The sequence below is a fragment of the Gallinula chloropus genome (genome assembly GCF_964237585.1).
Source record: "Gallinula chloropus genome assembly, chromosome: 4".
Lineage (NCBI taxonomy): Eukaryota > Metazoa > Chordata > Aves > Gruiformes > Rallidae > Gallinula > Gallinula chloropus.
In genome coordinates, this window is record NC_140088.1 from 2330346 (window position 1) to 2618703 (window position 288358).

At 40.6% G+C, this 288358-nt stretch overlaps 3 protein-coding genes across 5 annotated transcripts; 2 read left to right on the forward strand and 1 right to left on the reverse strand.

The window, feature by feature from the left end:
• The first annotated feature begins 17391 nt into the window (after positions 1-17391).
• On the forward strand, positions 17392-30694 carry GTF2A1 (general transcription factor IIA subunit 1). The gene is made up of 7 exons (XM_084264199.1): positions 17392-17596; positions 19964-20028; positions 22049-22124; positions 24419-24552; positions 25416-25736; positions 27915-28004; positions 30256-30694. The coding sequence occupies exons 1-7, from the start codon at positions 17407-17409 to the stop codon at positions 30361-30363; spliced, it is 984 nt and encodes a 327-aa protein (XP_084120325.1). The 5' UTR covers positions 17392-17406; the 3' UTR covers positions 30364-30694.
• A 14664-nt stretch (positions 30695-45358) lies between these two features.
• TSHR (thyroid stimulating hormone receptor) lies at positions 45359-102655 on the reverse strand (the record flags this gene model as incomplete). Of its 3 annotated transcripts, XM_084263296.1 has the most annotated exons (10): positions 45359-46760; positions 47358-47546; positions 53969-54046; positions 60178-60246; positions 61207-61284; positions 62847-62921; positions 64113-64187; positions 71493-71567; positions 75776-75847; positions 102486-102655. In XM_084263296.1, 10 exons carry the CDS (start codon positions 102653-102655, stop codon positions 45359-45361), a joined length of 2283 nt encoding a protein of 760 aa, XP_084119422.1. The 3 variants fall into 3 exon arrangements, with proteins under 3 accessions (XP_084119422.1, XP_084119423.1, XP_084119424.1); XM_084263297.1 differs by lacking the exon at positions 71493-71567; XM_084263298.1 differs by lacking the exons at positions 71493-71567; positions 75776-75847.
• Positions 102656-115018: 12363 nt separating this feature from the next.
• Positions 115019-211253, forward strand: CEP128 (centrosomal protein 128; the record flags this gene model as incomplete). Its single annotated transcript, XM_084263890.1, has 23 exons — positions 115019-115165; positions 116642-116728; positions 120160-120286; positions 121284-121405; positions 123773-123864; positions 124573-124645; positions 128439-128555; positions 137863-137949; positions 139412-139486; positions 140709-140841; positions 142545-142705; positions 147607-147957; positions 150793-151443; positions 155363-155527; positions 158827-159003; positions 160859-160918; positions 162019-162211; positions 181918-181967; positions 187650-187673; positions 200787-200864; positions 202609-202722; positions 206338-206446; positions 211147-211253. The coding sequence occupies 23 exons, from the start codon at positions 115019-115021 to the stop codon at positions 211251-211253; spliced, it is 3300 nt and encodes a 1099-aa protein (XP_084120016.1).
• Positions 211254-288358: the final 77105 nt, after the last annotated feature.

Here is a 288358-nt window from a genome sequence, read left to right on the forward strand (position 1 = left end):
GCCCATTCCCCCTGCATCCCATCCTTCAGATATTGATAAACATTCATAAGGTCCCCCCTCAGTCTTCTTCTCTCCAGGCTGAACAGCCCCAGCTCACTCAGCCTTTCCTCACAGGGGAGATGCTCCAGGCCCTTCATCATCTCTGTCCCTCCTCTGGACTCTCTCCAGGAGATCCCTGTTTGATCCCAGGGAGCCCAGCACTGGACACAACACCCCAGGTGGGGCCTGACCAGGGCAGAGCAGAGGGGGAGGATCCCCTCCTGTCACCTGCTGCCCACACTCCTCCTGATGCCCCCAGGATCCCATTGTCTCTCTCAGCCCCAGGACACACTGCTGGCTCATGGCCAACCTGTCACCCACCAGGACCCCAGGTCCTTCTCCACAGAGCTCCTCTCCAGCAGGTCACCCCCAGCCTGTACATTGCTGCGCGCATCTCCTGTGTGCTGTGTGAGGGGCCCCGCGGCCACACAGACAGGCTGTGAGTATTTCACTCCCTGGTGCCCGTACAAACCAGGAATGACTTTGCTGAAGTGAGTTCAGTTTTGCTGTGGACCCTTGCACATGGTGGCCATCAGCTGGGATACGTGGCAGTGACCAGCACGCCAGGCAGAGCGCTGCTTCTGCTCAGCAGAGTAGGACACGGTGTGTGGGGAGACTGACTGGTACCTTAAGTGCAGGTTTGTTCTCACCTGGCTGCTTTGATACATGGCTTCAGAGTCAGCAGTGTTTTGGCTGTTACCAGAATCTCCCCACAGTCGAGTAGCTGTGATTCACACCAGCTGCCATCCGAGAGATGGATGTTCCTGCTCAAAAAGCACTTCAGCAAAGCAGCACTGGCAGAAGGTGTAACCTGAGGGTACTCCTTCAGCTCACGCCCTTGCAGAGAAGTTCTACCCCCCAGAATTTTAGGGGCTTTTTTTCTTTTTCAGCTCTTTAAGGATCAGCACTCTGCATTCAAACCGTGATTCATTCCTGGAGACCTCAGTATTAGGTCAAATGTGTATACACATGAGAAAAATAAAGGGGTGGTCTCTGTCCTAAGAGCAGGAATCTTCCTCCTGCAAGCATTATAGCCTGCTTGCAGCAAGTGGGGTGTGCATTTCAGTAATGCCCAGTTCTTCTCCAATAAAAGGAAGCCTGGAGACTTTTCTACATGACAAAGCATTTGGCAGCGACGTTGTTTTGAAGCATTTCCTCCTCTGGTCACTTATTTCTACTCCTGTCAGCTCTTTCAGTGGCTAGTAGCAAGTCTTTTGTGGGGCTGCCCTATGAACCGCATCAGGAAGCCCATCCAGGTTAAAAATTAGCCAGCACAGGGGGAGGGAGGGAGGGAAAAAATAAACCCCAAAATGAAATGTGGCAGCAAGGACCTGGCCCAGCTGCCAAAGCAGAGCGTGGTGGCAGGGGCACGGAGGGGGCACACGGCCTGAACCCCTCATTGCCGCTGCATGCGTGGGGGTCGTGGGAGTGATGGGGTCAGTGTCTCAGTTTCAGTTTGACTTTTGAGAAGGAAAGTGCAGCTTTGTCAACTGGAGATGTGGGAGGAACAGTTTCTGACCTGCCCATCTGTGGTGGCAGGAGCTAGTGTGAAGGTGTGCATCTAGAAAGGATCTGTGCCCAGGGAGGGGCTGAGGCACCTTCCCTGGGTATGTTCAGAAAAAGGGTCCATGAGGTGCTCAGGGATATGGTTTAGCTTGGGATGGGAATGGTTGGACTTGATGATCTTCAAAGGTCTTTTCCAACCTTGTGATTCTGTGACCTGGTTGCCTCTCCCAGCTGTACCTCCTCACTTGCAAGGACGAGCTGTTGTTATAAGACCACGGTGCAGCTGTGTGGGGCTGAGTTTTTGAGGGATTGGGCTGAGGCAAGGTAAGAGCAGCTTTAAGCAGAGGAGACAAGATGTGGCTTTGGAAAAGTGGTGGGTTTTTTTTAAATTTGGTGTGAGTTTGTGTGTAAAAGGAGAAGGAACTGTGATTCTGCTATAGGGAAAACCATAGTGTTTAGAGGAGAGGGTCTGGCAGTTAGTGGCAGCTCCAGAAGAAAATCTTCTGATGCATGTAGAGGCCTCTTGGGTTTGGTGATGGGGTTCCTGAGTCTTTGAAGGCCTGGCAGCTCTGTTGAGGGTGTATGGGCTCGGGAAGAGTTACAGTATTGAGATGACTAGGAGCTGGTCATCTGCCCATGTGCTCCTTGTGAAGGTGCAATGAATGTGTTTTGTTTGGAGGAGGGAAGGTGGCTTTCCAATGTTACTGGCTATGTGGCTTTGACTCTGTGTAGCTTTATTGCCCTGTTTAGACATGCCCTAATTGGAAAGGTGTTATATAGAAGTTGTTTCCAAGCAGCTGTGTGCATTCTAACACTAAACAGGCTTGGTGTATCTTAAAAGAAATATTCTTTGTGCTTCCTATTTTGCTTGGGTAAGCACTTGGCAAGCCCAGAGCCAGCCTGAGAGTCTGAAAGGATAACCATGAAATAAAAGCTTTGTGTGTAGCAAGCTTCTCTGAAGGCCTTCCCTGCTCTAGCACTTTGAGCTGGGAATGTGCTGCAATGTTAGTGCCTGCCTTCTGAGAGGTCACCAGAGACAAACCACGCTGCTCTGGATGGTGAGGTTTGGTTGTCTGGGGGCTGTGAGTGGGGCAGTTCAGCTGTGTGTGTGTTAGATCCTTCAAACTGGTGTTTGTGTGCTTTGGTAATGCCTATTGCTGTGCTTCAAGTTCTGGGTGTGAGTAAATCCTTCTAGAGAAACAGGGATGCCTTGCAATAAGGCTAATGGGTGCTGTTTCACTTCACTGCTGCCTTGCTTAAAAATGTGAGGGGAGGAAAAATCTAGTGCTGAAGGCAGGGGGGATGTGTTTGCTGGCTTTTGCTTCCAGCTGCTAGATCATGGCAAACAGGCTGTTAGAAGGAAAATGTCACTCAATACATCTATTTTGATGTGTCTTTAATTAAAAGAATGCCTACACAGATCTGAATGCTGCTGGAAACTAGTATCATTATGTCTACTTGGATGCAGAAAAGCTTTGGGATGATGTGTCTGTTGTTAACTTCTGCCCGTGCAGCTCTGTAGGGACAGTACAACAAACCAGCCAGCCCCCTTCACACACATTTCCTCAACCTTTATGTGATGTTCTACCTCTCTGGCACAGCCAGCAGAGGCAGTAAGAGCGAGTTAGAACGTGGAGACAGATAAACATACCTCTGAACTCACAGTGTGTGAGAGGGACTTCGAGCATCTTTTCCCATCAGCGTTTTCTACTGGCCTGGTTCTGTGTGCACTCCTGTTTTGTCCTGTTAGCACCTGCTGTTGCAGCCTAAAGGTGTGTGAACTCAGCCTTCTGGAACACTCTGAAGTTGGGGCAGGAAGCTTATTTCCTTAGCTGACGTTGCTGTTGTGTGGACCAAGCCTTCTGAAAAAGGTTCAAGGGCTTAGCTTGTTTTTAAGGAAGGAGTGTAGCATAAGGGCTGCAACCTGTATGTTGTCTTTTGCCCACAGTGGGAGAGTTTGCCAGCACAGCTACAGGAGGGACAAGGCTGAGGATGACAAGCCTGGAAGGTGAGCTGAGGGGAAGTCTCGTTTGTTACTGTTTTAAGGTCTGTACTCCTGTGTGATACAGCTAAGACCAATTTTTGTTTCCCTTGCTCCACTGCTCCCTGTGGGGGTAGGAACTAGTCTACATGATAGCACTTCAGCTTTTTGTTTTAAGAACTAAGGAATGATAAACCCCCGTGTCAGCAGCACCTCATCCCATGCACTCTGTGCTTCCCTGTAGGATCAGAAATGTCTTCAAAGAAAAACTGGAGCATGCTGATACTGACAGGTACTGATTCCCCCAGGGGTAGCAGATGGGGTACGCTCATGGTGTGTTCTTGGGAGACAGATGAGTAGCTTCAGAGTATTTTTACCACTTTTCAGATGAATGGAAAAGTCCCCTGTTAAAAGGAAGAAAAACTCCCACAAACCAATAAAAACTGAAGATCATATTTAATGACTTAACATCAAGATTTTGTGGTTCTTATTTCAGCTGAATTGCTAGCTGGTGGCTTTCAGCCCTGATCACAGGTACTTACCACCTTCGAGTTTCTATTGTCACATGAGACCCATCCCTCCCCCCCATTAGCAAATACTTGTATATGTTATCACTTTGCAAAATACCTTTTTGAAAGATATGCTGTGAAGAACAACTCATCAGTACTTGCCAAGACCTTTAGAAGTGCAGCCAACGCCAAAAACATTGAGGAAAACTTTGCAGTTTCTCTGCTTCTTACTCACAAACTCAGAACATCTCTCCTCTGAAAGATGTAGTTGTCTGAGGGACCACAAAGGAGAAGAATTAAAAACTTCTCTGTATCTTAGAGCCTTTATAACAGAGCAACAATAGCTTGGGTATTTAACATGTCACTCCTTTTGCTAAGGAGAAGCAAGGGATGCTTCTGGCACTAAGGGGACAGAATCATCCAGGGCACTCAGTGTAGATGGTGCCTCTGAGGGCAACGTGTTGGCCATAAAAGACGATCTGTTTGCCTCTAACTTTTAGTAGAAAAAGAAAGACGATTGTGCCTAGAATTGAGAGGGAACTTGTTACAACTTTATTGCCTTTTCTAGCACACCAAGGATCAGCTTTTCTTGTCCTTGTGCACAAGTGTGCTTTAACCCCTATGCTGTCCTGTGTTTGGCACTGGTTTTGTAGTGAAGGAGAAAGTTTACCTGGGCTCTGTGTGTAATGCCCATCATTGCTGTGGGGTTCAAGTCCAGACAGTACAATAGGTAAAACAGAGGTGTCCAAGCAACAATGAAGCTGACTTCACTGCTAAACCTGGTGAAGCCATCCCGAGTTGTCAGTGGCAGAAACCTTAGGGAGGAAGCAGAGAGGATGACATACACACTCTGTGTAATTCATGCCAGACTCGTAAACAAAAGAGAAGGCTGGCAGACAGAGTTGACTATACAAGTAATGCTGTTACCCAGCTTCTCAGTGTTGCTACTGCACTACACATCAACACACACATTACTCCAGTCTAAGGAAATGCTAAGTGAAGTAGAATCTCCTGACATGGATGCAGCAGGCAGCTGTCATGCTGGGGAAAACCAAGGTGAACAGCCTTCAGCGAGCGGCTGGCTAACGCGCTGGCTCTCCCCAAGCAGCAGCTGAACTGCCGTGAATTAGCTGGACCATTAGTCTGACTCAATGGGGTATTTCTCATGAGGGCTTCAGTTTGTTCTCGCTGAGAAAACAGGGAGGGGTGTCCAGGGAAGGAAACTGTAGCCACCCATCCAGCACCTGGCGAAAAGAGAAAGGGTATGAATGGCAACCTGATCCCTTCCTGGTGGTGAGCCTGTCACTTCAGCAGCTTGACCTCACAGGGAAGTACCCTCTGCAAGAGATTATGACATGCCTATTGGAGGCATTGGAAGTGAAGTAACATTAGGTTTAGATTAGATATCAGGGGGAAGTTTTTTACAGAGAGAGTGGTGAGGGGCTGGAACAGGCTGCCCAGAGAGGGGGTGGGTGCCCCGTCCCTGGGGGTGTTCAAGGCCAGGTTGGCTGGGGCCCTGGGCAACCTTGTGTAGCTCCAGGCCTGGAGGTTGGTGTCCCTGCCTGTGGCAGGGGGGTTGGAGCTCTGTGACCCTTGGGGTCCCTTCCAGCCCATGCCATTCTATGTTTCTGTGATTAGCAACTCAATCAAACCCTGTACTTCATTTGCTGTGTCATAAATTATGGTGTCTGAGTGTGCAGATCCTCTTCAGTCCTGTTTGCTGTGTTACACAGGTGGAAAACTCCAGCAAAAAGGTGGAGCTCAACAGCTGAGACTGGTAAAGCTTTGTAGACTATGCTATTTTTCTCTCAAGGCTCCAGCAGCATGCAGAGACAGTGGCTTCATCAGCTGAGTCCTTGTAAGCCAGTCCTGTCCCTATACAAAGCGACAGAGGTGTGTGTTACTGCAGAAACAAGATTCAGAGGAATGGGGTGGGAAGGTCTCCGGTCCCCACTGACAAACTCCCTCACATCAGAAGATACCAGACAGGTGCTCTCTTCTTGCTCCTGCCAGCTTAATAGGTGGGAGTTCAGGCTGAAGGTCACAAAACAGATGTAGCCTGTAGTGCAGTGCCACAGTGTTGGCTGAAGGGGTGCAACCTACTGTGTCTCAGGTACGCAGTCAGAAGTCAGTGATACTTTTCACTAATGCTTGAGTGGGACTTAGGCGGGTGACGTAGCGGTGAAGATCTAAAGGATGAGTGGGTTTCAGACGTTGTCCTGAGGCCTGAGGGAAAGCAGCAGCAAGGTTAACTGTGATGGAACTATGAGGGTAGTGAGGCACTGGAGTGGGTTGCCCAGAGAGATTGTGGGAGCCCCATCCCTGGCAGTGTTCCAGGCCAGGTTGAACGGGCCTTTGGGCAACCTGGGCTAGTGATGGGGTTGGAACAAGATGACCTTTGAGGTCCCTTCCAACCCAAAGCATTCTGTGACTCTGTAATAATCGTGGTTCAGATTTTCCTCTATTGTGTGCACCTCTCAGGCTGCCAAAGCGAACGTGGAAGAGGAGGCGGTAAAGAGATGGAAGTTAAGCTGTCTGGCAAGGGCCTGACATCTTGCATCGCTGGGACATCCTACTGCCACCAAACTGATGCAGAACTGCCCACAGCAATTTCATAAGCTGGTGAGTGAGCGTGGGCCACAGAGAGCCCCTGATGGCAGGTATGGCTGCCTCCTCGGCTGCTGCTCGGGACTCAGCTACCGGCCCACCGGGCCTTGAAGCACTCTGGGGGCTGCGGCCTACCAGCAGCGTTCCCTTGGCCCGCGGGCCTTTGTTTAACCGCCCGGGAGGGAAGGCGCCGGCGCTCGCTGCGCCGGGCAGGGCTAAAGACCCTCTTCTGGTGGCGGGGAAGGCCCGTGGCTGCTCTGAAGGCGGCAGCTCTCCGCTACGGCCGAGGAGGCAGCGGCTCCCGTGGCTGAGGCGCGGCGAGTCAACGCCTGACAGGCCGCGGGTCGGCCCCGCACCAGCCCTCAAAGGCGGCCGGCCCGGGGACAGCCTGGCGCCGAGCGGCCGCAGCGGCGCGCCCCGACGTCACGCCACGTTACGTCACGCACGGCGAGGGGCGGGGCGGGGCTCCGAGGCGGCCGGGAACACGCCGCGCGACTTCCGCCTCGGTAAGCCCGGCCGTGCGAGAGGCGGCTGCCCCGGCCTCCCGCCGCTACTTCCGCCTCGGTAGGTGTCATGGCGGCAGGGGCGGGGCCCGCACGTGACGGCGCCCGGCCCGCCGCGCAGCTCTCGCGGTACCTCGCCGCCTTCCCTCCCCCCTCCCCCCACCCCCCCCTCCTCCTTCCACCCCCCGCCCGCGTCCCCCGCTCGCCCTGGCCGCTCGCGCAGCTGCTCGGCTCTCGCTATATAAAGGGGCGAAGCGGGCAGAGCGGGCGGCTGGCGGCGGCGGCTGCAGCCCCAGGGCCGGCGAACGAGGCCGGGCCAGGCCGCGGGGCTGCCCGTGAGCCGGGGCGGGACGCGCGGGGCTCTAGGGGGACGCAGCCGGGCAGGTTTTATTGTTTTAGGGGCGACTCCCCCCCCCGCGGTTGGGGGCGTCCCGGGGGGCTCGGGACATGGCGAGCTCGACTAACACAAACCCCGTGGTAAGGACCGGGTCGGGGGGCGAGGGGGGCCCCGGGGGCAGCGCGGGCGGAGGGGGCCGGCGGGGGGCCCGCCGCCCCCTCCCCCGCACTCCCTTCCCTCCCGCCGCCCGCCTCGAGCGGTCCCGGCCCCTTCCCCCCCCCCCCCCCCCAACCCCGGCGGGAAGGGGCGGCGGAGGGGGGGGGTGGGGTGGGGGCGCGGGGCAGCCTCACCCCCGCGGCGGGGAGCCAACTTGTGGCGCCCCGGCGGGCGGGGGAGAGAGAGCGGAGCCGGGGGCGGCGGGAGATGGGGCGGCGGGAGTGGGGGCGGCGGGGCGGCGGCCCGGGGGCGGCGGAGCCCCGCGGGGGAAGGCCGGGGCCGCGCCGCCGCCCGCGGTCGGTCTGGGGGTCCGGCGGCGGGGCGGGGAGGGCTGGTGAGGCGGGGTGGTGGTGATGGTGGGTGGGAGGGTGTTGGGGGGGGGGGTGCGCTGCCTCCGGAGGGAGCCGCCCGGGGAAAGGGGGCGAGAGCCCGGGGGAAGCGCGGGCGCTGCCGCTCGCCCCGCCGCCGTCCCGGGGCGAGGGGAAGCGGCGCCTGAGCCAGTTTCGGTTTTGTGGTGTCGGCGAAGCCCGCCGGGGGCTCCGCTGGAGCCATTTTATGTTGCTTTATAAGAAGGAGACGATGGTTGAAAAGCACTTCTTCCCAGCCCGGCCGGATCGCCTAACCCGGGCCAAAGCCCTCCACTTCTCTCCGGCGAGCGAGGCAGCGTTTATTTCAAAAACAAGAGGGCGGGGGGGATGACCCCAGCCCCCAAAAATCCCCCAAGACCCCTCTCCCCCTGCTCCCTTCTCGTGCTTTCTGCACCTTGGCGGGCGGCTGGCTGCTGCGCCGGGGCTCACAGAGGTTTGCCACAAGCAGTCACACCAACCTGCGCAGCCACCGAGCCCCCCGGCCGCCGCTCTCCTCTCCGCTCCTCTCCCCCTTTGCGCACCCCCCCCCCCCCCCCCCCCCTCCATTCCCACCCCCCCAACCCCGGCCGCGACCCCCGCCCCGAAGCGCTGGAGGAGACAAACCCGGCGTCCTGGCGGCGGGCTCGGCCCCCTTGTTTGTGGCTCTCAGATCCATCATGGCTTCCCCCTGCCTTTCTGCCTCCCTGCTCCTTGTGTTCCTCCTCCCTGTGGCTGCCCTGTTTATATAGAGCTATTGCCGCTCTCTAATATAGACTCTGCTAGGATGGGAAGGTGCTTTCCAGCCCCACGTCACCGCCTCTCCATTTAAACACCACATCAGCCTTTAAATAGGGAGCGAGCCGCCGAGCGCGGGCTGGGAGGTGCATGCGGCGGAGGCTGGGAGACGGGCGGCTTGTCCCTCGGATCCTCACCGGGCTTCCGCGGGGTTTCCCCTCTCCCCGGGGCCGTGCCCGCGGAGCCGCGGGGCTTTCTGCCGGGGGGTGGGTGTGTGTGCCTGCGAGCCGGCGGGGATGGACTTTCCCTTGCCTGTTAGGCGTTGCACACCGGCAGTTTTCATTCATCTTCTGCCTTTGGAACGATTCGCCTTCTCTTTTTCTCCCCCCTTTTTGAAGTTTTTTTATGTGTCCGTCCCTAGCACGCAGCCAGGGCACGTTTCTCTCTCTTCCCTTAAGCTCTTCGAAGTAGTTTCTGTGATGGGGATGGGGGGGGGGGGTGAGGGATGGATGGATGGATGGATGGATGGATGGATGGATGGATGGATGGATGGATGGATGGATCGATGGATGGTGTGGGGGAAAGCAGAGTTTAAACGGGTTTTACCCAGTGCCTGAAGGGTTTTACCCTGTGCTCGTGGTGCCTTGCCAAGCTCTGACTACAGCTGTCACCCTAAAAGTGATGCTCGTGGGGAAGTTTTGCCTGTAGGTCGTGGGGCTGCGAGTAACCACTCGATGACTCCCCTGTATTTCTGGTCAGTAAAACTTACAAATTCCTTATTACAGTCCATATGTGAAGTCAAGGCTTTAGAATTTAAACACAGCGTGGGGTATAGTGCAAAGCAGTGAGACAGAAGCAAGCGGAGAGCATCCTAGTTTCCCTTCGCAGAGCCTGGACTTACCCAGACCTGCCTGTGAGTGAGGGTCATGCGGTTGCAAAGGAGCAGCGTTTGGTCAGGGTTTGTATCAGAAGGTGGTAGCAGAGCAGTGAGCCGTGATGTGCAGGGCAGTTCCTCAGCTGGGGGTGTGTGGCATGTGTGGGGTCTGATTCTGTTAGTTGCCCTCCAGTTCAGACGCTTACGGGTTTATTTTTTGATTGCAAGAAAATGATGGGTTTATATACTCAATTAGAGATTTTATTCCTCTTTTTCATCAGACTTAGTACTGAATAGCTATGTATATGTGTGTGTGTATGTACAAAATAATCACCAGAGTTCTTGTAAATATCTTTGATTCAATGGTTTGCCAAGACTTGCCTTTCTCAGCTCTATTTCTGTACTGCACAACTTCTGCAAAGTTCTCTTGGAAGGTGCCTGTATTTGGCCACTGGGTTAGGAATACCAAAAGCCAGGCTTAAAATGAGCCTGCTTCAAATGGAGATGTTTTACTTTCCAAGTAGTACAATGTTGTGATAGCGTATGGCCAGCCTGGTCAAATCAGGTCTCCTTCAGTGGCAAGGGTGGCAGTGCTTACCCTAGGGTTCCTGGAGGTGAGTAGGAACGTTTTGAAATACTGCAGCTGGATGGTAACTTTAGGAAGCTGGGCTGTGAGCCTGATGTGCCAGTAGTAGCACGTTGGCATCTGATCAGCTCTGAATTGCTAGAAATCTCTGCTTCCTAAAGAAGGACAAATACAGAGACATTAGTGGTTCTATGCAGGGTGCAGTTTCGTAGCTGACAAAGGTAATTTTTTGGTCAAAAAGCTCAGATTTTAAGGTAGATGACATGTTACTTCTTTTTACACGCAGCTTTGGTGTAATTGTGTCTAAAACTTGGTTACCTTTCCAGTGTGCTCTTCCAGCTCTTAGGCAGCTCCCACTTGTAGAGGGAGGAAGATGAGTGACATTTCAGGCATAGCAGGGAACAGACACCTGTCACACACACCCAGCGTGCTGCAGTTTGCCTCTCTGTGTTGTGCTGGGTATTGGAACCCCAGAACGCTGAAACCCCTGGTGCTGTGGTAATCCTTACAGAGAGATGCAGTTTTTGTACCCTTGGAAGGGGAGGAATGTAGGATGTGTAAGCCCCCAAAGCCATGTGGCGTGTCTTAAAATAGCCTGCTGGTTGCTCCTCTGACTTGGAGTGTGGGGGGTGTGTGTGTAGCAGTCTCCCCATACTCCTGAGTTTTCTTTACAAGATGCACAGAGAAAGTGAAATATAATTGTTTCCTTATGTTCCCAGAGGGGGAAGTACTAGATTTCAGATCTTTTTCTGTGTGTTTGTGGTTGTATCTAATAAATCTGGAATTTTAATTGTTGTCTTTAATCTATAGTTAAGTGTTTGGAATAGTGTTTATTGAAGAGTGATTTGAGGATTTTGCTTTTAAAAGAGCTTGAAGTTTACAGCAACGGGCTCTTTATGAGGGGAGGCACTTTAATATAAACCAGATGAAAGCGTGATTATTTTAATAGCCATCTTTAAAGTTTCCATTATGTTCTCATTGCTTTCTCTGGCTGAATGCAGGGATTTATTGGAAAGCTTAACCCACCTGCTATCCCATCCCATCTTTAGGTTTGCTCAGCAACAGTATTCCCGTGTTTATTCTTTGAGTAAGAAGCGTATGAAAATAGTTTTGTCCTGCAGCTCCACGGACAGGGTCTTAGGTGGTTTGTATAAACAGCTTGAGTGACATGTAAATAATGCTTGAAGCCAGTGCTTGGTGTGTATCTAAAACAATACACTGTACTTCCTTTTACACACCAGGGCTTAAGGCTGATTTGTAAGCTTACTTGCTGGATTTGCCTCTGTTGAGGTGGGAAAAAGAGAGTTCTGTGATACTCTTCCTAAATCCCAGCTCCCTCTGTAGAAGATGCAGTTGCCTCTGCCTGGGCTGGCTGTTCAGTAGAGTGTACACAAGAGAACCAGGCAGAATTTTTCTGAGTATTGTGTAAGCATGCCCAGGTAACATCAGACAGATGCTGTGTCCTTACAAGCTTGCAGATGCTTTATTCCCTGTGCCCTGCCTTCTATTCACACAGCCATAAGCGTGGTGAGTATCGCCATACTGCGCAATCACAACAGCATCCAAAAGTTCTGACCCATCTTTAGACCTCGTGGCTCATGCAGAGAGCCACATGCTTGCACAAACTGCTGGTGGGGGGGTTCCTTAACCTGCATCGTGCCAGGCTCACAGCACCCCTCTGCTGCCCTTGTCTTTTGGGGGGGCTCTAGTTGCTCGTGGGGCCCGTTGGAAGTAGTGCAGGAGGATGCTGTGTCAGTGTCAGAGTGAACGTGCTGCTAAGCTAACGCTAGAAACCAGGCTGTTGCTTTTCAAACTTGGCTTTTTCCCTGTACTACACAGGGGAAAAAAAAAATGAAACCTTCCCAAGCAGACTTGTTGGGCTGTGGGGTTGGTTTATTGTCTCTGAATGCTGATATCTTTCCCATGGGCTTTATAGACTGAGGAGGCGTTGTAAATAACCTGACAAAAATGCCTGGCTGTGTAGATAGGAAGTGGTAACTGCTGGTGGAAATTACTAGGGCCTGTTCGTGTAAAATCTCTTTTATTAGAAAAGTGGACCTAATAGATGACTGAAGGATAAAATGTAATCTCCAAAATTCCTGCAGGAATTTTGATTGCCATTTCAGACATACAGGTAGCTCCCTTGACTTCAGTAACTGACGTGCCTCAGGTCAAGCATGTTTATTTGCAGAATGTGGTTTTGGTATTAGGAAACAGATGCTTTTAATACAATAAGGCACAAAATATGCAATAGGTTAAGTAGTATTTCTGTACTGGTTGATTCATAGGAGCTTTATTGCAATTTGTTTAATTATAGAAATAATAGGACTTAATGTTATTAAGCAGAGTGTCTTTTTGAGTCTGCTGTGAATTAAATTTAAATGGAAAGATAATCCTGTTAATGATGCTTGGTATTTCTAAGTCCTGACTGTGCAGAGTCAAAATACTAGCCCACAAGAGCAGGCTGGCTTTGGAAGTGCAATTCAGCTGCCTCTGGAAGTGCAGCTGATGCTGTGCTTGAAGCCTGGATACATGACCGTGCAGTATTGTGTTGAAAGAACAAAATTTGCAAGTAGTCTGGTACGGTTTGTGTCCTTTGGCAGAGGGAAGGTGTGGCCATAGGTGCTGTAGTTTGCCCTCTTACCTGAGGCCAGGAGATAAGTGACAAAAGGATCCATTCTGACCCTTCAGCCACTTGATCTGCAGCAGCCTGTTTCAAACCTGCAGAGTGGCAAACTGATGAAATGTAAAAATGAACAAAAAAGCAGGGTGCTGATAGCATGCCACTTGCCAAAATGCTGATGTGTAGTCAGGAACAGAGAGTGGTATGTTTGGGGTGGGTTTTCTTTGCGTTTGTTTTCTTGGTGGTTTTGTTTTCTTTCCTCTTTTGGTTAGAAAAGTCACTTGAATATGCCCCAGTTTCAGAGTCTGTTTTGAACACCAAGGTCATAAGCAGCCTTGAGACTGCTTAATTCTTGGTTCTGGGCTTCAAAATAGATTCTTTTCTCCCCTTGTAATATCAATACATTTCTTCAAGGGCTGTTTAGGGGTTTGTTTTTCGTTGGAGTGGTTTGTTGGGTTTTTTTCTTGGAGGGGGGGGTATTAAACACATTTAAAAGCAAAAGATACTCAACTTCTTTTTGTGCTTATTGACCACTCAGCTTTTTTCCTGGAGTAGTAAAACCCATGCTGCTATTTCCCCCCCACACCCCTCTTATTCCATAACAGAGTCATAACAATTCTGTAACATGTGTGCAATATAATCTTTAGCATATCTGTAACAGATACAAGGCTTCTGGGATGCATTAAGCAAAGTATGTATGCATAAAATAAACGTTTGGAGTGCATGTGGTAAACTGGTGTAGCTCCAGCACTGCTGGGCTGTCTGTGTGTGCTGGGTGCAGGTTTCCTCTCAGTGTGTATTGGGGGCACAGCCCTCCTGGGGTGCCAACCCCACTGTAGGGAGTGGAGGATGGTTGTTTTGTGTGCACACAGTGTACCTGGTGTGTGTGGTGTCATTTGGGAGCTGCTGCTTAAGGAATCTACAAAGTGCAGTGGGAGGAAGGTGCCAGGTTACAGAAAGTTGTAGCTACAGTTTACAGGTCAGTTGAAAAACCATCTACCCCCAGCCCAAGGACCAGCCTTGGTCAGTGGAGTGTGTGTAGGGTTCACAAGCTGCAGTTCCATCAACCCTAGTTCAGAGCTCATAGCCCTACCTTGCAATTAGATAGCACAGATCCTTAAACCCAACCAAGATACTGCTGAGGTTCACATGTGTGTAAAGAGGTCCAAGCTGTGCTGTTAAAAAAGGCACAACTCGTGCTGCTGTACAATTAATGATACAATTATGGTTCTAGGAGGTTTTGCTTTTAATTTACAAGGTTAAGTGTTTGTATTCTCTTTTTAAAACTGTACCTGCATTTTAAAATTCACAAAATGGTTGAGGTTGGGAGGGACTTCTGGAGGTCACCTTGCAACCCCCCTGCACAAGCAGGGCCACCTAGAGCTGCTTGGCCAGGACTCTGTCCAGGTGGCTTTTGGGTTGTCCCTGGGGATGGAAACTCCACGGCTTCTTTTGGCAGCCCGAAGTGAACTGACAATTCACTTTACCACTGGCAGTTAAGGCATGAAATCAGCACAATAGAATAATAATGTTTGTAGTGTTCCCCCTGAGAAATTTCTAGTGTAAAAAAGTAAGTACTGACTCAAAGCAGAAGTCTGTCCAGCCTTGTGTCGTGTCTTCAGTAGTTACTGTAAACAGATGTGTAAGGAAGAGCAGGACATGCACATGAATGCTTCCAGTTTCTTCAGCCTTCAACATTTTTCATCTTGAGATGATTCTGAGCCCATTGGACTAGCAAGCACTAGCAGGTTTCTATTTATCTAACATACTTCTGAACTTCAAACATTCCTTGACATGAGTATTTTGCACACAAGCAAGCAGGAAACAAGTTTACAGAAAGCAGAACGATGCCCTTTTCTCTGTTTTGAGTTAACACTCCTTGTGGCTTGAAAACTCTTGTGCCTTAGTTATGTCACAAAAGATAGAAAATAGTCCCCTTCTCACCACATTTCAGCTGTTCTTGCTGATCTCTACCTCCTTTCCATATCTTTATCACTCAGAAGCATGCAGTGTATTCTGTAATTCAGTTTGCAGAGGGGTTTTTTTTGGGGGGAGAATCTTATTTTAAAGATAATTTTCTTCCAAAACAACACTGACTAGTTTCTTTCTTTTTTATTTTTTAAGCCTAAATTGTACAGGTCTGTAATTGAAGATGTCATCAATGATGTCAGAGAAGTTTTCCTGGATGAAGGAGTGGATGAACAAGTTCTTTTGGAACTCAAAACAGTAAGTTGCAACTTAAAAGTTTGATTATTTTTTTTTTAATAGACCAGTACAGCAGTTGGTTTTCAGATCTGCTTACTCTTGTACTTAGTAAGAGTACTAATTTTTAGTTAACTAAGCATTGTATTAATCAGCATGTCTGCAGCCCCATATGATTTCAATTACATTGCTCTATAGAGAGATATGCTCACCTTGCTTAGGTTCCTCTATCTGGATGTCAAACTTGACATAAACTATCAGCAGGCATCTGCATTCATTTCAGTCCATGAAACACTATACCTTTAAAAAGGAAAGGGGAGAATATGTTTGAGGCAGACAGACAATTCTTAACACTTCTCTGCAGGAAACATAAAATGCTCTCTCTGCTTGATGTTCCTGTTTTTCTGAAGAAGAGGAATTGCACTGTTGGATGCATTGACAGACTCTTGCATGGATGGCTTGTGGTTTGCAGTAGGTTTTTTGGGAGTTGTAAATAGTAAATATAGTCAATTCCACTGTGTATTACACTTTTCTGAAGCTCTCAGATGAAGAACTGTTTTACTTACAGTGGGTTTGAAATGGTACCAGGGGTCCAAAAGAAAGGCAGGTTGTTGGCCTTGAGCTTTAATGGGTTTCCTGTGATTTTCTTCATGTTCCCAGCAAGCAAAGGAAGCCCTTCAAAATGAAAAAGGCAGAAAAAATGGGGTGGGGGTGGGAGAGAGAGAATGAGAGAAATAAAGAAGTAAAAGGAAACTGGGAAAGTGGGTGCCTGCTTATCTCAGGTGTTGAATAAGGACTTCTTCATTAAGCAGGGTGTCCCACACTCTCAATGTATTTGTACAATTAAAAAAATAGGAGTGGGAAAAGAATTATGAGTACCAGGGGAAAACTTTTTTCCATGAAACCCTGACCTGGCTTAGAGGAAATGTGTAAGAGAAGCACCTTGGTGTTTGTATCACAGGTGTGTCCTGCAAAGGATGTCAGCAAAGTGTGAATGAGGAAGGAGACAAGAAGGAGACAAGGGAGGTTTAGGGAGCCTGTCCTGGTTTGGGTCAGGATGGAGTTTTGCAGCAGCGGATGGGATGCTGTGTGTGGGAGTTACAATGGGAGCAGTGCTGATAACACCCTGATGTTTCTAGTTGCTGTCAGACAGTCAAGGACTTTCTCAGCTCTTCATGAGAAAGGAGAGGTGAAGCCAGGACAGGTGACCAAGCTGCCCAAAGAGAGTATTCCACGCCAGTTACGTCCTGCCCAGGATATCGGGGGCAGATGGGAGGAAGGCTGGGGGCGGCTCCGGGATGCGCGGTTCTTGGGGGATGGTCGGGTTCTGGGACGGCTCTGGGTGGCACGGCCTGAGCTGTGGGTTGGGTCAGACACTGCATTGTGTATCAACAGCTTCATAGATTTTTGCTCTAAAGTCCTGTTAGCATTGTTATATTGTATCTTTCTGTTATCTTAGTAAACTGTCCTTATCCCAACCCACGGGCCTCTTAGTTTCTTGGGTTTGGGGTTATTTGCCCTTTCCTTTTCCCTTCCCTTGCCTCTCACCCCCCCTTCCCCCTTCCCCTGCTCTTTTCCTTAAGGAGCAGGCAGCTGTGTGGATCTCGGCTCTCAGCCGGGGTGAAACCACGACAGAGCCCTAAGCAGGATTTGAAATCAAGAGTCCTGGGTGGGTGTAGTCCTTTGGCTCCCATCCGTAATGGAATACTTGAGTTGTTGCCTTTTTGCAAGGTCTGCTGGTTCTGTGTGTGTCTGTGGCTTTTCTTGGGAGACGTGTCAGCTGACAGCAGGACCCAAAGGGCTGGAGGAGCTGGATGTGATGTGGTGATGGCAGCTGTGCACATGCTTGTGCAGAGGCATTGTCCTGGGTGCACTGGTGGTTTCTGTGAAACGTGTTCTGAGGCACTAGTCTTAAGTCCACTTGTATTGAGGAGTTCCAAGAAGAAATGGCTTGTGGAAGGCTGTAATAAAGAGTTATTTTTCTGATTAAAGAAGTAATAAAGAAAGAAGGTAGAGAAGTAAAAACTTGAAGGGCAATTTAAAGTTACTAGTTTATCTCTATTAATGCTTCTGTTAGGGTCGTTATGAATCTTCCACACTTGGAAGAATGAATGGCAAAGCTTAACTTCTTAAGTGATGCCTAATTCATCTTCTTAAAACATTGCCTCTGTAGAGTTACTTCTTCAGTCTGTTTGCCTAAGGGCATTTTTGTTAAGTAGATAGTGAAAACAAATCTGGTTTTATAGTACTGTATTTATAATTGTTACAAATCCTGATGATTAAAAACCATTCACAGAGATTGCTCTTTCCTTTTCCAAATTAGCTGTGGGAGAACAAGCTGATGCAGTCCAAGGCTGTAGATGGCTTCCATTCAGAAGAGCAGCAGCTTTTGTTGCAGGTGCAACAGCAGCAACAGCAGCAGCAGCAACAGCAGCATCATCACCACCACCATCACACACAACCTCAGCCGCAGCAGACCGTGCAGCAGCAGTCTCAGCCACAGCAGGTCCTTATTCCAGCGTCTCAGCAAGGTCAGATTTACTCTCTAAGCTCTGGTAAAAGACACTGAAGTTAGATCAACTCCTTAGCATATTCTTAAGTTTAGGGCAGGATGTTTATCTGATAGATAGCTTTATAAATTTTGTCTCTACTTGCCTCTGATGGCTCAAGAGAGGTGCCTTGGCAAAAAGTATTTTGGTATTTGTGGTCGTGCTGTTCTTCAGAAGATTTTGGAAAAGCTGAACTCTTGGTTTTCTACTAGGTAACTTATATTTTTGAAATACATGCTTTTCAGAGCCTGTCAAAAATCCATTAGCTTTGGAATTTCAAGCCAATGTACCTGCACAGTTGAGAATTTAGTCATGAGGTAGTAGTATCATTAGGAGTAGATTAATTTAGAAATATGTTACTGGAAGAAGTGGTTACTAGGACGTGAAAAATACTCTTAATTTTTATGCAAGTATATGTAGGAGATTTTTTTTATGTTAGGGCAAGTTCCAAGTGAAAAGCATAATGGCTGGGTATTTTTGTGGTTGTAAAAGATTGCACGCTGTGTAGGTGTGGATGTTCCAGCTGTATTTTAGCTAACTGCAACAGTATTGTTTCTTGTAATTATTGTCTTATGTATTTTCCATTAATAATGAAATGGAAACATTTTCACCAATTACAATGTCATTTGCAAACCAAGATAAATACTACTGGACCATACTGCATATATGCTGAGTAAACACATCTGCCACCTGAGAAATGCTCGAGCTGGGTTTTCAGTGTGCTGTTAAAGTGGTGGCATGAAATACTTACCTGTAGTAGTCAGTCACAGACATCACAATTGTTACCAGATTTCATGGTCCAGAGCCTGTGTTCTCATGGGCACAGAAGATGACTACGAGTTGTTTCCCCCACAACCCCCCCCAAAAAATCCCCCAACAAACCCAAACTAAACCCAGAGTCCCAACTGCCATGGAAGAGAACTAGTGTGACAAGAACCTGTTGCTGGGGCTTTTTCCCCTGGTGGGTTTCTTGTGTTTTGTCTCCTTACAGTGCTGCTTACTTTGTGTGGGCGTAAATGAGCTTCAGCTTTTGAGTTCAAGACCCCTAAATACACGTGTTTTTAAAGGATCCGATGTCTAGGCTTACTTTACAGTCAGCTGAGCCTGGAAGGTCTACTCACCAAGACCTCTAGTGGCTCCTTGGCTGAATAGCTGTACTCCACTGACCAGCTTTGCCTCCTCTAATATGGAGGTCCCTGGCCTCCCGTTTGTGTCTTCGGGTAGAGTAAGTTGCTGCCTGTAGTCATGCACTTAAACTGATGTGCTGCTGCCCAGTTTTGTGGCTTATGACCGACTGACAGTGTGGAGGCTAAATTAAATTAGGGTGTCAAAGCACTTTGATCCCAGGCATGCAGTTTCATGAATTACTTCCCTGTTTCATGGGAGAGATGGTGCAGTAGTTCCTTGTATGACCTGGGGCAATCCCAGAGAGAGAGAGCAGGATGATCGGCATGGTGATCTTGCTGTCCTTGTGTGTGATCCTAGCACAGGGTCACAAGATTTCCTTGGACTCTCTTGCTCTCCCTGTGTTCCCTGAAAGTGTCCTCAGATCCCAGTGCTGTGGGGCTTCCCTCCCCAGAGTATTTTCCAGAAGCTCTGCTATCCCCAGTATTAAGTGTCTTTGGTTAGAGGATGCAGAGTACCTTGTTGATCATTAGTTTATTCAGATTACTCTGTCACTTTTCCAGTGTGCTGTGACTGGTACTAGCACTGGCAACCTGCTTGTTCTATAGACTTGGATACTTTTGCACTTCTGGATGCTGAACAGATTGTTTGTGTAGTTCAGCTCTCTCTTTCCTGTCTTGTTTGGGGCAGGTGGTTGATTGTATTTCATCTGTTTCTGCTACTTTGGAAAGACAGTGAAGGCCATGAGCTTTGGCTAACAGCTGTGCTAACTAGACCTAAGTCAAGCTAACTGCTGCATCTGTTATGTATTCTTCACCTTGCAACAATCCTTGGTTAAATCTGTTTTAAGAGTTAACCACGGCCAATTAATGTTTTTGTAGAACTCTGCTAACTGGGCACCAGCAAGTTTGTCAACATTTCACTTGTACCTTTAATTTCAGAGATGTGGTTTAAATCTTGCTTTACCCTAGGGTCAGAATAGGTAACTGAAGCCCTTGAAATCAAGGATCTGTAGAGCCAAGATAGCTGTATCACTCCTCAGAGCTGCTGTTGTGTGAGTTACATTTAGTAAGATCAGAGACTGCTCAGTAGGTGTTACTGTAGCTACTTGGTAGCTCAGTTGATACTTGGGTGATGCTGTTTCTAAGTTGTTCTGGTTTGGATGTTACTTTGGGCAGACTCTTTCAGTGTTTCTGAAATGCTTTTTGTTGTTGTTGTTTCTAGCACCTCAGCAGCAGGTTATTGTGCCAGATTCCAAGCTGATACCGCACATGAATGCATCAGGCATGGTAAGGAAAGCAGGCTATGTGCCCACACTGCCATTATGTAAGTTGTTCTGATAAAACAGCAAGCACAAATCTGGTATCAGATGCATAAAAGCCATTTAGGATACACTGGGAAAGCTGTCTGCATCTTTCTAAGTTTCTTCTGCTGCACTGACAATAGTAATCTGGGACTTTAGTTTTGATAACAAACCTAGGGCTTTTTATTCCCAGCTTTAAATGTGCTTAACCAAAACTTCATTCTAATAAAAAATTGGAGTACTGTTGATATGAATCTGCATGGTGATGTGGTCATTATATACCAACACAACAGTAATATAAGGATACTGTATTTGCTAGATGCTGGAAAGAAAATAACTACTCTGAAAGTTAAGCTTGTATCAAATGTGGAATTATTTAGCAATTTACACCAATCTTTTTTGGTCACATTATTTTGATTTACTAGTTTTATAATAGCATATAAACCTGGAGTCTGGTCGTTTACTGTTTCCTTGCAGTCTTTATCTCTAGAGGTTGATGTTGGTTACCTTACCTTGCAAATGCCCTGTCTAAAGACAGAAATAACTGCATGCAAAGTGATGAAAACCACAGCTATTACAACTTAAATATGCATATTAAGACCAAAATTCATTACATTCATACCACTTCAGTAGTAAAAGCATGTGAAACCACGTTTTGGGATTAGGCAAAGCTGCAGCAGTGTGCTTCACTTCACTTCTCTGTTACCTGCTGACTCATAGTGTGGTTTCAGTGTAACTTCCCAAGACCAACACTTAGACATTTTTGTTTCTCATTCAGTTAGATCTTGTTGATGGGTATTGTAATATGCCATGCTTTTAAAACTCTGGTGCTGTCAAAAAGTAGATAAACTGAATACCATGGAAGACTAATGTTCTGCAAATAATGACAGAATCCATTTGGAATTATTGTGTGTTTATTAAAAATTTCTAAATTGGTATTAAAGAATGGATCTGACAGACCTTGAGTACCTTGAAAGGCAGAGGATAATGAGAGTTGATTCATTTGCCTTTGTCTGGGATGTGAGGATGCAGAGAAGCACTTCTCTGTTGTTTTCCATGAGGATCTCTGATTCTGGCAGTTGTAATCACTGTATTGACCAGACAATATGGGAACATTGTATTTCACATAAAGAGGAAGTATGCACTCTTAGAATAAAGCTTAAACCCTTTCAGTAGCAAAGAGTAATTTGCCATGGTTCCTTTATAATGGGGAGAGGGAGGCTTCCATGGACAGCTGAAATTAGACCCTTGAAATGGAGATGGCCTCTGGAGAAGTCATCTCCCTCTGTGAGCTAGGGACTTAATGCAGATTCTGTGTTTGGAGCTCCCATAATTACGTTGGAATTCCATTTCATTGCAAGCCCAAATCATTACCCATTGAGAGTCTTTGGCTTTCTCTTCTAACCAGCTGTCTTGAGAGAAAAATTAGTCATTCTGTGAACAGCCAGTACACTGCATGCATATATTCACTCCAAAGAACTGTGTTCTGCGGGACTGGAAATGCAAATCATTTGCAGAATGAAGAAAAGTGCAAGGCTGATTACCACTCCTTGTGAAAACAAGGCAGGCAAACAGGATCATTGCTTCAGTACCTTATGTTTCTTCAGCTTTGTAGGCCCATATCTTCATCTGCTTTGAAGAAGTGTAAGTAAATTGCCACATAGCAGTGCAGTGTTGTACTCTTTATTAGTAGATGAGCAGAGAAGGCAGAGAAGAAAAAAGTCTGCTGAGCTTGCAGATAAACCAAGAAACCACATGGAGCTTGGTTAAGGTATGATGCTTAGTGTGAGTGATTGTTGCTTCAGGCTTCCATCTAAGGAAGAAGGAAAAGAATTTTTATATGTGGCATAATGTACATTGATTAATGCCCACGTTTCAACAGCTGCAGAAACTTGTGTGCAAACATTATAAACAGCAATAAAAAGCTACATACTTCCAGGCAGTATGCTGTGAGATGAAACCCTGACAATAGCATATGTGTTTAAAAAGCTGCTCTTGTATTTCAGAGTGCTGCAGCCACCGCAGCTACGTTGGCTCTCCCTGCAGGCGTTACTCCTGTTCAGCAGATACTTACAAATTCAGGTAACTGTCTTAACACTGAGATCAAACAATGGTTTCGAGGGTGTTTTGAGAGGGAGGAAGTCTGGGTTTTACTCCCTGCTCTGCATTTTTGAAAAGCAGAACCTTTGCGTGGTAGTGCAGTCTCTTCACTAGACTTCTGCACTCTTCTGCTCGCTGCCTGTGGTTCTGACGTAACAGTCGTGTCAGTTAGAGTCTGTGCAAGTGTTCCCCTTCTTAGGGAGGCTCATGAAGAAAGAAGACAGAAAGAGTTGCTGTCTCTCCCATTCCTGTATTTCTGAGCTTTGTGATGCATGATCTGAGCACACACAGTGGACTGGTTCTAGAAGAGCAGAATTGCTTCCTCTGTGACTTCAGATGAGGAGTGTCTAAAAGCCTCCCCTGCTAGCTAAGCACACACAGTGAAATTCACAGTGAATTTCACTGGCAATGCTAATTGTATTTCAGATTTATCATTTTAAATACCGTTATGCTGCACGTGTAGAACATTAGATGTTACTTTTATGACCAGCATATTTGATGCTTCATGTACGTGTGTCGTATGCTGGTTTTATAAGCTTGATCCACATGAACTGTGAATATATTCTGTAGATCTACTCTGTGTGGTAAAGGAGGATCTGAGAAAACTGACTTGTTTAGAACCAGTTGCTGCTGTTGCATGTGGGACTTAACCCTCCCTGCTTTAAACATTTGAATGTTTAGTGGATGTGCAGTTGAAATAAAATTTAAATGTGTGTTTCCAGAAACTCAGATATTTCCAGTTCTTAAGGAAGCACATCAACGTTTGTCATAGCATAGAATAGTTCTTGGCTCAAATTTGTTACTTTTGTCATGGTCAAAGTTACTGTTTTCTTCAGTTACAAATGTGTATGTTGCTTTCTTGGCATACCACAGGAGCCAGGCTGGCCCCTTCCAGATACATGAAGCTATTTTGGTAAATAGGACTTTTGCTGTGGAGGAAGAACAGGAACTAAAATCAGTCTTTGAGGGAAATGTATGAAGTTCAGGATTACCTTAATTCTTTCTCCTCCTCCATTTTCCATATGTCCTGGTTTCAGCTAGGATGGAGTTAATTTCTCTTCTAGCAGTGGATGGAATCTTGTGTTTCTAGTTGTTGTCAAGCAGTCAAGGACTTTTCAGTTGTTACTGTTTCCCCATCAACAAGAAGGGAGGGGACACAGCCAGGACAGGTGACCTGAACTGGCCAAAGGGTGTATTCCATGCCAATTCTGTCATGCTCAGTATAAAAGAGGGGCTGGTGGAGGGAGGAGCAGGCAGCTCCAGGACGCTCAGTTTTGGGGATGTTCTAGTTTCAGAACAGCTCTGAGCTGTAAGGCCTGAGTTTGTCCAGCTTGTTGAGAGACTGCATTGTGTATCATCACCAGCCTCATATATTTTGCTATAAGGTGCTGTTATTATATCTATTTTTCTGCTATCCCAGTAAACTATCCTTATCCCAACCAGTGAGGTTTTGGTTCCTTGGTTTTTCTTCTCCTTTCCTTTCCCCCCATTCCCGTTTAAAGAACAAGCAGCTGTGTGGAGCTCAGCTCTCAGCTGGGGCAAAACAGTGACATCTGGTTAGAAATCTGAAAAGCTAACGTTGGAATATATCTTAGCTCTTGCTCTACAGAGTTGGAGGCCATCTGCAAAGGTGTGTGGGACTTGGATGTGTTTTGTGAAATGAGGAAAAATATATAATGAATGATAAAGCTATAGACTAACAGAATCGAGCACAGGCATTCTGGGGACAGAAGGGAGAGGTGGGTAGTAAGTGGAAAGGATAGGTTTTGCAAAAAGGCAACTGTATGATAATATTGCAAAGAAAGTTATGCATAAAGGAGTTTCTTACAAATTCCTAGGGAAAGGACTCTGTTAGTCTGGCAGAACCCTGGAGATACGACAGTGTTACCAGTGTCTGAAATCTGTGGTGTGAATACCCATGTTCCTATTTCAGTATATGTTTCTTTGTCATTCTGTCTGTAAAATCTTTTGAGCTGTGTTCATCAGTGGGAGCTGGTATTTAAAATACTGTGCTGCATTGTAGGGTCAGATTTTTGGCTTTCATATGTGTATTTTTTTTTTACTTGCATACCTTATGATCACATTGAGATGGCAACAACCCTGTTAGTTCTTTGTTTCTGACACAGCTGCTATAGCAGAGTATCTTTTCACTGGTGAAAAGAAGATACTGCTCACCATTAATTCTCTTTGGTGCTCTTCCAAGAAACAAGCTAAATTAAGTTAAATTTAAAAGTTAATTTCTGTGTTGGATTAATTTGATATCTATTTTATTACAGGCCAGATCCTCCAAGTAGTTAGAACTGCCAACGGAGCTCAGTACATCATTCAGCCACAGCAGCCAGTTGTTCTACAGCAGCAGGTCATACCACAAATGCAGCCTGGTGGAGTACAAGCACCTGTTATACAGCAGGTAAAGAAAAAAAGTCTTTAAATAGGTACATTTGAAAGAAAACCATCGTAGTAATTACTGAAGAGGCTTGTATTTTTGTGAGCAAATTGAAATAGAATACAGTCAGAAGTGGTATACTGAGGGAAAAAATGGTGTGGGGTGTTGGGGTTGGTTTTTTTGGTTGGTTGGATTTATTTTTACATTAACAATTTTGAAATGTCATTTTCAATGTCACTTTTGTTCATGCCACATTATGAGTGGCTACAGTTTAAAATTCCTTTTCTTTGCCCCTGGTGACAATCATGTGTATAATTCCAGTCTACATCCTTCTAAAAGTGTTTATTGGTTACAATTGTTCTGGTTTATGCAACATATAGAAGAAAATACCTAAAATAAACATACCCATCCCCCTTGGTTATTTTAGTGGTGAATACAGTGTGTCTTTACATCGTTCAGCTACAAGTTCAGCTGCACGTCAAGACTCTGTAAACATCAAATTTAGCATTGTGTCACAATTCTGCAGTTTAAGTGTAAATAACAACTTGTAGAGAGTTTAAAGTTTAATTGTTTTATAGAGAAGGCTTAAAAATAATCTTTTGCCTGAATTTAGGCTTCATCTGCTGTGCTTGGAACTCAGGTGTGGCAGTAGTGCTGCTGTTGTAGAATGGGGAGGCAGTAGGTTGTCTTAGATTTAGCAATGCCAAGTGCAGAAAATGAATGCTGAGTAGTTACTGAATATTATGTCACTGATACAGGTGGAATGTTTTACCTCTTGTTTCTCCACTTAGTGCAAGTCAAATCGATACTCTCTGTTTTCTGTGGAGTGAGTGATGTGGTAGTCTGTTGTGTTAGCAGCCACAGTACTTGCAATGCTGTTCCATCAGGTTCTGGCTCCTATCCCTGGAGGGATTTCCCAGCAGACAGGAGTGATTATTCAGCCCCAGCAGATCCTGTTTACAGGCAATAAAACACAAGTCATACCTACCACAGTGGCTGCCCCTACACCGGGTCAAGCACAGATTCCTGCAGCTGGTCAGCAGCAGCCACAGCAACAACAGGCACAGCCACAAGCGCCGCTTGTTCTCCAAGTTGACGGAGCGGGAGACACGTCGTCCGAAGAAGAAGAAGATGAGGAAGAAGACTATGATGATGATGAAGAGGAAGACAAAGAGAAAGATGGAGGTGAAGATGGACAAGTTGAAGAGGTAAGCTCAATGCTCTTTCAAACTGGAGCAAGCTTTTCTTTTTTTTACTTGCAATATTTGAAAGGATATTCTTAAAATAATGATTTATCCCAATATTATTGGGAATATTGTATCCTTGTGCTTCAAGTTCTTTATTCCCTTATTGAAGTTGTGGAAACTGTGTACTAGTGGCAAAGCACCTTGAAGCACAGCTGGGGAAGGCAGGGGACACAGCAAAAACTGTTAACTGTCATCAGTGTCCTTTTAAAAACTTCAGTGCTATGGAGAGGTGAGCCATCAAGTTCTGAAACCTTCATAAGCATACAGAAACAATCAGCTCTACTTGTGAGTGAGTGCCTACAAAAGCATTGTGTTAGGAAGATTGACTAGGAGAGCATGTGTTTAGCTCACTGAGGGAATCCATAAATGTGGGCTGACCTGTATCTCACTGACTATTCTTTCTTTTACACTGGGGCAAGCCTGAGAACTCGGATTGGATTATAAAGCACCTTCTGGAAATACATCTCACCTTGATTTAATAACATCAGTAGATAGGACCAAGAGTGAATATTTTTACTTAACTTGATGCATTTTTAACAATATGTGCTCAGTTTAGACTTTGAATTTGCTTGGTTTTGGACCCAAACCAGTGGTTCTTAGTAAGTTTTAGTGTGTAGCACCAAAAAGCCCCTCAATGAATACGAAATTAAAAACCAATCAAGTGTGTGTGCAGGGGATACTAGTAAGCTAAAAGTAGTTATTTCAGTCTCTGATGGGAAACTTGGCACTCCCTACATCTATCCCTACAATGCATTTTGAACTGTCAGATCACTTCCACAGTTCTCTGCAGCCTTTCCAATTATTTTAAGAGTCCATTGAAAATCACAGAATCACAAGGTTGGAAAAGACCTTTGAAGATCATCAAGTCCAACCATTCCCATCCTAAAAATACCAGTATGAGGATCATGTGCAGCGTTTCAGTCTATCACCCATGCAGGATATGTGGGTGAACCTTTCTGTCAAGGAGTTAAACCAAATTTTCTATAGTACATCTCCAGGGTTGGGTGTGTAACAGTAACTTTCTGTTACAACTTGCAGGTTGGCTTCACATCACCTTTCTGTTACATTGCTCAGCATTGATGTCAGCTTGAATGTTTTAAAAGTTGCCTTATTAAAGATAGGTCATCATGCTTAATTATTACGTGTTCTTTAAGACTGCCTTAATGTTAGAATTCCTGGGGAAATTTTTTATATGCCAAGACATATAAAAACATCTCAGCATACCAGAGATCTTTTATTTTTGCTACTTTGGTTCATTATCAGTTACTTAATGAGTGGACCAGTTCCTTAAACCTTTGAAGTCACTGAAATAGGCCGTTACTTTGGAAGGAGTTAGTACCTCTAGTACATCTTGTTCTTCTCTCACTAGCATCTCCCCTTTTAGGTTCTATATTTGGGAGTAGGTGGGAAGATGAGGATTATACAGAAGACTTCAGAAAAGTTGTGTTGCACTTATCAGAGGTTGCTTTAGCTTTTGAAATGTTTGTTATTTGCATGAGATGAAAACCCCCCACCAAATTTCCACTGGATCAGAGTGTTAGCAGAAAGAAGAAAAAGTGAAAGTAATTTTTAAGGGATGTGAAAATACATTCTAGAAGGTCTGGAGAAGGCAGTTTGTATGTATTGATCATCTCAAAGCATCTTCTTATCTTCTCATGTAAAAACTTCCTGCATGTGCTGAAGTCTCTTCCTCTTTGTGGTACATCAGACACGATGAGTAGGTCATAGGGTCTCTATGTTTAATGACACACAGGGACTGATGTGACTAACACTGCCTTTCCACTGCTTAGATGCTTTAGGAACAATAAAATCTGCATGATGGTAACTTCTGTAAAGACAAATTCTAAACAGCAGGACACTTACAGTAGAGCAAGAGTGGTTGTGGTGACAAAAGGCTGCAGTGCCCAGAGTTTGGCCTGGACACTGAACTTTCAGACTCAAGTTGGTAAGGGCATCTCAGATGGAGGGCAGGAAGGAGTCACATATGTGCAGAAATTCTGCTAGAAAGCTTAATATCCCCCACTTCAAACGCATTGTAGGGCCTGCAGTTCATAGACAAGACTGCAAGTCTCACATGAGTAATCAAAGTAACAGCTCTGATCTGACTGAACAGCTTAACTTCCCATGTGTTTCCCTCAGGAGCCTCTTAACAGTGAAGATGATGTGAGTGATGAGGAAGGACAAGAACTGTTCGATACAGAAAACGTTGTTGTATGCCAGTATGATAAGGTAAGTGCCACCAAACAGAATCCATTCCACTTTCTCTGTGGTTCTTCCTCTCAAGTCATAGTTTTTAAGTAATATCTTTGTGACTGTGGTGGTTTGACCCTTGCTGGAGGCCAGATGCCCACCAGAGTTGCTCTGTCACTCCTTTTCAGTTGAACAGGGGTGAAAGTAAATATTGAGAGCCTTAGGAGTGGAGATACAAGGACAGGGAGAGATCATTCTGCAGTTAGCATCATGGGCAAATCAGACTCAACACAGAATTAGAAAAAACCCATGTAATTTAATACACACACAGAGAAACCAGAATAGGATAATGAAAAGTACAACCAAATCTTAAAACACCTCTCCCCATTTATTCATCATTTCTCTCCCTTTCTCCCCTCCTGAATGGGAGTTTCAGTCAGTTCCTCATGAGTTGTTTTCCTTCTTAGTTGTGTGTGTGTGGGGGGGGCAGCTCCAGTGTGGCATCCACCCATGGGAAACAGTCCTCCTCAGACTTCTCCAGTGTGAGTCCTTTCCCAGGGGCATCAGCTCTTCACCCACTGCAGCAGGGTAGGTCACTTCATGGGGTGCAGTCCTTCAGGCCAGGACTGCTCCAGCCTGGTCCCCCCAGAGTCACAAGTCCCCACAGCAAACCTGCTGCAGTGTGGGCCTCTGGCAGGTTGTGCCAGGGGCTTGCCCCAGTGCAGGTCACAGTGTCTTCCACGTGTCTCCACCCGTTCCAGAGTGGGGTCCTGGACATGCTGCAGGTGGGATCTCTGCTCCCCATCGTCTTCCATGGGCTGTGGGGGGGACAACCTGCTCCACCATGGTCTTCTGCAGGAGAATCTGGTGGCTGGAGCACCTCCTCTCCCACCTTCATCACTGACCTTGTTGTCTGCACAGTTTGTTACATCTTCTCACTCCCTTCTCTGGTGGCAAAAAGCATCTGCTTAGGTTTGAGGGGTTTTTTCAGCTAAATGAGATTCACAGAGATGCTGTGGCCGTCGCTGATGGGCTTGTCCTTGGTCAGTGGTGCATCTGGCCTTGCCCCACCTGGTGTTTACTGTGTTGGGCCTGCAGAAAGCTTCTAGCTGCTTCTAGCAGAAGCCATCCCTGCAGCCCCTGCTCCTCCCTCCCTCCCTGCCCCGAAGCCCACCACACAAAACCACAACTGTTAAGTACAGGTAGACCTGTAAAGATGGTAACATGAATGGGAATATGGAATCAGGTATTGTTTGTTTTCAAAACAGGTTAGGATGAAACTCTGTAATGAGTAAAGCTTAGAAAAATCTATCTTCTTTTCTTTTTCTTGATCATGCATTTTTGTGATACTTAACAGAAGGTCAGAGTCCTCTAGGCTGAGAGCAACTCTGTAGTCCTGCTGGGGCCATGAATGGAACAAGCAGTCAGTATGGTTTAGACTTGTCAAAAACTGTGCCTTGTTAACTAAAAATGCTTCTTCTTGATGACAGAATAGTTTTCAGAGGAGGGTGTTCTTTCTGTGCTGTGCATTATATATGGAAATAGCAATATAGAATGCTTTTGCTTTTTTACCTTTAAATTCTGCTGAACTCTCTTCCTCCACTATACCAATTTCTTTTTCCATATTTGCCTCAGAATATGCAAGGATTCATCTGTGTCTGGAATTGTTTTAACCATATCTAGAGGATATCAAACACCTTTTGACTGATGTAGTAGGCAGAAAGATTATTCAAGGTGGATTTTATTGCCTGATTAATTGGACTGTGATGAATAAGGATCCTTTTTAAAGCAGGAAGAAGACCTGTAAGCATGTTGAATAAAAACTGCTACATTGCAAAGAATAGTCTGGTTACAAAATCTTCAGTTATGCCCAGACTCTGCATGGACTTGTCAATAGATTCAACAGAGAATTTAAAAGGGAGGAAAGTGGTATAAGTATCTGCATCCCAGCCATCTGTCTCCTCTAGACTGTAATCCAAAACTGTTAGTTTCAAGACAGTTCATGAGGACAGTGAGGGACCTCAGAATAGCAACCAGAAAAGCTTGTTGGGAGCTGCTAAAGCTGAGCAACTGGAACTCCTCTGAAATCCTCACCCTCTTAAAAGTTAGGAGTGTGAGCTCAGTAGGAAGCAGTGTCCACCTAATTACTTTTTGTTTTTCATAGTTAAATGCAGAATTGATTCTCAAGGTATTTGTAGTGATTTAGTAATGTAAGTCTAACGATCTTTCTCTTTTGCTTGCTGTTATAATTTACTTACACTTTTCTACCCACTTTTTTCCTTGTTTTTAGATTCACAGAAGTAAAAACAAATGGAAATTTCATCTCAAAGATGGCATCATGAATCTTAATGGAAGAGATTATGTATTTTCCAAAGCCATTGGGGACGCAGAGTGGTAAAGTTTTAAAAGACAAAGCAAAAAAAAACAAACCTCCCTGTAAAAAGGGGGGGGAAAAAAGAAATAAATCAAAAGCAGGAAAGGTTGAGACTTGGACGTGTACTCCAATCAAAACGTGTATCTGCACACCAGAAATTAACAAAAGTATTGGAACAAAGGTAAAACGTGGCAACAAAGACACTACTTCAGATGAGCAAGCCATGGACTGTAGCAGCTATAGCGTTGTCTGGGAGCTGGTTTTGTGTGTTAGGAATACCTTAATTATCAATTCTACATACAGGTACCTGCAGCTGGTATTTAGCATGTAAGGCTTTGTCCGTCTCCCTCCCCCTTCTTCCCTTGATTTTAAGATTTTAAAATACTTCTTCCACTGATTGAAGGAACTCTTCCCTTTCATAGATCATTAATCTGAAAATGCTTATTGTGTGTACAAATCTTTGCTTTGAACACTTCCTTTTGGGTAGTGAGGGTGGTCAGAATGTTACTTAAAGGCGTTGCAAGCTTTGTACAGAAGGGTAAGAATTAAGGTGTTAAATTTTAAATAACTTGTATAAGGAAAATATTTTTAATTCTGATATGCTCATTAATTATTATATCTATTTGTTGTTTTCAATTCCCCATAAACAGGTGGTTGTTCCTAGCAGTTACAAAATGGTAAAACGATCATTTATATTTCCAAATTATTTTAATTCATGTATGTGATACCCTTATTTAGAGCCGTATTTTTTAAATACTAAGCACCTGTAGCTCCTCCCCCACACAAGAGTCAGATTGTTTAACCTGGTAATTATGTTCTTGCTGTTTGGTGGTGGTTCAGCATCACTGAACTGAAAGGAATATTATAGTTCCCATTGAATTTTATTTTATTTTGTTCTTAAAAGGCTTTGGAGACCTGAATCAGTTGTGTAGGTAATGGCATAATAGATGCATTCCTTCACCTGCTTACTACATGTGTCGTCCAGATATCCACAAATAATTCAACAGATGACAGGAAGGACTAAATTTTTAATACAGAAAAGTGCATAAAATCTCTAACATCCTGGCTGCAGCTCTGTTAAAGATCCACTTCACTAAAAAGAATAGCTATAAGTTACCTACAGCAGCTAATCTCTCTAAAGTTTCCAGGTGGCATGTAATTTCACAAAGAGAGCTGCACAGCTTTGACAACATGGATTTTGTTAGGGTATCTTCAGGCTGTCTTGGTGACAGAACATCAAGCAGCTGGATGCACTAAACCTTGTGTAGTCACTTTTTCACTTGCCTTTTCCAGAGGTGCGGTTTTGTGGTGGGGGTTTTCTGTTGTTGTTGTTATTTCAGGGGGGTGGGGGGTGGGTTGGGTGGGTTTTCTTTTGGTTTTGGTTGGGGTGGGGTTTTTTTTGGGGGTTTTCTGGTGCAAAGCAACAAGGTTGCTCCCCCTCTCCTTCCCCATCCTTCTCTGAGAAGTGAACATCCTGTATTCACACCGAAGTTATTCTCAACCCTGGCTTTGGAAAGGCAGTCACTCCAGAGCCAGGAGAGGGAATGGGCATTATGCTTCAGAAAAGCTTGAGGAAGGAATGATCATGGAAACATGATGGATAAAGGACACAGCAAAGATAAATTTAACTAAAATTGGGAAAGACTTTCAGGAGCAGACATTTGAACCATGGTTTTTGACCTTTTTTTACTTGAGAATGAGATTTCTTAAAGGATTTAACAATCTTAGCATTTAAAACAGCTGCTCTAATTTTCATTCTCTTGATTTGCTCGCCTCCAAGTGCATTCATAGTCTCAGTAGTACATAGGAAACTCAAAACACACTGTAAAGAGGGGGCTTTTTGCTATTTTGTGCACCTTTGCTCTCACTGACACAGACTAAAACTGCTTGTAGGCTGTGTCTTGAGGCATATGGTTCTTAGTATGACATTTAAAGTTAATTCATGTTTCTTCTAATTCATTCTTAAATAATGGAATTGTCATTTTGACAATTGAGATGTTTTTAAACTTGGGGCTTTGAGGTATCTCAGTGATGGGTGTTTTGCTTTTATCTGAGCAAAGCAGTTACTATATCTTTTTTAACACTGTTGGATGTACAACTGCAATCAAATCAATCCAATTAATTTCCTTCCCTCACCCATTCCATACCTGTTTCTGGCAAGTCTTAAGTAGTGGACTTCAGCAAGATTCCCACAACACTGCACAACCCCACCAAGAGAAGGAGAAGAAAGAGAATCCCTGTAGCTGTAGGGTGCTGTTTGTACTACAGGAACCCGGATTATTCGGGCACCACTTTGTTTTCATACCTCTGAGTGGTTTGATTCCTCTCCCCACCCACACACATATACTAGGAGCTGCATAGCCTTTTTATTTATTTCTAAGGTACAGCAGCACTTTAAAGGTAACTTCAGCGCAGCCTGTTCTGAAGGATGTGAGAAGCTTTCTGAACTTGCAGTCTCTTGCAAGCCCATTGCATGGTATGCTCTTCAGAGAAGGAGTTTTGTCTTCAAATACAGATACCTGTGAAGTTTTCAGAAAGCCAGTCAAACATGAACATACCAAACTGTGCTCTTATTGCTACATCAAGTGTTCCTTTTTTTTTTTTTTTAAATCAAAAAAGCATGTTTTAATTTCATTTTATTGTAGCAGCTTGCTGTAAGAATGTAGTTTGCTTAATTTTATTATTGTACTTGAATTTTTAATCATGGTTTTAACAATGTAACTGAACAGACCATTTCATTAGGTTCCAAAGAAACCATTCCTTTCAGAGGGCAAGGGATCCCCATGTTCATAGTTCATAATTATTGTCCCCCACCCCCCTCCCTTGGAAATACTTTTTTTGTTTGGGGTTTGTTATTTTTTTTTCCTATTTAAATAGTTCAGTATTATGGAAACAATTAATGATTTCAAGAGGGCTTATGTTAAAATTTGCACAGATAATGGAGCACCTTTTTATGATGGAAAAATGGGGAAAGTTAAATTCATAGTTATAACCATGATGGCTGATGGAAACTTGTAGAGCAACTGGGCAAAACTGGGAGTCTTGTGCCTTTTCAGTTTGCATAGTACCTGTTTTGCCAGTATGACAATACTTTTTTTGGATTCCTGAGGGAGTAAATTTCCTGCAGTGCTTCAATCAGAAAAGCAACTTTTTTTTTTCTCTAATTCTGTTGGGTTTTGGTGTGTGCAATCATTTTAAAACATCTAAGTTGAAAACAAATTGAAGTATGTTTTCTGTGAAGAAGATAATAGAGAATTTAGTCACGTAAGGAACTTTATATTGGACTATTTAAATAAAATATGCTTTTATTCCCCCTCAGTTGCTGGTTAGTGACAAGATTTATTTGAGGCTTCGTACTCCTTGTTCCTGCACTGTACTCACAAGTTGCATTTGAACATCATTCAGTTCCCTAAACATGATTTGAAGTGATAAGTGTGGTCAGAGTTTGTTTCCAAGAATATGATACATGACTCTGAATTTCTAAAAAAGAGCAAAGAACATGTTTTGTCACGTAACAGATTTTTTAATAAATGGGGTTTTTTTCTATTTCTGCTGCACGATTAGGAGTGTTACAGTAAACTTCATTGAGTCTGTGAAAACAGCTCCACTGCTTGACAGTAATGATGTCACCACATAACACTACCAGAGTAAAACTTCTGAATTCCAATGAAGGCGTTGGAGACCTTGTTAAGTGAAGTTCATTTTGATTCAAACTCTTTTAATTTGTAAAAACTCCCTTTAAAAAACAGTGAAGCCCCCTAAAGTTCCCCCCCCCCCCCCAAAGCAAAAGCTTCCTAGTAGAATGCAATAAGATGTCCAGGAAGTGAACAGTGGTTTTAGGATAAGGCACACTGGATTGATACTGGGCTGCCTTACACAGCATCGTGGGGTTTCCCGTGTGCCACCCCACCCACGCACCCCCAGCAGAAATTGGAGTTCTGTGCAGACTGAGGTCAGTGACTATACGAGCTGAAGAAACCCTCCCATCGTTAGGCATTGGTGTCTGGCATCTAAAGTCTTGTTTTCCCATTGCTGTGGTTGGTTGGGAAACGTGTAGAAACCAGTCCGTTGGGTTCCCTGTCGTCTACTGTTTTTCAGGCAGTTCATGCAGTGTGTCTTTTAGTTATTCTTTGGTGGGATTAGACATTGTGGAACAAAAGGAGCTTTTTTTTTTAACAGGAAGGACTATCTTGGGTTAGCTATATGTACAGCCATCCGATGAGACATGTTCCAGAGTGCATAGGGTACCAATAGATTATGGAGTGGGGGAATATCCTTTTTTGCTGTTCTGAGCTACTATTGTCAACTGCTGTTGTACATATACTGTTATGTGTAAGGGGGGTAAATATATTTATTATGTTTGTAAAATTCATTCTGTACAATTGCAGATCAAGGTTGCTCCTCTGTGATATACAGGATATTATGTTTCAAAGGCCATGCTTGGAATACGATTAGAGAACTTAGTATTTTGATGTACTAAGACCTATTTTAAGTTTAATATTTTGCCTTTGCAAAAACTTTAATTAAAGATGTTATTTAAAAACCTTTGCCACTTCATTTCCTATCTTGCACGTGCCTTTGTTTAATGTGTCAGGCTTGACACCCAAGGTTCTGAGGTTATTTCCATCACACACAGGTAACTTCACTGTCACCTACTTGTTGAGTTTGCCTCGTTGACTTCCCAGTTAGCATCATCACAACATTATGGAAAAAAAAAACCCCTCAATTTTTAATATTGAGACCAGACTTCTGCATTTATACATTTATATAAGAATTTTATCCCTGTGGTATCTTGAGATGTAGGTCTTGGGACAAAATTGGTTGAATAATTTGGTGTGCCACCTGGATGTTTTCCCTCTAAAGGGAGATGTGAGACAGCACTGAGGAGCAAGATGCATACTGCTTGGATGGGAATGAGAGCTGCCTGGCCATGGGAGAGAATTGCATTCCAGTTCAAGCAGGTGACATCTTAGTTCCTGGCTAAAAGCAGTGTCTTGAGACATGATTTGTGCTTGATTTTTAACCTACATTTTAAACTGGAAATTCTCAGTATAGTTAGAAAGAATGTAAGTTAAAGGATCCATTGCCTATGTGTGGAATTCTGAAGTAAACTTTTAGCTATAATGGTGTAAAGGCATAGCAGAGCAAAAATCATAAGGAGTGGGTGGTTTGGTTTTTTCCCTAATATGAAAGATTTTCCCCCTTAAACTTTCTTTGCTCTCCAGCACTCAACACTTGGGCAAGTCTAAAAAAAAAAACCAACTGTTTTTCCCATAAAATACACCTTGTCGCCTTGAAAAAGATTTAGAGATCATTCTGGATAAGTAAGTGTCTGAAATCATGGTGTTTTACAAAGAAAAAGATGATTACTGCCTGAGAAAAACGGAAGAGTTTGGAAAAATGGCTTCTTGTCCCAGCCAAAATACTTTCAAAAGGACCCTGAAACGAGAAGGGGATGCAAAACAGAGACAAATTGGTACTGAACTCAAAATACAAAACAAAACTGCCTGTAAGGAGAGGTGAGGCCGTTATCACTGTGAGTGTTAGTTGTGCTCTCCAACCTATGCCAGGAGTTAAGTATCCCAAGGATAATTTTGGGGCAAAACCCAGTGTATTTTAAAATACCTGTTTTTTCTTTCCCAATGGGTGTGATTTCTTGATGGCTTTGTTATTTCAGCTGTAGAGGCATGAGAGGAGAAGTACCACATGCTATGAGCAGAGCTTCCAGCATGTCCCTATTCAGTTCCAGCTGCTCCTCCTTCCTTACAGCTGGATCAGCTTTGGAGTTGCTCTGTTGCTGGTTTGTTGTGGGGTTGGTTTGTCTGGTTTGTTTTGTTGTTTTTTCATTTAACCTGGACTTCTGTTTGCAAAGCACTGTGTTACAGACCCAAGGTCTTGCCCCTTGTTTTCAAGGCAGTCATTTCCCCCCCCTCCCCCTCCCCAGCTTATTTTTTTTACCACTAATGGGATTATGCCAAACCCCCTGTAATCCTTTCAGATGTAATGATGTGTAGAGCACAGCCCAACGAGCTGCAGCTGAACTGCTTTTGACCTTCAGGGTGGGTATGTAACATTCAGACAAGTGTTGTTATGACAATTTCTTTTTTCTTCTTTGCAGTGAGGACTTTCCCAATTATTTTTTGAGGTGCCTGTGCAATTACATCTTTTTACATAGTCTAAATGTGCCTGACCTGAAGGAGGTTACCTGAAATAATGAGGTAACGTGGGGAGAGAATAAATAACTGAAAATAGTGCTTTGTGTTACAAGTGATGCTGAGTTGCCCATAGGTCAAAAAAGTTCTCTAAGGATGGATTTTAAGTGATAACTGCTTAAAAAAACCCCATGTATCTGAGTTTTCATTTTTAGTTCAGTTTTGTAAACAACTTAGTGAAACAGAAAGCAGCAAGTGTTGAGTTTGGGTGAGCGCATTCCAGTGGCAGCCAAACCAAAGATACTACCTAAGTTCAAAAGATAATTGAAAAAAAATCCTCCTAACAAGAGATGAGGTGCACAAGGACCCATGATTCTGTCCAGGCAGAAATGCCTTGCCTCTCCTGAGGGAGCTGGGCTGGTTCAGCCTGGAGAAGAGAAGGCTGTGGGGGGACCTCACTGCAGCCTCCCAGTACCTGAAGGGAGCAGAGGAACAGGAGGGAATCAGCTTGTTAAAAGGGTGGACACTGGCAGGACAAGGGGGAATGGACTAAAGCTAAAGGAAGGAAGGTTTAGATTAGATATTAGGGGGGAGTTTTTTACAGAGAGAGTGGTGAGGGGCTGGAAGGGGCTGCCCAGAGAGGGGGTGGATGCCCCGTCCCTGGGGGTGTTCAAGGCCAGGTTGGATGGGGCCCTGGGCAGCCTTGTGTAGCTCCAGGCCTGGAGGTTGGTGTCCCTGCCTGTGGCAGGGGGGTTGGTACTCTGTGACCCTTGGGGTCCCTTCCAACCATGCCAGTCTGTGATTCACTAGAGGCACCGAGCACAGCAGAGCTGTGCTGCAGACAAGCCCTCTAGACATGGGGAACAGAAGGCTGGTTGGATCCCAAGGGAGCTGGGATGCTGCTCTGTAAGTGTCTGAGCTCTCAGGACTGAGTGCCAAGGTAATGAAAAACCCTTCCTAACTAGTGATGGGAAGAACGGTTTGGACTGGGAAAACAAGGCAAGGCAGTTTTTTCTGCCAGAACACCTGGCTTCTGGATTTTTTCCAAAGGCTTATTCCCATTTCTCACAGGAATCCTGCTGCCTGCCAGGTCCCTGCAGATAGGGATCCTCGTGTGTCCTGCCATACCTATATCCAGGAATTTCCTACAGATCTCCGAGGAACAACTGGCTGACTCCAGGTGAGCTGTCTGGAATCAACAGGTAAGGTCTCCTGGGAAACACAGTAACAGTGTTCTGGGGAGTACAGTGTTTCTACAGCAGGATGAATTACAGAGTTCACCCTGTGGAAACTCTGCTGGTGCGTTTTGTTCTGTCTTGAGTTGCCTGTTTTGCAGAAAACTCAAGTTTTTTGAAGAAAAAGCTCCCAAGCTTCCCTTGTTCAAGCTTTTAACAAAGAAAGCATTAGTGTTAGGAATAATATTTCTGACATGCTATTTTTTGTGGACTGAGTTTGTCTGATTTCAAGAAGTATTTTTAATCTTAAAACATGAAAGCAGCATCTGGTAAAATTCTGTGTATGTGTACAGAGTTGTCAGCTGGCTGGAGAGGGACTGCTCACAAGGGCAAGCAGTGATAGGACAAGGGGTAATGGGTTTAAACAACAAAAAAAGGTAGATTTAGATTAGATACTAGGAAGAATTTTTTTTATGATGAGGGTGGTGAGGCCCTGGCACAGGCTGCCCCCTCCCTGGCAGTGTTGAAGGCCAGGCTGGATGGGGCTTTGGGCAACCTGGGCTAGTGGAGGGTGTCCCTGCCCATGGCAGGGGGGTTGGAACTGGGTGATCTTTGAGGTCCCTTCCAACCCAAACCAGTCTGTGATTGATCAGTGTGATGATGATACTGATGTTAAAAAATTGGTTGGCTAAAGAAGAAACGTGTTCACCTTGCAGACACTGTTGTACATGTGACTTTAATTGGGTTTAGGGACAGGGCAGAGGGAAAGTGAAGTGGTTCTTCATTTTAGTATATCAGGTTGCTGTGGCTGTTTATTCAGAGTATCTTTTGGGTTTCATTTTCTGTCCTAAATAGTTGTCCTATCCTTAAAGAGGTTTGTAGTTTCTCCCTGAGGTTGCTGTGTATATGTTGCCATCTATCTTAACTTTAGCTAATGAGTGAAAAGTGAAAAGCACTTCCATCAGGTGGAGCATGGGGTGTCCTCCTTCGTGGAGAAAGTAGATGTAAAGTGAATAGGAAAGAGGAAACTGAGAGAACACAGAGGATAAGTATTAAAGAAGGTAGCCAGGCTACTTACAGAAAAGCAAAGATAGAGTGCAAACATACTTGGTTGTTGAAAGGGAAGTGTATGTAAGGAATAAAACACCCACTACTTCTCCCCCCACCTCCCCGACTTCTCATGGGAACACATAGCTGCCAGTGTGCCATCCTCCCTTTTATCAAGATACATTTCTCCCTGCTTTGTGCTGACATAGCATTACAGGGTCTATTTGCAAGTCTGTAGCTGGCTAAGCCAGAAATGATCTGTTTTTTCCACAGCTCCCTCTAGGCAGCAGCAGTAATCCACATATGATTTAGGGAATTCTTTCACCTCAGACAAACTGAAACCTGCAGCACTAATCCAACCTTCATGCTGTTTGGTATTTCAGTGCTGCTGTGTATATACCAGTGAGGCAGGAGCTGTGGAGCAGGCAGACATTCAGACAGCATCTCAGAATCTGCAGTGTTACTGCCTGCATTTGATTTCTTCCAGCTTTGCTGCCACAAAAGCCAGGGAGTGCTGGCGAGTTTGTTCACTTCTCAAGGAAAAGCTGCTGTCATTTCAGCTGAAGCTGTTCAGCCAGTGTGAGTTTGGCAGTCTAGCCAGTTGTCAGTCTCAGGGTCTGCAGCAGAGAGGCTCTTCTTGGCTGCAGAGTAGAACTTTACAAAAAGTATCATGGTATATATCCATCCTAATGACTGCTCAGTGAGCTCTTGGCTATCTGTTGGGAATGAATGAATCAGATTTTGTTCCTTAAAAGGGAGAAGAAAAATAAGAGAACCTGGAGGAGATTGTTCTCATCAGAACTATTTAGTGAGTAGCTGAGAACCAAAATGAGTGTGCTCCTCCTCCCCTAGCTAATCAACAAAGCTCCCTGGGCTTCAGCTGATCTGCACAGATGTGCAACAGCAACAGGCTTCAGACAGGCACACATAGCAGGCATTGCATCTGTAATGGGCACAGCACAGAAAGCTCCTGCACAAAAAGTAGGGTAAGATTCAAGTTGATTTATATTGATCATGGAGACAGGAAGTTCTTTGAAGGAGTGATAAGTTCAGGATGAGACTTTCCCACGTTTTGGAATGGTTACCCAGGATTTTCAGGGTGGAAAATAGGAACAGGCAGTCACAAAAATGAATGATTTCCACAGGATTGTTCTTGTGTCTAATCTGAGAACCTGGTGATTTGAGGTATTGGGACAAGTCATACTGATGTGTGGCGTGGATGGGGGAGGTGGGGAATGGAGACAGGGCGTTAGGACTGGTGGGTCCTGCTGATGAAACACTGTGTATGGACCTCATAAAGCTTCTGTTTGCTCAGCTTCACATCACTATTTCTAGCCACACAAAAAGAAGTCGTGTCTGATGGAGGTGACCAAAGTGTTTCAGCTTCATGCAGAGGTAGCATTGAACCAGGGTGACTCCTAGGTTGGTGGTGCTGTCAGAGTCTCTCCGTGTGCGTCACTGAGACCTCTTAACCACCTTCTGTTCCAGGGCATGATGATGGCCCTTCAGCACCTTGTGCCTTAGCCCACAAAGCTTCCATCAAAGTGCAGTACCATGTCAGACGTTTTCAGAATCCCTGGCCTGAGGGGAGCACATAACAGAAAGGTGTGATGTCCAACTGACTTTGTGCCTCACCCTGTCCAAATACAACTGCAGCCCAGAAACCCTTTGATTACTCAGTGGTTTTAGAGTGAGGATGCCTGGCATCTGTCAGAAAGGCAATACAGATTATGCTGCTATTGCTCTCTAGCCTGGCCAGATTGCCTGGGAGGGAGGGTTTGGTTCATTTCAACACATAAGCATAGGAGATCTGCTCAAACACAGCTTCACTTTTGCAGGAGCTTGGGGGTTTTTTGGTAAAGATATTCCAAAGCCTATGCTGCAAGTGTTCATGTTTAAATTGCCCAGCAAGAATGGAAAGTTACATTAATAAATCAAAATGCTATGGTAGTGATTTGAAATTTACCTTTTATTCCCTGTGCTGGTTTCAGGTCCCAGTGTACATAGCAGGGCATGCTTTGCCTTGGCTACAGCTGATCTGTTGCAGGGTGTCATCTAGAGCAGGTGCCTACTGAATCAAGAAAATGTGCCTGTCTATAGCTGGAGAGAGAGGAGACTAGCAGAGGTCAGCTGTGGCTGGTTTAAATTCAGTTGTTGAAAGTTCCAAGTCCTCTTAACTAAGGCCTCAGCTCAACTTTACAGTGTTTTCCTACAGTGTCTGAGCCTGAGGAAATCTTTCCCATTACAACTGAATTAGGGAAATAGAGCCAGAGAAGTTTATGTAGAGACAACACTGGCATTCTCTGCCACCCTGAAACAGGATTTTCTGTTCCCCATTCTGAAGTCTCACAGCCAGGTGAAGCTCTGAGGGGTGGTAACTTCTGAGAGAAGGCAGCTAGCCTCTGCCCTTTTACTTGAGCCATGAAGTAAAACTCACTGAGGCAGTGCTGTGAGCAGGGCATATGATGTTCCTCGCTCAGCTGGATTGTTTTATCTGCATGGGCAGGTTCCTTAGTTGTAACTCCAAGCCCTTCATTCTCCTTGCTACACTAACCTGAAACTTTCCTAGTTCTATTATATTGTTTTGCTCTTGCAGAGGTAAGAGCTGCATTATTCAAGGTGCAGCTTTATGCAGCCATATATTAATTACTGGGGTTATGCTCTGCTCCTTTCCCAGTACAATTATATTGGCTCTTTTGATCTCCAGCAAGCATAAGCTGGAATTTTTGTGGCCTTATCTACTGTACCCTGCCTAAGATCTTGTTCCCTGAATTGGGGTTGTCAGCACAGAGCAAGCCATTTAAAATGTCAGTTTGTAATTCTTTACCCTGTGTGTTGTATTTCTCTACACTGCATTCCTCTAGTCAGTCATTCAGCCTTAAGTCTTCCTGCAGCTCTTCACAGCCACCTGTTTATCTCATTGATCTGAGTATCTTAAGGTGGTGGCAAACTTTATCTGACTGTTCACACCCTTTTCTGGGTCCCTTGTGCATATGCTGAAGAACACAGGCCTCCTAGGAAGAACTGTTCATTCTTAGGCACTTGTTGGCCAGTTGGATTTTCTTGTTGCCTATAAGCTTAATTGTCCTAGTTGGTGCCAGTTAGCATCTGAGGAAAAGCTTTCCATGGCTCCTAAAGCTTTGTGTGGGAGGGAAGCACAATTACAGGCAGGGGCAACATACACAGGTAACTGAAGCCAGCTGAATTGTTTGGTACAGGGAGGGTATGTCAAGAGGAGAGTGACATTTGAGCACCTGGACAGTTATCACCAGGGGGAGGTGTCCCTCGAATTTTTCCCAGGGAATAGAAGGATCCATATGACAAAGAGAGTGACTTTTTTGATGAGAATTACTGAACAGAAAATTTGGCAGCACAGATTATCTGCAAACAGGGCACAAGACACATTTGCTGTGAGGGAAGACCAAGTGGGAGGGAGGGACCTTCTGTAAGGTGGTGTGTGGGCAATTCAGTCTGTTCTGAGGATTCCTGCAGTCTCTCCACCACACAGACTTCTTCCTACCTAAGTGTTGTCTCATGAAGTATCCAGTCCTTGGCCAGTGTAGCTGTCACATACACACTGGATTTAGAAAGGAGAATGGAAAAGACCAGATTCCAGGTTTAGTCTCTCAAAAAGGGCTTCATGGTGGTTGGGTGAATCCTCTGATTAACTTGGATGCAATTAATGATGGTTTTGGAGCCCCAAAGCTCAGCAGTGCTACTATTGTTCCTTTCCATCCTGTACTGTCTGAGATGGTCACCCCTTTCTCAGCTAGTGGTGGGAAAAAAACCCCAAAACTCTGTGTTATGTGGTCAGTCTTTTTTGGCTGTAGGCCAGGCAGTGAGAACAGCAAAGTTGAGTACAAAAGAAATGGTGTTAACTTCTTTTGTAGGAAAAATATTTTACAAACTTCAGAAAATCTTGCTGAGCCTCTTACAGTTCCAAAGAAAACATTTTATTCCAAGGTTCTCCATTATTTTAGAGGAAATAGGTAGTGAATGCCAGAAAGGATACATTGTGCTGAGACAGATTTAAGATGGCAAGTGAAGAGAATATGCAGAACCAAAAGTGGCCAAAGGGAGCCATCAGAGCAGAAAGGCAAGAGCATATCTACAGGATACAAACATTTACAAGGACAGCTCTGGCAAATAATTTATTTGAAGTCTATTGTCTGGATCTTTCCAATAGCTTTTTACACATTTCTTCTTACCAAGTTAAGCACAGGAAAGAATATACAAGATACAAACCACAAGATCAAACTTGGTTCATAAAGGCTGTATCACAGATTTCCTTCAGCAGATGAAAAATGTATATGCAATGATGGGCAAGTAAGTTCACTAATGTGTAAATATCTCCATCATTCATTAGTGAGAGCAAACAGCTGCATGAATTCAAAAGCATACTGCAGTCAGGCCAACGTACCCTGTCCTTCCCACCTCTGACTGCTTTCCATGGGACAAACATCTGGTTTGTCTTAAAGAGAGCTTTGAAATGAGTGAGCTGTGTCACTCCTTTTAAAACCACTTTTAAAGTAAATGTTGATTTAGTCTTCCTTTTCCACTGGTATGCCAGTATCTCTGGGGTCTGCAGCACAAACATTCAGTTTGTCCATTAGAATTTGATTGTCTTCACTGCTGCTGAGATGCTCAAATAAGGCACTCAGGAAATACTACTTCTTTTAACCACTTGAATCAGTACAGGCTGGGGGTGACCTGCTGGAGAGGAGCTCTGTGGAGAAGGACCTGGGGGTCCTGGCTGATGACAGGGTGGCCATGAGCCAGCAGTGTGCCCTGGGGGCTGAGAGAGACAATGGGATCCTGGGGGGCATCAGGAGGAGTGTGGGCAGCAGGTCACAGGAGGGGATCCTCCCCCTCTGCTCTGCCCTGGTCAGGCCCCACCTGGAGTGTTGTGTCCAGTTCTGGGCTCCCTGGGATCAAACAGCCAGGGATCTCCTGGAGAGAGTCCAGAGGAGGGACAGAGATGCTGAAGGGCCTGGAGCATCTCCCCTGTGAGGAAAGGCTGAGTGAGCTGGGACTGTTCAGCCTGGAGAGAAGAAGCCTAAGGGGGGATCTAATTAATGTTTATCAATATCTGAAGGATGGGATGCAGGGGGAATGGGCAGCCCCTTTTCAGTGTCTGTGGGGACAGGACAAGGGGCAATGGCTGCAAGTTGGAGCACAGGGAGTTCCACAGCAACCTGGGGAAGAACTTTTCCCCAGTGAGGGTGAGGGAGCCCTGGGACAGGCTGCCCAGGGGGTGTGGAGTCTCCTTCTCTGGAGAGATTCCAGCCCCGTCTGGACGCCGCCCTGTGCAATATGAGCTGTGGAGCTGCTTTGGCAGGGGGGTTGGACCCCAGGAGCATCAGGTATGGCAAAATAATGCATTAGTGCTTTGCTGGAGCAAAAGACTCTGGGTTCTTCCTTGTATCTAAGCTTGGGTTTCATTAAGCTCAGTGTGGATAGTATGTGTCTAAGCTACAAACAGTCCATGGCCAACCAGAAGCTAAATGTGTGGTTTAGGGAGTTGTACTGCAGCTCTTACAGAAGCCAGGTAGCAGATCTCACTGCTAGGTGGAGGGATGTTCTTGAAACATAGAGGACCTATCACTTAGCCTTCAATTCAGTAACTGGAGGGCATGGAGCAAGCTGAAGGTGTGATCCACTCCCTCTTAAGTGTAGATTTGAGGCAGCTCAACACTGCAGGTGCTGAAAGTCATTCTAGCCCTGTAAGAGAGGGGTGAGGGGAGAAAGCAGCAGGTGCAGGGTGTTCAAATAAACATGCTGAGAGTAAACAGTACTGGAGTCAGGTAAGTATAGATAATTTTAGTACCATCTCTAGTGTCAGTCATCAAAAAAATACAACCATCATTAACTTTATTGAGTAGGCTGGTCTTCAAAACAAATTCAAACTAAACTGTTTCCTAAGCAGGCTTATCAAAAAAGTGATGGCAAGGGCATTTTTGCAGCCCACAAAATCCAATGCCCTGGTGTTTCTTACCTGTTGTCTTATGAACAGCCATAAAATCAGTACCGTTTGCCTTTTACCACTACAAAGACAAAATGAAGAGGCTTCTCTTCCCACCTCACTCAACTAACCAAGAACTGCAAAGAGAAGATGAGCTTTGTTTTATGTCAGCATGGCAGAGGCAGAAGGAATCTCTTTCATTTTAGGCAACGTGGAAGTTTTAGAAATGTGCTGTTAGAAAAAGAGCTGAGCCTTTTGGCACATAGGCAGTCAGCAGTTGAGAACTTCAACCTACAATATACATGTATTTTTCAACCTCATTTTAATTATAAAACTTCCTGTCCCTTTTTTAGTCATAGAAATACCCCCCAAGTCTTGGTCTCCCGCTGCCTCAGGTGTTTTAGATGAGGGTGTGATTCGTATTTGCTGCATTCAGAGATCTTACTTTTCATATTTAGATAGAGCATTCACTTTGACATCCAGCATTACCATCAGAACAGTATCTTTTGCCCTGTGGTGATACAAGGGTGAGACAAGAGGTTCAAATGAGCAACTTGTTGAAGACACGGCCACGCCGAAGGTACTTCCAGACATCACAGAGGATATGGAGGATCCATTATCTCCTCACTGGATTCGCTGTGTGCACAGCCACCTCCTGATCATGGCTGTGGCACCTCGAGATGTTACAGTTCAGTTTGCTTGCATTCCTCCATGAGCCTCTGGTTCTGCGTTGCCACGGCGGGAAGGGAATCGTTGATGGGGTCCTGAATGCTTGTCAGCATCTGGCCTGTCCCTCGGCTCACCCTCTGCCCGGAAGAGCCGCTGTTGTTTTTGGCTGAGATGGTCTGACCTCTGTAGACCTGGGCCTGGTGCTCGCACAGCCCGACCTTGCTCAGCAGGATGAAGACGTCTCTGCGGAAAGCTTTGGTGAAAATGGCATAGAGGAAGGGGTTGGCACAGGAGTTGAGCGGGTAGAACAGCACCAGCAAGATCTTGGAGTTGGTGACCGTGATCAGCGGCCTGTTCATAATGGCGGACAGAGCGTGGAAAGAGATGGGTGCCATGCACAGGAAGTCAGTGAAAATCAGCACAGCCATCCTCTTGGCTATTTTGGTGTCTTTGTCCCCCGACTTGTACTGAGGGTTCCTCACAGTCACGTAGATTTTGATGTAGCACGCGCAAATGATGAGGAAAGCAATGATGTTACACATCAGCACGAAGACAACGTAGGCTTCCGCCACCGCCGTTTCAGTGTCCATAGGCAAACAGATGCTGACTTTGCTGTAGCTGCTGATGCCAACCAGTGGCAAAAGGGCAAGAAGAAAGCAGGAGAGCCACCCTCCCAGCATGATAACCAAGGCGTGGCGCAGGCGAATCTTTCGGTCCGGGCGCATGGCGAAGGTGATGGCATACCAGCGCTCCAGGGTGATCACAGTCAGCGTGTACACAGAGAGCTCGCTGGCAAAGACCGTGAAAAACCCAGCGGTGTTGCAGCCAGGCCCAGTCTGCCACTCTATAGCATGGTTGTAGTACTCCGACCTGGTGTAGAGATCCACTGAAGCAATCAGGAGGAGGTATAACCCCATGCAGAAATCGGCGAAGGCCAAGTTACACATCAGGAAGCGTGGCACTGTCAGTTTATAATGGCTGGTGAGGAGGATGAAAAGGACAAAAACGTTTCCTAGGATGGCCAGCAGGTTGACAAACCACACCACAATCCTCAGAAACCGATAACCCATTATATCCTCACAGGGGTTAAACTCGTCAGGCTCCGGAGTGCATATTACTTCCTCGTTGCCTCCGCAGATGGGGTAGTCGTACTGACTGTCAAAGCTCTGGATGTCTTCTACTTGAGGGTTCTTGATTTCTTGGCCAAACCCAAGATTTCCTTCTCCGTGGTCTTCCAAAAAAATATAGTAATGGGAATTTTCATGGAAATTGGTGGTTCTGTCATACACAGTGTCGGTGTGGTCTGTGTATTCTTCTGCGTAGTCCTTGTAAAATGGACTTCTGAGAGCTTTAACAGACCTTCTCTTACGAAAGCTGTGGCTGCCACTCTGGTTACATGCCAGGTACTCCAGGATTCTGTAAGAGCAGAGGGCGAAATCACTGCTGACATTTACAGTCTGGCCGGAGCACCGCAAGTAAACAGAGGGAACCCTTCAAAAGCAAATCACCCCGAACGAAAGCACAACTGCAAAAATGTGGCTGGATATAGTTTTGTTAACAGAATGTGTGATGAACAATAAACTGGGTTGTTTCTAGGCACTTTTTAAAGAAAAACCCCAAATTTTTCTTTTTTCTGTTGCTATGGGCTGTTACAGTATCATTTATTTTGGGCTTTTCAGTTAAAAGATCTGAGAGACATGAGGCTATAACCCTCCAAAACTTCTTTTTCCAGTCCTCATTACAGCACATTTTGTGTTACCACACATTACTCTCTATTTTTTTTTCCTAAATTACTTTTATTTCTGGGCTCAGCAAGTGGAGAAGCTGTTGCAAAAGGTCCTACATATTGTTATGTTGAAAAATTCTTTCTTCTGTCAGTTTGAAATGGTAATCTCTGCATCCTCCATACCTAGGAAAAATGGCCATGAAAGTGCTAACAGATGTAATTCTATATTGATTCTAAAACCTTGTCTTCAGTTACACAATTTAAAATGGAATGTCAGTAAAACTTACCCACTGGTTTTTTTCCAGCTTTTGAAAGCACAGCAGTGACTTGGGTATGACAGGTCGGCTCGCATTAGCTGAAGGAATATCTTCACAGCTGGCAACTTCTTTAAAGTCCAGGTATTTTTGGCCATTAGTTCTTTCAGGCTTTCCAGTCCTTTGGCTGGTAGTTTAGCCACGGCTGTCCTGGAGACATCCCTAGGGAAAGCAGGGAAAAGAGAAGCATTGGCACACCCAGCAGCTGGATCAGGTTTTCTTCAGGTTCTTGCAGTAACTAGGGAGCAAAAACCACCTGCAGAGGAGGTGGGGGTTTATCATCACTGTGCTTGGTTGTGCTACCACTGAATTCACGTAGCATGAATTCCTCCTGTGATCTTTCTCTGAAGCACTTTGATGTCTTGTGGTGCAGAACACGCATGATAAAGAAATAGAAGGACTTTTAAAATTACACCCTTAAAGGCAACCAGATACAAATACATACACAAAGACAAAGTTTTAAAAAGTTCTTTAAATTAAATCTCCTCCTATTGGAAGAGCTGTTTTTCTTTAGACCTCTTCAGACTAAATGTAACCTGTTGGGACAATTGACTGTAAGGTATTGTAACTGCTAAAGCAACGTTCTTCATAAACTGAAATGAAAGTCTGCTCAGTGCATCCTGAAACTCTCAGAAGAGTTAGTGTCATGTTTACTGCTCTCTGTTTCTCTGGTACTGAGCCTGCTTGGGCAGATATGTTGCACACTTTGTGGGGGAGGTGGGTTTCCTTTAAAACTCTCATCTGGTCCCACTAGCGTTTGCCACTCATTTTTTCCTTCTACTGACAATTGAAATCAGGATATAACCTCAGACTTTCACTCTGTAAATAAATACACCTGTAAGAAAGGTTCCAGTGTAGGAACACTGTTTGAGCAATTTCATCATGAGCACTGCAACAGTAAAAATAGTAAGTAATTCAGCTTTTTTTCTATGCATTGCTTTCCAAGAGTGCTGTTCTTATCCCTCTAGAAGACTCACCCACTGGGTAGTTTCTTACGCCTAAAAGAAAATTATTACAACTTTTATGCTTTAAACAAATTGTTTCTAAAAGACTTGGTCTTGCTCTGCCTTTTAGTTCTTTCAGTTTGCTTGTATTTGTTTTTTAAATGAGTTAGAAATCACTTCCCCCTTCTGCAGGAGGACGTTTTAACTTTTAATCACTTCTTTGCCATCATCCATATATATTTGAATACATCAGTTAATTGACTTCAACCACATAAACTTCTTATTTTGTTCTTCTGGAGTCCTTCCTGATAGGTAGCATATGTTTCTACCAAGCCCCTGAACTGGGTCTCAGAAGAGCCTGAATGCTGCCTGCCATCGTCTTGTAAAGAGTCACAGAACAGATGAGCTTCCAGGTCGTCCAGTTTGACTTCCCTGCCCAGAGCAGAATCACCTGGAGCAGGCTGGTCAAAGCTGTGTCCTGTTGACTTCTCAGTGTCCCCAGGATGGAGATGCCACAGCCTGCCCAGGGAATGGGGTCCAGATTTCGACCACCCTCACGGTAATACTTTCTTTCTGATGTTGAAATGGACTTTCCTGTGTTTCAGTTTGTGCCTGGGGCCTCTTGTGTCGCTGGGCACCACTGGGGAGACAGACCCTGGCTCCCTCTGCCCATTTCTCTCCCTCTTTAAGCATTTATACACATTTACAAGATTCTCTTGACTCTTTCCCAGACTCAGCGTTTCCAACTCTCTCAGCCAATCCTGCCATGACATTTGCTCCAGTCCCTTAACCAACTTAGTGGCTGGCTCCTTTTTGTTTTTCACTAATTGCCTCATTTTATAGAGCTCTCCTCCTGAAGCAAAGCATCTTGGTAAACTAGATCTTGGACTCGATCTTACCAAGACAAGGCTGGCCTTTCAGCAACCCCCATGGGTCTCCATCAAGTCCTCATGGTGGTGGCAGCTACCTGCAGGAAGGGAACAGGGTTAAATGCTGTGTGATGGGAGGTGCTAAGACTTTTTGGAAGGGAAATGACACCTCAGAAACTCTTGGGAGTTCTTTGCAGATGTTCTGGCACAAGGGTCTGGGGAAAGATGATGCTGTTTTACAAGGGACTGGGATTTCTGAAAAGCCTTGACAAAGACAGAGATCAAGGGCTGTTGAGGTAGCTAATCTGTTGTGTGACAAGGGGAATGTCTCTTCAGGATTAAAAAAAACCCCTGTGTGTGTGTGGGAAAAGCCTTGGAATAGGTAAGTTTTTATGCTGGAAGAAGAAAGGAAAATTAACTGGTTTCTGAATAGAGACATCACTGCAGCAGAGGCCCCCAGAGGCTAGTGCTGGTGCTACCAAAGTGTACATCAGCAGTGGGGGAAGAGAATGAGAATAGGAACAAAGCTTGTTTCCAACAGAAAATAATACAAAGTAGGGAAAGCTAAAGCTGACTAAAGGTGCAGAAGGATCCTGCAATAGTAAGTGACTGAGCAGCAAAATAATTGGCCTGGTGCACTATTGATGCAGGTAACGTGCACTTAGGAGAAAGCAGGGTTAACTGTACGTGGATGACAGTGGGGTTTCATTTACCTAGCACTCTGGGAGTGCTCCCTGCAGATGTCAGGTCAGTGCTGCTTAGGGAAAACTCCACTTTGTAAATCTGAGGTGGCTGCATCTGAAATAACCGTGTGCAGTTCTGTAAATACATATGCTGCTTACAAAAAGAGTGCAGAAAGCTACAGCAAGGAGGGTTGAGAATACCAAATTGTGCATTTCTGAAGTAATAAAGGAGCAGATAAGGCCTTTCTCTTGGGAAAAACTAGGACTGGAAGCAGTAGGAGACTATAGATGCTATGGGTGTTGTAAATAAGGTGATTGGGAATGATTATTCACTCTTGAGAGATGAGTTTTGGGGCATCTAAGAAAGTGAGGCAAGAGGCTTAAAAACAAGAAAAGGTATAATCTTGTAGTGAAATTGCATCTTTGCATTGTGAAGGTCAGTGCCATGGGTCTTTGTGCCAGGCAAGTAACAAGGCAACAAGGACAACATCCCTCTTTCTTTTCGCTTTATTCACAGTTGTGTCACGTTACTGTCAAATGACTGGGTCAGGAAGAACATCCTGGGGGACAAGGGCTTGTGCCTTGGAAACAGGCACAGAGAGGAGCCTCCCTGGGGCCCTGGGTGAGCAGAAGGGAGCAGACAGCCCAAGGCTCTGATGGGGGAAGCAACTTCCCAGGGAGCAGAGTGGAACGTGCAGAGTCTGCAACAACTCAGAGTGTTAGCAAGAGATGCTGAAAAGCCTGAAAGAAAGGCTGCTCAGGGAGAAGAAAGGGCTTTGAAGAAATAGTTATTAGACTGTGTCATTTCTGTTCTTACTGAATCCTTTTAAGTCTTTCATGTATTGGTACCTGAGTGTATATTTAAACAGGTATTGCAGGTTTGATTTTCAAAAACTCAGCTTGCTTTAAACCTGGGGTGGACTTGTGGAGAGGTTACAGGCACAGCTGCCTTCAGGTTGACTCAGTTGACTCAAGTTTAATCCCAGTGCAGAGCTGACAAACACATGGCTGGTCCCATCCGTGGGTCCTGTTGACCACAAGGGCTCAGAAGCTTGGGAAGTCCCTGAACTGCTGGTGTGGTGTCTGGTGACCTCTCTGTACTGCTGCTGTTGGCAATGGAAAAGCCTCCTGGGATTCTGGTGATGATCTGTCTCCCAGTGGAAGACACCTTCTCAGTCACCCTGCCCAGGCTCACACCTTGTTAGCAACAGAGTGTGTGTCAGCTGGCCAGAGGAAAGCGTGGGGTTGACAGGGTTGTTTCTTACTTTACAAATCTGGTCTTGGTGATTATCTACTCAGAATCACCATTACTTCAAGCAGTGTAACAGCTGCCTTCAGACTAGCAAGCACAGGATTGAAAAGGTTTTAACTAATAATCAGGGATGTGTGTATGTAAGGTTTAAGCAGCCAGTTCACTGCTCAGATTTTACTTTCTTTTTTCCCTGGGTTATTTTTTGGTCTAACACTTCATGGCTTTAATGAAGCCAGAAGTTCAGAACTGGATAGAAGGGAGAGTAGCTTTTGGCAATAAACTTTTTCACAGCTGGAAACATGTGAGTTGTAATCTGAAATCAGGTAATAATGAGACCATTGGGGAGTTCTGCCTAATCATTTCCTAGTCCTGCACACTGCAGTAATTTATTAAGCAGATAATAGGTGGGCTTAGACTATTATTTCTACCTACTGGAAGATGCTTTAAATCTACAAATTTGCATTGTTTGATTAGTAAGGTGCAGAGTGCTCCTGTTGCTCAAAGACCTGTTTGTGCCCAGTGGCAGGAACAGAGCAGAACCTCCTAAGGCAGGACCCGTTCCTGGACTGGGAAATGCTGTTTTAAAGGACACTGCTGCTTTCCAAGGATAGTTACTCACATGTATCTTGGGTGTGACAGTATTGTTTTGAATTTGGACTGTGTGTTTTGCCAAAGCTAATTGAATTATAAGCCTGATTGTATTTTTGTTGCAGTCTGCTGAAGTTGTGCTCCAGGCAGCAGCTCTTGTTGGTGCATTTAGTAAATCAGCTCCACCAAGATGCTGAATCCTAGCCAAGATTTCACTTTCAGCTGAAGAGCAATGTACTGTCATTATGCTGTTAAAAGAGTTTTCTGGAGGGAGTAATTCATGCATCCAGCCACATGCACCTGAGTATGCAGGGATAGAGTTAATTCTCTTCACAGCAGCTGGTACAGGGCTGTGGTTTGGATTTGTGCTGAAGGCAGTTGTGATAACACAGGGATGTTTTTGTTGCTGCTGAGCAGTGCTTGCACAGAGCCAGGGGCTTTTCTGCCTCTCACCCCACCAGTGAGTAGGCTGGGGGTGCACAAGGAGTTGGGAAGGGACACAGCCAGGACAGCTGACCCCAGCTGACTGTATTTCTGTACTATAGGATGTCATGCTCAGCTGTAAAAAGAAAGAAGTGGAAGTTTGTCAGGGCAGCCATTGCTTGTGGGCTGGGTGGAAATCGTTTGGTTGATGGTAAGAAGTTGTTTTTGTTGCATCACTTGTTTTCCTTGGTTTTCATTTGGTTCCCCTCCCCCCTTCTGTTTTTAATTAGCAAACTGTGTCTTTATCTCAACCTGTGAGTTTTTGCTCTTTTAACCCTGACAGTTCTCTCCCCTGTCCCTCTGGGGATGAGCTGCAGGCCAGGGTTCAGCCATGACACCTTCCTAAGGTCTTTAGCCTGGGACTAGTGAATCAGAGGATCACGATCTGAAACACTGGGACTTCTTTAGTCGCTGCTGATTTACTGGCTTACACAGAGTTTTATGCCTTCTGCCTTTGATGCCTCCTCTGCAGTGTCACTATAGTAACACGTCTCTCTCTATTTACAAACCCTGCTAGGACTGTTGTTAGCTATGGAAGTACCTCATTTGAATAGGAGATGGAGAACTGGCTGCTTAGGTTGCAAACATAAACCATGTCCTGAGGTTGAGGATCAGCAGCAGCTGGGCTAGCACAGTAATTACTGAGGCATAGAAATAATTCAAGTAATTTGAGAAATCTACCTTGAACACACAGAGTGAGAAGGAAGTTCCTTAGGGTTATGTGTGCAAGGCATAGGAAGTCATCTCTAGACCCTAAACCAAGCTGTTAGCTCTTGCAGAGTGATCTTACCTGGCAACATTATTATAGTATATGACTACCCCAGCAGCCTTGAAGCATGGCATTACTTGTTCACCTGTCTAGTATACCAGCAACACTGGTGCTTTAGCTACCCACAGTAACCCCAAAAGCCAAAATCTGTGCTGCTGCAAGCTCTCACCTCCCTTGGACTTAAGATCCCAAGTGTTTTGTCTTCTGTTCTCCTTAGGAAGGAGCTTTTCAGCCCATCATGCCACTTGTAGCCTCAGAGGGAAGATGTGCAGTGAGTCGTACGAGACCCCAAATGTAAGAGGAGAGAGCACCTTGCTCTGGGGCTGTGTGTATAGTGGCACAATGCTACCAGAATGAGAATGAGGTGTCCAGGTAAAGGGATGTCATCTGGAAAATGCCTTTCTGTCCAGGAACAGAATGAGAAAGGGCTTCTCTGGTGCCAGTGTCATACTAAGGAAAAGGCCTTATTGTAATAATGAAATAATAAAAGGGGCACACTCAGCACCAGTGCTGCCTCTGTTGCAGTTCTCTGACAATGGCCATCTTAGTTCAGGGATGGGTGGCCTGAGCTTGTTTCATTCCCTTCTGCAGTTCCTCATGTTAGTGGAGTTCTTTGAAGGACTATCAAAGCAGACTGGAAGCCTCATTCCATGAGAGAAGGGAAGACAGCACCAGAAGTAACTCCATTCTGTCTAAGATTATTTTCCTCATCTCTGTTCCAATTTGCTTTGCATGTGTGCCACTCCAGCCCTTAGCTTGTATTACAACTGTAGTACAAATTGTAGTACAGAATCTTTCAGAAAAATTGGTAGGAACAGTACTTCTAATGTAAGGTGCAAGCTCTTCCCAAGTCAGTTCCCTAAAGAGCAGCTTTTGCTGCTGATATTCTTTCTGTAAAAATACTGTTTCCATCCCTGCTGCTAATAGCAGCTGGAAACAAAGTGCAACCTACAGTGGTTTTATAAAGCTCTCTCTGCTTCATTTTCTCCTACTTACAGTAGAGTTGGTCCGCTGTGCACGCCCAGAAATGCATCATCATTGATAACTTCCAGGTATTTGTTCTTGTGCAGGTAACTGCAGGAACAAAGCAAGCAGGGTGATTTGGAAATAGTTATCCAGAGGTTAAGGAAGATTTTCAGTTTACTTGCCCAAACAGATTCACAAAAGCAATATATGTAGTAGCCATCCTATCCCAACAATGTATTGAAGCAAAATCAGGTGCTTTTTACCAGAGGAAGGAAAAACAAGTGTTTTGAAAAAGGCAATTAAGTTTCTCAACATAGAATAAATAAATAAGTGAGCAAAATTATCTTTGGGCCAATTTTTTTTTCTCTCTCTGTCATACACACAGAGACACAGGCATCACTGTATCTTCAGGTAAGTATGTGTGAAGATGAGATTAAATAGATTATTTTGTTTGTTTTTGTTGGAATGAGGAATGTGGAATTATGTGACACAGGAGCACATAATGAAGAAATATGAAAACAATTCCTTCCTTATTTTAAGCCTGGTAATACAATTTTTAGGTGCTTGAAAATCTCCATAGCCAAGTGGAGGATACAGGTCAACAGTTAAGAATGAAGTTTTGTTATAAGAAGAGCTAGAAAGGGCCTGAGAATGGCTAAACCTGAAGGAAAAAATAATACAAAACATGTAAAAAAATTAAAATTATTCTAAAGTCTTGGGAAAAACATGAACAATTTTCTGAGAAGCCACCACTTGCCTGAAATATGGAATCCACAAATTTCTCCTATCATTACGTGACTGATGTAATGAAGGACCAACATTAATTCCCACCCCTCTGGATACTGACATTAGAAGCCTGTGGATCCAGGGAGCAGGGGGTTCACAGAGCTGACTTAAAGCTGCATGATTAAAGACAGGCACTGCAAGGTTCCTGAACGCTCAAATGAATTAACCCAAGCAATGTTAAATTCAGTTCTCTGCTTTTGGATGTAAAAGTGATCAATCTAGAATTAATTTTGATGATTTTTTCCCCCCCCAGCTGGATTCCTGTTTGCCATGCTCTGTAACTGTCATTTGAGAACCTTACAGATACACAGGTTAGTTCTGCAGGTAGTTCAGTCAGGTTCCAGATGGCTTTAGAGAGGCATTTCTGCCAGAGCCTTTCCTCTCAACAGCCTGACAGAATTCATGGCTTTAGTGGACAGGCTTGGGAGGAATCACTGGCTTCAGCAGTTCCACCACAGCAGCTGTACAAAGAGAAACCAGAAATCAAAGAACCTGCCAGGGCAGCAGAATCACAGGAGTCCTGTTTGTCTGCCAGAGTCACGGTGGGTCTGCAGCACTCAGCATGCTTTGTGACCTTCTGTGGAGAGTGGGCAACCACCCAGTATGATGAAGGTAGAAACTAAGCATCACTGGTGCCAGCATCACCCAGTGCCAGTCTGGGGGGTTGCAACAACTGTCCAGCTAAAAAGTACTTCACAAAACACAACAGGTAGGGTAATTTCCTTGAGGAGGTGGTTCCTTCTGGTTAGCCAGGAGGACTGCAGGTATAGATTGCTTAAACACACAGACAGGAATATGCTGAATTAGCTGAGCAGAGCCTGCAGATTAGGTTGCAGTATATACATATGTGTATATATGCACACATGGGTACTGCTGTGATACTTCTTTCCCTAAGCCAGCAATTAAACCCTAGGTGGTACTGAGAATCTTCAACTCTGTAGGACCAAAAAAGCCAAACTACACCACTGCTATAGTGTCCAAACAGGAGAAATACCTACGTGAGAGAAAAAGTCATTAAAAATAATAAAAAAATACCATCTATGAAGGTTTTGAGGGGCCTTCTGGGAGCTCTGTGGGCACAGCATGTTGAAGATACAGAGCAAACATAAACCACGTGAGATGGCAAAAGAAAAACCACAATTCTGAATATTCCAAACATTAGAAATCTCCAACTGAGAGGAAAAAAACCTGGAAAAGGCTGACAGGTTTTAAAGGGCTTTCTGCAAATTATTTTGGTTGTACCAAAACTAAACTTCTTTTGCAGTTAAAGGCCCTGCATGGAAATGGCTGAAGAGCTGCTTCATGGAACTACCACATAGTTCCACGTACCTTTGTGCTTTTGGTGCAAAAGATGTCCTGTCTGTTTCTCTTTTTCCACAGCCCATGGCCATTCCTGCCACCCCTCATGCTGCAGCTGGACACACCTTTCTTCCTGCTTTTTAAATATGTGTCATTTCACTAATCCCACAACCAATTGTATCAGCACCAGGAGTGATGGAATAAGAAAGAACAGCCAGATTGAGGAAAAAAAGGGAGGGGTTTGGAACATTTTCTTCCAAAGGATTAATTAATTGAAAACTCAGCAAAGTTACCAACGCTCCCAGTTGGAATTCATCACTGGCTTTTGAAAGGATGGGTTATTTGATAGCATCTGCCTGCTTGCTTTCAGGTTCTGATTTTAAAATCAGGCAGCAGAGCTTATTAGCCAAGGAGAACAATAATACATTGGTCCCACATTTAAGCACTCCCAATGTAGTATTAAATGGGCTCTGGACATGTAACATGCTAATCTATCTATACATCCTGTTGGATTATGAAATGAAGGTTAAAGAATGGGAGAAGAGGCAAGAGAGATGCATTGGTCAATGAGCAGCACTAAGAATTCATCATATGTTTCTTTCCATGTCATTTCATTGTTTATCTTGACTCTGAGCTAAGCCAAGCAAGTGATCCCTGGGAGTGGATACCAAAGTAAAAAGGTTATTTTGGAGTTTGTGTTTGTAATTAGATTATGAGATTGCACACTTTCCATTTCAGGAGCTTAGCTCTGTAAAAACTCATCATAAATATATTTTGCCATTCACTGGAAATATGATTTTTTTTAAAAAAAACCCCTCTTTTCCTCACCAATTTCCTTCTAGAAATAAACACTTGGTGCAGGAGCACTACTTTGCAGAAGTCTGCAGGACTGCTGCAGTTCATGGACCTTCATGATGTGTTAGTTAGAATGAGGGATTCAAGTTTCAGATGGAAGTATCATCCCCCCCTCCATTCCTGGTTCAGTTTTCACTTCCCTGCCTTTATAAAACACACAGAGGGCTACAGTGGTTTGCTATAAACCACAGAGTGTTATGAGGTGAGTTGTTAGTTAGTGCCATTATCCAGGATAATAACAGAAACCATTTCTGCACAGTTCCACACCCATGCCAGCAAGGATTGATTTGATGTCCCTGAATTACACTGCAGGAGGGGTGGAAAGGCCCACTGCATGGTAGAAGGGAGCTCCAAGGTCCCCAAACTGTCTCCTGATTTATGGAGTCTTTGAATGGTTTGTCAAATACGAACTACTGGGTTTGATTGTTTTCCTTTCTTTACTTGTTTTTCTCCTCAGGGTCATCCAAAACCTGGTAAAACTTCTTCCCCTCACTCTTTTTCTCTTAGTTTCTTTTTCTTTCCAGTTTCATCAAGTCCAAAGCACCTTGGATCACACTGAGAGGGAAAAAAAAAGTACTTTCTTTGCTGTGCACTGGTAGATAGACAGGAGTTCAAATTAGAAATCTCAGAATACAGAAAATTAAATATTTGCTTTTTGCATTAAGTTAATGCTGCTGCTAGAAACAACAAATCTTCGAGCTTGCACTTAGCAAAATTATACCTTATCTTGGCATATGGTAACTAAACTACTTCAGAAAATTAGTTTAGAAATTTCAATGTAGTTTATCAAACTGATCAAGGCTTTACCACTGATGTGCAGCTCTCTAGTTTATCTTGCAAATTTGGAGGAGTGCTTTGCTCCAAGTAAATATCTTGTGATTTAATTAGGAGAAAACTTTGTTGTAAAAAACCATTTTTCCTGCTGGTGGATAGAGCTCTGAAATGAACCTGGTTCTGGGTATTTTGGTTTTCAGGTTTTTGCCTGGTTTTCTTTTTTATATTTGCTTAACTGATGCATCACAGCCAGTATCTGGGAAGATTCAAAGGATCATCGAACATCTCAGGTTGGAAGGGACTCACAAGAACCATCAAGTCCAACTCTCTGCTCCTAACAAGATTCCTAAAACTAAACCATATGACTAAGAGCTTAGTCCAGATGCTCCTTAAACTCTAACATGCTTAATAATATGAGTGCTTCCCTGGAGAGCCTGTTCCAGTGACACTAAAGAACCTTCTCCTGTTGTCCAACCTGAACTTCCCCTGTTGCAGCTTCATTCCACTTCGTCATGCCATGTCGCTGGTCACCAGAGAGAGCTCAGCTCCTCCTCTGCTGCCTCCCCTGAGGAAGCTGTAGACTGCCATGAAGTCACCCCTCAGCCTTGTCTTCTCCAAGCTGAACAGCCCAAGTGAGCTCAGATGTTCCTTGTAAGTCTTGCCCTCAAGGCCCTTCCCCATCTTGCCCACCTGCCTCTCAACAAGCCTGATGTCTGGTGTCCTCCTTACACTGAGGTGCCCAAAGCTGCACACAGTACCCAGGGTGGAGATGCACCAGAGTGGGGTGGGGTGGAACAACCACCTCCCTCCACTGGCTAGCTGTGCTGTGCTGTGCTGTGCTGGATGCACCCCAGGACACAGCTGGCCCTTTTGGCTGCCAGGGCACCCTGTTGATGTGTATTCACCCAGATTCCCAGATCTCTTTCTATGGGCTGCCCTCCAGCCTCTCATCCCTCAGTGTAACCAGGATTACCCTACCCCAGGTGCAGAATCCAGCACTTGCTCTTGTTACATGTCATATATTTGGTGATTGTCCAGCTCTCTATCCAGCTCTCCATGTAAGACTCATTAGCCTCCAGGTGTTAATTAATACTGACATACCCTTAGAGTACTAATTACAACCTTTTCCTGAAAGTGAGGAATCAGCATCTGCAGAGCCTCATATGTGTTTTCTGCCTCTCTACGTTCAGCCAGCCCAATAAAGATGACATTCATGACCCCAGATCTTCTCTAACTGCACTTTCACTTGATCCTCTAATAATACTGACAATGCCAAAGCGACCAGAAGCAACAGCACTTTGCACATCATCATCAGCAAAACAAAAAGAGAGATCCCTGCAAAATTACCAGCAACCTGCATCTCACCCAAATGCAAGAAAGGGAAGAGCCAATGCTGCTCATGTAGTGGCCAAGGCTTGAGAAGGTTTTAAGTACTGTATCTGCAGCTTGGTGGGATTCAGTCACGACACACTGGTTGTTTTGCCATATTTTACATCTTGGAATGCTCTGGAGGCACTGGTTAGAAACATGAAAAACTTTTCATCATGAAAAACTTCCTTTGTTTTCAAAATTACTGAACTGCTGTGAGTTAAGTGAGACCTATCCCAGATGTTTAGTTCAATTCAAACCTGTTCCAAACTGAAGCAGTCCAGTTGTTAAGGAAGAAAAGACAGTTTGGAAAAATGAAGAGCATGTGAAGGACACTCCTTTTGCAGAATTCTTACAGAATTCAAGTGCAGTGTAAAAGAAAGGACTGAAAATAATCATACCTATCCTCAAGCCTCTCTGGCTAATTAAGAACTCAGGATGAAGAAACCTCTTCGCTGTGATTGACAGCCAGACCCTTCAGTCAGGACTCTGAAGGACCAGAGTAAGATCTGTCTGGCACCTCTGTAACTGAGATTTGTTCTGTGTCAATGCTTGATGCAGATGATTTTCAGTAGGGTGTGAAAAGGAGATTCACTCACTAAGCAGCAGTTGTACAGAAATGACAATAAGAAGGTGAAGAGAAAGCTGAAATGGTTGCTTCATGCCTTTGAGATTCCCATCTCTTATGGCTACTGCAAATGACTGGTTGCTCTGAATTGCTTCCAATACCTTGCATCACTCTCTGCAGATCAGGGATTCCTGTACAAAGGCTGCTGCTACCATTAGCAGTGCTACACTGAACAAAAAGAAACTGTCCTGTAAGTAAAACAGCATCACTATCCTCTTCCAAATTGTCTTAGAAATGTTAGTGATCAAAAGAAACCTTACTGCAGCCTCAAGCCAGAGCAAAGTTCACAGTGGGATTACCTGTCATGATTTCATTTCTGAACTCTAAATATCCACACCAAATGCAAGCACACTGCCAAAGACATTAAGTGCCCCCGATTTTATTGCTGGCTGAAATGAATATCCTCTCCTTGCCCCTCAAAAATAATTAGAAGCAGATACGTATTTGAGAGCCTCCAAGAAGCACAGACTATTTATTATATATATTTGGGGTTTTTTTTCCTGAAAGAAGAGAATGATCTGCTACTTACATGGCATCCAGATTCGTCCCATTAAATGCATGGCCTTGGATGCTGGTAAACCCATTATTGTAGAGTTTGCTGCAAGCATAAAAAATAAAATGAATTAGTGTATTTTGGGCTGCTTGCTGAATACCCAACATCTTAGGTATTATTTTTCTTTACAAGAGCACATTTAGGGATGGGTTAATTTTAAGCTCTTGAAGCATCAGCAATTACAGTGCAAGGTCAAACAAATGCCCAGCAGCATCTCTGAGGGTAGCTGCTACCATGTGGCAGGTGTGCCAGCCTTTACTTCTCTTTACAGCAAAAATAGAGAGAGACTAAACCTCTTTGCTACAACTTTCCCACCCTCAAACTGAAAATCAAGGAAATGAAATTCTGCTAGGCCTGATTAAGGAAGGCTGAAGGAGGTAATGCCCAAACAGCTATGATTTTACCATAAGGCCCACTTAAAGTTCTAGAATTCATTCTTTTGCCCTAAGAGCCAAGGGAGTTTTTTAGTAATTTCTTTAGAATTCATTCTTTTGCAGTCTAGTGTTCTTTCCCCCAATTCATGTCATAACTTGTTGCAATCCTTTTCACTCCCTTCAGCCCTGAGCATGACTCTCATAACTACACTTTGTCTAACAACTTCCCTTCTGCCTGCTCTGAAGTTTTGCCACCCATTTGTTTTTCACAGTCTATGCCCCTTAGATTGCCAAAAAATAACAGTTCTAACAGTTCTAACTGTGCTGTAGCTTTACAGAAGGAGAATGCTGCAAACTTTTCCCTTTGATTTTTCAGCAGTGTAGCCACTGACTGCATTAGGGTCACACAGACAGCAAACCCCTGTGGTCAAGCCAGCTTGAAGAAAAGCATCAGGCCTGATTCAAAGGAAAGCATCCATGCAAACCAGATTACACAGATTACCTGTCTGGGGCATTTCTCTGTGGCAAACTACTAGAGAGTAGGACAGGGGATTTCATTTTTCTTTCCTTAAACATTTTGCCATATGCCTGGGAGAGGTAATTGCCTTGGGACTTTACTGGAAGGACTTACAGAGTGAGAGATTCATTACAGAGCCCATGGAAAGCGTTCGCAGGCACTGAAGTCATGAAAGGATTATCTGCAATTTCACTGAAAAAAAGGAGACAGAACACCACAATCAAACATCTGCCCAACAGAGCTTCTCCAGAACAGTTGCATTATTCATTCCTCTCTGCCTTGATAATAAATCCAAGTGTGGAATAGCTTGTTCTGTTGTGTCTGAGGCCAGAAGATACATGTGGGATGATTAAAAATTGAGCATGTTCCAGCAGCCAGGAAGTGAACTTGTGAAAGTGGATGGGTTTTATAGTCCTGGTGAGGTGTGCCAGACTGTGTGATTCTGATGGTTAACAGCACAGACTGGTCCCTTCCCTCACAAGTTGTAGAATTAGCAAAACAAACAGCGCTGCGGTGTCAGCCAAGCCAGTCCAGTGACTCAGAGCTGAGATCCTGCTCTCTAGCTAAGTTTAGGTAAGACATCAGATAATACAGTATTTGGGAGAGAAGCATTTCAGTTTACAGAGCTGCATCTAGCACAACTGGGGGTGTAAATCCCACTCCCCCCACTGTAAGGGGAGAGCAAGTCCGAGACCGACACGTATGACTGAATGTCTGCAAGTCTTTGGGGCCGGATGAGATACATCCCAGGGGCCTCAAGGAGCTGAGTCCTGTGTCCAGAGCTGGGGCTCCAGTACAAGAAAGATGTGGGACTGTTGGAGACGGTTCAGAGGAGCCACAAGGATGATCAGAGGGCTGGAGCAGCTCCCCTACAAAGAGAGGCTGAGGGAGCTGGGCTGGGTCAGCCTGGAGAAGAGAAGGCTGTGGGGGGACCTCATTGCAGCCTCCCAGTACCTGAAGGGAGCAGAGGAACAGGAGGGGATTCGACTTTTTAAAAGGATAGACACTGGCAGGACAAGGTGGAATGGATTAAAACTAAAGGAAGGAAGGTTTAGATGAGATATTAGGGGGGAGTTTTTTACAGAGAGAGTGGTGAGGGGCTGGAACAGGCTGCCCAGAGAGGGGGTGGGTGCCCCGTCCCTGGGGGTGTTCAAGGCCAGGTTGGATGGGGCCCTGGGCAACCTTGTGTAGCTCCAGGCCTGGAGGTTGGTGTCCCTGCCTGTGGCAGGGGGGTTGGAGCTCTGTGACCCTTGGGGTCCCTTCAACCCAGACCAGTCTATGATTCTATGATCTGCTTTTTAAGCTACTTTTCTGTTTTCATTATTATGAAGCAATATACTTTGAATAAAATAATTCTTCACCAAAAATCTTCCTAAAAATGTGAGCTCAGGCAATAGTGAGCTTTTTTAAGGTGTAATGCTAAAAACTACTCTCAAGATTATCCAGTTCTCCTGCTCTTGAGGCTTCTGTGCTCAGGGTGGGGTCAGAAGAAAGGCACATAGCTAGCAGAGGTGTGTAATGTGAGCTCTGGCCAGTTCCAGAGCAAGGTGTTTGTGTGTCCATGCCTCTTATCCAGGCCAAATGTACAGTGCTAGGTGACCTGGCATTTTCCAGCTTTGGTACCAATGACCACTGAAACATGGCTTGAGGAAGAGTGCTTTGTCAGGCATATCTGTTCTCCAAACCAGACAGCTCGACTTCCCTGGGCTGTGAGGATGCCAGTACTCTAACCAGCTGTGAGGACAGGTACTTACAGTAAAAAGTTCACATCAGATGAGTAGATTTTGGTAAGGTCTGGAAATGCTTTGAGTCCAGTATTAAAAATACCACTGAAAAGGAAAAGAAACAGAACAGATTACATGTATTGGATCGCTGAACAACCACCACCACCAATGTACTGGAAGCATTCAGCAGGTGCAGGGCAGTTATTTCATCCTCTCTGTTCTCAGTCAAGTCATTTGTATCAACTGTCCAAAACATAAGGATGCAAGAACAATTGAAAACATCAAAATACCAGATTTCTGATAAATTATAGAATCTAAAAAACTGGAACACAGAATAGTAAGACAGCTAAGCAGATCTGCAGAGGGAAAGTAGCCTGTGAAGTGGATCAGGAGGAAAAAACCCCTAAAAACTCTAGATTCATTGGAAAGATGAAGGAGCCCCTCAAGTCCTCTATGTCATTGAGGGTAAGAGCTGTACAAACAGCTCTGAAAAGGGACACTGTCTTCAAAGGTGAATACAATTAATCCCCCTTCTTTCTGAACTCCTGTGTAGTTTTCAATGTTTAAAACTCTTCTCCTGAACTCTTCTCTGAACTGCTAGGGCTACTTTCTTCTTACTACTTTCAGTCACATAGGAAAAAAATCTGGAGAACTCTTTTCTCCATGGCCCTACCCTCACCCCCTGCCAAGTTGATTATACAGTCTTCTAAACAGCACTCAAAATCAAGTTACTCTCTTTCTCATCTCTCTTTCCTGTGCTTGCATTTTAGAATGTCATGCTTTGCTCACTCTGTGCTGAATACAGAGCGTTCTTCAGGGTTTCTTTCTGCCATCGAGGTCATATGGAATCAGGTGTCTATAGAGAGGCGTCACACTTCGCAGAAAGGTATGCTCTAAACCCCCATGTAAATATCTAGGGAATATAGATGTATGCATTTCTGTTGTGTCCCTTCTTCCCACTATTCCCTATGGAAAATACAGTGAGACAGCAGTGATTGCAAGAAGAAAGCTAGCTGTGGAATTATGCCAAGGAAACATCAGTGGATTACAGCCAGGTACTGGATAAGAAGCATGGCAAAGTTACTGATCAATTTGTGAACGTATTCTCCTTTCTTACAAAAGTAATTAAAGGGTAAAAACTCCTGCCCCAGCTGGCTTTCTGTCATCAAAATTAAACAACAGGGGAAAACATTTCAACCAGTTCCAAAAGGAACTGGAAAGAAATAGAACTGCTATAGTGTAGAGAGTCATCTGTGAGGCTTAAGCACCAACTTGTTACACCTGCTACATACTCACAGGTATTTCAAAAGGGGGAGGTTCATAAAGGCATCTGGATCTATGTAATCCAAGTTTCTCAGATTTCGAATTTCACTGTAAAAAAAAAAAAAAGGGGAGGAACATTACCAGATGGATTATCAGGATTTGATTGTAACAACAGAAATCAGCCACCTTAACATGACGTTCCAGGGACCTCGTGAGGCCCCATCTGGAGTCCTGTGTCCAGATCTGGGGCCCCCAATACAAGAAGGATGTGGAACTGTTGGAGAGGGGTCAGAGGAGCCACAAGGATGATTAGAGGGCTGGAGCACCTGCCCTACAAAGAGAGGCTGAGGGAGCTGGGCTGGGTCAGCCTGGAGAAGAGAAGGCTGTGGGGGGACCTCATTGTAGCCTCCCAGTCCCTGAAGGGAGCTTATAGGCAGGAGGGGATTCGACTCTTTAAAAGAGCAGATAATGGCAGGACAAGGGGGAATGGACTAAAGCTAAAGGAGGGAAGGTTTAGATTAGATATTAGGGGGAGGTTTTTTACAGAGAGAGTGGTGAGGGGCTGGAACAGGCTGCCCAGAGAGGTGGTGGATGCCCCGTCCCTGGGGGTGTTCAAGGCCAGGTTGGCTGGGGCCCTGGGCAGCCTTGTGTAGCTCCAGGCCTGGAGGTTGGTGTCCCTGCCTGTGGCAGGGGGGTTGGAGCTCTGTGATCCTTGGGGTCCCTTCCAACCCAGACCATTCTATGATTCTATGACCGAATTCCTGCCCTGAGCTTTTGTACTGGCCAGCACCACCTCCAGACCAGGGTGCATTCCAAGCAGTCTTATAGTGCTGGAGACTGGGTAGTTTGAGCACAGTGGGAAGAAGCACCTGAGATTGGATTGCAGAGCTGCTGTTTGCACGGCCCTAAACCCAAAGCAAGAAGCCTGTGGTAATGGCTGTTCCTCTGAACATGGGCAGAGTTTTGTGCCTGCAAAGTTGAGTAAAAAGTTAGGCATATCTTCCAGTATTGGTGTAGAACAATCCTATATGCTTATAACCATCTATTGAGCTTATGATTTCATGTCCTGGTTTTCTGCTTCCTTCCTTCCTGTCTTAAGCAGTACTTTGTATTTTTCCTGTGTGTCTCTTTCCCAGAGCTCATCAGTGGATCCCAAAGATGGCTCAGGTCACCTGTCACAACTCCATTCTGAGGCCTGACATGGACACACCAGTCACTATATAGCTCTGTCCAGCACCTTGAAGGACAGGGTATCTCTTTTCTTTACACTGATGCAAAATATAACATAGAATGAATTCCTGGTATCTTCTGATTACACTTATGTCTTTAAATACTTCTATGCAGATGAAGTATTTCCATCCATGACTACATTTAAAATGCTGGCCTCGTGAATTTTCTGCCCAGATATCCCTTTGTTGTGGACCAAACATATTTCAGGGAAAGACAGTCTTCAGATCAACCTTCAGCCTGGAAATGGATAATGCATTGGAGTACCATAGAGTCATCAGGTTTTGTCTTGTTCCTATTCATAGTATTCTGCTTAAATGACTTGGATGAGGGTACTGAAAGTAAGGATGTGAAATCTGCAGATGGTACTAAAATTGAAAGCACAAAGTAATGCAATGAGATTCAATCAGAGTTTGATTTATTAAGTAACTGGGCCATGAGAGGGCACGTGCTGTTTAAGAAAGGGAAATGAAAAACTAATTAAGCTGGGAATAAAAGACTTAAAACTACCAGATGAGACAGTTGGCACAGTAATCAGAGAAAAGCTTAAACAATGTGAGGAACTCAATAGGATTCACCCAAACGGTGGGGGGAGGCTTATGTCCCTGATGTTTGATTTCCTTGAAATAGCAATGCTGGGATTAGGAAAGAAGTATACTTTAATATAAACTCTATTTATATTTGCATACACTTTGTATTACATGGATTCCTTAAAGCCCAAAAGGAAGAAAAAGGCCCACTGTTATTGGCAGTACAGGAATCAACAGCTGACAGACAGTTGCTTAGAAGTTTCTAGAAAAAATAAATGAAAAAGAGAATGAAAGAGGTATAAAAAGGTAAAAGGTGGTTTAATCAAGGTTGAATGCTGTGCTGAAGAAAAAAAAAAAATCAGGAGAAAATTCCAATTTTCCCTACTTCAAATCCAGCCAAAGGTGCCTCTTGCACTTGACTGACTGAATCTGTGACCACTATCTGTCTAATAGATGCATGAAAAACAGAGAACTTCAAATCCAGGTCCATTTATGAACCATGGTGCTGTTCTTGTTTTGCACAGTCAAACTTCATTAATCTCAGAGTACTGGAAGGAATCCTCCCCTAAAAATCACAGATTTAAAGGACAGCTCTAGCTCCATCCATATGTGACCCTACGAAATCAAGTCTCTAAGGAGAAAAGTGATTTGGATAGTTGAGATCTCATCAGTTGACAGGATAGTGAAACACAAACTGGACTTCACAATTTCTTTTATGATAATCACAGAATCACAGGGGTTGGAAGGGACCTGGAGAGCTCCTGGGGTCCAACCCCCCTGCCAGAGCAGCTCCCCAGCTCATATTGCACAGGGCGGCGTCCAGACGGGGCTGGAATCTCTCCAGAGAAGGAGACTCCACACCCCCTGGGCAGCCTGTCCCAGGGCTCCCTCACCCTCACTGGGGAAAAGTTCTTCCCCATGTTGCTGTGGAACTCCCTGTGCTCCAACTTGCAGCCATTGCCCCTTGTCCTGTCCCCACAGACACTGAAAAGGGGCTGCCCATTCCCCCTGCATCCCACACTTCAGATATTGACAAACATTAACAAGGTCCCCCCTTAGTCTTCTTCTCTCCAGGCTGAACAGCCCCAGCTCACTCAGCCTTTCCTCCCAGGGGAGATGCTCCAGGCCCTTCAGCATCTCTGTAGCCTCCTCTGGACTCTCTCCAGGAGATCCCTGGCTGTTTGATCCCAGGGAGCCCAGAACTGGACACAACACCCCAGGTGGGGCCTGACCAGGGCAGAGCAGAGGGGGAGGATCCCCTCCTGTGACCTGCTGCCCACACTCCTCCTGATGCCCCCAGGATCCCCTTGGCTCTCTCTATCAGCCACAGCAACACACTGACAGGTGCCCAAAGGTTCCGTTAGAGTCATTTTCAAATTGCAATGAAAAGCCTGCAGTGATGTAAGGAACACTTACATTGCAGACAGACTCATTAGACAGGGTTTGCACTTTTACCAGCAAGTTTTTCTGAATTAGTAAATTGAAGAGATTGAAACCCACTAATTTAAATAGTTAAAGTACCTTTGAAAAGCAGCTCTAGGAAAACTATTAGTAGTTTTAGCTGTCTAAACCACAGATAAAGCAAAAGATGATATTTTAATATGTATAGGCTTGTTCCCAGGCATCTAAGCACCTATAAGAGCTTATCTTACATGACTTTTGAAATGGAACTTTGACATACTCTATAAACATAACTTCATCTCAGCATACAGTGCATTCAACAGCAATGTAACAATTCTGAGCCCTTCTGGCAATGAAGTGCTTTGAAGGTATTAAAATATCCCTAAGGTAGTTAACAGGCATCTTTGTTGACCATTGATGTAGAGAGGCAAAAAGTGCCCTGAATAAACACTTCACTAAATAAAATTACTTAGAGAAACTCATAAGAAGGAAGAAAGCCACTACCTACACAAGGTAACAGATTGAATTGTTGAATAATTACAAAACTATTCAAAGTTACTTTACAAACCATTCAGCTTCTGCTTTGTTTTTAGAAGTCCATAGAACAATAATTGGCTTATTTGTGCTTTGAAGACAATCAGGGGTTTAAATTTTATTTCTGGCACTCAGGCTAGTAATTAAAAGAGTGGTTGGTTCATAATCAAACCACCACTTGACTGTCCACATACAGCAACTCAGCTTTGCTTGTGAAGAAAACACTGGAAGAATTTTAACACCTGAAGAACAGGTGAGCAGTCAGTTGATGACACAAGTCCTGTATCAGCACTTAGAAATAACTATGAACTTACGTTCAATTACAAAGACATAAATTTATAGTTCCAAATAAAAATTAATCTAGACATTAAACTGATTAGAAGGACTATTAAAATACTAATCTAATGAATTCATGAGACAAATTCACCAGATAACATCCAGAAAATTTAAGAAGCTACTTAACATCCTATGTGAATTAAACAATGTTAAAAAAGCATAAACATGTACATATTTAAGTGACTTCTACATTTCATTTACAAGACGTGTCTGTCCTTCTGGCCTTGCAATATTGACACAGCCTTGAATTTGTTAGAGACCAGGATCCAGAAACTGCAAATCTGGCCAATATAATCATGTTAATATAGTATAATCAATAATTTAATGACATTATGCTGAGATACTTATAAACACTGCAGATACCCAGCTCGGCAGTTCTGAAACTTGGGACCCTTCTCTACCTGCTTTGCCCATAGTTCCCTTGGCTTCCCTTCCCTTCCATGTTTTATTCTCCCTCCTGCAGACAGACTATCTGTGCTATTTCATCTGTCCCTTCCCTACCTCCAGACTGAAGCTTTTAACAGGATTTTTCTGCAGTCATCTCAGTGCCCTGAAATTCACTGTAGGTGTACAGCAAACCCCTCAAATCACAGCATCACAGAATCACAAGGTTGGAAGAGACCTTTGAAGATCATCAAGTCCAACCATTCCCATCCTAAGCTAAACCAGATCCCTGAGTACCTCACCTACCCTTTTTCTGAACACATTCTCCCTCTCCAAATATTTCAATCAAATCACCTCTCCTTTCTGCAGCATCACATCCCTCGAGCTGGCTCCACAAGCTGCCCAAGAAGAGGAGTGTATCCCTGGCCTGGGATACACTGGTGGAGCTGACCCTGGCCCTTGGCTCCAGCTCATTGCAGAGGTGGGGAGCAGTCCCCGGCCAGCTCTCCAAATGACATCACATACACCAGGGCAAGCCACTTCAACCATAACTTCTGGCCCAGTTCCCAAATGTTAAGAGTGCTTCTCATGTGGCTGTGTAAGGGGAGAGAGCTTTTGGAGTGTGGAGAAGGGAGCAGGGAGAGATGGGGGTGGGGTGGGAAGGGGGATAGAGAACAGAGAAGGGGAAAAGAAAGAGTGGATATTTCTGGGGTTCCTTTCACTCCTGAGACTCGATGATCTAATTACAAAAGCTCTTTATTTAGTGTAATGCTACCAAGCTGCAGACCTACTAGTAAGACAGCTACACAGAGACACTGACTACTACTCAAAGGAGTTCATGATTATATCCTGTATCCAGCAGAAAGCAATACTTACACCATTGCAAGGAAGAGACAGTTCTGAATGGGTAGACATGTGAAGTGTGTCTACCAGGCATACTTAACAATGGGTAAAGACAAGAAAGGAAGAACAAGAAACCATCGTGAGACCAATTTAACACAACTGGGGAAGAAAACCCCACAACCTTGGCCCTTCATAGAGTCTTCACAGAGGGCAAATTTTACCCTAAAAATGAGATCAGACCTGTTAAAACACAGCAGGTGATCAGTGTGCTTCCTGGGCAGAAGTTGTTCAGCACTTGACAGGCACAGGTTCATGAAAAATGAGAGAGCTGAGGTCTGGAGGGAACAGAAAGTCAAGAGAGAAGCAGATGAACTGAGTAAGGATGGAGCAAACTGGGTGCTGAAGCTGAAAGCTGAGCAGGCTTGGCAGACAGGGCTGGTGAGGAACACGGATGCCTGTTCATGAGACTTCACTCAAACCAAAGCACTTATTTCCTCTCTTCCATAAACACCTTCTCCTAAGAAGCTCTTATCCTTAAACCCAAATGTTTTTTAAAATGAAACCGTGTGTATAAATGTTAATTAGGGTAAAAAGATTATTTACATAGACCTGCATGAAAAGTCCATGAAAAACAACCTGTGAAAGTGAGACTCTGTGAACTGACACCTTTTCAAAACTGTGAGACTAACTTCAACCTCTCTTAAAATACCCTAGAATAATCTTTACCCAGAATTATTTTAGCAATAGTGCTTGAAAAATACTATGCAGGTGGAGAACATTAAACACACACATAGCACAACACATACATTTATCCCTGACTAATCCTGTTCATTGGAAAGCAAATCAAACCCAACAGTGATAGGTGTTAAATCAGAGGCAACACCACAGCTCCATCCATCCCTCCTTCCAACTAGTCCCATGCTTACAGCTTCTCATTTTGCAGAGGAGTTCTTGATATTCAAAGGCTTTCATTGCATTTCTCTTTGAAGGAGATCAGTTTTGTTATGAACTAAGTTCCTGTGGGAGATTTTCCTAGTCTGTTCTGCGCTTGGAATCTAATAGAGCAGCAGTAGAAAACAGCTATCTAGTCAGCTAGCTCCTGTTTCCTCAAGAAGCCTTTATATCCATAGAATTTAAAACAGGTTCCACACTGCAAATTGCATGGAAAAACCCTGAAATGAAACGGTCCAAAAGCATTTTGTCTTTAACTTCTAGTAAGGGGAACTATAAAACATGTACCACAGGAGGAATTAGTGCCAAAGGCTTTATTCACCCCTTGCAACAGCCTTCAAAGACATAGCTGCTTCTGGAATGCTTTCTTTCTGGACACAGAAGTGTCCCTCTCTGACAGTGTTTTCTGGCTCCATGATGACCAGCAGTGGTGTCCCATGGCAACTCTGCAAACACAAATTGTCTCTGAAATACTCCAAACTGCCACTCACCTGAGCTTTACCACACTGGTACACTTCCCATTCCCCATCTGGATCAGTAATGGAAACATGGCAGAGTGCCAGATGCAGGCTGGATCCTGTGAAGCTCAGCATCACGTTGCCTTCTCAGTTTGACAGGGTGCTGCTGTATGACAGGAACTCCCTGAACGCTGGTACCCTACCACTTTTGTACTTGCCCTAGAGCATCACTTGATGAGGACTGATCAGAACAAAATGGTATAAAAACTCTTCCCAGAAGCTTTTGCCCATGACATTCCCACTCCATTTAATAACCAGGCAAACATTCCTTTTACTAGTGCACTTCCAGAATGATTATTGACTGTTCTTTGAGTCTCCAGCTCTGTGCTTTGGCCCTTCCCATTTTATTTCTGGTGTTTGTATTACTGTTTTAATTTGGTTTTGATTTGGCAGAGGTAATTCTTAGTTACCAGTTTATTTCAACTTTCCATCAGGCTCACAATATTTTTCACTATACCCTCTTACACTTCCATGGGAGGATACAGAAGAGCAAAGGAATGGAGAAGGTGTAGTGAAAGAAAGCACAGGTCAAAAGAGAGACTCACTCCATGCTACAAAGGAAGGGAATGAGAAAAGGAATATTCAGCTGCAAAGGAGACAAGACTTACAAGCATCAATGTGTGTGTTATTTCCACACATCCCCAAATACACTTTATCACTGTATTCATTTATTTAATTAGAGTACTTACATATGAGTCACTTTACTTAAACTGTTGAAGGAATGTGCCTCCAGACTCTGAAGTGTTTCATCTATGGAGATGTAGCTAAACACCAGCAAACAGAAAAGAAACCAGTCTCAGACCTTGATAAGCCACAGCTAGTGCCCATCATGCCACTTCATTTTCCCCTCTCATTCTTTTCTGTTATCCAACTGCCATCCAACACCCACACAAGTGTCTGATGGAGGAACTTTTACCAGGAGTTTGATTTTGACTGATGCCTTACACACACCTACACTGCAGAATACAATGAGATAAGAAAACCCACCCACAACAGTGATAAGCAGCAAAAGCAGACACCCATATTTCACATTTCAGAGTCAGATTTCTTCCCTTTTCTCCACTTAAGATCACCTTGGAGTTCTCCAGGGGATGTAGCCCTCAGAATAATTTGCATGTTTTTCTATACTGAATTATTAAAAAGGGAAGAAAGGGCCAAAGATGCTCCTTGGGCCATCACTGCAACAACTGCTGCAAATTCTCTAGAGAGAAACAGATCAGTCAGGCCAACTGATGATTTGATATCACTGAGGAAACAAGGTGGTCTAACACTGCATCCTCATGCTAGGGCTAGGAGTTAGAGACGACTTTCTGTGTCCTCCACGATCAAAAGAGCTCACCTTACATCCTGCAGGCAAAGTGCTTTTCTCTGACAAGAGGCAGAGGAGCAGCAACAGGGATTCCTCATCCCCTTCCTCACCCCTACAGCCACCACATCCCTTCCCACTATGCTGCATGGGATTTTCTGCTGTATGCCTGGCTAGGAGCTGGGTGAATTACAGCTTTACATCTTGCAGCTGGGAGACAAAAGTGGGGAGGAAAGGGCTTGTTTTCTTTGTGTGTTGACCTCCACCCTTCTGCTTCCCAAGCAGATGTATTTGTGTATGTCATTTAAACCACATCATCAGGGAAATTAGTAGTTTGATTTGCTTTTTTTTTTCTCATCCAGATAAACACCCAAAAAAACACACAAATGTTCAAAAGCTCCTCTGAGACAGGAATGTCAAACAGAAATGTGTATTAATGGTGTATCAACACTTAGTTCCAAGTATTGGGAATGCCTCCAGAAAATGCTGGGCTCTAGCTAATGAGCACACAACACATCAAATGTAAGAAACAGAAATCCTAGCATGAGAACTGGAAGGAGTTGCATTAGAAGAACAGGGAAAGCATGTTTAAATTCCCATCCTGAAGGCAGGTTACAATCCAGCACCTCCTCTTCCTACCAGCTGTGTTTAATTTGCAGGATTTCAGAATGCCTTTAACACCCACTGTGAACAGTCACAGCTGCAGCAGCAAATGCACAGCTTTAGGAAAGGTCTGTTTGCAGGGAACACTGTAACCACCACTGCCCATTCACAAAGTTCTTGAGGACACAAGGATTTAAAGCAGACCAGGACAGGACAGTAGTCACAACATCCTCTCCCTGCCTTTCTTTTATTCCTTCTCCCTCTTTTTGCCTTTCTTCACTCTTTTCCAGCCTCAGCATCCTCAGTGTGGCAGCACTGGCTGTGTGACAGCAGAGTGCAGGGGTGTGAGAAGGCACTGGGTTGCACAGAGGAAACCAGTGACCAAGGGATGCTACTGTGCACAGGGCTGCTGGCAGACAGCATCATGCAATGCTACCAGGGGTTCTCTTCTGCATGGAGAAGGGGTGGAGAAAAATGCTCAGGGAGCTACAGGTCAGGTGTCTGTGGGGGTACTTGTGAGTACCCAAAGCATCACCTGAGCCCAGAAAATGTTCCTTACCCTCGACCTTAAAAACACTGAAGGTTCACCCTGTCCTAAGTCAGTAGGTAATACCATGTGATGCCCTTCTGCCAAGATTCCATGTGTTTGCAGCTTTAAGGATGTCAACTAAAAATTTCTCTTGCATCTGAGCAGCTTATGATACTTTTTTTGTTAGTTTTTCCCCTCCAGTGCACTGCTGCATTCCTGGCAGGAGTTAGAGCTGCACTTGAGCACTTCACTGAAATGCTCTTTGTCTCCTTCCCGTGGCAAAGCAGCACAGGGAGGGAACAATCTCTGCTTCTGCCTCAAGAGTGTGTAGATATGCATTCATTTGGGAGAAACTGCAGCTCTCAAATTTCTGTTTAAACTAAGTTCATAAAGAGAACAACCAGATTTTCTATTCAGTATGGAGGAACAAGGTTTATTTGTGGAAATTATACAGTAGAAACCATATAACAAAATGAATTGCTCTATCTGGAGCAGTAAACACCATCTCTATCACCCTGTTGAAAGTTCAGAGTATTTTCTAGATTAGTTTCCAAAGCAAGGAATGAGTTGGTACCTTTCATTGCTGGTGGAAATTGTGGGCTGGGAGAGGCAAATGAGACACGTTGTACATTAAAGGCCAAATCATACACACAGGAGCTATAGTTAAAGAACATGTAGTGGTTCCTCAACCCAAAGCTTCTATCAAGAAGGTGGGAGTTCATGATCTGCAGTAGCAGTAATGCTGCAACAAAAGTTCAGAAGAGCACTGACACTACCCAAATTTAAACTGTTGTCTCTTCTTCATTCATTCTTCTTTTCAAAATTAACAAGAAAAAGAATAATGTGTTAATGCAGAAGGCATTACACAGCTGGAGAGAGGGTGCAATGCTGCCACATCAGGTCCTGATTTTAGGCAGGTTACTGCTGTATGCAATTGTATCTATACTATTTTCTTACACATAGATGTGGAGCAGGGGGAAGGTAAAACTCAATATTCAGATACTCCAAAGAATAATTTGGGGAAGATACTGACATTTTGTTTTCCCAGGTAGCCTTGAAATTGCAAACCAAATAAACTGACATGGATGCCAAAATATCATCTTAAGATGTGTAAGAAGTACCTATTCCTCTCCTGCAAAGGTTCAGTGAATTCTTCAGATGAACACCTGTGCTTTTACCAATTCATAAATATTACAAGTATTACAATTTGATAATTTTATAAACTGAATAGTGTCTAAGTAATGGATTATGTGTCACTGAAAGCCAAAGAAGAGTCAACATCCTTCTGTATTAAATAAAACTCTGTTTTGAACAAAGCTTATCAGGTTTATATATACATCACATGAAGGACATTCTTCCCCCATGAAAATTACCCCCAGACAATACACTGTGTATCTTAATAACCTGAGCTGGTAAATGAGGCTGCAGATATTCAAGAACAATTATTTATAAGGATTTTAGAAAGTCATTACTCCAATACACCTGGATGAAGCTATGAAATGTAATTAGGCAAACCTCCATGTCCCCCTAAAGTCCCGTTGCATACACCCTTACATAGTGCATCTCAGCCAAAGCTCAGCTGCAGTTGAGACTTGCCAGGAATGTCAAGGGCCACAAGAAGAACCCCTGTTGCCTACATTAGTAATAAAAGGCTGAGCAAGAAAAATGTGGGCCTCTTGCTGAATGAGTCATTTAGTTACCATATAAACACATAAACACAGGTAAAGCTGAGCACCAGACCGGGTAAAACCCCAATCTGGTGACACCTTATAGGTGGCCCAGCTCTGAGCAGGTAGCGAACCAGAGTCCTCCTGAGGTCCTTTCTAAGTTACCTGAGTGAACTGGGAGATGGCAAAGATTATCAAAACAGCCATGCACAGGGTGAGCCAGCCAGCAGTGAGGAGGAACAAAGGTGGGACAACTTTGTCTCAAGCCTGCTGACACCAACGAGCACTGCGGCACATGGGCAGCCACCTTCAGTGGCTTCATTTACCAGGCATCATATCCATCCACGTGTCTCCATGCAAAGGAAGTGGCACAACTGAAGCCCCTCTGAGATCACAGAAATACTAATATTTTGGTGAAAGTCTGTCCCTGGTCTGGAAATGCCACAGGGTCTCCAGTGAAGTGAGTTACAGGTCATGCTGGAAACGGGAAACAACTTTTTAGCCAGGACCAGAAATAGAGTGTGTTCATTTGGTAGGAATGAAACTGTTTCTCATGTTTTCTGAACTTAAAAAAAAATTAAATAAATAAAATAAAATAAAAAAGGTAGATGTATGTCCTTATTTATCACATCTACTGTAATAAAGGAGTGTTCTTATCAAAAAACATCTACTATGCCTCCTACAGCTGGTTTGGGTTATGAAAAATGGGATTATTATTATCACCTGCAGTTCTAAAAATGAGTAAGGTAGCAAAGGTGCAAGAATATTTTCAAGTCAGAAGATTTTATGCAGTGAGACAGATTTTTGGAGAAGGGAAGTGATTTTTAATAAAAGATCTAAAAGAATAATGTCAGAAACAGAACTTACATCCTAGAGATGTTGGGGAGGTTGGAAAAAGCATCACTTGGAATTGTTCTCAGATGAGTCTCCATAAATCTCCTGTAGAAATAAAAGTTTGGTAGTTAAAATCCTTTGGTGAGTACAACTGAATATTACAAAGTTTAGGATCAATTAAAGATGCACTTCAGGAGAAGACAGAATTTTGTGTCTTATCCATCTGCAGGAGGTTTCAGAATAATAGGCAATATTTGAGGGAAATACTTACCAACAGCCAGTTCTTAACAGAATGAATCCCTGGAGGACTGAGTCCTCTAAAAAAAAGGAGGAGAGGCTTTGGAAAAAAAAGCCTATAATGTCTGTTGAACTTAGAGTTACAACTTGTCACTGCTGGATGAGGTAATCTCTGTTTTTCCAGTACATATGGAAATACTCTTACATAATTAATAGTCTGAAGAAAAATCAAGAACAAATGACAAACTTTTCCTATAGCTGCTGGTAAGAGCAGTTTTCTGTTTCATAGTGTGAGGTATCTGATAATAATTGATTCACACAGACAAGAATAGTGTCATCTTATGATTTATCAAGTTTCTGGAACTTGCATACAAGAAATAAAAATATCTGTAGAAATTCTTAAAAATTCCATCTTGAGTATAAACTGCAAGTTAAGAGAATGTAGACTCCTGTCATCCCAGGGGAGGCATCTGTCTGCTTCCCAAGTATACGTCTCCTGCTCCATATAATTGTTACAAGGCTGAGCAAGGAGAAACCAAAGACTTCTGTTTTACCAACACTATGTTGATGTTTCTCTGGACCTCAGTCAACCCAGCTCCCACAGAGCCTCCAACCAGGGGCATGTCAGTTGCTCCAGAGGTACACTTTCCTGTTCCCCTGCATCCACAGCGCCTTGACACTCGTACCAGTGCCCTCCCATCCTCTCTTGGTCCTCTCTTTACCTACAAACTCACATAATAGTTACTTCCCATCAGCTGTCATTACAGAAAGTAATGCTTAAACTATCACTTAATCATAATTCCACGTCACAGAAAAGCAAGAATTTAAACACCATCCTAAGTCCCTGCTTGACTTCCTGCTCCTATCTAAGACATCCATCCCTCTCTAGTTTTGTCAGACACCTAATGGAGCCAGACCCATCATTCCTGAGCTACACATGGGCGAAGTGAGCTGACATTAACCTCTTAGTGTCATACCTGAAATTCACACGTCCCACCTCACATTTCTCAGCTTGGAAACACTGGCTAATATTTATTAATCAATTATAGCAAAGTCTCATTATTATGAATTAACTCTGCATTTATACATTTCTAGATAAGGGTCCTAATACCTGAAGAATTGGCACAATGCAGAACCAGATTTAAAGGCTGTATTTTGACTGAATGTCTGGGAAATTTCATTATGAGGGCAAAACACTGTAGGGTACAGAATGTGTTTATAAATGGACTCATAAAGAAAAGAGAGACAGTGGAATGTAAATAGAAAGAAATCTTAGAAGAAGGGAGGAAATAGCCCATTCTGTGACCAAAATTAATAAATTCTGAGGTGAAACAGCACCAGAGATTGTCAGCAAAGCAAAAAGACCCCAAGTTCCAGTAATACACCCAGCACATAAACAACATGCTAAATAATAGCATCTAGTAAATACTGCCAAAGTAATTGGAGTTTGTTAGCTGTTCTTCTTCAGGTACTTACTGTCTTAATGGATTGCTGACTGAGTTTGAAGAATCAATGATTACACAGACTTGTAATCCATGCAGCAGGTGTGGGGCCAGGGCCAAACTTCTGAGCCAGTTTTTGTGTGTGACCACCTGCAGAGCTCCAGTTCTCTCTGAGTTTGAAAGACCTGGGGGCTGATGCATTACTGGTGATTTTAAGCCACCTCCTTAAGTCATTCAAAACCTTGCAGGAAAGTAAGTAAATATAAATAAAGCAGCGCTTCAGTGAGTCTGTGGATAATTACTGGTCGGGAACTACCAGGCACCAGTGGTGTGTAAAAGCCTATGGGATGGGCAGCAATTCTTTGGAGTGGGAAGAAAAGCAGCTGAGAAAATTCTCAACCAGCACAGCCTGTGATGGAACCAAAAGGAGAGTGATGTACGTAGGCTAGGTTTAGTTTAGCCCAGTCTACCTGCACATGAGGATCACGAGCTTACCAACTGTGTTAATACACTTTTCAGGCTCCAAAAGCAGCAAGTTTTGGAATTTAAAGCCCAAAGCTAGAAGCAAGGAAGGCAAGAGAGGGCAGGACTTGCAGCCTACCAACCACAGCAGTCAGTGTAAACGCACGATGAATAATTGAGAATTCATTACATTAATGCACTCTGAGTCCTCCTGGCTTCCATGCCTTAGAAATGGTCTTTAAACCTGCAGCTTTCAGTTTGCAATGTAGGGAGTTCAGGATCCAGCCAACCACAGTATGTGCACAAAGAAAGTAAGCTTTTTCAGAACAGAAGAAACACCATTGCTGAGAAAATAAACATCAGTTTTCCAGGTGAGAAAAACAGTAACTGTAAGCACTTACAGATTTAATAGGCTCATTTAATTCCCTTTCTATATTAAGGCAACGACAACCCCCAGGAGAATGGTAAATACCATTTAATGAAAAAATTGCTTCTGTGCTAACCTGAGCACTACCACCCAGTTCTACTTCTATTTTCTCATTCAGATTAAAAAGCCTCAATAAATCCAGAAAAAAAAACCCTTCAGCCTTTATTCCATAAAATCTTTCAGAAAGAAGACCCCAAAGTCTGAGGTCATTTTCATTACAAACATACTATCAATACTTGCACAAATACAAAAAGCACACAAAGAACCTTTTTCCTAAATGACTTGTTTTAAAAATGGCAATAAAATGTGTTAGAAAAGCATTTTTAATATATATAGGATGACATTTAATTTGTTTTTCTTAGTGTCATAGGCCAGAAAATCAGCTTGAAGTGTTAAAAATTGTTCCTCTGCTTTGATATTCACACCAAAGGTTTGGCCTGTGTGGTCCTGAAAGACCCAACATTGCATGTGTCACAAAAAGGAAACCTAAACCTGGTAAGAAGCTTTGTGCAGACCTTCCCACTTGTGCTGTCCTCTGCCCCAAACATCTGCCTACCTGGAAATAAAGATTTTCTTCACCAAAAGTCAAGTACTACAGATATTCAGCTAACGACTGGAACAACTCCCACGTTCACTCCCTTCTCAGCTTCCCAAGCTTTAACAAAGACACCATCTCTTAAAATTAGTTGTTATTTTCATTAGTTGGAAAAACAAGCTTCTTCCTTAGAAAATGAGACCACATAGACTTCAAAACAGTTTGCATCTGCATAGAAACAACCCTGTTACTGACTAAACCAGAAACAGAAGGTGTAAGTGGAGATTGTGAAGTGCCCAAACTTAAAGCCATTTGTTTCATTTAAACGACCATAAAGTCTCAATGCACAGAACACAACCCAAGAATCCAGCAGTGAATAATGCCATCTCTTCCTTAAGCAGTGTACATCTAGTACTGCTAAGCACTGACTCACTGTGCTTTGCTGTTTGATGACAGTTAATCCAGTGTCCTATGATACTGAACCAAGAAACTGGTCCTGCAGTGCCTGTGCCCACACTCCTGTCCATCAGGACCTACCGAACTATGAATGAACATTCTGTTGGTTTCACTATTAATTAGCCCCATCATTTAAAAGCCATAATTGTAGGCAGCTTAAGCCAGGCATAAGACAATGAAACTAGAGTCAACCCCCTAAACTGTGGCATTAATCATAATTTCTGATGTTAATTGCCTTCAGTATATTCTGTTGTGTCACAGTTTTTCTTATTTTAGATTGTACTCCAATAGGTCTCTAAATAATAACCATTAAAATATCCAATTTACAGCTGGCTTAAAATGAGATGTGCTGGGTTTGGCTGGGATAGAGTTAATTCTCTCCACAGCAGCTGGCACAGGGCTGTGGTTTGGATTTGTGCTGAAGGCAGTTGTGACAACACAGGGATGTTTTCATTGCTGCTGAGCAGTGCTTGCACAGAGCCAGGGGCTTTTCTGCCTCTCACCCCACCAATGAGTAGGCTGGGGGTGCACAAGGAGCTGTGAGGGGGACACAGCCAGGACAGCTGACCCCAGCTGCCCAAAGGGATACTCCATACCATATGATGTCATGCTGGGGCTGGGGGAAGAAGAAGGGGGGGATGGTGTTTGTCTACGTGTGATGGAGCCCTGCTTTCCTGGGGCTTAACACCTGTCTGCCCATGGGATTTGGTGTATGAACCCCTTGTCTTGTTCTGCTTCTGTGTGCAGCTTTTGCTTTACCTATTAAACTCTCTTTATCTCAACTGATGAGACTTTTTACCCTTCTGATTCCCTCCCCTATCCCACTGGGGGGGTAGCCTGAGCAAACTGCTGCGTGGTGCTTCATTGCTGGGGTTAAACCACGACACAAGTGACAAATAATAATAGAGACAAAACCAATCTTCACAAAAATATTCCACTAATAAATCAAGCTTAGAAGACAGGAAAAAAAAGTTGCTCATATGCGAGACACTGTTAACTCTTCATACATTTTATAGTGCTTGACTATCCATTTAATAGCCCCCTATTTTAAAATTAAGCAAAGCCACAATTATACCTCAGAAGCCAGGAGTTCCTCACTTCCACTTGCACTTTTAGGTCAGAATTGCAGCATAGCTGCTTTTTCTGTTGTTGAAAGCTAAATACAGTCAGAGACCAGTGCCAACATTCAGATGACAGTCTGTAATCCCAGATGTCTCTCAACTGCACAGATGTACAAGAATAGAACCTGGCTTACAATTTACAGAAGTCAGTGTTATAGCATGTAAGGAGGTAAAACTGGAAACTTTCATTTCTTACAGGTGACCATTTTCAAACATTTGAAGCTGGCAAATACCAGAAGTATCTAACAACCAGGGCCAGAGAAGCATCAAGGGATTTTCCACTTGAGCCATACAACCTGTGTGCACATGTCACTGCCACAGCCTCTGCCTACTTACCCTGGACTGTTTCATTTCTCTTGCTGTCTTGAGTTAGAGGAAAAAAAAAATCTGAGGGAAATTATAGAAGTATACATCCATTCCAATCACATCTATTCACCTGGTAACTAGCACTAACAGCATTGCAGTATGTAGCCAAAATACTATTAGAGCAAGAACCTACAGATGTAGATGTGAGAGAATACATGAAAATACAAAGAAAACATTTCTATTGCTCTCTGACCTACTTGGTAAATCACCTGAAAGCTTTTTTTGTTCCCTCATTGCTGATGAATCCTGACTCAGTGCTGAAGTTCTTACAATAGCTTGAAGGTATATGTAATATATTACCTAATACCTTACACTAAACACATTTATAAAAAGCACTGGTCTTGTAAAAATGTTTTTAGAACTGCATTTAGCTACAAGCCTCACGAGAGTTTGGGGTCTGTTTTGGGATCTGGGGGGGATTTGTTCATTTCCCAAGCATGAGACTGCTCATGAACACAGGGCAGCAGCAGAAGGATGCTCCTTCCCACTGGGAAGGGGCATTCCTGCTTTGAAGACCACCCACCATGGCTTCTCCCCCTCATTCTCTAGTGTCCAGTCCATGTCACTCACCTGAGCTCACAGAGCAGCAGACTAAAGGATGGGAGCAATTGCATGAGGACTCTGATGGTACATTGAGTGGGGATAGTCAAACCTGGTATTTGCCAGATGTTGGCAGAAGGGGCTGGACAATTTGGGCATTCACTTCTTAGCTCTCCCTCATGTACATCCTAGCATATCAATATGAAATGAAATAAACAGGGACTTCTCTTGGTGAACTGGACAGGGACCTGAGTAATGGAAAAAATGAATCACATTCCTTTCAGCCTTTTCTGAGATGGGAAGTACCAGAGGAATTGGTAAAAACACTGGATTCTGAAATGGCTGGGCAGATTAATGGAATAAAACCACATCAGAGCATATAAAATATGATTTCTCAAGTTCAGAGAGTGAACGAACCCTGAACTATTACTGGGAGAGTATTCCAGGACAGTGCTACTGCATGTTTGCCTAATTCATATGCTCTTCATGGGTCATACTTCACTGGTCACAGCTGCAGGCAGGTGACTGGGAGAGATGGAGCTTCGGTATGATTCTGTGCAACCTCTCCTCTGTCCTTGCACAGAGGGAGCTCTACAAGCCTGGCAAGGTTCAGCGCTAAAGGACCTTTACCCCAGCACATTCTTAATTAATCCCATGAAATGTACGTAGCTGTAGGTATGAAACATTTCAAAAGAAACACGCTGTAACCACCACTTGTGAGAGTTTTCCTTTTTTCCCCCTTTTTGGCTTTCCTCTCCCATGAAAGCAGCAGTTTTGAAACAGATCCCAGTAAAGTGAGACTTGCACTTGCAGTCTCCCTTCCCCTCCCCTAATTTAATCTATACTTGCTGTCCATTAAATGCTACATAAATACTCCAGCAAAATCTAATACAGCTTCCACCGTGACTACACATAATGTTATGTTATGAGGAGTTACTAAGATAGGACAGGCTGCAGTGACCAGTCACAGGGCTCAGTCAAATGTACTGACCAGTCCCATTTCACATGTAAGAGACCTCTTTTCTATGCCTTTCTGTTCATTCTCCCTTTGATTCCTTGCCCCTGCACATCACCTCATCAGTTTGCATAATTGCACCAATCCCTCAGCCCAATAGCCAGGACCAGGTCTGCATCCTTATCAGCTGTGAAGTCCAGACTGGCCCCTCTTTGAAGTGATGGCTGGAGTTTCTTGATAGCCCTCACTGACCAGGCTGGTTTCTTGTCATTGCTGTTTCTCTGTGAGGTCTGCATCTTTGTATGCTTTGTTTATTGCCTCCCTATTCCTTAGTATCCCATCTGAGAAGGTCCTTGATCAATCTTAGGGAGCAGACACTCTTTCACACACTCTTACAGGTAACTTGATTTCTCAACGTAGAACAGTTCTTTGATACCATTAAACTTTGCATGTCTGAGTCCCTCCAACAAAAAACAACCCATTTTTCAACCTCCTGCATTTATTTAATCAAGCAATGAGACACACTCCCCCATCCCCCAAAATACATCCTGTAATGCAGATGGAAACATTTGCCTAACAACACATAGTAAGCTGTTGGCTTAAACTATTTATTATAATGTCTATTGGATTGATTCCACATTCCTGCTGCATTGTAGTTCAAAAGCTGCTCTGGGGAGGAAGCTGCACAATGTAGGGCTTGGTTTAAAGTGCCATTGATGACATACAGTAGATTTTAGCACAATCTCACACTTCTTCTTCACACCTGATCCTCTCATTGCACAGCAGCCTCCCAAAGAACTGCACCTGGCATACAAGTCTGAAAACCACGTCTCTGGATGTGTTCAAGGCTTGATGGTTCTGTCTTCTTCTTTTCTATCTCTTGGACATCAAATATACTCCCTGGACCTTGATGGTAACACCATCCTCTCTCATGGAACGCTGGTGCACCTAGGCTGGCAGAAATCCTCTGTGACAAGGGACCTGACCTCACGTCCCAGTACCTGGCAGAGAGGGAACCCTTCTGGCTCTGCTGCAGCCTGCCTGCTGCAATCCCTACAGCCACATCGAAGCCCCAGGGAAGGAAGCACAAAGCACCTAAGCTGCCCATGCCAGTGCTGAGAGGACATGATCTTTTAGCAGGAGGGACCTGAAGGAAAATAGTGAGCAATTCACCTGAAACCAACATTCTCCTCAAATATAAACTGCTTCATGGTTTCTATATTAAGAAATCTCTGTCTAACCATATATACATGATTTGAATAACATCCTCAGCAGTGTCTGTGGTGTTACTTCAGTAAGCCACATTAGGGCAGTGAATACATACTTTGCATCCTTAGCCACTTCATTCAAACACGTTTTTAAACATCTGTCTACAAAACATGATGAATGAATAGGGCTCATCCAAAGACTTTCAGATTAAAATGACATGATTCATAATTTGGATTATTAGCAACAATAGCTACAAGTATGTCAATGAAATATTCTCCACAAATAAAAGGAAGGGGAAAAAAAAGGACCATATGTGAAACAAAGTCAGAATTTTACATAATAATCTAATCTTTCTGATAAAGTTATGACAAGCAATGACCTTCCAGCTTTTGTATTGGAGAAATAAATATGATAGTTAAGATAATAGCTAGGCAAACAATCATTGACACATTACCTTCTAGCTTCTTATACTCAAGAAAGCCAATCACGAGTTAAACAAGCGTTAAGAAAAATTAGATTATTGTTCTGAAACAAACGCCTGGTGTCCTGTCAGCGGTGCAGAAACAGCTGCAGGAAGGCATCTGACACAGACACACACATGCTGAGCTTACCAGAAGACGATTACCACCTAGTGGCTACTGCCAGTAGTACCGACGGTGCGAGGGACGGAAGGACTCGCGTGGCCAGGTAACTAACAGGAGGAAACCTCTTCGGAATTTGCTAGAAGCCTCACGCAGCTACTTGAATCTCAGGGGTTGGAAGGGACCTGGAGAGCTCATGGGGTCCAACCCCCCTGCCAAAGCAGCTCCCCAGCTCATATTGCACAGGGCGGCGTCCAGACGGGGCTGGAATCTCTCCAGAGAAGGAGACTCCACACCCCCTGGGCAGCCTGTCCCAGGGCTCCCTCACCCTCACTGGGGAAAAGTTCTTCCCCATGTTGGTGTGGAACTCCCTGTGCTCCAACCTGCAGCCATTGCCCCTTGTCCTGTCCCCACAGACACTGAAAAGGGGCTGCCCATTCCCCCTGCATCCCATCCTTCAGATATTGATAAACATTCATAAGGTCCCCCCTTAGTCTTCTTTTCTCCAGGCTGAACAGCCCCAGCTCACTCAGCCTTTCCTCACAGGGGAGATGCTCCAGGCCCTTCAGCATCTCTGTCCCTCCTCTGGACTCTCTCCAGGAGATCCCTGTCTGTTTGATCCCAGGGAGCCCAGAACTGGACACAACACTCCAGGTGGGGCCTGACCAGGGCAGAGCAGAGGGGGAGGATCCCCTCCTGTGACCTGCTGCCCACACTCCTCCTCATGCCCCCAGGATCCCCTTGGCTCTCTCTATCAGCCACAGCAACACACTGACAGGTGCCCAAAGGTTGCGTTAGAGTCATTTTCAAATTGCAATAAAAAGCCTGCAGTGATGTAAGGAACACTTACATTACAACACATGCACACAACATGCACACAACCCAGGTATTGCCAGGGAGTCACAGTAAGAGCATCACAGCACAGGTAACGCTTCAATGTGCATTGATACATTTCTGCAAAAGATGTAATTAAAATAACACCCTTGCAGTGACACAGATGAATGCCCTGAGAAATGGCAAGAGGTAACAGCTAATTTTAATGTCGCATTCTAAATATGTGGCTCAGTAAAATCCTCATTTGGATATATCATCAAATCACCTGCTCTCCGTTTCTCAAATTTTTCAAATACAGAACATTCTCCCAGAAAAAAAACATCAAAGTGCAATACAGTTTAAAAAAAATTAACAGAAATTATTGGGATTTACAATTATGAGAAGTCACTTTATGCCAAATTAAAACAGGTTTTGATAAAAAATACACACAACTGCCCTGCATAGTGGTAAGGTCTTTGTAAAGCATTTTTGTTTAACATTTGAAGGACAGAATGTTTTTCCATTGATTTCTGCCTTTATGTATAAACACTAAAACTACAAGTCAACTGTTTTAAATATTTTCTCCTTATTCCAGGCAAATTTGAATAGACAATATAGTTGAAAAGACAATAAATTACTAAGTGAAATATTTGAACTAAAAAAACCCCAAACAACTCCAAACAAAATACTCTAAAAATCAGTAACTGCTTTGTTTGGGGAAATTTGTTTCCAAGCCCTACACACATACCCAGAAAATGAGTTCTGAACAAAACTGGGAGCTACCTTTGAAATTTTCAGTTCATGTCAGTTCAAGATATTGTTCACATTCCTCAAAGGAAATTATTAATATGCTTCATGATACAATGGGTACCTGCAAACCCAGTGTATGTCTGCTGGGTTTGCATCAAATAAAGTAGAAGCCAAGTTAAGTACATGATGAGATATCTCATGTAAATATCAAACACAGACATACAGCATATTCATTGGCCACTTGACTTCTGGCACAATCTGTATATTCCGTGGGTTATCATAAGGGCTAGACTTTTTTAAAAGAAAAGTTTTAGTTGCAATTAGTTCATTTTCTGAACAGCACTGAGGGTTTTTTTTTTATTATTTTAAAAGGATTTAACTGTTTCTGAAGCCAAAACCAGATTTGAGCTTTCTTAAAACAACAAATTACTTTTCTAACAAACACTGTTATAATCACCAAATCCATTAAAATATCAATTGTCTTTCAGGTAAGCACTTAAATAATGGTATGCACAGACTGCAATGTAAAATGCTTCCAAAACACTGCATTTTACAGCAATCTGTACTTTAAAAATCTCCCACAAATGTGACACGTTATTACAATTACCTACATGTTGTGTTTCAAAAGGCACTGTATGACTTCTGTAAACATGCTGGTGAGGTGGAATAATCCTGCATGTGGACCTACACTAGGGCCAAGAAATCAGTATGTATTGTCTTTTCAGTTAAGTGAAACGTTTTGTTCATAATCACAATGGTGATTCATAGAAAAAAAAACCCTATTCTGGGGATTTGCAAAGTTGTTCACAAACTATATCCTGCTTCACTGTACACACACACAACAATCCAATGAGGGGACCAGATGAAGAACGTGCATGAGTGACACCAGTGGATCAGGGAGACTACTGAAGGCCATAATAGTATTTTTTAACATTAAACACATTTTTCTCCCCCCATTAGTTATCAGTCATCGTATCAATAGCATTCTGGTATGTTTGTGACAGTTGAAATTCCTGTGTCACACCACGCAGTGCTGTGACACTGGTGACAAAACCAGCTAGTGCTGGGGACTGTACAAAGGCAAAACAAAAAGCTGCTCCCACTCCCAGGAGACGTGAGCATGAAGCTGAACCTGCCTGCTTTCACTATACACATAGCTTGCTCCACAGCAAAGCAGAGGCACTGCAATTACTTCTAGTGTAGATGCTAAGAAGAAATGAGGATACTGCACGATTTAGTTAGTAGATTAATGGATTAAAAGTAAAGGGAGGAGGGTTTAGATTAGGTATTAGGGGGAAGTTTTTTACAGAGAGAGTGGTGAGGGGCTGGAAGGGGCTGCCCAGAGAGGGGGTGGGTGCCCCGTCCCTGGAGGTGTTCAAGGTCAGGTTGGATGGGGCCCTGGGCAACCTTGTGTAGCTCCAGGCCTGGAGGTTGGTGTCCCTGCCTGTGGCAGGGGGGTTGGAGCTCTGGGATCCTTGGGGTGCCTTCCAACCCATGCCAGTCTATGATTCTATGATTCTAAGCAGAGGCACTGCAAATAGTTCTGGTGTAGATACTATAAGAAGAAATGAGGGTACTGCACAATGTCACAACAGACAACAGTGACATAGCAGGAGAAACTCATTTTTATCTACTCCTTGTCAGTGGAGATGACTAGTTTTGATCTTCTTAGTAGCAAAAAGAGGTTTCAGACAAGAGTTTAAAGACTCTACTTGAGGAGAGGATTTCGACAGTCATTGAACAGACTGGTTCTCTAAGTGTTACAGTCCACTGAATCTTGAATTGCTGCTGCAGCCAGTTTTTGTTATGGTGTTTTCTTTTGCCATTAAATTCCAACCCATTACACTTGAGAAGGGCACAACAGGCTTCTCCTGGACTGAGAAATGGAGTTTACTGATAACTGTAAAAGGAAAGAAAAATTTCAGTGCTACAAAATACTGTAACTGCCAGGCAAATGTTTACACAGCATTTTGCAAAACCCTTTTAACAGTGTGTTTTCTGTCAGTATCAATTAAGAAGGCGACTTCTTGCATATTTGACTCCTACAGGCTTTGTATATATTTGCAAAATCAATAAATATTTGGTATTCTCCATAACGTGGGTTTACAGAAACCCAAAGCAGTCTAAAAAAGGTGATTGCATTTGGAAAACTGAACCATTTTAGAAAGTGGTTTAAAAAAGTCTAAATTATCTGCCTTCATCACCAACTGTGATGGGATAATTTCACATGTAATATAGATAGGCTACTGTCAAATGCTGCTCTGCCAAAACAGGGATGGGTACTATGCAGTACAATCTCAGTTCCTCAAACACTTCAAAGGTGCTTTTGTATTCTGCTGGGCTGAGCTGTCCTGGCTTCAGCTGGCATAGACTTAAATTTTCTTCCCAGCAGCTGGTACAGTGCTGTGTTTGGGGTTTAGAATGAGAACCACATTGATTACACATTGACATTTCAGCTGCTGCCAAGCAGTCAAGGACTTTTCAGCTTCTCAAACTGGTCTGCCAATGAGAAGGGAGAGGACACAGCCAGAGCAGCTGATCCAAAGGGATGTTCCATACTGTACAGCATCATGCTCAGTATTCAAGTAGGGGTTTGCCTGGGAGGCGTGGCAGGTCAGGAACTAGCTGAGCATCAGCTCTGGGTGGTGACAAATTGTGCTCTGCATCACTTGCTTTGTATGAATTGCTGTTGTTGTCATTGTTGTTATCATTATCTTCCTTTCCTGTCCTATTAAACTCTACCTCAACTGATGAGTTTTCTTTCTGATTCTTTCCCTGTGGTGGGGAAGTGAGCAAACATCTACATGGCTGTTTTAGCTGCCTTCCAGGTTAAACCAGGACAAGCCCTTACGTACCATCATGTTCACAGGAAACACATCAAAGAGCCTAAACCAATTAACAGATGTTGTTGTGAAGCATCTAGTAGTAAAGTAGCTTGTTAGCCACACTTAGGCATCTCTTAAATGGTACCCAACATTTCAGAGAGTAGAAAAAGTATCTTCATTTACTCAAGAATTAAAAAGGGTCCCATCTGCAAAAAATACCTCAGAAATATTTTATGTCAACAGCTTCTATTCTATTCAAGACTCTGCAATACAGACAGTGCCCTAATACCTTACCCAAAGATACCCAGGTTTTGTGAAATCCAACGCTACTGACTCAAGTAGAAGCAGTAATAGCATCTACAGAAATTCACTACAATTTGAACCTGCTGACATAAGCTAAAGTAAGACTAGTTCTCTCTTGATCTCAAAAAAAGTGTGGTCTGAAAGCATTGTAGAGTAATTTTATGGAAATCTTTTTGACCTGTTTTGAAATAAACCAGAAGGTATCAAAATATACAGCAATCACCTCCAGTATATCCCCATGTAAAGAAAAACACCATTTTAAAGGGCGATCTTTAGAAAAAGGTTGAGTCACACAACACAGAAAGTTTGACCTATTTTCTCTCACAGGTAAGGAGATAGTTAAACACAGAGATTGAAGAACCAGTAAAGGTAATTGAAATGAAACCTTAACACTATTACCTAGCATGTTAACTGTGCAACTATGTATAACCCAGGAAAGAGTTAAACTGCCTTGATGGCACAATAGGAAAACTCTTCTAAATCTTTCAGCCACAGGTAGTAGGACCAACCTGACCTCTTATGCCTCTTACTTCATTTTCTCTTTCTTCTATACTCTTCATTGGATACCCAGATTTCTCTGCTTAATGTCTTCAGCATTGCAACCTTCTAATTTTCTGTAAAAATAGTGCAGACTTCTCTTCTGGTTTTGCCTTTTAGCTCTGGCATCTAAGAGAGTCTCCTTCGGGTGGAAGAGTATTTCATGTCTAGATTTTTTCTTCCTACTACTAAAAATATTGCAACTACTACTAAAAATACTACTTTCCTAAAAACACTGGCACACTTGGAGTATGATCAATTATATAGGTCTCATTGATCTCAGCTCACACCTAGATGTTCTTTGAAGACCACAGTGATTTATTGTGGTTAACCAGTTCTGGGCAGTATGTGGTGCCTCTGCTAACTAACCATCCATCCATCCATCCATCCATCCATCCATCCATCCATCCATCCATCCATCCATCCATCCATCCGCACTGGAGGAGCAGGTACTTACTCCGGATACAGCAGCCAAGAGCTGTGTTTCTGAAATACTAAGCTGAGAGTCTATAAATGGCCGCAAAGAAAGTTCAAATGGGACCACGAAAATCTCAGAAAACAGCAGTCAGAAGAGGTTCACTTCCTACAGAGAAAGAGAGTAAGAACAGGCTGTAATTGCTGGCAACTATTGTTTCTAATCAGAGGACCACTAAGTGCCCATAATTGCTGCCAGCTGCTCAGCAGAGGTCAAAAAGGCAAACTGAATGTTAGGAATTAATAAAATAGAGATATAGAACAAAATAAAGATTTTTTTTGGCCACTGTTCATGTATATAGCACCTGCAAAAGGATGTTCAAAGGTACAGAATGACTTGTAGACAGAAAAAAACTATGTCGCAGCCAGGAGCCTGTGTTTCCCCCAGATCCCCCTGTTTGCCTTAAAGGATGATAAAGGTGATGTTTGCCTTTTTCAGACATCATCAACCTCCCTTGATCACCGTGACCTTTCAAAGATGATAGAGTGGCCTCACCATGGCATTGACCAGCTCCCTCATCACTCTTAGGTGCATCCCACCTGATCCCACAGATTTCTGTATGTCCAGAACACTTTGGTGTTGCTTTAGTATCTCTTGACCTGCAGGTAACGCTCCATTTCCTCCGGCTCTGCTGCTAGGCAAAGGGACCTAGGAGGTCTGGGAGCAGATGAAATAAAACCAAACAACCCAGTTCAAAGAAGGCATCGAGGTCTTTTCCATATCCTTTGTCATCAGGTCCCTTGTCCCCCTGAGCAGTGGACCCATAGTGTCCTTGGTTTTCCTTTTGTGTACCCATCTTATCCTTTGCCAGTTTCAGCTTCAGCAAAACTCCAGTTCTCCTGATTTGATTCTTGTATATAAGACTTTTCATACCCTGTGCCCTGGGTATCTGCTTCTGGTCAATAGTTAGGATAGGATCTTGGGTGAGATGGACCTTTATGACCCAGTACTGTTAAATCTTGATGCTCCAGGACATTTCCAGGAGTATGTACACACACTCCTCTCCCAGGAACTAATGGAGTAATCTGCTCTCAACTCAGACCAGTTAGTCAGAAAAGAAATGCTCAACCAAAATAATTTCAAAGACTCCATGTTAAAAAATGCACTTTTCTCCACACACATTTCATTAAGGAGTTTCCAGCAATGGTACTATGAACTAAGGCTATCTGAAATACAACTTTCCTAGAGAACTTCTCCAAGTGGGGAATTTCCTCTCCCTTCCTCCACAAGGACTGATGCAAGCTGGGAAAAGGGAAGTCCCTGTTGCAACAAGACAGTGAACAAAGGTTATAAAAAAATAAAGTCTAGAGCATAGCACAGCTATTAGAAAAATAGTTCTGTTCCTTCTTAGTGGGCAAACTGAGTTACAAAGAAAAAAATTATGCAAGGGCTTCTTCAGATCTCTTATCTAACCTGAACATGACCACGAGTTCAGCTGAAGCTGGGACCATCCTGATGGAAATTTTGAAATTCGTGTAGCCCAGAACAAAAGGGTTGTTCCTGATACAATTCTGAACATGTGTATCTATACTGATTGCAAAACCAAAGCTCTGAGCATCAGCTTTTTTCTGGTGGTCAAGAGGAGAAGTTGCTACCATAGATGCCCAAGAGAAGAACCTTCAGCATTTTCACCAAAATAGAATTCTTTTTCTACATAGCCTTTCTTTCTGGCCACTTACATATGATTACAGTATTTTTTCAACTTTTTTTTTTGTTCCTTTTCTTGATTTCTCTCTGAATCAGACCTGCAGGTTGAAAAGTGTTTGCAGTACAGAGGCCATCCTCCCAGACTCTGAAAATGTTTCGGTCGGTCGCTACTTGAATCCCGTCCCTTTAAAGAAATCTTTGGATGTTTATTTGTGAATAAGGAGGTAATTTGATTGGAATCTGACTAGCTGAGCAGGGATTATAGAACAGCATGCTTTAGTTTATATTTTCTTTATATTTAAAATGTAAATTAAGAAATTTACTACTATTACATTTGAACAAAGAAGCAACATCTGGTTTGGTGAGACAACAAAAGTCTGAGATCATGTATGACAGAAAGGAAACAGGCTTTAAAAACCTCAGAGGCCTTTATAAACAGTCAGAGATACTTTAGCATTCAGAAAGATCTCTGAAACCTAATTTTTTGGACATATGACAAACATTAAGAGCACAGAGGGAAATTTAGAGCAACGTTCATCCTAAAACTTAAGATTCACCAAAGGCCTTTTAGAAATATAACTACACCAGAAGTTACTTCAAAACTGCTTGAATTTCTACTGAAAACATACACAGTAATTTTGGGTTTATATTTGCTTAACTTAAATGTCTTTCATTTATACATTACAATGATGGCAGTGCTCTACCTTAGGGGAAAAACACAGCCCCATTCCAGAAATACGTATATATTATGTATGTAAATATACAGCTGTCTACTGCCTTATAGATGCCTGTATTTGTCTGTATCTGCCTGCAGTCCTACCTTACCTTTGGAGGCAAGAACCATTTATGTCCTGTCCTTGTATGATGTCCACAGATAGAGTTTTGGTCCAAAAATGACAGTAATACAGTCAATGAACGAAGTTACAAATGTAATTTGCTCAATTTCTCCTATTTGAGGAATGTAAGGAATGGGCTGGAGTTGACTTCTGGTGATGACAATGCAAGTTAAGTACAGGCAAGTATGAGAAGGGCAGCTGGTATGTAAATGGACATTTAAAATGTAGCCTCATTAAAAAGGGGATCCAGTACTGAAAATCCAGTGGCAGCTTTTGAAAGACTTTTTTTTGCCTGTCAGGTTATCTAAACTCCTCAGTGCAAGACAACAACGCTGATATGGAAACCTGATGAGCATCCATGACATTTTTACTACCAGTAACAAAAGCACTGGTGTACCAGCTGGCATCCCAGACTGTACAACACTTCAGGTTTAGATTCTTAGATAAACTGCCAAGGAGAGTGAACATGGTACTACAACATGGTGATAAGGCTAGTAATATGCAAGTAAATAGATCTAAGTTTTGAGGCTGATCAAAGAGAGCACATTCAGCAGTTTCTAAGGCAATACATTTATTTGTATCTTTAATTAGATCTTCCTTCAGAAATAGTTTTTGCTGTTATTTTCCAGCAGGTATAAATGTTTATGTAAGGATTTTACATATTAAAAGGAAGTTTATGAGATTATCTCCTCCTGAGGGAGGAGAAAAATAGTTCTTACCAAGCAAACAAACAAAAACCCCCAAAAAACCCCAGTCTAGCTCATTTCCAAGGTTGTGAAAGTTTGGATAAATAGACACCAAATAAATTATTGGTTCAAAATAGGGAAAAAAAAAAAAGAAGAGCAAATGAAATTCCACAGGGAATCATAGAATCATAGGCTGGCATGGGTTGGAAGGGACCCCAAGGATCATAGGGCTCCAACCCCCCTGCCACAGGCAGGGACACCAACCTCCAGGCCTGGAGCTACACAAGGTTGCCCAGGGCCCCATCCAACCTGGCCTTGAACACCCCCAGGGATGGGGCACCCACCCCCTCTCTGGGCAGCCTGTTCCAGCCCCTCACCACTCTCTCTGTAAAAAACTCCCCCCTAATATCTAATCTAGACCTTCCTTCCTTTAGCTTTAAATCATCCCCCTTGTCCTGCCATTGTCCACCCTTTTAACAAGCTGATTCCCCTCCTGTTTCTCTGCTCCCTTCAGGGACTGGGAGGCTGCAATGAGGTCCCCCCCCAGCCTTCTCTTCTCCAGGCTGAACCAGCCCAGCTCCCCCAGCCTCTCTCCGTAGGGGAGCTGCTCCAGCCCTCTGATCATCTTCGTGGCTCCTCTGACCCCTCTCCAACAGCCCCACATATTTCTTGTATTGGTGGCCCCAGCTCTGGACACAGGACTCCAGCTGGGGCCTCACTAGGGCAGAGTAGAGAGGGACAATCCCCTCCCTGTCCCTGCTGCCACCCCTCTGCTGATGGATCTGGATAAGAACTTAGGCTTTTTAATATACATTCATAAATGACCTGGAAAAGAGGGGTGAACAGTAAGGTAAGAAAGTTTACTCATGGTAGGAAGTTACTAAGGTAGCAACGCTGAGAGCTGACCGTGAAGAACTTCACAAGGCTCTGACAGGACTGAGTGGCTGGAAAATAAACTGGTAAATGAAATTTGGTGTCAATAGATGCAAATGATACACAAAAGGAAAATCACACATTGATATGTGTTGAAAATTGCAGGTTCGTTTTCACTCAGGAGCAGATCTTGGCATTATGTTAAGTCTTGGCATTAGACCCATGGAAACACGGATTCAGTGTTTATTAGAGTAAAATAAAACAAAAATCAAATTATTAGAAAATACTAGGAAAGGAATAGTTAACATACTTTGGTCACTGTAGAAATATAGGATTTGTACTGGTATTGTCATGTGGTGGAGAATATTTACGTAGAAACTGAAGAAATACAAAGAAAGCAAGAAGGATGATCAAAGTTATGGAAGAGTTCCCACAGAAAGTACTGGGCAGCCTGGGACTCAGCTGAGGAATGGCTGAACGGAGACATTCTACACATCAGAAAGGACAGGGAGAAGATGGGATTGATTGATTACTCCTTCAAAAACAAGAGGAAAATGCCAGATATATGAAGTTCAGCAATTTAAAAAAAAAACCCCAAACCAAACCACCAAACCAAGACACAAATCCACCAAAACCAAAGGGAAAGTGTTTCTTCATGCAACAGGAAGCAGACCTGTGAAATTCCTTGTCAAAAGACATTGTGGATACAACAACCTGATACAGGCTCAAGGCAAAATTGGATGTGCAACTGAAAGGGAGACCCACTGAGAATTTAAAACCATATTTATGAACAGGCTCAGGAAATTCCTTCAACTGAAAAAGGTGAGAAGCTGGGAAAGTGTTCAGGGAGTATTACATGTGCTCGGTCTGTTCTTACCCTTCCAGTCTGCCTGCAGTCCCTCTCAGATACGGAGTACTTGGCAAAGTGGGTCCTTCATTTCAGTCAGCCTGCCTATTCTTATGTTGTTAATGTCACTGCTGTAGACTAATAAAAGAATTGTTTCTTATTTAGCTGAAAACTCACTCTATACCTCAATTAAATCTATTAAATTAAACGGTGGAATTTTTGCTAATGTAATTCTTCAGCAGCTAGAAATAATTTAATGTTTTTGCAGGAAAAAAATAACCTATTGGAGCTCTATGCCCAAAAACATTTAATAAAGCATATGGGTAGTTCAATTTTAATGCTGATAGTTTAAGAAGGTGGTAGAAATGTTGGAGACAGTTCAGAAAGGAATCACAGGTTTAAATACACTATGGAAAGATGTGCCTTAGAGTGGAAGATGGTTCAATTTATCAAAACAAAAAGGAGCCATTTGATCATGCTGGCTGTGAGAATGTGGGGTTCTTTGGTCTGACAGGTAAAGACGCCACAAAATCCAGTGGCATAAAGCTACAGTTGCCCGGATTTCATCTTGGGAGAGGAAGTATTTATCCCAATCATTTACTCCAGGATAGTTCTGGCACTTTTCTTATGTGCAGTTCAGAGGATCAAAATTAGAAGCCTGAATTTCTTGAGTCAATGCAGAGAGTGGCAATTCACTCCAGAGTGGCAATTCAAAGTGCATAAATTCAATGCCTAAATACACTTCCCTACTTTGTACCACACAGCAGTAGCTGCAAACACAGACAAAAAGCCAGGATGATGGAGCATTTGAACAAGTTGTTAACATTTTATGGGATTCTTTTTAATATTATTTTTAAACGAACAATATATGATTTTTCTAAACCCAAACAATAAGAAAGGAGAAGGAGCTCTAATTAATTATACCTATTGGGAGGTTTTATGCTTTTTATCACCTGGAATGTCAGACTAGACGTTCCCACAAGCCATACCAACCTTCAAAACTATGCCTACACAACTTCCTAAGAAGAGTAAACAAGTGAAGTTCTCAAACAAGCACCTAGCATTGTGTTGTGCTACCCATAACCTGGGCTGCATCAAAACCAGCATGACCAGAAGGAGGTGATACTGATAGGACATGGGGTAATGGGTTTAAACTGAAAGAGGGTAGATTTAGATGAGTTATTAGGAAGAAATTCTTCATTCTGAGGGTGGTGAGACACTGGCACAGGTTGCCCAGAGAAGCTGTGGCTGCCCCCTCCCTGGCGGTGTTCAAGGCCAAGTTGGATGGGGCTTTGGGCAACCTGCTCTAGTGGAGGGTGTCCCTGCCCATGGTGTGTATCTGTGTGTGTGTGTGTGTAACTGGGTGATCTTTGAGGTCCCTTCCAACCTGATGTTATAATATGATTTTACCATGTGCCTGTTGACAGTGAGTTAAAGAGCTGTTGAAAGCAAACTCACTCTTTTTGCTACAGTTACATGGCAGTAGATGATAAACCATTCCCAACCCAAATATTTCTTACAATGTAATTAAGATTACATTAGTCCAGTCTCTAAAAGATGTGGGCAAGAAGCTGTGATACCAACCTTGATGAATCCAAACCCGTACCGGGTTTCAGTCTCCCTGCAATGGGTCTGTGCAATTCCTGCTCGCTCTGAGGGCAACTAGCCTCACCCAAAGGGAACAGTAAGGTCTTTCTCTTTCAGCTAGCAGTAACAGGTGGTGGCAGGCTATTGAGGAGCAACAGCACGATATAAAACCAGCACGTATCAATCTCTCACCACGATCACAGCCTATCTATGTGTGCTTTACTACAACACCCAGACTAAAAGAAACTAGGAATAGCCTAAAGAAGAAGCAGTCGGTTCCAGGTCATAGTTCCAAGTAAATTGCCCTCTGATGAATTCCCTGCATTCTGAAAATTAAGAGTTTGTTGCTACCTTTTCTTCTCCTTGCTTAAACCTCCTGTCAATCCATAAACCAGCTTGCTTTCCTATGGCAAACAGCTAATTTGTCTCAGATCTTTCCTAAGGTCCTTGCTGGTTTTTTGTTTTTAAAGGTGACTTCAGAAATCAATAGATTCACATATTTTTGATTAATTTAAAAGACTAGCATATATATTTGGGAGGCAAGTTTTCCCTTTATGAAAGTCAGATTGATTCCTTCCTTTTTTTTCCACAGTCTTCCAAAGAAAACAGACTTACCAGCATTTTCTTCCCAAGGTATTCCCTAAATCTCATTTTTAAAAGAATTATGCTATGCTTGTGTGACCTTCCATTCCTCTGCCAAGATGGCTGTTTAAACAGTAAGTTACATATTACAGTAGATAATGCAGCAATTCCACATTTTAATGTCTTTCAAACTCCTGCACAAGTTCCCTCTGGCTCAAGGAATTTAATACTATTCAATTTTAAAATTTCTTTCAAAACCAGCTTTATACTGACATTTTTGTTTGATAGAAGTTTTCCAGATTTTCTTTCCAAATAGCACCTGGGAACAGGATAGAAACCTTATTAGCATCCCTCTTTTTTTTTTTTTTAAAGACTATACTGAGTTTTTATGATAGTACAAGTTTCTCTTAAAATATTTTTGTATTGTATTACTTTTGAGTTTCCAAAGATTTCCTCATTTGGGCATGACTCCCATTTTCTGAAGGATGCCCTAATAGCTTCCTTGAGTTGTCTGTTTAACCATGACAGTGTTTTTTCTGTTCTTTCAGACTCTCAGTACTTCATCATTAAAATAGGGATAATAATTATGTGCTTATGTTGCATGGTTATTTATGAAAATGGATTTTCAATACTCCATAGTTAATTCTGAAATAATGAAAAATCATGATAGAATTACCTGAAGTCAGAACATCTCTGAATTTCAGACAATTCCTAAAAAATAAGATCTTGGGGGGGAAATATTGTAGGTCAGTTTAATTTATTTTCAACATAGAGACATAATCTCCTTCAGTTTTACTTGCCTATTCTGTGAACTCAAAATGCCCTAAACTACACATTAAGCTTATTAAAAATGTCTTTTCAGATCCCAGTGATGCAGTCACTCCAGGTAAAACTCTTAAAGACTCTACGCATTTTGTTCTCCAGTTCTCAAAAATACTTTTATCCAGAAGTATTTATGGATATTCAAGATGCCATTGCTAGCTCTAAATACCACATTGTAAATGTGTAAAATATGTTAAACAGTTTCCATATTTCTTTTATAAGAAGCTGATAACAGCATGGGGAACTAAAGGGACGAGCTGATTCACCACATCTTGTTATCCCAGTATCCACGTGCTCACTCTTACCAGCAGAGTAAACATCCAGGTGTCAGGGCTCCTTGCCCTTGAAGGGTGAGCTACCTTGTATTTAACAAAAATGAAGTATCCTACCCATAGCAAAGATCCTGCAGCAGATCATAGAATCATAGAATCACAGACTGGCATGGGTTGGAAGGGACCCCAAGGGTCACAGAGCTCCAACCCCCTGCCACAGGCAGGGACACCAACCTCCAGGCCTGGAGCTACACAAGGCTGCCCAGGGCCCCATCCAACCTGGCCTTGAACACCCCCAGGGATGGGGCATCCACCCCCTCTCTGGGCAGCCTGTTCCAGCCCCTCACCACTCTCTCTGTAAAGAACTACCCCATAATATCTAATCTAACCCTTCCTTCCTTTAGTTTAGTCCATCCCCCTTGTCCTGCCATTGTCTACCCTTTTAAAGAGCTGATTCCCCTCCTGTTCCTCTGCTCCCTTCAGGTACTGGGAGGCTGCAGTGAGGTCCCCCCACAGCCTTCTCTTCTCCAGGCTGACTCAGCCCAGCTCCCCCAGCCTCTCTTCATAGGGGAGCTGCTCCAGCCCTCTGATCATCTTTGTGGATGCAGAATCATAGCTTAATACCTCATGTAAAGAGCATATTCCTAGAGACTGTACTGATCTGCCAGTTCCACTGTCCCTCTCTGACAACCTCGTGTGCAATTTCACCTGGATTTCATTATGGTGATGTGGAAATAGCACCTGGGAACAGGACAGAAACCTTATTAGCACCCCTTAAAAAAAACAAAAAATTGAAAAGCAGGGAGGGCTCTGCCCTTATCCATTCTGCAGGGAACAAACACTCAGCACTTACAGAGCTGAACGAACTCAGGAGATGCTGCTTTCTCCCTAGTCATATATATATATGGGGTTTAGGCAATGGATGGGGCTGCTTTAGGTAACATTTGTGGGAGGAAACACGGGTCACTAGTGTTCATTTGTGACAGAAGGTATAAGGGGGAGATGAGAATATTGTCAGCAGGATTAAGGGACATAACATGGATCTGAAAATGCTGTGTATGCAGCTGCTGGGGGGAGGACAACATGTTGTAGCACCAACCATGCCCTGTTCCAACACTGTGGAAAAGCAGAAGAGCACTGCCAGACAAGGGGTTGGGACAGGGACCCCCTCAGTACCGTGCACAGAGTGCCACTGCCACAGCATGAAGAAGGACTGGAGTCAAGGATAAGTGGAAGAAAAGGAGGTCAGGTGAGGGTAGAATGGCACCAGATCAGGCCAGGTGTCAGGTCTGCAAAGAGAGGCATGAACATATTATAGATGTGACAAAATTACTGATACCAAATTTCATATTTTAGTCCTGCATTTCAATACCACTTAGAACTGCTTTCCTACCCAGAGCATCCTTAACTACAGGCAACCAGCTGTGCCTGTACTACACAAACCCTTTTCCTTTCAACTTATTTTGTTTAGTCTGTGGAAAAAGAAATGAAAATTAAAAAAAAAAACAGGAAAAAAAATCTTGTGCTGAAAAAAAAGCATCTCCAAGAAGAGTATATGTGCACTCAGCCATTCTGGATAAGCACCTACACTAATGATATTTGGATGAATGCATTAAAATGGGCTTAAAACAAACACATTTCCCTGGCTGAAGTTCAGGACACGTTTCCACTAAAAGAGTTTGGAAATAAGCTTTTATTTATTTATATATATATTTTTTTGCAATTTCTTATAAGGATGTCTTGTTTACAAAAGCCTTACACTACTCTCTTAAAGTAGGGCAGAGAAATCAGAACAGTCCCCACTGAACAATCGGGATGAAGCTTTAATTGGAGTTTCAAGATCCTGTACACTTGAAGAGAGCTCATCATGTCCGAAAGCTGGCAAAGTGTTCCTGGAGCTACCAGCCTCACAAACCCCACCAAACTGCGTATCCACATAAGGAAGTTTCAAATTGGAAAACGTGAAGTTCATGCAGAACCACCAAGGAGCAAAGTTACTTGATCTAAAGTAACAAATTTGCCGGATTTGGGTTGAAATCAGAGGGTTTTGATGTGTAACGTGCAGATACACACACCAACATGCTTCAGCAGAAGTGTGCACTTGTTCTTGAAGCCAACAGAAACGTCAATTCTTTTGGAATCTTTTGTCTTTGATTCAAAGCTGTTGCCAGGTGTAAGGATGCAGAACGAGACAGAAGCAGAGGCATCCATCTTACAGTCTCTCAGGAAAAGCCTGGTGGTGTTTTACTCTCCACATGCAGTTAGGTCAGTCTGAAGCCTGTGAAGCCCTCTGAATGAAAACTCAGACACCAGCAACTGTTCTGACTCCCATTTAGCATATGGAGGGAAAGAAAGATTGTCATTTGCCAAGAGCAAGGGACTACAGATACAGTCCTTCAGACTTCAGTACTTCAAATAACAATACAGAAGAAAAATACACACACCTCATCCAGAGAGAAAACTGCAAATTAAAATAAAGATTATTTTGTTTTTGTTAAAAAAGCTGTTCTCCTTACCTCTTTAGAAGAGTTTCCCCTTTATTTTCAAATCAGATAGACTATACAATGCATGTTTCTACCAAACACTATAAAATCACTGTTGTCATTACCTGGATTTTTTTCGTGCCTTATAATGACAATGGTAGGGAGCACACTCCCTGGGAAGTTTGTAAGGGTCACCCTAATTGGTACAGATGATTAAAGTACACCCAAAATGAACGTACAAATATTTCCCAATTGGTTTTGTTAAGTACTTTGTCTATAAGATTTTTAACTAAGTGTTTTTGTCTTTTAAACAGGCGTTTAAAACACTAGAACCCCATCCTCCACAGTTCTTCATTTGTGAAGCTGTATGTGGAGAGGTACTTTCCAGCCACCATACCAGCATTTTTCAAGGAAAGGATCCAGTTCCATTATGTGATCTCATTGTTTCCATTAACTATTTTAAATGGCATGTTTCTCCTGAAACTGTTTTATTTTCTACCTCTTCACTGTGGATTTCAAGGAAGGTACCACATGCTACACAGTCACATTACTGCAATTTCAAACCACATCCACAAAAGTATAATAACCAAACCAAAACCTATATAATTGCAAATCAGATCAACTGAGACACTGCAGTCTAGTAATAATAATAAAAAAGTAAAGGCAAAAATAACTAAAGGAAATAACAGATTTTTTTCTCTAATCAATTTGTTGCCTTTACTTTCAGTTGTTACAAAATCTTAAGACATCCATCCAAATACACTCAAAGAACTTCATGGCTCATATTTTCAAATAAAGTCCCAAGAATCATTATCAAGACATAAACCAACCTGTTCTTGTCTTGCAATGAAATCGACTAAGTTTGGGTTTACTTCCTTTGAAAGTAACCTACTTGTAAATGAACCTTCTCTTGGAGACCAGAAACATTTTGTGCCTTATGAGACAAAGTAAAAGCTAGAAGTGATCCTCCTGCTTAGTTCCAGCTGACTGGTGCCATTTCAGTGTCAGAGAACTTATGTGACAACGTCTCTATGGGGCTGACAGGGACATGACACAGGACACTCCTCTGGACTGGCAACAGGAACCCAGATACTCTGGTGCCTGTAGAAGCACTAAACATTTGGGTTTAGGTAATTGAATTGGAGCTCCAAATTTGCTGCTCTATCCCATCCTCCACACTTTTGTTTATCTGAAGTACTTCATCTCCCAGACGGTATACTGGGATTCTCAGTTCCCATGGATTCTTTTTGTTGGGTTTTGGCAGGGAAGCTGAAAGTGCACTGGAGCTTTCACAGAACTGTTTATGAGGTGGCATGTCCAATTCCTTTTTTTTCTTTTTTTAATTACAAAGCTGTGTTTGATCTATCCTTCCTTCCCCTCACTCCCTGGGCACATGCCACACAGATTCCAGCCTCCTGCTCAGCTTGCCCACAGCAACCCAATAGTTAACTTTCCCATATTCAACTCAGAAAGGCCCATAGGACAACAATCTCTTCCAACATTTCCATTTGAGGTTTGAGAGTCACTTTTCCCACCTCTCCCTGAAACACACAGTGTCTGCACACTGTCATTCCTGCCACATGTACTGCCCAGGTAAACTACAGCACTTCTCCCCCCCCCACACACCTCCCTCCCTCTCTCACATCACAGAGCATTAAACGGGGACCTTATTAATGTTTATCAATATCTGAAGCAGGGGATGCAGGGGGAATGGGCAGCCCCTTTTCAGTGTCTGTGGGGACAGGACAAGGGGCAATGGCTGCAAGTTGGAGCACAGGGAGTTCCACAGCAACATGGGGAAGAACTTTTCCCCAGTGAGGGTGAGGGAGCCCTGGGACAGGCTGCCCAGGGGGTGTGGAGTCTCCTTCTCTGGAGAGATTCCAGCCCCATCTGGACGCCGCCCTGTGCAATATGAGCTGGGGAGCTGCTTTGGCAGGGGGGTTGGACCCCAGGAGCTCTCCAGGTCCCTTCCAGCCCCTGTGATTCTATGATTAGCTCAGAGCATCTCCTGCGTGCAAAGTACGAACGCTCACAGCTGTCCCGAGTCTCCCCTAAATCACCCAAAGGTACTCACAGGGTCTGCGTGTCCTCCGGAAGGCTGGGAATGAAGTGGATGCCCCTGCAAATAACTTTGTAGTCGTCCCCGTCGGAACACTCGCAGAAGGCGGCAGGACACCTCTCTGTGCCCTGGCTGCACAGCACCAGCACCAGCAGCAACTGGAAGGCTACCGGGAGCCGCAGCATCTTCTGCCGCCCGCTGCCGCTCTGCCCCTCGCGTCTCCGCGGGCGGGGGAGGAGACCACGGCGCTGCGGGGGCACACGGCGCTGCCCCGCCGGGACAACCGTGGGGCAAAGGCGGCACCTCGGCTGCGCAACGCCGCCTCCTCCCTAAGCGGGGACAGGGAAGGTCTCAGCAAACCCTGCGCGCCCTCTCCCTCGGGCAGGCTCCATCTCCCCGCGCCCACGTCCGCTGCCCATCCCTCCCTGCCTCCCCCCGCCCCCGGTACTCCTCCCGCGGGGTCCCCCGGGCCGGTCCCCCGGCGCTCACCGGGGCAGCGCCGAGCCCAGCCGCGCCGGCCGGGACCCGCCACCCGGGCAGCGCCGCTCCCCGCGCTCCCGGCCGCAGCCGACGGGGCGCCGGGGCCACCTGCCGAGGGCAGCCGGGACTGCGCGGGGCGAGCCGAGCCGGGGCGAGAGCAGCCGGGGACGGAGCTGGGCTCCGGCAGCGGGACGAGCCCGCCGCGCCGTTTCCAAACGCGGCGGGGCGACGTCTTACCCCTCTTCCCCGCGCGTTCCTTCCGTGGCTTGAGCAGAGGGAGGAGGCTGTGGGAGCGCTACCCCACCCGCCAGAGCAGCCAGGGTAACCCACAGCTCTACACCACCTGCTACACGTTAACGCGGGACAGTGGCAAAGGGAGTTTGAAAAGCCGCATGAGCTCCAATGACAGCGAAACGAAGAGGAGAGCGCAACGTTTTCCACGTTACGAGAGAAGATAAAATCATTTCGTCAAAAAAACCGGATTAAAAAGTCTAACCTTGAGAGAAACAAGGTGGAGTTGCTGCCACATGAAGCAGCAATTCGCTCTGGTCGCTGTTAGGGACACAGGGACACAATGGCACAGAGGTTCCCACGCTGGAGCAGCCTTATCTGTGTCTGACAGACACATTAACAGCTGAAAACAATGGTTAATACTCACTTAATTCTGGGTTTCTTCATAAATAAGAGACACTCTTGCTAAATACAAATATTTAAAAGTAGGGAGAGAAAAAAAAACCCAGGTATTATTGTTTAATTCAATGAGGCAGTAAAGTAAGTTCTTTAACATTTCGCCTCAATTCCTTTTTTTTTTTTAAATGAAATGCCAGTGTTTTCTCTTTCATGTAGATTTGTGCAGTGAAAAGAAGAAAAATGTCAACAAAGTGCCAACAAAATATTTTGTAACCTTGGGATGAGGAAACTTTTCACTCGTGGTAAAAGACCAGACCACAATCTTCTTGGATAAATGGTTCCCCTCCAACTAGATTAGAGTTATCCAAAAGTTATTAGTACAACACACGGGGTATCAATTTGATATAACTCTTTAAAAGTAATTTAACTCAGTACATTAGTATGTGTTTCCTAAATATAATTAATGTCACCACTTTGGTCAGTGCTAAGGGAGACTCCAGCACAGTGTAAACCAGATTAAGGTGCTGGAAGCTGCTACCAACAAGTTTGGGTTTGCCATCTCTCTGCAGTGGGATCATGTTCTTTTCCAGCAAAGGGACAATGACAAATTTCATGAAGAAAGCCTCAGGTTAGTACAGGTTCTGAGGGTGGAAGAACACCTATTTCTGGGTTGCTATCCCATCCTGTCCCCTGTGGAAGCTAGCCACACCATATCCATAGCCTGTGTGGCATAGTAGTTCAAGGTCTCTGATGTATCTGCATTTCATGTTCAAAAATTCTGTGTGACCAGGTGTGCTTCCTAGACCAAAAGTTTAGCAGAGTTAGGCTTGCCTTGGGTCCTCTACTCAAAGGGAGCAACCGACCACTTAAGGAACATCAGCTAATGTGTTATGTTACAAATGTCTACAGGGTTTTCTCAGCATATCAAAATTTTCTGCTGGTTTTCTTGTCCTTACTGATGAAGTGTCCAGCTTGTCTTGGGGACACTGTGTGCTGTATTATCAATAAGACATTAAAATCTCAGTTCCTTTTAGCTTTGGCAAATAATTATTTTGGTTGACACAGGTTGACAGAACAGTGTACAAAGCCATCTAGCAAAACAAACGTATCCCCAAAGGAATCTAAGTCTTAGTTTGCACCAAGTCTCTTTGCTGTCATGGATCTATTCTACATCTGACTTCCAGGCAGTGGGAACAAACCATAGTTGTTGCATCCAGCAAACGTTGCCTGACACTGTCCAGAGGCAGCTTGCCACCTCTGAGCAGTAGCATTAAAATCCTCCTCCAGTTTAATCTCTATTTTCTCACAACCAATCTTGATGACCCAAGAAGAACTGTTACTGGGAGCACCACAGCAGAGTCCTTACTTTTCATGACACAGCCTCATTAGCAGGAATAGACTAGGGATGTGTATTCCCTCCCTAATGACAGTACTGCTGGGGTGATGTGTTGCAACCTTTTTTGTGTCCTCTCTTGCAACCTTCCCCCCACCTTTAATTCCAAATTCAGTGTTACTTTTTGTGTTTTGCTGTGTGTGGACTAAACAAAGGAACAATAGTTTTACTGTTGGGCAGGTAAGTAGTCCCAAGATTTGAGTAATTTCAGTGGGTTTTCATAGAACAAATCATACTAATTCACTTGGTATACTAAGGGTATCCTTATGCTACTTACCTTTACTGATAGGCTACCCTACATTAGCTACTCCATTGTGTTTCAAGCTCTTAGAGGAAAGATAATTTGTTTCATTGCTCTTTCACTGAGGGCAAAGTATTGGGAATTACCTTTTATTTAATAGGAAAAAGAACATACACATAGGTATTGGCATTAGAAGCTTTGGCATGCCAGCTTCTCTGTGGTGGTAGTGGTAGTCCAGCAAGTGTTAATGGAATAAAGATTTTCCCAGCTATTTCTAAGGGATAATAATAAAAAAGGCAACTATAAAAATTGCAAAGCAAAGAAATAGCCAGGCTGATACTGAAGTTATAGATGTTCTGAGCAGATTTCAAGATAACTCAGAACTGCTTCTGGGTTTGAGCCCTGAATGAGAGAACCAAGGGACTCCTTGCGTTCAAGACCTGAATAGACTTGAAGGAAACAGGACAGAATATGTGACTTCAGCCTGGGATGAGCTCCAGGCCCTGCACTTTGAGACTTACACATTCTGAGCCAGGGTGATCAACAGTGAGCATCTGAGGAGAGAAAAGAGCTGTTGCTAATCCCACAGTGTTTCTACAGTCAGTGGCTTCGCTCTGAAAAGTCATGCTCTAAGGATTGCCTGTGGGTCCTGATGCCTGGTGGTGCCACACTCTGTCTTCTCCTTGACACTTTCTGGTCCTTCTGTTCAGTATTTTCCTGAGAAGACTGGTAGATGGTGGAATGAAAAGTATGTTTGCAAAGCTACAGATAACCCCAGGCTAGGGAGGTCTGCAAATTCTAGATCAGAATTTAAATTCAGAAGAGAAAACCACAAGTAGCTACATGCAATAAGACACACCCTCACGGCAGGAAAGCAGGAATATTGTGCAATCATTCAACTTTACTTTGCATTTAGAGAGTTGACTAGAATACTTTGTTGGTCAAGACACAGGTAGATAAAGTGAGGATTATGCACGGGATAGTAAGGAAAACTGGAGGTTTACAAACATGACATGTATTGAAGGAAGGATGGAACTTAGTTTAGCTTAGTCAAGACTACAAGTGTTTTAGGCTGTAAAAAAGAACAATAATCAGCAGTTCTGACCATATAAGTATAGGCATCTTCCAGCTTAGAAGATGGGCAACTTTTCACATCACGTAGGATATTAACAAATGTTCCCTCTTTATACTAAAAATGTTGATGCATTAAAAGTATCACCAACATTTGTACATCCACAATTATAAACATAACCCCAAGAACAGACATTCAAAATCCTGTATGACCTGAAGATAAACGAAGCAGTCTTAATCAATTAATATGCTGTATTTTCTGATCCTAATCAGCAATTAGGAAAGAAAAATCACTTGTAAATGTGCAGTATACTCCAGATTTATTTATTTTTTTTCCCCTGGTGCTTTTCAAAGACCCCCCCAGGTTATTTAAACACATCAAAAATGTACAATCATATTTTTTCACTGCTGCAGACACTTCCTCTAGTGAGAGGGCCGCTTATTTAGTACCTATTATCTTAAGCACTGCAAGGCTCAGAATCCCATTGGTTTTGGGTCTATTTTTATAAAAGTAACATTATTCTTATCTGCCAGATTTGATATGGTATCTCAGTTATCTTTGCATTGCTTACATTGTTTATACACAAATCAGATAAAGCACAACAATTTCTATTGCCCTGGCAAATAGAAGCAATTAACTCTAATTGGTGTTTCATGTAAACTCCTCAAGGGATTACTAGATATCAACAGTTAAATCTTGTAATATCTGTATGAGAAAGTGTTCTGTGAAAGTAATTCAGTAAAACATATAATGAAAACCTGGTGGTTGGGTTTTTTTTTTCCCTGATTATTAAATATGTTTAGCCATTCTAGACACTTATATGATATTGCAGTTCCTAGCTGTTCCTGTTTCAGTATCTGAAGTAATTTCTGGTCTGTCAGTAAAAAAAATTACATTAGAGATGCTGCTTTGACACACCACTCATCAGACCAAGTGTTATTCCAGGTTCTTGCAGATTCATGTCTGTATAACTAATTTCTCTTTGACTTCAAGAACAGGCAGCTATGGAGCTTTATGGTTATGGGAGATTAAGGAACTCTTGTTCTACTCCTTTTGCTTCATTTAATGAAAAACCATGAAAAAGTTGTGAAGATTAAAATAGTTGACTGAAGACTAAATAGGAAGTGCTGCTGTGTAAAGCCTTGTAAAGCCTGAAGTTTTCAATTCTGAGAGTGCTCAGAGAGAATGGTAAAATGAAACTATCCCTTGGATTTAGGGGATTAGTAAAGAACTATGAGGCTGTTTTCACAGGTATGTTTGTATCTAGAAAAGATGATAGAAGCACAGAGTCACAAAACTGTTGAGATTGAAAGGAGCCCCTGGAGGTCATCTGGCCCAAGCCCCTGACAAGCAGAGTCAGCTGGAGCTGGTTGCCCAGGACTGTGTTCAGGCAGCTTTCAATTGTTTCCACGGATGGAGACTCCACAACCTCTTTGTGTCACCTGTTGCAGTGCTCAGGCATCCTCAAAATTAAAACCTCTTTCCTTATGTTCAGACAGAAGCTTCTGTTCAGTGTGTTCCCACTGCCTTTTGTCCATCATCCTCTTTACATCCTCCCTTCAGGTATTTATACACATTAACTACCACCAAGCCTTCTCTTCTTGAGGCTAGACAAGCCCCAGCTGTCTGTCACTGAGTTGATAGCAAGCCCCAGATGTACTCACATTCAGCACATTTGCAAATACATTTCTCTCATACACACCAGTTACATCCAGGACACAATCCTTACCCCTTCATCCCCTCCGTGATTTCCTGAGAGAGGCAACTTGGGTGGGAAAAGAAATCTGCTCATGGAGGAATTCTGGGGTTCTGTGTAGGAGCAAGACCATGGACGGGTACAAAACTGAGAGGAGAAGAAATACCTCAGAGAGCTCAGGAAGATTCAGGGCTCGTCTCCCAGAGGCCACCATAAGGAGCTGTATGAGACTGAGCAGAAGCCCTCTCACCCTGCATTTACACCTGCCAGTAGGACCACAGATCAAATCACAGCAGCAGGGGCCGGCGTCGATTGCCTGGTGGAGGCTGCCAGTGTAGGGGGCCCTGCCACACTCCTTAAACGTGCTGCCATGCTGCACTGAAGACTTGGGGGTGAGTAAATGTAAAGCCCTATGGGATAGGATCAATCAGCCATAGAATGAATCATAGAATCATAGAATGGTCTGGGTTGAAGGGACCCCAAGGGTCACAGAGCTCCAACCCCCCTGCCACAGGCAGGGACACCAACCTCCAGGCCTGGAGCTACACAAGGCTGCCCAGGGCCCCATCCAACCTGGCCTTGAACACCCCCAGGGACGGGGAATCCACCCCCTCTCTGGGCAGCCTGTTCCAGCCCCTCACCACGCTTCATTCCTGAGCTCAGGTCACTCACTGGAGTGGATCAGACACACATCTGCGTTGAAAACCCAAGCCTAATGCATTTAGCTTAGGCTTGAGTCCTCCCCGACAGGTGACTTAGCCAAGCATTCCAGTGATTTTAGGACTATTACAAGTTTGTCCACAGTCTGTGAGGCGCGGGTGGCACCTCCCATGCGCGCTCACAGCAGTCTTATCCCCTTCCTCTCCTCAGAGCCAGTCGGTGTGGCTCACACGGGTAACACACACAACGGTTCCGAACAGAGAGATGCCTGGCTTAAATTAACACGAGAAAGGCAGGAGACAGGGAGGAGGAGGAGGGAACCGCTTCAGGCGGCCCACACGCTCCCGCGGATCAGCCCGTCGCCCGGGCTCCTCAGGAGAGGAGTGCGCGCGCCTCCTTTGCCAGGGCAACAGCTTCTGTTTCTGCCTCTCGTGTTTATTGAGCTGCAGTGTCTGTAATCGCCAGCGCGTCTTTTCGGAAGGTTAAAGACCAGCGCAGCGCAGCGCAGCGCAGCCCAACCGCCCGCCGCCGCTGCCTCAGGCGGACCAACTGCCTCCCGTTGGGGCGGAGCCTGGGCTTCCCTTAACGCTCCCGCGGGCGCGCGCGACTCGGCGTGAGTGGCGTCCCTGCCGCAAGGCCTCTTGGGAGTTGAAGTCTGCCACGCGCCCCAGCCCGCGGCAGACCCGCCGCTCGTGGACTACGCGTCCCACAGCGCCTTGCGAGGGGGGGGCCGGCCCGGCACCCGGAAGGCGGCTCCGGTAGCTGGTGGCAGGGCGGCTAGTTCAAGTTGCCATAGCGGCGAGGTGAGGCGGTGCGCGGGCTTGCCGGGCGCGCCCGGGGAAGCGGCTGGCTTTCGCCTCGGGAGCGGCGGCGCGTCCTCTCGGAGCTGCTGCCTGGCGAGAGCCGGGGGCGGCGTGCGGACGGGGGCTGCGCTGCCGCTGGGGGCTGGCTGGCTTCGGAGCCCCGCGGTGGGGCGGGTGCTGAGGTGAGCGGCGCCGGGCGGCGCGGCGGCCGCGACCTGAGGCGGGGCGGGCAGGGCGCGGCGTTGTTCTGGAGCCGCAGCCGGGGCATCCCGCGGGCCCGGCGGAGGCCCGGCCGACGGCGCGCCCGGAGCCGTTCCGGGGTTGTCCCGCTGCTCGCGGGGCTTCCGCGGCTCTGGGCGGGTCGGAAGGTGCGGGGGGCCCGGAGGCTCTCCGAGGTGAGGCCCAGGCGTGCGGTACGTGCGCGGCGGGAGGAGGATTTGCGGCGGGAGGAGGATTTGCGGCGGGCGGTCGTTCGCCAGCAGTGTGGAAGGACCGTTTCGTGTCGTGGGGCCGGGGAGCGCCGGGAGCAATCCCGTGTGGTGCCTGGCAGCAGGGCGGAGAGGCTGCCCGGCTCTGTGAGAGCCCCTGGCTCGTTGAGGGAAAGGGCCTTTCAAGCATCCTGCTGTTTCTGTCTGGAATGGCTGTCAAATTGTTTTTTTCACGCTCAGCCTTTAATATAAGGCTTCAAATGTGCCTTTAGCTGTATGTTGGTCGCCTAGGGATAGATTAGTCTGCGTGGATGTGGTGGTTTAGCCCTGTCTGGAGGCCAGATGCCTGCCAACGTCAGTCTGTCACTCCCCTTTGTAGTTGGACAGGGGAGAAAATATATATTGAGAGGCTGAGGTGTCAATGTAAGGACAGGGAGATCATCCTGTCATCAACGACATGGGCAAAACAGTTTTCTTTCCTTCACTGTGTTGAGTCTATCCACTTTATGACACTACACTGCACACACAGGGAAACCAGAGTCGGATAGTAAGAAGCAAAACCAGATCTTAAACCAATGCGACCAGATCTTAAAACACCTTCCCCCCTACCCCTCCCTTCTCAGCAGACTTTAGTCAGGTTTTTGTTCCCTTCTTCCCTCCGATCGTGGCACAGGGGGGCAGGGACTGGGCAAATGGGGTTCTTGGTCACCTCTTCATGAGCTGTTTTCCTTTGCCAGATATTAAAACACCTCTACCCCCTTGCCCCCCTACCTCTACCCCCTTGCCCCCCTGCCTCCACCCCACTCCCTTCTTAGCAGGCTTCACTCTAGTCATGATTTCACTCCTTTTTTTCCCCCATTGTGGCACAGGGAGGGGCAGGGAATGGGAGATGGGGGCTTCAGTCAGTCCCTTGCAAGTTGGTTTCCTTCTCGGCTGGGGGTGTCATTCATTCCACACCCTCCCCCTGCTGCTCCGTGGGGTCCCACCCATGGCAGACAGTCCCCCATGAACTTCTCCAGCATGAGTCCTTTCCCCAGGGCTTTATCTCTTCCCCAGCTGCCCCACTGTGGGTCACTGCTATGGGTGCAGTCATCAATCCCAGTGTCTCTCAGTCCCAGTCCCCTGTGGGGTCACCAGCCTCCCCCAGCAAACCTGTTCTGGCGCAAATCTCTCTCTCACTCATCTCTGTGTCTCTGTCTCTCTCCATGGGCTGCAAGTGCTGGCAGGGGCTGGCTCCAACGTGGGTCACAGCATCTCCTGTCTGTCTCCACCTGCTCCATCCTGTGTGGAGCCTCTCCAGGGGCTGCAGGTGGGGTCTGGGCCTTTTCCATGGCTGTGGGGGGACACCCGCTCCACCCTGGGTTTCTCCAGGGGCTGCAGGGGCACCTTTGCTCCCAGCACCCAGCTACACAAAACTGCTACAGTTGAGTAAAAGCAAACAAAGCCACTTCGGAAGTCATCAGGTTCTGTATACTGAGCTCATGTTTTGCTGAGGTGAGCTGGAGAAATTGCTGTTGAGACTGTCAGTTGCACTTGCCGTCAGCCTTACCCTGCAGATCTCCTATAAAGAGAGTCTTTGGTGCAGCTGAAGTGCCCTGGTTTCTACAGGGAAGGAGTATGGATGGTGTTCCTCAGTGCAAGAAAGATTATAAACCAATAAAAGAGAAATGATTCTCACTGTCTAGAAGGTTGTGTGATGGCATAATGAAATCAGTCATGGCTTTGGGAAAAAGTGGTGGTGGGCTTTATTTGGTTTAAATTGCACATAGATTATTTGTATGAATTTCTACTTCTCCATGTTTTGGGTTTTTTTTTTAAATCTAAAATGACACTTCTGCAGTTCCTTCAAAAATGAGGATGTTGCTTTATATAAAACAAGTACTCTTAAGTTGAAGTTTTATGGTTCCTCTTAGGTTGCTCATGAGAACAAAGAGAAATGCTACTTAACCATAAATAGAAAGTTTTCTTCAGATAAAAAAAGGACTCCTGTGCCTAACATTTTCTTTCAGGTTTATATTGTTTCCTAGCCAATCTTCAAGGCTTTGTCCAGTAAGTATCTTAATGAGCCTATTTTTGGAAAGGTAAAAACAAACTCACTATTTTTTTCTGCTGTAAATCTCCATTTCTCTTTTGTCTTCTCCAGTGCTGTAGTTTCTCTGTAGCTGTGGCTCTTATTGTTGAGGCACTTCTCAGAATGATGCTTTCATTAGTTAAGTCACCTGATGTGTTTCGTTAATTTCTATCAGTGCCTCTCTCTTCTGCTATTACAAGTTGTCATACTACATCTATGAAATATACACACTTGTCTGTCTAACTAGAGGTACATGTGGGGCCATGGGCCCATTCTCAAAAGTGCTTGAGAAATTCATAAGAGCTTAGTTCCTATTAGCTGAGATGTAAATATTTCCTACAGATACTTTATATGCAATTTAAACCTAAAAAAGCCCACTATTCCTTTTTCCAAAACCCATGATTGGTTTCATTATTGACTGGAAATCTGCCAGTTTACACCACTTCATCTGGAAATGAGTCAAAACACTTTCTATCGTTTGAATGTTCTTCTCTCATTCTTAATTTCTCTGTCTACTGGAGTCTCCTTAGAAAGCTCTCTTACAGATGTGATGTCATAAATCTTGTGCATGTTACTTTGTGGCTCCTAGCTTCTGGAAATAAATGTGCCCTGATGGAATTAAGAGTTAAGCTAGTCTTTCACTTGGAGCTATTTGACTGGCAGGAAAGCTCTATGAATTACATAACGGGAGGTTGGCTTTCTAGCTCTCATGGGATGTTTCTGTGCAGTATTCTACATGCAGAGTAAATCCAATACATGCTTTTCTGTCCAGTTTGTGAGGAAAAGAAAATTTGCTTCCTGTAAAACTGAGTGGAGTTCTGAAGAATCCCAGGTCCTCAAAACAGCATTTACTATGACTTTGTAGTTGAGATGATGTGTGACAGACACAGACCTTCAGGCATTTGCTGTGATCATTAAAATTAAATGTGTTATGATGGTAAGAATGGTAAGAGTGAGGCAAACTATACTGCCAGACTTGTTTGAGAGAAGTCTCATTTCATACTTCTCTGTGATACCTGGAGTCTGTGTGAGGCTTTAGTAAAGATGAAGGGGAAAATACAGCTTGGTGTATTTTCTCTGCAAGACAGAGTAAGTTGTTTGGGGTGTTTTCAGGTTGGTTTTTTTTTTTTACTGAATTGTGGTGAAAATGAACATTATTCAATGTTATTTTCAAAGACAGAGAAAGACAGAAGAAATAAAACCCCAGTAGAAATATCTCATATTTCCTGTTTCCCAGTGCTCAGTCTTTATGCTTTCTCAGCCTCATTTAGACTTGTCTCACTAGAGTGAGAGGCACTGGCATACAGGATTCTGATAGTGGCAGTAGAAATGTGCTGTTGTGAGATAAGGGGAGGAAAGATGAGATAAATTAATCACTACAGGAAATAAAAGGAGTATTTGTGTACTTGAGCAGAGATTGAGTACCTTGATTTACTCTCATGTTTGAAAGGTTTCTATCCAAGTCTGGGGGAAAACAAATTTACAACCTTTTAAAAAATAAGTATAGGGCTCTGGAAAAACATCAGCTTGCTCTTATGTAAAATACAATAGAAGAATTGAATTTCATCCACAGTTTCTTTGGGAAACTTAAGCTCTGATGGCTAGAAGAGTGACACCTTTACTGGGACTTATTTTTGTGTTGACTACAGGACCAGAGTTCAAGAGTTTGCTAATCTGGTTTTTAACTCCCCAAAGTAGGCTCAGACTGTCTCTTCCAGCAGATGCTGTTAACACAGACCTTATGATGATGATTCTGTGACCTTCAGGCAAACTGCTGCAATGAGTAATAGTTCCAAGGGAAAAATTCCTCTCTGACCTACCTTATGAGGGTTGTCATTTTAATCAGTTCCTACGTGACTTTACTGTACTGGTCATAGCTGTCTGCAGCTTTCAATAATTTCTTTTTCCATGTATGATCACTGTTATGCTATTTTCCCTCCTCTACCTTGCCTTGCTTAAGACTCACCAATCCCCATTCTTTCCTCACAAGCCAGGATTCATCTGCCTTGAGTAATTTCTTTTAATTCTGTTCACGTGAATTGCCCCCAGTATCAACATAGTAATCTCTGTTATGTCAAATTATCACTGGATAAAAGAAATAATACTTAACAGTTTACAAAAGTGCACTTATTTTTACATCTTGCATGATGTTAGTTTTTTTTTATTTCCAGAACATGCATCAACAATTTTATGTTCAGCTTCAAAAGTTTTTAAAGTTCTTTAGTATTTTTTTCTTTTCTTTCTCTTAATTCATTTCCCTTGCTGTATTTGTTGATTTGGAAAAACAGTGTTAGTTGCAACCTTAATAAACATTATATATCAGGTCATTTAATGAAAATATATAGTGGTTTTACTTCAGATTGTCACTTGATACCTATCTCCAATTTGATACTTAATTTCTCTTGATTGTTCAATGAGTCCTGATACTATCCCAGGTTTGCTTCCATTTTAGAAAGCTTAATTTAGTTCATGTTTCTGTAGCTTGCTTTTGTGAGTGTCATGTGTGTCCAAGGCTTTAAAAGGAAAAAAAAAAAGTGACCTCTACTGCTTCTTCCCTGCTTAACAAATTCAGTTACTCGTTATCAAATCACTTGATTTAATATCAACAGATGTATTGCTGCTTTTTTTTGAGAAAAATCTTCTGCCCAGTCTAAACACAGCTTAGGAAGTAGTGTGAGGCACATGGGAATGGTTCTGCAGACCAGAACAATTGGTAAACTCCCAGCATCTCCACTGTACATCTTGGGGGGAAGAACCTGCCTTGGGCTATGGTTTTGTCCTGGCTACTGAACACTTAGAAGTGGTGAGAGGGCATCTTTAGACTTAATTCTCTGCCTCTTGCACGTTAGCACTGTTTCATGGTGTGAACAGACATAGCAACTGAGAAACACCAGGTGGAAGGTCTGCTTCTCCAGTACCTTCTGCTAACTTGGCCCAGAAAGGCTAAGGTAAGCGTAGTCTGCATCTGTGATGTTTCTTTGTGAGTGCTGTGCAAGTCGGAGATTGTTCAGTTGCAGGCAGGATTTAACATCCCTTCCTCTTTCTGGTCTTCCTGCCCAGGCTTCAAGATACTGATGGCAGATTCATCCAGTGATTCAGACAACTTTCTCAGGGGTCGAATAGGAAGGCGGCCACCTTTGAGAGCATCCCACAACAGAGCTCAGAACTATGGTGCTGAAGAAGTAACAGAGAAGATCCATACCTTAGCAAGTACTTTACAGGTTGTTTACAAAATATGGCTTTAAAGTGTTTATAGAGTTTGTATTTCTGTACCATAGGGTCAAATTGTCCTTTCTCAAGCTGTGGAAAACATGGTACTGATGGAAAACATTGCTTTCTGTGCAAATCAACAAGGTTTGGGGGTATTGATGATGCTGCTTTTGTGCTGAAACTGTGTGGCTTGTTACACTTTTATACAGCTGTCAGTTCAGACAATAATGGAATGTTGTTAGAAACAATGTGTTTGGTAATACTGTTTATAAAGCTAACAAACTGAATAATGCCAAAATGTTTTCAGATTCTCACAGAGGCATTCTGTAGCAGCAACTCTGAGTCCTATCTAAAATTTCCCCATTCCTGATAAAGTAAATAGATTGCTGGTCAATTCCCTCATGCTAGAGCTTACAGTGACAATATTTTCTAGATGTGGAACAGCACAGTGAGAAATGGTATTTGTGAACTTTTGTAAGAGTTCCATACCCGAGCAGGAAAAAGCATTCATTAATTCCTGCTTCTTCAGTGGTCACAGTGGAGGAAATACCTGAAGTGGGAGGAAAGATTTAGCTATCTTGACACCATTTATTTCTTGAGAATTCACTCCCATTCTTTTCTAGCTGACAGTTCAGACTACCTAGACTGAGTGTGTTTATGTATTATCACTTGGTGTTGAAGTATGGCATGGATGGCAGTGTAGTTTTTGTTGTGGTTCTTTTTTATCCTTTTAATATGTGAGAAGATAAACAAATATATATAGGATGCTGAATTTAAACTTCAAAACTCTTTAGCTGGAAAATAATTCTCAAGGTAGAAATAAATAATAAATTAAAAATAATAATAAATAATAAATTTAAATAAATAAAATTTTAATCTGGCTATTTTTATGATTTTTTTTTTTTTAAAGGGACGCTTTGGTGTTGTCCTGTTTCTGCCAAACCTCTTTCTAGCTGTTTTTCTGAAATTCTGATGTTGAGCTAATTGGTTTTGTGGACTCCTTCACAGCAGATCTACCATCTGATCAGTTCTTCATCTGGTCAGAGCATGTTCATGCAGTGACTTTATGCAGAGATGTTACTGAATGTGTTGGCCTTCAAATGTTGTTATTTCTCAGTGAATGTAATTCTGTTTTACAGGCAGGAAATGTTAAAATCTTTAGATTAAAAAGGTTTTTTTGCAGAGTGGCTGAAACTTATAAAACTTTTTATTTGAGGGCAAGGCCTTACTGTTGTACTGCAAATGATAGTATTGTTTGGTTGGTAGGATTTCTTCTGTTTATTTTTGACTTGTGGGGTTTTTTTTCCTTCCCTCTAGCCATGCTGTACATCTTCAGATTCTAGTTATTTGAATAGGATTTTAAATGGGTTGACCCTTTAAAAAACACTTGTATTACCAGTTTACTCATAGAAACCAAGAATACTAAAGACAGTAATGCTTGAATACAGGTTTCTGTTTTGACTGTTCTTCCTCAATTTTTTTTTAAGGATACCAACAGAAACCTAAGACATGTTGACCGTTTGCTAGGACAATACAGAGAATACAACAAGGAGCAAACTGAAGCAATAGCAACTGTGAGCAACTTTATTTGTCTTAATTTCTTAAATCTTTTCTGCTAATAGCATTCATAGGTAAAAACTTGCTAGTAATGGACAGAATGTATCAAGGATTAAGTAGAGGTAAACAGAATCCTTTTGTATTTATATGAACAATTGAAATCAAACTGTAGTAATATGTTATCTAATGGAACTCTGGCAGGTTTTGTAGCTTCATTACTTTTCTCATTTATAAGTACCAAATAGATTGTCATGATACTATGCAAATGATAAGGTGCATAGCTGAAACAGAGTATTAGGGAACATGTTTCTTTTGCATGAATAAGTGATAAGCTAAAAGCTTGATTACACCAGAGAATGAGGTTGTGATCATACTGGTGTGTTTTTTCCTATCATTCTGCTACATCTTCTCAGTCCATTGACCATCTTTCTGTAAATTGCAGAAGGGGTGAAGCTCTCATACTAAGGTTTTACATGTCTGAAAACAGGTATCTAGACAAAGTAAGGTAAACTAATGTTGGTAGGGCAAGAGAGGTTTAGAACTTCTATGTTTCAAGGCAGCACCTTGAAATCCCTGAGATGTCTGAATATTTTGCATGTGAGGGTAGAAAGAGAGAAAAAGCAAACATATAGCAAAGGAGGCTTGCTTTCTTTAGGTAGCTTTTTAAGTCAGTATGAGCAAGCTCTCAGTGGAAGTAGTTTGGGGTATTATATGCCTCATAACATTTTTTCTTCTGTTTGAATGCTCTTTGTATCTTTATAAGATCTACTTAGGTGTTTGGAATTTAGGGCTGTCTAGTTTTAACAGTTGCTGATACAAAATGTAGTTGAATATGGTTGTTCTGGAAAGATTTTCTATTAGGAAACATCAAGGTGAGACATCAATCACTTAGTTTTGACTTAATGTCTGCTTTGAGTCATGCTAGGTAGCTTTTGGTTACAGCTCAAGTACTGGGGAAATCTGTAGAGACTATAGATCTCCTGCTTGAGCTTTAAATAGTGAAATCAGTCTTATTAGTTGAGATAGTATGTTTCTGAGCTCCTGTCCCTTTGTGAAGCCAAAGTTTCCACTTGCATAGAACAGTTGATGCCTGCATTTGGTACGCAGGAAGCAACAGCTGGAAGTGGGGAATCTGTTTTCCTTCTATATTGTTTAAAAAATCTTGAATAAATTTCTCATTTTGATTGTGATGTGTTGAGGTTTTGTGGTTTTTTTGGTTTTTTCACCACAGTTGATAGTTGGTCAAGTGTTTCTACCATATTAGACAAGATTGTTTACCTAGGAATATTTTGCTCCCAATGGGATATGTGTTCAAGTTCAGTCACTTGTGTTGAGTATTGTAATGTCCAGCTCTTGTATTCTTGGTGATCTTTTTCTTAAAGGCTTCCTTCAGACCATTATCTAGCATGTTTGCATTTATGGATTGGTGACTGTTGGGCTCCTGTGGAGCTATTTTCCATTACAGTTTTATAAATCAGTCTGCCTCCCTTTGAGGTGCCTGTGTCTGCTTGTCAGTGCAAAACTGGGTGTGTAACTTACTGGGTCAGGAAGGTTGGCTGCTCAGAACTGTATTTCATTGCTGCTTTTGTTGATTCTCCAGTGGTGGGAACATGCTGCTCTCTGTATGTGCTGTGTTTTGGAGCAGTGCTGTTCTCCTGACTTCACTGTTGGTCTGTGATTTCCTTATGTCCCTGGAGGACAAGAACAGTGTAGAAAATGAACCGTTCTGCTCTTCATGATGGGGAGGAGAAAGAGAGTGAGGACAGAATGTTTTGGGGTGTTGTAGAGTTGTGTTTGGTTTTGTTTGTTTTTTTTTTTTCCTCCCCCTTATGTGAGAGGTTTAAAAGCCTTGAGACATCTGTGTTTTTTTTTTTTATTTGGGTGTTTTTCAACAATTTTATTTTTTGTGTTGTGATTGATGTTTGTTGTGCTCAATAAGAGGGAAAAAAAAAGAAATGGGAAAAGACCAAAATGTTAGGAACTGTTTGGGTTTTAAGCAGCTTATAGATGAGGTGTCAAGTAATGAAATTGTGATTGGTGAATATTAAATATATTCTGTTCAAATTTATGGTTTTAATATTTTGTTCTACTGCTACTAGCCTCTCTTCATTCCTTTCATTAGTTAGTTTTTAAACAGAACACGAATTCCTTAAAATATAACAATGTTGATAATGTAAGTTATAACTTAAAGTTTTTAAACTCTTTTTGGCCATTCAGTAAGGTGGTTAATTCTGGACATTTTGTTTAAAAAATAAAATACTCAAACCCAAAACCATTTAAAAAATCCAGATGTCTGATTTCATGTAGAAAGGATGAAAAGCAGTGCTGTAAAGCTAAAGCATCCAAACTGAGCTCCTGTAGCTTCATTCAGAGTTTTTATTGCCCTATTAAAGATGCAAGATAAGTCTTTGATACAGTCAAGTTAGAGTTGAAAACCAAGCTATTGCTGTTTTTCTTCGATTCTCTGGCATTTTTATGAATTCTTCTTTAAGTTTTAGCTTTTTGAATGCAGAAGTGATTTTCTGTTCTATACATGCATTGTTGTATATTTTTCCCCAAGTATCCTCTTGTCTTTTTGAGAGAGCCTTAGAAAATCCTTAAGGCTTTTTGTTTTGAGAGTCTTACTGACAATGAAGTTGTTTTAATAATACCATATTATGAAAACATAATACTTTAAAAAGAACCTAAACAAGCATTGAAAGATTCAGACAAGATATAAAGTAGGGGTTTATGCTCTGGGGATAAGAGTGTTGCTCAGAGACTCAACACAGTCTGTACAATTCTGCAATAATAAAGCAGCAATTTAACTCCCTGTTGGGGAGAGGGAAGGTGAACCTTTGGAAATTGATGTTTTGTGGACTGTCAAATAAATGTGTGACAAAAGCAAGTGGCTAAGAACCAAATTTAGCAAATGCAATCTTACTTTCTAAGACGCAAGTCTGAAAAATGAGGGACTGATTTAGGAATATAATTAATTCTGAACTCGTTCAGTTGTGAATAACTGCCTTTTTCTGGAAGAGTAGCTGCTAAAAGTAGGGTTTGATGAAAGCTGCTCAGTGAAATTTGGCAGCCATGTGTCAAATTGATTTCAGGTGGGCCTGCTAGAAAAAGTTCTTTGAAGCTGTTCTATGGTTTCTGCAGTGCTGGCAGGTAGGTCTCATCCTGGTTGTAGAAAATATACTTTTCTTTTATGTTTTTCTGGTGTGTTGCACCACTGGTTTAAGAGACTTGATATGTGAAGCTGCCAATGTTGGAAACATGTTTTGCTGTCGTTAAGGGAATATGACATGAAGAAAAGTTGTTATTAATTCATGGTTCAACTTTCAGGTCAAGCTTGAAAATAGCTTTGAGTCTTTTGATTACTTTTTTTTTATGCAAAATAATATTTTACATGCATGATTTTTAACTCAGTCTGTTTGTGCTTCAGTAAATTGTAATTTCTCTGCAGTTAAAAGAAACCCTGGAACAGTCTATAGGTCAGTTAAGGAGCCAACGATTAACCCGAAACTCTGCAATGAGAAGTGCTTCTCTCTCAAGCTTATACCCTAGTGATCTGGATGGAGAAGGAGTGTCAGGTAAGATATTTTAGGTGCTTGAGTGTGTATGTTTGTGTTTATGTATGTGTGTTTATATAAAATATATTACGGTGCTTGAGTGTGTGTATATCTCAGGGTATTTCTCAGAAGAAAGTAAGAAGGAAAGATATCTAAGGATAGTGACATGAAAAGTCACTGTTGATTTCTTCAAAGAAATTCAGAAATTTGTGAATGCCTGCATTAAGTTAGGCAGTCTTTTGTAGCTTTCTGTTACATAGTCTTTCCTGGTGATATCCCAAGAGATCTAAATGAAATAGTGATTCTTTCAGTGAAGAATGTTTTTTGTGCACTGCATGAGTTGTAGGTACATACAAGTTAAAGCTAAATCCAGAAGATTTACCTTGCTTCAGGAAAAAAAAAAAAAGAAAGTAAAAAAAAAAAAAGGAAAGTTAAATTTTGAATGGGTAAGAGTATGGATGTGTGGATGAAATTATGTAAGGTTCAGTGGAAAAGGAAAAACTGAACTAATGTATAACCTACAGAAAAGTAGTTATTTCTTGTATGTGTCTTAGAAGATTCATTGTATTTTAGGAAAAGGTGTAGCTGGGAGGAGTATTCCTCCCAGAAGCAACACTTAATATATTTAACAGAAAGCTCTAAAACTTTGTTTTTCTAATGTAAATGCTGTGAGTACTCTAGCTCAAAGCTATAGTAGATTCAAGTGAGGAGAAACTGTTGCTTGGGCAAATAAAATTTAAGGTAGAAGCTATCTGTTCCTTGGAGGAACAAAGGAGACCTTTTTATTACCTATCACATACATGTATTCCAGAGATATTTGAATTGAAGAAGAATCCTGGAAAGAGCTAAACATAAAATGCAGAGTCATACTTCTTGTAACTTCAGTGGTTGGTTTGTCTGTGATGTGGCCTGTGAGGATATTGATGAGAGGAAACGTGTGTTTTGTGAAACAAAATTAAAAATTTCCTGTGTGAAGCTTTGTCTTCCTGCTTATTTTTTAATCTCTTCTCTCATAAAGGGAACCACCACTTCCTGCCTACTTCTCCTCTCAGGGATTATGGAGGCTCACAAGGCAATAAGCATCGGAGATCTAGATCTGCAAGTGTTCGATTCGTCAATGAGGCAGATAATTTGGAGCAGGTACAAAGCTGGAATGGGAGCTGCTTCCCTAAAGAGGCAGTATGTGGTAACCAGGCTCTTTTACATCAGATAAGGTTATACTGATGATGCAGTGAAGAATTTCAGCTATGAAGTATGCTTACAACTTTACATACTGTTCTTCATTGTCCAGTCACCTCTTGTATCTGTCACTCCATGAAGCTTCCTGCAAATCTACCATTACAGAGAAGATGATGTAGGTGGAAGTGATACCCAAAGGAATGTATGAAAATAATCTCTCTACTTTTTAGGCCACGTGTGAGAATCAGAGACAATTTTGCTGACATTCACCTAGTTGCTGAAATCCAGTGTGACTCTAAAGGGGATTTTTCTGCTTTAGCTAATGAGACAGGATCTTAGTGCTTTTGCTCTGTACTTCAGTGTAGCCAGGACTGACTTTTGAGCCAGCTAGTTCTCCACCTTAATTCTAGGTTTGACCTGTGAGTGGGGTAATTTGAGCCTGTGCTTAAGGCAGATGATGTGAGAAGGAGATGATATGTATGGAACTGGTAATTTTCATACCCCTTAACTTGTGTCTACTTGCAGACTCTTCAGGAAAAAGAAAATTATTACTTTAATGGATAAGTTTACAGGCTTTCTATATCCTATAGACAGCAATACTTCAGTACCTGTTTTTTTTTTCTCTTTCAGACAGAATGGCTAGACCTGTTTGAGTGAATCCCTTTCTGTGGATTAATTTGTCCAGGAGAAATGCATTATGATTAACATTAAAGCAGTTGAGCTAGATCTGTCTCAACTTCCATATAACTGTTTTTAAATTTGGCTACAATGTATACTCTTGGTTGACTCTTTTAAACTTCTGAGTGCTACAGAAATTCCTAGACTTCTATTTAACCCTGTTTCATTATCCTTCCAATGTACTTCTCCTCCCCTGTTTCTTCCTCCCCCAAGGTTAGTGTAGAATATAAGCCTTGGAAAGGAATAATGTTATATGGAAATCTTTCCTGATAAGATTCCAGAAAATTTAGAACTATTTCAGACTACATCTAAATATTCTGTAAAATTTTATTCAAGGGAGTTCCTGCAATGCATACACAATTTGTAGTTTATATTAAGCAGCTATTTAATCAAATAGCTCTTTTTCATGTTTTGATGATAACTGCTGATATTCCTTATTTTTTTCTTTTCAATGAGTGAATATGGCTCTACTCAGTCATTAACTACTGTGCAAGAGGAGTATAGTGCTTTGAGGAATGATGAACTACAATTAGTCATTGATCATGATCATAGGTAGAAACTGGGGCAAAGATAAAACAGTACCACTTAACTAAAGCTGCAGATTTTTCTTCTTTCTGTAACCACAATCCCTTTATTTCCATTCTGACTGCTGCTAGCTATGGTAATTTTCCAGCTGAAGATGGCTTTTAACACATTTGAGCATTTTTCTTAGCTGATACATTCTATTTTCAAAGTCTCTGGTGTCAGGTTTAAATTTCTGGTTAGTCTTAAAGGGGACATGAAAGTGCCTATATATAAATGTTGAGGACAGTCATTTGGGCTTTGTCTTAGGCATAGAACAAAGGGAAACTATAAACCATTTTTTTTTCATAATGATGGTCCTGGCCACTGAGCTGCTGAAAGCAGGAGGTTGGATTGGGATAGATTATCACTTTATAATCCCATGAAGGATGTATGATCTGTTACTTTTTAAAAATTACCTTCCTTAAAAACTTTGACTATAAATTGGGGTCCTGCTGAATGGGGGGAATGGGAACTTTTGCAGAGGAAGGTAGATGTGGTGGGGTTGGTTTTTGTTTGTTTTCACAAACTGTGAAAAAAGCATTCTAGAAGAGTAGGTGAAGTCTTGGGCAAGGTAAAATACCTTTTCTCAGTGCTGTAACACATCCTGAATACATCATAGGGTTCTGGTTGGTTGCTGCCAATTTCATATGCCATCTTTTTATAGTAATATATGTAGCTGGGCAGAAGTTTGTTTCACTTAAACTAGCGTTTATTCGCAGGAAATGTCTCTCCTAACTTGACCTGTTCAGGTCTTTCAACTTCCTTTGCATTAGGTTAAAAAGATTGTGCAGGGTCAGGTAATTGAAATAACCAAGCTCTGAACCATAAAAAAAGCCCCATAGTTGGGAAACTTGGTTTAGCAAATAATGTACTGAAAATTAACTTTCAATAACCAAGTGTTGTGAAGGGTTGATAGAAATAGAAGCATGAAGCCTCGTCTACTTACCCAGCCTCATCTGCAGTTCATGGCATTTTGTCATTTTATGGGTTACTTTTTACCTGTTTCATTTTTAAAAGTGTATGTATATATCTTTGGAATATCTCAGAAAAAAAGCCTTGGCTTAATTGGTGTATTTTAATTTACAGCTGCATTCTTTCCACCAGTCTCTTCGAGACCTCAGTAGTGAACAAGTTCGCCTGGGAGATGACATCAGTCGGGAGCTTTCGAGAAGAAATCGGTATAAACAGAATATAACTCCATGTGGATAATAGTGTGGAAAATAATTGCTATGCTTTTAAATGATTCTTAAACCCCTATGTGTTTTTATATTTAAAAAATAATTCTGTGGAGAGTGGGGGATTGCACAAGGTGCAGATGAAAGCAGTATTAGGAACGGCTTGTTCCACGTCGTTTTGTGCAGTAGTTATAAATGTAAATAACACTCATCAGTTCTGATTTGTATAGTATATGTGGCTTCCCCTGCCCCCCCTTTCTGTATGTGGACAAAACAACAAGGACATGGGAATTTTCTTTTATTAGTTTTGTTCCTTATTTATTCTTGGTACTGGAGTCTCTTGAGGGCAAGCTCTCCTGTAGACCAGGTTTTTTGAAGTACATACTGCCTCAACATATGGTGCTTTGTCTAGTAGCAATAACAGGAATTAGTTCAGTAATTCCTAGTAGGAGCTAGTACTCTTCAAAAGGACTGCGTGGATGCATTCATAATTTTGTACTTGTTGACCTGATACCTAGCCTTCCTAAGAAATGTTTTTTATCATGAATTTTCCACTTGAGTCTGGTCCCTAACTATGCTAGGAATTTAGAGTCTTTAGAACACGCTGAAGTAGCATAAAAATCCAGGAGACTGTTGCTGCTTGAAATTATCATGGTTGATACTGAGGTTTTGTGTTCTACAGTATTGTTTTACCTATATTTTTCTGTGAAGGACTGATGCTGAATTAAAAAAGACTCTAGAAGAATTGTCTGAAAAGCTGACTGAGTCCCAAAGACAAGAAACGGTGAGTGTGACTAAAGTGGAAAAATGCTTTATATTCAGTATTCTAAGCAGGATGTGGGTTTCTAGTTTAATGTATGTGTTGGTAATCAGTACCATGTATTGGCATGTATATCTGAAAATGCTCTCATCTAGGCAGCTATAGGATGTTAGGATGTTACCCTTTCATAATGAAATCAGCAACACAAGTTTTATATTCCAGGTACTTGCTTACAGTAAAAGCCAGTGTTTTAAAGTATGCATGTAGTGAAGTCTGAAAAATTCAGAGATTGGAGAAAGCTGCTTTTTACATTTGAACAGTAATTTGAATGCCATCATACTTGTTGATAATACTTTTTGAAAGACAAAAGCTTTCCCATGTTATGATGGTGAATAGTGTCGTTTCCTCTTCCTCTCCCTCCCTGTCCTTTCAATCCTCTGTATAGCATAATGGGAAGAGTCTCATTGGGCTGCACTCTGCTTTTGAGGCTTTGTGACAAATGTAAAAATTAGGCAGGGCAGCCCTGAGTCTCTCTTGCCTCCTGTATCTGCTGCAAGCAGACTAACTGCAGTCAGTAGCACTTAAGTATGAACGTGATCAGCTGTTGAGATGGAAGCCAAACAGCATGTTGCTGTAGGAAAGAGAAGTTGAGAATCTTCCCAGTAGTTAGGAGTAGAAAATCCTGCAGGTAGTTCTTGACATGTAAGGCTTGAGTGTATGCTTAGTGTGTTAATGTGGTATCTGTAGCAATGCAGACTTTTCAGAGCAAACATCCTATGTCCTTATTTTCACATAGGTGATTCATCTTGCCCTGAAATTGCTTAATATTTTGAAATAACCTACTGCAGATTAGCTAAAACCTAACTGTTTGAAGTGATCTTAAAACCACTAATGGCTACTTTGAAGTATTCATGAGCAACTGTTCTTGAAATATTGAAAAAGGGCAAATATTGATGAAAAAAGTGGACCAATTATTTTTCTGAAGTAGCAGACAACACACATCTGTCAAAAATCACACTTATGTCACAGAAGGAATTTACAAGGATGAAGCAGTAGTTTTCCATATCTTTATACAATGTTTTGAGTAGTTTTTTAGATATAACTTCATATACTGTTCTGAAACTTTTCAGTAAATGGAGTAAATAGAATATAGTCTAGAATAAACACTCAACTGTGCAATTAGTTACCTGTGTTGTTAGTAAACTATTCACTGTTAAAGTATAGAGGGCTTAGTGAATTTTAGACATTGGTGTTCTTGATCTGGTTCTCCCTGTAGATTGTTATTTTATTTTAATAGGTTAGGTGATGCAATATAGAGATGCTGGTCACATTTGCAGATGGACTTCAGATATATTGGAAAACAGAACTGAAATCTAGTATCCTGTCTTAGATGTGGGTTAGGGGATAGAAGGTGGTTGATAGTTAGAAAATTCAGCAAGGAAAACTAAAACTGTACTTTAGGAAAATCAGCTCATTTTAGAGGCAATGTCTAGGGAGGCTGTAAAAGTTTTCTGTAAATGTTTGAGCAGTTTAGCTAGACTTGTAGAAAAAAATGCTATAAAAGGTCATGTGTTTAGCCAGGCAGTAGGTTTGCTAGCCTTTGAAGTTCCTCCCAGGCTCCTCTTTGTGCTCTGTGCACAAAGAATATGAACTAATGATATATTATATATATATCCTAAATATAGTTTCTTGTTAGAGGGTTTTTTCTAATGAATTATAAGTAGCATCAAAATGTTTAGTCATTTGTTTTGGCCCTTTTGTTTTATGGGGTTTCTGGTTTTGGGGTCTCTTTTTTTTTTTTTTTTTTTGTGTGGGTTCGTTTGGTTTGTGGTTTCTTTGCTAAGTAAGATTATGTCTTTACCTTTGACATTTCTGTGCACCTGACAAACAAAATGAAAACATCGTTTTCAGTACCTTGTTGGAAATAAGACAACAGTTGGATCCTGGAGGGAGTTGAAAAGTCAGAGGCAAGGCAAATCACTTGATATGTCCTAGCTAGTAAAAAGTCACTTCCTTACTCATTCTGTTTTAGTGATGATTTGCATTGAAATCTGAAATTTGCAGCAATTTGAAGCTTGTCTGGTACTACCTTGTGTCATGTCATCTGCTGTGCACGCAGTGAGCTGTACCTGTGTCAGTGAGGAAGTTCCTGACATCTCTTTTTGCATGCTTTCTCTTGGGGTGATGTTACTTTAGGATCTCTTGTCAAGTCTAAACTATAAATTTTCTTCCTTAATAGTTCCAGTGTTCTCTTGCTTAACTTCACTTGAAAAAGATGCATGAGAGCTGGGAAAGCTTCTGCCCTCAGAAATATGTACCCAAGATTATTTTGTTTAAATGTAGAAATGTGGCTTGGTTCCATTTGTGTACTTTGCATATAGTTAGTGAAAAGGATGCCAGATCTTCCCTAGTTTTCAGCAAAGATAGGATGAGTTTACTGACAAAGTGTTATTTTCTGTTCCTGCTGCACAGGCTCGGCATTGCTGCTAGCTGGAGTAGTTTGTGAAGTACTAGAAGTAACACTGAGTACTAGTTGTCAAAACAAATACAAACGTCGTGATGTGGTCCTTATTTTTGCATTTGTTTTTAGTGATTAATTAGTCTGACTGCAGAGATCTCACAATTTATATGAAAGAGTGAGATTTGATGTCATACTTTTTAAAAATTGTTTTGGAGCATCTCCTGATGGTTTTAGGAGAAAATACAGAATTCCAAATTGTAAACTGACTATTCATCTGGCTTTGCAGACAAGACATGTTTTCAAACTGATGCATTCTGGTGCAAAGAAGAAGAGTGTTTTATTCTTGAAACTTGATGTACTTGTGAAGCCCTGAATATAAATGTAACCTTAATTATGCTTTTGTTGCTACACAACTGTATTGCTCATGTTAAGATTTTTCTAACCACACATATGCCTGGTGCTAGCAGAAGCATGCTTAATCGTTAAAGTACAGATGAAATCTTGTTCCCTTGCACACAGTAGCTGAACAGTGTTCTAATTTTTTTCTCTCCTCTAAATACCATTTGGTAATATATACATTGAATTCTTGTGACTGTTAAAAATAATTAGTTTTAAGGTAGGGAGGAAACGATACATAAATATTTTCTGTGCTAATCTTCAGCTTTAACTGTATACATTTAATTTGCTGCCCACGAGATGGTGCTGTCTGCTAGCAGCTGGAAACATAAAAGTAAAATAGTTCTGGTATTGTAGTTTAAGGTTGAATTACTGCATTTATAATCCCAATTGCTTTAACAAATAACTGGTGTTATTCGTGTTAGTTTATACATGGATTCACAAAATACTGGGAGAAACTCTTCAAGTGTTGTAATTATATTGTGCTGTTACAGTCATTCTCCTATACTTAGTTATGTTTACTACTTTTTACTCACAGATTTCAGAGCATGAAAGAGACAATCATTGGTCTGTTTTAGAGACTGGAGGGAAAGAAATGACTCTCCAGAGGTTAATCAGGCCTGGTGGAGAGAAGCTAAGATGTTTTGTGTTGCAGCTTCAGGTTAGGCTGCACCAGGCTCAATATTGAGATATTTAGCACTGGAGTAAAGCCACCACCATAGAGAGAAATCTGCATGTGCATGGAGGAGGACATTGCTAGCAAGGTAGCAGATCAGTTCCCTGCTAGAGTACGTACATAAGTGCAGTTATTTCCTATGCCGTTCTAAATCTTTCTTAATGAAGTTAGGCGCTCTCTCTTATTTTGCCCCCATAATCTATTTACCTTTATTGCTATTATTATGTTAATTTATGGTAAAAGAAGCACTGATTTTCTGCAGTGTGTTTTTTTCCCCTTGGAAGGTATCGGAGCGGGTAGAGAGAAGGCTTCAGGAGATAGAACAAGAAATGCGTGCTGAGAGGCAGCTCGTAGAACGGCGCCAGGACCAGCTGGGACACATGTCTCTTCAGTTACAAGAGGTGTGGAAACGAAAGCTTCCTGCATATTCAGTATTTAGTTAGGAAGGTACTGCCTTCCTGATGTGTACCTGTAAAAGTGCTCATATCTTTGACATGGTCTTTTAACTGTATCTGCTTGTTTTGATGACCGAATGATAAGTCGTCTGGTCTCTGGTCTTCATGATGCACAAACATTCTGTAAAAGAAACCACCCCCTATGCCCTCCCTCAAACCCCAAACCAAAGGCGTTAGCTGGGTTGTTTTCATGTTGATTACAGTGAGCAGTTTATTTTTAATTTATTTCACCAAGCAATCAAATGCACCTCAGTGTCCAGACAGCTTTTCATTGCTTTTCATCAGTATCACTCAACAGTATTTGATGAAGTATAAAATATTGTTTAGGAGACCAATATAAATGTTTATATTATGAATTAAAATTGGAGACAGCTAGCAGCTTTTTCTGCTTGTATTGGGAAATGCATGAAAAATACATCTCTGGTTTTACTGCTCTTTGGAAAATCTGTCTTAACACAGTGTAACTCTTTATTTCACTTCCCTTAAGATACAACTTGCAATGTTATCTCTCTGTGATAGAACACTACAGCTCAGAAGAAACGTGCATCTCCCTAGTTTTCACTCTGAATATTAGTGACAGTGTATGTGTTTTTTAGAAGGCAGTTGTTTTATACTGTGCAGTGATATTAAGGAAGCTTAATTAAGGGTAACACTTTGTTTCATATAAGACTAGAGACTCCTTGCAGAGGTCGTATTTAAGAAGGTAACATGCTCTTTTGATGTAGATAAAAAGTAATGTTTATCAAAATGCTTGTAGTTTTTCTGCTAGTATTTGGAAAGATTTGCCATTTCTGGTTTTTCCCCTGTTGTTTTTCTACAGTCTGTGGTTGTGCCTTCAGTCTGGTAGAGGGATGCCTAGTGAAATGAGTTGGTGTCATTTGATGGTGTTATCTGCAGGTTGACACAATCTTTTTTTTATTTTCAAATCCTTTTAAAGGGATAATGAGTTGTATGTGTAAAAATACATTGACACTGTTGTGATTTCCTCAGAAGGAAAACTCGAGTTCAAGCGAATGAATTCAAGCGTATTTCAAAGGCTTCCATTGGTTGGCTGTGATCATAAGCCCTCAAGTTGGATACCTTTTTTTCATAGTTGTTCATCTTCCAAATTTCATGCATAATGACCTTCCATTCCCCTAAGCTGTCCAACATGAACATATTTTAATCCCTGCTCCTGCAAATTCTATTTTGTTCTGTATGTATTATTATTTTTCCTGAGGGGTTCCTTTCTATTTAGAAGTCTTTTTGACACCATTGTTCAAAACTTCAGTATATAGTCTTCACTACAGGAATGCTCAAAACCTATTTGTCTGCTTACTAAACTTTTATTCGGAATTTTCTGAAGCCAAGATTCAGAGCCAATCTTGAATGAAACAGGCTTCATTCCATGCACCATACATTCATAGCTGCTGCTGCTTGGGGGAGAATCACAGCCTCCTGTGATTATCTTTGGGGTCTCCAGCAGGGGCTCATATCCCCAGATCATCCTTTTGGGTAGCTGAATTATGACTCTTGATTTCTTGGAACAGATTCTTGTCACTGCATTTGGGAATCCTAATAAAATATAATTACCTCTGTTGCAATGAATTACAGATCTTTACAGGAGCTTCTAAACTTTAGCATGCAAAATAGAAGCTGGTGGTCTCAAATGACACATGTAGAAGAGAGCTCATTTCAGTAGGTATTAGGGAATCTTTGACAGATTACAGAGGAATATGGAGGCAGCATCACCTTTAAACCATGGACTTCTATTACACTCCCAGTAGCAGCAAACAGTATGACCCATTCCTCCTGTGTTTTTTCTCATAGCTGTCTCAACAGCTTGGAGAGCATCTTTGGGAGAGAGTTGCAGCTTAGTATATGCCAGATGTCTTTAGACTGCAATATTGCTGAAGTCCTTAGATCTCAGACCCTTATTTTATTACATGCTTCCTTCCAGCTGTCCCACCTTCCTTCTCCATTGAACATTCATGTTAATTTGTCTTTTCCTACATAGAAAATGATCTCACTTAGAAATACTGGTTTAGAGATTTGTTACAACATCTCTTGAAAAGCTGGCTGAGCTCTCTAGCTCTCATGTTGGCAAATTGGAATACTGTTGTGCCCTACTTTAAAAAAAATAAATAACCCACTTGTTTTTGAGAGCAAAATGGTCCGGATCCTGTACGTGCTGCCCTTCTGTGTAGTATTGTCCTGAGAGGCTGCTGTATGGGAAAGCTTTGTGAAGTAAATTATTTTGTTATGGAATACAAATTTTAGAAGAAATAGGAGTATGAGAATGTCTTTTACAGCTGATCTAATCTCAAATTAAAAGCAGACAGGAAAAACTGCCAACACAAAGACAGTTTGAGAATTGGGTGTAACAGATTTGAATTTTTTGAGCTTCTGGGTTTTGATTTTTGAAAATTTTTTTCTTTGTATGTGGTGTTCCAGTTGAATAGATTCAGTATAGCAAACCAAATAGAATGAAAAATGTAATTTATGATTATGAAGTATTTAAAATTTATGAATATGAATAGCTTAAAAAATGTTTCTTCAACAATGTCATTTCAAGCTGAGTAGTAGTTGGCTTCTTGTTAATTTGCTCATTACTTGCATCAATGCAATTGCATGGCTTTTGCTATTTTTATTTTTCTCTACTGTAGACAAAAATAAATTTGGCTTTCAAGATCTCTGAGCAAAGTTTTTTAAAAGAACTCAATAGTTTATACATTTTTTTAATGAATATACTCTATTATAAGTAGACAATCTCAGCAAAGCCTACAGGGTAGTTATTAAAAGTAATAATAATGCTAACCTGGATAGTGATGGTCTTGGAATATTTTGGTCCCTATTCCATTTGGAGTGGAGTGATTGGGTTCACCCATGGAAATGTGCCTATGGGCTTAGGAACAGAATGTTGCTTATCACTAACACGAATTTCTTTGAGGAGTGATAGTCATTGCCTAGTTGTGTCCATTGCCTGTCATTTTCTGTTGCTCCTTTCTTTTAATAACTCCATTTACACAAATGCAATATGTTGGAGGAGAGGGAAGTATAGCTATGCCTCATGCTGATACTGATTAGGAAAGAAGGCTTTCCATCTGAGAGCTTGATGTGAACCTGAGCAGTATTTACTGAGGCATGTATCCAGAAGTAGTCCTTATAAGGTATAAATACTCCTAGGGCATCATGTGCATCTGTAGCATCAGTTTCTCTGTGTTGCAATGTGCTTGAATTGCTGTGTGTATTTCTGTGTACCCTGGTGAGAATAAAGTAAATGTAACTGTTCTGCTGCAATTGTTATTTGGATGAAGTGTGTTTCTGTGTAACACTTAAGAACTTTTTACTTTATTTTGCTTTTTTGTCCTTTGTTACTTGAATTATGAGTTAGACTACAGAATCATAGAATGCTTTGGGTTGGAAGGGACCTTAAGGACCATTCAGATCCAACTGCCCTGCCTTGGGCCGGGACATCATTCACTAGATCAGGTTGCCCAAAGCCTCATCCAGCTTGGCCTTAAACACTTCCAGGGATGGGGCTTCCACAACCTCTATGGGCAACCTGTGCCAGTGCCTCACCACCCTCATAATTATATCTTCCTAATGTCTAATCTAAACCTACCTTCTTGCACCTTAAAGCCATCACCTCTTGTCCTATCACTACACTCCCTGATGAATAGTCACCCTTCCATGTCACTGCAGGACCCCTTTAAGTATTGGTAGGCTGTAATTAGGTCTCCCCAAGCCTTCTCTTCTCCAGGTTAAACAAGCCCAACTCTCTCAGCCTGCTTTCACAGGAGAGATGCTCCAGCCCCCACGATCATATTCATGGTGAGCTTCTGCAAGCTGTCAGAGGCCTCAGTCCTTGTGGTCATCACTGCATGGATGTAATGTTCCACTGAAGTCGTCTTCTGTCCTCTTGGGTTTTTTTATTTCTCCAGGATGCTTCCCAGGGAACATTACTGGAAGGAGGGCAGGGTTTGGACTGAGTTCTGAAATCCTGTCATTTAATACAGCCTGAATTATTTACCAAAAAATGCTACTTAAAGTATTTGTGGCTATTTAATGAGACAATTTTTTCATTAGCTTGCATGTTACACATTTCAAATGAAACAAAATTAAATTTGACTTTTGGATTTGATCAGTAGATGTTTAATTAAGAAATTGTGAGGTTTTAATGTTAATGGGGGTTATTTTTAAGGAAAGTGCAGTGCCCATAACTGACCACTACTTGTCAGTATTTTACTGTCTTAAGAGACTCATAATCCTAAATATCAGTTATTAAATTACATATTTTCAGGGTCTAACTGAACATGATGATACATTTGTTTGGTCTTTTGTTGGTCTTGTCTTATGTAATATGCAAGCTTTTTACTTGCATTGTAATTTTTACATTCATGGACTGTTTATTAACCAAGGTATCTAGCTGTGTACTGACCACAAAGAAAGCTTGTAGCATGAAGTTTTTTGCATTGTTAACTTGTAAGTTCTCATTATTCTTTGGAATCTGCAGTCTGTACGTGCTGCATGTAGGTGGATAAAAATTTTCTCTGCGTTTTTGTGTATCTTGTAACTTAGTGTGTGTCAGTGTGTTTAAACACACTTTAATCAGCAATTACTGTACATTAGAAAATTGCAATTAGCAGACAGAAATTAATGCAAATTATATGTCTTCACTTCCTTCTATATTCCTGATACAAATGCTTTTCTGATTACAAAGGAGACAAGATATGCTCATCTTACCAGTGCTACTGACGTGTATATGTGGGTTGCTTTAACAAAATACATTTGTTGTGTAAACTATAACTACTTGCACATAAAGACACCATCATCCCCCACTGTTTGTAGCATTTATACATCCATTTTCTAAACCAAGACCAAGTATCATTCTTAAAAATGGGCTTTCAACAGCTTTTATATGCAGCCTTTAAAGGCTGAATAGCTTTAGTAATTCGTGTGCTTGGCTTCCTGGATTTTGATGAAATGAGTCGGTGTGTTCATGCTTTGGACTCTTTAGGTGAATAGAAGCATCTTTATAGAACATTTTGAACCCACTGACTGTGGGTATGGCAGTGACTGTGGTTGTGTTGTAAGCTGATAACTTGAATAGGTCAAGAAGTGTTTTTTCTCTTCCTTCATGCAGCTGGTAGATTGTTTGCCTCCTGCTGTACATACTGTGAAGTGCAAGGAGCTGGTGGACTTTCAGCAGAGGAAGCAGATTGGTGGTCAAAAGCACAACTGAAAATTCTCTTTGAGCATCTCCTTATCTCTGAACTTTTTAGACAAACAAACTTGATCTGTGCCCTGAGCCATGTGGATGTTTTAATGCATTGTTCATACTTGCCCCTTGGCTCTGTGTTATGCCACTCGTGGCTAATGGTTTCTGTTTTGATTGTAGTTTGACTCTGCCTCTGTCTTGCAACATAAGCAAGTCTCATACATAGCTGTCACAGAAATGTGTGTCTTTGAAATCCTAGGTATGTCTAGATAGTGCACTTGGACCCAAGCTAGCTGCTAATGTAGCAAGTTAGGGATAGAAATTTCCTTCAGATTAGGATGTTGTACATTTTTGCCTTATTTAAAACATAGCACAATGCTGGTCTGCTCATCTATTTCTACTAATATAATTCTCTGAGTTACTTTTGAAAGAGTGAATTTCAGTTTGTGGTCTGTGCATTACTTTCAAATAATCTGGTTTTATTTAAAAAAAACAAGACTAAACCCCAAACAAACCCCAAACCCTAAGAAAAGCTCTAGTAGGCTTAAGTTGCATTAAAAGTTATGATTCACTACTAGAAGACTTTCATAAGTTGGGAAGATTGAGAACTATTGTTACAGAGGCCTCTAAGTAGTTTTCCTCATATATAAGAAAAAATCTGTCAAGCAGGGACTAAATTCTTTTATCTATTTGAAATTTTGGGGCTTGATATACTGTGAATATTCTCAGCATCCCCCCCCATTGCCCAGTTTTGACTGACTCACCCAACACCTTCAGAGACAACAAATCAACTCAAAGAAACAGTTGGATCTCTACATGTGTTGTCATTGTACTTTGGGTTTTGTTTTGTGTTTTTTTTTTCCCTTAGTCCCTACCTTTCCAAGAGAAAATTTACACAGAGGAACCTTTAGAGAGGAATAGAGTGGTAAAATCCAGTGAGAGAATTATTTAAAAAGGAGTACAAGAAGAAAGGAAAACACAATGAACTCTTACCTGTGTAGTTTCTGAATTGCCAGTAACAGCTGATGCATTCTTAGCTGTGATGAGCAGATGTTTCCATTTCTTGATGACATTTTGACTGGTTAATTGATGGCCTACCTCACGCCTACTGGAAGAATGCATGGTGCATTTTCCCAAGCACAAAGGCTGGGTGGAGAATGGATTGAGAGCAGCCTTGGGTATGTAGGCTGATGAAAAGCTCAACATGAGCTGACAATATGTGCTTGCAGCCTAGAAAGCTAATTGTATTCAGGGCCACATCAAAAGAAGTGTGACTGGCAGGTCAAGGGAGGTGATTCTCCCCCTCTACTCAGCTCTGGCAGTGACCCCATCTGGAGTGCTGTGTCGGTGAAGATGATCAGAGGCCTGGAGCACCTCTCCTGTGAAGACAGGCTGAAGGAGTAGGGCTTGTTCATCCTGAAGAAGAGGGTAGTTTTAGGAAAAATTCTGTACTGTGAGATGATGAGACACTGACACAGGTTGCCCAGAGAAGTTGTGGCTGCCCCCTCCCTGGCAGTGTTCAAGGCCAGGTTGGATGGGGCTTTGGCCAACCTGGTCTAGTGGAGGGTGCCCCTGCCCATGGCAGGGGGGTTGGAACTGGGTGATCTTTGAGGTCTGTTCCAACCCAAACCAGTCTGTGATTCTATCATTTCACAGTTAAAGCAGTTCACATCTGGTATGCTTAATTTAGTGTTATATTGCATTCTTTTTTTGCGGTATTTTAACTCTGATATATGAACTGGGTCTTTTTTCTTAAAAATGAGATGGTTCTGGGCTATTTTTACAAAGCTGAACATCATATTTGTAGTAACAGTGATGGGAAAGACTGCTTTTTTGTTTGAAGTTATTGCTGTTTAATAGCCTAAAAATCATTCAGTGATCTTGATAAGTTGAAACAGCATATTAATTTCTGTGGCTGCTTCTGGGAATTACAATATACTACTGATGCAGAGACATATGTTTTGCCTTCAGTAGGGAAATCTTTGAAAAATTTCCTGGTATTACTAATTTCAGCCCAGCTTTAACGTTTTCCTTATGATGCTGACATCTCTAGTGAAATCTGTACATGAAAACATGCTTTTTTTTGGTCCTGTATTAATTATTAATTCAGTGCCAGAAATAATATAGGCATACAGTTGACTGTATATAACAGAGCTTCTTATTTTGCTAGTAAAGCTCAACTGCAGTTAGTACACATCATACATCCCTAGTAGACTGTTCTGAAATGGTACTTGTAGTCATTAAAAAAGACCTTGTGCAATAATGGCACTAGCTGAAGTAAAGATGATCTTTGACTATTTTTTTGGTGGTGTTTTGTTTGTTGTTCATATAGGTTTTGGGGCATTCTCCCTAGAGTCTGTGAGTAAAACAGGAGCATGTTAGGTCTGTGTGCAGCATTGATTTTTATAGGTGACTGGAATAATAGATTTGAATCTATACTGAATAGTTAGAGAAAAATCTTAAGTATGTTAGTCTTATTGTATCTGATTAGGAATCAATAAGATTAAAAGCATAATTCTTTATTAGCATTATTTAGCATAAAGTTTTCAGAGGAATAATTGCAATAGATATCTTGCACTGAAAACTGAGGTTGTGGAAACTGTTCAAGTGAGAGAGTAGTTTGAACTCTGCTGAAAGCCTTATATTTCCTGAGGTGAGGATATAAGACTGAGATAAGTATATAAGTCCATTCATTTTCTCCATATAGGTGCTTTTAAAAGCAAAACTTGTATAAGCTGAATGCCTGGTTTCACTGAGGTTGATTAATATCTTGCCTTCTGTTTTCATACAATGAAATAAATCATTCCCTGGTATCCAGTAAAGTGAAGTATTCAAATGCTGAAAGAGATTGAACTAATCATAGGAGCAAATTTCAATGAGTTATTTAGGGGGTTTTATTACTTTTAAAATGTAATAAAAATGCTGCTTGGGAAGAAGAGACTGGGATCAAGACACTTCTTTCTGGACAAGCTATATGTTTTGCTGTAGTTTTAACAAGTGGTGGTGGAAGGAATAGATGCTCCATGATACTGGATGAAAGCAAAAGAGGTATGCTAAGGTCTCTAATTGATTTGTGGCCAGTATGGAAACTGCTTGGTTATATTGTTCAGCAAAGACATAAGATTTGTTAATAAAGTTACTCAAAATCACAATAAATCCAATCAGTATGGCTAGTGGTTTCCCTCAACTGGTGTTTCTAAGTGACATTTAAGATAAGCCAATGATATTGTTATGCCTTGAGATATACAAGCTTGGGTTCCAAAAGTTACAAGCTGTATGTGTGGTTAATGCCTGTGACATCTAAAGCATTTATTTACCAGTGACTGGCTATTTTCTGCAAATGATACTGGTTTGCAGATGGAAAAGATTTTTGAAATTAATATTCAAGGCAATTTTATTTCTGCAAGATGCTTTAAAAATGTACGTAAGTGTTTTAGGTATTTTAGTTTGGGGTGGGAGACCTGAGTAAAGTCCCCATAGATTTTTAATTATATCTGGCTTGGGGTTTTTTTCTCCCCCAGAAACGTCAGTAACTGGATCAGGAAAGTTTCAGTTGGTTCTGTCTTAAAATCTGGGCAGATGCTTAGAGTTGTAGTTTTGTGTTTTGGTTTTGTGTTTTTCTTTGTTTCAAGCACAACCTTATGGTAGTATTTTCCTTACTTCATATCGAGCATATTTTATATTAGAGAACATATCCTTTTCATCTGATGTGTTCACAGCTTATCTGTAGGGGATCTCTTGAGCTGTTTAGACCTTCATCTCAGTGTTTGGGGTCAGCCTTGGGCATCTGGAGCGCTATACATCAGAACAATGTTAGTACTAGTTAGTTTGCATTTGGCTCTGTTCAGTGCATGGGTGTGTTTATGTATGTGCAGACTTGTGTTTATTTTTTCATAGCAATATACATTGGCTCCAGGTTGAAATATTAGACATGGACAGCATTTGTCAAAATCTTTCTTAAATGTGTCAGCAGATTTCTTTAATTTTAACAGACTTACAAAGACTTCTGTAACTTTTACAATGAAGTTCCTAATATATTTTTCCCCTTGAAAGGCTTTAAGGAAGCAAGATGCTAAAGCAGATGAAACAGAAGAACGCATGAAAAATAAACTTATGAAATATGAAAGTGAAAAGATACAAGTAAGAGTTAATTTTCTACTTTCTTGTTGGGTTTTAAATAAGTGTATAGTGTCATGTGTTACAGTATATGCTTCCTTTTTCAGAGAAGACATCAGTATAAAACTTTTTATTCTTTAAAACTACCAGGCTTGTGGGTTTGGTGTTTTGTTTTGCATCAGAGGCACCGTTACTGTAGCTATGCTGAGTTTTTGTCTTTCCTTGAAACCTCTTTAGTTATAGTGTGTTACTTCTAATGACTTGTCCATCCTGCTAGGTAGACAAGTTTAAAACTTCAAAATCATCATTGATTTCTTTCTCCCATTTGTCTCTAAATTTATATGTAGTGAGCTGCTGCAGATAAGCAACAGCAGAAAGATCCATCTCTTCTTCATCCCTGCAGCTAATGCATGCTAGTTATTTTGCACCGTGGTTATTAATTACTCTTACTGAACTGTCTGTTGCCATATTTCTCTCTTCTTGATCATAGAAAGCAATTTCTTATTTCTGTTCTGGCAGAATACTAGGGACCATGTTACACTTCTAGCTTTTTCCCTCTTACATTGAGTGCAACCTTTTTGTGAATATTTCCAGAGTCATGCCCCTTTATGCTACATTGTCTATGTAGTATTCTATGATATGTTACTCAGTTCCATTAATTCTGGTCCTGTTTACTTTGCCCATTTGCCAGCCTCTCAACATCCTCTTGGAGATTATCTCTGCAGCAAGGATTTCCGCTGTCAGAAATGATACTAATTTTGATGTGGATCTTTGAACTGTTTATGGTAGAAGTCAGAAAACATTTTGTTGCTTTTGTTTTCTGTATTTTTTTCTCTCAATGGTCATCTGCTAATTTTAAAATATCTTGATATGCTATTATTAGGAAAAAATCTAATTGTATCAAATTCTAGGCACTTCAGTTTTTCAGTCATCTAATTTCCAGAATAATTCAAATACATCTTCTGGCACGATACAGAAACCCCACTTATTTTACCAATTGTCAGTTCTACCAATACATGCAATCTTTAAAACTTTTATGGATAAGCTCTGTATCAAACATGATCTCAAATGTTAAGTCATTGTTAATCTTAATTTGAGTTTCAAATCCAAGGTCAATGTTTTGTTTTGGTTTTTTTTAAAGTCTTAAATTTATCTTCCCTTTTTTAACTTTTAACCCTGTAAAAATTTGTTTTCATGCTCTTTTTCTTTTGGATTATATGTATCACTTCATATCTTCACGTGATGTAGAATACTGGACAAAATTATAGACTGTAAATTAAATTCTTTTATGTAACTTAAATATATCAGGAATTTATTACAGACAAATGGTTGATTCAGAATTTTTGACAAATAAGAATATTGTGTAAATTTATACCTCGTTTTAAATAGATGCTTATATCAATTAATTTGTGGCAGAATTAAATAATTAAAATACACTTTTGTACTGCAATGCATACACTGCTTTTCTCTTCATCTTTATTGAAAGCTTGAGCAGGCATTGGAGCAGTCCCAGAAAAAGCTGAATGAATCAGAAGGCAGTAGAGAAGCTCTTTTGCATCAGGTAACTGCTTTGATGTGGTGAAAATCATAAAGTTTTTATATATGGCTGTGTCTGAGTATTTTTGCTTAATCTTCCTATTTTGTACTCAAAGGGGACAAAAGAAGGAGATGTAGAAAGACAGGTTAAAGAGTCTTAATTATGTGGACTGAACTGCTGTTATACTTCTGTTTTCCAGAATTTACATGTGTATGTTCATATACAGTAATTATTATAGTGGTAGAAATTATGGTACCTTTAAAGTTTGCAAACACATTATTTGTAACTACACTTCATGGTTTATAACTTCTGTATTAGTAATTATTGCTATGCAGTGTGCATGCTGTATTTGGTGAGTTCAGATAAAGCAGTGACCTAGGAGTATTTGCTCCTTTGTATACTCATGTGTGCAAAAAATAAAGTTTTTCAGGGCTTTTTCTGAATGTTATCTAAAGTGTACTGTAAACACTACCTATTGATGCAGGTAGGATTGAATCTGGAATTTGTAGGAACCTGGTTTATGGCTTTAGAGAAGTATCCCTTCTCCTAAAACTTTCTAGTCTTCTTTCAGAGGAGCTGTGGAAAAAGACTGAAGTAAATGGAGGGGTGAGGGAGTGGGAAACTGGCATATGTATCTGTTAGCATTAGTTGTTTGACTTGGTATGTCTTGCAGAGGTTTGAGTTGATGGTATCGCTATTTGGAATTTTACTCACTGTATATTGAATATATTGCTATATTACACATAGGTAATGTGAATTAGAGCTGTTCTCCTTCATGTCATATCTTCTTTATTTTCCTGTGCACAAGTCATCTTTGTAGGCACTAGATTGTATATGATAGGGGCTTTTAATATTTTTCCCTTTCTATGTTTCTTAAAAAGCACACTGTATTTTGAGTGAGTAGAATTTAAATAAAATATATTTCTTACTGAATTTCTGTAGATATTTTCGCTTAGCAATGTAACAGACAATTGCAACAGATACTGTTTTCTTTGGTCTAGAGAAATTAATGTTCATCTCTGGTCAACAAATTGAAATGCTTCCTTTAATTTTGAATAATCACTTTGTGGTGTATAATTAGGAAGTAATTTGTCTATTTGTTTACCATCTACAGTACTCTTGAGATTTATTTATAAATACTACTTGTGTATAGAGTTTTGTGGGGGTTGTAGTGTTTATAAAAGTACCTCATTTATTCTTTCATTCTGTCTCTATTAAGCATTTGATATCTGTACATGCATTTTAGATTGAGGAACTTCGTTCCCAACTTTTGAAAGCAGAAGAAGACCGTGTAGAGTTGCAACATCAAATTTCACGTGTTGCTATGCACTGTCAAAGCCACCAGGATGTACAAGATGATGACAGGAGAATTAGAACAGGTACAATTCTCATTTTGCACTAGTCAGCCTGGATGATAATTCCATTTTTGAGTTACAGTCTAATTCTTATACTTATTTTACAAAAACAGCCACTTAACTGCTCATTAATAAGTACTGTTAATACATTTACCTCCTCATTAATAAATTAAGTACTGTCACCTGACTATTCACAAATAGCAATGAGAGTTAAAATTTATGATAACGTCATTTGCATTGTTAAAACAAAAGATGATTGTGACAATTTCAACAAAGTAGCTCAAAACATTTTTACAGAAGAAGAGCATTTGAATTATTTTCTAAATAATTTTTCTGAAACATTATGTTTCAGTCCCTTTGCAGTTGAAATTCTGACATCTTGAAAATTACAGCAAAAGTAATTTGCATAGTTGGTTAATAGGATTGATTGAAGTTCTGGTAGAATGTCTAAAGGGTGACAGACCACATGTTCCAGAGAGGTTATGAAAACGCAGTATGATGCTTCTGTTTGCAGTATGTTAGAATTTTAGAGATGGAACAATGGCATTTAGAAGAAAAATACTTTAAACAGTTTCAAGATGTAATTGCATATTAAATTACCACTTTAGCAAGGTCTTCACCACATTGTTAGTTATCTGTCTGTGTTTAAATGTTTCAAACATAATCAAAAAGCCATTAGAGGAAGTCTCTATCTTTCTCCTTGTTAACGTAGAAATGGATTACTCAAGATAACAGAGGAATAGTGACTCCTAGTCCAGTGTGTCTCTGAATGTTTAATTGGTTTGGTTAATCGTGTATTTTTATATTTTCATACTTCATCTACTGAATTATCTTTGTTATTAAAGTAGGACTCTGACTCCCTGCTCTACAAATTTCCTACAGAGCACTGCAAAATGGCTTGGTTTTATACATGGCTTAGCTTCAGAAATGTAACATAAAATGTGCATTTTAATAGTTTTTTCTCCAGTCGTGTTAATGTATCTGCTTAGAAGTGAATTTATTTGAAGCAATATTCCTTTCATGTTAATGAAAGCGGATTTTAATTTTTTCCATTTGTTGTATAATTATAATTCAAAATTGTTGTGAAAATATGAAGAAAGTAAAGCACTGGAGCTATTAGGATATACATGTATATTTATATAACTTATGCAGCTGTGTTTCTTCTTACTGTGTTGTTTCTGTTCCTTCAAAGATGCAAGGGAAGAATGCAAATGGAGATTTTCTTTGCCTCTAGCAGTTGTTTATGACTAAAGACCTATGAATTTCTAGCTGATGAAATTTTACAGCTTACTCTCATCAAGAATTTCTATTGTAGTTGTATGATTCAGGCATAAAATTCACAGATAGCAACTCCCAAATCAGGAGGTATTACTCTGGTGGGATAAGATTGTGGCCTTGAAGCTCATGGCCAAGTTTCTTTTTCATCAGATTTTTTCCGTTCTATTTTGTTTTTCTGGTTTGGTTTTGTTTGGGGTTTTTTGGGAGGGCTTTTTGGAGGAAAAAAACAAGGATGGGGACACAACACCCTGTACAATCACTGCATAAGCTGAGATGCTATCTCATTCAGTAAGAGGTTTTCATATAGGTACAGCCATTTTTCACAGAAACTTTGGTAAACATCAGTAGATGTAGAGAAGAAAAGTGGTGAAAGAGAAATAAGAGGAGAATAATTTGCTGCAAGTCTGAGTTTCTGCTTGCCCTATTATTCTATTCTTGCTATTTTATAGTAGCTGAAAGACATGAGAGAGAGAAGCAAGAACTGGAGAAACATATTCTGGAACTTAAAGCAAAGCTGAGTCATAACGCTGTAATGACAGAGGTAGAAGAACTGAAGAGGTGCATAGAGCAAAAGGACAAGGAGAAAGCACAGCTCGTAATGCACATACAGGTAAGTCAGTTTTGTTACAGGTTTAATATTGGTTTTTACTCATTTCCTGTATGTTTAAGGTAGGTGAATGTCAGATGAGGGGGTAACCTTTGAAACTAAGTGACTTATACTCTTCTAAGTTCATTTATATATCTGTATATATATACACACACACACATATGCACTTTGAGAGGTTATCTGAGTTTGCAGAGTTTTTTCTCCCTCATTTTGTTAAGTCAAAAAAGGTATTTGTTTAACACCTACTATTTAAAGTGATTCTCTGAAAAGCATAACAGCAATCTCTGACACTGGGATTTTAGTTAGAAGACTAAAGGGTCAGTAGCCTCTTTATTTAAGACAGGCCGTTCCTGTGGTTTTTTTGATCATCTTTTCTAGGTTTGTCATTGTGAGTAAGATCCCTGAACAGTATCTGTTTTTTTTTACCAACTTTCATCACTGAGGAGGAATGAGGATATCTTCAAAACCCTATATGGGATTTCAGTAGTCAAGTAGTAAACTTTTGTTGTACTTGTATTGGCACATTCAGTAAGACAAGGAGTTGTATCTTGCATTTATTTTTCTAAAGGTACTTTGCTTTGAAATGGTGTTCTATCACTTTGGGAATTCAAAAGGAGGAATCTTTCTGTCTTTCTCTAGATTCACAGGACTGTACTGTTCACTTCTGCTGCTCTTTTCCTTTGTCAACGTATGTGCTGATTTAAATCAAACTAATACATCAAATGATATTTGAGGGGAAAAAAAATGAAATCTCAGAGTAAGTTCCTACATGCTGTATCAAAATTGGTCCTTGGATGGTTTTAAAAACCACCAAGTGTGCTTCTGTAAAATGTAAGGCAAGAAGAACTCATCTGCAGACTAACCTGAAACGTGCTGTGGTTTTGTTTTCTGGGGCCTGAGAAATTTCAGTTACTTTGTCAGGAGTTAATGGGATAAAACCCAATTTTTTAAAAAAACTTGTAGAGCATGCTTTCTTGAGGATCAGAATGATGTTCTAATAGTAATTTCCTGCTCTGAAAATACTTATGGAGGAGTGCTCAGCGAGGGTCATTGTCATTGCTCAGAGTTGGAAATCTTTGATTTCCCTGATTATCTTAACAGAAAATACTTTGTACTTCTTATCTGCTTCCCACTGCCATTCTCCTACAGAGGCAGTAACAGGAAAATAACTAGTGTGTTTTTCTTTTAATGAGACATCAAGGAATGCAAGGATGTGAATATCTAAACTTACATAGCAACAAAGCATTTCATCAAGCCTGTTCTAACAGCTGTTCCTATCAGATAGTCTGATTCCCAGTTGGAAGTCACCAGTCACGTTTGACTTGAGTGTAACTTAGCTTTGGTTAGTGGGGAGGATGTAACTGCACTTGCCTCTGGTCTGCATGTGATACTAGAAATTTCTTTTGATTTATTTAAGTGTCTTTGTTTTCAGCAGTGTGAGTTGTATGTGTTGTACCTTTAGTCCCTGACAGTTGCCATAAACACAATATGATGTAAAGCACTGAGGATGAAAAATCCTACAATCACGTTCTTAAACGCACCCTCAGAAGAAAGCTCATTCTTAAATTAATGGTTTCATTGAATAGAACTTTCATTTCAGTTGCTGCAGTTTACCTCAGGATGCTTCTCTAATGTCTTGCAAATGTATGCAAGTGTAAAGAAATTGATTTTTCTGTGTGGAACTATATAGAAACAGGGTGTTACAGATTACTGTTATGACCTGACCATAATGGCTAAGAAATAAACAAAGTACACAAGTTATAAAGATGCAGTATCCTGATTTCTTGGTAAGCATGTTTAGTGCTTATGCTTGTAAAATAGCTTGACTTACAATTTACTACTTACTCTAAATATGTCAAAGTAGTCTTATGGTATTGTCCAGTACAGTGTGCCAACAGACAGTTATTTTGTTAAAATACTTTAACTTTTCTGAGGGAAGGTTATTGAATTAAGAGTTCTTCAGTGATACAATTCTTTCAGTCTCATGAAGATTGATAGAGATCTTATGGCTTTTTCATCCTGTGTCTTAGCTGTATTTTATACTTAAACTGTTACCTGTCAGAAGGAAAAATGTTAATTTTGTGCAATATATCTTTTACTTCTTGACTGAATGTATGTATGTTCTATGCAATGCACAGAATTTATGCTTCTGGATTAATAGTTCTTGATGGTTAGATGCAATATGGTTGGCAGGAGATGTAGATCAGAGGTCTGCCTTCAGGAATTAGTAAGAGAAATAATGAAGTGCATGATTTGGGTAGTATTCTTGTAAACAGTATCGATGAGAAGCAGCGTGATTACAGAGCACCAGGATCTGGTGACTGCCCTAATGAGATACAGGGTAGAAAAGGGGTGGTGGGAGGAGAAAAATACATATAGAACCACTTTAGGGAACTAAATGACCTTAGTGTGGTGGGGTGAAATGTGGCTGCTTTGGTTCCTTTGATCAATATGGAATGTTTGCACATAACTGCAGTATCAGGTAGTATTTCTTGTAAACTGTAGCAAATGAGTGTCCTCCTTCAGCCACTAAAGATACTAGGTACTCCTTGGAATCCCAAGTCTTAATCTATAAAGGCAGCACTTCCCACCTGCATAGAATTCTTTTTGAATCACGGCTTTAGCAATTTTTTACTTGGAAGAGAAATTCAGATGTCCAAGGAGTGTGACATTTTCTAATAAGTGCAAACTCCTGACATTGTTTGTCTTTTCTCAAGGATTATCCAACTCCAAGAGGAAAAAGGTGGATGAATATTTAAAAAAAAAAAATTAAAATAAAATCACATCTCTATAATCCTGTCTCGTAGAAATCCTTAAAATACCTCCATTCTGAAATTTCTGGAAGGGGAAGATCCAAGATAGGAATGTGAAAATTAATGTATAATCTTTGGAAACTAGCTGTATTAATGAAGTGTGTTCTCTGGTGAAATACATAAACAACTATTTTATGGTTTTTGAACAATGCAGAACTGAATAGTACATCATATGTATAACCTCAGGATTCTGCAGAAATGATGAACTATTTGACAAAGACTGGCAGGGTAAATATAACATCTGACTACTTTATTGGGTTATTTTTAACTTCTACATTCAGAATTTAATTTCTTACCTTTAAAGTGGTATTGAAATAATCTGTTTTCTTTTGAAACTAAGCTTGTTTGCTCAAACTTTTCTAGTTGTAACTTTTCTAGTTGTAACTTGTCCGGTTTTCTTGGTTGGCTGTTTTTAAGAAGTCTTGATTCATAAGACAACAATTAGACCTGGTAGCTCTGTCTGGTGAGCTTGAAAAGGCATGTTTCATAGTGAAGCAAAATACATGTTTTGGGTTTTTTTTTCTAATGCATAGAACTGTAAATCTAGAAAGACACTTTTGTTTTAATTTTGCCCCCTGTGTAAGATGTACTCCTGACTATTCCATAAAGTCTTTTTTTTTCTGTTTTATTGTCTATATCTCAGTTGTGTCTAGAACAGGAATGCTCATCCCTCAGGTGAGAAACTGCTTGTCCAGTGGAAAGCCCCACTCCTGTTGTGCATCATGGGTACACGTGGCCAGCTGGACTGATTGCTCTTGTCTGTAGCGCCAGTCCATTCCTGTCTGCTGTGTTTTCTGGCAGTACCAGTGTGTTGCATGCAAGAGTGCACATGCAGCCTTCTTTCCAAGACAGCAAATGCTTTCCTGAAAAGGCTAGTACAGCTTACTGCATCCCAGGAGGTAATGGCCAGGTTTTTCAGGGGAAGGGCATTGGGAATGGCCAACCGCTACACCCAGCTACGTGCCACCCCCTGCCTCCTTCTAACCTTATGCAAGGACCTTTGTCTAAATAGTCATTCTATGTGCATCTGTAAAGCTGCTTATTCTTTCCTAGGCAAAGTGTTTTTACCTTGTTCCTTCTGAATTGCACAGTTTATTTCAATCCATACCTCCAATTTATTTCAGTTGTACTGAAATCTAATCCTCTCTAAAGTATTTCTCTTCCTTGAAGCTCGATAGTATCTTTGACTACAGAGGAGTCCTATTAAATTAATCTAAGTCATTAAATGAAAATACTGAATGATATGAAAGCAGTCTTAATAGGCCAAGAATACAGAATACTAATGTGAGAGTCTGTCATGATCATAATAAAAATCTTTTTAGTTAGTGAAGCTTCAGTAAGTGGTTTCTGAACATGCCCTTGCAGAAGGTATATAGTGAACATTTTTTCTGACCTATGAGACTGTCCTAAGAAATATAATCAGGTTTGAGATGGGCAGAGCTTATTATTTTTAAAATTTGTGGGGTTTTTTTAATGTTAGCTCAAATATGCTTGCTGCATTTTCAAATATCTTTACACTTTGTTCTAGAAACATCTACCAAGTTGATCTGTTTTCTTTGTATTTTTCAGTGCTTGCCAAAATATCCTTCTTCAGCATATTGCTCCCATAAAAGCAATCAGCATAAAACTGGGTAGCAATCAGGTCATATACTATAGATTATTTTTGTTGTGGTCAATGCTGGCTGTCCCTTGCCAATTTTATTTTTCCTCTAATCTGTTTATATTAACCTCCTTACATTTTACTGTTTGCTTTATTCCATATTTGACTAGTATGTAAAATGTGAAGATCCCAGTCAGTGATTCTCTCTCAGACTTAAAATATAAATAATAATGAGAACAACCAGGAGAGGAACAAATGCAGAAAATAAAATATGGGATAGAGTAACCATTTATTTTATTTTGTGTGGAAATTCTTCACCACTGCAGAGGGGGAGATTCTGTGGGTTATCAGGGCTTTCCCTGGTAGTCAAGGAGATCTCTTATGCTGTTTGTATTTTACATGAAAATGTAATTGAACAACACTGTTTGATAAGGTTTCATATTGTATGTGTGTAGAGTTGGAATTTTCATATTTTGCTGTGATGATTCCAGGTGTTAACATCTGACCTGGAAAACAGGGAGAAACAGCAGGAGAAAATGCTGGACCAGCTAAAGGAGATAGAGAGTTACTACAAGGCTTGTGAGAATGGACGTAGACAAACTGAACTCCAGTCTGCTGAGTTAGCTCAGCAAGTTGAAGAGAGTACCAAGGAAGCAGAGCGATACCTCACTGAATTCAAGCAGTCAGAGGCACTCAGGCTGGAGACTGAGAAAAAAAGAGAAGACTTGAAGGTGAGAGCCCAGGAAACCATCCGTCAATGGAAGCTGAAGTGTAGGAAACTGGATCGTGAGGTGGAAAGACAAAACGAAACCATCAACCAACTGATGGACAAGAACAGTCAGGTAGGATTGACTGGGGGTTTCTGTACACTTCCCATTTATTTTAGAAATTTAGAGAAGTACTTAGTTTATGCAATAAATATTCTGGTGAATTACAAAACAGTTAATAGGTGGCAATATTTTTTAGCTGTTATGAAGTTCTACATTCTCTTCTTTACCCAGTATTTACTCCAGTCTCTTGGCTTAATCAAAGCTTTCTACATGTAAAGAAGAAATTTTCTCTGAATGTTACTTCTACATAGTTTAGTTTATTTTGTAAGGAAATAAGTGATCTTTTTGGGTTTTGGGGAATTTTTTTTTAAATCACATTAAGCAATAACCCATATTCAAACTGTGGGTCATCTCAGGTAGTGGACAGTGGTCATATCTTTGAAAGCAGGTGCTTATATTCACCATGCTATATGGACTTTGCCACACCTAGCTTATTCTGAATTCCATTCTGTATGGCAAGCTTTTCTCACTCTGGGCTTAGTATTGACATCTTTTATTGCCAACAAAGACCCTGGGTTATGAAAGATCACGAGGACTGCAACTCAGTTCGGATTTCATGCTTGGAGGCAGAAAAATAGATATTTTTGTTTGAGAATGGATGAAGATTTTTAGCACATAAAACTCCTCTCACCTGCATTTGGGACCAACATGCTGCTCTGCTAACACCTACCACGCAGTTCATAAGTTTTTCCATTCATCTGGATATAAAATCTGTCTTCCTTGATATTTTTTTAACTTCTCTCTTTCACTGGTTTTCATACATGTTTTCTTTCAGCACCTTCCTTATATTTTTTCCAGAACTCTTTATTTGAAATGTGATCATGTAATATTTCTGGGCTTTTCATTTTTCTTTTCAGCAAGCAAACTGCTTGCTTATTCCTTTCTTCTTTTTCCTATAAAGCTTCTGAAGGAAAAAAAAAAACAAATTTGGTCTCCTCTTTCTTTTCTTTTTTTTAATGAATCCATCTTAGCAGAATTCCTTGACATTTTCTAGTCCTGGTGTTGCTTTGAAGGCAAGCAGTCACATCAGTACTAATGCTGATTGTCCTGTCTTGGAATAGTAGTAGAAACCATCATTCTGTTTGTCATGAGTCTTTGTATTTTCCAGTGTCTGGATCCAAAGGTGCCTGATCCTACGGCTGGTATAGTCCTCAGCTTCAGGCTGTGAGCATTTATCTTAACTTGCACATTCTGCTGGTGCAGATAGACTATCATAATGTATGGACTACTTCTGATTTTTTTTCTTTTTTGATGTTATTTTTGTTGTTGGGGATTTTTTTGTTTGTGTGTTTGGTGGGGTTTTTGTGTGACGTGCCTCCGGTTTAGGTTACTAAATCTGATGAATCCATGCCATCCTCTGCTTTGTCCTGCTCAAAGACTGTAGTTTCTAAGTACACATGGTGTGAAGTATGAGAAGTCTGCATTCATCCTGTGTTAGTCCTGAGCCAGTAACTGTTACTGAGACTGGTACGGGAATGTATGAGCATGGTCAAAGCACAGAAGAAGCCACAATGTGGCTAATACTGACTTGAAATTGATAAATTAGTAGATCTAACCTGTGATTCTTGGGGTTGCTGTCTCTCTCCTAAACTACCTAGTATATTCTTTATTTTTTAATTTTAGTTTTTCTATCCAATGTCCAACAATTCCATGGTAATCTTCTTGTATTCATTAGCCTTACCAGTTGTCTGAGGAAGTAAGTTGCACAAACATTTAAGAAGTTGGTCATCTCTAAATAAATGTAGGTGTTATGTAAAGGAAGAAAACCTGAATCATTTAGAAATCTAATATCTCTTGTAACAGACAAATGAGAAGCAAAAAGTACAGGAGAGAGTTGAATAACAAGCAGGGGTAGCCCCCAAATGTTCAGAAATCACTGTTCATATAAATGGATGGACAGGTCTTTGTAATGGCAATAGATAGTGCTGTCCACAATAGCATTTTCTTTGTTACATAAGCCTCCTTGACATGGACCTTTACCTCTTTTTATTTGACAAATGCATAAAAATGCTAAATGCAGTCATTTTGGTTTAAGCTGTATTTCTTAAATGCTGTCAGTATTCGCTCTTATTTTTAAAATCAGCAACTTGCCAACAAGTTTGAGGTAAGTGTCGCTCCTGAACAAGCTCTTTATTGCAGGATATGTAATACCAAATAAACTGTGCGTCATTATGGAGGAGAAGAAAAAAATACAAACAGTATTTCATGTTCTCAATACAAAAGGCAGTTACCATACGAGGATGTCATCAATCTAGATGCAGCATTTGTGATAAGCTTCAGGGAACCAGATGAATATAATTTAACCTGCTTTGAAATATACAGACAATTAACATCTGAGACAAAACTATAAAAATAAATAGTAAAGAAAAGGGAGAAATGGCAGCCTGTTCTCTTTGCTTTCTCTTATAGGACTTCAAAGGGTTGATGGCAGGTTTTCAAAATCATGTTACAAGCATAGCTTGCAATTTAATGAGATGTTCCAGATATTTGCAGTCGGTAGTTGAGCTATTGAAAGATCTTTTGTGTTTAATTCTTTTGGAATTATTGGGATATCTTGGTTCAAGTCTTGCCTATGGTTATCCTTGATATTGGTTGGCAGTGGAGTCTCTAACACCTTGCTAGGGTGAGAAAATGAGGGTGAAAAATGCAAGGGAGTAACAAAAGCTCTCCTTGTTAGATCATGTAACGTTTTAGATCACAAATCTTCAATGTCTAATTGTAAAGAAACACTGAATGTGGTTTTTTGGTGCTAATTGTTCCTTAGACATTAGAAATGTATAAGGACATCCTTCCAACAATCTTCTTTAATTACTTTAGGTCGCACTGGATTTCTTTCTTCTTTCCTAGGCCCTCAAAGAAAAGGATGACCTCAGAAGTCAACTTCTCTCTGCTATACACCAAATAGAGAACCTGCGGAAAGAGTTGAATGACGTGCTTACGAAGAGAGCCCAGCAGGAAGAACTCCTCCACTGCAAAGAGGTAAAACTGAATGAAATGAAGTCTCACCAGCTATCTCTTGAAGAAGAGATCAAAGGAGTTCAAGGTACTGTAAATGAATTGGAGAATGAGTTGAAAAAGCAAGTCATTCTACAAAATCAAATGCAAGCTGAAAAGGAACACTTAGAGACAGAACTTGCAACTAGTAACTTGATCCATCAAAAAGACCAAGAAAGACTCTTAGAGATGCAAGCAGATGTAAAAAACCTAAGCTCTGTGCGTGTGGAACTAACAAACAGAATAGCAGAAGAGGAGAAAATCAAAAAGGAATTGCATAAGAGTCTCTTGGATCTCCAGAAACAGCAGGAATCTAAGAATGAAGAGATGACTTCAGCTAATAGGCAGCTGAAGATGGAAAGAGAAGTTCACCAACAGGAGTTGGCAGATCTTAGATCAGAGTTACAGAATGTTAAAATCAAACACGAACGAAATGTTCAAGAGCTCATGAAACGCCTTAAACAAGAAAAGGATGATGCAGAGTCTCACATTAGAATGCTAAAGGTACTTATACTGAAGAATTCCAATGTCACTTTTTTCCTCTCTCCTGGGTAGTGGAGCTAATAAAGCATGGGCTTTAAAACATTTAACATTTTTATTGCATGTCATCATAAGTTTGAAGTTTGGGCTAAAAAAAGGGTAACAGCAACAATTTTAGGGCAAAACCTTTTTGTAGTTCAAAAGTAATGAAACAGCTAAGTCTGATCAGAACAGAATGAGACATATGAGGCCATAGTATTTTAATATGGTTTGATCCTTTCTTCAACTCTTAGCACTGCAATTGCCACAGCTCTATTAAAGAACTTGCAGACTTTCAAGGATGATGCGTTTTTGGGTCTAAATTTCATGATCCAGAAATACTGTCATTGTATCTGGAAATGATTTCAGAATGTGAACAAAGATCATGTTTAACAATTGTTAAAGTTAATTTTCATGTTTGTTTCAAAGATTTTAGAATTTCAAATTTCAGTACAATTTCTCAGAGAAGTGACTGTTCATATAGTAAATGATGAAATACAGTCTTTTCCTCATGAAGAAGCAAGTTCTAGTGGCTTTTAGGTTGTCATTTGCTCCTGATTCAAGGTTATTGCATTGGATTTATTGAGGAAATTGTGATTACATGGTTAAATACAAAACACTAACTTCAGTGAGTATGCCTGAATGATAACATTTGGTGTATCCATTTTTAATGGAGGCAATAACTTCCCAAATAGGTTGTAAATCACTAACGTATTTTGAGTGTGCTTCTGAAGCCCTGGAAATACACATTCTACCTCAGTCCTGAGATTAAAGATTTAATCATGTCAAAGTGTTACCAATTTAAACATAAAAGCTACAAAAACCTTAATCAAAGCTTAAGTGATTTGTGATCTACTTAATTCTAAGTAACAGAAGCATGTTTATTTCCTTTCTCTTCTCACAAAGATGCAACTAGTTAAAAATGTGTATTTACCACATGTTTTCAGTTATGAATTGACATTAATTAGAAAAGGATGTAATATATCATTCATGACATAATGATTTATAATAATTCTTAAGCACTTGTTAACACAGGATTTAATGAAGATAGCAATAAAAAAATCCACTAGATGGCTGTTAATGGAAGGATCATTAAAATCAAAATATTTTGACAGCAGTGCTTAACACTGGGGACTTATGTAATGTGTCTAGTGTTACTTAAATGTGCTTTTATTAGACCATGACACTGAAGTTAAGATTGTATGATGATATGTATCCAGATGATAGTAAAAAAATGGGTTGATTGTGACTATGTGTTCCTATTCTGTGGAAAGGTCTATCTAACATTAACGGCCTTGGTATTGGTACTAATTGTTGTACCTACACAGAACATTAAAATTCACTTCCTCTTTCCACTTACAGTGCAATGACTTTCCCAGAATCCCTAATTTACATACTTTTTATTATTTTACTGCTTTGTGTCTCTGAAACAGAGAAAAGCAGAGGGCTTGAGGGAGATAAATTTTGTAAAATATTGGGGTAGGCAATACAAATACACAAAATAAGGCACAACATACTCTTGATTCAAAGACTCTACATGCAACAAAATATATAAACATATCTATCTGTGGGAAGATCTGCTGAGAACTTGTCATCAGGCAGGTGATTTGGTTACTTTTTCTTTGAACTCATTACTTTGCAATTAGGGTTCACTTTTATGGGCATGCTTTCCTTCCAAATTAAAGTAGGCATTTTATCAAATTGTTTTTAAATGTGGTGGTTTTAGGGGAGAGTTTAGGGAAATCCAACAAAAATTGTCTTTTAACTTGTAAAAAAAAAAGATTCCTTTTTTCCTCCAGGCTGGTGAGTTTTTATGTCTAGCACCCAATTATCTTTTACTGTTACAGTAATAAACTTGACTTTATTTATGCCTCAGCCTCACCAACCTGTGTAACTGCTTTTGGGAAAGACTGTACATAACCCTGTCCAAAGGTTGTTAATGTTACAAATAAAAGGTCAGTTAGGAGAGACTTGGGAGTAAAGGGAAACTTAACACATTTAAAGATTTTAACTTAACTAGAGAAGGAATTTTGATGAGTGACTTTCAGGAGATGAAGGGTGTAGAGCCTTGTGTTTCCAGTGTGAACTGCTGCATAGCTTGTAAGAAGTGACTTCTCATCCTTGTTGTTCTTTGCTCTCTTGCATCCTCCATACGAGACTCCCTGTTTCACTCTTGCCTGGCTTTCTGTACTGTTGCACTGGATTGAAAAGTTAGAAGGTAGTTAGTTTGGGTTGTGGGGTTTTTTTGGGGAGGGAGGAGGATTCTGGGGGGCCTGGTAGGGGAGGTTCCACATGAATATTTTATGTTGCAGTAGAACTGGAGAAGAACATAAAATTTTGTATGAGATACCAGTGTTTAGGATCTTACTGTCTCAGTACTGAGATTTTGATGCACGAGCTTTTAATTGTATTTCTACTAGAATATCCTAAAGGATTCCCAACCAGTGGCTCTGTAATGTCTTTTTTAAATGATTTTTTAAAATTATAGGTAAACTAGGCATAGGAAATCAAGTGGTTTGCTTAGTGGTCCCAAATCAGTTATGTATTCAGAAGCTCTGAGTCTGTCCCATAAATTTACTGCATGCCCTCGTTTGCTTTAAAAATATCCCTGTTCTCTGAGAATAATGAAATACAAAATGTCCACATGCCAGACAGCCCTTTCCAGTATTAATCTTCAACATAAGATTCTGTATAGATATGTATCTACACATATAAAATTGTGTGCATGTGTATTATATTTTGCTACTTTCTGTACATACACTAAGTGGGTGTATGGTTTTTTGGGGTTTTTTTCTCCCTGAAGATTATCAGATGTGGAAAATGGGTTCAATCCACATCTGCCTTGACCATAGTGGAAATTAATAAAAATGAACTTTGCCCATTGTGTCTCAAAGGTAACATAAGTGAGGAATTCATTTCTTGGACTGTCTCCATCTGCACAGACATTATAATACAATTAACTTTAGTAGGAACTGAAAAGTTGATTTCAAAGCATATTCACAGAAAATGTTTTAGGCATTGCAGGTTTGTCTTTGTGGTCTTCAGACACGACAGTTCATTCATGGAGTGATCCTTTGGAGGAGCTTTTGCACTCTTGTTAGCTCTGGTGTCTAAATTAACTTGTAAAATTTCTCCTTTTATCCTTCTTCCCCATAAAAGGTATATTTGCAGTATAATTGGGAGAACAGAATGTTTGCTTTTCATCAGGAAGGGATTTACTTTGCAGGTTTATTTTTGTGTTTAACTGCATCCCACAATTAATCTAATAAAATGAGATTGAGTAGTAAGTGTGTAACTTCCTTCCTTGTTCTGTCTTTGTGTGTGTGTGTTTAGATATTCTAGAGAATTTCTCAAATCTGTCAGTTTCAGGCAGTTATCTTTTCAACTGAAAAACAATACACTTTATTCATTCACCTATTTAGGGCCTTTTAAATGTTCATTTTTCTCTGCAGTGTTTTGATTAATAGCTTTAAACCCACACAATTCTAGAAATTAAAAATATTAAATTTTTGGAGTTATTTCCTTGCAGATATAAGCTTAGTAATAGGTCCTGAAATGAAATGATAGTTGTAGACTTTCTGATTCCAAATTATTTCAGTAATGGAAAAGTTTCATAAATACTGGACTGCTTAAGATGATGTAAGTTGATGAGTGTAGCAGAGTTGAAACACAGAATCTGAGACTTCTACTTACTGCTTTTCAAATACTGTGTAGTTCTACAACTCTGTGATACATGTTTTCCATGTTCAGATAAGTGATTGAACGTAATGTAACTTTAATGTAACAAATTAAATAGACATATCCTTCTGTAACAGGGTTCCATGGAATTGAAACCCTACAGTCTGGGAATGTTATGAAGTAACCCATATACTGACTGTGTCATCTATTTTCCCATTACCATCAGATGGAACTTGCTGAAGAAAAAAACATAGTCAAGACTCAGTGTCGACAACTGGAGAAGATCAAAATCGAGTGTGATAAATTGTCAGAGGAATTAACCCAAAATGAAGAAGAAAATATAAAACTCCGTCGGAAATGTGAGTTTATAAAACAAGAACTGGACAAGAAGGTAAACTTGCCTGGTTTTAACCATGATTCATTAGTCTCTCTGCTGACAAATGCATAAAATAAACTAAGAATTATAGAAACAGAAGGAAAACTTAAAATGCAAAAATATACGTGTGCATATTAACGAACATAGAAACTGTTCACTGCAATATGACTGTATGTACAAGTCAAGGCAAAAGGAGTTTTTCTGAGTCATGAGTTGTATCCCTCCAAAAATTCCCTAATAATTGGAAGGAATAGAAGTCTTTTTCCCAGCCCTATTTCAAATATAGGTAACTAATAAACGTTTAACCAAACACTTCTAGTTTTCCTCATGTTTTCTTAAAGCTACGATGCAGTTATGAATAACTTAGAGCTACTTTGAAGTAGCTAAACGATGTTAGCATAGTAAAAAAAAAATAAGCTAAATAAGTTGATGAAAATTATGTTCTGCTTGAAACCCATAGCAAGCTTTTCAAGAAACATGCATCCTTTTCTTGAACAAGCATTGTATTTCTAAGACTGTGTGCCAACCATTCTTGTTGCTAGTGTTATGGTTATTAATATTTACTATCAAATATTAATTTTTAGTCTCACAAGTTTGAGTGGTCAGCCTTTCTTTTCAAAAATCTAGTGGTAAATACAGTGTTGCTGGAAAAAAATGTATTTTGTAACTCCTCTTTCTGCATTGTTCTACTTCTTTTAATTGATTGGTTCAACAGCATTACCTTTTAATTTGTTTTTCCTAACATAAATGTACGTTATGCTTTTTAGAATACCTTATATTTCTCTTTTGGCAACATTGCAATTTCTGATAAGCATTTCTGTACATGGGTGGAGTTTTACCTTCTCCAGTGTAAAGCATATATTGGTCAGTGTTTGACTATTTGATATTAAGACAGTGTTGAAAAATTATTGTTTCTAATAGATGACACATTTTGTTTCCTACTTTAAAATTCAACAAAACAAACAACTTGTGCATTTATTGCAGGAAGTTTCTTATAAAATCTTCATTATGTCCTCACTTAAAATGTAGATATTTTAGCTCTTAACCAGAAAGTTCTTCCTCTTCTGTGTCAATTGAGTAATTTCTTATCCTTGTGAAAATAACTTTTCTTATATAGGCATTTATATTAACGTGGTACCAGAGGCTTGTTCATTCATTTCACATGGGCCACTGAATACTCATCCAATGATTCATGAGCTGAATAGTTGCAAACTATTGAAATCTGATAAGAGGCCTGTGGATATCGTAGATTTTTTATCACTTTTCGGGTTTTCCAGTTTAATTTTCAACTAATATTTTTGTTGTTTTAAATGAAGCTCACAACATCATTTAAGTGTTGACCTTAAAATCTAGTGCACTTATTTGAATATAGGTGAAGTGATTGGAAATGCCATTAACTCCTTTTGTCATATTGCTTACATTTTCATCATATACTGACTGACCTGTCAGTCAGGGTACTGTGAATACTGGCCCTGAGAGAGAAATGGGCTGGGTTGGTTTGATTTTTTTTTTCTGGGTTTGGGTGTTTTTGAAAGTTTTGAATGAAAAAAGGCTTAAACTTGGCATTTCTTTTAGCCTGTTAGACTAACAGGATGTGCTTTAAAAGCTCAACTTGTCAGACTAATAAAAAAAGTTCCTCAAATGGAAAAGCAAAATATGTTTTTTCTGGGTTGGTGATTTAGCACTATAATATGTTAAGGAAATGTGTTTGTAGGAGTGTACAGAGTCTTCTTTGTAAACAAGTTCCTTACTTAATATTGGGAAGATGCAGACTGCTATAGCCTCTTATCTCTAAGCTGAAGGAGAATGGAGAAGCTTCTAAGCACACAATCCTGCAGTCTCAGCTTTGGAATGTAAATGCAGATGGAGAGTTCCACTTGATTCTGTTAATTGGTTAATTTAAGAGGATATTTACTATTGTGGTTTTATTGTGGCTTGTAGGAAAGGGTCTTAGAATGGGGGAAATGGTAATTTACCACTTGAGAGATCTCATGCTAGCTATGCTTGTGTTATCACAGGAGCCTACTGTGTTGCAAAAGAATTCCCTTGTTTCCACACTTCTTATACTTTTAATGCCATTCTCTCATTTGTGCAAATACTAACCCGAAGAAACATAGGTACTATAGATAGTTTGGACTTACCTTTTAATGAAAGGTGAGGGGGTGGAGAATAATGGTGTAAAACTTTGTCGTTCTTTTCCTTGTGTGCACGCCTGAGTTGTTAGTGACTTCACTTCTCTTGCAGGCTCTGAAAGTAGGATGTTGAGGAATGTTGTCATGCTCAGAAAATCAAGCTGAAAATAAAAGGAAAAATACTGTTTATCTCTTTTAGTCATGGTCTCTGAAAGTGAAGTTTGGCATATAAGGGATTGTGACTAAAGAGATGGCATAGGATACTGACATGGGGAGCATATATAGTGCAGTCTGACTACCTTCAGAATACTAATCCTGATCAGAACTTGTATTTCAGCTCCCATATAGGTACTGCAGAAATACTTGAACCTGTACTATTACAAATTCTTGTGATTCCTTCAGTTCAAAATAGCTATGTCCCAGGGCTCTGTTGCCCTTGTCTTTGCAGAGGTTCATAAACAATACGTTTTCATAGTAGTTATTCTTGTTTTTCTCACCATTCTCAGTCAACTGCAAATACTGAAATGTGCTGATCTCAGCACCAGGCAGATGTAAACCAATTTCACTACTTCTCACAAGATAGGTTTTTTATATTAATTACAGTGCATAATTTGATATATGGTGTAACAAAACTGCTGTCAGGTTTAGGTTTACATGGTGGCTCTACGTTAGATAAAAGGAATTTTAAAAAGTTATATTACATATTTAATGAGCTTTCTGACTCTAGATGGTAATAGAAAATGTTTTCCTCAGTGCAAATTGCTGTCCTATAAGAGATTCTTTGAATACTTTACTCTGAGATCATACCAAGTGCCAATACAGGGTTTTTTTCAGGGATCTCTCTTTGTCACGATGGAGAGTAGATGCCTGTAGCAGGTTCATGGCAAAGGATAAGGGGAGTGTTTCTGGTGGGCTCTCTTTCTACTCATGAAACAGTTTTATAATAGACACATCTCATTTTTGACTCTGAAAATAAGCTCTATGATTGTTGGGTTTGGATTCGGGAGCAGTTTCTTCATAACTGATTTACAGGAAAATAAGGACAATAAAGAGAGGAGCTTGTGTACTAATAAAAGGTATTATTTTCTATGGAAAGGAATGGAACTCAGTGCATGGGTGACTGTAGGATGTATATTATTAATGCAGTAATTTCTTAGGCTTGTTTTTCCTCTCTCACTCCAGGATAAACAGATCAGCAGTGAAGAAGATCATTTGAGACAGATGGATGAGGTCAGGTTGCAGTTCAAGGACCAGCTGCGTCACCTGGAAATGGAACAGGAATCCATTCTCACCATGATAGGAAGTGAAATTGATGCTGCATGTGAAATTTTTTCTCGGGACTCCATGGAAAAATTCAAAGTAATTTTAAGTTATAAGGTTTTTGTCACTTTCTTAATGAATGTTTGTAGCAGAGTTTGTATGCATTGTTGGTATAGGTAATTTATGGGCAGTAGGATTACAGAAGTTTAGCTGGTACAGATGCACACTGCTAGAATGGGATATGTTTTAATCATCCCTGCTTTCCTTTGCCCTTTTTTTTTTTTCCTTTTTGTGATGAATAGTTTTGTGGTTTTCTGGGATTTTTTTTTTTTTTGTGTTGTTGTGTGAAAGGACTTTACATCAGCCAGACTTTTGAGGCAGGTTTTCCTGGGTTACCTCATTAGAGGAGAGAAGTTTCCAAGAAACACCTAAAAGGCTTTTAAAATTGTGGGGGGAGAAGGAAGGGGGAAGAAAAAAGGGTTCATTAAAAATTTAGATGCTTATTCTTTAATGAAAAGAAGTAAATGATGAAAGTGAAGAAAGTAAAAAGTTGATAACCACCTTCTCCTGTGGAACAGGTCCTTGTATCCAGAAAACTCAATTTCAGGAAACTTGAGGCTTGCTGTAGCTTTTTTTTTTTTTTCACTCCTCCTGTAACCCTTGTGTCCATCAACTTTTTGTTTGAGTGTTCTCACTTGCTGCCCAGCGACAGAATCCTTTCTTCCTCCCTCCAGATGATTCTACATCACTAATCCTCTTAGACATTGTACAGAGCAGAGCAAAAAGGAAGTGGACATTCCAACTCAGTCAGTGGCATTATTGGCACTTGTATCACAGGTGCTTGATGTGGTGGCTTTTCAGCTTTAGTTGTAACAACAGATTATACTCCTATTACTCCTTTTTCTTCTTGCTGTTTAAACAGGGCAGACCTTTGACTCTAGAGTCTGTGGTCACTTTGGGCTGGGCTGCTTCTGAAATAGAAATTTTTCAGCATTATATTTTTAATGTTTTTAATTTGTTTTCTATTTTAAGCTTATTGCTTGTCAAGCCACAGCTGGAAAACTCTAAGGTTTGGTCCCCACCATACAAAAAAAGATGTGGACAGGCTGGGGAGGGTCCAAAGGAAGGCCACAAGGATGCTCAAAGGCCTGGGAAGCCTTTGAGCCTATGAGGAAAAGGCAGAAAGAGCCTTGAGTTTATTCAGCCTTGAGAAAAGAAAGCTTAGGGCCTCCTCACCACCATGTTCCAGTACTTAAATGATGGCTACAAAGAAGGAGACTCCATTGTTACAAGGAGTCATGTGGAAAAGATATGGGGTAATGGGTGCATGTTACTCCTGGGCAGATTGTGATTGGACACAAGAGGAAATTTTTTAGAGGAAGAAGAGTCAGCCCTTGGAATAATCTCCCCAGGAGGTGATGGATTCCCTGACACTGGACACTTTTCAGATTTGGTTGTAGGAGATGCTGAGCCATCCTTTATAGGCAGGGCTTTTGTCTAGACAGAGCATTTGCAAAGAAAGGTTGAACCAGATAATCCTGGAGAATTCCCTCCCAATCTGGTATTCTATGATTCTATGAAAAGTGATATTTTCAAAAATGGACAGTTTCATGTTGAGAATGTACACTTTGATATAAAGCTATGTCCTGGGGATCTTTGAAAGACATCATTGTAGGGATTCTTAGGAGAGAACTACAGATTCAGAATACAAAAACTTACTTCTGATGCAATTGCACCTTTAAATAAAGTTTTTATCAGTGTGCTTGCATAAATTCCTCTTAAGTGTGACCAATTTATGGTTAAATAGTTCTATTAAACCATTTACAGATATGATTTCTTAGCTGGATTTTTAGCAAAGCGTATGTCTGATCATTTTCCAGTAAGCAGGAAAGACTTTTTTTTCTGTGTCTAATTCTTGGGTTTATGCCTGTTTCTTTCTCCTACTATTCCATAGGCAATATCACTTACACCAACAGTGCTGCATGATCCTCATCGCTGGTTAGCGGAAACAAAGGTAATAGTCAAACCTCCTGAAAGTTTACTGAATAAGCTTAATACAAAACATTTATAATCATTCAGCTGAAAATGCATTTGAAAAGGCACTTAAAAGAAAAAGGAAAAATACAAAATCATGCCTTTGGCAATATTTGTGATATTCCCAGACTGTTATTTCAACTGATAGAATAATTATCCAAGTTTTGCTATCAATAAGAAATAGCTGTCTCTATAGTGAAATAAATAGCAGTGCTCTTTGTGGGTGTGTGTGGTGTTTGTTTTGGGTTTTTGTTTCTTTTGAATTCAAGTATTGGAGTTGCTACAATGTTACAGCCTTTAAATCTGGTTCAATTATTTTCAGACAAGAAAAACATGATAATGTAGTCAACAGGCTGGGTTTCTTCTACAGGGTTATAACAAGGCAAGGAATTATTTCTTTATAAGGCTGTTATTTTTTAAATCAAAGAGATATTAGATTGGATTCTTGAAAAATGAACTATTTCATTCCCCCTTTGTTTGAAACTTTTGAATCCTGTAATTTAGGTGTGCATATTGCTTAAACTTCTATAAAGTGGTGACTTGTAACTTCCAACCCATGCCTCTTGTTTTGCGGCTTTATTCCTGCTCCCTTGACTGATATGCATAAACATGTTTCTTATCCAGTAACTTTTACAAATGAGACACTGTAGAAGACATTCTGCTTTTTTTTTAATTTATGTTGAAAGGTCAGGAGAAAGCCCCAGGAGAATTGACTTAGGGAAAAATTGCAGCTGTTTGCATGTTAGATAATTTAAGGCTATTGATAATGCATGATTTATGTAACACTTGTAGACCAAGGAAGATTGGTGCTATAGATGATAGAGATAAGAATGGAATTAAAGGAGAAATGTGTGTTGCTTATTCAGGTACAGTTATCAGCCAAAATCATATCTGTCTTTTAAGATTCTTTAAAGGTGTGTTCTTTAAAATATCTGAATGTCCCTTTTTATTATTGTTATTCAGTAGCAGGTAGAAATGAATAATCAGTGACTCCAAAAAATAACATGATCAGTTAACATTTATGTCCTCTTATTTTCATTAGAATTCTTTACTTTTTATTGTCCTATTTTTGTAACATAGACTAAGCTTCAGTGGCTGTGTGAGGAGGTAAAGGAGAGAGAAAGTAAGGAGAAAAAGCTGCGATGCTACTTGCTGCAGAGCCGAGAACAGCTCAAACACTTTACACAGATGAAGGAGAATGAACATCAGTATCTCTATAAACAGATAAAAAAGCAAGAAAAACTTCTGGAAGAAGTTCACAGAGAAAAAAGAGGTATGTTGCTGGTTCGACTTGTGTTAGTACAAGGGAGAAAGACTTTTAAAATTCTGATAATTACAATTCATATGGCATATTCAGATGTATTTTATCAACTTCCTGTGCCCAGGTGTCATTGTCTAAAAACATCACAGCAGAATAAAAATCACAATGCAGCTGATGTTGACGATTCAGTTATCAAAGGAACTGTAGCCATAAGTTTTTTTTTTGTGAGAAAGGTTGTAGGACACTAATTCTTAGTATTAGACCTTAATGTTATCTCAAGACCTGCATGGAGTATTTTGATAATATTACTTCTCCAGTGTGTGCACACCTCCTTGAGCTCTGAAGTACTGTCCCAGCAGAAGAGCAAGTTTCTGAATGCATCAGGAGAGTGTGGATAGCTGGAAATCTTACAGGTAGATTTCAAAGGGATGTGATAACAGAAAAAGATGAAGCTAGTGCATAAAAATGGTCAGTAAAGAGACAGTCTCATTGACACAGGGTGCAGGGATCAGAATTTCCACATTTAAATATATGAAAGAGGTAGAACCAAAGAATGTGGTATTTTGTTGGAGAATTTAACTAAGCCTGAAAGAATAGAAAGCTACATTGTGAGGAGACTAGTTTGATATCTACAAATGGTTTATGCTAACCTCATCTGTGCAGGAGAATAATGTACTTGTACTGGAAGTTTGTGTTTTTAACACTGAGAAGTGATAATGTCTTATGGGTTGATATGGTCAATGAATCGAGCTGTGATCTAGTTGGAATCTATTTATGTAACGTGTTAAACTACTATTTGCACACCTTACAGTGTCATGGTAAAATCTTTCATTGTATTCTTTTCCTCAGTTTCCACAAGAATGCACCATCACTCAGGTTTTCTTTTCTTTGTGTTTTCTTTACAAACTCCATTGCCTTTGTTCATGACTCAGTGCTGGTAACAATGGGTTAATATTTGTGAGACAGACTAGTCCTCTTAATCATTTTGTTAGTACCCATTTTGTGTTTAGGGTGATGTGGACTCAGGTAAGAATAATCTTTTAAGTAGGTGCAGTTATAGCTTCTGTAAGCTGACTATTATGGAAAATGTTTGGTGAAATATTGTAACAAAAAACCCCTATTCCAAAACAACAATAGCAATAACAAATAAAAAGGTAATTTAAAATATTTTATAGAACAATGCAGGTTATTTACTTTACAAGAATAGTAAAATCCTGTCAAGATTTTCTTCCTCCACTTACAAAGAACTTTGAAAGAGAACATGCTTTGATCTTTCAAGCTTGTGTGTTTCTATTATTATCCTTCATTTGTTTAAAATGACAGCGCCAAGACCCTGATATAATATTAATAGTGTTTTAGTATTCTTTGATTGAATAATTATCTGCTAAGATGATCTCCCTGAGGCCTTATTTGCCTTTTTTAATTTAAGTGCATAGGAAATAAAGCAAACCTTATTTAGTTTTTAATTCTACTGTACCTAATTTGGTTTAGGCTTTGTGGAGTAATTCACAGCCTGCATTTAAATTTCAGGCTATAGGCAAAGATATCATGGTAAGTTATTAAACTGAAGAGAGTGGTAAAAAGTAATGCTATTCACTGAGCACAAAAAATAGTATTTAATTTGATACCTTCTATTTATAAGGACCATTCCTTTGTTCCCTACAATTATGTTCTGTTGTGTCACTTGACATACTACAGTTTCTGTAATTCTGCCTAAGCTATGTTCTCTTCTGCCTATGTCTGGAGGCACATGCTGGTGTAAGATAGGTAAGGAAAAGGAAATAACAGTTACATAGTTGTTACAGTTTTCTACGTAACACAAACCATGAAACATGCTTTAAGATTCCACCAAATACAGAATGAGCAATAGGACTTGTTTTAAAAGGTAACAGGATGCTGGCAATGCAGGCAGCGTTGGGTTTAAGGGCTGGGGCATGCAGAGTCACATGTCAGGTGAAGATAGATAACTTTGACCACTGTTGGTCCGTTTTTACAAAACATTTTCCTTGCTGTATGCTCTTAAAAATATCCTTTTTAAAAGATATTTCTGATTTAAACATTATCCTTGGGATAATTTATTGTAATCTAGCTCATGCCAAGGAAGGAAATTTTATGTAATACTTATTTTTATCAGTCTTTATACCAATTCTGAATTTGAAGCTGGAATCAGAAATTCATGATAATATTCACAAATATTGAACAAAATTTAAAGATCTGTTTATTGATACTCTAAGAAACAGGCAGGTTGACTTGGTATTCAATACCATTTTCCTATGCCACTGAATTAAATGACAGTTTATGAAGAATAATGGATTTACAATCTACATATGAATTTATTTGGCTTGCTTCACTGTAATGTCAACATAGATTGTTCCTTTTAATTTGACAGCCATGGCCTTCATTATACCAAATCAGTTATTTTAAAGTTGGTTGACAGTAGAGGAATAATAGAATACATGGCTGTTAATGTGAAGCCCAAGTACTATTTATTATTCATGATGGGATACATTTAAATGTTTATAAAGGGGGTTTATTTAAAAAAAAAAAAGGTAAGGGAAAAGATAGGTTTTCTTGGAGAAATGCTCTTTGAATGAGAACCCAGGTTTAATTATGATGCAACAAGTAGATCGTAAACATGTAAATAGCTTAATGTATGAATGACTAGGACATGAAAATTGGAAAAGTTACTTTTCCAAAGGAAAAAAGAACACATGGCAAATAACATAAAAAAAGGTGTTAAGCCAAGGGAAAGCTATGCATCAAAATAATAGAAAAAATCCAGTTAAGGAGACAGTGGTGGTTAACTTTTGCAACTTCAAGATGAAAAATGGAAGACGTAGTTACAGAATACTAAGATACTCAGTAATGAAATTATTGGCAAAACCCAGGTACAGGAATAAAGCAAATGAAGACTGAATGGATGTATTCTAATTGATAAAAAGACCTTTCTCTTTTTTTTAATGCCAAAGTGCACTTCATGTCCATATAATGGACTTCCACTCAAATTTGGTGCAAAGGGATGAAACTATTTTCTGGTGCAGATTTTCGATGGAACATTTTATCAGCCTAATTCTGTGAATATCCACGGATGTGGTTGAGTGTCCTCACCTAAGCAAACCACTTCTCTGAATACTTAATGTAGTCTAAAAATAGTCCATTAATTTAAACTTGCATGAACTGGGAATTATAAATACAGGGCAGAAAAGTTGTATTTTCAATACATTAACTTTTTTTTCCGCTCAGTGGATATGATTTTACAGTTAATTTGGGGGGTGTGTGTGTGTGAAAATAGAAATAGAGATTTATGGTGGATATAACTGTAGCAAGTGGGATTTATCTTTAAACTACTTTATAAAACTTCCTGAAACATGTTTGTCAATAAGCTTAAATGTATCTACTAAAACTTAACTATGTAGTTTTTTGCCTTTTCCCGTTCTTCACTAGAAGCATTTATAAATATTGGAGGCTTTTGGATTCTCCTTATGAATTTCTGTAAAAGTATTAAAATTTTCAATCCTCCCTGTAGTGGTAAACTGATTGTCTATGAAGCATAATCTGACCTATAGAAGTGAGATAACATAAAGATTACAAATAACATTGATCCTTGAGGTCCTTCCCAACATGGTGTTCTGTGACAACTCTAGACTCAACAAGAGAATAGTGAATGGAGGAAAATACAGTACTGTAGTGTGCAGAGTTTCAGGATTGTTTGCAGAGTAGGAGGAGTTTCTTAGCTCTGTGGTGATGCATCAAGATTGGCCACAGTTGTTCCCTTCTTGATAAGAATACTGTCCAGGAGAACTGAGAAATTCAGCAGACTAGCAATATTTTTCAATACCTAAGGACTGAAGGCAATGTGAGATCTGATTTCAGGTTCACAGATTTTGATGTGGTCCACTACCTGATGGATTACTAATCTAGCATGCCACCCAATGGGAGACTTCAGTAAGTAACAAATAAAAAGTTTAGATTTCTGCTCTTGAAGTGATTTTGCTCTCATTACCAAATTTAGTTTAATAGCATTGCCCTAAATATTGGATATTTTAACAAAGTGGACAAGGTCTGAGGAAATAAAAGGTATAAATTCCAGTTTCTTAACTAAGTTTAAGAACTTGCATTCTGGAATCACAGAACATGCCAAGGTGTTCTTACACTAAAAAAATTAGTTCAAATCTCAAAGATGATATTACAGGGAAATGTTTGAAGACAGGAAAAATACCATCAACCTGAACTGTACCCAAGAGTTGTCCCAAAATTCCTTCCATTTATCTAATTTTTGTAATGTCTAGTCTGATTGGGTCTGAAAAGCTTATCATACAAATCAGTGACAGTTTATATTTGATCCTGGGACCACCGTTTGTTTTACAGACTTAGATTTGCTTTAGTTGCTGTGAGTTTTTTCATTGAAAGCATCTGTCTCTTCATCAAGAGAACATCAGCATTTGTGGGAAACAGTCAAAATGCCTTCCATTCATACTAAACCCCTTAAATCTTTTACCAAGTCCAGTCCTTCTAAATTTTGTAATCAAACTCTCATGCATAAATTATCATAGAATCATTGAATTGTCATGGTTGGAAGGGACCCTTTAGATGATCAAGTGCAACCATTGCCCTAAGCTGCCATTCACTACTGAACCCTCTACCTCAGCACCACATCTGACTGTCTTTTAAATACCTCCAGGAATGGAGACTCCACCACCTCCCTGGACTGCCTATTCCAATGCCTGACAACCCTCTCTGTGAAGAAGTTTTTCCTAATATCCAATTAAAATGCCCTCTGGCATAATTTGATGCCATTTCCTCTTGTCCTATCACTTGTCACTAAGGAGAAAAGGTCAGCCCCCACACCTCTCCACTACCTTCTTTCAGGAGACAGCTGAGCCTGTGTGTATGTATAGCACAGTTAGACTTGCTGACTAAAAGAAAAAGTAACATTAAGCTGTAGCAATTTTTTGTTTGTTATTGCTTAAATACTTTTAAAATATTACAGGTGTTGTAATTTTGTCATCATTTTTTATTTAAAAGTACGAAGAGTTATATGGGTTTGGGTAACCAGTGCTAAATGCTTTAATAAATATTTACCTTCTAAATAAATACGTTCTCATGTTATGCTAAATCTCACTTATACACTAGGAATTAATAGAAGAAACAGTATAAATAATAGATTCTGGAGCATAACTTCCACGAAATATTTTCTTGGAAAATATAGAAGTGTGTAGAAGGTGGACATGGTGTGCTAAAGCAGTGAGACACAGTCTGCAGAGTTCTCTGCTACTTCAGAGAAGTAACGGATAGTCAACAAAGAAATGTTTAGCAAAATAAGACAAAGTATTTGGGAAGGTCGTGTCCATTTAAAACTTTAATGAAGTGATGTTAGTAAGTCTGTAGTAATGTAAGAAGAGCAAATGTCTTTCTCTGACTTGCATAAACTTGCAAGGTGATGCAAGCCATATTCTGTTCCACTTCTCAGTGTCTACATTGTGTAATCAAACTTCTATTATTACAATTTTAGAATTGCTCTGATGTAGATGATGCTGTTAAGTAAATCTTAAGCAGGTAATGGTTCTGGTCCTGAGCTAGGAGAGGCTTATGTTAGATGCTTTTGTCAGAAGCACAAACTTATGCTGGGTAAGTCTGTAGTGTTAGGCTTTATGTATTAAGTTTATCATTCATTCTATTCACATTCTAAATACATTCATTGTAATTGAGAATGAGAAGAAAAAAAAATTAGTGTGTTGTCTTATATTAGAGGATACAAAATCAAATTTTACAAGACTTTTTTTAGCTGTTTTTAGTGATAGTGTCATCGCTGCTAATTATACACATAGCTACTAGCTTCATCACTTGTGAATATAAATCAAGTCTATTTTACAAAGGTTTTTGGTAAGTGATGTCTGAAGAATATTACCCATTTAATTTGGGTGGAATTTTTTTTTTTGTTAGGTTCAGTCAGGATTATTTTTTACTTAATTGTTTTGGAAAACATGGATTTAAAGAACCTGTCTCATTAACATAATTTGAAATGTAGGTAAAACTTTGCTTTGAGAAAATCCTGTCTTCCAAATATTTTTTTTTTTAAAGCCAGTAAGTCAATTTTTATTTGATCTAGGAACACTATAGCAGAAAGTATAAAAGGTCAAAATGTAGAGACAGGGCAGTACATTATTCAGTGTCAGTGTATGAGCACTCAATCACTGCTGGTTAAACTGAGAAAAAGAAAAGTAGAAAATTGGGAAGCTGTTACAATCAAAATATTTAAAAACATTTGTTATGAACTATCATGTTTAATAGTGAAGTACATACACTGTTTTGAACATAACTTGTTCTGTCCTTTCAGCTTTGTTTCTTTCTTTCCTATTTGTTTTCTTTTTACTTATTATCTCATTTTGTTTTGTATGACAACACAGTCCTTTCTGTGGCAGCAAGAAACAAGGTATTTTAAGGTCATCTCTTATTGAACAGTGAATGGGAACATGAAGTAGAGAAAATTCTATTTAAGCACAGATAAAGGAAGGACTCTGAAGGGTTTCAGAGAACCTCTCCATGATACATATTTATGGTGGTGAGCTTTGAAACGTGTAAGTCTGAATTACAAATGCTCTTTAAATAAATTCTTCTTAATAGTGTTCTTGCCCTTTAAATAATGTTTGGTTTTTTTAAAGTGATGGGGGAAGGAGGAGGGAGGACCTCTAAGTTATTTTAAACTTTGCCAAAATGAACCTGCACTCAGTGTCTTAGAAGAATGGAAATAAGCCCAAATCATTTGGAAACGTTACCCTGTGTTTTTCGTATTGGAAAACTGGAAATATCAGTCTGGAGATGTGTTGCTGTAGTTACCTAGTATTTTATGCAACTGTTTTTGTTTGTCATTATCTGCTTATGCACTCATAAAAATATGGCTGCCATTGTGAAAAATGAAGGTAAGAGATGGGATGAAACTGTAGCTAAGATGTTTTTAACACTTCCTTTGACATTTTTTTCTTTCTGAATCATGTGCTTTAGATGCTTCTCTGAAGCTTATGTACAGATTTATAGCTTAGAAAGTATGATGAGTCCTTTAAACAATAAATTGCTGAGTTTGTAGTGCATGCTAACAGTAAGAGACTGAATTTATTAGTTTTACCTCTTGGTTTACCTATGCATACTGAAAACTAAACCAAAATTAACAACCTGGGGATTAATCTTTTCTTCCTGTTGTGAAATAGGACTTTTTTCTTTAAACCAAGATAAAGAGCTGGTGTTCTAATAACTATTGGATTTTTTTGTTTTGTTACAGCTTTTGGAATGATGGTATAGTAGTGTATGCAATCAGTTATAACACTGCTTTAACACTGCACAATAAAGCACCTATACAAGTTTATCAGAACTCCTTGACTCAGCATGGAAATCATTGTCATGTTTTCAGGTTCTGTGGTGTTTCCAGACCAAATCAGTGTCACTGATTTTACAGCTATTTAAAACACCCAATTCAACCCCAAACAACCTATACAGGCACTTTTAAGCTTGTGTCTTGAATTTAATATTTATCCAAGAAGTATGTACCTTCATTAGGTAGAAATAAAGTCCCCAGGAAACTCTCCAATATCTGATAAGATGCCTGTTTAATTAAATAATATGCTGTTTTACAGGAAATGAAACTGAACCAAGGGCTGTATGGTCCTCCTACCTATTGCCATATTCAAAGTCATTTTAGTCAAAAAACCCGAATGAAACATTGGAAATTTGAGCAGAGACTAAAAGATACTTATGTAAGATTTTCCTGAAATTAAAAAGTATTTGAAAACTTGGTGTCCTGGTTCTGGCCAGGGCTGAACCACCACACTTGGATATTGCTATGTTATCTATTCAATTCTTTTAAAATTAAGAGTTAATGTTATATTGTTCTTTGCCTAGGATTCTTCAGACTGTATTAAATATGTATTTCAGTTTCATTCGTTGATACTTTAACAGCTTTTGTATCTTTTCAGCTGGCATGGTATTTAAACCCCCATTTTTGCTAAAGTGAGTGCTAATCATATTGTGCATTTGGAGAAATACAATTTCAGTTCTATTTCATTACCAAAAAAATTCTTGCTTTGAGAAGAGCTTCAATCACCAGTAAAACCAACTGTTACTGTTGACTGTATAGAAGACAGTTTTAATTACAAGTTAGACATAAGTGAATCACTTAAAGGAAAACCAGCTGGTTTCTTTTTGATACAAAGATTAATTTAAGTGGTTAATTAATCAGTTTGCATTGTTTTCCTTCTAGTGGTTCAAAGATGAGAAATCCATTCAGTGAACTTATTACTCTGATTAGCTTCTTCAAGGTAGTAACAGGCTGTATCTCAAATTCAGCATTTGTTTCCCTGACTGTTTGGACTGTGTCTCTTTGATTTTGGTTTTACAAAGTGGAAGCTGTGATTGGTACTTTTAAATGCTTACAGGTTTTTATAATTAAAAACATTTTAAAGGGTTTTGCCTTTTGTGTCAAGTAACTATATAGTTCATACAGTTTCAGTGATTAGAACAATAAGCTATAAAGTGTTTTTCCAAATAGCAAATCTATCTGCAATTTATTAAAAATCCACTTGTGTTAATGACAGTTCTGTTTGAATCTTCTTTGTGGGCAGAGTGTCACGGTTTTTCCTTCTCTTTTTCTTATGCCTTTAGGATAAGGTCATAACATAGTATTTGGTATAATTTGCACACTTAATTAAGTATTTCAGTTGCACATTATTAAGTTGCTGTAAAACATAGTTTTCTTACTGGACAGACAACATCTGAGTCAGATTATAATGCTTGCTCCTGGCTCTTCTTAAAAAAAAGAGCTAAGGATAAGGCTGGATCTCCTATTTCTGTCTCATTTCTTAATTCCAGGTGAGTCTTCTTTTAAAATATATTCATATTTCAGTACTTTGTGTTCCAGTATGTGACTAGCACCTTCGTGCAACACTATATACTGCCTCTATGTAAATTTCTGTTTGAAAGAAAATCTTTAAATGTAGAATTTATTCATGTTAGTTCTTGTTTAACAATTCTCACACTTTGAAGTATGATCTCTTTCTTGAAGTGTGATTGTTGTGTGGTCTTTTGTGTTTTTTATTATATCTGGTGAATTGAGATCTACCACAAGAGAGAGAAACAAAGTGCAAAATCAAGAACACATGCTCATTGAAAAGATGTACTGCCCCCATACGTATGTGCTGCATCACTGTATGTTAAATGTACTTCAGCTGCCTGGATAAAAGTTTGTCTTTCTGGTTTTGGTTGGGTTTTTTTAATGGCAGTTGACAACTCAGCCATTAAAAAATGCTTTCTTGAATAGTTTGGAACTCTAGGAACAGCATTTTCTGTAAATGTTTGGATGATGTCTGTATGGAAGAAAAATTGATCAGAGAAATGGCCTGATAGTATGCCATTTCATGCAAAATACTTTTCAAGTGTATTAAAGGGATTGTAAGTATGTTGGGCTATGTTTCATTATTAAAGTGGCGTCTTAGGAGTAGGATGCAAGTATTGTATCTATTATATGCAAGCTCATTCTTCTTAAAATCTGGAGAAATGTTAATACTTCAGTCCGAGTCAGTAATACTTCCACACACAGGCTGGTTTAATGATGTTGTACGATAGATTTTTCAAGTGTTACAGTGAAACACATGCTGCTAGGGAACAAGTGACTGAGTAGGATTAAGATCTGACTTTTAAAGTTTCAATGTTCCTAACTTATGGCAAAAATACTTCAAATCTGAAATGTTCAACATATTCTATCCTTCCCAATAGTTGTGTTTTACATACAGTATGTACTGAGCATAACATCTCCAGGCTGTATTCTGGCATTGTGAGTGGAATAATAACTGGAAGCCTCCTAAGCTTTTTGGGTGCTGCCTGTCATCTTGGCAGGCCAGGATGAGAAGCTGAAGAGTCCTTGACTGCTTGGCAACAACCAAAACATCAGTGTGTTATCAACATTATTTGCCTCCTAAATCTAAAACACAGCACTATGCCAGGTGCTAGCAAAAACAAGGTAAATTTATCCCTGATGAAACCAGGACAGTTAATTAGGAATTAAGTACTGCCAAGTTGATGACTTGCCAGCTTGTAATAATCTAATTTACATTAATAGCACAGTACAGCATTGGGTAGATTCAAGATCCACTTATGCTGCATCTGGGGTTGGAAGAAACTTCGGTAATCGTAGCTTCAGTTCACTGATACAGGTACCAGCTGTAGTCAGGGCATGTTCACAGAGTTCTGCAAGAAGTGTGTGGTCATCAGACACTATTCTTTTTCCTGAGTCCTGCTCTTAATCTGTGGCCTGTAAGAGGCAACTCTGTTGTCCTTTTTAATGAAGTAAATTATTTTAAAGGCTCTGACTTAGCAGAGGAAATGAGATCCAGCAGAAACAGTTTATTCCAGAAGAATTTCTAATACCATTGTCCTTCAGCCCAAAAATGCTGGTTTTCCTTTTGATGTCCAACCTTTCCTTTTGGTTATTTTCTTGTTTTCTGAAAAAAGTTTAGAACTCTATTTTCACAGTACAAATGACTATTTTAGAGCTTTTTATCTATTTCTTTACTTTTAGGCTGAGGAGCTTTAACTTAATGTCAGTGTATTTTGTCTTATGCAACATAAAAAACCACAAAGAAAGAAAGAGAAATGTAGCCATTTATTAAGACTGCTAAAGGATAGAAAAATTTTATGTAAGTAGTATGAATCTTCAACACCTGAGCATGTGTTTGGAGGGACTAGTTTCCTGTAGAGAGCTCAAGAGGCATGAGCAGATCAATGCACATTTCTAATTATGTTTCATAACAGTCATAGCCTTCGGGGCATATCCAGTGAATCAGACTTACTATTTGCTTAGTACCCCTCTCTCCATTCCTGACGCTGTTGAGAATTCATTCCTAACCTGGGAGATGATGACCCAGCTGTTAAAAGCATTTTCTAGAGTTCTGTTTGTCAATATACTTTATAAAGTGTGCTGTAAGTGGCACTTATCATAAAAATCATGTTAAACATTTTAATCATCCTTGCAAACTTCAGTTCCCTCCTAGGATTTTGTTGAGACTAAACAGACATGCAGCTATGATGTAAATAGGTACAAGAATTAGGTGCATAGGATATCCACACCTAATGTGTTGTCCCATTTACAGTGGCATTTATGTGGGATTCTGACAGTAATTTTGCCACTTCTTTCCTAAATGTTAATTGAATGTCTCTACCTGTAGAAATTATGTAGTGTTGGGAGAATGAGATAAGCAACTCTTTAATAAAAATAACTCATTTCCAGCTCTTGTCATCCTCATGATAAGATTTACAAGGTGTGTAACAAAACTTTATAGTATGTTTATTATTCTTCTCATACTGGATATTAATTTTGCTATATCATCTGCAGTCTGAGACTGCTGTTCTCTTACCTTCAGTGAAAACAGCGGTGTATGTTTTGTTGTGGTCAGTCTCTAGGAGTTGGATTAATCAGAAATAAGTGTCAGTTGAAAATGGCACATACTCCACTGCACAAGAGAAAACCAAAGCTTTAGTGTTGCTTGTTAATTTGTTACATTAATATAGCCCTTGTGCTAAGTTTAAATGTTTAATAACATTCTTCTCAATATTTTCTCTTTTAAAGTATAGGAGAATTTTTTTCTCAAATCTGTGTTAAATGTTTTGCCCTGAAAAATACTTGAATACTTATGTAGACTTTTACACATGGCTACATGTAGAGAATAAGAAGTTATTGCATTTAAATACTAGAATTTTCAAAATAGGGGTTTAGATATGAAGTAAAACGTTGGCAGTCACTGGAAATCAAAATGTTTACCAGCGGATCTGGTAAGTCTTGTTTGTATATCATCAGTTCCCATGGGACTGTACAACAGTAAGATTGTCCCACCAAGGGAGACACTCAAAGCCTAACTGCAGCTGAGAAAATTGTGAATTAAGTTACCATGACAGCTTTCTTCCTAATTGACATCTTATTTCTTGCATCTTCCACTATAGCACCTGTGTGGAGATGGGGGGATAGGTAACTGCTAGTTGTATTACACTGGAGTTTCTAATAGTTGTCTAATTACAAAGAAGGACCTTCTGTAAATGTGGGAAGTTCTTTGTTTTGCACAAGGTGTGCTGACCTCTGCTTGTGTGCATGCTTGGTTGAAGGAAATGTTTCCTCAGATGCAGTTTGGGTCTTAGTGATACATATAGCCATGCAGTAGAACTGACAGCTTTCTTATGACATTTGTCAAGATCTGAATCCCATAGAGTTATAACTTTATGTGCTCTACTCTTCTGACAGTTTATTAAAATGCCCAAGCTGCTAATAGATCTTTTTTTTCCAAGATTGGTAGGGAAACTTAATTTCAGGACTGGTATCTGTCAGCTTCCCATGTTATCTGCTGTCCTTTGATGTGAAGGCTGCAAATGGATTGTTTAGCTCCAATTTTCAAATAGCCCAATTAGGAAATACATTTCTAAGCTCCAAAGAATTACTCATCTCAGGTAACAAGTGTCCTTGGCTAGAAAGCTTTCTGGTTTGCAACTAACAGCCTCTATCAGTTTGCCCACTTAAATTCAAAATACACTTAATCTTTGACCCTTACTTAGCTGTTCGGTCCAAGATCAGTTCTGTCTATTTTTACATTAAGATATGCAGCTGCCTTTCAGATGTAGCCAAAAGGAAATTTGCTGATCTGCATAAATATGGTTGGGATGATAAACATCAAAAAAAGAAAAGCCTAGGATATTACCACTGAGAACTCACTGAAGAAAGTGGCATTCAATTTCCTGTTTTGTCATTTATATATGCTATACCGTAATTTTTATGTAGCTGCTGTGCCCATAAACATATCAACAGACTTTTCCAAAACAAGAAATGACAAATTATCTTTTCAAGCTTGCACTTGGTGAATGAAAACAAATTAAGTTTCAATTTCTTTCTGTGTACTCCTAGAAGATTTTACTCATCAGAAAGGAAATGTTTCCCCATTCAGGAGAGAATTGTAACAATTATATGTTGTATGCAATGACAAAACAGAATGTTCAACTATATTTTCTGCTTCAAATGTCAGATATTCTGGAGACCTCACTTTGAGAACATTTTTTACTGTTTTTTTTAATATAATGCTGATTTTTTTTTCTTTTTCTTTCCAGGTTATTTAATAGGGTTTCTATGGCAGGTAAAGCCATTGGTCAGCTAGATAGGTAGAACTGTGCTACAGAGGTGTGATTACAGCTCACACAGATCCAAAACAATTGTTAGTTGGTCAGATGACAGCTTCCCATTCCACAGAGCCATTTAATGTCACTCTGCAGACAGAAGGCTAAATTCTTGCTTCTATTTCTCTCACTCCCGTCTGGTTACTCCTTCCCTTGTTTCATCTTTGCTCTTCTTGGACCCCTCTGTGACCATATTTTGTCACTTAGCCACATAGGGCTACCTGTGGGTCTTGCCAGTGTGAGGAGTTTGCATTGTGGTACAGTGAGTTGAGCTTTGTGGAGGCCCAGGTCCAAGGGTTTGGTTAGGACAAAGTCAGGAAGAGCAATGCAGCTCCGAGAACAGGGAGCAGAGGCACCTCTTAGCAAATGCAATCTGCAGATGCAATCTGTGATGGGATCCAAGCACATCTGGTGGAACTGCAGCACTTAGTGCCAGGCCTGTTTCAGTTGGGATTGCACTGACTTCTGTGGGACATGACGGAGGAGTAGCAGCTCAGTCATCAGTACCCAAAGTAGCTAATCTATAGCTAAGCAGCTAACGTTCTAAAGAACTTCTAATATTCTAATGTAAATGGAATATTTAGGGTAAAGGTTTACCCCATGTAAACTAGCTTATTCACTAGCACTGTGGGTTAGATTTTCTTAAAAAATGTTTTCCAGATTTATTTAAAATCAGAACTTTTTTGCTTTCATTCTAGCACCACTTGGCAATGTTACTGCTGCAGGAGTAATCAACACCTATATACATGATAATAGTTCCATCTCATTGTAAAATCAAGTTACTTAAATACTGGCATTTAAGGCCTTAGAAGCATTGATAATCTAGACAGAATGCTTAGTGGCAGTAATTCAGCCACAAAATGGTATCTGTCACTCACAGGTTAACAATGGTTTGCTGAGTGTAAAGGTAAAAATATGTTTATTGACATCCCTTTAGTGGTGTGGGGAAAACCGTATTTACCTTGTCACAGATGATCAAACTCTGTACAAACTGATTAAATCCCTTTTAAAAAGAGTGCCTATACCTGTGCAAAGAGCAGCTTAAAATTGTGATTGATGCTCTTCAGAATAGTTCCAAACACAGGCATAAGCTGTGGATATCCTTTGAAAGCGCTGCCATTGATCTGACTGTTATTTTTCATCTAGAGATTCTACTACTCATGTGCTGTCACATTCCCATTTATGCACACTAGTAGAAGGAAAAAGTTCTTACTAAAACTAATTCAGAACAAGGCAGCATTTTAATTTTATCACTTCAGGATTAGCCTTGTGAGATATCTGTGTCACTAGGTGTTACTGGAGCTTCCTAAAGCATCTGGGATGTGATACTTCCTTTGGGAAGCTGCTCTTCAGTTCATACTTAACTAGAAACCCTAAGGTCCCTCAGGAGCTGTTTGGAATCCTCTGCAGCATGTCTATACAAGAGTCACTCAAAGGAAAAAAAAGAAAAGTGTTAATTACTTTTAGCTGTTCTTCAAGGTATCTTACATATGTGTATATACATATAAAATCCTCCTTGCTCTTCCTACAGCAACTTTCAAGTGAGAATCAATATCCCTCAAAGTAAGTATGGTATATACATAGTTCAACATCTCTCTCCCAGCAAATACGTGGGACAGTTAAAAAGACATAATGAAATTTTGTGCTGTTGTCAGCTTTTACATTCATTAGCATTATCATTTGTGTGGATCTCAGTGCACTTTATCTCACATCAGCTCTGTGAAGATAGGGAAATATTTCTTTGTTTTAGCCGTTTTCAAGTGAAGCACAGAAATTTTCCCAGGAAGATGCTAACTGGAGGGGTAGAGCCAATAATAGAACTAAAAAAAAGTCTTATGTAAGCATTAAATAACCAAACCCACCTCACTGTTTTGATAAAGGCCTCTCTTAAAAACATGTAAGCAGCACATTGCAACTTAGACTTCTTTATGTGATAGTCTTGTAGTGTAATTTTGTATATTCAGACAAGCACATTTGGGCTGTAGAAGGGGGGTTACAGCAACTTGGCACAGTATCTTGAATACTTAAACTCTCTATCTGAAATACATATATATCCACTCTTGTGCTTTTGAGTTCAGTGTAAGGCAGACACTGTAATAGTTCAGGCCGTGGTAGGTACAGAGAGGTGTCAGAACCGACAAGGAAAAGTTTGGGCACCACCTCAGGACAAATGAATAGTTGGAAGTGGTTTTGGAATGAGGCGGGGTAGATAGTTCACTTTTGAGGATCTACATCAAATACAAACCAAAGTGGAAAGGAAACAAAGAAAGGTAATGGTGTGAACCATAAGAATTATTGAAGTAAATTAGGTTTATGCTTGGGAAGAAACGTTTGGCAGTCCAGATGTCATATTCAAAACAAGAGAAAACATTTTTTTACACAGTATGTGTTTCAGTTCTAGAAACTCATTGTTCTAAAATGTACTGGCGCCCAAACCAGCAGCTAGGTTCCATGAAGAAATAGTCAAGTTGATGGAGGTCAGAGAGATTGTGGATGGTCCAGATGCAGGCTTTTTTCTTAGGAATTCTGTCAGCTGCTAATTACTGCAAGCTGCCATTACAGTAAATAACACTACCTTCTTTTTATTCTCCTGTCTTAATATCCACTTGTGTTAACTGTCTGAAGTGGGATATAGGCTGAGCTATAGATTTTAGTCCTGACCCACTAAGGTACCGCTGATTCCTAAAAGTCCAATGAAAGTCATGAGCACAAGTATGATCTGAGGATCTCAAGTTGCGCTTCTCTGTTGTCCCTCACAGCCCCCAGATGGTTGCATTTCAATTCTATATGCTATTTTTTATTTCCCAAAAGCGATTATCATCTTGGCAAATAAGGATATACAGATCAGGCCAGCACTGAAGATGCAAACATTTAAAAGTTGTGCTGAAAAATACCAAAACTGACTAAGCCTCAGGGAGTAGAAAGAAAACACAGTGGGCTCTGTTTCCTGCATAGCAATAAGTCTCTTAGGGAATCTGCAGTTTCCTTCTCTATTTGTGTCAGATGCCTTTTTTTTTCCTATTCTGTGTTATGATTGTGGGTGCTGCTTTGGGTTGATGCAAACAGATGCACTGCTGTCAGTTTAACTGCTTTGAAGTACCACAGTGAAAATAAAAGTGTACCTAAAAGGTATCAAAAGTATGGGTTCATTAAGGAAGAAAAGTGAAAGTTTTGTGTATTTTCTTGAAATACACAAGACTGTGTTGCCTACTGAAATCTGCAGTTGCTAATCAATTGCTAGAATCTATAATGGCAAAAAATAGAGCAAAAGGGAGTCCCCCTTTTTAAACGGTGTTCTTTGGGGGTCTTTTTACACATGGATGAGAGAAATTGGTTTAGACACAGATAAACAGCTGCTTCATTCTTGCTGGTGGTGAGCACCACATTGATTGCAGGGGGGGTAACTGTATTATAATCTTTAAAGACAGTGGAATGTACTCAATGTTAATTTAAGTTTGCTAATGGACTAGAAAGCTCCAACCAGTATTAAAAGTCACTCGAGGCTTTTTATGTTTTGGAGAAGCTACAAAAGAAAACAAAGTGATGACCATTGAGTTTAGCTGTGAAAACCATTAATCACCTGAATATAATTAAAAAAAAAACCCCACCTTTTGAGACTTCTCCCTGCATTACTTTTATTTGTTAAACCTATGAATGCAATGGGGATCAAACTAGCTGGGTGGAAATACTCTTTATCTTTAGGTACTGTATGTTGTATTGGAATTGAAGTATTGCCTTTGACTCCAGGGATTTCTTTTTTTTAATCTTGTTTGGGATTACATCAACACACTCTGAATGCATGTTATACATGAGCAAAAATTAAGGTTCTAAGAAATATCTGTTTCTCCAAGAGCTCTTTTAAGATAATAATGTGTTTATGTGGAATTTCCCTTAAAGGCTTACATTCATGGAAAGTACTATTTCAATTCAAGTAGTTTGAAGCAAGTCACAATAGTGTTTTAAATCTCAGTTCTTTTAGTGCCAGGGTGATTTGTGGTGTCTGGCCTGACTGTACAAAGGTCCAGCCTTATTGAATTATCTTTTAGTATTGAGGGTTTCTGCACCATGACTGTTGTCACGGGACTGGGAGGCCATTCACCAGAATCATACTAAGACAGGTACAAAGCAAAATTGCAGTTTTTCTGTCTCTACTAGCCATAAATATATCTGTTCTGAAATATTTTCCTTAAACTGGAAACAGCTTGACACCCCCTCCCACTCCCCTGAAAATAGGGCCTTCATGTCAGATTCAATGTGTGAAGGGAAAAGCTTGTAAGTGGTATAATACGTGATTAAATTTTGCTGTGTAGGCATGTGCAAGATAAATAGTTTCTAGCTGAGAGAAACGGATTTTTTGAGCTGCTTGAAAATTCCTTCAGACTTGATGGAAGCCTCCCTGCCTGCCTGGTGCATCCACAGCAATACTGCAGCATCTTCTTCAGCAGTTTTGTGGGAAACGTATCCAAACATTATATGTCTGTTTGAAGTGGGAATGATAGGAAAGACTTGAAATAAATATACTGCAGTTTTGGTCAAAACAGATCTAAAGATAAAATGGCCAGGGTGTCTCAGTGATTTCTCAAGAGATCTCTGACTGGTCTGTGACTGTAAGAACTCATCTTGTGTACAGTTCCGTATTTGTGCGCTGCCCTTTGCTAGAAGGAGTTGTGAATTAGCAGGTATATTCTTAATGGTAAACACAGAAATCTGGTGTCAATGCACTTGACTTCCCTCTGGCACTTCAGTCTTTACAAAGTGAAGCAGAATGTGGTCTATCCCTGTCTTCAGTTTCTTAAAACGGGAGGTCATGCAGTGCTTAAAATCCAGTTCCTGCTTAATGAATGAAGGCTGTTCAGGGTTCTTTCTGAAATAAATCTGTGGGTTTTACTTCATATTCTCAGGAAGTTGCTTGCCCTGGTTAATATGAAGTCAATGTCCCATTTCCCAGCTTTGTTACCCCCTGCACAGAGATAGAAGCATTGAGGTGCTTTTTGTCATCCTTGAGTTAGCTACTGGCATCCTAATGGATCAGCTAGGATAAATAAGATAGTACAATTATATTTTACGTACTCCAAACAATAAAAATCTGCTCTTAAGTCTGTTTGCTGGCGCTTTTCACCAGCAATCAGAATTACAACTGGGCCTGTGTGTGTGAAAAGTCTGTCTGAGTAACTATGTATCTTTTTTCCTCACTTATCTGAGAGTTACAATGGAGGATAGAGTCACAGAATCATAGGGATTGGAAGGGACCTGGAGAGCTCATGGGGTCCAACCCCCCTGCCAAAGCAGCTCCCCAGCTCATATTGCACAGGGCGGCAAGAAGGGAAGAATCTTTCCTTTCCTATCCCTTTCTCAGAGACTTATTCCTCCCTCATTTTTTTTAAAGCTAGTATTATAATACAGATTTTTACCAACTCAGTTACAATACTGGAATATACCCAAGGAAAACATACAGGGCAGCCACTTTCCAAGCCCACATTCTCACACTAACTAATGTTGATGGCAGCACATTTAGCTACAGTAATTTATATGGCAGCTGAGTCACTGTACTGGAATGCATACGAAGGAATAATCCAGAGAAACATGAAAGAGCCAAAAGAAAGTGAAGAAACAGTAATTTTATTAATTTTAAGAAAGGATTTGAAAAAACTGCATAGACACTAGGAAGAAGTGGATATCCCTTCCCTGGCAGTGTTGGATTGGGCTTTGGGCAACCTGGTCTAGTGGATGGTGACTCTGCCTTTAGCAGAGTTGGATGATCCCTTCCAACTCAAAGCATTCAAAAAAAAGATAAGCAAGTCAGTCTCTCTGCTTGTGAAAGAACGAACTAAAATTTTGTGCATGTCATCTACATTCCTCTTAAAGGACTGGTGCCTGAAAATCAGTCTCAAATAATCAGTGTGCTATCAGAAATGGATAATGAAATATGAGAAAAGAGGTAACAGGGTGCTCACAAGGAGGCTTCATAACAAGAGAAAGAGGAAAGGAAAGTGAAAGGTTAGAGGAATAAAGGAAAGAAGGCAAATTCATGCTGGTAGAATATTTCAAGTAGTTTCTATTGTAAAACATTTAGTGAAATAAGGTAATTATTGTTATAATAGTAAAAATTGTCAGCATTTTTTTCCCCAGAGGAAGTTACTTGGTAGTTATAAAAGTAATCTAGAGTAACCTTTTTATATACTTACAGAGCTTTGATGATCTACTTGTGTCTTAATCAACTTTCAGAGTGAATTGCTTTGATTTTTTTTTCATTTCATTCTAAAAATTGATTGATTTAAGCATAGGCAAGTGTTTCTATGAATCTGAATGCTGTTTTTCTCTCCTCTCCCAATCAAACTGATCTCATGTGGCTGTTTTTTCAGTCACAACAGCCTATGCTTGGAAACAATCATATCACTGACACGTTTCATCACTAAGTTTAATCAGCTGAGAAGGAATGTAAAAAGAAAATCTCAAGTACTTTTTCTCTCAGGCCATGAAACAGGAAGTTGAATTTACAAGTTCAATTTCTTGTTTTACAGAGCTACTAGAGAAGACCCTCAGAAGAGAAGAAGAAATGGGAGCTCTCCAGGTATACTTTCTATGTAATTAGCTGGATACATTTTTTTATCACTTTTGGCATTACTAAATTGTATTAAAAACTCTACAATTTTGTGAACCCCTTGGTATCTTAAATGGAGCTTTCAAAGCACATGAAGCCAGATACCTGATACCTAGTAATGCTCACTGTCGAGTTTCTGCCCAGCAGCAATTCAGTTGCACATTAGAGAAGACTAAAGTAGTGAGCATTCTCCTATGAGTCACTAAATCTAGGCCATCGCTCTATGTGCTGAAGTTATATGTGTGAAGCTGTATGTGAATAGGGGAGGCACAAATCTGTATTTACAACTGCAAAAATGCTTTATATTCTACTTCATTGGTTGGGTTAGATTTTCAGGGCTGTGTTGCTTTCTTCTGTATCTCCAAATAAAACCCAAAGTAAAAGATTTTAAGTAAGCATTTTAAATCTCTGAAACATTAAATGTCCATAATGACCTTCCTGAAGAAGGGATCAGTTGATATATGCTAGGACTTGATACAATATAGTAAATCCTCATTGTGTGGCATCCAGCAGTAAAGCTGCTTGTGCTAAGCACTTTAAATTTGTGCTTAGAAAGTAAGATTTACCCTAGGCTCAGCTTTGGAATAGTATTTAAGCATTACAGTCAAAGAAAACATACTCCTTTGAAATTAAAATGGCTAGGAAAGCAAAACCAAGGGGGAATGTCTGAATTGTGAGGCTCGGGAGGTTATTAGGGTGAGTAGCATATGTATTCTTCAGAATACAGGAGGAGAAAAACAAACTGGTAACAAAAAATTAAAGCAAACAATGAATATAAAACCTGAATACAAAACTGCTTAGATACCATATGAAGAGTGTGTCAAGGAAGCACCATTCTGTAAGTGTGGGTATTCACGAGGGATTTGATGAGGGATGTTAAGGAAAGTGAAGTTTGTGTGTTGGGCTGAGTTTTGACCATAGGAGTTTGTTTGAAGATAAGCCTTCTCTTCTCATACAATAAATAGAAGGCATCTTGAGGGCTAGATGTATCAAAGACTTAGTTTAGAAACAGTAAGTAGAGACAAGTTGCAAGACCCAAAAGTTACACAACACACCAACCCAGCTGTTTCCTGTTCAAACAGAACTCTTGGCCGGGCTTTCTGGCAGCTCGAGTTCCACAAGGCTGGGAGCTTGTCTGCGCAAGCAGTTTACACAGGTGCATATCCAGTTACATCAATGTGAAAAGATCTCCTTTCATGTGAAGCAATTCTGCATCTGCTTTCATGTGAAGCTCTGCAGTTGACAAATTGTTCTAGTGATGTTACGATTGAATGAGGAGTAATTGTATCCTGCAGACACTTGCATCATGTTAGTGTCTTGTGTGCACATATGTGCTTGCCTGTATGTCTGCTGCTCCGTCAAGCTTCTGAGCAAACTGCTTTATGCCCATCCCTAACTGGTGGTTCTGGTTAAGTGTGTGACTTGTACTGCTCTTACTGCTATTTTTGTACTCAGATGCTCGATAGCAGTTTCCTACTCCTTCAGATCCCCACGCTTTCACAAAGGATTCAGCAAAAACATCTATTATTTTTCTAGAAAGTATTATGTCCAGTTTAGTCCCTGTGTTTCCAAATGTTCATAATCTGGGGTCTTCTCTTCTTGCAACGTTGTATTCTAAACTTACAGTAGCTGAATAGGTACAAATTTGCTAGCAAATAGCTGTAACAACCAACTCCTGTCATCATGACTGAATCTCCCCAAACTGTTGCATCTCAATACATAAAGCATAGGAAGTAAGAGGAAAATGAGAGTTCCTTCAAACACGGGGTTTCCCAGAGCTGAAACTGGCACTTATCCTTTTCTTAACCAGATGACATGGAATATTTTTTTCTTCTGAGCCCCACTTCAGCAAAGTGTGTGTACAGCTGGCTGATGTGTGAGAGCTTTCATTGAAGTAGTTTGCTGGAAGGTATTTGTATGTCAAATTAAGGACCACTGGCAAATAAAATAGCACTCTTTGCCCCCAAGGTCGTTAGTCCTTGGGTAGGATTCCTCTGGCATTAGGTTCTACTCAGTTAGTCCTTGGTTTAGTAGACAATCAGTCATGCTGATTGTTGTTATTTTTCAAAACAGGACCCCAGGACAAGAAAATATCATATATAGAGAGAGAATTCTATGTAGTAAGTCAATCCCTGATGCATTTTTTTTGCAGTCTAAACAGGCCACATGTTCAGGAAACAGGCAGACAGGAAGACTGTATGTTTTAGATTATGGACAGACAATTAGAAGCAGTGGGGTTATCATAAGTGAAGGAGCTCTTTCTTGTTACTTGAGCCATAAACGCTGACCAGAATCTTAGAAAAATTAGGGACACGATGGAATCTTCTGTCAGAAATCAGCATATTTCTGTGGGCAGATGATGACTTGGGATACCCTGAGGTTCTTTGATATGTCTCTGCATCAAGTAACAAGAATATACCCCAGAGCTAAGGATGTATGTTTTATTATGCTTTTAGTTAGCATGTTTGTTTTTTTTTTAATTAAGACAAGGAGCACCTTTTGTTAAAAATAATTTCAATGAAGCACAGTTAGTGCTTCTACAATGCCATCAGCTGAAAACCACAAAGGACAGCTTTATGAAGATTGCTCCTGGGAATACTGGACTAGTAGTTTTTATGTGTTCCTCTAGTCAGGGAATGTGTTGGACTTAACTAGCCTGACAAAGACAAAATAATACTTATGTAGACAGTGGGAATCTTTATAGCTACATCTTTCTACATTAACCTGACTCTTGACTTGTATCAAGATGGAATCTACGTAGCATATGTGGTTCTTTGATACAGAGTGTTTTGGCAGCTAGGAGGGTGATGTCACTGTATTCTTGTTTTTTCATTTTGAACTTGTTGCAAGCTTTTCATAGATAGATTTCTATTTGTATATTAGTTTATATAATTATACATGAGAGTTTATATATGTTCTAGATAATATCTATGTTCTCATTACACATATACTTGCTCTCTGGTGTTGCATGTGCACTGATACTTATCATAATACAATTTTTAGCTTGTGAGGAGTCTAGATCACTTTCTACATTCTCTCTGATAGCCGCTCCAAGAGTATAACCTCGCTTCTTTCATCACTTCATTGGAAGAGAAAAGGCTCCAATTATAAGGTTTCCACTTTCCCTTTTGTGAAAACTGTCCCATGGTACAAAAGATTGCATTCATGCAAATGATGTGCTGTGCACAATAATTGCAACATTCAACTGTGTGTTCGCTGGGAAAACAAGATGTTTTCATTTGCTTTGAGTTAGTGACATGCTAATATAAATCATGAAAACCCCCAACAGAATCTTAATTTTAAAATATGAATATATTGATAATGTATAAATTATCCATGGTAAATTTTCTGATACATTGCCTGCTAGTCTTCAGAAAATCATATACTGAGATTGTAAGAGTTTATTAAATTTTTAGAATTTGGCAGTTAGTTCATGCTAGATACGAGTCCTTTTGAACACTATTTATTCTACCATTGGAATCATCCTACTAAGTAATTCCCCACAGTAATCCATTTTAACTGGAGGAATTTATATCTGAATTGCTTTTCACCATCATTACAAATTTATGAGATCTGTAAATAACATTTGTTTTTAATGGAAATGAGTTTGGGTTTTTTTTTTCAGAAACTCTAAATAATCATAAGTGTTTGTAACAGGCACTGTGATTTTGTGCAGGAACAATTGTCTCCAGTATTTTTGAGTTTTGTGCATAATATTTGGTTTCATAACTTTGTTCTAACGTGCTGAAATACTCAATCTGTATCTCAGACCTGCTTCCAAGAAAGAATAAAGACTTTAGTATCTAATACACCAGGCAGCGCTGTAGTTCGAATGCCCAACTACCATTCCTTGTGGTGAGCACCAAGCAAACCTTTCTTAACAGACCAGTCAAAGTTACATACTCTAGAACCTGATGTACTCATAGTTTTATGTATAAGCAGCTAAAACTTCGGTGAAAATAATCTAAAGGAAATCTGAGACATCTGTCTGAGTCTTTTGATTCCCAACTCTTAGGGATAAGATCATCATCCATGTTGATTCTTTTGGGATTTTTGTTGGGTTTTTGTGATTATTTTTTTTTTTGGAAACTTTACGGTTTTGTGTCTCTTTTTTTTTGTTGTTTATTATTTCTCATTGGTTCATGCACAAGGAGTTTTGAACCACTGTGTCTGCAGTTCCAACATCAGCCGGTTTAGTGGCATCCACAATTGGCAACGTTAGCTTTTCTTTTTTTAAGCAGCTGTATTTTGATAGTGTGCTAGATTTCCATCAAACTCATTTCTGTGTGCATTCTTGTTTTCCCTTTAGATATTTCCTTGTACATGCTTTCCTGAACAGTCATGCTTGGATTTTTTCTACATCTTCAAAAACAATTATTCTTTTCCAGATGCTTTTTTAATTTTTTTTCTCAGCCTTACTTATTGAAGTTACTTTTCCTACAGAATATTTTTCACTTTCTGCCTATGTTTTGCAACTGTAAAATGTATAACTATTGTAAGTGGCTGACTTTTCAAGACAGTAGTAACTCCAGAAGAGTCTTTGTAACTCACTTCCACCTAGCCTTAAAAAAACAAAAAATACTTTCACATTCTTGCAAATGGCAAGAACTGCTTCTGGCTGACAAATTCTTCCATTGGTCTAAGAAATTTTTGGTGTACCTGTTGCTCCCAAAATAGTGAAGTCAGTTCAGACTTGTCTAACTGGCTTTGGATGCTGCAGGAGTAAATCCAGATTATTACAGTAATTTTTACCTGTTAAGGAGGGGCAGAGCAGGAAAATGTATAAGGATTCTTAGCCTGATTTACCAGGAAGGAGAAAAAAATCTTCTCCCATACTATAAAAAAGGTATTTGAGCAAGATAAGGGTTCCTGTAATGTCTTAATGGTCAGAGACTGTAAATGTGGGCTTACTTGAACACTTAAATGTGTGTTTTCTCAGATTACTTACAATATCATACCTAGGCAGGACACAGAGCCAGAGTACATGATCTTGATTTTAGTAGCTTAATATCTTTCTTAAACATACTTTTAAATGGAAACTGAACGTCAAAAGATATACAGTAAACTTGTAAATTCTGGGTTCACTATATTTTGTGCTGGATTAAAACAGACAGAAGCTTATTTTATTTGCATTTTATCTTTGTCTGACATTAAAGTTTGACTAACGTCATCTTGTTATTAATAAAACATTCTTCAGAGCTATTTTGGGATAACAGAATAATGATATGGAATTTACTTTTTAGTTTTCTAAGGAAATGCCTAAAAGAAAACTAAACCAGATGCTAAAGTGACACGTACTCAAAAACAGGCTAGATTTACAGTCATGGATGTTCAGAAAAAGAAATCAAATTTGGGGATACACAAGGGTAAAATGAACACTATTGGAAATCCAGTAGTACTATTTCAAAAAAGTATGCCATGGAGTAATTTTTCTGGGGAGTTTAATTTCTTTGGATTAAACTTCTAAGTGAGATAGCATGATAAATAGGGCAGAGGTCCAAGTAAGCACAGCAGTTCCTGTTCAGTGAGATTTTTACAAAATACCACACACGTGACTAGCAAAAAACCAAAATGAATCCCCTTCACCATTGTTCAACTTGAGTTTCATTTATATCCTTTACTTTCTAATGGTATGTTGTACTTTATTTTTAGGAACGTATTATGGCCATAGAAGTGGTAAGTTTCTTAAATTAATTTCCACACCAATCACAATGACATTGCTAATAACTATTGCAGTTCTCCAGTTTTATCTCTCATTTTACTTTTAAGAGAAGATGTGTTTAGTTTACATTGCACCTTTTTTGTGCAGGTTTTTACTACATGATTTGAGCACAGGTTGTGTGAAATATAGTGTAATGTTGCAGTTTTTCTGTACAGTTCAATCCTCATCCCATCCCTGGGAAGAGAAGCATCGTAGATTTGAGCCATACAATGGATTTAATTTTGCTACTACTAACACTTCGAGGTCCATGTGAGCTAATGATTTCAGTGACTGTTACATGGGCTTTTACATGTTTATGCTGGGAGGAGCAGACAGAATCAGTTCATCTGCCCATATCAACATTGCAACTGAAATCATAAAGGAATACTGTTTTAGAGGTTAATTAATCTCGTTTAATAAAATACTAAGTTTGAAGGACAAAAGGCTTCATGCCATTTCCATGCCATGAATGCAGCTGGATTATCCAGATGTCAATCAGATGGAATAGCAGGGATGGAACTGAGCATTTCTGAATCATGTTTCTTTCCTCATACATAGGAATCATAGAATCACAGTATCATATGGATTGGAAGAGAACTCAAAGATCATCTAGTTCCAACCCCCCTGCCATGGGCAGGGACACCCTCCACTAGACCAGGTTGCCCAAAGCCCCATCCAACATGGCCTTAAACTTTTCCAGGGACAGGTGTGCAATAAGACATCAACCCAATAGTCTGTAGTTTATTTTCACTGGGAATCCAGAAAAATTCTAAAGAAACCAGTACTGAGTTAAAAAGTTTATATTTGCAGACTTAGTGTTAAATTTGCTTGTGTGAATTATCATTTTATCTTGATTGTCTGTGAAACTCCGAAAAAGCTTCTGTTTCAAAAAATATTTAAAATATATTCAGTGCATTAAAAAAGCTTGCATTCACACATAAAAGGCCCTTTTTAAATCAGAGTGCAGTGTTGGAACTCCTGCCTTGTGGGAGTTGGGTTGTAATGCACAAATTCAGTGTCCTGGCACATCATGTAGTGCTGCCTGAGTATGAAGTGTTGCCAGGATATTAGTTCTGTTTAGGAGCATCTCTTACTCATGGTTTGCTTACATGACAACCAGTCAGGCATGTATCCGCTGCCATCCATTTCTCATGAACCATGAGTTAAACTGCCTGCAAATGCTTTGTCCTTTCTGCTCCCCAAGACATTTTGACACAGGCAGAGGGTAATTACTTGCAAATACCACAACATCGTGCAAATTCAATCCATATTTTGTGACAATGTTTGTTTCTCTTTTTTTTTTTCTGGAGCCTTCCTGCTTTTTATACTTTCAATCTCTTCTGCTTTACGAAGGGAGATTTGTAAATTACTCTTCAGACAGAAGAGGAAGAGGGTTGTTATCATCAGTAAAAGACAATTTTCTTTCTTAATGCAAGTTGAGAGGTAACTCCTGAGTGCAAATTTGTGGTGCTAAATCCTAGAGATTGAAACAATCACTGCTTTTATTATTGCTAACATTGGAAGATGTATATTGTTAAACCCTGAGATTTCAGACAACATTATGGACACCACTAGGGCTCTGGAACACTCCCAAGGCAGTCGTTTTACTTTTGCCATAAAGTTCCTGTACGATACCAGTTAAATCACTTGGAACTAAATTTGTCACTGACTCTCTTAATTATTTTGTGTTCCTCGGTTTCTGGGTATCTGACTTTGTGAGTGTCGAGGCCTGATTTTCAGAAGTGCAATGTTTTAGTAACAGCAAAGTCCAGTGGGAGCTCCAGCTGTGTATATATTGCTAAGTAAACTCAGAAGCTGCATGTTAGACAGCTGATAGTGGATGTGTCTAAATAATAGGCGGTTGTCACCTTCATATCTCTGTCTCAGTTCTGAGGATGATAGTGCTCTTTGTCTCTCCTACCCCACACCCCAACTTCCATGGTCTGAAAATACAAAAAATACCCATAGAGTAATACTTACACAGTCTGGATGTGTCAGGATGAGCTGTGATAGAAAGGCCTTTGAGCAAAAGAATGAGTAAAGCCAGTCGTATAAGTGATCCTTAAGAATCCTTACCTTTATAGTGTGTACATAGCTGTATAACTATGTTCTGTTTATGAGTACATAATAATTCTGGTACTCATATATTTGTATCATTTTCTTATCAGTTATTTGAGCACTCAGAGCACGACACCAAAGAAGTACCACCACTCACATATTTTATGATTTGATTTAGGGACACGGAATGGAGGAATTTAAGGTATTAAATTCAAATTCAAACAGAATCCTTAGAGAAAAAACTGTTTAAGTTGTGTAGAAGAAGCATTTTTCTTGGGAGAATTTTGGCAGAAATGTGGCAGTTCATGAGATTCACAGGAGGCAAGGTACAAAAAGGGGCGCTGGAGAAAAAAATCCATTGCAGGAATCTTTTGGATTTTTTGGCTCTTTTCCTTCAGTCAGATCAGTTCTAGTTCACCACCTTTTGCTCCAGCAAGGGTGCACAGGAGAGGAGCAGAAGCTGGAAGGTAAGAAGGAAGAACAGGGGTACTTCACTCACTAGTGGATATGAAAGGAGCTGAAGAGCCAAAGTGTATTCTGGAATAATCCTTTGGCTCATGAAAAGTGTCAGGGGAGTAACAAGTACAAGCAGAAGTTAGGTCTTGAGTATTTAGAGATTGTGTTTTGTTTGACACTTGTCTTTTTTTCTTTAATACTGTTTAATAAAGTGAATGTAATTGTTACATAGCTGTTAACAAGTAATTTTCCTGATTACTTTAGTAATCAATCGATTAAGTAGTTCGCCAGAATCGATGCGATTTGTCTTTGAATAAGGTGATTTAGTTTATCCTTCAGGGTAGCATAGTTTTTACATGCAGGATTTGGCTCTGTATTTCTTACAGAGAAAGGTAAATTACTTGAGGAAAAAGTCTGTCTTGTATTTTCACATTTAGTTGTAGTGGGCAGTGTATCTAATTCTCATGAAGAGCTCAGGGTACGTTTTGTAGGTGTGTGCTGCTCCTGTGCTGGGCTTGTGACTCTTGTGGGGTTTTGTAAACTACATCATGTTTTTGGTGAGCATAAGCTGCAAGTCATATCCCTCTGCCTTAGTAGTACAAGTCTGACATAACAGACAGGGAAATTTAATTTGAAATCAACCATGCCCTGAAACTATTCCAGTGGACATATGTATTCAGTATCCTTTCATCAGTAAGGAGGCTTGCTGCTTTCAGTAGAGAACCCAGAAGTGAGGTTACCACTTGCTTAGAATACTTGGATCAGACTTTTCTGGACATGATTCAACTTCTTCTTACAATGTCATAAATCTAGGTTCACTCCAGTAATGCTGTAAGTATCCTGCAAAATCGTTATTTAATGTGAATTTCCTTTCCAGTGTGAACATTTATGTGGGGTTTTTGGTAACTCATATTTTATGTTCATGGGAGTGAGGTTTTGAATATCAACAAAACAAATCTCTGTCTGCACACACTCAGCAGTGTAAAAGCCATTAGATTCTTCTACTGTAGCGGGCTCAAATTTGCAACAGTTTTCTGATTTATCACCCATTTTAAAAGAAGGATTGGAAGGGTGACAGTGACGAATGGACTTCACAGAGCGATGATGTGTCTGCCTGACACCATCCACTTTAGGCTGCTCTCCCAATGTGCCTTCCATCAATAATTAAATCTTGATGTTAGCTCGTCAGATTATTTCATTATTATCATACTAAGTATGATTGAATGCGAAGGAATTCTTCAATCTAAGAGTTAATACTTTCTTCTCCCATTGGTTTGCTTCTGTAGTGTCTTGCCAAAACTACCATTACATCAAAGGCCTTCTGGCCCTCCCAGAGCACAGCCATTCTTTGATCTTCTCAAGGCGGCTGGGAGAGGAGCAGTCTGAGATCCTCTGGCCTGCTTGCCTCGCCCTTTCCTTTCCTTTCATCAGCAAGCCAGTCTTTCGCTGCCCTTCACTGGGGGTGAACTTTCTTAAGGTTCTCTGAGTTTTTCCTCTGCTCGTTCCCACTGGAGAGCATCTGCTGTCTGACAGTGCTTGCAGCCAGCTGTTTCTTTCCTCCTGATGCTCACCTTCCTCCTCGTCTCTGCCTTGATATCATCTCCCCATATGTATCTATTGCTCTTGTTGAACACCCTGCTACTTATCCATCCATCTTATTCAAAGGCACGTTGTATTTGGTGCTTTTTTTATACTTTGAGGTTTTAACTAATGAATCTCCTGTAGTTTTTTCCACCAGTATTTTGATTTCTTTTTCCTGTAGAAATTAATTTTACTGTTGAGAGCATGTTGTGGTTTTGGTTGGTTTTTTTAAAAAACTCTCCCATTCATACCTAATTCTCACCTTCTGGCTAATTCTGGGATTTATAGTGAGAATTAAAATGCTGAAATAGATAGATTTATAAGATTCTGCACAACTTTTTTAATTTATGGATTTCATTTAAGGCTGTGTACTTACACAATGTCCACAAACTAAACATATGTGTATTTCTAATCTCACCTGTCTAATCCCCCTTTCTTCAAAAAAGTGCTATATATGGCATTATTTTTTAAATTACTCTCTCTTTAAAATATTCCTTTTTGTTTTATAAAACTTAATTACTAAATTTATGTAAGAAATAAAATACAATTATTGATAACATTTTCATTGAGACTTTGAATACTAAATTGGAAAGGTAAGCATAATCAAGAATATCTTGTTGCATATTTGCTAAAGACTTGCTAAAGTAAGAGCATAGGAATTTATTGCTAAATTGCCTTGTAGGAGGCAGGTTACAAAACATATGTAACCCTGTAAAGTTTATTATACTGCTTTTTGTTTGGTTGGAGTGTTTTACATTTATTTATGGGTAAATAATCATGGTGCATATCTAACAGCTTGGTCTAATAACTTCATGGGTCCTCCAGTGGTTATATCAGTAATATAATATGTTAGAAAGTCACAAAATGGTTGAGGTTGGAAGGGACCTCTACATGTCATCTGGTCCAACCCCCTTGCTCAAGCAGGGTCACCCAGAGCCAGTTGCCCACGACCACATTGTGATGGCTTTTGAATATTTCCAAGGCTAAGTCATACCTGGTTGTGTGTTGTGTAGCATCTACTTTTTCAGGTTGGCTTTATACATTACAAAACAAGATAAAATTTTGTTTGACAGCAGACTGTTGACTAAAATGTTTCTGATGTGCTGCTGATAATTTGTTTTAGATTTAAATGTTATATATTTGATCAAATTGTAATTTTAGGAACACAGACATGAGTTATATCTACCAATGCTACCAGAGACTTTTTTTCCTCTCGTTTTTGTGTATCTTTTCATTAAAAAAGATGGGGAAATCTGTAGGCCAAATCCCTGGAGGTTTTTTCCTACTTTGATTTGCTGTGAATCCTTGGTTAAATCACTTCTCTTTGTATTTCAGTTTTTCTCTGCTGTAAAACTGAATGATATTCCTTCTTTCTCATGAAGGCTGTATTAACTGCATTTTTGTAATGCTTTCTGTAAGGTTTGATGAAATACTGTTGGGATACAAAACATTACTGTAAATTGCATGTAAGGATTTTTAGTCTGCAAAGCTCCAGAAAACTGAAGATAGCATTAATGATTGAATGAATGACAAGACACTCTTCATACCTTTGAAGAATGTGTGCCCACATTGCTTTACTTTACATGCTTTGCCTCTTGTCTTTGTCTTCTGATTTCCATTATTTATGTCTAGATGTCTTTGATCTGAATCTTGGTAAAGGATAAAGAATAGATTCTCAAGAACTGGATCACCAGTGGACCACCAGTAGGACTTGAAACACTAGCTGATGATTCACAGAGAGCTGGCTTGCCAAAAGACTGCTCTGTCTCCTCCATACTTCCATCTGCTAGTATGCATAAAGCAACTAAAACTTCATGAAATACTTTCCTAGTCTTTTTCCATGTAAACAATTCCCGTAGTTACCACAGGGATGTGATGTGCTCCTGAATGAGAGAACCGATGGTCCATGTCATTACAAACAGGAAAGGAAGTACCCATGAAGCTTTCTTAATTAAAATGTGGTCCACCCCATGCAAACCCATCTGGAGTCGAAATTAAAAGCTCTGCTAGTTTGACATTTGCAATGCTCTTTGTTAAGAAGGATCTTTTGTTTTACATTAGCAGTTTTTGCTTTTAAAAAAACCTAACCAGTTAAAACCTCAGTGAAACAATGCATAGAAAAAAAAAGCCAATCAAAATTGCACATTTTGTAACACAGTAAATGTGTATGTGTTGCCTATCTTTGTAAAGGTGAGTTGATTTCCTGATGAGGTGAAGTCATCGAGGCAGCAGTGTAACTGGAGTAACAGTAGACATGAAATATAAGGATAGAAAATAGTTTTTTGTTTTCTCTGAGTTCTCCCTTCACATATGATGCACCATGTCACAGAATGTCCCAGCTATCACGGAGTTATCCTGGAGTATGAAAGTCAACAGAGAACAGATCTCTTAAATACAACCCCACCTTGAATAAAATAGCACATTGTGTATCAGTCTGGCACTGGAGATAGAAGCTGGCAATTCATAGTCTTACAGATGGGAACCAGGAAAGCAAAAGGTCCTTTTATACAGCCTGGGTGCATCCTATTCTTGCTATTTAAGAATTCTCCATGCTAAGGCCATTTAAAAATAGGTCATCATAGGTCACCTTTAACATTCCATCTTTCATCTGAATTGGGAGTCACTGCCTGCTGACATGCGTTGCGGTCAGGTAGAATTACAGTTGCATTTAATCTTCTTATGGGTGTTCTTTGGGGATTAGCTAACTGGTACTTTAAGTCAGCTCTAATTTTCTAAACTACCTATGTGATACACAGATAGCCATTTGTTTTTACCTACCCCAGAAAAGAAAGGAGCACTGTCCTGAAAAGTCAGTGAAGTTTGGTTTCTGGTTTGTGTTTATGTGTTTTCAATGTACTGACTAGAAAGGCAAACTTTAGGAGGACGATATACAATCCTGCTTTATTTGCATTTAGTATTGCAGCTTTGAGACTAAAAATCTGTACCTGATTTTGATTTAGATCTGTCCCTTGAGACAATGTGAAACTGTCTGTCATCAAGAATACATCGATATAGGAGGATTAACTGTTCACATGCAGTTTAAACATCAAAGTGTGTGTATGAAGTCATGGAAAATGAGTAATTTGTTTTACCACTCTCTGTGAAAACATAGAACACCCCTTTTCAAAGTAAATAATCTCTATTTTAAAACCAGAAAGATTAATAGCATTCACTCAATGGAAGAGACCGCTAAGTGAAATACCATTAATACTACTTCAGTCAGTACAATTGGTGTTTCCTCCTCTTATCGGTACCATCAGTGCACTGCATCAGTACCTTCTGTTCCCTGTTAAACAATGAGCAGGCAGATGTGATTGCTGGCTTTAGGATTACTTGTATGCATTAGGGCATACTGCTTTCTGATTTCTGGGAAAAAAGGTAACAGTACTAAGTTGCCCTCTGTGTCAGGTGCCTCTAACATCCTTTTCCACATTTTATCTGAGCAGCTAATTCCATCTCTTTTAATAGAATAGAGTGCAGTCATTAATGATACAAATATGGCATTTGATTGTTGAGGAGATTGCTGTGCACTTCATTAAATTAGCAGACCAGCTATAAACTCTTTCATCAAATTTCCTTCCCATTCTATAGCATGTTCTTTTTTTGCCACCTTCTTTATTGAATTTCCCCTAACAGACTTGGCTTTTTTTCTTTTTCTGTTTTTATTTGCACGTCACTACCATTCTTTTTTGAATGGTAGTTTTAGGAAAAAGGCACACATTCTTGTCCCTGAAAACGTTAGCGTGAGATTTATCCCATTCAGATCACTCCAGACTGTTCAGAAGACTGTGAGAATTTTAGAATATAAAAGGAATCGTAATGGTTTAAGACCAAAGGTCAATCTAGCCCAGCTATAGACATCACAACAATGGCCAAAATAAAATGCTTTGGGAAGAGCGTATGAAGTGGACTGACATACATTTTGTTTCCCACTCATTCACTCTGATTCCAAACATTCAAAGCTTGGAGACTTCCGGACCTAAATGGAGTTTCTACGAATTTGGAACCCTTCCATGGTCATTCTCATTCATGAACTTGCTCAGTTTGCCACTTAAATCCAAATAAACTTTTGTCTTCATGTGACATCTCATTTTATGCAAATTGGTAATTTCTTCCTTCAGGCATCTCCCTTCCTGGCTGAAGAGTCCAATTTTTTCAAGTCATTAGTATTTAATTATTCCTCAGATCAAAATAGCACACCATGGCTTTGATCATTCTTGTTGCTATTCTCTGACCTTTCCCTATTTCTTTTCTGAAATAGAGGTCCACAGCTGTACTCAGTAGTCAAGATGCAAGCACACTGTGGGTTCATACTCACAAATATGTTCTGTGGCTTATTTTTTAACCTTCCTAATTTTGCTTTTCTGATTGATATCAAGCACCAACTTAGCAAGTTCTTGGAAATATGTGTCGTTATCCCATGGTCTATTTCCTGAGCAGTAACAGCTAGCTTAAAGCCCATAACTTTGCATGTGAATTTGTATTTACAGAAATCCCAGTTGCCTATATCATTCTTTATTGACATGATCCTTGATGAAGCCGGAAAACCAAGGACTGAATATGCATATAACCTAAAGGCTTCTGTTCTGCTTTCAGGATTACATTTTATAATTATAGAATAGAATAGAATCATAGAATAGAATCACAGGGGCTGGAAGGGACCTGGAGAGCTCCTGGGGTCCAACCCCCCTGCCAAAGCAGCTCCCCAGCTCATATTGCACAGGGCGGCATCCAGACGGGGCTGGAATCTCTCCAGAGAAGGAGACTCCACACCCCCTGGGCAGCCTGTCCCAGGGCTCCCTCACCCTCACTGGGGAAAAGTTCTTCCCCATGTTGCTGTGGAACTCCCTGTGCTCCAACTTGCAGCCATTGCCCCTTGTCCTGTCCCCACAGACACTGAAAAGGGGCTGCCCATTCCCCCTGCATCCCATCCTTCAGATATTGATAAACATTCATAAGGTCCCCCCTTAGTCTTCTTCTCTCCAGGCTGAACAGCCCCAGCTCACTCAGCCTTTCCTCACAGGGGAGATGCTCCAGGCCCTTAATTTATGAGGACTAACAACTCAGCTAACTTTTTTTTCCACAAAAAGTATGGGAAATAAAAGGGATATATTTAAGAGAAACTTGGGGAGACCAGATAATGAGCATCTTCCTTAACTTAATTTTCAGACAGTGTTGACATGTGGTCTTGGCGTTGGAATTTAGAGAAAGAATTGAAAAATGGGATAGTTTAAGGCATGGGCTTGCACTTAGGGCCTGAGCTCCTTTTATGTTGTGAGCAAATCACAGATCTTTATTAAAACAGGGTAAAAGGAAAAATCTTTTATGTGGAAAAAAAAAAAAGTTGCTATAAATTGAATATACTTTATAAGCATGCTGAGGAGCCTCTACATTAGATGTGTCCTGTGTCCCAGGACTTCTTATTTCAACTCCGAGTGACATATGAAATTTATTTTGTTCTGCAGATCATAAGTGAAATATTTTAGAACAATTTGTTAGGTGACATATCCTGTAAGCTTAAAATATTTATGGTTTACTCTGGAGCTGGCTGGCGAAGAGAGATTGGAGGGTGTTCCAATTTGGGGGTTATTTCTCTAAGGAAGGATTTTATTTCTAAAGAGGTAGGGGAGTTGTTGGTGTTCAAAACAAAAAACGTTGTGGACCTGTGTCCATCAGGTCTGTGTGGTACTGGGATGACCACTGAATGAGCCAGTATTTTGTTTCACACATACTTTAGTTTGGGTTGCTCAGGGTCTGTTTTCTCTGATGCCTCAGAAACACATGTGCAGACCAGTACCAGGAGCTACTCTGAGAAGCAGCAGCAAACATTGCATCTCATCATAAATTAATGGAGTGGAAAACCAATGCTTTGATGAACATAAGTTCATTGTAAATGAAGCATGAAATATGAATGAATACTGTTTTATTGTAGTAAAAGTTAAATGTTTGATTCCTGGAAGAGGGAAACATTAGAGATTGATAGATGCCTCTAGGTAATTTTACTTTGAAGTGGAGATGTATAGTAGCATTTGAGGGGAAAAAAAAAAGGGTATTTTGTAGCTATAAAAACATTTCTATGCTATAATCTGTATAAAGACTTTAAATGTAACATGTAAGCCTCCTGCCTGATTGCATCCTGAAAATATGAAGGACCCATTTTATACATTCATTATTAATATATAACTGCAGATTCTGTAAAACCAGAAAAGTAATTCTTTTTTCTTATAGAATCTTCAGTTAATTTTTTAAGTTAAAAATAACCTGTGTGCAAAATAAATTATACATTAAACTACAAGACTTCTTATGAACATAATACAGTAAATTTTAGCTTTGGCCCAAACATAGCTAACTAAGTGTGAAATCTACTTAATTTCCCTACTCAGGCAGCAGGTGAGAAAGAAGAAATAACCTTTTTTAATTCTGCTTACATTCAATTTTTAATTTTTGTTTTCCTTTATTAATTCTAATTTGGATTTTGCAAAACTGATCTGTTCTACTTTACTCACTGGAGGTCAGCACAAGTTCCTTTCCTTTTTCCTTCACTTTTTCCGCCCCTCTCCCTCTTCCACCCTTCCCCCTGCCCCTCCCCCCCCCATGGAATTAAGCTAGCAAAGTGGTTGGTTTAAAGCAAAACAGGATGTCTTTTCATATATTATGCTGTTGTAACCTTTTAGTATATCAAATTACTATATATTATAATTTGCAATATTGCTTATAAATAATAGGAGCAGTGGCTTTAGTTCACTGTGCAGGTAACTGCTTGTCTGTATAATTAATAGCAGGATGTAGGAAAAAGGATCTGTGGTCACTAGACAGTCATGGTAGCAGTATAAGTATTAATTTTAATGCTTCTATGAAGTACATAATATATAAATAGAGATTTATATACTGCTTTATGCACTATATATTGCATACAATGCTATTTAATATATTACAAAATTATTAATGTACCTCTTAAGTAGATAGACAATATATAGTATCCATTCTATTTGTAACCTGATTCATATTATTAACATAACTGTTTATATTGTTATCTAAGTTACCTGCTCGTTTGTCCCATTTCAGTTTTTTAATAAATGTTTATATTAATAGATTTAACTCGAGAAATATGATCTGTGCTTTTAAAGAATCACATTCTTCTCTAAAGAATTAGCTTACATGGACATGCACTTTCTTATAGCAATGAAGCCAATGATGGTTCCTCAGTATTGATCACGAGTAAAGGGACCCCAATACAAGAAAGATGTGGAGCTGTTGGAGAGGGTTCAGAGCAGCCACAAGGATGATTAGAGGGCTGGAGCAGCTCCCCTACGGAGAGAGGCTGAGGGAGCTGGACTTGTTCAGCCTGGAGAAGAGAAGGCTGCGGGGGGACCTCATTGCAGCCTTCCAGTCCCTGAAGGGAACATACAAACAGGGAGGGAATCAACTTTTTACAGGGTAGATACTGGCAGGACAAGGGGGAATGGACTAAAACTAAAGGAAGGAAGGTTTAGATTAGCTATTGGGGGAGGTTTTTTACAGAGATAGTGGTGAGGGGCTGGAACAGGCTGCCCAGAGAGGGGGTGGATGCCCCGTCCCTGGAGGTGTTCAAGGCCAGGTTGGATGGGGCCCTGGGCAGCCTTGTGTAGCTCCAGACCTGGAGGTTGGTGTCCCTGCCTGTGGCAGGGGGGTTGGAACTCTATGATCCTTGAGGTCCCTTCCAACCCATGCCATTCTATGATTCTAAAGTATTTTTGTTGTTTGCTAATACTCCTGATGTTTTAGGGTTTCCAATACCCATCGTAGAACATTACGGGCTGGACTCATTGGGCTGCTTCTGAAGAATGTCAGGGAGCTTTCTGTGATATAAAACACAGCTTCATGGAGTACACTGCACTTGTGCTGACTTTTTTCTTATCCTGGCATGATTGAAAATTTTAATCCCCTTGGGCCTTAAGCGTAGGATCTAAATGGGATGTTTTTGATGTTGGTCAGATCGAGACTTTCCCAGACTAGCAGCAGAGCTTTTGTAGCTAAGTGCAAGTTAATTCAGTTTGCACGGGCTTTATAGCATAACAAAGTTTGACTTCAGGATTGATGGATACTGTTTGCTTTATAGATTCTTGATTTAAAGTGCCAGGGCAGTGCAGTAATATGGTTAAGGAAGCCCATTATTGGTAGATTGCATAGCAGGTTAATAGACCCTTATTCAAAGAAGTGTGATTTATAGAATTGTGGAGGAAATACCGACTCTCGTTCAGAAAGTACAAACAGAATTGCTTGTGCTTGCTTTCCAGCTAATAATAGAAGGGCAGCCTTTGAGAAGACCCAGAGGCATCTGGCTTATGTGGCATCACTACTCTTTATTCATAACCAACCAACTTCACCTACATATAAGACCCAGAACATCTTTGTCTGCATCTTGCTATAGATTAGCTCTTCCGTGTAACTGGTGTGGAGGTGAAATCTTGTTGTTGAGTCCAACCCTATCTCCCTGGAGTGGTATTTTCAGCAGTACATACCATATATTTAAACCAAAAAAATATGAAATGTGAATGTTCTGTATTTAGCTAAGTGCTAACTGTATGTATTTGTATTTGGAAAAAACCAAACCAAAACACAAAACCCCCACCAAATGGAGATGCTTTGACTGTATTTAAACATTCTGTGATTAGATTTATTTTTCTTAATGTGCTTTACTCCCTGAAGTGCAATATAAGAAAATTTTATTCTGAAGGCTACATAATTGTAAATAAACCACAAAATTATAAATAATTATTGTTCTGCTCAGTAAACTGATAACTATTAGTGGAGATTCAAATTAAAGAAACAGCTTTATTTTATTTTTGTGCCTCTTTTGTCCTTAACAGCGTGTTTACTATTGACCTGTGTAATTTTCAGACAAATACATACCTACAAACCTGTTTCCTTATCTTTAATATGTTTTGAATGTTTGAGATGGCTGAAAGAACTGATTAATTTTTTTATGTTTTCTCATGTATTCTGTTCTTTAGAGTACTCGGATAGCTTTAGACCATCTGGAGTCTGTACCTGAGAAACTGAGCCTGTTAGAAGATCTCAAAGATACTGGGGTGAGAGAGATTTCATTTGACTCTTTCAATAGTTCTAAAATATTTTGGTTAATTAATATCCTCTCCTTATGTATAGATAAAATAGTTAACAAGATATTTAAAATTGCATATATACATATTATGTGGACAACAGCATGCAGAAATTGAATTTCATGTTTGTGCGGGTTTTTTGATGTTATTAATTAAGTCCCAATGTGTAACGCTGCTGAGGTGCTCCATAATGTATGCAAACATTGATAACTGGGTGGAACAGGTCAAGTCCTAGTTACTAGTTCAGAATATTTTTATTTAGTGGTAAATTCTGCTACTGCTTGGTAAAAAATGAACATTTGGTCATGAAATAAATTATGCCAGTCATTGCAGTATTTAAATTAGTGAAGATAGGTGAGCTTTACAGCTTTTAGTTTAGTTTGGACAGAATGCCAATAACTGTCTCTTATTTTCCAAGTATCACTGTCAGATCTATGTGTGCTTCTTGGACACAATGGGATATATTGACAGTACTCAGTACTCATAAACATTTCAAACATGAATGCTTGGAACGTTGTTTATGCTTAGTGTTGCTGCACAAAGTCCTGTGTTAATTGTACACTATTTTATTGCTGTCACCATCAACAGAATTAAGAACACAAATGGTGATAATATTTTAAGGTTTTATTTAAAGAAAAATGTTGCATTCCAGGTATCCCCAGAAGAGCTTTTGCTCTGACAGAGACTGACATTTGCCCTCTGTTTCCCATGGTTCTGCACTGCTAAAGGAAAAATCATACTCTCAGCTAGGAAAAGTTTTGATGTGGGGGTTTCTACAATTTCCTTCACACTTGCATTCTCTTGCTTAATATTACTGCAAAATGCCACTGTCGTTTGCTGGTTTGCTGGAGTTATGACTTAGCCAGTGTTTGTGAACTTGGAACCCAAGTTCTTTATTTTAACTTATGGTCTGTTCTCTCTGATGCTTAATTTTTTTTAATACCACATTCTTAAGATGAGTCCCTAAAAACTGTGTATTGTTTAATAAATAATTTCTCATTTGTGCATGAAGGGAACTAAGCTTTATACCTTAGCTGTGCAAATGGGGTCAGTTTGAAGTTTCATTAATTCTTCTATTTGAAAATAATGCATGAGATTGTTTTTTTGTTTGGCACAACAGTGTATTTTCCTCTCAAGTGGTATGTGTGAATGAAGCATTTCAAAACCGTTCATTGCTTTCTACTGCTAGGAAGTTCTTCCCGCAGTGTTCTCAGAGGAAGGAAAAAGGAAACAGGATGTACATCTTTCATAATGCCTCACAAATGACTGATAGTTGTATTCATTCAAGTGAATGATTAACTCATTTGTTGAGAAGCATCATGTTTTCTTATTTGAAAATACCGTTTAGCCCATACCATTAGAATACTTTTTTCTTCAAGTGCTTGTTTCCACACTACTGTAATAATTTTTCACCATTTCAGAATTCCTTTGTTAGAAGGCATGATAATACCAAGTTTTTGAGAGTTCCAAGAAATTGTTCACCAGTTAAGGATGAGGTTGTTCATGTTTTAACCTATTTTCATTTTAACATTACTTTCCTGTACAGAACATTATGCTTGCATATGGCCCCTGAATTTCAACCTCTGAAAGTTAATTAATTAATTCATGCTGTATTAAAAGTCCCTGATGATACCTGTGTTTACAATAGCCAACCTACATTTGTTAACTGCTTTTCACATTACAAAATCATTTAGATCTTTCAATGCATTTCTAGGAGTCCCATTGCCGAAGGGAGATGATTGAGGAGAGGTATACAAAGTATAAAGAAATAGTGAGTTCTCTGCAGCAGCAGCTGGAAGATTCAAAGCAAAGAGTCCAACAGTTCAAGGTGTGTGTTGTGTGTGGTTCTCTGTTTAGTTTCAATTGGCAACATAAGCTTATTTGGTGTATATAAACTCCTAGTATAGACACAGACTGAAATCACACAGTAGTGTTTCTGGTTTATGTAGCTGCCATGGCTGATGTAAAATTTGATGACAGATGTGTTGTCCACACATCTTGTGTAAAGTGCCATGGAACTTTCAAAAGATCTTTAACATTTCACAGAGGAGTGACTTACTGTGTCTTACTGCTCCCAAGTGTTTACCTGCTTTGTCTAATCGCTGTCTACAACAGTTTTGGTTATTCAGTTTTCGTCATCCTTTCATCTAAAATATAAATATAGAAACCTGTTTCCTCCATTAAAAAGATGATTAACTTGTAGACCATGTACTTTGGTTTTTCAGTAGTTGATCTTTGCATTCTTTAGAAAAGATACTTTCCATTTCATACATGAATGAAATCAAGGTAAATGGATGGGAGGTAATTAGCTATAGGTCACTCAGCAAACTGATAGAAGGGTGAAGCATAACCTCCCAACTCTCTGCCATACAAATCCAGTGCTCTTGTTTAGAAACATTGACTATAATGAGTTCACCTTTCTAATTATTAACACCTTTTTTTCCTCTTTATATTAGCTTGTTCGTTGTCCTACCGCTATCGCTGTGTGTCAGTGTGATAGGAGCTGACTTGAGCAGAACTACAGTTTCTTATGGATGTGGATGAAATAAGTGATAAAAACTGAAGAATCATGCCAGTATTTCTGCTGCTTGTCACAATCAAATCAAGATTCATTGGCAATGAGCCTTACCAGTGTCTCTAAGCAGTTGATCTCAAAATCTAGGATCACACACCATGTATCCAAAAATGTTGAAGATATTTATGTTCCCCACCTCCTCCATAGTGGTCTTCCATCTGTAAAATGAGGACATACATACCAGTAGATCTTTTTAAAAGTGGGAGGGGTAAAAGAAATACAGAGTATTTTAACTTAGTTAAGTTGCTGTTATAAGAAGGTGTTAAGCTACTAAAGCCACCTTGCTCTTCTGTAAGAAGGAATTAGAAGGAAGAAACAGGTCAGATTCCCTTTCAGTCTGTTGCTAATGATAATCTGCAGTTTCTTGAATTTCTCCTGCCTTCACACAAGAGTTATTAATTCAGTAGCCATTGAAATTTGAAAAACACCGAAAAGCTACATGGAATGCAATCAGCTGACAATAGAATATAATATTACAGTAAGCTGACTAAGCTTACTGAGCTCGCATGATTTGGACTCCATATTCAGAATCCAGTATAAAGCTGATTCCAAAACAACATTTCCTCTTTCTTTAGACAACAGGGAGCATTTAATAGCTTTCATTTAGTCAGGCCTAATTGGGGTTTTGCATGACATGCAGTGCTCTTTGCTGTCAGGGCTGTTGCAAATAGAACAGAATGTTCAAAACCAAGTAACAGACGGGTGCTAATCTGATTTCAGTGATCAGGCTAGCTTAGTCTAAAAAAAAACCTTTCTAATGCTTGCCTTTCTTACCCTCCCTTGGAACGAAGTCAAATACCTTGTTTAATTTTTTAAAATTTTACTCTTTGTCAACTGGGAGTCTCTCAGATTGATTGGTAGACGAATACAATCTCGAGGACATCAAAGGTCATTCTTCCTGATAGTTTTGATTCATGCTCTCTACACACCATAGTGCTTCTGCTACACAAAGTAGGGAGATATTTGGGAGGTGAAAAGAAATGCATTTTAAAAAAGGGAGTTGTCTGTAAAATTTTTACATTGACTATTTTAGATAAAATTACTTGTGGAATTAATCTTTCTCCTCTGTTATGGCCTTTTTTCTGGCCTTTCTTGTAATATACCTATTTGAGCTTGGTTGCTAACATTAATCTCAGACAGGCATTATCTAATCTGATGTTCTAGCCTCTTTTCATTTTGAGCAAAAGTGAAACCGAAGTTGAATGTTCCCTTAAAAGCATTTCTTTTTCTTCCTTTCTTATGACTTCATTTGTCCCCACTCAGTCTTCCCACTCCTCCATAGTCTTGTCAGATGGCTGTAAAACACCAGTTGCTTAGAAGCCCAGGATAATCATCATTGCTATTTGTGTGTGTTAAAATGTAAGATTTTGAGTAATAGAGGAGGACAGAATACCATCTGGCAGAATACCATCAAGTATAACAATTGTGAATTTTCCACGAACAAAGGGCTGAGTGATGGCAGAGAAAGAAGAAATCAGGGGGGAAAAAAGGTAAATATAGTGTATAAAATAAATAATACAGAATTCCAACTAAAGCAGAATCAAAATAGAAAGCCAGAAGAAAATGAAAGATAAATGTTCTAATGGATAGATGCAGATATTTTAGGACAGTTTCCCTGCCATGAACAACTGACCATCTAGTCAAAGACAGCAAACATTCACAAGAATGAAGCACATGAGAAAAGGCACATTCTGTAAGTTAAAATTTCTGCAAAGAGAAAGCCACTTGGTACTGCAGATGTCTGTAGAAGTATTTCTGGAAGGAGAATGAAAAAACAAAACAAAATCTTTAAAAGTTGTTATTGTGCTATGTACACTATAAGTATTAAGTTTCTCATCAGCACGTAAGGAGATTATTATGCATAATTCCCATTAGTCTTAATAGGTGTAAATCCTTCATCAGTGATGGGACAAAAGCTCATTGTATCTCTAAATGAATGTTGAATTTTATTTTGGTTTCTGGTTAGTTTTCAGATCTTAATATCAGCGTGAATGATAAATTCCAAGATGTTTTAACAAAATTCCCTGAGGCTGTTTATAAGAATTCAGTAGCAAAATTGAGTGTTTTATGATCTGATGCGTTTGTGCATTATTATCTCTTCTCATTTCAAGAAACTGAGTAATTTGGATACCCAGCCAAGCTTTTAATCTTATCTTGGAAGGTATTGCAACTGGGGACTACTTTCTGTAGTGCTAATAAAGATTTATGGAGATTTTTGTTTAAATGGCCTTTTTTAAATGATCTCTTTTTTTTTTTATCTTATAGACCAAATGACTTTACTCACCAAAAAGTTACACTGTATGGGTCGAGCCATAAATAGTGACATTGAACTAAAACTTTCTTAATGGTTTAACAAAAAAATATGGAAAAGCAACTTCAGGTCATTTGATATGAGAAAGCCATCAAGTTTCAGTTTTCTCAGTGGCAGGGAAAAGAGATGTAATTTTTATTACTGCTTACTTATGGAACTTCTGTGAATTGATAAGGACCATTCATTGATGAGGAGTTCCTCGTTCACTGATGCCTGTCTTTCCACTGTGTTTTGGCCTGAACTGTGGATAAGGTGTAAACAGGAAAGAGAACATTTTTGCAACTTATTGTAGTGACAAAAACTTGCAATGTTCCCAGTGCTTTCCTCAAGGCAAAGCTTTTGTTTGCAGAGATTTTGTAGTGATGAGAGGGGCATAACATTCATAAACCAATTAATTTAAGCCTAATTGTGATACTGAGCATTCTGCAAATTCAAATCAGTATTTTCCAGCTTGTCTGAAATCACAGCATATACCTCTGTGTGTGCTACTGTATGTTGGTAAAATTTACAGCTGCTTGATGTTAACAGAAAGAATTTATTTGTTTTGGCTGCCATAGGATGTGAAAATGGATGCTGAAATTTCTGATATGGAAGCAGCTGCTCCCTCTTCTAGTTGGCAAACTCAAAACAGCTTTTTGTCCAGCTCGCTGCTCTCAGATTCAGGTTGTAAGTATTGTTTCACTGAAAACAATCTACAAGTAATGTGTTTTCCTCTTCTAAAGCTGTATTACTAAAGAGAGTAAGACACTCATCTTTTTGACAAAACAATACTAGAACCATCTTAACAGTCCTCTGTTTTAATTTTAGATACCTGTAGATGCCTTTGTCTAGGAAGAACTTCATTACATCCCACTGTTGGTTGTGGAGGGTTTTTTTAACTGTGTCATATAAACCTACACCAAATAAAAGGGTGGCACTTGGATTCTGAATCTCTGCACAAAGAATCATACCTGTGTAGGCTTCATATCTTTTCAGGGACCAGAGAGCCATCCTCAAGCAAAGATTCTCTCCCATATCTTCCATTTGTACCAGTTAGTCTGGTACTTGTGTAGCAGTTTAACATTGAATCTACTTAAATAGTTGTTTTCAACTATTCTTTCTATCCCCTACTGTGTGTAGAGCTTGTGGTCCTGAAAGATCACAGATCGCTGGGACATCTGGCAGCAGCTCAGTAAAAGATAAGACATATTACATCTTTATCAAGCACAGGTGCATGAGAGCCAAAACTAACTTAAATGTATTTTTAAAGGAGTTTTTTTGCACATGTCAGCACATGGATATCAGAATATTTTTCTTCAGAAGGATATTGCCTTCCATTTCTTTTCCATATAGCCAGTTTGTGTACTGGGAACTTGGTAAGTTGCATTTTATGTAATGGAAAGTCCTATTTCAGGCTTCACTGCACCTTCAAACCTGTGCATCTTAGAATGAGTGCTGCAGTACATCGTGCTCACCAGTGAGTCCTGCGTTGATCTGATGAGGTTCAAGATAATTGGTTTCTTTTCCTTTCAGAATCTGTGGGTTGTGATTAATACCTTGTTGCAGAGCATACTGAATAAAAATAGTGGGAACAAAGTATGAGAGCAAATGCCTCTTTCTCATCTGTACTTCAGGAACAGGTTCTCCTAACAGAGTTGTTTTTCAGCTTTCCTAAACTCACCCCTGTCAAAGTCCCTCATCTCCAAGTAAAGCTCTGCCTGGTTGGGGTATGGAAAAGCAGTAACCCATACGTTGCAGGCACGTTGGACTACATGACCTCCAGCAGTCCCTTCCAACTTCAACAACTCTGTGTTTTCACTGCAGAAACTTGCTGAAATTCAAAGATGCAGCATAAATGTTCCTAAAATACTATCATATTTTTAAATCGTTTAACTTGAATGGAACTTGCTGAGACTTTGTTACTTCAGTAGTCAAATAGGACCTGTGTGATCTGAATAGCAATCTGGTGAACTAGTTCTGGATACTTGGTCTCTGATTCCACTGGTTTTTACCAGCACTAAGCTTTTTGGAGGTAAAAAAATAAATGATGAAGAAAAGGCAGTAATGATTCAGCATTAATCATTGTGAAATATTTGTAAAGTCTTCAGCATGTGAGGAAGGCTTTTGAAACCATGTGCAGGCATTGCTGAGGAACTTTTTTTTTATTTTCTTGCTTAAAACTGTTTAGGAAGGCATATTCCACGACTTAAATCAAGCTGATCTTCATATTTTCCAAATCCCAGAATGTTGCTGAGAGTGTTTTTAGTTTTGTTCTTTTGCCCAGATGGTAAACAGCTATTTTTAAATCTATTTTTTAAAAAGCAAAAAAAAAAAAAAAAAAAAAGTAAGAAAACAGTGAATATGTTTCACTTTTTCCTATTTGTTTTTAAGGGAAAGAAGCTGGATACAAAAGTCTTCAGAGTTTTAGTTTCTTAGTTGTATTCTACAAAAACCCATTAGTCAGGTTTTCTGAGGTGAAAAGGGAGAACTAGGCATAGAATATTTTTCCTGTCCCTGATTTTATTTGACTCTGATAGAATGAAGTTGGAGTTCTTAATTTCTCACTTTACTGCCTCTTTTCTCCAACTAATTAGTGCTGTTATATATTCTTTATACTTAGCAAGTAAGTATGAAAGCAAATCAGGTGCCTGCTGAAGATGCCTGATGTCATTTTAGATGTCCTGGAGTGTGTTTCTAGCTGTCATTCCATAAAGGTAAAGGTTTCCCAAAGGTCCCACCAGATCTTTCAGAGATTTTTGGTTTGTGGCTGAACATGTTGCCTTATGCTGAGCCTGATTTCCACCAGTGAAGTCTGTATTTTGAAGTTGCTGCTATAGTTGTTGAGGACAGTGAATATTCTGCGGTGGTATTGACTTTAAGGAGCTTTTATTATAATTGCCAGTGAGCTATTTCAGTTATGTTAGTCACATAAACACCATGAACTTTTTAATTTCAGTCATGATATTAATTAGTTATAATTTGAAACTTTGACAGTGAACTATAATTTGAAGTCTTTTGCTCACAAACCTCCTGTAACTTTTAATAAATCTAACTATAAATGTCATCACCTATTTTCTGTGATTAATTTATCTCCTTATTTCTTCAGAGACAGAATGCACTGGGTTTTTTTCATTTACCATTTGGAGCAGATTTCAAGTCTTTCTGATTTAATGTTTCACAACACATCTCTCTATAATACATAAGGTTTTGTAAATTAAAGAGTCAATAAGTAATACTAGAAGCTACTTCCAAACATGTGTCTCTTACAACTTGTAGGGAGCACCAGGGAGGAGAGCAGACATGGATAATATAATTTAATTTATTGAGAGTGGATTCCTGGGATTTAAGTTTAAAAATGGTTGAAAAAAGAGGGACAGAAAGTATGAAAAAATAAGTAAGGGAACACCAGTCTGCTTCCATATATATTTATTTAGTCGAAAGTTGCCAATCCAGGCAGGCAGTTAAAAGGAAAACTAATTAACATTCTGGTTTATGTCTGGTCTTCATGTTTCCAGTATAATTTCTAGAATTATAACAGCTTTTCCATAACAACCTATTTTAAAGATGCTATGGGAATGAGCTTTTATTTCTGTATCCACTTTCTTAGAATGGAAGAAGTTTAACTGAGAAAATAATTTATCCAAGGAAACAGTCATTAGACATGGTTTGCAGTCTGTGTTATTATCAGACCAAAGCAGTTTGTCTAACTAGTTACCTAAAGAATAATCCATCAGAAAGGTTTTTTCATGGCCATTGTATTTTTCTTTAAAAGGTCCCTACAGATGCACATGCTTTGCATTAGCTTTGTGAGCTGGGCCCTGCCTTTCTCTTTGTACAGTTCATCACTTCAAGGTTTCAACCTGGATGGTTTCCCAGACGCCATGTGGCTTTCAGGCTTTCTATTGTTTTTGGGGAATTTATATTCCAGGGCTTCTTAACATGTAACTTTATTGAGAAGAAAATAGCCACCAAGTTTTTCCAAGCTCTGTAGCTGGGATCACAGTCTTCTCTGACTTTTTGCTCTGGGGATCCAGAACGCCTTGGTGTCAACATGGTATATAGTAGGAACAATATCACTGAATGAAACAAGTTGTCCTGAATGCTGATTTTATTATGACAGTTACCTCCTGCACTGTATGATCACACAGAATCACAAGGTTGGAAAAGACCTTTGAAGATCATCAAGTCCAACCATTCCCATCCTAAGCTAGACCATATCCCTGAGTACCTCATCTACCCTTTTTCTGAACACATGCTGATGTCTGTCTTTATCCCTCTATGTATGTTTTTTAACAAGTTCTTAGGACAATTTGTTTTGACATTTTTAAATAAGTAACATAAAAGTAAAAAGGCATTGTGACATCATGATGCTGCAGGACACCATTCTAGAACAAGAGCTTCTAAAGCTGTTCAAGGATAAGAACCTGGAATGATTGGAAACTTGGCATCATCACTTTGAAAGATGAGAATTGATGTAATTTAGCAGTGAGCTTTACGATTTTTCACTTTACTTTGAATACTGACCATTGGAGGTACTGTTGAAAGAGCATACAGTAGCAGAGTTCTGGACAGATACTGAAAACTTCATGCTGAAACTGGGAACTCACTGTTTTACTAATGACCCAAACACTGGAAATGAAAATCTCTCACTCCTAATCAAACTGTGAAAACTTGCTCCCTGTTAAATACCTCTTGGTTATAGACAGCTACAATTTTACTGGACAGTTGAAAAAGGAAGGATCACTTTTCTCACATTTTTATCATGTAAGGAGGGCTGTTAGAAGGATATGCTGTTTGTAAGTTGATACCCACTTTCTATCCCCTAATTTCTGGCTTTGGTTACATAACTGCTAGATGTTTGGGTATTTGGAATTTTTTCCTTCAGCACTTTATCATAAGATAATCTGTCAGTTCATATTGTCTAGATATTGATGCATTATAATGTATTTAGGAACAAGCATTGCATATGCACCCTGCTGCAAAGGTATATACACAATATAGCAACCTGTGAAAAACAGTTCAATGTCACTTGTTGACTTTAGTCCATGCTGTTGGTAGAGATATTCCTTCAAGAATTTTCTGAGTGGTTTCTTTTGCTGGAAGACTAAATGGACACAAAACATTAGTGGAACTTTCAATTGTATTTTTAAATGCAGTTGACATTTCTTCTGTAAAGAAGCTCTTGGCCATGCCTGTAGTATATAGTATCGAAATCTGCTTCAGTATCAAATAAGGAACTCGATGCATAGCATTGTGAATATTCAATAGTTATTAATACCCTATAACTTGCTGTGTAAATTATTATATTGTATAATGAAATAGATGTTTCATATAAATATTTGTAGTCAGCAAAATGTTTAATTATTTTCTGTCTGACTTATTTCTAGCACATCTGAAGAGAATGGTTTCTTTTGATACAGGAGCCACTAAGGAAGATGCCTTTAATGTTGCTGACAGTGGAATGAAGCTGCAAGCAGGAAGAAGGAAGCAGTAGAACATTTTACAAAAACATACCAGCTTTCTTTGTGGTAAATTCCCTTCCACTCTTTTTTGATTTTGAGCAGTAGTAATTCCATCTGCTACAGGAGTGATGTACCCTTAATGGTTCAGATATTGCCAAACACTTAAGTGAAAGAATGCCAAGAGCAAGTCTAATGAACTCTTGTGATAATTTATGTAACTTGTGCACTAAAGGTTTTCTGAGATTATGCTGTTCTCTTTTTTATTTGTTTCTGCAGTCCTCCTAATCTAAATTTACTGTATTCCTGAAATATTATGAAATTAAATCCCTGTGACATTAATCCTTGCTATGAGCTTATTTACCCCTGTACAGGAAGTGTTCTGACATTTGGTCTTTTATAATATTTAATAACATTTTTAATAATGAAAAAAATATTCAGAAATTACCTTTGTCCAAATATTTATGATGAGACTCATTATATACAGTGTTGTGCAGACACATTTGTGACATTCAGGTTTTTCTGTTGTAACAATCATTAAAAAAAGAAGTCATAAAGATTGAACAAGGCCAAATTTCTTCACAATTAGTGCAAATATGTATCATGATTTCAGGTTCAGCATATACCTGTTATGTGCTGTTTAGAATTAGTCTTCTGACTAGAACAGCTTTATCCATTGATCCCTGGTAAGGCATTTAGCTGCCCCTGAATCTCACCCATCTGTATTAAGCATATCAAAGGGCGCTGCTCTATGGCTGTGAAAAAGTTAATAGCAGGGTTTAATGACCATTTATTTATTCAGTTTTGATCTCTGTTAGAAAAGATGTGTCATACTGATTTTAAAATGTTATGGAAATACAATATTATTCAGTTGTATTTGTTCAGATCATCTCTAATATAAACAAATTGGGTACAAGTCTACATTACTGTGGTCTCACAACAGAATTTTCTGCAAATGTATCTGATGGTCCTGATTTTATTCCTTTCTCTAGTGCTTCTGGTTGAATGACTGCTAATGTGCCTTAAAAAGATTAGCCAAATCTATCAGAGTACTGTAATAACATGAACACCATTGAAGACTTTGTTTTGTGTGCTTCCTTCACATTTAGGAAGCCTACTTCTTCTCTGAGAAGCTATCTTCTTTCAGCACTGTAGGTGTTTGATGTAGTTTCCAGGTCATTATGTGCCAGTTGAAAACAGGACCTTTTGTTAAAAACAAAGCACAACAAATTTCTGAAGAAATATTCTGCAGTCCCAGGAGGTTCCCTGGATGGTACAGTTTTACTTGGCAATCTTCTTAAAAAAACCTAATTTGGGTAAAGAAGAATCTAATTTTGGTTAAAGAAGTTTTCTTTACCTTTTGTGTGTCTATAATGCTGTGCATTGTAGTGCTGGCATTGGCTTTTTACAGACTTCTGGCCCATCTGCTCATTCAGAAGGTCAAAAAAGCAAACCAGGCACATCCATCTCTTCTGATCTCAACAGCAATGACAGGGCCAAGACAAAAACATAAACAAAAAACTCTGGAGAAGGCAGGACAAATAGAAACCTGTTTGTGTCACGGTCTACACAAAGAGTGTGAATGTCCTGCAGCAGAGTTTAGCTCAAGCCACAGTTGCCATAAACTAAAGTGTATCCAACATTCGTAATTTATTTTTTTAATTAGATCAGAGCACAGCTGGAGATTTGGTGTTTCAAATATTTTAGCTGTTTTGTCTGGTGAAGCATTAAAGAATTATGACTAAAAATACAGAGAGGTAATTTTAAATGATATTATAAAATAATAAATTGTGCTGTCAAAAGACATGATGTTGTAATGAGGTCTGATGCATGGATTGCTGATGGAGAACTGTATGCCCAACTCACTTTACTGCAGTTGAAACAATTTCTGAGGTAAAGCACCCATTGGTAGATGAATGGAGCTTCAAGAGTCTCAGCTGGGAAGTAATACACTGCAAACTAATGTCCTCTCTTTTCCCTAAGGAATCTGTAACAATCTGGATATCGATTGCTCTTACCATTTTGCGTCTCTATTAATTTTTTTCCTCACTTGCAACTGAGAAATCTGAAGTATGTTTCCTTATCAGTATCACTACTGCTTTGTGGCATTAGGAAACTAAGGATGAGGAGCCTGAACTCCCTCGTTCCTGCACCAAGTGTTGCACTGTACACTGCAGAACAGAAAAGACCACTAGGTGAATAATTTTAGCCTTAAGACTTTAAATGTGCTCAGTGTGTCTTTGCCTTTAGCCCTGTGGCTGGATTCTCAGCAGAGTTTTGTATCCTTTTTAAAATTCTCTAAAAATGCTGGGGAGCAGAAGGGAGGAAGTCAAACCACACACACACACAAAAGAGGAATTTTTAAGGAGTAGACTTATGGACTCCAAAGCCAGGAAATTCTTTCTTGAATTTACCCTCTTGGCATGGCAGTCCAGATAGCATGTAATGTTTGTCTCCCTTCCACCTTTGATAGAGGTTCGAATTACAAAGTGAATTTTGTTTCCTTTTTTCTGAAGGCTGAAGTTCCGTTCATGACACTGTGTGAAACTGTCCCTTTGTGGTTTAAGAAATAATATTTTTTCCATATTGGCCTGAAATAATATTCTCCTGACCACTTTCAGTTTTTAAAGTAGAAAACCAGATAATTATTAATAAAACATTTTGTATATTTCAGACCTTAAAAATTGCTGACCCTTCTGGTGATCTGATTTTTGTAATATGTACGTTAACCCTTTAAAGACCAGTTCTTCTATTCTTGCCCAAAGCAGTAGTTTTCATACCCAAAAAATGATATCACACCTAAAAATTATGGATTGTTTCCTGGTTCTGTCCAGCACTTGGTAAATCGGGCAACTTTGTATTTATGTTCTAAGTTCATACAGATTTAAGAAGCTAATAACAAGCATCTTTTTTTTAAATGCTGTCCTGAAATACAGTAGTTCAGTCTTGTGCTTTCAGAAAGCAATGGCTCTTTATTTCAGCATTAAACAATTGTCACTTGAATAACCTTTAAATTTTATGCCATTCAGTTCCTTAATGTTTTACAGCTGACTTAAGAGTACTTAATTGCTGTTGACATGGCATTCAGGTTTCATACTACTCATTTTGAGCCATAAAATATTAAAAATAAATTAGTTTTATGATGTTATTATGTCATCACAAGAAAGATTCTCAAAATCAAAATAAAACTGTCCAGGATAAAAACTAAAATGTTACAGTGTAAATCAAATCAATTGCTTACATTTACTTCTCCAATTTTTGATGGAAGCCAGTCTTTGGTGATGGTGAAAGTAATCCTTGGATATTCAAACCTCAGCCACATTTTTACTAGCTATCACATCATAGTAAATAAAGAAGATATTCAAGTTCCTTAAAGCAGTCTTCCTGTGCCCAAAGGGGGCCTAAAAGGAAGCTAAAGGAGGTTGTTTTACAAGGGCATGGTGTGATAGCTTGATGGGGGGATGGCCTTAAGCTGAAAAAGGGTAGATTTAGACTTTATATATTGGGAAAAAATTCTTTGCTGTGAGGGTGTTGAGACACTGGCACAGGTTGCCCAGAGAAGCTGCGTCTGCCCCCTCCCTGGCAGTGCTCAAGGCCACGCTGGATGGGGCTTTGGGCAACCTGGGCTAGTGGAGGGTGTCCCTGCCCATGGCAGGAGCTTTGGAACTGGGTGATTTTCAATGTCCCTTCTGACTCAAACCAGTCTGTGATTCTGTGATTTTATGAACAAAGAAAATCCTATTCGAAAATCTACTTTCGAGCTAAGGAGTCTGTGTATCAGTTCATCTCTGGCTTACAAGGCATAGTATCTGCACTGGGTGACACTGAATGGATTTTTTTCATTTTTTTGAAAAATACTGATATTACATCAAAATAAACAGGTATTTTTGTAAGTCTGGTACTATTTTTACAGCTAAATACGAGTAGTATGAAACCTTAATTCATTCTTCATATCTACAACATGCAGAATTTATTCTTAAATTTATTTGAGACTCTGTTTTATAGTCAAATTTTACCCTGGCTCTGTTAAAGTCTTCATGTTTGAAGCATGTTAGTAATTTTTTTTCTCTCTCTTTAAGCCCTGTCTTCACCACACTGAAGTAATTGATACAGAAGTTAATGTGAGCTGCAGGCCAATATCTGGGGATGCAGCCTTGTTAAAATGGATGTGCAGGAGGACATTACAAAAATTGCCATGGTTTTGGTGTATTTGTAGAACTCAGAAGCAGAGGAAAACTAATAGTAGAAGGAATGAAAAGCAGCTCATGATTAAATTAAAATTTCAGAACACTTTTATTCTTGGCACCTTAATTTTACAAATTGCTTTTGAGCAAGTATTTACATCTAAATAAAAGCAATCCCTAAAGAACTTTCCATCTTGAATGAATTAACTTTATACATACTAAAATGCTTTCTACTCTAGCACAACTCAACTCTTAATCATAAGCATGTCGAGGCTGTTGTCACTATGAACTGGTTTGCTTTTCTATGTAAGGAATTAAATTGGATTTTAAATCTGAAGGATATTTTAGTGCTGAATGCAGAACAGCAAAGCAGAATTTGATAACCTCAGTCTTTCAAAAATCTGTAAACTAATGCCTCTGGGAATGAAAGAGATTGCTGTGGTCAAAATACAGCAACATCCAGCATTTATTATTTGTTCTAACAGCAATAGCTCTTGTGTCTAAAGCTGAAGTTGCACATCTGCCATTTCTCAGGCTGCAGGAATGAGATTTTGTTTTCTCTTGCCTTAATAATGGCAAAATCTGCAGTGTCATGAGCCATGACATAATCATGCAGTGATATTTTAAAAATTGCTAGTAATTTTATTTAGGTACCTACTTGGTTTATTTTTGAACCAAATACTTTTTGAACCTGACTGTTGATAAGTTTTTGTTAAAGTATTCTATGTAAACACAAGAGCTACATAAAGATAACTCTTTTATGATCATGCTGCTATCTTTATTCAGGGACATAACTTCTTGATAGTTGTTTTGCTTGAGTAAGAAGAGCAATTGTTCCTGAGTCGTCTGTTATTTTCATCTGTCTTCAGACTAAAGTTGTTTTGATCTTAAACTGCTTTTCTCATCTGCTATCCAGAGTGCACTAGTATGTCATAGTAAGTCATATCATCATTTCCTCTCTTACCCCACGTTAATACTTTTAGTAGTTGATAAGCCCAGGGAATGACATTAATTTTGAAGGCAGTTGTTTCTTATAATCTCTTTTCATATGAATTCTGCCACTCTTTCTTGTTTATTAAAATCAAACCTACTTGGTAAACTGCCTAACATCAGATCACATGCTGCCTAATTTAAAGATTATCCCACAGGCAAAAGTAAATGTGTCTTACTACATTTGTCTGGATTTTCTAAGTGCTACCATTCATTCTACTATCAGTTTGTAGAGGAAAATAGGAAAGGATAGACTTTGCCTCCATCACCCTGAAATATTATTGATCCAGGCAGAAAGAGTCTACAACCCATTTAGTATCTCTCAGTTCAGAACCTAAAGAAACTCATATATACAAAGTATATTTCTTCAGTGTGTCAATATCAAATTGTCCCCAGTAGAAACATCTGAAATGCCTCTGAGAACCGAAACCAGAATTTGCTGAAGATGATCACACACAGTATCATTCTGCAAATGTGGATTTCTGTGTTACTCCTATTGTTAAACAACATGGGACTGGGAAGCCAGCCCAGTTTATGTTCTGGCACTGGGCTCTTCACGGAAACCACCAGTGACCCAGTTTTGTACTTAGTGCAGAAAATGATGAAGATGAGCTGTGTTTTACTCCTGGCCAAGCAAACAGTTTGCATCTGTGGCATAAACTATGTTGTGTATGGATCTCAATGAGTGCACCATCTTAAATGAGGCTTTCACCGCCGGATGCACACTGACAACGTGGTTTCATCCAACAGCTGCAACCATGTAGACATCATGTAGCTGGCAGATTTTTTGTTACGTGTTTTGACTAACGAGATGCCGGTAAATCCACCAGAAACCATGGAGTTGTTTGTTTTGTCTTCACTGGAGAGGTCTCCACTGAAGTCATGAAGCTAGAAAATGCAGAAACTGTAGTGTGAGCTGTGGCAGCGGTGAGGCTTCCTAGCCACGGCGTGTGAAGCTGTTAGCATGTCGTCCACTGATTGATTAGAGGTCTGTAAATTAACAGAAGACTAATTAACAAAGTTTAAAAGAAAGTGGGACAAATTATTCTTCTTTGGTAGAGAAGAAAACCTCTGTGAAAATGGAAAAATCAAGTATCAAAGTCAAAACCCACTTCGTTTTTCCAGAATGCGAGTAATTTCTTAAACTTCACTAGAGTGACAGCCTTTTATAAACTGTCTTTGAAGCTCCTGAATATATTAATCAACAGACATCAATCCCACTTCATGTCATCTCTTATTGTGAGAGCCTTGCTGGCTTTGATTTAGACTTAATTATGTTCCATACTTTGGGAAATTCTTTAATGTGCACTGTGCACCGAGTATCAGACTTGAGATAATTCCACTGGAGACAGCTGATGTGCTGTGCATGGAGTGCTGGCTGGTACATTGTATTTTATCAAATAGAACAGATGTTCAAATTTCAGCCTTTCTATTATATTACCAGAAGAAAGCGACAAATAGACAAATAAATAGACTGTAGGTAAAAGTGTCCACTCAGTGTATTTACTGTGGTTTTGAATGTTGAAGCCCTTTCTGAAGGCTGAAATTTCTACATGTGCTGATTTTTATTTTTCTTTCTTTTCCCCCTCAGAGAGTATGAGAAAAAAACATGTGACTTTTGAGTTCTGAAACACGTTTTGTCATCTTATGCTGCCAATTTCTATTTAATTTGGGTATAACTAAAAAACAAACCAGTTAATTCTGATACCTCATTACAAGCACTCCTAATTAAGTTAGTTGATGTATGAGTCATTTTCCTCCAGACTTTTTGTTTTCATTTAATTTGAGTAGAATGCAGTGTTTTTTACATTTACTATTTTAAAACTGGAACAAAATTAGTCTTGTGATCTAGCATTTAGGTTGGAAAGTTCTAAAACTAAGATTGCCTAGGTGTCTGATCCATGTGACACTGAATGTCTTACATCACGTTTCCCAGTCAGCTGTTGCCACTGTAGTACAGGGCAAAGTGACCTTAACTATCTGCAGCATTTTGATGAATTATACAGATCCTGTATGTCTCTCTACCGGTGTGAAGTCAGAAAGGTCAGTTTAATGTCTCTAAACCTTGATGTACCTGTTAATGTAATGGAGATAGGCATAGTGAAATGAAATTCCTCAACATGCAATTAATTCCTGATACAAAGTCCTTGAAATACCTTTGCTGGTAGTTAAGCAAGGAGTCCAGCTCCTGATTTAATCTAACAGGCTCCCTGTCCACATTCCTGTATGAGCTGAACTCTCAGCAGGGTATTAGAGACACCTCTGTGAAAACACGTGTCTGCCTTGTCTTTGTTAAACTTTCACTTTACCCTTCCTGATGAGTTTGGTTCTGTGTGTGTGTGTAAGCGTGCTGTGAAATGCACCAGAGAAGGCAGCATCTTGAAGCTGACATTGCTATAGTAACCTCTGAAGCCTTGCAGTTTCCCTCAACCCTGGTTTCTGAAATGTGAAGGTGTGTCCAGACTTCCAGCAACACGTCCGCATCCTGCAGTCCTGCTCACATAACTGCCTGTCTGTCCTACAGACACAGACCTGCAGAAATGTGTTGATACACTGGAAAACTTTACTGGTCAGAAAGGAAATCAATCCTTTGTGCTTGGAAATCCTGACTACACTAAAGCTAGCAGAGACCTTGTCTCTAGTATCAGTGGAGTTAAGATTCCCTGACGAGTTTGAGAAAAGGGAGGAGAACTATTTTCTTATAACATGCTTTTTCAGGGCTGCTTGGAGGGCTGCAAGTCTACAATATGTATTGGTCTGGTGAGCAACAAATACTGATCTTGTAAAAATAATTTCATAGCAAACTGTAAATATTTGCAATAATTTGGCAATATTTCATTTTTCTATTTAGATTTTTTTTTTCAAAATCTGAGAAACGGGGTTTTGAGGTCATCTGGGCTCTCCTGTAAGCACTTAGATTTTTCAAGAAGACTAAACCAGAAATATTGCAGTTCTTTGTTCCACTTTAACGTGGGCTACTGCAGCTGTTTTAAAATAATGAAGCCTTCCCAAAGGAGAGATGGTTCATGTGGTATGGTATATCAATTGTATTTCACACTCACCACAAAATGTTTTGTTTCTCATCAGTTTTTCAACAAAATCTAGTAATTCATTGAGTACCTGAAATGGAAATTTACCTATTTTCATATCTTACCTCTAAATACCTACACTCCTGCTAGACTTTCTTCTTTTGAACAAAAGACTTGGATAAGTTTTGACTATTTGTTAGACATTCTTTAACAAATCTTCCTCTTTTCTTCTCCTGTGGTATTTTTGTTCCAAGAGATCTTCCCAAGATATTTGCATTTTCCATTATCTGTGGTCTTCAGGGGGATGGGAACCCAACTTAGTTGTCTTGAGAATTACACAGTGAATTAAAAAATACAGACTCATAGAATCATTTAGGTTGGAAAAGACCATGAAGACTCTCAAGTCCGATCAAAGTACCGCGTGACTGTTACTTTCTGTGAATCGCGTGGATGCAGATCAAACTCAGCCTCCAGTTTACAGTTTGAGAACACCTCTTGCAGGTGTAGGAGCAAAGCATTGCAGTGGTATAGAAGGAGAAGCTTGTTACCATGGCATTTAAAAGCGTGGGCCTCATCCACTGGTGAAGTTTGTGTTACTCAGTTACATGCAAGAGGTCTGAGAGATGTGTCATACCACACACCTGTTGTACTGCTCTGTGGCTGCGCTGATTGCAGAATGCATGTGCCTGTTTTACAGCAATATGAAGCCAGAATATAGAAAGCATAAACTCCAATCTTAACACCAAATGCTGAGGTCATGTCAAGCGATTACAGTACGAAGTACGTGAAAGCTGTGAATGTGCTGTGAATGTGGTGCTGCAGACCGATAGCTTGACGCAGGTAGTGGGTATGTTTAACTTTGGCTAAGGCTGTACCTGGAAAGTTCACATGTTAATTTAATGTCAACATTTGTACCTACTTTCTGCAATCAGAATATCAAATGTTAGCCAATGAGGCAGTAATAAAAATATCAAGTGTCGTTACTTTTTGCTGACTTGGGACTTACTCCAAGCTGTTCCTGAAAGCAAGGTCACAAGTGTTTATTGCCTCTCAGGAGATAGTTAGTACCTTTGCAGGATCGAAGTTGCTAGCTGTATTCATAATTTAAAGTGTAACATGAAACGTTGTTATTTTTGTAAGTTAACAAAATAAACTATTTTTCCAAGCATAACATCTGTATTCATTTGCCTAACAGTGCCATACTGTTGTAAAGACCTGTTTTGTGTAAATGATGTGTCTTGCTTTGTGTGAGGTAGAGATGTGGATTTACATTGTCCAATTTGGCTTTTCAGCTTGCCTGCAAGAACAACTTTTTCTTTGTTTTTTTAATTTATTTTCTTTCTTCTACTATAAATTTTGTTTAAAAACTAAGATGATAGTTTTGAGTTGACAATCGGTAGTTTTCTTTGAGAGTGTGTGTTTAAAACACTCATTTAGTTAAAAGCTTTGTTTACCTTTATGGACAAACACCCCCCCACCCCCATATCTGGCAACATATTCTAGAGTTACAATAGAGGTGGGTCTTTTCACTGGCCATGAATCGCTTGTCTCCAGAGGTGTCCTTAAATGAGGGAAGGCTGTTGTGCCTACAGCCTCTTACAGGGTGTGAACTTGGCTTTGGACAGAACGCAAATGACAAATGGAAGTGTTCCATCTGAATAAACCTGCACTTGTAGTTGACAGAGCACCTGGGATCTGCGGCATCATTCGTCTCACCCCCAAAGTAAATACCCAGGGTTTCATCAAATTAACTACAGCGAACTGCTTAGACTATATAGACTGGATCTCAGTTTAGTAAAAAGGGAAAACAGGCAGCTAATGTAGATGCATGTGCCTCCATAAGAGGCACAAGTCAGATCAGGTTCACCATGTCCAAATGCAGGCTAGGTCTATCCATGGATTCATCTGGAGTCTAGAGTAAGTTATTTATTACGTTAAAGAAAATACACCACTAGAGTCAGTGCAGTGGGACACAGCTAAACATGCAAAAACATGGTAACTTTTAAAATATTGCACATTTACTTTGCTTTTATCAATTTCTTGGTGATGTTTTTTTCCAGTGTTCCTTATTTCCAGCTGCAGCTTCCAGCAAACATGGTAAATACAAAGCAGTTACATCAAATTTTAAAATGTTTTTCAGGTCAGTGCTCAGTTGAAGTCATAGATACTCCAGTGAGAACATGATGAAGTTTTGATGACACTTTATAAGAAGAAAGTTACAAAAAGAATAATAAAGAGTTCTAGAAATCCCCAATGAAAAAAAAAAATGCTTGGAACATCCCATTATATGGGGTTTGCATTACTAAACCACGTAGGAACTCTGCTGTGGTTTTAAATAAGACAAAAAGAAGAAAAGTTACTACAGGTGCCTTTAAAAAGCTTAAAAAAGTAGAAATGTATATGCAAATTTTGTCCTAAATAAGGGTTATAGAAGGAGTCAATAGGTATGGAAGGAGTCAATAGGTATGGAAGAAAGGTATTTCAGAACTACTGGCAATTTTGGATGGGGATCAGCATTAATTGGACAGTCTTGTATTGGTGGCTGGTAGCATGGTGTTATGGCATTATCTACTGTCCCACTGTAACAAGGCATCTCTTTGTAGGTTTTGAAGGAGGTGCCTCTCTACAGCTGCTAACAGAGACTTGAGCTTGAGGTGCACTGCCCAACAATAGAGCTCTTGTGACGCCAGACAAATACCCTATAGGCTCCTTACCAAGTGAAAACAAGGAGTTTATTCTAGTCTCCTTTTGCATACCTTAAGGATATGTGATTCTTTTAGGTAGAATTGAAAAAAAGCAGCAAATACTGCTGGGAAAACACTGCCTGCAAATCACTGCTGGAAGCACCAGTGGTTCTCCAGAAGACAGGATGACTGTGACAAGTCAATCATCATCTCTGATGCACTTACCTACACACACCGTTACAGCTTGAGCAAGTGAGTATGGAAGTAGGTTGACTTAAAGAGTGGGAAAACTCATTTCACAGGAATTTTAGTGGTAGTCTCAGGAAAATGCACTTACTTTGTCCTCAGATAGAAGCTACAGCTGGCCCTAGGTCAGCAGTGTGGGCCCTATCCTTGTTTTGTGTATGAAGTGGTGTTTTCTTCCTGGCCTGGCCCTCCTTACCTCCACAGGGTGTTGGGTGTACAGAATATTCCTGAGAAATGTAGAATAAGAATGACAGGTAATGCTGGAAATTAAAATGTGGATTTTATCTCAGGAGCTGAAAAGGCTGAGACAGTCTGCTTACAGCAATCAACAAGCTGGTTAATAGTCAATTTTGTGATAACTTGCACACAGGCAATGAGATATATATAGAGAGAGATACATCTATATATATCATATATGTATACACATATATATAGATATATATATACATCTATATATAGATATATGTACATCTATATATTTATATATTAAAACCCCACTGAAGCTAGCAGACTGCTGCAACCAACAACAGGGATAGAGATGAGTGCTGCTTATGATTTCTTTACAGTCTCTTGGAACAAGCTATACTATCACTTTGCAAAGAGATGGTTCCAAGAATTCTCCTCCATCTACCTTTTCTAGAAAAGTGGGTTGTTTCTCATAGTTTCTTGGAAGCTGTTTTCCAAGCTGGTTTCTGTGGTAGAAGTAGAATAAGCTCAACCTTGAGGACATCCACTGAGTGCTGACATAATAAAATTTTACCAGCATAAATCAAGTTAGGAGAGTAGGTTTTCAGGTTTCATGGCCAGGTTTTTGGCTGGTTTTTTTCAGTTCCTGAGGATTGCTCTCTTAGCATCTCATCTGTTGATCTTACCCTCAGGACACATGCAAATTTCTATTTTGTCTTGTAATCCCCATGCAATAGGCCACATTTGTTTTATTTGTTTGAGTTTATACGTCATATTTCTCTAAAAAGAGACAGATGGGGTCAGAAACCTTTGGAGAAAGACAGGAAGATGACTTCTCCCCAAGGAGTAACTGAATCTGCTCAGGCAGAGAAGTTTTCAGTATGTGGGGTGGGGTGCTGAGACAGAGAGCTCAGCAAGAGATGAAAATAGGACATTGCAGAGAGGAGGGAACAGACACACAGTCACCCTGAGCAGTGGTGGAAATAAATATTGCTGGGGACTTGGGAAGGACTGTGCATCATTTGCTGCATCTCAGAAAACCACCATGGTTGCTGGTCTGAGACCAAGCCTGGAAGAAAGGACTCGTTTGTGGGCAGGGTGAAACTTTGTTTAGAGATGCTTTTAATTTCACTCTGTTCTGCTCAAACACGTTAAGGTTTGCCCTCTTTTTAGAAAGAATGATTATTTTAACCTGTGTTCTGACAACACCTTTGTGCTTTTGGTTGGGTTTTCCTGCTTAACATCTTTGTGCTCTTGGAGAGAGAATTTGCTCTAGGTTGATTGTTTACAATGATCAGCTTTCCATCCCTGGTTGACTAAAGGCCCCATCATGCCATGTCTACAAGCTCTTTCCTTTTCAGAATTCCATCTACTTTCAGAGCAGGACAAGTCCTGGAGCTGTTTGGCTTCTTATCTTTTGCCTCAGGGTCTCAGTACACTCCTGCTCAGCAGGATTATTTACATGTACCTGTCCCTCTTCCTTCATTTGCTTCTTCCTGTTCATCCTCTAAGCCATTCTAACCTGACCCCTAATTCTCCTTCCTGCCTCCTGTTCTCAGCTCCAGCCTCTGTCCTTGGAGGCACAAGCTACTTTTCCACTAGAAGCCAATTACCTAGTGACAAGTTAATTGGAGAATTTTTTTCTTCTTGATACCACATCATTACCTAACATACACATAATCCCTCTGGTAAAGAAGCTTCTTCATAATCCAGGGGAAGTTATGTATGTATTCCAGCTCCCTTAGGATCTTTCTGGGTAGATTCATGAAGGGAACTTTTCTTACTCAGTCTCAACTATTCCACATGTTCCACCACTGCCAGCTTGAAGTATCTTGATGCTATGGCTGCAGCTGGCACTGATTTAGCCAGCTGCCATCACACAGTTATTGGCAAGAACTGAGCTCAGAACAAACAGCCCAAGGTTCAAATGCTCTGTTATAAAGAGAAAGCACCTGAATGCAAAGTAAGGCAGCACTCCTTTGGGATCATAAACCCAAACAACAGTGGTACCATTTCATACAAAAGTTTAATCTAATCTACGCTCCTGTCTCCAGGTATCAAGGGACAGGATTGAGAACTCTGCAATTTCATGTGGCTTCTCAAGTGAATTTCCCTAGCATCCAACAATTTTTGTTTAATGGGATTCCCTGAGCCTGTGGTCTAGTATTTAATAATAGCCTCAAGGTATTTTTTTTGCTTCTGTGAATTTGTCCTGCTGCTTTTTTAAACCTGTATGAACTTCTAGCATCCATAAGATTCTTCAGCGAAGAGTTCTGCTCCTTAATCATGCAGTGTGGGTGTAGTCACCCTTTTAAATATGACCCCTGAAAGTTTCTAATTCAAGTGACCTAATTCTTCCTATAAGTAAAAGATAATTTGTCTCATGGAGAAAGACCTTAATTTATCATAAAATGTGCTTTTCTAAAATGAATGCAGAGAAGATCCAAGTTCCTTCTTTCCTGATCAGTCTCTGTTGTGGCTGCCTGGTATGTTGCAAATGCTTCAGCAGCAAGGATCCCATCTGAGTAGGAATTTTTTAAGAAGGAAGAAAGATTTATTGGAGTTGTTACTGGAGAGAGGTGGGACCTTTCTGGCTTTATTATGTGGCACTTGGAAGACAATGTGTGAACCAGAGGTCCTGTGACCTCTGATAGAGGATCTGCCCTTAGGCACAACCTAATGGCAAGAAAACATTTTCTTTTTTTTCTTTTGAGGAACCAGGGTTGTTCTGAACAGGTAAGATTGGCTAATAAAATAAATAAGGCCAGTTCAATTAGATGCTTGAAGGGAATGAATGGACAGAAGACACTTGGGGCCAAGAAAAACTGCTTTTTTTCCAAGTGGACTTTCATAATGAAGTTGGGGAGGGATTCTGTTCCTTGTTCCCAGATTAATCAAGTGTGTAACTGCAACTGCAGCTTTTTGTGGATCAGTGGAAGATTGCTGTTTCAGATTGGCTTGTCATTTTGTACGGGAATTCCCAGCCCCTGTAATCTTAGCTGGATCTCAACAGACTGCTGCAGCGTGGAAGGAATTACCCCTTGTGAGAGAGAGCAGGGTGCAGGGCAGCCTGGAACACACCCAGAGGTGTGCTGAGGCACACACAGTGCGGCCTGCAGAACGCTGGCTGCCGCTGCAGGCCGCGGGGCTCTCACGTCAGCTTTCATCTCTGCCTCTCTGGGAGCCTTTTCACCCCTGTCGGATCCTGAAGAGGCCAAGTTTTTTTCCAAGCTTCGCTGCTCATTTGAAGCCCATTGTTTTGTGGAATATAGGAGTGGTTTTCCTTAACAATTCCTATGACCACTGGAGTCTTGGCCTACTGCTAGCAGTGCCTCCGCTACAGGGAGAAGAGAGGGTATTGCAGGGAGGGGGACGTTCTGCACTGAGGTCGGTGCTGACAGCAGTATCCTCCGTGGTGCCAGCAGGACTGATGTGGGTGACTCAAGAGGGGCTGTTCTCCCATCTGTTTCAGAACCGAAACAATGTCCCAGCAGGATGCTGGAAGCTATATGGGGGATGAGATGCAAAAGCCTACTTTTCAATGCTCCATTACTCTGTTCAGTGTTTGCTTGTCTTCTCTATTGTCTATTTGATGAATTTTTAATGATTATTTATTATATTTTTAATGCTACGTGCCAAATACTGTGGATGCAACAAAGATAGCTGATAAATAACGGTTTATGCCTGAGAATAGTTTAAGATTGGCCCTTACACAGTGAGTAACCTCAGTGAGTTGGGACCTTTGCAAAACCTGTGCCTGTTCACGCTGTTTCTATAGTTTTTCTTCTTACCTGCCAAATTTGTAATTACATCTGAGCTCTCCTGTCTCAGGGTAGGGAAGGAATAGTGCCTACTTTGAACTTGTGTTTTAATTTCCAGGTCTGTAAAGTGCCTTGGCCAAGCAAAGCTGCAAAATTGTGGCTACACCAGGAACACTCCTGGTCCCAAGGCTCTTTGCTTTAACTGTAAGACTCTGCAGTAATCTACTTAAGGTATTTATGCGTAAAGTTATTTATCTGCACTAAAGATGACATTAAACACTCTCATAATTTGCCTTTGTTAGTAGGCTAAGCAGAAAGAGTGCAGTGGCATTGTTTTCATCAGGTGATGAGCGATACCTTTCTACTGCCTGATTCTGAAACTTTTAAAGAGAACTGGTAAGAGGCTTGAATTACCTCTGTAGATCTTTACATTGCTGATTTTAAGTCCGTGTAAGTGAGCAACTGGGGCTGGGGGGTGCACAGCTGTGCCAAGCATGGGGAATTCGATATCAGTTAGGGGAATTGGGAGTATATCAACACAGGAAGACCTTGAAAGAAAATGCACAAGTCATGGAAGGAAAAAAAAATACATCAAAAGGCAGGAGTCTGTGACTGGTTACAGCTGTCAGGAAACATCAGTCCTGCTCCCAATTTTCTGTGCTATTTAAGGAAAGAGAAGAAATCTGAAGAATTTAATTTTAATTATATAAAATAACACGCTGGGGAAGCTGAGCATGCCAGGGCCTACCCTGTATCTAATGTTTCACATAATTTGCCTGCTGCCCAGGACAGGAGGTCCCATACATGCCTGTCTTGTGAACTGCAGCTCCCCCAGGTTTTGGGGATTATTCTGGGTTTGTGCCATAATGCCCCGTTCCTGTTGCTTTAAACCTGATTAATGAATTGGAAGCTGGCTTGATTCAGTACTTCAGGTACCAGCATAAAATTAATGGTGGTAATAACTTGCTCAGATCCTATTGCCTTATTCTTTCTCTGGGAAAGGCAGAGAAGAACAGTGGGTTAAATTTCAATGTGACTTGGTTTCATTAAGCTCTGGGAACGCAGATGCAAATGAGAGGGACAGAAATTGGGTGTAGGTTATCCCTCCCAGTGAAGTCTCCAGGCAGTGTTAGAGCAGGTACATCAGCTGCAAAGCCATGCAAAATTGCTTCTGAGTTTTGCTCACCTTCTGGCTCAGGAAATGTTCCCTTCCCCTTTAACAACAGCGGCAACAACAAAAACCCAAACCCAAACCAACCAATCTAGCCAACAAACAAACATAATCAAGGGAATGCCCAAGGTCTGCCCAACTAAGAGCAAATACCTTTCTTATCCTCCTTGGTGCTGCCTGGCATGACTGTAGTCGGGTGTCCCGCTACCCTGGAGGGAGTTCAGAGCGTAATCCACAGTACAGCCTGGGAACAGGAAGGGGACCCGGGGAGGCAGCTCGCCCCCGCTGCTATGGCAAAGCACCACAGAGCCCTACTGTGTTCACCGTGCCCCAGCTCAAAGGGAAAGTTCTGTTTCATCTGTTCTGGCAGCTTCACAATTCTCCTTCTAAGCCCCTGAAACGGAGCCGTGGTTGCGTCACATGGGATGCACAGGGCAAGAAAAAACCGGGCTGGAATCAACGGCACAAACCTCCCCAAAACAGGAGTGAAGCTAAAGCACTTCCTAGTGCCTAACTGCTGCCCTTTGCATAGGAGCAGAAGAGAAAATCAGTGATCAGGGAAGAGAAGCTGCTCTGAGAGCACCAAAAGTGGGCGGTTGGGATAGGGCACCAAGAAACAACTCTGCCTCCTCTTGGGAGAGCTGGCCATGCCTAAATTTCCCCTACAACGATGGATGCAGGGACAAGGAAGCACCAACCTATTTCCCCTGGAAGTAGAACACACTTTTCTCTTTCCACTCTTGACACTCTCTGCTGATAAATGGAAAAGGCAACAGAGTGCAAAGTTCATTGTGGTGCACACTGATAACCTGGCTATATATACACATACATATATATATTCATGGGTCAGACACTGAATTTTCCAGAATAGTACTATGGATCTTAGAGTCTCAAGTTACTGATGGCACATGTTCTAACTCCTGGGTTTGGCATACAGATTTAGCACATCCACTAAACGGAAATCACACTAAATAAACAAATGCAAAGAATCCCCAGGGTTTATGTGGGACGCTGCCTCAGCTTCAGATGTTTCAAACTTTGGGTGTTCGTTTCCTTTAATACTGGTCTCCAAAGGTCTGCAGTTCAAAGGGGAGAAGAAACTGAGCATTTGTGCTTAAATAACACTGTGTACTGTTTATTCTATTAGTGACGGTGGTCCAGGCGCTTGTATCATTCTTTGCATCAGACTTTGACACTTGGATGTCTGTCACTGGATTGGCTGCTAGTTACAAAAGGCTGTTGCTTCAGTCATTGCTTGAAACACTGGAACGAAGCCTGGGCCTCTTGGACATTTTAAGTAGCTGGTTTATTTGTCTTTCCAAAGCAATTTATCTAAATAGGCCAACACAATCAAATTACATGGGATTCTAAATACATTCTGCTGCCCAGTCTGACATCTTAATTAGGACTTTTAAAAAGTAATGATTACCTTTCGGCTCCCAAAATTTCACAGACCTTTCTTAAAAATTGGCCAGTGAATATCACTAACAGCCACACAAATCTGTTTGTTTGTTAACGTTGATCTGATTTTCCATTGGCACATGTCCTGGCAAAAGGCAAAAAAACAAAAAAAAGAGCTGCCAGGAGGAATACAATTTATGCTGGTTCAGAAGCATAACAGCAGAAAAATCACTGGTTGTTACAGTTACAATCTTTATCTTGCATGAAACTTTTCTTATCCACCTTTGTCTAAAACAGTGCCTTATAAAAACGTTTCTTTTCCAGTATGGTTCAACCTGATTGGGTTACATAGTGTTGTGAGTAATTTGAGGATTGCATTGCCTTTTCCACACTGCTTCCAACTGCACTTAGTTTCCTCAGGGACTCTGGAAGTGGAGCTATGGCTGCTAAGTGTCACTTTGATGCCTTTTTTTTCTGCGTTCATATATAAATTTCATCCTGCACCTCAAAGTGGATTATCATGTGAATGAAGGAGGATAAATATTCCACCCTGCTTGGAAACAGAAGAGTGTGTGAAAGAAAAACAGCATCAGAGCTAAGGGATGAGGACTTAGTGGGATGCTAACTAGCATTACTACCTCCCTTAAGATGAAATAAGTTTTAGACACCGTAAGGACCTCTCAGATGTACAGCTAGCTGATGGCACCAGTGTTTAAAAATACACCCACCTCCCTGAATTTCAGGATAGTTGTCAGAATTGCAAACCATTGTTGTAGTATTTTTTTCCAGGTGTGCTTGTGTGAGGGTCTAGATACTGAGCTTGGGCATTTTGTTTTAAGATAGTGGTATCTGACCACAACTTATATCAAAACTCCATTGCTCAAAGTAAAGTGAGTACAATTTGTTAAATATTAGTTCAGTTAGCACCTTCAGCTCCTAAGAACAAGGATCCATTCAGTAGAAATTAAGTAGGAGTTTCACTCTAGCATGCCAAATGCACAAGCAGCTCCTAAGAGACACCAGCACCAAGGACTGAGCCATCAGACATCAGCACCACTTTCATTCTAGGTGACCAAAATTAACTTGATTTGGCATAAATCCCCCTGAAAAGCAGACAGCTGAGATGTAGACCTATCAGATCCAGCTGCTTTGCTCTATGGATCCTCTTGTATTCCTTGCTAATGTAGCCATAGCCTTTGGGACTCTGGGAGGTTTCAGCTGCTCTCTCTGTGAGCAGTTCTTCACTGAAAGTATTTACCTTTTTCTTGAATGCCACTTTCACCTTCACAGGTACCTGGTCCTGTTCCATTACAAACTATCTGAAGGGAAATAATGAGCACTGGAAGTGCAAGACTGTGTGTGTAGAGACCACAATACAAATCAGTTCCTTTATTCCTTATCTGATGGCTGCAGTCCTGTGGTCTTACTTCTTTTACTGCACCAAAGATTCCTATTCCCTTTCTATCATCACAGCTAGAGTAATGCCCTGTATATTCCATTAAAGCTTCAGATTATTTTACAGCATAAGATAATATCATTCGGATTTTATGACAAATTTAACAATATACAGAAGAAAAAAAGGTAATATCATATATTTCTGGGATTTCTGCCTTGTAGCTTAGGTGACCATAAAGAAAGTAGAGACAGCTTCTTAAGCATAGTTGTCACTGGTTTTGAATGGAACATATTCTTGTCCTGCCTTATTCATCTGCTTTCCTGTTTCTCTGTGGAGAGAGTAGAGGGCTGCTGTGAAACCCAAGGGAATCCACCCTCCTTGACTCACTGCCAGTAAAACTGGAGCAAAAATTGACAGTGGGAAGGGAAGATGGATGGATGGATGGATGGATGGATGGATGGATGGATGGATGGATGGATGGATGGATGGATGGATATCTAGCAATAAAGCTATCAAACAATGAGGAATATATATAGGAGTCTGTATGAAACAGAACAGAAAGAACTGAGGAGAATTAGACTTGTGAGCAGCAGAACTGTTGGAGAGAGAGCAGAAAGAGACTGGTTGAGGAGACTGAAAATCCAAATTCATCAAATTCAGGGTGATAAAATGATGCTAAATGAAAAGATAGAGAATGCAGGAGGCTGGAGTTACCACTGCAGATATTTAGCATGATGACCTAAGAACAATGTCTGCTCTGCACCTTAGATTTGTCTGGTAGATGTAGTGCTGTGCTGCTTGTTAAGGAAGTAATAGCCAGTTGGCAGCTCTACAAGATAGATTTAGAGATGGAAACAAAGATATCAAAAGTTATAGAGATTTAGAGGTGGAAACAGAGATATCAAAGATATAAGCCCTTGCTAAGGCCAAGAGTAAATATGTGAGACAACAGGTAGGAAAAATTTTACATTATCAGTGATGGAAGCAGGGGGTATCAGAGCCAAGAAAAACATTGGTGAAAATTGAAATTGAATATGAGAAAAGAACAGGAAGAGTTTTAAGATATAATGTAACATAACATAATATGTGATCTAAGACAACATTATCTCAATCAAAGAGCAAACAGAGCTTTCTGAAAACAGTGAGATTGCTTAAGGAAGAAATACTGATTGTATTAAGAAGAGAAAAAAAAACCCCAAACAACCAAACAACCCCCCCAATTAGATTCTTATTTGCCTTCCTAATAGGGTGAAAGGACAGAAAGAAACACTGCAAACATAATTTTGCTTACTGGCAAAGAGATAAGTGATAATGCAAATTTATGATTAATAGGTCAGAAGAGTTTGCAGGCTGTTCATGGAAAACTTCATGAGAAACAATCAAAGTTGTCCCTGTTTGGTGTGCATATTAAAATACCTTCTCTCATGCTCCAGAGTCAAGCCAGCCTTCTTCAGATATACTTTAAATAAAAGAAAAAGACAGTGCTTTGCTAGCATGCATGACATGACTTTCAATTTACCCAGAATATATGGCCTGTCAAGATCTGCACTTCCCCAGCAGGACTGCCTCCCAAGCAGGCTAACTTAAAGCTTGTCTGGGTTTTCTTTGTGAATAGGACAGGCTTGCCCACAGCTATGGAGCTGCTGGTAAAAGAAGAGCAACTTTTATTAATTGAATTGTTCATCTTAAATGGCACATTAAAGGAAAAAAAAAAGGAGACTGGGTTGAAAGCTCCCTGACAATAGAACATACCAATTTCCACAGCTGAGCATCTGAACTAGAAGAAAGCAGGATCCTTCCAAGCATTGAAGATTTTAAATCTTCTTTTTTTTTTCTTTGGGAATGCCAAATACCTTTGGAAGTTTGTCAGCTTAATCTAACCAAGCAGTGGATGCTTGCACAGGTATTGAACAAACACTGTGCTGGAGAGACCTGTACATTACGTTCAGACACTAGTAAACACAGAGGGTTGCCAAGCTGAGCAAATGTTAGTTTTCCAGTTGAGTGAACAAAACCTGATGTGCTTAATTCAAACTGATTGGGCAGTGCCTGAGCTTGTGCTTCTATGGAACTTCCTTATTAAAGGTGCTTCTGTTGGCAAATCTTTTAAACACCCACTAGTTTGTTTCTGAGATGCTGGAAGATAATTGGCCTTTGAAAAGAAGGGAGGTAAGCCTAACAAATCTAGGTAAGAAGCAGAACTTCCCCTCTTTGGCAAAATGAGTTAGAAATGAGCCATCCCCCAGCGTCACCCTCTGCAATCAAAGAGCAGGCAGAGCATCCAAGGCATCAAAGTTCAGTCTTCTCGATGCTGTGGACAGGCCATGGGGGAAATCTTGTCCCAGTCAAGTACGTTGCAAAATTATCATTGCCTTAGGAAGGACAATCAACCAGGGCTTCTCTTTCTTTATCTTGACAACATCCCCTTTTCTTGTGCCTTTGAGGAGCCTGTCAATCTCCAGCCTTTTGATTCTTCTAAGTCAGTAAGAATGGAACCCTGGCAGTGCTTACATGCAGGATCTAGTGCAAAGGGTTCTGTCTTTGATCATGCAGGCAGGAGTTTGGAAGACCCAATATTTCATGTTAGAACCTAGAAGGTGTGGTGAAATTACAAGACTTCCAGCTCTTTTCAAATTTGGGCTACCTTAAAAACTTTACAATGTTTGATCTTGAAGTATTTTTCAATTCAGACATATCACATATCACAGTTCCAATTCTTGTAAGTCTTTCTGTAATATATGTATGTTTTATGTTTTGATAAAATAAAGCCCTGTAAAAATATTCACAGCTCTAAGGTACCTATAGCAGAGTGGGTAATTCATTAGGATGAGTGACTCAGTTTGCAGGATTAGTACAGTTGACTTTAGATGACTTGATATAAAAGTAGCAAAACTTTAATTTGTTATTTATACCTCCAGATATTCTGAATATCAGTTGTCAATTCTATTTTACATTTGTGCTGTGATACAAAGGGCAAGTTCTGTTTGCAAGATGGGGTGGTTGGTTTTGAGGAGGAACCTGAAGGTGGTTGAAAAAATGGCTGCATATGGTTTAAATCAGAAACAGCCATCTGAAGGGAGAAGTAATAAGCAAATCAGCCAGCCAGCTAAACAACAGAATACAGTTTCTGTTGAGTCTTTGGCACAGAAGTGCCCTCTCGATGCCCCAACGCATTTGGGGAGTGAGTATGACATTCAAAGCCTGACAGATGGCAAGAGCATCCTGCATGTATTCAGACCATGTCAGTGGAGGATACCTGGTCTGTAAAGGTCAGAATTGCACTTGAATGCAAAAAACCTTTTCAATCATTCTGAAGTTGAGACCATTGAGATGAATACAGTGTCTGGTAAACCTAATTGTGCTGGTTTTGATGAGAAACAGAACAATGTTTTTGGTATTAGAGCACAACACCAGAGCCTTCAGAGAAAATGGGAAGCCTCTCAGTGAAGCTGGATTGTTTTCACATCCACACTCTTCCTTAAATGAGCTTGGGTTAGGAAGTGTGGGTGAGTGATATGTTAACTCTTTCCCAGCCAGGCTTGAATGGAGGGTTCTGCCAGTCCTATTCCTTGTGGAGAGCAAACCAGAGCTCCCTTGGGGCAGGCAACATTTAAGTGGTGTTCCAAGAAGTTTGGCTCTACAGAACACAGTCAAATTGGATAAACAATATGTGTCTGCATTGAGCAGCCAAACAGCCTTTCAGACGGTTGGCTTCTGCACAAGGTGGGTAGTTCAAGGGTCATTTATTAGCCCTAAGGCTTGATCTGTGACAGAAAGGACAACCAAACAGCAGCAGTTCAGCTTAGATCCACCTTTTGTTAGAATTTGGAGGAAAAATTAAATAATACCTTTCTAAAATGTCTCTCTAAAAGAGTTTTTATTTTGCAGGAATGTTTTCTGAATTAGGTAGAGACCTTAGATGACTCTCCACTTCCTCCTATGAATGAAATACATTTCATTTATAAATGCTTGCTGAGAGGGAAAAGGATTAGAAAGTGAGGAATTGATGTGGATGGGGCTATATCCTGGTTTTCAGAAGGAGCTGGACCAAACTAGCCAAAGGAATATTCCATACCATGATGTCATGCTCAGTATGTAAAAGGAGCTAGCTGCATGGTATGCAATATCCCTTTGGTCAGCTGGGGTCAGTTGTCCCAGCTGTGTTCCCTCCCATATTCTTCTCCACCATCCCACTGGTGAGCCAATGTGAGAAGCAGAAAACACCTTGACTTTGTGTAAGCACTGATCAACAACAAAACCAACATCTTGATGTAACAAAAACATCTTTATTCTCTCAATACTGTTTGATGGGGGCATGCAAGGAGTTTGGGGGGAGTTACAACAGGACAGCTGACCCCAGCTGACCCCAGTGATGTCCTAGACCACATAATGTCATGCTTAGCATATAAAGCTGGGGAAAGGAGAGTGAAGAGTGGATGTTTGGAATGGTGGTGTTTTTTTCTCCCCAACTAATGGTTAATGTGAGATGGAGCCCTGCTTTCCTAGAGACAGCTGAGCACCTGCCTGCCCATGGGATGTGCTGAATGAATTCTTTGTCTTGCTTTGCTTGTGTGCATGGCTTTTGCCTTATTAAACAGTCTTTATCTCACTTTGGCTTTTCTGATTAGCTACTCCACTCCACCAGTGGGGAGTAAGCAAGCAGCTGTGTGGGGCTTATCTGCCAGCTGGGGCTAAACCATGACTAACAGCCAGAGGATGGGCAAAGTTAGAAGATTTTGGGATACTAGAAGCAAGAGAAGAGAACTTACTTATCTGACATTCTCTCATTTGTAAGTAGCAGAAGCTGAGAAGTCCTGTGTCTTTGAGAGCAGTACACTTGATATGCTCTTTTGTTGTACCATGTGTCATCTGAGAGGGAGGAATCCTTGGACTTGGAATGTATCTGTCCCTTAGCATATAATTGAGGAATATGAGTTTTGCATTTATTGCCATGGAAATATCTGTGAGACTCTGTTTGTGAGCCAAGATTTGATGACAGGAGTGGAACCTAACCCCAAACCTAACATTTATAAATGATAAAACACAGGGTTAAAGTATGACAACTAGGAAACTGTCTCAAGGAATTTCTACTGATAGAGGCTGGAGAACTGCCTAGATGACCCAAGGAAAGCAACAGCAAGATATGCCCAGACAGTGTAAATCCTAAATGGAGAAATCCCACATGTGTTCTTGCTGTCCTTGTGCATATATGGGCATCTAGAATTTCAGTGAACAATCAGTCTCCCTCCAACCTGTCTTTAATACCAGTGATTTGTTAAATCACTCATATCCTCCTTTGTTCATGTTATGCTCCTTTGTGTATCACTGCTCTTTAGCCATGACTGAATTTTAAAAGACATTGTCTCAGAAGTACTGGAAGATTATAAGGTATTTCCTGGATGGCAATAGCTAGTTCAGGTCCCATCATTTTATATGTGAGGTTGGGATTAATCTTTTTTTTCCACATGTGGCAAGTTTGTCACAATGGAGCTACTAACACATCTGAGATGTTGCCCATTCTATCACAGTAGGCTGGATAGGAAAATGAAATAAACCCTTTTTTCATAGAAAGAAAAGTGATCCCTGATACTTCCAAATTCAAATGGAGAGTTATTGGTAAGGTGCAATGATATTTGTTGGTTTATATCTCATGCAGGACTTCTCCAAAGTACTTTTGGTAGTGTTACAAGAGCATAACCTGCTTTAAGATGGAAAAAAACCCAACACTTCAACAACTTTGTAACAGCAAAAGTGAAAAAGCAGAGATTTAAGGAGACCAACATCCATGTGGCAGAATCTGGGTACATCTGTTTGTGTTCTACAGAAGAAACTGATATTACAGCTTTTGGTCTCCAGCTATGTTAATTTTAAGCTACAAGAGTCTGGAGAGCTGTCTTTCCTCTTAATTTCCTTTGTGTGGAGAAGCTTTAAATGAAATTACAACTAACTCACATGCCAACCTCCATTACCTTATACACTACCTAAGCTCACAGCTGAAACAATAGTTGAAATGAAACTCTGAGGCTGAAAATAGCTTTTGCTGTGTATCTAGTAGAACACATCCTGCTTATGAGCATTGTGTTTAATTTGCATTGTTTTACACCCTGTAATGGAAAGGAGTCCATAAGATCCTGGAATCTGGACCACAGTGTCTGCTTCCATTGTTGCAGAATTCAGCCCTGCAGAGGCAAATGCAGTTGTCATCTTCACTTTAATATTAGCCAGTGCTCCATAATGACATTTCAGAGCTGCAGGCACAGTTTTGAGCTGTGACTGCAAATTGTTACTTGGCTTGTAGAAATCACTGGGGAGGTGTTAGAGCCATTGTCTGAAGTTTATTTTTGAATGCCTTCCATCTAAAAGGCAAGACACCAATTTCCTTTGGGTTCTTTTTTTCTGGGTTTCCTTTGGCTTCCCTAATGGAGAAGCATCTTCTGATGCTGACAAAAATCTTCAGCATGTCCCTGTTTTGAAGTTTTCACTCTCATTTAAGACATGGTGTAGGGTCTCCAGTGACACACGAGTTTCACACATACAGTTATGTGTTCTGTGGGGAGGGAATCTGACTGTACATACTGATGAACTCCTCTTGAGGGAATAAGAACCTGTGATATCTCAGGTTTAGCACATGCCTTTAATATCACTTCCCTAATGTGCTCTTGATGTCTATCCAGAGCTTGACAGGACTGATCAGAGTCCCTTCTTGAATATCACTATTCATTTCTTCCTGAATATTCCCAGGGAGCAACAGTGCTCAGCTGCCCCAGTGGGAGTAATTGTTTAAATATGAAGTTCACAGAAATATTTTGTCTGGTTGCTTCTCTGTCTTCTTTATTTCTGTATGCTACATGCCTTCCTAGACCTTTGTATTGTAGTACTGTCCTTGCAAAGATCTGTGCCAGATTGTGAATACAGTGAACCCTGGTACTGGCAGAGACCTCAGGAAGGTATTGCAGCCTATGCTCTAAATACTAATACAATAATATATTAATAGCTATGAATTATTTTTCCTAACAGTTAGCCAAAGGAAAAAATAAAAAAGGTTACTGTGGTTTTTTTAAATTTGGAGAAAAATGATAGATAATGTGTCCATATTTGGAACTTTTAGGTCTTTTAACTGGGAAACAGCTTTACATGCTAATGCAGTCAGATTAGTTGCTGAAGGAATCTTAGCTTTCTTGCTTTCACCTTCACCTTGCAGATATTATGAGGTTCAGTATGAATCTGTCAGTTTAATGGCTCTGTGGGCTAGGAGTGCCCAGGCCAATAAAACATTAATGACTGACATTTATAATGGCATCCAAGGATTTCAAACTGTGTTCTACCAAAGGTTACTTTACTAGCCAATCCATCCCCACTGACACGGAGGTAAAGACATCAATCAGTTCTAGAAATGCTAGTGAAAGAGGGTGCCTGACCCATGATCTGTGCAGCCACCAGCCTGTCTGTCATGCTGCCCAGTAGGAGATTCTTAGAGAGTCTCCATCTCTGGAGAGATTCCAGCCCCGTCTGGACGCCGCCCTGTGCAATATGAGCTGGGGAGCTGCTTTGGCAGGGGGCTTGGACCCCAGGAGCTCTCCAGGTCCCTTCCAACCCCTGGGATTCTGTGATTCTGTGAGTGAACTCCCCGTATTCAGTTTCCCTTAAGAGGTGATTTAGAAACTGCATCCAGAGCACTTTTAGCTCTGATAATAGACCTACTTTCCATTAGCCTGTTTCCTGAACTCCCTTTGTTTATTCAGTGTTCACATCATGTAGCAATGGATTCCCCAGTTTAAGAATGTGTTGAGTGAAAAATTCTTCCTTGTTTTTGCCTTAAACCTGCTGCCAGGTCGCTCATTTTACTTCCCCCGCCTGGGATGCTGTGAAGAACAGTAGAACAGGATCTGAAGAATCCTACCCAGATACAATTAGTAGAAGGACAGAAGGTCAAGACTGAGAATGGCCATGACTATCAGACTTCATTTTTATTGCAACAGCACTTGCAAGTGTCAAGGCTCCTTTGTGCTAGCAGGAGTACTGAGTGTGATGCAAGGATTGATAGTTTAAGAAGTCATCAAAGTGGAATAATGAGAAACCAGGAGTCTCCTCCTTGGGAAGAGATAGGAAGTAACAATCAGTGTCACTGCTGCCCAGATGGTAAGCTAGGAAACGACCTTGTGCACTGTGTCCTCTCACTTTTATTCACATCCTTCTTCAGCTACTTTTAGCCATTCCTGTTTGCAGAGGCTTTGGCAATTAGAGTGTGGCAAGTACAGCAGCAGCTCCAGGCAGCAGGGAGTAGGGCATCGGGGAAGAAGGTGAGCAGGAGTCTGGAGTTAGGGAAGCAGATACTGATGACTCTGAGAAAAGTCACTCCAAGTCAGAACAAAGATCTAATCTAGTGTCCTAACTCAACAGGACTCATATCAGGGAGAGAAGCAGAGTGCCTGACTGGAGTCATAAGGTGAATGGTCAGTGGAGCAGTGGTTCCCTCACATGGCCTGAGCCTTATTGCACCAGTGTCTTTGAGACAAGGATGTTCATGAAACCAGCTGCTGCTCCCTGCACAGGACCACAGTAGTGAAGAACATAGACACCAAGGGGACAAGTGTTGATGGCTACCCATGGGAGCAAGGAGCTGCAGTGGGCAGAAGGAGGTAGAACAGCTGTTCCAGATCAAGTGTTCTAGTAGGATTTATGACTACAACTACCTGTTGCCCACATCTATTCCATTGATATTGCTTTGTACCACACTGCTGTCAATAAGGGTGCATTCAGGCATCAAGTACTAATATGTAAAATCAATTATGAAGCTAAGGTAAAATCTGAGAAAAGATTCAGGACTGTAAGAATAAGCAGTTCTTCCAGCATCTGCAGCTCTAAACTTGCAGCATGGCTACATCAATGAATGTCTCAAAACCAAGCTAGAAATAGTGGCCTGTAGAAGGTGGCAAGGGAAGACAGTAAGTACAATATTTTACGTTCTACTCTTTTTTAGACCACCAGTATATTTCAGATTAAATGCTCTCTGTTCTGGATTGAGGAATCATTTTTAGTTTTTCTGATCTGCACTCCCTGCCTCTGGTACTGCTACTTCTCCTTTTTTGATATCTTTTCCAATTCTACCTGATTTATTTTTGGGAAAGAGGGATCAGACCCACTTGCCACTTCACAATATCAATGTGTCAGGGAGTTAATACAGTGTAGTAACCCTGTCCTCATCATTCCCAGTATTCTACAGTCGTTTATATTTTCATCCCAATATTTACTGAAATGGTAAGATTTTCACCCTGAACTGGTAGTAGTCAACCCAGAGCAACAGTTTATATGTAAAGTTCAGGTTGTTTTCCCCCATATACGTATCTAAGCTGAATTTCATCTGCTCTTTCTTTGCCAAGTCACTCATTACCATGAGGCTTTTCTGAAACTGTCTCTTTTCTTTATTGTCCTGAATAGTTTAGTGTCAGCACCATTCTTTGCCACCTCAGTATTCTCTCCCCTTTAATTCATTTATGGATACACTGAGGACCTCAGGTCCCAGCACAGAACCCTATGGGACTCCACTGGCTTTTTATTCTTAGGCTCTGTTTCTGATCTTCTACACAGTTCCTTTTCCATCCAAGGATGTTCCCATGTTATTTAGTTTATTTAAGAGTCTTTGGATGAGGAACATTACTGAATGCCTTTTGGAAATATGACCAGACCATATCAAAGGGATATTCCTTGTCCACATCCTTAATTGCTTCTTCAGAGAAATTAAATAAATTTGTGAGGCACGATTTTTCTTTAACCCAAGAAACAAATCATGTTGACTATTCTCTATTCACATTTATCCATATGGCCATTAGTTTTATTATGTAGAATAACTTCCATTAACTTGCCCAGAGGGTTCTGTGGATCATTGGTTTAGGTCTTCCTTGGGTCTCTCTGGAGCTTCTGAAAAAAATTTGGCATTGTGTTGGCCATCTTCTAGTACCAAAGCGATTTTAGGCAAGAAGCAATGTACTACAATTAGTGCTTCCCTATTTCATCTTGAGTTCCCTTAGAACTCTGGGGTGAACAGAAGTGCTGATTGCCTATTATTAGTTTCTTATGTCTTTTGCAAGTTTCTTCCCATGGTGAGGTCCTTTGTGTGTGTGAGAGTTGTTGGGTTTTTTCCTTTTTTCATATTGGCCTGCCTTCCTGTGCCTTTTTTTTCACTTTACATCCCAGCATTTGAGTTTTCTTAAGGGTGCTTTCTTGCTTTGGAAGCTGACTTCATCCTGCTGTCTTTCTTCTGGTCCTTCTTAAGTCTTTCTTTACGTGCCATCCTAGTTTGTCCTGTGAGGCCAATAAATGGTGACCATTCCAAACTGTGGGAGGAAGCTGCTGATTGGCAGAACAGAATCAAAATCAAAAGAAGGGGTGCAGAGAAAGGGAGTGGACTTCTAGTGACCGAGCCCCTTGACATGGCTCTATGGGAGAGTGAGAAAACGTTACCTATCCTTCTCCAATGTAATTTGTAGGGTCTTAGCATCATGATATTTTGCTAAAAAGCATACAGGATGTTTACTGTAGACAGAAAATTGAACTCAGATCTTTAGAGTTCAGGACTGTCACACAGCCAAAGCACCAGATGGATCTCTCTTACTCTTATAATAAGTGCCATTGCTAGGATGATCTTAGTCCCATTAGCAAGTCAGCATTTTCACTAGCACAGTGGCTAAATGCTATTACAAATGAACTATAAAGAAAGGCAAATAAAAACAGAGAGATCGGTGCCAATGGCTTTCAAGGAGCTTGCTTCCTTCTCAAACAGTTCACTGGTTGCTTTGAGAGGCAGTTGTGGGAAAAGAGGAATAAATACCAGAAATATGAGAGATGCAACTGGGATGTGTATGGCTTTTCTTAAGAAAGAAAACAGTAACATGTGTGCAAATATATGGGGAAGTAATGGTGCTGTACTGTGCTAGCTTAATATTTTAAGGAAAAAAGACCAAGGTCTATATTTTTCTTTATTATAAGAATTAAATTTTGCTAGATGCAAATAGTAGAAAGACAGAGAATGAAGGGAAGAAAATATCAACATGCTCACTTACTGAATGACTGACCTTTTTAGGGAACTGAAAACACTACTTTTATATATAAAATTACAGTGCATTATAAAAAGTCAACCAATTAAAATGTTTATTGGAAGATATATTTATACAGATCTGTTTCTTAAATATGGTTATATTATCTATTGATTAAAAAATAGAGACACAGAATTGAATACTTTGCTTCTGCTCTTAGCTCAGGCACAGATTTGTTTGTAACCTCTGGCTTGTTACTTAGCATGTCCGGATGTAGAAATAATTGGAAATGATAACACAACATGCATGGATGTACAAGGAGCTCCTGGGCAAACTCAAACACAAAAAGGAAGCCTACAGTAGGTGGTAGCAAGGACAGATACCCTGAGAGGAGCATACAAATTGTCCAAGCAGCCAAGGATTGGGTTGGGAAAGCTGAAACCCTCATAGAATTAAATCTGGCCAGGGATATCAAGGACAACAAGAAAAGTTTCTATGGGTATGTCATTGATAAAAGGAAGATACATAAAAATGTGAGCCCTCTCTGAAAGGAAATAAGAAACCTAATTATCTGGGATATGGAGAAGGCTGAGGTACTCAATGACTTTTTTGCCTCAGTCTTCATCACCAAGTGCTATAGCCACACTGTCCAGGTCACAGAAGGCAAAGGCAGGGACTGGGGGCACAAAGAACTTCCCACTGTAGGAAAAGATCAGATTTGAGGACATCAAAGGAACCTGAAGGTGTATAAGTCCATGGAACCTGATGAGATGCATCGATGCCTCCTGAGGGAACTGGAAGATGAAGTTGCTAAGCCACTATCTATCATATTAGAAAAGTCACAGTAGTCTGGTGAAGTTCCCACTGACTGGAAAAGGGGAACCATAACCCCCATTTTTAAAAAGAGAAAAAAGGTATAACCAGGTAACTACAGGGTGGTCAGCCTCACCTCTGTGCCTGGCAAGATCACGGACCGGATCCTCCTGGAAACTATGCTCAGGCACATGGAAAATAAGGGTGATCTGTGTCACCCAACATGGTTTCACTAAAGGTAAATGGTGCCTGAAAAATTTGGTTGCTTTCTATAATGAGGTTACAGCATTAGTGGGTAAGGGAAGAGCAACAGATGTCCTGAACCTAGACTTGTGCAAAGCATTTGACACCATCCTGCATGACATCTGTGACTCTAAATTGGAGAGAAATGGATTTGATGGACAGACCACTTGCTCAACTAGTTCTAGTTTTTGTTTGCAACTTTTAATACAGATCTCAGAAGCTCTTTCTTGCCTTTGTATTAGTTTATTTCTGATTTTGTAAACTTATGACACTATTTTATGTGCTAACAACTTTATGAATTTGTATCTGTAGTACCCTTTAAAAGTTGCCTATCTTCAAGCCATCAGCAGCAGAGAAAATAATTTTACAATACCCAGAAACACAACATTACATGTTCAGTTTAGTTTCCATAATTTCCTTGCCCTGAACCGAGCAATCATCTTTCTGCTTCTCCCATCCTTAGACTGATATGCCAAGACCAATGGACTGTGCTTTGATACCATATATTCTCATGAGTTCTGTCAGGGTTTGGTCACATCTTGTGCTGCAACATTTTTTCAGTTCTGAGTTTATGAGTAAGGATGAGAGAAAAAGGGAAGAAATCTGTGATTGAAATTCAGTTTTCCCACAAAAAAAAAACAAACAAAAAAAAAAACCCCAAACACAACAAAACAAACCAAAAATCCAGTGGAACCTAAACAAAACAAAACAAAATCCCAGAAGGTTTTGTCACAGTGGAACTGGTCTATTTCCTCCACGACTCCTAATTTTCTCTCTTTGCCATTCTCCTCAGCCAGTAATAGAAATTCTGGCTAGCAGGCTTTATGAACATTTACAAAACTGTACAAAGGAACTTAGGTTTACATGACAATTTGTAACTAGCATTTTCAGAAACGACTGGTTGCTCTAGGGTGATTTCACAGCAGCCCACACGTGTGTGAAGTCCGGCCCCTTGCCTCGTGAAAGTGATAAGCCAGTACTGTGAAATGTTGGGATGTTCCAGCTCTTCCCGGATAAAATAGAAGACCTTAACCTCTCTCAAAGTTCAGAATAGGAGTCTCTTGAATCTATTCTAGTAATGTAAAAATAAATAAAAAATCAATGCTTCCTGGAACCTAGTACAAAGTTTGGAAGAGCAGTGGAGATAAGATAAGCTTCCCGTGTGTGAAATTCTTTCACCTCTGGAGAGGCTTTCCTGTGTGGTGCATTTCCAGTGAAAAGATTAGCAGGAACTGATACCATTTTCTGAATTTCACATGCCTCACTAATGGACTGTGCTATTCTGCATACTGAAGGTGATTGATAATATGGAGGCTAGAGGCAGTTGTGTGGCCTTAAAACTCTGGCAGAGTACCTTCTGCTTCTGACAGGCAGAACACATGAGTGTTGTTTTTTTCTCCAAACTTCTGAAAGCTTCTGACAGAAGTCTCTTGAATTAGATAGACTTATAATAGTGGACCTATTATAATCTAGAAACTCTTAAATAGAAGAAAAGGGATACTGTTGAAACAGAACAAGACATAGAATAAAATATCTAACATAACGACCATGAAGCGAAAGGAATTTTGCTGCTTGATTTTTGGATCGGCTCCCAAAAGAGAAAACTAATATTTAGTCTTGTCTATGGCTATCTATCAGGAAAATGTGTTGCATCATTTGTCTGCTGCTTCCAGGTGCTTAAAAAAGCTCAGTGGTTGCTCCCACTGAAACTTGAGTGCTGTCCAAATGTTAAAATAAGTCTCTAAAAAACTCGGTTCATTCTAGAAGGCCATGCCCTATGTGACAGCACCAAGGCACCCACTGCCCTACTTTGCTGCCGTCATAGGCACTTCCCTCTCAGCGTTGCTGGCACAAGTCTTTGTGGAACCGTGTAGTAAACTGGACCAAGGGCTGAAAAACACCCTTCTTTTCTGCTGGGTTATTCTGAAGAAGTAGCATTTCCCTAATTCAGTTTAAAATATGATACCACAAAGAGTTGTGCCCACAGGAGTGAAGGGATGCTACATCGGTGTCTAGAAATGAGTGGTGGAGATAGAAATGTCTCAAGCTACATTATTACTGAATGGAATACTTTATCTGATCTAGTCCACCCTCTCACCAGTTAGATAAAGCTGTTGTACTACCAAAAAACCCCAGAGGGCATATAGGCACCAATATCCCACATGCATTGCAATTCATTGCCTAGAAAATTTCCAAAGGGAAAGGACACACTATGACATCTTTAGAACAGCTGTACATGCTTGTGAGTACTTTGTGCTTGATTTTATGCCTTTCAGTCTTTATTCTTCTCCCACACAAAAAGAGTCTTCCTATTTCCTTCCTAATTTCACTTAATCAGTAAAAAATTTCTTAATTTATCATGAAAATAAGACAATTTGACTAAATACAGGAAAAGTAAAGCTAGAAGAATGAGGTTTAAATATGACAGACTGCAAATACTCTGCAGACATGTAAATAGTGGTCCCTTCTCTGCAGACTTAACAATGCAGTTTGCAAAAAGGCAAAATCAATGCAATAATTAGAAAGAAGTGCACCAAGAATAATAGTTTTGTGATCAGATTCTGGTGAACTGTATCAAGTCACCATATGCATAATCCATCAAAGAAGTAATTCCAAATGAAAGAGTAGCTTGGAGCTAGATACCATGGAAGTGACTGTGAATGTGTTAACAAGCCATTCTCTTCTGGGTATTGGTTGTGAGTGGCCACAAGTTCAATCATCATCTGATACTGTTGGGAAATGAACTGGTGACTGTAGTGGATTCCTGGAGAGTAGCAATCCATTTTTCAAGATCACAGGGCAGTTACTGCTGGGTCAGCAGTCTCAAAAGCCAGAAGGACCAAACCCCTGTTCTATATAATACAGTGTCTTGTCTTTAAGAGAGGAAGCAATACTACACCAGCTTCAGGAAGACCTAATTATTGCTTACCAGTATTTATAGGGGGCCTACAGCAAAGTGGGAGAGGGACTGTTTATCAGGGAGTGTGTTACAGGATAGGAGTGTCTTCAAGCTGAAAAAGGGTAGGTTTAGATTAGATGTTAGGAGAAAATTTACTGTGAGGGTGTTGAGGCACTGGCACAGCTTCCCCAGAGAAGCTGTGGATGCTCCCTCCCTGGCAGTGTTCAAGGCCAGGTTGGATGGGGCTTTGGGCAAACTGGGCTAGTGGAGGGTGTCCCTGCCCATGGCAGGGGGGTTGGAACTGGGTGATCTTTGAGGTCTGCTCCAACCATTCTGTGATTCTATAATACTGCTCTGAAAAGGCACAAACACCAATCCATACCATATGTTCATGATTCTTGCTCAGTTTTAAGAGCAAGATATATACTGAAAGTCAACATATTGCTTGGGCTTCTGATTGTGGTTGTTAGTTCTCAAAATATCCAGCACTGTTGCAGGGCAGGGAGCAGGTCCACTGGCAAGAGGCTGTGGAAGAAGCTTTCAGTTCAGTTTCCCATGCTGTATAGGTTCTGTAAATTACTAAGACTTCACACCTTTGGGCTGATTACTTTCACTGAGTAAATTTATTTCTGGTGTCTAATTGTGGAGGATTTTTTCTGCTGGTTATTTTTTTGTTGTTGTTTTTAAGACCTGTAGAGTAGATGATATTTGAAGGAAGAATTATGAAACAGAACCTAGACTAATCTTGTGAGGCTTGGTCTTTCCCACCTTATCCCCAGTTCAATTAGCACAGCTGGGGTGTGGCACCAAGCAGATAATCCTCCCTCTGGCAGTACAGCTGAATGCTGTTAATCTTTCAAGTTGTTTTTATTTTATCACCCTCGTTCATTAGCTTTACATATGCTTCATTAGAAAATGGAGTGCATCACCCAAGGAAGGAAAGAGAGGGTTTCTTTTCTCATCTGAGAGACTCGGCTGGTCCTGGAGAAAACCATGAAGTTCTGCTGATTCACATGTTAGCTGAGGTATGAAATGCAAGAAACTTGCTCAGTTTTTAATTGCTTTTTTTTCCCTTAGTAAATCTTTAAAAGTATTAGGAGGCAATTCAAACAGCTGGTGGTCTAAGAACACTAAATGTGGTAAAATTTTATCCTATCTAGGACTTGTTTACATAGGTAGGAGCAGGAGTAGCCAGTCTGCTGGCCCCATGTGTACCAGACAAGTCCTGCTTTTGTGCAGGCACAATGTGCATGGCTCTGAATATTAAGTGTAGAGTAGGTGTAGTGAGGTGCAAACTGCTTCACAGTACTTTTTTTATTTGTGTTCACTTTTGTCTTTTTTCTTCTTTCCCTCTTTCATATGTTGCATCCTATTTGAGCCAAATCTAAAGTTCAGTAAGTACTCTGATAAATCTCAGTGTTGATAATATGTTAAGAATTATGTCTGTAAACTGTAAATGCATCCTGCTTGTGCAACGTGTAAGCCAGTAGTGTTCAGCTCTGACAGGTTTCTGGATGTACTGCAAGGACTAGTTATTTCTGCAGAATAGTTCATTGCATTCTGATTTTCCTCAGGGTTTTTTGTTTGCTTTCTTTATTGTGCTCGAGTTCATCTGTGCTGAGGTTGGCTCAAAGAGGCAGACTTTTCCAATGTTAAAAATGGATTTGCAAGATGAAAGGCTCTTAGTCAGAAATTTCCCAGATCTGAGGTCCTTACCACAGCCATTCTGCAAAACTGGGGTCTGATTTCCTTGTACAATAGAACATTTTTGTATCCGTTTAGACTCTGAATGTGAACAAACAAAACTCCTCTCTGTGATCTCTTACTTGCTTGAATGGCATAATTAACCTTAGACTCAATGAAAGCTTAAACCCTTTATTTATTTTATAGTATAGACTAAGAGACTAGGATTACATTAAGACTTTCACCAAAAATGGAAGCAGGAGCAGAAAATAATACAGATGCAAATGTAACTAACCTTTCCATTGGAATTTCCTGATTTTGAAAGTGGTTTACCAGACCAGGATCAGATTTTGAAACACTTATGCCTCTCTATAACTTTGTATATACATGGATAACATTAGTCATGAGATAAATGGCTGCAGGAACATAACAGTGCCTTCACTTTGGGGGTTTTTGTTTAATTTTTTAGCTTTTAATTTTTTTTTTCTTAAGAATTAAGAACTGTTTGAAACTTCTCCTAAAAAATATTCCACGTTGTATTGACAAGGGTGAGGGAGGTCAGTACATGGGAGCTTCCCTGAGACCCCATTAATCATCAGGAGTCCAAAACATACCATGAAATGATGGTACCTGACTGTCCTGCTCTTCCCTTGCTCCTGACTCGGGGTTTCTTGCCAAGCATTGAGGGAATATGGAAGACCAAGAGCCCGTGGAAAGAATGCTGTGAGGGGAAAGGAAGACTTGGGGCTTTGAGAGTGCTAAGTGAAAACATGTTTGTCCTCAGCTTGGTGGTCGTACAGCATGGGAAGATGAAAAGCTCATTCTTGTGTCACTAGGAGACCTGCTTGGGAAAAGTGCACTTCTTGCTCCTCTTCTGAGGACAGCAAATTTCAACTGCCTTTTCTCAAAGGGGTTTAGTAATTTCATTTAAATTAAAAATAAAGTAAACCCTTTAATCTGTTTTTGCTACGAATATGCTTTGGAAAAAGTTAGTCCCTCTCCTGTCTCTGCAAAGGAGTCTCTTTGGCAAAGATGGGATCACTTAAAGGAGCTGACTAAAACTGAAAGGTTTTACAATTACTTTCATTATGTGTAGAAAAATATATCATGGGCCTGACTTTTCCAGTACTGCAAAATGTATTTTGGGACTTTCCCTTGTTCAAAGCTTCCTTTACCCAAGTTCTTTAACACACTGGAAGATCTCTCCCCTGACACAGCACGAATGGCACAGGAAAGCCCCGTCCCCCTTCCTTTACAACTGCTGAAACATCAAAACCCCTGCTTTGTTCTTTGCTTTGGGACTCTCAGATGTCAGAATGACCCTTTGGAACCATTAGTAGCAGGTGTTAATTGGAACAATCTTTTGGCTGCTCTGATGTACTCTAGGGGCAAGCAGGGGCTTTAAAGCCATATGTACACATTCGCTTCAGTCCCCTGTTCTGAGCCATACAAAATGCTGCTTGGCCACAGCCCAAGCTCCAGATCTGAATAATTAAAGCAGCAAGTTTGACATCTCACATTTCAGGCTTTATCATGCTTCCCCCCTTGCACTGGGGTTTTTTTTGAATGTATGAATGGAGTTTGTGTTAACAGTGAGGGACCTCAGCCAGGAGTCTTGGTGTTCGCTTGCTCCAGGGTACTGCTGATAAGGAACGAGGAATGGTTTATTTCTGTCCTTCAACAAGGTTTCTTAAGCCTACTGGAGAAAGTAAAGCCATCCCTATACGTTTTTAATCAGGCTGTATTTGTGTGTTTTCACCATAGTGTGGATACATTGGGGATTCACTTGGGCACTTACTTTTTCAAAGGTGTGACTTGTTCTGCACTCATTGTGCTTGCTTTGGTAATCAGTGCACAGCTATTTAAAAAAATATGTAATTAAATTTCATTATATTCCATCTCATACCTCCCTACTTGATTCCATTCTCTGATGTTGGATAATTGGAACTTAGTACCTGTGTTTGTCCATCCAGTGGTTTTTTTGCTTTCTCAGAGAGATACAAAGGGATGCATCTCCTGCTCCATCCTATAAAGATTATATATGATTATATGTGACCTATTTTTGGACTCTGGCAGTAGGTTTTTCTGCCAGAATGAACAATGACTAAATATGGAAGTGTGAGATTGCCTCTTCTACCTCTAAGCCAAACCGTTTAGAAGAAATGCTGCCATGGGGCCCTAGCCTTTGAGGTGGACTACAAGATGACCAGTGCTGGAGACTCCTACCCCTGTAGGGTTTCTAAGTTTCAGCCTAGGCATCTGATAAGTATCTGTTACTACTGAAAGGAACTACTGCATGCACAGAATAGTAGTGGGTAGGTACCCTCTGTGAGCAAACCCAGAAAACACCCTATGAAACTGCTCAGTGATGGTGCACGACACTTCTAAGCTTAAAAACCAAAGCCACATGTTAGATGCAGCCAGAGAGTTTTCCAGTTCTGTGCAATTCTTTTTCAAGATCTAGAGAAAGCTGAGTGACTGTTTTTCAACTAGTGTCTCACAGGTTACCCTGTGTGTAATGGAACCTGAAAGTACTTCTTTGTGATTCAAAAGCATCTGGCTTTTGAATCTGTCTGCAGATGTAATTCCAGGAACACTGTTCTACCTTGTGGGCGAGGAGCAGGGAATAGAAGAGCACTGACAGGTATTTAGGTGAGGTTATGTCAGTGATGCTCTAATAACAAAGCAAAATGTGCCTTAATGCTATATATCAAATATGCCAGAATCGTAGTAATGTAAGTGCTGTGGGATGCTGGGCAGCCAGGTGGCTGCTGTGTGTTCCTGTTCTGACAAAGGAATGGGCATAGAGAGATTCTCAAGCTGTTCCCCAGTGTTTGCCAGTGTGTTTTCCAACACCACCAGACACAGAAAGCCTGTGGACATGATGTTTGGATAGGAGAACAGTGGAACAGCTTATAAATGTGAGATTTTGTTTCAGTGCCACCCCTATTGTGGAGTAAGGGTCATAGAAGATAAACTGGGCTAAAGTGGTTGTAAGATACCCATAAATACATGCAGTTAGGTTGCAGAATTGATATTTAAGCACTGAACAGTTCCTTCCCAATGTGCTGCCCCGAGTGGGAAGCAATAGTAGGCATACGGGTTCCCATCTTACCTCTGCTATGAATTTAACACACAGCAATGCTCTAAGTTTCCCTGTGTTTCCATTTCTCATTCTGTAAAGGAAGGTGCAGGGGAGGACAAAGAATATTTGTACTTTATTTTTTCTTTTTTTTTTTAAAAAAAAAGAAACCTAAAGAAATTGCAAAAGTAATGCTGGAATCATAGAAGCATTTTGCCAAGTTTCTAAAGGTTTGATGGTGAACAACTTGGCACTGCAAAGCTTTATGGAAAATTTTAGGTTTGTGTGTTGTTTTTTTTTAAATTATTTTCTTGAGCAAAATACAAAGTGCTGACACAAAAGACTACTTTTCTGAGTAAATTCAATTTCAGCAGCAAATTTTGTTTTCACTAAGAACATTGCAGTTTGTCTTTTAATGGGGGTTTACAGTAAGCATAAAGTCACCACTCTGGACAGGGGTGGGTTGGTTTTTTTTTATTCCCAGCAGATATAAACTATCAAATAAGAGCAAGAAAGGTTTTATTCTAGCATATAGTGTTTGGGACTTTCCTGCTTTAAAAAAAAAATACCCCAACATAACAAACCCCAACATTCTTCTATTGAGTAATTCAGTGAAAAGATACCAGGCTGCACTGGAGACCAGCAGCATATCTAGTACAGCAGCACACAGCGATTAAAAGAAAGGCAGTAAGTCTCCACAGCTGTCAGATGGGCTCAGTCTTAACCCTCCTGCACTTTGTTGTCTTTCTTTCCCCCTCCTTTGCCCATCTACCATGCATGCCAACCCTTCTGATTAAAGGAGATCCCACAAGGAACCATAAGGCTGTTTCTAAGCCCTGGTACTGTCCACAACTTTTGATCACTTCTCAGATGAAGCAGTTGTGCTCATTTGATGATAAATCACTTACTGGCATGCAAGGCCCCACTGTGCTTCGCTCCCACTCATGGTGTCTTTCATCTTCAGAAGCTTTCTGCAAGGAAATATTTCTTTCTGACTGAAAGTTCAGCACCCTTGGTGGCTTTTTTTGGTTTTTGTTTTCTTGTAACAAGTCTGCTGCTGACTTGATGTTGTAGATTGCAGGGACAGTGAGATACAAATCACGAATGCTATGTGGATATGCAGGCTCTGGTCTGTAAACAGCCAACAATGGCTTTACTGTCACCCAGCTTACGAAACTGTGGCACCTGGCTACCAGAGAAAGGCTTTGCCCATCCCTCCCTGTCCCTGCTTCCCAGGTGATCTTTGGTTTGCAGAGCTGGGGCACCTCATGATTTCAGTCCAAAACCATCTTTGGAATACTTTCAACCCTTTACTTTTAAGCTGTGTGAAGCTAGCACATGAATTTTTAAGATTTTTAAGTCCCACTGTGAACTCATGACTCTCACAAACCCTGAGATCCTTAGAGGACAGTGGGGTCCTAAGATTTATGGTAACTTTTCATGGGACATGTTCCCATTAACCCTGAGGGGGCCACTTCTGCAGACTTCTGAGGGCCAGCACTGAAGTGGGGCCATGGATGACTAAAATTACACCTGATATGCACAGAGAACAGGGACTAGTCTCCCTTTCGTTGGCGTTTCACTACTGCTGTGCTAAGAAGAGAGTGGGAAGTGGCCAGGTTCCCTTGGCAGAGTGATCCTCTCTGTGTGCAGCTCCCTTCCCACGCTGTGCGCTCTTGCAGCCTGGCATGTGGAGAGGACTGCAGGGGAGAGAGAGAAGAGAACCTGGCTTGGTTGTGCTGCAGCGTTTCCTGACTGACATTGGGCTTTGGCAAAGCAGCTGGTGTAGATTAGAGCAGCTCTTGGATTGCTTTCATCTATGGAAGGGCTGGGCTGGCAAAGAACTGGCCCCAGGATAAGAGAGATGCATTGGCTTTTCATGGACCTCATCCTTAGCCTCCTCCTTAGCTGCATCTACTGAACAATGGCCCAGCTGAGAATGGGGCCACACACAGTCTGGAGGGTTTCTTTTCGTAACTAGATCTTGGGAAAGATTTCCCTCCAATACAGAATTTCATGGATTTCCTTTGTGAGAGTTGTGAAAATAAACAAATAAACCTAGTTCTGCAGCTGGAATGCTTCTGACACCGTGAAATGAGTTTGATTTCCCTGTGGGGTGATATCCCAGAGGCAGCGCTCCTTTCAGAGGCCCGTGTAACAGATACCTTTATGGTATCTGCACGCATTTAGGTGTGGTTCTTCCACTCCAGTCTCAACTCTCTGGAATGAAAGAATACACTGAAGATCAGGGATGTGTTGGTTCTTTGGGGGGCTGGGGTTTTTTTAAGTGGTGGGCTCTCTTTCTTTTCTTTTTATTTCCAGTTGTATTAAAAGGATTTTGGCCACAAGAGCTAAATTGGAGCTTCACAGGGCCTGTCTTTAAGAGATGACCAGATGTGTATCATGTATCATCCACAACATCTACAGCTGCTTAGACCTCAGTAGGTTTCCCACACCTTTCCTGAGCTGGCTGCATCCCTTGTGCAATATTGAAGTGGCACTGACAGGTTTTATTCCTTGATTCCTTGATTATTGCACCTTGTTCAGGCACAGCAGGTCTTCCTATTTGGGGTGGGGGCTTTTTTTTAGTATTAGTGAAAATTATTCATGGTAATTTTATTTGCTGTTCATCTCTATTCAGAATTACATTTGTGCTGCCAGACCAGCTGGCAAAGTATTATTTTCTTCAGTATGTATAGGCTGGAATTGCATGTCCCTACTCTGAGGAGAGACAAAACACTTCTCTCCGGAGAAGATGGTCAAAAGAACAAATTGAGAGTTTTGAATATTTGAGGAGAGGCTGAGGGAGCTGGGGGTGTTCAGCCTGGAGAAGAGGAGGCTGAGGGGAGACCTTATCACCACCTACAACTGCCTGAAGGGAGGGTGTAGAGAGGTGGGCGATGGTCTCTTCAGCCAGGGGACAGGAGATGGGACAAGGGGCAATGGCATGAAGCTGTGCCAGGGCAGGGTTAGATTGGATATTAGACAAAAGTTTGCTACTGAAAGAGTTTTCAGGGCTGGAACAGGCTGCCCAGGGAGGGGCTGAGTCACCTTCCCTGGGTGTGTTCAAAAAAAAAAGGTAGATGTGCTCAGGGATCTGGTTTAGCTTAGGATGGGAATGGTTGGACTTGATGATCTTCAAAGGTCTCTTCCAACCTTGTGATTCTGTGATTTACTAAACATGAGTAGTGCCAAACATAACTCCTCCTTTTGCAGCCATGGAGGCTATTCTAGTCCAATAAAATGCCATTAGTAAATAAGGGGGGGAAAGAGGAAGACGGAGCTGGGTATAAAATATGTTGGAAGGTTAAGCATGAGAATTTATTGGGTTGGTTCTCAGCTTTGCCCTAAGGCCCTTTGGCTTTGTATGTTACAGTTTTTCCTCTGTCAAACTGTCACATAGACGTTTTGCATAACATATCTGTAGCCAGCAGAAAGTGTTTAAAGAGAAAAATAATAATCACAGGATGGATATATTGGAAAAGAGGAAGGGCACAAAAAGGGTTATGCTTCATGAGAAGAACCCCAAGCAAAAGGGGGGAAGGTGAAGCCACACACACATGCATTGATCTGCAGAACGGAACATCCCTGCTGTGGAGAAGGGAGTGGGTGGCTCTGTGCAGGTGACAGCAGGAAATAAAAGGTAGGGTCGCTTGTTGGGCATCAGTGCTCCACTAGATCTATGTAAATATCTAGTGGAATCTTAAGTAAGAGCATGTGAACGCATCACAGATGACTGAATGCCAGTGCAAAGCTATATTCCTTTTTCCTCTCCATGTATACCCAGGTCTGGTCACATCTCTTTCCAGAGTGAAAAAACAGCCAGAAACCACAACATTTAATCATGTAATGCCTTTGCAGGTTGTCTGAAAGAATTTCCAGCTATGATAGCTGTGATTTGACCTTCATCTGTTTTCCATGGCTTGGTGAAAAGCATGATTTTTCCAATACTTTCTCATTTTTATTTGTGGTCAGGCCAGCAAAAAGATTGCACCTTCAACTTCCTGTTTTAAAATTATTATTTTTAAATGTTTGGAAGGTGATGTAATGTGGAGAACTCAAGCAGAGAACTTTTCTCAAGAACTTGAAAACCATACTGGATACCAAGAATACAATGTGTAAATGAAATACTGGCTTCAGGAGGCACTAGGGAGTACCAGACAATAAAAAAGGATTAGGTTGTTCATTTGCTAACATGTGCATATAGACTAGCATAAAGCATGAACTTCAGCTGAGTAACTCATTTTAGACCCTAATATATTTCTCCTGCAGTTTGCTGTTATCTAGTCCTGAAGCTGTTGCTGGGAAAATTCAATCACCACTGTGGTTTGAAATTCTTAATACACATGGTAAAAATTAATCCACTATCAATACATAGCCACAAATAAACTGTATATGCTGTAACTCATTCTGTTGCTGACACACTAGTTGCTTGACTGGTTTTGAATGGCTGAGGGGTCTGTCTCTAATGGTTTTAGATGACATGATAGGGATGGCAGCCTCTCCCTGACAATTTCACCATTGCTTATGACTATGTTACAGCTGTTTTAAAGTTGCTGCCCATGAAAGAGCTGCTCTGATGCCCCTACTGAGGCCTTTAATAAAAACTAAGTGTGACCACATTGCTGTTTTAGCGGTTAATGTCCCATCTGAGTGAAAAGCTGAATGGGGAAGACCCTCATAAAAAACTTATTCTTCTCTTGCTGTTCTTACTACTTGTCAGCCCCACAAAACGCCTCATCAGTATGAATGAATAAAGCTTTTCAATACCTTTGTGAAATACCTGGTGCCTCTGCCTTTCTGATGGAGATGGAAACACTGAGAAGCAAATGGCTTCCTAAAGGATGTCTGAGATGCAGATGCTCTCCTGTTTTCTCCTCCTGTGCTTTAACCTTGTGGCCTGTCTCTACTTTTCCAGCGTGATAGTTGTTGAAGGTTTGAGGCAAATCCCATTAAAATCAGCATGAAGTTTTCTGCTGGCTCTTATCAGGCTCTGTTCTTTGGTGTTATGGTAACAGTATGACCCATGGCTGACTTGTAATTATACACTTGAGGAGCAGAGAGAGTGATAGAATGAAGCTGATGCTTTGTTCCAGTAATAAGCTGACTGACTAGGGCAGGATTTACTGCAGCTGGCCAGGACTAACGGCTGGGAGTGTTGTGGTGGCTGTGAGCTCGCGCTCTCGTCTGAGTGGAAATTCTGAGGAAAAACTGACTCCACCAAGACCGAAACATACTCACTAGTGGGAATAAAAGGGACCACGTGATCCAGCAGTGTCTGTCTCCGGCCTGGGAATACTTCCAGACAAGAGATGAGGAGCCAGTTTATTGGAAGTTTGGGTCAGGACACACAAGCTGCTGCTGAAAGGGCCTGTCTACAGTCATCTCCTGCACATCTGAGCAGGGACTCTCATCTAAGGGAGAAAGGGGGGTGGTTTTTTTTTCCTATTCTGTTTTCCCATTGCTGGTCTTCCAATTCTTTGATTAAGTGAGGAAAATATGGACTTATTTCCATGCAAAGTGTACATGGCCCTAATCTTCTTTAGGCGGTGGGGATGGCCACTGAAAGATCCCTGCAGCGCAGGTGCTGTGTCCTCCTTTCCCTGGCATGCTGTGATGCAGAGCTGGCTGCTAGCATGTGCACCATTTGCACTTTGCACAGGAAGGAAACGAAATATGAAGATCTTTACCAAGAGCTATGAAGTCCTGATGTGGATGGATCCCTTTCCTCAATGTAAAAGCTGCTCTCACCTAAATTCTGGGTGAAGTTCCTTTGTATAGAAAGCTAGTCATTTAAAAGCTGCCATAAAACTTTAAAAAGAACCCCCAAAATCATTAAATGTGTAAGCATCTTGTCTTTTTCACCCACTGTACATACCCTGTACCCAACACTGATTATACAGTGATGTCTGAATTTCTAGTTCTGGTGTGCTGATTTTTTCCTGTACAAGTGAAAACATTCTCTATGTGATGGCTGCAAACTTTCCTTGTAGAATTTTCAGGTAAATCAGTGTGGTTGCCATACCTGTCTGCTGCTTTTTATACTGCAGCATTTCTTAGTAGTGCCAGGTCTTGTTCTCTGAAGTACTGTACCAATGCAAAAGAGGAAGTCTGAGTGTTTGCATGTTTAGAAGCCCTATAACTATTCATATGCTCACTTGAATTTAGGCTTATATCAAGCAGTAGCTCCATATTAAAGTAGAAGCATCGTCCTATTACTTTCTTTTGTGAGGGATGGAGGCATAAGAGCCAGAAAAGCACAGGTATGCCATACACATGCATATGGGAATAAACATCCATGTACCTTGACAGACCAACTCTTTGGAGGTATAATGGTGTAACAGGACTAAGTAATCTAAAAGACTTTTCTGCTCTCTGTGCAGTACTGTATTGAGGAGGCATATGAATCCTTGGAGTACAGAAATCTCCTCTAGATGACTTGTTGCTACTGTAGTGGTTGGGCCTGTGCATCACCATGAAAACTCATAGATTTTTCTGCTGCCTGAATCCAAAGGAAATGACTATTTAGATGAGGCCAGCTTTTAAGAGTCAGACAGTGTTCTGAACTTCCACTTTGATTTCTGAATGCCATTAACTTTCATTGAAAACGGCATCTCCTGGATTCCTCATAAGTAAATTTCCTGCTGAAAGCCAAGTTGAATGCACATGAAATTCCAGACACTGATTTGGCTCATGATGCTAGAGGCAATTATTGTTTACTTGGATTTTTAATCTGGTTTCTTCCTCTACGTAGATATATTTTTTTAGAGGGGCTTTGTTCTTGGATGCACTCTGCTTTATTTTTCTATTGTTACAACCCAGCTCCAGTTACCCTCTTAGAACTGATTTTGTTTTGGATTCTCATGGATTTAATTCAGAAAAAAAAAACCCCTACTTCGTATATTATGCTGATTTTTGTCACTAGACCTATTAGATGTTGACTCATACATGCCAGTAATGTCATAAAATAAGGTTAAAAAATTGTTATACACAATATAAAAAATTATTTCAGAACCAAATAAAAACCAGTCTCTATAGTCATATAGCCCCAGATAGCTTTCTAAATGAAAAACTCAGTAAGAAATCTGGCTTTAATTTTGACTTGTGGCTCTTATTAGACCTTATTAACTTTATTAATCTTTCTCTTTATCCTTGCAGTGCTTCTTCATTTTTATATTTAATATTAGCACTTTAATTGCCAATAGGTGAACCACAAATAGCTACTGCAGTATGAATATTCCAGTTAGGATTTCTCTTCTATGTCATAATCTATTCATATTTAAGCTGAAAGAAAGAAAACAAAGTTATTGTAGGGGGAGTAGCACACTTCTTTCTTGGATACCAGCAAGGTAATGCCTTTCTCTCCAAAGAAACTTTTCTGACCGATGGAACTCCCAAAGAAGTTATCCTTAGGATGTGCTGCTTCCTCACAACAGATGGCAATGACTGAGGGAAAAAGTCATTTAAGCAGGTATGGATGGCACTCAGGGGAGAATTTGCTTTTTAATTTGGGATGAGGATCCTTTGTTTGAAAAACAATCACAGTAAAGATTTTATCTTTCCCCTGGACTGTCTTTCACATTATCTAATCTAATACTTTTTAATGGAATACACTTGGAAATTCCAAGGAATTATGTCCTTTGTTTCCCATTTTGTTGTTAATGGCTCCAGAATTGACACACACTGTACTTTCTCACAGAAACTATTGAATTTTCTCTTGTCATTGACCCCATCTAAAAAACCAAGAAAACATAAAACCTTTTTTTTGTTGGTTTTTTTTTTTCTCTCCTGAGAGTGAATGGAAACTTTAACAACTTAGAAAATAAGATGATGTTTTTTTCTGTTTGATGCTTCTTGCTTAGTCCAGTTCTGTGCAATTTCCATTCCCCACATCCTCAGCAAAACCCCAGCACATCCTTCAACACTAGACATTTTTCTTGGGACTGATCTTGCACATATTGTTAACTTTCCTTTTGATGTTTTGTAACACACGTTCTCCATTGAGCAGGGACCTCTACAGCACAAAGGTAACTTGTAAAGCACAGGAAAGTCTCCCTCCTGAAATACCAGTAATCTCTGGCATAGCATGGCCTAAGCATGTTTTTATGGCTTCAACCTTCCTCCAAAAGGAATACTTTCTCTAATCAGCTGGAAGAGACTGGTTAACTGCATCTGCTCCTAACCATGCAAGTGGTGAAGGCCCTACAGTTGCATAGAAGTGTTTTCTCCCTTTCTATCCTCTCATTTTGCAATGGTGCTTGCCACTGTTTGAAACAAAAGGTCTTTTAAAGATGTGTCCTGGTTTTTGCTGTGGAACTTTTCTTTCTAGTAGCAGGTATGGCACTGCATTTTAGATTTAGTAGGAGAATAATGTTGATAGTACTGATGATGCTGGGCAGTTCTAGTGTCTACACAAAGTCAAGGACTTGCCAGCTTCTCACACCCTGCCAGGTGCACAAGATACTGGGAGAGCACAACCAGGACAACTAGCTCAGACTGGGCAAAGGGATGTTCCATACCACAGAATCTTCTTGTGTTACCCTATTAAACTGTCTCTATCTCAATCCATAAAGGGTTTTTTCCATTGTTCTCCTCATCCTCTTTGTAGGGGAGGAGTGAGTGTCTCTATGGTGCCTACTTACTGGCTGGGGTTAAACCAACACAAGATTTAACTTGAGGCAAGGGAGATGTAAGGTCAGAAATTTGCACCTAATTAAGGGGATGAATGTTCTTGTACTGGGTACACAGAAGGGAACAAAGGAAAGTGTACTTCAGTTTACATCTCCCTAGAATGGATGTGTCCACAGCTGCTGGACCTGAGCTGTGGCATTAATTATGTAAATTCAGTTTTCCAGAACACATCCCATGTAGCTACAATGAAGCCAAGTGCCCTAGACTTGCAAGAGTGGCCTTTAGAAGAAAGCTGGGTTGCTGTCACTTGAAAATGTCCTGAGAGTGGGTCTGTAATGTCACTTAACAACACTTCTCAAACAATAGCAATAAAGTGTAAATTATTTTACTAGTGAAACATCAGCCTAGTGTAAGCACTGGAGTTCTGAGTCACTGGATGTTTAATACAGACAATTGCTGAATTTAAAAGTCTTAGACTACAGTCACACTCCATGTCTTATAATTTCATTTTTTCATATTTAAAGTAAGTTGATTCTGAAACTTTTTACCATCAAGTAAAACTCTGCTGTTTATTCTCCTTTTCAAAGCACATGCAGTATGATCTTTCCTCTCTCCCTCACTTGCATCATGGAAAAGAAGTGCCAGTGCTAAAAGGCATCCTATGGGAAAGACAGTTGTCGTTATCTTTGCAGGGTACACCTTAAGGATTAAATTTTGCAGCAGTGAGGATTCTGTAGCAGGCAGGTGTGCCTAAAACAATCTACAAAACCCTATGGAGTCAGTTGGAGCTGGGAAACTTCTCACTCCTGAAGGAAATGCTTTGCTTATTCAGGCACCTGATCCGCCCTGGTTTTCTGTCGGTCTCCAGAGCACCCTGTCCCGTGGGTACATCTCCCACTGTTCCTGGAAGGGGCTGCAGTCCCAGCTGCCTCTGATCTACCCCTCAGCTGTGCCTTTGCAGTCCTGCTGTGTGCAGAGGGTCTACTCAGTTTCTTCAGTAGTGCTGCATATGCCTGAAAAACTCTTTGCAAGAGTGGGGAGAGGCTGAGCATGGAAAGGAAAAATCCCAAACAGCCCTTTGCCTCTCTTAAGTCTCCACAAAAAAAAAGAAGACAAGAGTTTCAGGTCCCACCCTTAAACAAGATCCAGGCCTTGCTAGCAGAGCCAGCCCTCATTTTAAAGATGATTTGGCAAAAGAAACACAGACAGGAAAGTTTCCTGCAGCTAGTTTGTTTGAGTGGTGACCTTTATCTTTCTCCAAATGAAAATGAAAACTCTTCCTACGCTGTATGACCTCTGGTGAGGTTTAGTCAGTTGCATCATGATGAGATGCTGTTATATATCAACATCTGGTTCTACTGTGCTGGTTTCCCACATGTCTTTCTATACTATGAACTTTTCCTCTCTTTGTATTTCTCCCACTTTTGCTCCTTCTTAATCCTTTTTTTCCCCCTTTTTTAATTATCCCTCATCTGTCTTCTCTCTCAGTAGTGTGATAAGCTGTATGCACTGAGAGAGGAGTGAAGGCTTCTGCTCCCCTGCTGCCCCTTCCCCCCCAGTTCCATAGCCTTTTGCAGTTTAACTGGTTACCTCTGTGATGACTCTGCCAGACAGCAAGTGTTATGCTGGACTCCAAGCTAAATGAATTTCAACACTGGCACAGAAAGCTTTACATGTGTTCCTGATAGGAATGGGTCAGGGAAGGACTTTATAGATGTAGTTGGTAAGAATGTTGGCTAGGATAACATTAACTCTCCATTGAGAATGAATAAACTTTTAGTACAAAGAGTAATGCCAAATTCAAGTCAGAAATTTGATCTTTTTTCCTGCATTCTCTCTTAATCTAGCTTTTTAGTTAATTCAGCTTTCCAGTAGCTGTTTCCCTTGGAAAACATTGTGCTTGCAAAGGCTCTCTTTGTGTCAAGAGCTCTGATTTCAGCTATTATTTCTCTGATAGCTGACTAGGATATGAAATACTCAAAGTTAAACATTCTGTGCAGAATACAAGCTCTGCATGTATGACTTGAAACCAAATCTTAAAGGTAGAACTCATGGTAAAAACTGAAACAGATGCTTAATGGTAGTATCATTGTCACCCTTTGTGATGCTCTGAAAGTGACATCTTTAAGAGGGATCTTAAGAGTACAAGAACTTTTACTGCACTGTGGCTCTTTATCCACAAAACTGTTTTCTGTGCAGGTGGGTGTTTTGGGATTATTTTTGTTTCTTATAATTGGGATAACTTTTTTTTTCTTGAGTTTGAGGACCTCTTTTGCTTGTCACATGGAAGCCAGTATAGCCTCTGCCTTTGCAACAACAGCTCTTGTTCTAGAATCTGCCCTCAATGACAAATTTCTGAATTCCAGGAAGGCAGAAGAGTTGGTTTCCTTATCTGAAACAGCAATACTTCTCACTATTATTGACAGAAAAAAGACAAGGACAGTACTTGAGCACATTGATTGTTGTTTTGTTACTCTTCCTGGACAAGGCCTGTCCATCTGCTTGCATAGAGCACAGTGAAGCCCAAATCCTGAGACTTTTTGGCACTAATATAAGATGAGTGGTTAATGTTAAATCTGCCATGGAGCGTGACTCAGCCTTGGTAGTAAGATAAACAGATGGAACAAAATAGGTCTCTTCAGTCTCAGGTTTATATATACCACAGATTCGAAGCTGAATTCAGCCCTGAAGCATGACATCCAAGCAAGAATATTTCACCAGATCAAAAGGTTTGTGAATCACAAGCAAGCCACGTGAAACTGAAATTAGTACCTAGAAAAAATGACTTCCAAAGGGTCAGGAAGAATCCTGAGAAGCACTGAGGTATATGGGCAGATGTAACGTCTGTAAGGCAGCAGTAAAGAAAAAATTTAAAAAGCCTTTATGATTCTTTCAGTTAGGAGATTTGGGTTTAAGAAGGGTCCCTCTATATCTGATGACAGCTAAGAGCACATGCAATACTATATGTGATGATGAGCTTGACAAGAAACAAGCATGTGGGAGATGGGATCCTACTTCAGGTACCAGCTGGAAAACTGGTAGGCTTTAGCTTGGCTCCTCCTGGTGCTGTCAGAATTGGCTATAACTACTTCAGAAATGAAGGTGTATAAGGGCAGCTTTGCCTGTGGAAATGCTTTCTCTCTTCCAAAGTGATGCAGCAGACACCACAAATGGGTGTAAGGGATAAGCCCCCTCTCTCTGCAATAGTGTGTTGTCAGGAGAGGAGAAGTGTGACACAGACTGGCTTCACCCTCTTACATCCTTCTTGTGCCTCAAGAGCTGAGCTCTGTGCTCACACTTGTTTCAAGATACATAATTGTCAGGAAGGCCAAATAGAGGGATCCATTTTGTCCTTTTTCTGTTTCCAAGACCCCATCTATCAAAATGGGTAGTGGTGGTAATGTTTCTTGTTATTGGTTTATTTTTTCTCCCAGTAGATGCTCTTACCTACAGTGTTGAGTACCTGTGGTCAAACAGCTGCAGAGGCAGCAGTCTCAGCATGACACAGCTTTAGTCTCACAAAGGCAGAAATGCAGAGTCTTGCAAATCCAAAGGCTGTAAAAAGAAAACTCCTGAATGTAGAAGTAGCAGTGTTAGCAATCTCAGCTGCACTTTTATTAATATATGTGCACCTACTTTTGGCAGACACCACACTGCATTTAAAAAACGCTGGCAGATGCTTTTTGAGGGATCTAAACCTGTCCATGTGAGTGGGTTTTTTAAACTGCAGCAGGAGATTTTAATCATGCTGCAGATTTCACACTTAAAAGAGTTCACAAAGTGTCCCAATCTCAGTCTGCTGAAGAGCTAGAAAATGTTAGGCTTAACTGGTCTAGTGTTATGCAGTGTATAGAAAGATTTCCATCTAGCAAGCAAACAAAGGTACATGAGGATGAAAAGAAAATTCACATCTAAGGAAGAATTGAAAAAAAATTGAGGTTTTCATCTCATCTTTTTAAATTAGGCCTTGGATGAGAGCCTGAAAATTGGGTTTCTAGAAGGATTAGGAAGTAAACGTCTTCACTTTTCAGGCTCCCTATTACAAGATTGTATCAGAGTTCATGGTGAGTTGTTAGGGTGATGAAATACCCAAAGTTCATGGCACTGAACTTCTGCTGATGGCTATATTTGGTAGTTGTTAATCTAGCTTCTTATAGTGGGCTTAGAAAAATGAACTGTTCTGACTTAATCCTTTCTCCTTGGAGTGACCAGTGATTCAGAGATTTATATGGTACATGTTTACCTCCCTCATTATCTCAGTAGCATCTCTCCATCTTTTCTTCCCATATGTCTACGTGTCTGTGACAAAGTAATGAATGAAGAATTATTGCTGTGTCTCTGCTCCCACCCTACTCAATACAGTTTTGTGTCTTACTCAATACCAGCAATTGTGAAATTGCAAACAATGATCCATCAAGTTTGTTCTGAGTGCCTGAGGCTTTAGAGAAAGGCAGCACCCGTGTCACATCTCCATGCCTTTGGTCCACAGTTCACTGTCGTTGCTTTTTTGGAACACAGAACTGGATTTCATCCCTGGTCTTTGGTGATCTGCTGAAACAACAATACATGAGATGCTATTAACCCTCTCTTAATGAGTGGAATCATAGAAGCTGGTGGCATGAATGTTTTCTTCCCCATCCTCAGAGTAATCTATCTTGGGTCCTTTCCAACATGTGCCTGAAACAAAATATTGAACAATTGGATGTGTTACCTATTGCAAAAAGTTTTTCCTCAGTATTTCACATATGCTTTCCAGTAAGGAAGTTTATAAATTAAGTTTTACAGATAGAAAGGAATAAGAGATGCTGTGAGGTGAGAGCCATTTTCAATTATATTTCTTAATAGTCAACTTGCCAAACTCACGTTCCTCGTGCAACACTGCTGCTCCTGTGCAACTCACCCCGTGTCCCTCAGATTTTGGGTAGGAAGAGGCAACAATAGGCCATAATAAGCCTTTGCAAACATCAGTGGTTGCAATGCCTGGGCAGAGGTGTGGGTGGGAGACAGGACATGACCTTTAATTGTCTGTTTAAACACTTGTTTTGAAGACTTGCTCCATCAGGGATCCAAACTGGGGGCCATCCTCGTGACCTACTTGGACTGCCTAAGGAGGTCCAGCAGACCTCTTAACCCTCCTTCACATGAAGGATCTTTCAGTTTTATGTCCCTTCTCCAGTGTTTTCCCTTTTATGTAAACTACAGATCTATGTGCAGGGTCACAATTTCATTGCAATTACCAAAACGTGGTCGGATAGCTTGTGTGACTGGAATGCTCTCAGGGATAGCGACCTTATTTTTAGGAAAGGTAGAGCAGCAAGGTGAGGTGGTGGAGTTGCTGTTTATGTAAGCAAGCAGCTGGGATGTACTGAGCTCTGCCTAGGTATGGATGAAGAACAAGTGGAGAGCTTACGGGTAAGAATTAAGGAGTAGGCTAACATGGGTGATGTTGGTGTTTCCTAAAAACCACCTGGTCAAGAGGATGAAGTTGATGAGATAGCTGAAAGTAGCTTCTCAACCACAGGCCCTGGTTCTCATGAGTGAATTCAACCACCCTGATGTTTGAAAGGCAAGGCAGCCAGGCACTCACAGTCCAGGAGGTTCCCTGCAGAGCACTGGTGACAAACATTGTACACAGGTGGTAGAGGAGCCTACAAGCTAGCAAGCAAAGAGTGACTGGTTGGGGATATGGAGGTTGGGGGCAGCCTTGGCTGCAGTGACTGTGAGCTTACAGAGTTCAGGATCCTGCATGGAAGAAGCACAGCAATAAGCAGGATTACAGCCCTGGACTTCAGGAGAGGTAACTCTGGTCTTTTCAAAGACCTACTTGCAAGAATCCCATGGTTTCAGACTAAAAGATAGGGGGGGTCCAAGAGAGTAGGTTAGTATTCAAGTACCAATTCCTCCAAAATCAAGGCTGGTGCGTCCCTATGAGTAAGAAATCAAGCAAAGTATGGGCAGGAAAGACTTTAATGGAAGAAGGAAGTTTACAGAATGTGAAAAAGGGGACTGACCACCTGGGAGGAATACAGGACTGTTGTCAGAGTATATGTTGAGGAAGGCCAAGGCCCACTTGAAATACAATCTGGCAAGGGATGTTACAGTTGTTCATGAGCCAGCAATATGCCCTCAAGAAGGGCAATGATATCCTGGGGTGTCTTAAGAGTGTGACCAGGAGGTCCAGGGAGGTTATCTCCCCACCCCTGCCCTGTTGAGGCCACATCTAGAGCACTGTGTCCAGTTCTGGGGTCCCCAGTACAAGAAACACAAGGAAAAACTGGAAAGAGTCCAGTGGAGAGCTACAAAGATATTAGGGGGCTGGAGCATCTCTCTTATGAGAGAAGGCAGAGAGAGCTGTGTCTGTTCAGCCTGGAAAAGTGTGAGAGGGGATCTTATAAATGCTTGTAAATACCTAGAGGCTGGGTGTCAGGAGGATGAATAGTTTCCTGAAAATTTCTGTTGTATTTTTTTCTTGGGTATTTTCTCTCTCCACCAGTTTGTCAAACCCAGCTGTGACATACAAAAAAAATAACTGGAGACAATGTGCTTTTCTTTTTGGCTTTTTACTTGGCTGAATGACTCAGCAAGATTTGTCAACTTGAACTTCAGATAAATGGTGGTACTACCCATTAAGAAATATGATGGGGTAGCCCAAACAAAATCAGCACTTTGAGTCATTTCTGTGACTCTCCTGATTTTTTCCTGTTTATTGCAGAAAAGCTCCATGGGAGAAAGCAAAGACAGTGAGAAGGTGGTAATAAAAAAAGCTGTCATACCTATTTCATAGTAGAAGCAATGACATTGTAATGCTTTCTTTAATTGCTTAATCTTCCTCATCTTTTCCCTTTGGACTTTTTTTTCACACTGTCCTATCCTAGAAGAGCACCTTTTTTCCTTTCTTTTTCTTTTCCCACCCTTTTTTTAGCAAAGCTGACTTTTGTTTCTCTCTGTATCTTTTCATTAAATGCATTTAGGGAAGCTCTTCATATCAGATGTTCTCTGTTGGCATCATTTTATGTGTCAGGCCAGATGTGAGATAGGATTAGCCTTCATGGGGGTTAAAGAACTTTTAGAGCTGAAGTTGGGGCTTGGAAGAAGCATGGTATTTATGCAATGTAAACAAGCAGTAGAAGTCAGTAAGGCAGAAAGCATAATTGGGAAGTAGGTCACAGAAGTCTAAACTGGAAGCCTAGGAGAACATTTATCAGCTCCTAAATCCAGTCACATTTAGGGCAAGACTGAATGTAGCAGCAGCTGCTGGTTGTGGCAAAGGAAAATTGTACATATGTATACAGCTTATTATTTTTAGATTCACAGTGGTGGGGCAAAAATTGCTGGTGATAACTTCAGTGGAGATTTATGGAACTGTGGGGAGGAACAAAGTATTTTTTTAAAGCATCTGAAGAAATGGAACACCCTGTTCTCATATGGTGTAAACTGGAAAGGCTTCAGCAGGTATCAGTGGACCTGTGCTGATCCAGGCATGATTTCATAAATGGGTAGAAAAGTAATGCACCAGACCTCTGCCTCTGGCTGGTCTCTTTGTCATCTGTTGGCTTGGTCCTTTCAGCATAAGGCCTCCCTGCTAGAAGCCCCCAGGGCTCCAAGTGACAAGGCAGGATGCTGAAATAGTGAAAAAGCCAGTGCAAGCAGAAGTCTGGAGTCTGAGAAGGTGTGCTTTTGCAGAATTTTCAGCCAGTTTGTAATGGTGTTTCAGGACTGGCACACTAACAGGTTTAAATGGGCTTTAATCCGCTTATGTAATTTAAGCACCTCTGGGAGTGGTGGGCATTCATTAAATTATTTGTTAGGGTGGGAGTTCTATCATATTGAGCCAGATGCTGCTTTCCATGAGATATGCTATTGTGCCTGGCCCAAACTAAGCTGAATAACTCCATCAAATTCGATTAGGCTATAAAATAGGTCTCTGCTATGTATTAAAATGCATCAGAGCACATCCTTGGCTCTTCTAAGCACCTGAAAAGGTTTCCTGAACGTAACTTTATCAGCCATGCTACAGCTGACAGTTTTTCCCCTTCCTTTGATATTCCTTTTGACTCTTTCTACACCATTACCCATCCTACAGACAAATGCTCGTAACGGCCGATTTAGTTGAGAAGGAGAAATACATTGGTGTGAAGTGGCTCAGAGGTCCCCTTTATTGCTGTGGACTGCAGAAAGGTATCCAAATTACAGCAAACTTGATTTTTTTTTTGAAGGGAACAAAGAAAAATTCTTCAAGTCTGTGTTCTGCATTATTTACTCCCTCACCATTTGGTGAATTAATACACTTGATAGTGACATAGCCCTGCAAATTTTGCAAACCATAGATCCAGTCCTGTGTTTCTTCTATGCCCAGATTGCCCTTGATCTGAACAGGAGTTTGGAATTTGCTAGGAATGTGAGGGCAAACAGTTGTATAAGGCATGTGCTCTCTTGACATGGGTTACAACTGAGATAAGGACAGACCAGAAACCTCATATCTGTAAACAATGTACACAACTGCAGTGGTTTTTTTTCAGTTCCTTTTCTCTAAGAGCTCTACTTTATTTATAGTTGAAATTGTCAGCATCTACTGGATAGGCTGAATTATGTCTTCTGTCTTAATTTCTCTGTTGGTTCCCAAGGAAGGATAGTTGTGTCTATTTGCAGAGCACCAAACACTGCTTGTTTGTGGCTTTGTGCTCTGCAATCTGTGTTTGAACCAGTGCAGTTTGATTCTCGAGTGGACTGTTGAGATTGCAGCAAGTTCTCAAAGCTGATATTATAACCCTACCTCCATTGTAGCCTTTTGCTGTGCTCTTTTCCATGGGCAGGAATTCTGCTTCCTGACACCTTGCCCAAGAGCCCTGTCACCTCTTACAGTCTCTGGCCAGGTGAGACTTCATCTGCCCAACCAGGATGGGAATCTAGTATCTCTGTTCCCCAATTTTTTTTGAAGGTTCTGTGTCCTTTTCACATCCATAGTGCTGCTTACCATACCCCCTATGCTTTCACTTATTTAAAAAGTAAAACATACAAAAGACAGCCTGCCAGGTCAGAAATCATAAAACATGCTTGCTCTTAGTGTGCCCTACAATAGCTGTGTGTAGGTTTCTGTAGGTGTCAGCAGCTGCAGAGAGTGTTGAGTTCAAATCCTATAAATCCTTTCTTAAGAGAAACATTTATGGTTTGAGCACCAGCCAGAGCTATATTCTTGTTCTTTTTCTGAATCAAAGAAATAAAAATGTAAGTTCTTGTGTCACATTTTGAAGATGCTCTTCTCAACTTGCATGCGTTCAGGCATCTTTTGGACCATGAAATGATAAAATACTTTTATAGAGGGGTGGAAGAAAACAAAAACCCACAAGAAACATGATAACCATGTATATCATCTGTGCAATAAACTGAAAACTATCAAATGGTTTCCCTGGAAATCTGGCCAGCTTCAGAATTCATAGCCACAGCTATCTGAAATGAAGCTGAAAACTGTCACAGAGCAACTCTGAGCCTCTTAAAATCCACCTGTGAGCCCAGACAGGTTTAGCAAGTGAAATCCCCTGGGATGTGGTTGTCTTCACCACTCTGGCTGCAGCCCAGTCTTTTTTGATGAGGAGCTCCAGCATCCAAACCTGGCACAGGCACTGGTGGGTCCCACTGGCTACGAAGTTTAGCTCTGTGCTCGGCATGGTGAAATCAGCTCCAGCCATTGCCCTTCTCTTAGGTTCATCTTTAAATTAATCGGGTGTTGTGTGTTCTGCAGCACTTTGCCAGTGAGTCTGGACCACTTCGCCTGGAGGTTTCTCAGAAGAACATGGGCAGGGGTGGAAACCTTCCCCTGGAGGGAGCTCAAGCTCCTGGCACAGTGTCCCAGACCTGAAGACAGAGAGAGACAAGAGTCCTGTCTTCCATCTTGGACGTGTTTTCTAACTGCAGGATGCTGCTGGCAAAAGCAGGAACTTGTGCTGTGTGCTGCACATACCTTGACCAGCTCCTGTGCCTTTGCCTTGACTGGAGTAACAGCAGCCAATTTCTTACCATCTATACTGCTGGAATACAACATAAAAAGAGCAGCAAATATGGTGAATAGAACACCTATAAGGAATATATGGCTGACCTAGCACTAACTTTCAATGGGTTCCTAGGCGTAGTGCCTTCATCTGTTAGGTCATTCTTCTCCTAAAACTGAGAAAAATCATGCTGCTGATGCAGTGAGATCATCCAATGCCAGTCCGTGGCCTGTGAATGGCAATTTAAGCAGCACTCATCTAGGGTAACTGGCATGAAAGGCTTTCTCTTGGAGCCAAACTTTTAAAACTCACAGAAGTCAAATAAAAATGTTTAGATACACATGGAGCTTTATCACATGCATCTGGAGCCAATCAAACGCTTCCCTAATGAAATGTGTAATGGCAACCCAAGGGCAAGTTTTAAAAATACACACACAGAGTTTTAGGAAGCATCTTTGATGGAGAGCCAGTTTGCAAACCACTGGAAAATGACAAATATTACCTTGTTACCCTCAATGGTGGCACATGATTTAGCAAGCTCTGAAGGAAACACTGTCAACGGTGCTACCAGATTTAACAAGAGGGGAAGGGAGGGATGTGACTGAACTGCCAGACTCATTTAGGGCTAAGGACAGTTAATGAGCTCCTGACATGGGAGGTCTTGTTTCCAAGTGATTTCTCAGAATTCCTGGAGTATATTAGCCCTGGTCTATTCCCACTGGAGCCGAGGGAAATGTCACCACTAATCTGTGTGGGAGCAACGCTGACCTGTTATTTACTACCTTATGGTAGCCAGAGACGACACAGTATTTTGGGTTTCTCCTGTTTATTTTGAGACTGCAGATGCAAAGTTATGGAGGTTTGTTTCTACTTTTCTGTCATTTCTTGTGTCTGCACCTAAATACAAACATGGGGAACACGTCACATCCGAGATTTTGTTTCTTAAATCTAAAGACAGGTAACTTATGGATGCTTTTGCCCCATCTAAAAGGAGAAGAAACATAGCATTGGCTTTCCTTAACTGCTTCAATGCTGGTAACTTGGGATTTCTAAACAGTGCTTTACTATTAGTAGACTAATCAAGTGGAAGATATTCCATTGGAATGTCAGGAATAGTACCAGCTGGAGTCTGGGTTTTGTCCCATGTTTCAAGTTCCTTGTAACTTTGAAGAAATGCGATTATATCGATGTGGATGGGAGCAACAATGGGACTGTGAAGATAACATAATAGCCCTCAGGGTAAATCTTGAATTCCTAAAGTCTTTTCTTATCTCACAGTGAATTTCATGGTAGTTACTAGCCCAAATTTGGTATCTCCTGGACAGAAGCTTACTGCAGCTAAAAAGCTATGGCATAGTAGCAGTAGAGGTAGGTTTGTCTGTCTTTCCCAGAACTTCCCTGTTCTCCATCTGTCCAGTTGTTGAATGAAGCACTGCTTTCCCCAATGCTATCACAACTTATGGCATGGAGTTCCTATCTTGAAAGGACACCCTGATAACCTAAGCCAATGTAAATGTGTCTTTTGAGGAACACCCAAATGCTCACATCTGCATATCAGTTTCCCCCAGAGGTTAGATAAGTCACAGTAGTAAAACAGGTAATAGGAAAGAAGAAAAACAAACCAGAAGAAACCAAGTATAAAATCTCCTCTGTTACTCAGTAGAGAACAATAGCTTTTGGGGTTTATTTTACATTACTACAAAGCACATATATTAAAGAAATGAAGTGATTACATAAAACAATACAGAGGAGAATTATAGCATGGAAGCCCTAATGCAAATCCTGGTGTGTGGCTGAGTAGTGGAACAGGTGAGTAGATGCTCTGAAAGTGATGTATGTCATTGCAGAGTCTGAAGGGAAAAACACTCATTCCTTGCTAAAGCACATACGTGGTAGGAAAATATTTTTATGAAAAAGAAATCAGAACTATTTACAGATTTTCTAACTCAAGAAAGGCACAGTTGTAATGACAGAATGGAAGAGTACAAACTACCTGAAACAACACAGTTCTAGTATAGGACACAAATGGGGTCATTTAGGAGCGGTCCTAACTCCAAAACTACTCCCAGCCTAGGAAGAACAGCTCAAATGGACCAAAACAGTCATGGATGATGTGGTCTGAATGGCAGACACGCCTGCTGACATTTTTCAATCTGCCAATTTTTTATAACCTTATAAACAATCAGCAGGTGGGGCCAACACCACAATCCCGACTTTCACCACCCACAGGAAAAGTTGTTCTGTAAGGAAGCTCTGAGACCGAAGAAGCTCTGAGATGCTGGTGAGCTTGGAAAGAAACACAAAACTAGAGCCCTGACTGCTTGTGGTTACCAGCGCCTTCACGGCACTTCTTGTGTGAGTAGGAGTGTTGGCACCAGTGGGCAGGTCGGTGCCAGCTGGGGTCAGCGTGTTCTGCTGACCTGAAAAGACTCGGTGCTGATTCAGTTCTATGCAATAAACTCATGGATCAGAAGCCCTCAGCTTGTGCTCTGTGGCAGCTAAACAGCTGTAAAGTTCTACCTTTGTGGAGAGTAAAGCAGGGGCTGATGGGATTCAAATTTCTTAGGCTGTGGAGATCTCCATCAATGAAACACGTAGGAAAAACACAGTGTGGATGGGAAGAACCTCAGAACTATAATGTGCCCAGAACCTACGTCGTCTGCATAGCTCTCTGGATCCCTTTCAATGTGAAAAAGTCCAGTACACCTCTAGAAGGACATTCTGATGCAGGTGCTTGCTTTAAGAGGATAGAAGAGGAAGGATGCAATGGAAAGTTGGACTGGCATCCCAGCCCCGTTCATGTTTACGGCAGAGCCCTGTGATTTAAATAATTTAGGATATTGCCTTTAATTGGTTCTGGTTACACAATCTTCTCTTAATGTCCTTCCTCCCACAGTTTCTCTGAAGGAATGTGCTCTAATGAGAAAATGTTCTGTCCATTTTATTAAGGACAGAGTGCTAGCCTTGAAGAAGTTCCCATAAAAATCACCATGCAGAGGTGGATGAAATCACAAATACCAGAGCCAAGGGACCCAGCTGCTGGAGTCACGTGGTTATCACAGAATTCAAGCTTCTGTCTTTTGTTTGGGAACAAAAAAGTTAAAAATGCAACTACTGTGTAACTGAGGGAGCAGCATTTGAAAACCTCAACAGCCCTGAGAGGTATGAACTGTATCTCAATGCAAACTCATTGTTCTAAGTCAATGCAGCGACTCTCTTCATCTCTTGAAGTGTTTTGCCTGTGCAAACACCCTCCTTCCCCCCCTTAAATATATAATTAAATCCCAGAACTTAACTGATGTGCTTCAGCTCAGGCTTCATATGGATATTGTGAGCCAGGTGTCAGGACCAAAGTCCTCAAACCCCATTCTGTGGGACATGAGAAGTAGCAAAAGTTTTGCTCCTGCCCAAGTGTTCCTCCTGATGATGCTTGGTACACCTGAAACTCCAACAGGCACGTGGCAGCTGTCACTGCTCTCCCAGGCAATCAGACTGCCTGCAGAAATCCCTTCCAGTGAGCTCTCCTCCCTCCAACCCCCAACTTTTGGCTCAGCATGGGCTGTGAGTGAAAATAACCGTAGCCAGCAGTTTTGCAGCAACTGAATCCAAGAGACTTGTTACTGTAGGATATTTTGTCTTTATTTAATCTCTGCTGCTTGCAAAAGGAAATCTTGCCATCAGCTCACTATAAAGAGAGATGAGAAAGTCAAATAGATAGACTAGGTTGTCACTGGGGGCTCATGTGGGTTTAAGACACAAGAAAATAGAAGGATTAACCAAAAGTATGTGTTGCTTCATGTCAGAACTTTTTTACATCACTTAAGGACTCATCTATGAGAAAAGCCTGACTTGAGCTCTGGTAGGGAAGGGGAAATGTCAGTAAGTTGTTTTGGGATGAGGGAAAAGATAGCAACAGCCCCACTGTCACTCTAGGGAGGGTGGGGGACTGGAAAAGTGGCCTTTGCCATTCTACCTCACTAGGAAAGGTGCTGGCTGAGGAGGGACAGTGACACTTTGCCAATATGACTGCAGAAGAGGAGAACAGACTCATCTCCTGTGGCTGTGCTAGAAGGACAGGCTGCCCTCTTCCAGCCCTGTCATGCACTCTTAACAAGCAATCCTCTCTTTCTCCCAACAGCAAAGGTTATAGCATGAGCATGCCCGTTTTCCCTGATAAGAGGGTGAATCAGCATATCTGGCTCTTGAGAGGGAAGTTTGTTTGCACACTCATATCTGTTTACATGTGCATTTTTGTGTTCACACAGCATGGTTGACATTCTACTGCAGAGATTAAAAAGTTAAATAGCTGTAGAGAGTTTTAGGGTACCTATTTTTTTCCAGGCACCTCTGCCTCCTCTGTTCTCCAATGTTGTTACTTGAAAATTGGATGTCAGATCAAACATTTGTGTGTGTAACTCAGAAATCTTGGCTGACACCTGAGTGCCTGAAAACACGCGTTGCAATTTTGCTTTGCACAGCTTAAAAATTTGAATCTGCTTCGTTTTCAGTGAAGGAGGATTCTGATTTAAGTCTTCTACTTTCCTGATACACACCTTAGGTGGGCTTTTACATTTGAACATACCCTTGTGAGGAGACAGAATGTTTTCTGTCCCCCAGCATGACCTGTAGCTAGAGATCAGTGTGCCAGGTCTGGCAGCGTTGCAGTGATTTTAATTTGGAATGGCTTTCTTTGGGGTGACCATGTCAAAGGCATGGCAGGTACTGCACAGAAGAGGTGCTGTGTAGAATCCTTTGCCAGGGATATGCAAATGCTCTCATCCTCCTCAGGCTTTCTGTGGTAAAATTTGATGTGTAAACATAGTGAAAGAATGAATGGTCAATAGCACAGAACATTACTTCAGTATTGATTGGTGTCACTGTTGCATAACGTTTAGGGGCCCTGTAAGAAGAAGGGTCAAATCAATCTATGTGTGTTTAAATACTCAGAAATAAGGCAGTGGAAAAATTTTGGGAAAAAAAAACACAAAATCAGATCTTACCAGAACAGGGTATTTGTTAAGCAGTGAGCCGGTCCAAACTCCCCTTGTCTTCAACAAAGCCATAATTTTACCAGCTATTTTAGTTCTAAAGCACTGATAACAGACAGACAGTGAATATAGAAATCATTGGAAATTCAAGATACTGTACATATCACAGAATCACAAGGTTGGAAAAGGCCTTTTAAGATCATCAAGTCCAACCATTCCCATCCTAAGCTAAACCAGATCCCTGAGTACCTCATCTACCCTTTTTTGAACACACCCAGGGAAGGTGACTCAGCCCCTCCCTGGGCAGCCTGTTCCAGCCCTGACAACTCTTTCAGTAACAAATTTTGTTCTAATGTCCAATCTTCCCCTGCCCTGGGGCAGCTTCGTGCCATTTCCCCTTGTCCCATCTCCTGTCCCCTGGCTGAAGAGACCATCGCCCACCTCTCTATAACCTCCCTTCAGGTAGCTGTAGGTGGTGATAAGGTCTCCCCTCAGCCTCCTCCAGGCTCAACACCCCCAGCTCCCTCAGCCAGTCCTCATAGGATTTGCCCTCCAGCCCCTTCCCCAGCCTGGTTGCCCTTCTCTGGACTCACTCCAGGACCTCCATGTCCTTCTGATGTTGAGGAGCCCAGAACTGGACCCAGCACTCGAGGTGCCGCCTCACCAATGCCCAGTACAGGGGCACAATCCCCTCCCTAGACCTACTGGCCACACTGTTTTTGATACAAGCCAGGATGCCATTGGCCTCCTTGGCTGCCTGGGCACACTGCTGGGTCATGGTCAGCCTGCAGTCACCCAACTCCCCCAGGTCCTTCTCTGCCAGTCTCTGTTCTCCAGCCAGTCTCCCCCAGCCTGTAGCTACTTTGCATATTTTGATCTTCATTTACCAAAATGAATAATGGTGGCCAGTAAAAACCCACGTACTTGTAGCCTTTTAATTTAAAAATAAATGGAATTCTGGTTTTTATAGCAACGTGGAAGGTCTCAGATCCTTAAAAATAGATAAATTAATATCATCATGTTGAATATACTTAAGGGAATATGAGGTGCAGAGGCCATAAACACTTTGTCTACATGACAGAGAAAGTTAATGAGGAAACATACGTTTATTCCCCATCACAGGACACCAGGGACAGCCACTGTGGGCAGTAGGCAGATAACAGGACATGAGGCCCTCCTGCCTGCTGTTGTATGTCCTTGTCATGGTTTAACCCAGCCTGCAACTGAGCCCTGCGCAGCTGCTCACTCACTTCCCTGGCCCCATCCCACCCATGGTGGAAAGGGGGAGAGAATCAGAAAATGAAAAGTGAGAAAACTCATGGGTAGAGATAAGGACAGTCAATATTATTATTAATTATATGATGATGATTATGATGTAGTGAAAAGGAGAATAACAGAGAGAAATGAAACCAAAGAAAATGATGCAAATGAAAAGAATTGCTCATCACCAACTGACCAATGCCTAGCAGTTCCCAAGCAGTGGCTTTGCCACCAACCTGCTCCCTAGTTTTATTGCTGAGCATGGCATCATATGGTCTGGGATATCCCTTTGTTCAGTGGGGGCCAACTCTGCTAGCTATGTCCACTTCAAACAGCTTGTGCAGCCTGAGCCTACTCACTTTTATTTTCACCTAAAAATGCTTTGTCCTGGTCCAGGAGATAACCTCCTTGATATATAAAACCAACTTTTAGAAACAACATATGTGTGCCAGTATAGATTCTCTCAGGACTGTTCTGGAGTGACAGCAAGTAAATCTTATATATTATTGGCAATTTATATGTTATAGACAGCATGTCAATTAATTAAGGGTGAAGGTGGTCTTTTAAAGGTGCTTTAGTTCACATTCACCATGGAAATAAGAATACAACAGTGATTCTAGTCCTGTATCTGAATGTCCTCAATGTTGAACTAGTTTCAGAGGTAACGTTGTGGCCTCAGAAATTTTTCATGATTCTTGTATCTGTTCTTCATGGGTTTTGTAATGAGGATGCTGTTTTATCATGTCTATTGGCATAGGAAACATGAAGTTTACTCAGACAAAATAAAAAAAGCTGAAGTTATGCAGTTTTAAAATCAGCTTTGAGTCTGGAAAAAGCCACTCTGTGAGGTTTCCAGAGGTTCCTGCCAAAATGCCATGAGACCATTATTTCACATTTGCTTCCAGATTTATCTGGAAACTAAAATGCAGACACAACACAGAAGAGCTGGAAGAGACAAGAGTTCACCAACCGTTTCTGAACTTTCAAAATGAATTCTTTCTGGTTCAGTCTAAGAAAAACAGCACTTTGGGGAGGGAGGAAGTTGATTCTATTTCCCAACACTTTTCCATTCTAAAGCAAATCCTCTTTGGATTAAAGATCAGTTTGATTAATTAGAAGATAATTATCCATTTGCTGACTAAACAATAGCTTCTTCTGTTGAAACTAAACAATAGTTTCTTCTGTTGAAGTCTATGCTTAAAGCACAGTCCTATCCAGAGAAATGACAGAATAATTGCCATTGAAAGTTCCTATATTTATTTCTCACCAATATCAGAAAAATATGCCACATTTCAGAGAAAACAAGAATAGGAGACAATATGCTTAAAACAACTAGTATCTCAGTGAGCAGGAAAAACAAGTGGGTATGTCAGGGTGAGGTTCAAGTGTTTGACCAAAGCCAGAGAGAAAAGCAACAGAAGCTGAATCTTTCTTATGCTGTCTAAAAGCATTGTCCATAAGCCAGGTACCTATCTGAGGCTCTTCCTTTCTCAGGTTTTGATCAAAGTTTCCATCCTGGAGGGAAGATTTTGTTCAAGCTGTTCTACATTTAAGAAGAGGTTTGGTTTTAACAAGTAGACATTTTTAAGATGAAGCACTGCTTAACTGGGAATTTTATAACAAGCTTTACTTGCTTAAAGATCTACTTTATGGAATAGGACTTTTTTTCCTTCCTTTGCATCATCCTTCATTAAAAATAAAAATGAGTGGTACTCCTTGGGTCAAAGCTTGCAAGAATTAAATCTATTCATACTTCAACCAGGCTTAGTCTAACATCCTGGGGTATGCAAGCCACATTATCCCGTGGAGGCACACATATCTAAGTGAAGCACAGCACAAATTAAAGGTCTGACTGAACTGCAGGGGATTATTTTGAAGGTTTTTGTACTGAAAATTCTTTGGGATTTGGTAAAGGGGTCCTGACAAAATCTTGTGGTTCATCTGCTGAAACTCCTCTTCAGTATATATGTAGGTACGTGTATGTATACAAGAGTATGTGATATATAAACAGTGTTTTCTGCCAGTAACTCATCATCTCTCACGTATTGGCAGCAGATCTTATGTACATACCGAGAAAAAGGTTCAGTCCCTGAGGGAATGTGAGCATGTGGAGGTAAAAAACCCACACTCGAGTCTTACTGGAGAAGGGTGGTTATAATGCTGAGCACATCACTTCAGGTATGTGCAAGTCAAATACATGCTGACCTGAAGCAGTCATGGTTCAGGCAGCCCAGCATGGCTTCCTGCTGGCTGTGACCTGCCATAGCCCAGGACAGCATGAGGTTCCTCAGTGTGGGGCTGGCAGTCGCTGCTTCCCTCGGAGCAGGAACTTGAAGGCTGGTGATAAAGGGAAAGAAAACTCTGCATTCAGAGTTCACTTTCTGAAATCATCAAGTACGTAGGTTTATGTCTTCAGATTAATGCTTCCCTCCCTCCTTTAGCTCAGAGCACTTTCCTAAATTGAGGACCAGATCTTGGTGCTTCTCTACATGCTGGGCAAAGACCACCCCCCCTGTGATGCCGATGCTCTGGTGCCAGAGATGCTTGTTTCTGCCCACCTCCTCTGAACTTTGTGCAGGGAGGTTTGTTTTAAGAAAATTTGTTTGTGTAAGATAAAAAAAAAAACATTTTAGCTTCTGTAAGGAAAGCCAGAATAGAGACACCTTCATTTTTTCCCCATGTAAATTAATTTTTGTTTGTAGCAGTAGAAAAACCTCACGGAAATTCAAGTTCGTTTTTGGTGAAGCAGAACACCATAGCTCACCTTCTTTTCCAAACAGCTTGATGCTCCTAAAATTTAATAGACAGCAAAAAGAATTCCTTGTGATATTCTGGTGCTCCTATTCGGCTCCAGCTGGCACCAAGAAATGTAGAAGCCATTACAGACATGAAGACTAGTTGTGATGGTTTGCATTTGTAAAGTGGTCCAGATGCTAACAATAATGGGCTGTGGTTGGAGTGAGCATGGTAAAATGGTTCTGTTATTTGTTATATATGTTATATACTATGTTATATTATATGTGGCTGGTATATTTTGACCAGGGGTGTATCTGCCTGTGAAACTGAAAAAGCTGTTAATTCAATCACTGACATAATTTAGCACAAAATAATGAAAGTGTGGCAATTTTAAACAAAACTAAGAGATGTTAATTACCTAGAACTTAGACTTGCTTGGGACTGCAGAAAAGAGGGATGGATGGCACGTGTCTTACCCTGTCTCATTGTATTTTACACAAGGATACTGACAAAGACAAGAATTTAGACAGGTTCCTTTAACTCAGGTAGTGACTTCCTCTTGACAGTTCAACAACTCCTGCTGTACTTAGACATATTTCATCTTCACCAACAAAATAATCTAAATTTTCATTAGTAACTAAACCTGACCACTTTTGTCACTCATTAATAGAAAAGCAGCAGAGTAGGACTGGAAATGGCCAGCATGACTTACTCTGGTAAATGAACACAATTCTAATGTTCATGAAGGGGAACACATGCTTTCACTTTCATTGAAGATCCTTGACAGCACTTACTCAATTTGATAGCATCTCAATCCATACATATTTTTGGGTTATATACTTGCTCATTAAAATACACGTCAGTTTGCTGTGATGGACTCACAGTGGTCACTACCCATTCAAAACACACAGCAATCTCACAGTTACTGGGGTGACCCCACTGGTAGTATAAAAAATAAATGTGAATTTCTGATAAAAGCAAGTGGGAACTCTCTTTCTAGTAACTTCTATTGCATAAGTACCTAATTAAGACAACTAGGCTTTCATGCCATTTTATTAGATGCTAAAGAATAAACACAAATACAGTTACTGCCTTAAAGAAAGTCTTGTCTTTTTTAATGGTAATATTATCCTTGCATCCCAGGAAAACCAAACAACAAATCACATTCGTGCAGTACTCATAAATCAGTAAAACACAAAGCTGAGGTGAACAACATTTACACGACATGAATCACAAACTGTAAAACGCCCAATAAAATTTCACAACATACCTGTGGAACAAGTTTTGCAATGTGCAAATAACACAGATTCCCCATTACCAGGAAGAGAAAAAAAAGGTCTTTCAACATACACAATACAAATTCTACAGTGTACATGAAAAACTAGTTCTAGAGAGTATGAAGAGTAAATAGAATATCTTGATATTCACTTAAACCTGAAGTGACCCATTGTCTCATGTTGAATCAGTATTGGGCTTTTGTGGTCTTTTCTTGCCTCGTGGTTTCATTTATGAAGCTGAATTAACGTGAGAACTGGTCTTTTACATGGATTGTTGTATCTGTGACCTGAAATGCCATGAAAAGTCAAGAGCTTGCTTTTTATTGGCCTCATAAATTGGCTCCTGACAGGTTCATGAAAGCTTCTGAAAAGCAGAAATTCAAACAGAAAGGAATATAAACGCCTGGAGCACAGATACAAATGCTGTGCGCTACGTACGACATACGCAGTGCAGACTCATGGCTGAACTCCATGGCATCCAGAGGAATGAGTTTCCAACAAGAGAAAAGCCAAGCACACCATAAATATTTACAAAACAAATGATGCAAATGATGCAATAAATACCACTTATGGGCTTACCCCAGATTAGGCGCTTAACTGAGACACGTCAGGGTCTCTTTAGTCTTTGCTTCTTACATAGGAGATTATATGAAGAATCTAGCAATATGCCAACCTGATAGCTGCTCTAGTACCTCTAGTTTTCCCCTTCTCTCCCAGTCTACATCTGCCAGTGATCCCATGCTCTCCTCACTGTAGGCTAGGCAAGAGGCAGTGTCCCCTGAGGGGGGTATATATGGGTCAGCTGCACGTGTGGGTTGTGCTGGTTGGCTCTCCATATGGGATGGCTAGCTGTGTGGCTTGGTGAAGAGTCCTGGCACATCAAACTGAACTGGCAGCTACAATAGACAGAAGGTAACGTTTCCTTCAGGTAGCCTTTGACTTGTGTCTTCCATCTCTCCAGCTGCTGGGTTTCCACAAAAGGTATGGAGTTCTCCTGTTTCAGAGAGCACTCATCTGTGGTTGGTTTTGACTGTAAAAAGTAAATGGATTACAGAAATTACAGGGAAAGAGAAGGCAGACAGGCAGCAGCATGGTGTTCTTAAAAGACCACATAGAATAGCTCTAGAGCAAAGGAGATAAAGATAGGGGTAAACATTCCCAAATGTAGTGACCTAGGCCAAATTAAAAAAAAAAAGTAATTTTTAAACACAGCTTTGGATAATAGAAATATCCACAATTCTATGATATTGGCTAAAAATTAGAGAATATATAAATGCATTGATATGGGTAATATTTGTCTTTAAGCAAACTACTATTGCCCTTGAGTTAGAAATTTTCATCTCCTCTTTTTTAGTTATTCCCTGTCAAAGTTCTTCAAAGTCCTTGACTTGAAGCTGTGGAGGCACATGAATGTTGCTTTAGCCATAGGAGCCTCTGATCACAGAGAAGTGTAATGACACAGGACTAATCATGGCAGAAGCATGCAAGAGCTCAGCCTGAAAAAAGGGGACGTGTATATTTCTTTGCTTTTAACTTAAGCAAAAAAAGCATGATGGAAAAGAGTAGAAAGAAAAGGAAAGGCTGGGAAAGGAGAGAGAAACAGAAAAAATAAAGTATAGGAATAAAATGTGCAGAAAGCATAAAAACAGAACTTCCCACTCACAGATAATCCTTCAGGAGGGCTGTTAAAAGATAAAGGACTTGATTCTTGTTTAGGAACAAGTGTACCATGGAGGAAGATTTAGTTTCTCTACCTCCATGAGAAGAGGCATCTCTATTTTTCCACTCCAAGCCATTTCCATGTGATCACATATTGGTTAATGGTGGAGTGCACAAGCCCATGTGGTACCCAGATGAGAGTACCATACATTAGGCTCTAGCAGCATAATACCCCAGTAATATGACCACTGTTGTGCTGCTGTCACTGCTGATTACCATGACAATGCCTACTGGAAATCCTCAAGATTAGGCCAGAGAAAATTAAATCCCTCATCTCAATAGGAACTACAGCTTGTCTGTGGAAAAATGTGAGAATTCATTAAGGAATGGCAGGCTTTGTTCCCAGATTTCTGTGAGGGCTAGTCCTTCTACATCCAATAGCCAGCAGAAAATTATTATGTATACACCATGTTTTCAGTGCTGTTTATTAGTAGAAGTAATTTGAGAAGCATGTAGCGAGCAAATATTCCTAACACACAATTAGGAACCAGAATCTTGTAACTCATCTTTCAGTTTGCCTGTGTGGCCTTAGAGTGTGTTCTCAGATAGATTTCTTTGGTCCATTCAACAAAGGAGACTCATAAATTTAAAGTCAGGCACCTACTTAAGTGTTTATTTGGATTAGAATCCTTTCCTAATCTCTAGGGGGAAAAAAATGATTAATTAAGTCTTAGTAGTTTAAGGCCTGGTTGTCCAAGAAATTCAGAAGAGAAAAAGTGAAAATGTAAGAGAAAGCACATTACAGTTACAGTTTAAAACTTTCTTGGGACATAGTCATGAAAGAGAAGATATTGTCTGCTGCTCTGGTCCTATTCGATTTTGTCAGAGCAGCTTTCAAGATGAGTAAAATCAAAGCTGTCTGCTGACACTGGATTTGGAGATGCTGCGGTAAACTGTGCAGCCTTCACCACATTAGTGATGGGGTCAGAGCTTCCCAGAAGTGTTGTGCCATGTAAGGTGAAACACCAAGTTAACTTCAGAAAACGCAGTGTCTGGGGGAAGAGTTCATGGTATGGAATTGGTAAATGCTCATTTATTTATCCCATCTGAAAAGCATCCACGTTTAATGTAATGACGTTTCTGTAACCTGATTAGAAGACTTGAAAACTATCAGATTTTCCCATAGTTGCCTTATGTCCTTGAAGACCTTTTTGCTCTTCCTATATGCACTGCATAAAAGCTAAAATTACTTTCCTGCAGGCTTGCACATACTTCAGATGATTTCAGGCAGTGATTGGATTCCTCATAACCTAGTCCCTCAAAGTGTCTTCTTTTCAGAGTTTGCCAAAGGGTTTACTAGAAATGCTGTTTCTTACAAATCTCACCTCACTGTTCTGACTAAGCCCTCCTGAAATGCTATCTGTTCCACAGAGCATTCCTTCTGCAGTGGTCACATGCCTCTGTGTTTGCTCTGTACTTATTAAACTGCATTGTACTCCCACATGCCTTGAAACTCCTTTTTCATGGAAGAGTTTCTGTTCTGTCCTGTAGTTTTTCCTTGATTGTTAATAACTTAGGGTACTCTATAAATGACAGGAAAACTCATAACAATCTTGAGTAGAAGAGTTGATCAGCCAAGGAAAAAAGTTAGTACTATAGGACTTCTCTGAGCGTTGATATAAACTGAAATGATGGTATGAAATAGGTCAATAAATCACCTTACAGTGTATTTGAAACACCTTTGTTTGTCACAGTGAGTAAGCACACTTGCTGACACAGGTCAGACCTTGGATAACATGGGAGTTTTCTAAGAACTGAAGGCTTCCTTAATATGCATGAGTGCTTTGTAAGTTTAACCTGCCATATCCTCCTTCTCCCTTACCACAGCTTCCCCCACCCTGCCACTTTCTAATTGCCTCCTAGAGCTCTGTTCATGGAAATGCTAGTACAGAGATTAGAGAGCTCTGAAATTTCAGCCAAGGGGAAACTCTGACAACAATTTTTACTTGGAAAAAAAAAAAAAGCAAGGTTTTCTAAAAGAAAAGATAAGGAATAGTCTTTGTTTTAATCTAGAATTGCACAAATTAATTGGCTTCTCTGAGGCAGAGTTATTTGGCATAACATTGAGCTTTGGGAGCTGTTTCCAGGTACAGTATGAAGCAAATCAAGCCCTTTCTTGTTTCTGGGAGTTCCCTGTCCTTGCTATGGAATTGCATGAAGCAGTCAGAATGCTGTGGTCAGTGGCATAATTGGGTCCGGTCCCGGAAATGATGGGAACTCAGCCAAAGTCTCTGAGGGAGAGAGAAAGAGCTCTGTAAACAGTTGTAATTGGGACTGACTTTGAAAAAATCATTACTGGTGCTGTGTCTTTCAAACTGCTAAAGGTTTCAAACACTCTAACCCTCCCTCTAAATGCCTGACAGTAGGCACCCCTATAAACAGGTCTGGCCACTGTCACCCCTGTGTCTATAGGAAAGACACAGATCACTTGAAGTCCATGTATCAGAGATAGGTTGGATCTTTTCTTCCCATATTTTTTCTATCTCCTTCCTCTAGTATGAGAGACAGAAATACTGCAGAAGTGTTAAAAAATTCTACTCTCCAGTGGGGCAGCCCTCCATACGTGACAGGAGAACCACTGCAACTCCTCACTCCCACCATCACGGTTGTGGTTGGACAAGACTCTGTTTGCAGATAACAGGGTTCCCCATCTGCAGCCTGAGCTTCCTGAGAACACCTGAGTTGCTCTTCACAGAACCTAAAAGACAGAGATAGCAGCAGCAGAGAGAGAGAGGCAAGCTACCCAAAGGAAATCAGCTCATGTCACATAACTCTGTTGTGAAAGAAATAAGTGGGAGACAGGAAGAACAGCTGGGTGGGTGGGAGAACAGCTCTAAATGTTGGGGAAGAAATTGCAGCTTTAGTGTCTCTTTCAGTAAGATGGGAAAAAATGTTTTGTGTATATCCATATGCATTAAAAAAATTCTTGGTGTATGAGAAAACAGGATGAGCAGGGCTTGGAGTTTTTCACGTGAGTAATTTCTTGCTCAAGAGAGTGAAAAACAGTGCTTAGAGAAAGGATGCTGCTACTCCACTCTAGAGCTGAGTTTGTAGGACATGGGGCAGGTTGGCCCACTTGTGTCTCTGTGTTTTTCTAGTTCTAAAGTAGGGAAGTGATGTTTGCCACATTTTCATATTTTTGGCCCAGTGGATGGCAGCTGCAGCAACAGGGAATTGCTTTCTTGAAATGTCTTTTTTTTTGCCTATTAGAAATGACTGAGCCAGATGAATTCTACAGTGTGAGAGTGAAAAAAAGCCTGAAGAATGACTTGTGTGCCTGAAAGCTTGCCTGCTGGTTACTCTGATAAAATATATTGATTTTGTCTACAGACTTTGTTCTAGATAGAAATCAACAGAAGTCATGGTCTAAAATCTACTGCCAAGACAGTGTTTTCTTCATATGAAAAACACTGGTGAAACTAAAGTGTGAGAACCAGAATGTAGCCCTAACCCTGTCTGTGCTGGCTTAAGTCCAGCACCCAAGGCACTGGAGAAAGGGGCTCTACTGATGTGATTTAACTAAAAAGACTTGTGTTAGACTTGGTGTGTAATGTATCTAATGATCCAGGAAGAGTAAGTTGGATATTCTCCCTGTGGGCACAGACCTGGACACAGAAAGACAGATGTATTTTTCAGAAGTCAAGATTATTGCTCAGCTTTCACACAATCTGTACTCATTAAAACTGACACTGTTTGAAGAATAGAAAAAATCAATGGAGCTGGGGAATTCCTGAAATAATGCAATACTTTTAAACCAGACCCATCCACATTTGGGGAAAAAACACAGAATCACAAGGTTGGAAAAGACCTTTAAGATCATCAAGTCCAACCATTCCCATCCTGAGCTAAACCATATCCCTGGGCACCTCATCGACCCTTTTTTTGAACACACCCAGGGAAGGTGACTCAGCCCCTCCCTGGGCAGCCTGTTCCAGCCCTGACAACTCTTTCAGGGAAGAATTTTTTCCTAATGTCCAATCTGCCCCTGCCCTGGGGCAGCTTCATGCCATTGCCCCTTGTCCCATCTCCTGTCCCCTGGCTGAAGAGACCATCGCCCACCTCTCTACAACCTCCCTTCAGGCAGTTGTAGGTGGGGATAAGGTCTCCCCTCAGCCTCCTCTTCTCCAGGCTGAACACCCCCAGCTCCCTCAGCTGCTCCTCAGAGGATTTGCCCTCCAGCCTCTTCCCCAGCCTGGTTGCCCTTCTCTGGACTCGCTCCAGGACCTCAATGTCCTTCTGATGGTGAGGAGCCCTGAACTGGACCCAGCACTTGAGTCTCACCAGTGCCCAGTACAGGGGCACAATCACCTCCCCAGACCTACTGGCCACACTGTGTTTGATACAAGCCAGGATGCCATTGGCTTTCCTGGCCACCTGGACACACTGCTGGCTCATACTCAGCCTGCAGCGAACCAACACCCCCAGTAGAAGCAAATGCCATCTGAGAATTATTTCCTCAACCGGAATTCCCATCCCAAAGTTCAGGGATGGAGTTGTCCAGGTTTCTACATATCCTTTTGGCCTCATCTCAGCAGCATCTGAATGTTTAAGAGTGCTTGGGAATCTTCATGATGCCTCTGAGGCAGGAAAAGTACTCTTGTTTGCTTTTGTTTTAAGGAGGAAAAGAAAGATGTCTGAAGTTAATTGCCAAAGGGCATGCAAATATGTGTGCCAGAGCCAGGAATCAGGTGTAAGTTTTCAGTGTACCAGCCTAACACCTGAACCAGCAGATTGTTTTCATTCATATCTATTTATATACCACACAAATAGGCAGACGTGTCATGAAAAGATTCCATACTATGTGTTTGCTCAAAGCGTGGGTGTTTCACCTAATTGCTGTGACATTATTGGAGCATTCCTTGGTCAAACACACCAAACTCACTTCCTTGAAGACCATTTCAATGCTGTAATACTCAAGGAGAAGTGAATCTAATATCTCATACCTTCTTGGCCCTGATTCTGGGTCAAGGGGATATTTCCAACGGTTGCTTTTTTCAACAAAGAATGTTCTGAAACCCCAAGCTGTGTGAACTGAATAAATGCTCAGAGCACACACTTCTATAAGAAGCTTGCTTGCTTGCCTACTAAGCAATTCCCAGCAATGTCTTTGGCTGCTAGCTATTGTTTTTTGTTTGTACTGTGGCAATGCCTAGAGGCTCCAGTCATGGATCAGGGCCCCATTGTGCTAGGTTATTGTAGAGACAGGACAAAAAAGTCTTTGTCATACTCCTAAGGCAAATCTGAGGTGGGTCTGGGAAAAGAAATTTCCTGAATCCAAAGTCCCAGGGCCAACTCTTAAGCAGTTTGTGGCACTTCAGACCAGGGTTTACCCTTGGTTTTCTAATCTGTATTTTTTATTCAACACAGATAATAAGTGAAGTCCCAAAACACAATGAAAACTGCAGAAAATTGAGATAGTTACTTATATTTCTCACTGTACTTTTAAGTAGCCAGCCAGTGATTGACAGGAGGTGCCTTGGGGACTCTTACCATCCCCGACTTGCTCCATTCCTTGGCGTGTTTTGCTGTGGTGACTAAAGCATGTCCTGAGGCAGAAGTGACACTTCCCAGAAAACAACCACCTTCTGTGCCTCTTTCAGATGTGTGTGTTTAATTTGTCTGGTACATATGCCATTGCTGGGGGTATCTGCATGACAACAGGGTTTTTGGTCCTAAGTCATTCATCAGCTGCTGGCACTTGAAGTCACATTCCTTTCTGTATCACATCACATTTAGTTGCTGTGGATACTGTTGTGATGCCACAAACAGAGGATTAGGGCTTGCTGTAGCCCTTCCTCTCTCAGAACAAAAGGTTCTGCTCCTGAATGTCCTCTCTGCAGTATAGGCAACGGGAGCAGTGAGGGTCATTGAGCATGGGTGGTACTGAAGTTCCATAAAATCCCCCACCCTACAAGTGTAGCAACGAAGTGCTTATCTCCCCAGAGGGCCCTCGGGGAATAGAATAAGAAATTAAACTTTTACTGGAACTACTAAAGTGCAAGTACCTACAAAGTCATGTTAGGCTTCCCATTTCTGCTCTTAGTAGGCAATACTCTAGCATTGGTTCAGCACTGTGGGTTTTTTTCTTTTCTTTCTTTTTTTCTTCCTTTTCTGGAAGTCCTCTTTACTCTGAAACCAAGAATGAGAATAAGTTTTCCCAGGTTTTGGAGATAGTCCTTATCTGGAGCATGGGATTACTGAAGTCATAATGACAGAAAACGGCTCTGGAAAATTACTTGGGAGGAGTTTTCATCCATCAGGGAAATATTGTGTAATGAAAAGAAAGAAAAGATGGTCAGAATGTAGTTCATATTTTTCTGACCCTCTAAAGCAGCTCTGTAGGAAGTGATCCTATTTCAAAATCCACATTTAGCTAACAGAAATTTAAAAAAATGTTCTATTTCTGGCAAAATACTACTAATAAGGATCATGTTAATACTCAATATAATTCAGCATTTAACACTCATAAATCTTAGAATCACGGAATCATAGAACATCCTGACTTGGAAGGGAACCATAGGGAACATCAAGTCCAACTCCTGGCTCCATACAGCGCCAGCCAAGTCAGACCATGGGACTGAGCATCGTCCAGACACTGCTTGAACTCAGCCAGGCTCGGTGCTGTGACCCCTTCCCTGGGGAGCCTGTTCCAGTGCCCGACCACCCTCTCAGTAAAGAACCTCTTACTAATATCCAGCCTAAACTTCCTTGTCTCAGCTTCACACTGTTCCCTCAGGTTCTATCACTGGTCACTGAAGAGAGGAGATCGGCACCTGTCCCTTTGCTCCCCCTCGTCAGCAAACCATAGACCTTTACTGAGGGACAAACTAGGGTACTTCAGCCTCTCCTCATCAGTCTTCCCCTCCAGACCCTTCCCCATCCCTATTGCCCTCCTCTGGACACTCTCCAATAGTTTTGTGTCCCTCTTGCACTGTGGCACCCAAACCTGCACCCAGTACTGGAGGTGAGGCCGCACCAGCACAGCACAGAGCAGGACAATCCCCTCCCTGGACCGGCTGGTGATGCCGTGCTTGATGCAGGATACAGTTGGTCCTCCCAGCTGCCTGGGCACACTGATGGCTCATGTTTAATTTGCTGCTGACCAAGACCCCCAAACGTCTCTCAGCAATGCTGGTCTTCAGCGTTTGATCCCCCAGTCTGTGTGTGTAGCCAGGGCTGTCCCTTCCCAGGCGCAGAATCTGGCACTTGCCCTTATTAAACTTCCTGCTGTTGCTGATTGCCCAGCTCTCTAATCTGTTCAGGTCTCTCAGTATTTTAGTTGGTTTTGTTTATGTGCTGATTAATTAAACACCTTTATACCTCTTTTTTTGATTTTTTTAAAAAATATTCTTATGACTAAAACAAAAATGGAGTTAATAGATTTAGCTACTGGTGGTGGTGGTGTTTCCTTATCCTTCTCTGCCATGGATTACAAACTTGAGAGAACAAACATTTATCAGCTGGAATAAAGATTTTTTTTTTGTTTCCTTTTTGTTTTCTGAGATGCATTCCAGACTTTCAAAGAAGCCACAATAAAGCGTTTATTTTCTATTTATATGCTCATACATTATTTTCATTTGTGTATCTATAACCAGATAAACATTCTGCAAATTCACATGGAATTATAATCACTTTGTTCTTCTTTTGGGGTAGTGACTCATAATTAAATACATGCAGCTGAAAGACAAAAATGTGGCATTAAGACTGTACTCCTGCAGTAGAGGGAAAAGAGATAGCTGATA

What these genes read in the sequence shown, in the direction of transcription:
- GTF2A1 (XM_084264199.1), top strand. Translation starts at nt 17,407, where the DNA reads ATGCAGTCCAAGGCTGTAGATGGCTTCCATTCAGAAGAGCAGCAGCTT. An exon ending in GCAGATACTTACAAATTCAG is followed by an intron (nt 22,125 to 24,418) that starts GTAACTGTCTTA and finishes ATTTTATTACAG; the next exon opens with GCCAGATCCTCCAAGTAGTT. An exon ending in AAGATGGACAAGTTGAAGAG is followed by an intron (nt 25,737 to 27,914) that starts GTAAGCTCAATG and finishes TGTTTCCCTCAG; the next exon opens with GAGCCTCTTAACAGTGAAGA.